This window comes from Hyperolius riggenbachi, chromosome 9 (assembly GCF_040937935.1).
Source record: "Hyperolius riggenbachi isolate aHypRig1 chromosome 9, aHypRig1.pri, whole genome shotgun sequence".
Classification (NCBI taxonomy): Eukaryota; Metazoa; Chordata; class Amphibia; order Anura; family Hyperoliidae; genus Hyperolius; species Hyperolius riggenbachi.
This window is the reverse complement of record NC_090654.1, coordinates 241498911-241787268: the sequence shown is the minus strand read 5'-3', so window position 1 is coordinate 241787268 and position 288358 is coordinate 241498911. Positions and strand designations below refer to the sequence as shown.

General features: G+C 45.6%; 1 protein-coding gene across 2 annotated transcripts; it reads right to left on the bottom strand.

Annotated features, from left to right (window-relative positions):
* Positions 1-95023: 95023 nt before the first annotated feature.
* Positions 95024-233761, bottom strand: ASPG (asparaginase). 2 transcript variants are annotated; one of them, XM_068254225.1, is made up of 16 exons: positions 233405-233761; positions 194964-195093; positions 175287-175398; positions 165600-165725; positions 162052-162135; positions 155287-155413; positions 153879-153991; positions 151879-152064; positions 145511-145624; positions 136026-136193; positions 129648-129743; positions 127867-128030; positions 122364-122450; positions 109134-109233; positions 106190-106246; positions 95024-99864 (listed from the first exon to the last, which is right to left on the bottom strand). In XM_068254225.1, exons 1-16 carry the CDS (start codon positions 233694-233696, stop codon positions 99814-99816), a joined length of 2007 nt encoding a protein of 668 aa, XP_068110326.1. In that variant the 5' UTR covers positions 233697-233761; the 3' UTR covers positions 95024-99813. The 2 variants fall into 2 exon arrangements, with proteins under 2 accessions (XP_068110326.1, XP_068110327.1); XM_068254226.1 differs by having other exon boundaries at positions 136074-136193; positions 233405-233760.
* Positions 233762-288358: the final 54597 nt, after the last annotated feature.

The window sequence follows — 288358 nt, the reverse complement described above, 5'->3', positions numbered from 1 at the left end:
CCTGTTGGTGGGCCAGAGTAACAGCGACGGTCCGCGGGCCGTAGTTTGCCCAGCCCTTATCTAGCATGTATACGGGCCTATACTCCTCTGAAGTAGTGACGCCTTGTCCCACATCTCTATCTGTTCTGCGGAGATGGGAATATTTCTGTCATCTTATCTCCGCAGGATGTCCATGTAAAGCGCATGTTCCCCGGTACTCCACCCACGATCTGCGTTATCATCGGTGTTCAGCTGGCTTCGCGGGGCTCAAAGTGCAGATTCATTTCTTCCACAAATACAATTAATAAAACGTATGTGATCCGTTTATCTTGTCTATTTAAACAAGAAGTGACATTAGAATCGGGCCCAGGAGAGAATTAACATTTCCTCTAATTCCCCGATGAGAGGCGAGCTGGCTGCCCGCTGAGGCATGGGGGGCATCTTCAGTCCTCTTATCTGCTGCAAGTGTCTGAAATAAAGTGAAACATTAACTTCCACAACAGCTATTAGACCAGATAAAGCTGTTTTATGCCTTGCGCTGGTTGAAAGTGATCCCTGCGCATTAATGTGAGTCTCTCAATAAATCTGTTATCTCTCAGCCTCAGGAGTCTCCATCACCGATAACCAGACAGTCATTACTTCAAAGAATGGGTGTCCCGGCAGATGCTCTTTATAGAGGAGAGAAAAGGCCTCAAAAGACTCCAGCGGTGATGCCTCACTGATCTGTCTTCACAAACTTGCTGGGTACACAATGCAGAATGGTGGGGACCAGTCTTGTCCTGCCGTCTTCATTGAAATTAATGGAGTCCGCATCAGTCACTCGTGTTTGCAGATCGTATAACAATAGGGCTAGAGGCATGGCAAAGCTGTCTAGGCCAGTCAAAGGCTTTAATGGGAATATGAAGTGAGAAGGATATGGAGGCTGCCATATTTATTTACTTTTAAACAATACCAGTTGCCTGGCTGCCCTGCCCTATTTGGCTGCAGTAAAGTCTGAATTACACTAGAAACAAGCATGCAGCTTATCTAGTCAGAGCTGACAATAATGTCAGAAAAACCTGATCTGTTGCATTTTTGTTCAGGGTCTATGACTAAAAGTATTAGAGGTAGAGGATCAGCAGGATAGCCAGGCAACTGGTATTGTTTAAAAGGAAAAAAAAATATGGAAGCCTCCGTATACCTCTCACTTCAGTTGTCCTTTAACAACTTACCATATCATAGGCAGCATAACTACGCCCCGTGGGAGGACTGTTCCCATTCCAGGGGCGTATTTATACGCCTGCCACCGCATCGCCGCTGTACGAGCTCTCCACTAGGGCTGCACGGTTTCTCGGTTTTAAACCAAAACCGCGGTTCCTGTGAAGACGATCTGGGGATCGTCTGTATCCGGCGGTTTTCGGTTTTAAATGAGCGGGGGCGGGAGAGGCACGTCCAGTGCAGAGCGGCACACAATTCTAGCTAGGTACGCCGTACGGGACTCGATGGGCGGATCCAGTTGCAGAAGCAGTGCATATATCTGATGATAATGAGCCGGGCAGCGGAGGGAGGCGAGTCCAGTCCGGAGCGGCGCTTCACACACAGCTTCTCCAATCGCTGGATAGCAATGGTTTGATGGAGGCGGTAGGCGGAGCTGTAGTACAGCTCCGCCTACCGCTGCCGTCATACCATCGCTATCCAGCGATTGAAGAAGCTGTGTGTGAAGCGCCGCTCCGGACTGGACTCGCCTCCCTCCGCTGCCCGGCTCATTATCATCAGATATATGCACTGCTTCTGCCACTGGATCCGTCCATCGAGTCCCATACGGCGTACCTAGCTATTCATACTGGGCACTATACTAGCTATACTCGGCACTATACTGGGGCACTATACTAACTATACTGGGGCACTATACTAGCTATACTCGGCACTATACTGGGGCACTATACTAACTATACTGGGGCACTATACTAGCTATACTCGGCACTATACTGGGGCACTATACTAGCTATACAGGGGCACTATACTAGCTATACTGGGGCACTATACTGGGGCGCTATACTAGCTATACTGGGGCACTATACTAGCTATACTGGGGCACTATACTAGCTATACTGGGGCACTATACTAGCTATACTGGGGCACTATACTAGCTATACTGGGGCACTATACTAGCTATACTGGGGCACTATACTAGCTATACTGGGGCACTATACTAGCTATACTAGCTATACTGGGCACTATACTAGCTATACTGGGACACTATACTAGCTATACTGGGACACTATGCTAGCTATACTGGGGCACCATGCTAGCTATACTGGGGCACTATACTAGCTATACTGGGGCACTATACTAGCTATACTGGGGCACTATACTAGCTATACTGGGGCACTATACTAGCTATACTGGGGCACTATACTAGCTATACTGGGGCACTATACTAGCTATACTGGGGCACTATACTAGCTATACTAGCTATACTGGGCACTATACTAGCTATACTGGGACACTATACTAGCTATACTGGGACACTATGCTAGCTATACTGGGGCACCATGCTAGCTATACTGGGGTAACTATACTAGCCATACTGGGGCAACTAAACTCCCTGTACTGGGGCAACTATGCTAGCTATGCTGCCACACCCAAGCCCCCTCCCCCCAAAACCCGCTGTGCACGGCACTGTACACTACACTAGGATGCCACCCACATTCCCCCCCCCCCCCCCCCCCCCGGTCCCCAGAGGAAAAATTTGGTCAGAAAGTGGTCCCTCGGCCGGAAAAGGTTGGTGACCCCTGCAGGATGCCACAGTCCACACACTATTGTTCAAGCTCAGGGGTACATTGTGAATTTGGTACTAAAGCTTATTTTGGAGAAAATCGTGAAAAAAATCGAAATCACAATTTTTGGCAGAAAAATCGCAATTTCAATTTTTACCCAAAATCGTGAAGCCCTACTCTCCACCATCTCCAGCGTACACTCTCCGAACTTGTTCACGTCACCACCGGTTAGTAGGGAGATGAGTGAATCGGAACGCAGTTCCCATTCATTGATCTAAGTCTCCATGTCAATGATGACCAGCATCAATGAGATGCCTGCGTCACTGTATCTAAAGGAAGTAACACATCCATGCATTACTTCCAATTCACATACTTGTAGTACGCTAATAGGAAATAATGCACAAGGACATCTTGTGGCCAAATAGTAAAATTACACCTACATGCATTTATTTTAGTAGACCCACAATTACATTTTAAATTTAACTAATTCCCTCCAACACTCTTTTTTTATACAAAAGATCTCAAAATGTTTTGTATAAAAAAAGACAAAACAATACATAAGAATTTACCTTAGGGGCTGGACTTTTTTAATATGTATGCCAAGAGGGTATATTACTGTTATTTTATTTTTTTTTTAATTTATGGGCTTGTAATTTTTGATGGATGCAAAACTGAAAAAATGTACCTTTATTTCCAAATAAAATATTGTCGCCATACATTGTACTTGGGAAATATTTTAAATGTTGCAATAACCGGGACAAATGGGCAAATAAAATGTGTGGGTTTTATCCACAGTAGAATATGTTATTTTAAAACTATAATGGCTGAAAACTGAGAAATGAATTTTTCGATATTTTTTTTCTTATTATTCCCATTAAAATGCACTTAGAATAAAAATAATTCTCAGCATAATGTACCACCCAAAGAAAGCTTAATTGGTGGCGAAAAAAACAAGATATAGATAATTTTGTTGTGATTAATTTATTGGTGAAAGAAAGGGAGGAGTGCTGAAATGTGAAAATTGCTCTGGTCCTAAAGGGGAAAAAGTGGTCAAGTGGTTAAAGAGAGTCTAACGCGAATATTTAAAAAAAAAAAAAAAAAAAGATACTTACCTAGGGAGCGGGAAGGCTCTGGGTCCTATAGAGCCTTCCCGTTCCTATAACGGTCCCTGGGCTGGATCCTCAGTACAAATCTTCTGCTGCAGGAGGCTTCAGAAGTCTTCGGGAGCCTGAGTGCTTCCCGAGACGGGCGGCTCTGTACTGCGCATGCGCGAGAGAATGTGTTCTCGCGTTATGGAGCAGCCTTTCTTTGACAGTACTCGGGCTTCCGAAACCTACCCCAGCGGCAGGGAGCTGTCTCTGACCCATTGGTTGGGGACTAATGGGGGAGCCTGTGGTGGAACGAGGGGACCAAGAGAGGAACGGGAAGGACCCAGAGCCTTCTCTCTCCATAGGTAAGTATCTGTTTGTGTTTTTGTTTTTTATTTATTTATTTGAAGATTTGCTTCAGATTCATTCACTCAATGAATGTCGGTGATCGAGTAAACAAAAAAAACCCACAACCATTGAAACTCATTGGGCTATTTCCACCGCATGTGCCAAATTAAATTCGTGTCCAGAAAATTTTTTGCATAAGCAGCATTTCCTCAGCCGACGTGTGCGTTCCTCCAAAGAGGAACCTAGCGCACCCCATGATGCCTGCATATTTTGCATTAATATGTGTGTTGTCCGGAACATCTCATTGTACCTGGATTGCCTTTCCTTAGTTGAAACGAGTCCTTAATTGCTTAGTTCATGTTTATAATTTGCCTACCTAAAGCAGAAGGTATTTGCAGTAATTCAGCTTTATATAAGCAACTGGGGTTTCCCACGATGCATCACTCCTAATTATGCCCCTAAAGCCAGACACACAGCATGCTTCTCGCTTATAAGAGCCACATGAAACATCCCCACCCTATACCTTATCAGTGGTTCTAGAAGATCAACATGAGCTATCTGGGTACTATTTTGTTGCTGTTTGGGTTCTATTCTCACCTTCTGTACATCACCTCTTTAAAGTGGATCCGGGATAAACTTTTACTCATTGCATAGTTGTGTTTCTTTCATATAGTTTGTAGGGCATTCCTCAAGCTAAATACTTCAGAGGCAAAGGGGAGGAGGGAGGAGGAGGCGAGGGAAGTGAAGTTTTCACAGGCTGAGGGGAGGAGATGCAGAGCAACGTTGCCTGTAACGATGACAAGCAGAACATGGCTGCTCTCATTGTATCACAGGAAGAAATAATCCTATACTGTTGAAGCTGTTTGCAGCTAGATTTATTGTGTAAACCATCTAAACTTTAGATAAGATATATATATATATATATAGACAAGTTACTTGTTATAGTTAATTTTTCATCTCGGATTCGCTTTAAGCAGCGCAGATCCTGAGAACTTGCTATTGTGTTAAGACCTGTTTTTATTCTACAATATATTTTGCACTCTCATTGATATTCCTAATATGATCAGTGACCCCTAGCCCTTAGGTCTTGTAGGTGTGTAACTTCCAATTCCCCCCACGGGCTCGTAAATACATTTTGTTTAGGCTGTCCTAATGATTTTTACATTTTAAACGACCAAAAAAAAGCATCATGGCCTGTGTTAATCTACCTCTGGGGAAATCTGGACTTGAATCCATAAAACGCTGCAAATCACTAATCATTGAGGTATTATAGTATTAATTGATACGACTGCATCAAGTCGCAGGGCTTAATTCAAGCCTAATCAGATTGTATCTAGGCCCAGAATTAGATTCAGGTCAGCCTAGACTCTCTTATAACTTAATAGAGTGCTTTAACTCCTGAATTCACACTAATTTCAGTGTCCTTCTGCATGGTGGGATCTCTGGGGACCCCCGGCGAGGACAATCCACTCAGAAATCCCGCTCGGGACTCAACACTCCGTCAATGAAGGGAAAAGCGTGAGGACTGCGTTTTTTAAGAGGCACCCAGGCCACACAAACGATAATTAGAGTTTGTTGTAAAGATGATTTATCTTGGCCATCAGTCGGCCTGAAAAGACGAGGTCACCCATGAAAGCTGATGCAATTCCAAACACAGAGTCCCGGTGGACCCTTCACATCTGCTGCCCTCCATGATGAGGACATCGCTCGAGGCAAAAATCCTCAAGGCCGTTGCCAAATAAAGGCGTCTCTGCCAGGGCTTAACGGTTTATTTGCGCATTAAGGCTGACACTCATTAAATACCTTTAAATAAAGCCGTAATGGAGCTTCAGTCGCTAAGCATTCGTACGAGTTTTGTAACCTCACATTTTTCTTCTTTGCTGGCCTCCATCTTTTCATGAATAATGCATGGAGGTCTCCACCAGACCGGCATGATGAAAGTGTGAAAATTGTCTTTTGATCTCCTCTGTTTGGGCATTCAATGAGGCCTTAGGCATGAATTAAAGGAGCACAAGGGTGGGGTGGTGGTGGTGGGAGGAGGAGGATCCTGAATTGTCCAGACATGTACAAGTAAAACAATAATAATTTTTCATGCATGATTACCTCGCCAAGCAATTCCTGAAGTACTGGAAATTAGAATCCCACAAAAAGCTCGGAATGGGGAATGGAGAGAGCCACACGGCCTCCTGTGTTGGATACACATCCATCATCTCTGTAATGTTTAGTTTTACATGATAAATGAGCAACAAGGCCGGGGAAAAAATCAATTATGATGTAACGTAGCTCAGACAACCGTTCCTGTCCTGCGGAAACAACAATAAATCCATTCTGCTGAATAAATATGTAAGTGTAATATTTACGGGACACACGGTCTTATAGATGGGCATTATAGGTTTTCAGATTAAATAAACAAATCTCTATTTTCTGTGGGGTTCAAATATTGGGCTGTCCAGCTTGTTTTCCTCCCACCTGTGTCTGGTATGGTCTAGTGATGGCAAGATTTGACAAATGCAGACATTCAATGCGAGCTGCAGGGGGTGGATGAGCAGGAGGCATCTTGGTGCAAGCTGCAGGGGCTGGATGGGCAGGAGGCATTTCAGTACGAGCTGCAGGGAGTGGATGAGTAGAGATGGGCCAAACGGTTCGCCGGCGAACGGTTCCAGGCGAACTTTGGGGGTTCGCGTTCGCCTGCATCAGGCGAACTTTTGCGGAAGTTCGATTCGCCCCATAATGCTGTATTGAGCAAAATTTTTAGCCTCCATTTCACTGTCAGCAGACATGTTGTTAAACACACTGCTTTCAGTGCTAGAGAACCCGCCCACCCTGCCTTCAAGCTAGGTCCTTTATACTATTTGACTCAGTTGTCTGGCTACACTAATTAGTTATGGGACAGCTGCTACACACTCTGCTAGGGAGATTTTAATTGGCCTCCCTCCTCACTCCTCTTTTACCCTTCTACCCTTCTACCCATGGGTCTCTTCTGCCAGGGAATTATACTATTTTAAAAACCAGTATACATCATACCATAGCTGGGAATACATACATGAGTATACATCATACCATAGCTTGGGATACATACATGAGTATACATCATACCATAGCTGGGAATCGAACCCAGATCTCACTGTGTGGTGGGCACATCACCCTAAGCACTGTACCACTACAGAAGTAAGTGAAGCTAGCCTAAAATTTAACATTTATGCTCAATGCAATAGAACCATTAGGTTGCTTAAAGGAGAACTGTAGTGAGAGGTATATGGAGGCTGCCATATTGATTTCCTTTTAAGCTATACCAGTTGCCTGGCAGCCCTGCTGATCTATTTGGCTGCAGTAATAATAATAATCCAAACATTTGTATAGTGCTTTTCTCCTGTCGGACTCAAAGCGCTCAAGAGCTGCAAGCCACAGGGACGCGCTCAAGAGGCCACCCTGCAGTGTTAGGGAGTCTTGCCTTGAACTCCTTACTGAATAGGTACTTGACCTAGCCAGGATTCAAACCCTGGTCTCCCATGTCAAAGGCAGAGCCCTTAACCAGTACACTATCCAGCCACTGTAGTGTGAATCACACCAGAAACAAGCATGCAGCTAATCTTGTCAGATCTTACAAAAATGTCAAACACCAGATCTGCTGCATGCTTGTTCAGGGTCTAGGGCTAAAAGTATTGGAGGCAGAGGATCTGCAGGATAGCCAGGTAATTGGTATTGCTTAAAAGGAAATCAATATGGTAGCCTCCATATACCTTTCACTACAGTTCTCCTTTAAGCAACCTAATAGTTCTATTGCATTGAGCATAAATGTTAAATTTTAGGCTAGCTTCACTTACTTCTGTAGTGGTACAGTGCTTAGGGTGACGTGGCCACCACACAGTGAGATCTGGGTTCGATTCCCAGCTATGGTATGATCTGGTGTTTGACATTTTTGTAAGATCTGACAAGATTAGCTGCATGCTTGTTTCTGGTGTGATTCACACTACTGCAGCCAAATAGATCAGCAGGGCTGCCAGGCAACTGGTATAGCTTAAAAGGAAATCAATATGGCAGCCTCCATATACCTCTCACTACAGTTCTCCTTTAAGCAACCTAATGGTTCTATTGCATTGAGCATAAATGTTACATTTTAGGCTAGCTTCACTTACTTCTGTAGTGGTACAGTGCTTAGGGTGACGTGCCCACCACACAGTGAGATCTGGGTTCGATTCCCAGCTATGGTATGATCTGGTGTTTGACATTTTTGTAAGATCTGACAAGATTAGCTGCATGCTTGTTTCTGGTGTGATTCACACTACTGCAGCCAAATAGATCAGCAGGGCTGCCAGGCAACTGGTATAGCTTAAAAGGAAATCAATATGGCAGCCTCCATATACCTCTCACTACAGTTCTCCTTTAAGCAACCTAATGGTTCTATTGCATTGAGCATAAATGTTACATTTTAGGCTAGCTTCACTTACTTCTGTAGTGGTACAGTGCTTAGGGTGACGTGCCCACCACACAGTGAGATCTGGGTTCGATTCCCAGCTATGGTATGATGTATACTCATGTATGTATCCCCAGCTATGGTATGATGTATACTCATGTATGTATTCCCAGCTATGGTATGATGTATACTGGTTTTTAAAATAGTATAATTCCCTGGCAGAAGAGACCCTCCTCCCTCCAGTAGGAGGGAGGAGGGAGGAGGGAGGAGGGAGGAGGGAATAGGTAGAAAGGTAGAAGGGTGGAGGCCAATTAAAATCTCCCTAGCAGAGTGTGTAGCAGCTGTCCCATAACTAATTAGTGTAGGCAGGCAAATGGTATAAAGGACCTTGCTTGGAGGAGGGAGGGTGGGCGGGTCCTCCAGCAATGATGTGTATTTCACTCAATTAGGTGTGGCTCCAGGTATTAGAGCTTTTGAAACATGTTTTCTATCATTTTTCCAGTTGATAGAATTTTTTTAAACTTTCAAAGTTCGCCTCCCCATTGAAGTCTATTGCGGTTCGCGAACTTTTTCGCGAACCGAACCTTTCGCCGAAGTTCGCGAACAGGGTTCGCGAACCTAAAATCGGAGGTTCGGCCCAACTCTATGGATGAGCAGGACGCATCTCAGTACGGGCTGCAGGGGATGGATTAACAGGGGCCATCTTGGTGCAAGCTGCAGGGAGTGTAAGAGCAGGAGGCATCTCCGTGCGAGCTGCAGGGGGTGGATGAGCAGGATGCAACTCGGTGTGAGCTGCAGGGGGTGGATCAGCAGGAGGCAACTCGGTGTGAGCTGCAGGGGGTGGATGAGCAGGAGGCAACTCGGTGTGAGCTGCAGGGGGTGGATGAGCAGGAGGCAACTCGGTGTCAGCTGCAGGGGGTGGATGAGCAGGAGGCAACTCGGTGTGAGCTGCAGGGGGTGGATGAGCAGGAGGCAACTGTTTGGGGTCTGCTGCCCCCTCTCTCATTTTGGAGGGGAAGAGAGGCAGAAGGAGGGGACCCAGGTGAGGGAGGGGGGGGGGGATCTGTCCCCCCCCCCCTCCCCGCCGCTGTCCCTGTCACCACTCCTTCTAGCACTGCTTTTCCCCTCCTGCTCTGCAACTATGGGGGGTCATGGCGACACCCACCCCCTGGCTGTCAGTCACCCGGGGCAGCACACCCCCCTGCGCCCAATCGTAGGAACGCCACTGGATTAATTCTGTTATCTGGAGAACATGGAAGTGGGGCACACTTGGCTTAGTGCTAGAAAAGAGGACAGAGAGGGAATAAGAAGAGATGGCTCTAAAAAAAAGTAACTTCAGCAATATCCTGAGCTAAAAAACACAGGCAGCCATTACACATGCATGCAAGAAAGGATGCTGTTTTTAGAGGGGAAGGGGGCTCTGATGGAGGGAGGGTGCAATTTCAGTGTTTGCCATAGGCTCTTTATTACCCAGGTATGCCCCTGAGCAAGCTGCAGTTTGTTGCTCCCTGGAGGCCTTATATTGACTTGGATGCAGGTGTTCCATATGTGTACATTTGAAAAGTGCTCCTGGAAAAAAGGGCTCCTGATATAGACGAAAAAAAGCCAAATTCGGCTATAAAGGGCGCCTGGTGTAGCCAATATGCCAAATTCGGCTACAAAGGGCGCCTGGTGCAGGCGAAATGCCAAAATCGGCTACAAAGGGCGCCGGTGTAGCTCATATGCCAAATTCGGCTACAAAGGGCGCCTGGTGTGGGCGAAATACCAAATTAGGCTACAAAGGGCGCCCAGTGTAGCCCATATGCCAAATTCACGTCCAGTAAAAAAAGGCGCCCCCCTTTTGCCTGATATTTGTTTAAAACGATATTTATTGTTTTAAAAGGTTAAAATAGTGCAGACCTTGTGAACGTAATTTATCGTTTTAAAAAAATTTCCCACACTCTGAACATTAAAAAAAATGTAAATTAAAAAAAAATATTTTTTTTTAAATATTCTTTCCCACTATTTTTTTTTTAACATATCCTGCAAATTTGGTGTTGCTAGGATTTAAGGGGCCTTTGCTATTAACTGCTAAAGTCGGCTGGAATTGTTTCCCTAAGAACTGTCATTACGGCATTTAAATGTATACTTTTTTCTTTGAAATTTTAAAATCTATTTTCTCAAAAAGTATAACGTCTTTTTGAAAAAAAAACGTTTCTTCTTGTTCCCACTGTTCTTCTTAACATTCCCTACGCATTTGGTGTTTCTGGCATTTAAAGGGGATTTGCTATTAACCGCTAAAGTTGGCGTTTAATTTTCCCACGGTCAGAAGGAGAATTGTAAAATCGATTTTCTCAAAAACTAGAAGGTCTTTTTGGAAAAAAAAAAAATCCTCTTATTCCCAATTTTCTTCTTAACATAACCTGCAAATTTGGTGTTTCTAGCTTTTAAGGGGGCTGTGCTATTTAACGTTAAAGTCGGCGGCCAGACATTTTCCAAACGGCAGCAAAGCAGGGCTTAAAACGGTAAATATCGTTCAGGCATGACAAAAAAAGCAGGTTGTAAAACGATTTATAAAGTTTTGACGGTTGGCGCCATTTTTTTGCTTTATAAAATGATAAATATTGTTTAATGATTTTCAATGAGGTGCCATTTTTATAGCGCTCGCGCCTGGCGCCATTTATCACTGCTCCCGCCAAATTCAGTTACAAAGGGTGCCTGTTGTAGCCGAAAATCTAGTTTTAGTTTACAAAAAGGATGCTGTTATAGGCAAAATTTTGTTGGGCTATAAAAGGGATCTGGATATAGCCGAGAAAAGTGATTACTATGACCTATCTTCTCCCTATTCTCACATAGAACACTCCCCTGGTGGTGCCTAACCCTAACCCCCCCCCCCCTCCTCCCCCCCTGGTGGTGCCTAACCCCTCCCTGGTGGTGCCTAACCCTAAGACCCCCCCCTTTCTCATCAGTGAGGATCACACTGTAATCGGACCCAGTCCTGACTCAGATAGGAACTGCCACTTACATACCTGATGTTTAACTCTTTCGGGCAGAGAAATAACAAAAAAAAGGATTATTTGTGTGCTAGGCACTGCACATACACACGTCTATCTCATCATGTCACCTCGGGTATCCTTTAAAAACAAGATGTTAATTAAACTTGACTGAAGCCCAGTGTGTAAGCACTCCTTAGCAAGCCTGGGCCTAATTCCATGGTCCAAGCATCCCCCCCTGCTAACACAGCACAAGCCTCACCGTGAAGGTCACCACTAGCACCGGCGTGAATGACACCTATTGATAGAAGCTGCTCTCTGCCAATACTCTGCTCAGTTGCCTGTGTCCGCAGTGTGTGGGCTGAGCTCTTTTCAGGCCTTTTAATTCCCACTCTAATTTGCAAGTCATAAAAAGAGACCATATGTAATCCATGATTTTCCATTTAATTCCATGTCGCCCTAATCAGGCCGGTTTAACCCTCCCGTCTTGGACCAGAGGCTATATAACACTCCATTGGCACCGGACATCCCATCAATCACACAGGCCGGACCCACACACAACAACATTTTGTCTTTTATTGTCCCAGAAAATTAATTACGCTTTAAAGATGGGTTGACCGTCCCCGGCTCACTCAAGTACGTTTTACGAGCTTCATCAAACAAATCTAATTTAACTGTTATATAACAAACGCTGAGTCCTTCTTGTGAAATTCTCTTATTTAAAGTGAACCTGAGATGTTAAATAGCATGTATTTATTCTTACTTGGGGCTTCCTCCAGCCCCATGAGGTCCGTGGGCTCCTGCTTTGCCTCCTGGTAATCCGGGCAGCCGTGCTCTTCTGCATATGCTTGTTGCATCCCTCATCACGCTCCCACAGCCGGGAAGCCCACCACTGGCGGCAACTGACTGGATTACCGGTAGTCGTAGCGCCAGAACGGAGGGGCCAAAGAGGACAGCGAGAGAGGCGACAGTTCTCATAGGGCTGGAGGAAGCCCCAGGTATGTATAAATAAGGCCCAGTGTACCATGCCAGGTACACTTTGAAGTGTACCTGAAACAGGATAATTGGGTGCATTTATCCTTACCTGTGGCTTCCTCCAGCCCCATGAGGTGCGTAGCCTCCATTACCGATCTCTCATGGCACTCTGTTCCCTGGATATCCTTCCCAGTAATCTGGCCTGCCGTGCACCCCCCCCCCCCCCCCCACCCCTCCTGGTCACGCTCATGCATTTGGAACCATTCTGCACCTGTGCAATAGTACAGCGCAGAGTGCCCCCTGGCATGGGAGCACATCGGTGCGCAAAAGGGCACAACTGGCTGTGAATGGCCAAGGAAGGGATATCCATTGAACGGAGCAGCTGGAGAGGACGGCTAGAGACAGGGCCGGCGCTACCATAGAGGCAAAGGGGCAATTGCCCCAGGGCCACAGAACCTGTAGAGGCCCCCAAGGTGTCTCCCCATCTTAACTCTTGCTCCCCAGGGGCCTTTGGAGAGTTTTTGGCAGAGTAGTGGGCGGGGTGGGGCGTTGTTGGGGGCCCCCCAGACTGTCCTGGGGCCCCTTTGTCACTAGAACCAGCCGTGGCTAGAGAGGCCATGCACGTCACAGGGCTGGAGGAAGCCCCAGGTAAGTATAAATGTACTTATTTATCCCGTCTTAGATACACTTTAAAGGGGGACTCTACCTTTTAATAAATGTTTGTAAGCATACATGTGTGAATGAATGAATAAATAAGTTTTGGAAAGGGTTAATGAAAATTGTTTGCAGCTTGGAATTGAGCCAAAATCGACAGGGAGTGGATTTGACTGCCCCAATTGTATTTTGCATGTAATTTGTATTGTTTGCATGCAAATCAAAAATCTTAGCATCTCATATAGACCATCTCTAGTTGTGAGTCAGAATCTCTGGAGATCGGCCGTCACAGAAACCCACATCAAACCAGCCATTCATACCGCTGATAACATCGCTGTTACTTGGTGTTAGTACTAAAGCTGGCCGTACATCTAGCGATGCTGCAGCCTGATTCCCCCATCCAGTCCAATCATTTTATCAAACTGGATGAAAAATCAGTGCTGCAACAAGGATGCCCAATCAACAATTTGATTATGAGTCGAATGTTTCGACTGAGCAAGCTGGGAAATCTCGGGGGAAATTGCAATGACTGAAGAAGGCGAGGGAGCGCTGGCCACTTTCCCTCCAAATCTAAATGTGTCCCCTCGGTGCCTATGCATTGGAAATCTCACCTGCTTCAGCTGCAGTCTTGTCTGCTGCTTCCACTGAGCACCACTGGGTACGAATGTGTGATGTCACAAACACCAAGTGCTGTAATCGCCACAGCTGAGGAGACCAGAGCAGCTGGACAGTGGCGGCAGCTGGAGCAGGTGAGATTCTCAATGCCCAGACACAGGGGGGCACATTTACATTTGGAGGCAGGGGCGTAGCAATAGGGGGTGCAGAGATTGCGACCGCATCGGGGCCCTTGGTCCAGAGGGGCCTTCCCTCAACTGCAGTATTAGCTCTCTATTGGTCCTGTGCTCATAATAATCACTTCTATGGATACTTTTAGTAGTAATCATTAACAAACTGCTCCCCATCCCCTGCTAGCACCTCTGACACTGTGGCTGTCCTTGGCAGATTTTGGTGCACCTTATCAATTCTGTATAGAATGCATAGGATGGGGGGGGGGGGGGGCCCATTGTAAAACTTGCATGGGGGCCCATAGCTCCTTAGCTGCCCTACTGTTTGGAGGGGACAGCAGTGGAGGTGGCCGTTACGATGACACAAGGCCAATTCCCAAGAGATATCATGCTGAAATCGATCGGGAGTGTCCCTGCTTTCTATGAGGGGGCCAACAATTCCACTCTGGTCTGTATGTGAGTCGATCCGATAGTGTACACACCAAACACGACTCAACCCTTGTCCAGATAAATATCCAATCTTCAACTTACATTCAGTTGTCCAGCATACAACCCAGCACAACATTTCGGACTGTGTGCCCTTTGTCTGATCAAATTGCATCACAGAGAGATCTGTCTGTTAGTCGATCTGCCCATACATTGCTAGATGTATGAGCACCTTAAATTAAAGGCTACACGAGCTGACATGACGAGATAGACGTGTATGTACAGAGCCAAGCACACAAATAACTAGGCTGTGTTCTTTAACATCAGGAATGGAAGTGACAGTTTCTGTCCAGGTTGGGACTGTGCCCAGAAAAATAGCATAACCCTCAATTATAAGGAATTACAGCTATAAAACACTTTCCTGGCAGAAAATGGCATCTGAGAGCAGAAAAGAGATAAAACGGGGTCAATAGTTCATAGATTTTAGCTCTGGCATACATCAATGAATGCAGGCGTTGAACTAGAAGGTAGCATCTCCTGCGATCGCAGGGCGGCTCAATGCTGTGTGGGCCCACACTACTAACCTTCCCTTCCTCCTATACAGGGAGCTATACTTCAGATCAGGCGTTTTTGTGGCTTAATGATCATTTTAATGGGGAAGATCATGATGGCCAGACCTGTTTTACTACCATTGTGAGAGGGGCCCCAAGGCCATGAAGGGCACCAAGCAGGCAAGCAGAGGCAAGGGAAGGGGTGAGAACATTGAGCGGGCCACATCACAGTTTTGCTGGGGGCCCTATGAAGTGTAGATACGCCACTGAATGAATGTGTCATCAAAAATTAGGCACCTCATTCCCCCCCCCCCCCCCCCCAACCACATCCCCCCCCCCTCGAAGATCTACCAACCTTAGTTCATGTCTTCATTACATCCCGACTGGACTACTGCTATGCTCTCTACACTGGTCTTCCAAAAAAGGACTTGTACCGCCTACAGCTGATACAGAATACTGCTGCCAGACTGTTAACCAACCAACCAACCCTGTCACTGCCACATAACGCCAGTCCTGCACTCCCTTCACTGGCTACCTATAGAATGGAGGTTCCTATTCAAGATCGGCCTACTGACATTTAAATCACTTCATACCCGTGTTTCCCCGAAAATAAGACACTGTCTTATATTAATTTTTGCTCCAAAAGATGTGCTAGGGCTTATTTTCAGAGGATGTCTTATTTTTGGGGGAAACACTGGTAGTTTTCCTATACAAAATGTATATACTGCATGCCATGCTGAAACACAAGCAGCATACACAGAGCTTGTGGTTTGCAGATATTGGCTCTCATGTACAAGAAATTGATTCTGCTGATCATGTGGGTAAGAGTCTATTTCTTGCAAGCAGAGAACTCTGTCAGGCTCCCCAGAGCTATGATAGATTAAGCTGTGTCCTGGGAAGAGGTGAAGTGCTGCTGATGCTTATCACCACAGATGAGGAGGGATGGCTCCAACAAAAACACAAATTGCCTTACACATATACAGGACTGTAGAGCTCACATTATACTGCTGCTCTCCTGTATCCAGACTTTGTATTGAGCGTGACTTGCTGCTGTCATGCGGGCTGCTACTAGGGCTTACATTCGGGGGATGTCTTATATTTCAAGCATGCTAGGAATTCCTGCCAGGGCTTATTCTCAGGGGATGTCTTACTTTAGGGGAAACACAGTAATCTGGGCCCTGGATACATGAAAGATATGTTACAGCTGCGTTGTAATCCCTGCAATCTCAGATCCTCAGGTTCTAATAATCTAGTCATACCCAGAGTCCACTTGGAAACTTTTGGTCCCAGAGTCTTCTGTCATGCTGCCCCTACGTTTTGGAACTCCTTACCTCAACAGATCAGGACAGCTCCATCCCTGGACGTGTTTAATTCCAGACTGAAAACCCACCTGTTCAGTTTGGCATTTGCATAAATATAACTTTTGTTGTGTGAATATTTTATCCCACTACCAATTACTGAATCTGAGAGAGCCTAAGCGCTTTGAGTCCTATGGGAGAAAAGCGCTATAGAAATGTTATTGTATTGTATAATTGTAAGTAGAGACAATGAAACAGTAAAAAGCAGATTTAAACATAAAATAAAACTGTGGGATATCCAAAAAAAATAAAATCATTTTTAAGGAGCAGGAGGATAGATACAAACACGAGGCGAAAATAACTGACGTTCATCAGAGGAGTAGCTATGGGTGGGCAGGGGGGAACATATGTCCCCGGGCGCAGCACTGTGAGCACGCCCAGCACGGTCGCTGAACCCCCATGTGCATGAGGTGTGGCTCGCTGGCCGCCTGAAGTGCCCCCGCTTCTCTCCCTCCCTCTGCAGAAGTGTTAACCTGAGCTGGTTAAGGCTATCTAAAGGGGGCAGATCTAAACAGGGTGAAGGGGAGGGGCATACATTTGGCTATTTAAAGGGGGGGCACATCTGGCTATCTGAATGGAGTAAGGGGGCACATATAGCTATCTAAATAACTTTTGACTCCACCCATGACCATGACCACAATATGATGTGTGGCCACGCCCATTTTGTACCGAGGGGGGCGCAAAAACTGTCTTTGTCCCCAGGTGCTGAAAACCCTAGCTACGCCTCTGACGTTCATGCACTGCACCGCTGTCACATGACTCATTCATTACATAATTGCATGATTAAGCAGGTGAGCAGCGTGTTGCTGTTACAGTGTTCAGGGAGTGCTTTTTGTTTTCTCTCCTCTCACCGTGTGTTAGAGAGAAGATATAGCAGATGCGGAGTGTCATAAGCTGTACTCCGGAATCTCCCATCCACAGGCAGCCACAGACAAAACAAACACCCTCTCTACACGGATGTCACGCAGCTGCTAATGACATAATGATTATTGTACCCTGCTGTAACTTGCAGAAATGAGATCTCATCATCATTATTATAAACAATCAATTACTCTATCAATTTCACTAAGTAGACATTTTTATTGCAAGAATGGTTCTGCGGATTCTCATGAAGATTGAAGGCAAGTTATAAAATGGAGGTATGCTACAAAAAACGCTGCATTCTCATATATTAAAAAAAAAAAAATTAAGGAAAGACTGTAAAACAAAATGACAGTTTTTTTTTTCCTTCTGTTTTTTTTTTTTTTTTTGCTGTCTGTGAACCTCGTTGCATTGTGGGAAATAACGTCATTTTCCAACTGCCAAGCAAGCATTATCTCCCTCTATGCATAGAACTCTCAGTAAACGAGCATTCCGTACAGATCACCTGGCAGAACTAAAGATGTCACATGTTCCAAAACCTGTTGCTAAATCATAGGGAAATATTAATAAAACTTTGTGCCTATACAATGAGATGCTTGTAGGATAGAACCGCTATGGGAGAAGGACAGAGATAACGAGTTTTGCCATTTTAGTTAGGAACATGGCGGTCAGTTTCATATGTTTTAGCTCTGCCCACCATATTTAATGACCACACCCACTTATTTGTAGCTCCTGTGGCAGGGGCAAGACTTAAGTTGCGTACACACGCCATACTTCAGCAAACAACGGGTCTGCCAGACCCTCTCGCTTGCACGTTCTGCTGACAGTAGCACGTGTGTACGAGCTGTCGGCAGACTGATAATAAGGCTGTTTCTGAACGATCCACTGAGTGGATCATTCAGAAACAGCCTTATCAGTCTGCCGACAGCACGTGCACATGTGCTACTGTCGGCAGAACATCCGCCCAGCGGGAGGGTCTGGCAGGCCCGTCGTGTGCGGAAATATGGTGTGTGTACGCGCCTTAAGTGTGCCTTTTTCCTGGCTCTAAAAGTTGGTATTGATGTGACCGAGTGTGATGGCTATCCTATCCATTAAAAAAATTCAGGAGAGTTAAGAATAGCTCACCTGCCCGTTACATTGTGGAGGATTGAATCACCTGCAATTTGTTGTGAGGACTTTTCTGGGTTCCATTATGCTGGTATCTCCCCATATCAGGGTTACATTGTCTCTCCCCTTACATGGTACCCTCCTTATGCTGGGTACACACGATGCGTTTTTCCACTCAATCTTTTCTTATCAAATTCCATTCACTTCTATGAGAAATCGAGCAGTAAAATGATCAAAAGTAACAGAAATTATGGAACACATCTAACGAATCAAGAAACGTAACGTGTGTATTTAGCATTAGGTGTTGCTGTATCCCTGCATTCTGTTTAGCCAAGAGGTTGGACCACATACGCTACAACAGCTCAGTTGTCACAAATGTGGCTGAAGTTTGGTACATCCTTGCTTGCATTACTACAGTATCCCATCAACCAACGCTGGTGTGTACATTCTCTGTCCCCACTGACATCGCTGATTAACAGAAAAGTGCCCATTGATCTTACAGTGATGACCCCTCCGATATCAGTCCTCTCCCTGGTGACACTATACATCAATACAGATGTCCACTAACATGGGCTTCTGCATACTTCTGTTCCAACGCTACAACTCATTTAACATCCATTCTAGACTGGAATCCTCCAGCAAGGTGCTGCTCATACCACGGCAACGTGCCGAAGAGTTGCCGTTCCGTTTGGCCACACTGCAGAAATGGCAACAATGATCTAGATCATGCAATAGGCCTGGGAGACAAGCTGATCACGTCCCTTGGGTGAGCGCGGCAAACCTAGAACTGCAGCTCCTACAGACATCATTTAACCACCTTAGCGGTATGGACGAGCTCAGCTCGTCCATTACCGCCAGAGGGTGCCGCTCAGGCCCTGCTGGGCCGATTTTGATCAAATAAAGAGCAGCACACGCAGCCGGCACTTTGCCAGCCGCGTGTGCTGCCCGATCGCCGCCACTCTTCGGCGATCCGCCGCGAGCAGCGGCGAAAGAGGGTCCCCCCAGCCGCCTGAGCCCTGCGCAGCCGGAACAAATAGTTCCGGCCAGCGCTAAGGGCTGGATCGGAGGCGGCAGACGTCAGGACGTCGGCTGACGTCCATGACGTCACTCCGCTCGTCGCCATGGCGACGTAGTAAACAAAACACGGAAGGCCGCTCATTGCGGCCTTCCGTGTTACTTTTGGCCGCCGGAGGCGATCAGAAGAACGCCTCCGGAGCGCCATCTAGTGGGCTTTCATGCAGCCAACTTTCAGTTGGCTGCATGAAATAGTTTTTTTTTAATTTAAAAAAAACCCTCATGCAGCTGCCCTGGCGATCTTAATAGAACGCCAGGGTGGTTAATCTAGGTAATTTAAATGTTCAAATATTTATTATCAATAGCTCCTTCATCTGAAAATATCCTGCTGTTGTAAGTGGAAGACATGCCTCATGGCTCCTCTAGGCAAGGGCATATAGTAGTGGCATCTCCAGGCGGAAGCAGGAAATCTAGGCTCCTGCGTCTAATGGACTATTTGGGTGCCCCTTAGACGCTAATGCAAAATATAAACTATTAGGCGCCAAAAGCACCAATTTGGGTGCCCGATAAATAACTGATGCCGGGACTATTTAACTGAAATTTTTCGTTTTCAGAATTGTTTGGAAAATTATCATTTTGAAATTTCTTATAAATGTATTGGTTTTTGTTTTTGTTTTTTTGTTTTTTACATTAGAAGAAGAGGATTTTAAGGTTAGTTGTCAGGAAAGGGGGGCCATGCGACCAACAGGACGCGTGCAAGCTATTTGGAGCGCAGGGAGGATGCACACAGGTAAATAACCCCTTATGTCCTCGCCGCACTCCTGAGCTAATTAAAGCTCATTTAAATCATGAATTCGAGTGCTTAACCCTCCTGGCGGTCTATTAAAAACCGCCAGGGGGCAGCGCAGCAGTTTATTTATTTTTTAAAATCCTGTAGCAAGCCTAGGGCTTGCTACATGATAGCCGCTGTGCAGCGGCATCCCCCCACCCGCTCCTCACCCGGCGATTTGCATTCAGGAAATCCCGTTCAAAGAAGAGGGCTTTTCCCATCGCCGTGACGTCATCGGGAGTCCCGATCCACCCCTCAGCGCTGCCAGGCGCTGATAGGCCAGGCTGCGCAAGGGGTCTGGGGGGGGGGGGCGGTGCGGCGGGAATCGGCGCAGAGCGGCGGAGATCGGTGTGCACACGCAGCTCACAAAGTGCTAGCTGCGTGTAGCAAAAAAAATTTTTTTATGCAAATCTGCCCAGCAGGGCCTGAGAAATCCTCCTGCGCGGAAGGTTAAGCACTCATTATTACTCGTGAGAGCAACCCTGTTAGGCACCACCGGGGGGCGGGATTTGGGCCAGGCATCGGTAGAGGCATACCTCCCAACTTTTTGAGATGAGAAAGAGGGACACTTAAGCCACACCTCTGATCACGCCCCCGGTCACACCCCTAGTCACGCAAACTGTCAAGTTTTTATAAGAAAAATGTTGTTTTATAATTCAAATCACACTGGTCCTTTCTATCCTGGTTCATTTTCCTTCATATTAACATTTTAAAATTGGTAATATATCAATTTAAAGGATGGGAATAAAGTTTAGAGTCAATCAAACACATTTTTAGTAGAGAAATATATATATTTACATAGAAAGGACAAAGTCCTGAAAAAGGGACAAATTAGGAGGAAAGAGGGACAGTTGGGAGCTATGCTTAGAGTTCTGTGTGTGAGTAGGGTTAGGTTTTGTTGTAGTAAAATATCAGTAATATTACCCAATGTTTTACTATCCTCATTATGACTGTAAATCTTTATTTATTTGATTTCATTGTTGTAGATGATATTTTACAATTTTGGCTTCACCCTGCGCCCTTTTTTCCGGGCGCCCTTATTTAATGTATGCTCTGTAGGCACATCCCTACTATGGCTAATGAGATACCTGGTCCTTGGAACATGACTGCCCCATCAATATATGATTTTTCCTGATCGGCTGAAAATTATTTGACCTGCCAGCAACCATTTGATTATAAGTATTTTGATGAAGGGGATCAATCAGACCCAGATTTACATGACAGGAGCCTTTAGGCACAGATGTCCTGACACCTTAGATATCGGCCTCCGTGAACCTACAGACACCTCCTCCCCCACCGCAGGTATGCTGGCTGGTCTAGCTGTGACTTCTCCCTTCCCTTGCCCGTCATAGGTAGCTACAGGTGCCCCTTAGTATTAGGTAGCCAGAGGTACCCTCAGTATTAGGTAGCTACAGGTGCCTCTGAGTGTAGGGAGATTCTGGTCAGGGGAATGCTAAGACAGGGGTGAGTAACCTTTTTGATTGGAGGGAGGCACTAGGGGAGGGGAGTGATCTGCCTTTCCATCTTCAGGCGCCTATAGGCACGTGCCTTATCCAGCCCTGGGATCAATCTAATCTGTACCATAATCCGTCATTGTCCTATTTACCCATTAGGCCAATGTTTTTGTAAAGGGGAGCATTTAACCTAGCTGTATGTTTTGGGGCGTAGGAGGAATCTGGAGTACCTGGAGAAAACACCCACAAAGAAAGGGACAACGTCCAAACTCCATGCAGATAGTGTTTTGGCTCAGATTTGAACTGGGGACCCAGCGCTGCAAGGCAGAAGTGTTTGTAGTAACAACATTTTTACCTGAACTGCAGTATAGTAAAGCCAACCACAAGATGTCACTGTGTATGCAAAGTGCTGCAATGATCTCTATGGTATTGTGATTTCCTGTATTCATTCTGTCTTCATCTCTGTTCTAAGCAAGTTGCATTTCCTGATGGTGGTGTATGATTTCATCTCTGCTTGTTTTTCTTCAGTAAAGAGATCTAACCTGTTATATTGTGTGCCTATCTGCATGCACTCTGCTCCAACAAGAAGTGCTAACCACCGCAACACTGTGCCTCTAGAGATGTTACTGCCCAATTAAATGACACTCAGAAGTTCTCCTGTAAAACTACTATAGGCACGATGCACTTGCTGGACCACCACTAGCAACGTTATATCATGCTTTACTTTTGTTTGACTCTGGCCTATGGTTTGTTTGTTTTTTGAGAGAAATTCTTGGCATCAATTCTTGTACTGATAAGCCGATTGTCCTGATTAGACATCATATGCTTTTAACCACTTCAAGACCTTAGGCTTACAACCCCTTCCCAGTGACCAAGCTATTTTATACAATTTAGAGCTCTGCAGCTTTAAAAGCTTGGTGTGAAGGTTGGCACTGCAGCAGATGTGGGAAACTTGAGTGGGGAGCTGGCGGGACCCACTGTGCTTCAAACAGTATGGTTGCAATTGCGTGCTCTGGTATATGATGTAGTATTGCTGTGCAGGAGAAGGAGAGAGAGGAGAGGAGACCGGCACTGAAATCAGCTATTTATTCCATACTGTGAAAGATGCATACAAAAATCACATGTTCAGTGTAAATATATTGACATACCAGTTGATGAAGCAGTGTGGATGGCGGTGGGTGCTGGGCACTGTAGGCCTGACGGCCGTTTCACGCAGATGTGCACTTCAACGGAGGCTCTGGTGCGGGCTGGGTGCTGGCCGGGTATTAAATACATATCGGGGTCAGCGTTCCGCTTTAAAAGCTTGCTGCAGAGCCATACAACACAGCACACAAATGATCCCAATTATCCCCCCCCCCCCTTTTTTTCTGCCCATCAACAGAGATTTCTGTTGGTGGGCTCTAATCACCACTGCGATGTTAGTTTCATTTTATTTCATTACAGCACCACCCGGTGGTAGAAGAGGGGTAATGAAAGATACTCTCCACCCCTCTTCCACCACAGGGTGGCGCTGTAACACTGACCTGGTTTCCTAGATCCCGATCACATGTCATATCATGTGATCGGAACTGAGGAGACTTGCCAGGAGTACGCCGCCCGCTGCGGTGGAGGTAGAAGAAGCAGTGCAGCCGTCCAAACAGGTATCTATAGGGGTCCCCTGTCATCACACATCCTGCCCGGCTGGGAAGAGACACTTCCCCAGCATCAGGAAAAATTCTGCCCTGCAGCCAAATATAGTTTTGCTTTACTGGCTGCTTAGGGGTTAAAGGACACCTGAAGTAAGCGGGATATGGAGGCTGCCATATTTACTCTATTGTAAGCAATGCCTGTTGCCTGGCTGTCCTGCTCATCCTCTGCCTCTAACACTTTTAACCATGGATCCTGAACAAGCATGCAGCAGATCAGGTGTTTCTGACATTTTTTGTCAAATCTGATATTAGCCTCATGCTTTTTTTCCCTGATGTGATTCAGACACTAACTACAGCCCACAAATAGATTAAGATGAAAAGCGGCCCCCTAGGCAAGATACCAGTTTTTGCCAACCGCTGATGATCACCTTACTTTTTAGTAAGATTTAGTGGGGGCTTTTCAGCGCTGCTAGATTTGGGTGCAGCCAGCACCGGCATAGACTGTAATGGGAATCCATCTATAGCGGCGCTCAGTGAGTAACGTTGGCTCCGTCAGAAGACTGAGCCGAAGTTGCTTAAAAAAGCACAATAATTCGGCCTCAAGCAATCGCTGGAAGCCAAAATATTTCATTCCCCCACTATCCATGTCGGCCTGGAGGGGGAATAGTAATTAAAACGGCCCGGACTTGTGCAGAAGCAGGATCAGCCAAATACCAGCTGTATTCTGCGCCCAAGTCTACCGGCGCCGATTTCAAATGTACTCCATCTTCCAGGCCCCTAGACTTTCTACAGGGCCTAGGTAACTGCTTAAGGTTGCCTTGTGGATGATGCGGCTCTGCTGCAGCCAAATAAATAAATAAGTAGGGCTGTAGGGCAACTGGTGGTTGTTTTTTTTTTTTATTTATTTATTTTAAAGGAAATTTATAATTCAGCCTCCATATGCCTCATACTTTAGTTGTCCTTTAAAGAACTTTAACCCAGTATTGAACTTCATCCCAATCAGTAGCCGATACCCCCGTTTTGCTTCAAGAAATCTCTACGTCTTCTCAAACAAATCATCAGGGGGGGTCTGTATGGCTGATATTGCGGTGAACCCCTCCCACAGTGTGATGTCATGACCATGGTCCTGACTTAGGAAAATTGAATACTCACCTTACAGGTAATTTTCCTTTCCTGGTGCTCTCCATGTCAGCATACTAATGGGCAAAGACCCGCCTCCTTTGCCCCAGTAGGATGTCCAAAGATGTTAAAAGACTATCCCTCCCCCATACTGCCATTCTAGTTAACAAGTACGAGCCGACAGTATAGGGTGGGAACGTATGCTGACATGGAGAGCACCAGGAAAGGAAAATTACCTGTAAGGTGAGTATTCAATTTTCCTAATTCCCTGGTGTCTCCATGTCAGCATACTAATGGGCCAATAACTAGACAATAACAAGGGTGGGAGATGCAATAACAACAACAAAATTTAATTAACAGAATGTCAACATTACATAAATCATATTGCAGAGCTGACAGTGGAGGAAATAACTTTCTTTCCAAATTCCACAGTAGACAATAGTGCAGGGTCTACACTATAATGTTTCAAAAAGGTGTGCCCAGAGGCCCAGTTAGCTGCTCTGCATACTGTGGTCAACTCGACCTTACCTAACGTTGCCCACGAGGAAGACAGACTTCTCGTTGAATGGGCCAATATTTCCTGCGGAGGCTCAAGACCATTGGTTTTGTAAGCCTTTTGGATTAGAGTGACAATCCACCTCGCTATGGTTCTTGTAGTAGCGGGTTTTCCTTTCCTATAACCGTTAGGAATTACAAACAATCTATCTGAGTCTCGAATCGAGTTAGTTGCCTCTAAATAAGCCTTGACTGTAGAAGGAATGTCCAATGGATGCAGTTTTGAGACATCATCCTGTAATCTGAAACTTGGTAGTGTCCATTCCTGATTAAGATGAAAAACTGACGTTACTTTTGGCAAAGAAGCTTGGACGGGATGGAGTACTAGTCTATCCTCATAAAAGATCAAGTAAGGCTCTGAATGCCCCAAAGCCTGCAACTCTGACACCCTTCTACCAGATGTGATTGCCACCAGAAATACTGTGATCAAAGTTCGATCATAAAGGCTTAACTCCGTTTGTTTAGATAGGGCTTTCTCAATGTAGTCCAGGACTAACGGAAGTTCCCATTTAGGGAACTTTGGTTTTAACGGAGGCCGGAGTTTAATTGTTGCTTTAAAGAATTGCTTTACCAGAGTATTGGAGGACCAGGATATTCCAGATATTGATGAAATGGCCGAGACCTGCCTCTTCAGTGTGGAATAGGCTAAGCCCATATGAAGACCTTCCTGAAGAAAAGATAACAAATTAACTACTGTAAACTCTGATGTAGGAAATCCTGACTTAGCAGCAAAGTCTGAAAAGGTCTTCCAAACTCTGTTGTAGGAGAGTGTTGTGGTTGGCTTTCTTGCTTTAGCTAAGGTTTCCGCCACCTCTGCAGAACAACCTATGTCTAACAACCTAAGCCTCTCAAATTCCATGCCATCAATCGGAGTCTTTGAGGATTTTGATGGCACATCGTTCCCTGTGAGAGTAGATCCGGCAAATCTGGAAGAGCTAGAGGATGTTGAGTGCTCAACTGAAGCAGTAGGGGAAACCACGGTCTCCTGGGCCAATATGGCAACACTGCCAGTACTGTCATTTTCTGAGTCATTAATTTCCTGAGAAATCTGAAGATTAACGGGATCGGTGGAAAAGCATATGCGAGATTGAAGCTCCAAGACTGGGAGAGAGCATCTGTCGCTAGAGCATTGGGGTCTCTGTACCTCGAGAAATATTTCTTCACTTTGTGGTTGGAATGAGAGGCAAAGAGATCGATCTCCGGACAACCCCATGTTTCGGAAATTGTTTGAAACACCAATGGATGTAGCGACCACTCGTTGTTGTTGAGTAGATTCCTTGACAGATAATCTGCTGTCGTATTTAATATTCCCGGAATATAAAGAGCCGAGAGATCCCCCAGACTCTCCTGCGCCATCTGCATTATCGGGCCAGTTTCCTTCATCAATGTCCTGCTGTGCGTTCCCCCTTGATTCTTTATATAGGATACTGCTGAGACATTGTCGATCCTCACCATCACTGATGTATTCTGTAAGACTGGAAGAAAATGTATCAAGGCTTGGAGGACAGCTCTTAGCTCTAGGACGTTTGAAACTATCCCTTGTGTTGGAAACTCCCAACAGCCTTGAGCGACTTGGTCTTGAAATACTGCCCCCCAACCTAAAGAACTGGCATCCGTTGTCAGAATATTCCAATTCTGTGGAAAGAGTGGACGACAATTTTTGAGGTTTGCCATGTTCCTCCACCATGAAAGGGAAGACCTGACTTTCGAGGAAAGTAGGATGTGCTGTGTTAACGATTCTTTGTTCCACTGTCTTAGAAATGACCACTGAAGAGGACGGAGATGCCAATGAGCCCACTTCACCATCGGTATCACTGAAGACATGAGCCCTAGGATCTGCATACATTTCCTGGCTGGAATCCAAGCTGCTAGTTCCAGATTTAGAACAGCTCGTTGAATTTTGTAAAGTTTGTCTGCTGGAAGTGATACTGTCCCTTTGACTGTGTCCAATTGAGCCCCCAGAAATATCATCCGACGAGTTGGTTGAAGCTGACTCTTGGGAAAATTTATCACCCAACCGAAAGCCTGCAGAGTATCTATCAGCACAGACCTGTCTCGAAGTAAGGCTTCCTTCGAAGAGGCCAACAGGAGAATATCGTCTAAATAATGAAGGACGCGTATTCCCTGTACCCTTACAACAGCAATTACCGATAACAGAACCTTGGAAAAAGTTCTCGGAGACGTCGATAGGCCGAACGGCAGGCAAACAAACTGAAGGTGCAACTCTCCTACTGCAAATCGAAGAAATTTGTGAAAATTGTGATGTATGGGTACATGGAAATACGCGTCCCTCAGGTCCACTGAACACATCCAGTCGCCCGGTTGAATTGATAGGAGTATAGTTTGAAGACTCTCCATTTTGAATCTCGGGGTGAAGATGAATCTGTTTAGGCTTTTTAAATCTAATACCGGCCTCAGCTTCCCAGTCTTTTTCTTTATTAAAAATAGAGGGGAATAGTATCCTGTACCTCTTTCGGAAGTTGGCACCTGCACGACTGCTTTCTGCCGCATTAGCTCTGTCACATAGTCTATTAGAATTAACAACTTTTCTCGATTGTTTGGTATCCTTGTCGAGATAAATCGATTTAGAGGCGGACTTCTTTTGAAGGACCACTTGTGACCTTCTAGCACTGTACTTAAGACCCATGGGTCCTGACAAGTCCCCGTCCAGATTTTCCCGAAATTCAAAAGCCTGGCACCAACCGGAAAATCTAGGACGGGCGTCCCATCAAAAAGGCTTAACTGCATTACTTGTGGCTGAAGATGTTCTGGCTTTTGTAGACCTTTGAAAGGTATTTTGGGGGCGTTGCCAGTTTTTACGGTACTCCCTTCCAGGGCGATAAGACTTTGACTCGGTAAACTTGCTTGCTAACTGCTTTCTGTATTGAGAGAATTTTTGTCTACTGAATCTTCTGTCCTGGGGCAACAGACCCGATTTGCCCCCTGTAACTCTTGAGATGGCCGCATCCATCTTGGGCCCGAATAAATTCTTTCCATCAAAAGGTATTTTCGACCAGGCCTGTTTCGATGTAGGATCTGCTGACCAGGGTTTCAGCCATAAATTTCTTTTCGCCATGACGGCATATAACATTGAACGACTGGCAGAGCGGACTATGTCCACACTGGCCTCACCCAAGAAGTCTGCCGATAATCTTAACTCATTTAAGCCAAACGTAACTTCATCCATCGATGCACCCCTTGCTATATCTCTTTGAACCTTGTCTATCCAAACTCTGTTAGCCTTTGCTACTGAGGTTAATGCAATAGCGGCCCGAGACGTTTCCCCTGAAGCTAAGTAGGATCTCTTCAGGTCCTGATCTATTTGCCGATCTAATACATCTTTAAAGGCCACAGCATCTTCTATCGGCAGGGTAACGTTCTTCACTATTCTCATTAATGATGCGTCTACAACAGGGCATGTCTGAATAAGTGCTTCATCCCGATCCTCCAAAGGATACATTTTTTGAAATTTATTCTTGAGAGAAGGTTTCTTGACTGTCTTCTCCCATTCTTCCAATATCACTTCCTTAATCTCCTCCATCAAAGGAAACGAAACTTTAGTTTTAGTCAGATGTTTGTAATATCGTCTTCTCTTGTTTTTTGGCGATGCCGCTTCATCCTGCCACTCTATTGCTGATCTTACACTTGAAATAAATGAAGGAACGAGGGAGAAATCAAAACATTCCATTTCTATATTCGAATCCTCATCTGAGCTATCATCTTGTGATGAGTTTCTGGAGGAACGAGTGTCTGGAGAGTGACGGCTTTGACTGTGCGACATCTCTGCCACCGTATCCTTTACCACCTGCTTTATTAGCGTGGACACTTCCCTATCCTCCCTAGCAATGTCCAGGTGGCACAACTCGCAAACCTTCTTGTGGGGTAAAGCAGGTCTACCACAAATCCAACATTGATTCTTTTCCATGACTGGTCCAAAGGAGGTAGAAGGAATCACTCGATGGTCCGAATCTTCTGTTGACGACTGCGATCTTCTATTATCATATTGTTGTAATTGCTTAAGAGCCGAGGAACTTGACGAGGATTTTGATGATGCTAAATTGGACGATTTAATATCCGTAGGATGATCCTGCCGAGAATGCTGAAGCTCCGGATCCTGACGTCGTTGGGAAGATGCAACTGACTGATCCGTAGTCCCAAACGAGGATCTATGGGAGGCTTCCTCTTTCTGCTGCTCCACCTGACGATCCTCCTTGTCGCGTCTGAAAAAAGAGGGTAATCCCCTTAATCTCAGACCAATTTGATGCTCTTTTCAAAAAAATAATTACTTACCACCCTTACCTTTTAGATTTTGATTCACCCCCTTTATGCTTTCCCATGGCAGCTGGAATAAAATCAAAAGGTTGCTTTAGTGAAAAATCTATGCTGTACCTATCATCATAAAAAACAAAAACTTTTATTATATTTTTTTTTTTTTTTTTTCAGTGTCAACCTACATAAAACCCACTTCTAATATATATCCCCTTATTTACCTAGCAGGCTAGCAGGAGCCAACAGCCTAGTCCGGAGCGCACTGGAGAAACGACCTTCCAGCAGCGCTGCCCGCTCCTACTGACTCTCTTATAGAAGAGTCGGCTGAATTCCTGCCTCCTCCTCTGAGATCCGGAATTTGCCCATAACAAAGATGGCGGAATTACAACTTCCGCCCCGGGCCCACAAAGGCAGCCGAAATCTCGCGCGCGCGCGCGAGAACACCGCCCAATGTATAAATGCCCCAGGGGGAGCCATAATCAATGGCTAGGGCTCTACTACTTTTAGGAGCCTTTAGCAACCTAAGTAGCAGACTACAGCAGGAGAGCCTGAACCTGCTGGTGCCGCAAAAAAAGAGCGGAGGTAAGGGACAAGTAGAACAACATCCATGGAATCCACTACTGGAGGCGAGGACGAAAAAAAGAATGGCAGTATGGGGGAGGGATAGTCTTTTAACATCTTTGGACATCCTACTGGGGCAAAGGAGGCGGGTCTTTGCCCATTAGTATGCTGACATGGAGACACCAGGGAAAGTTTGCTGTTTGTTCCCTTTAATAGATCGTGTGGCTTCAGAAAAAAACAAACAAACTACAAATGTTATTCCATACTGAGTACTCAGTTCTTGGCATTCTCCTTTTTTAAAGTATCTTGGAACATATTTCTCCGGTAAGTAAAGCTCAGTGACTGGTATGTCAATTTCCACTTTACATATTCATTGCTGAAATGCTGCCCGCGGTATTCCATTAACGGAGGTCAACGCGCTGTTTATGCTGCGGAACATACGGAAGCGGGGGAATCCTGAATGGTTTCGGGATGTATGTACACAAAGAGTGATAATAGAGGCAAGGCCAATGCTCATCAAAGTACTTCCTATTCATGGTGACACCTTCTGTGACTGGCAAGCATGTGTGCGCTTAATGTGACACACATAACACATTACAAGGTGTGTGTGTGCGCCTCACACTCTGCAGTAAGTGCTCAGCATGCAGCCTCATGCCTCACAGCACATCCATTACCTCTGGAAGCTGGAATAAAACCCATATTCCCACCAGCAGCCTCTCTCTCTTACAAATATATGCAATAACACCCAGCAGGACGCGTGGATGGAGATGGCAATACACAATGTATATGTCTTTAAACACGAGCAATATTGCTAAACGCAATCATTTTTTTCCTATAATTACACATGCTTGAAAAGTTTGATTTCCTCCAGAGCATGCTTGGAATATAGTGACCAGTATTTCCTGAACAGATGACTGCAAAGTGGAAGCTAATGAGCGAGTATCCAATTGTGCAAATGGGAAGCATTCGGAGCACAACAGAGCCATCTAGTGTATCATGGAGGGAACGCAGGAATTCAGCTGATGTGGCTATTGTTGGCTGCTGAAATTGCCATATCACCAGTAAACGATTATATACCCTCCATAAGGAAATCTAAAGAGAAAAAAAAATATATTGAACTTACCTAGGACTTCTTGTAGCCCCCTGGAGTCATCCTGTGCCTGCACTGTCCTCCTGAGATCCCCCGGCCAGCAGAAGTGATCCCCTCAAATCTGGGCAGACACGTGCTTGCTCACTGCGTTCCTGTGCATGGCAGTGTTCTGTACACGTGCAGTATGAGAAAATTGCTACTGGGCATGCACAGAACGCTACTGGCAATGGGAGCGCGATAAAGGTGTGAGTGGCTCGGTGCCCCGCGTGCACAGTAGCCTCTGACTGGCCATCTTTTTGGGTGGTTGCCATGGCTGGCTGGAGGATCTTGGAAGGACAGCATGGGCACCGGATGACTCCAGGGGGCTGCAAGAAGCCCTGATTTAAACTACACTTTTTTTCACTTAAATAACCTTTTAACTAGTTTCTGCACCGCGGGCAGTATACATCAACGTCCCACAGGACTTCATCTGAAGTTCCATGGATGTAGATATTAGTTTATTGCTGCTGTGCTCGCTCCCATTCGCTTCCACGCCATTCTCGTTGCCACCTGTTCCCATTCAACGATCTAAGTGCCTAATATCAATGAATACTGGCATCAATGAGATGCCGTGTTCATTGACAAAAATGTATGTGTAGCATACAAGCATTACTTCCTGTAACGCGTGTATTTTTCCCCTTTTCTACTTTTTCCAGCTGTACCACCCAAAAGAAAGCCTAATTGGTGGCAAAAACAAAACAAAAAACAAGATATAGATCGTTTTTGTTGTGATAAGTAATGATAAAGTTATTGGGGACTGAATGGAAAGAGCGCTAAGTTGAAAATTGCTCTGGTCCTCAAGGGAAGGAAAACCCTCAGTGGTCACTAGTTCAGCATTGCATTAGGGTCTAAAGTGAAAGCATAGATTTGCTATATCCATGTTGCCATATATGGGAGGCACTGTATAGATATATAATAGCATGCAGTCAACAATCAAGAGAAGATTTCAGCAGAGTGACGGTTCACCACAAGATGTAAACCATTGGTGAGCCTCAAAAACAGGAAGGCCAGATTAGAGTTTGCCAAACGACATCTAAAAAGCCTTCACAGTTCTGGAACAACATCCTATGGACAGATGAGACCAAGATCAACTTGTTCCAGAGTGATGGGAAGAGACGAGTATGGAGAAGGAAAGGAACTGCTCCTGATCCTAAGCATACCACCTCATCAGTGAAGCATGGTGGTGGTAGTGTCATGGCATGACTGCCAATGGAACTGGTTTTCTTGCATTTATTGATGTGACTGCTGACAAAAGCAGCAGGATGAATTCAGAAGTGTTTTGGGTATTATCTACTCCTATTCAGCCAAATGCTTCAGAACTCGTTGGACGTTGCTTCACAGTGCAGATGGACAATGACCCAAAGCATACTGCAAAAGCAACCAAAGAGTTTTTGAAGGGAAAGAAGTGGAATGTTCTGCAATGGCCAACTCAATCAACTGACTTGAATCCGACTAAGCATGCAATTCACTTGCTGAAGACAAAACTGAAGGGAAAATGCCCAAGAACAAGCAGGAACTAAAGACCTTTGCAGTAAAGACCTGGCAGATCATCACCAGGGAAGAAACCCAGCGTCTGGTGATGTCTATGCTTTCCAGACTTCAGGCTGTAATTGACTGCAAAAGATTTGCAACCAAGTGTTAAAAAGTGAAAGCTTGATTTATGATTATTATTCCGTCCCATTATTTTGGCCCCTTAACAAGTGGGAGGCACATATGCAAACTGTTGTAATTCCTACACCGTTCACCTAATTTGGTTGTAAATACCCTCAAATTAAAGCTGACAGTCTGCAGTTAAAGCACATCCTGTTCATTTAATTTCAAATCCATTGTGGTTGTGTATAGAACCAAAAATGTTAGAATTGTGTCAATGTCCCAATATTTATGGACCTGACTGTAGCTAAACAGCCTAGGCTAAGCAGCTCCGAGAGGGTGGGGCTACATACCAACATACAGCAATATATAGATCTAGGAAGGGTTTCTGATGCTGAAACCAGGATAATAAATGTAAACGTTGTATCCTGAATAGTTTCCTGCATTTTACTATATGTCGTCACTACAGAAAAAGCAAAGCCTGAGCATCACCATGGTAGTGCACAAGCGCGAAGCATCCTGCTTTGTGCAGCCGCGCTCATTCACGGACAAGAGCGCAGACACAAACTTCCAAAGGGGTCCAGTGCTGGATCACAGGTTTGCTTTAAAGTGGACCTGAACTCTTGCACAGGACAGAAAGAAAACCGAGAAATTCACCCTGTATGTATTTAGAGCATTTAGCCTGTCTAATACCCCCTCATCTGTGTCTAATCACAAATTGTAATTTGATCTCCCCCTGTGTCACATGACTGCCATGGCAGAGATGACAGATAATCTAATTTTGAAAGCACAGAATGTTAAAGCGGGATTGTCACCATAAAAATCAAATTTCAACAGCAACTGGTCTGAGTGTAAGTGATAAAGATGCTAATCCTGCATTCAAAACTTTTTCTGCTGTTATGGTTTAGAGTTATCACATACCTTAGGAGCACTGTCCCTTTAATAGCCATTGCCATTCAGTTGCATGCTGGGGGCTGTTTTTATCTAGAATATATTCCTCCTCTTCCCTTTATTTCTCTGTCTAGCTGAAACATGATCCTCTGCTCACTTGTGTTTACAAGCAAGGCTGAGGTGACTCAGAGATTGGAGGAGAAAAGAAAAAAATGTTAAAGGATTTACGAGGCCAAATGAAAAAAAAAGTTCAGTACCTGTAGCTAATTTGAACGCACGGAGTTAGCCATCCACGCCCTCTGCAGTTTCGCCAGGTCCCAGCTGCTCAATATCCCCCCCGGGCCAGCTCCCGATCCCACAGCCCTGCAAAATGTCCGCACGAGCTGGCCGCGGCTGCGCAGTCCGCACAGACGTGAGTGCAGCTGCGCAGCTCTAGGGCCTCCCCCCGATCCACGCAACAGGAGACAGCCTGCACCGTGGGTCGGGGGGGGGGCCCTAGAGCTGCGCAGCCGCACTTGCGTCTGTGCGGACTGCGCAGCCGCGGCCAGCTCGGGCGGACATTTTGCAGGTGGCATGAGAGCCTGACCCGGGCTGTGGGGTCGGGAGCCGGCCCGCGGGGGATATTGAGCAGCTGGGACCTGGCGAAACTGCAGAGGGCGTGGATGGCTAACTCCATGCGTTCAAATTAGCTACAGGTACTGAACTTTTTTTTCCCTTTGGCCTCGTCCTTTAAGGGAAGAAGTGACATCAGTATTTAGCCTCAAACTGTGGGCAAAAGACATGGTTCCCCCAAACCCTCCATACCAACAGCATTGAGATCTAGTGCTGCTGATCTGTGAGGAATGAATTGATGGCAGAGAATGAGAGGAATACTGAAATCTGCCACCAGGTGGCATTGTACACAGAAATGAACCACTTGGAAAGTTTAGGGGACTAAAAGAGATCAGAAAGCTCTCTTACTAAAAAACAACGCTCAGTGTAGTCTGCCTTCTTAAAACTGAAGGCATTTGTGATAATTCAGCTTCAAAGCAAACCTGAAATCAGATGTAAAGAAAAAAAAGCAGATACTCACCTAAGGAGAGGGAAGGCTCTGGGTCCTATAGAGCCTTCCCGCGTCTCTCCTGGTCCTCTCGTTGCAGCACCGTCGCCACCGTTCAGATCTCCCGCTGCGGGAGGCCCAAGGGCTGCCATTGATTGATGACTCTGTACTGCGCACCAGTGAGTGCGTGAGAGAGCTCACTCTTGCATGTCCAGTACTGAACCGCCCATTTTCTGGAGCACTCGGACTTCCGAAGCCTTCCGCAACTTCACAGAGCAGTGTTCGACCCATTGGTCAGAGACTAACTGGGGAGGAAGCGCTGGAATTAGGGGACCAAGAGAGGAATGGAAAGGCTCTATAGGACCCAGATCAGTCCAAATAAAATGGGCAGTGGGCACACTGCTCACACTGCAAATTAGTTTTCACCAGGGAGTCAATCAGTCCACACCCGGAACCACCAAGGGTGCAAGGAAATACTGTACAATATTTTTTTGTTTTTAATTTCACTGCTAGTTTATATGAAGTATTATAATTCAGAGGGTGGAGCAAGAAAGCAAAGTTAAAGGACAACTGAAGTGAGAAGAATATGGAGGCTGCCATATTTATTTCCTTTTAAGCAATACCTGTTGCCTGGCTGTCCTGCTGATAATCTGCCTCTAATACTTTTAGCCATACACCCTGAACAAGCATGCAGCAGATCAGGTGTTTCTGACATTATTGTCAGATCTGACAAGATTAGCTGCATGCTTGCTTCTGGTGTGATTCAGACACTACTGCAGCCAAATAGATCAGCAGGGCTGCCAGGCAACTGGTATTGTTTTAAAAAGAAATTAATATGGCAGCCTCCATATCCCTCTCACTTCAGTTGTCCTTTATTGTGAATACATCAAATACCATCTGGGCCCCCTCTTCTCCAGGGCCCCATAGCGGTTGCTATGGCTATTGCTACACCCCTACTTACTTAGCAAGGTACTGGCCACTAAGAAATGTACTGCGAACTACGGTAAATGGGGTCAGTGGTGATATCAGGCAATGCAGATAATGGGCTTGGAAGTTGCATTCTCTATCACAAGCTGGCCCTGGAAGCTGCTCCCATCCTGACAGATCATCTTTAAATAAAAATTCAGTTTTTGTTGAGGAAATCTGCAATCTATTTATTTAGTTGAGCTTGATCAAATGCTGGGCATTAAAACCTGGCACACACCTTCAGATTTGTTTTCATGTGCATATGAAACACACACAATAATTATGCAAATGTGTGCAGCTTTAAAATGGACCAATCAATCTCCAACTTGGTGGGATTTATTTGGTCGACTTTCAAATTGCTTAAATTGGCTTAATCCTGCATCAATTTATGCAGGATTATATGCATATCATGCACTATCCCAACTTTTTGCAAGTAATTGAGGTGCCCATACAACTATCAACTTGGTGGCCGATCGACCATCCGATTTTGATCATGATAATCGAATTGGATGAAAATCAGTGCATGCCCGATTGACGATGCAACCAACTTCAGGCCGAGCGTGTCAATCGGACCTGCTGCAAGATGTTGGGCCGTCGTGGTTGATCTGTTGCGCAGCAGTAACGGCAAACGATATTGCATAGGCAAATGCGGGGGGATTACAGCTGCCCAGAAACCCCTTCAGACCAGGGCCGGTGCAGTGGCTGGGAACAGGCACAAGTTGAGGCACCAGAATATCTGCAGGCATCCTGCAGCTCACAGCCCCGCCCCCTTTCTTTCCCTGTTAGAGTTGACTTTGGATGGAGCAGCAGCGTGTGTACAGAGCATGGAGAAGCAGCGTGTGTACAGAGCATGGAGCAGCAGCGTGTGTACAGAGCATGGAGCAGCAGCGCGTGTACAGAGCATGGAGCAGCAGCGTGTGTACAGAGCATGGAGCAGCAGCGTGTGTACAGAGCATGGAGCAGCAGCGCGTGTACAGAGCATGGAGCAGCAGCGTGTGTACAGAGCATGGAGCAGCAGCGTGTGTACAGAGCATGGAGCAGCAGCGTGTGTACAGAGCATGGAGCAGCAGCGTGTGTACGGAGCATGGAGCAGCAGCGTGTGTACGGAGCATGGAGCAGCAGCGTGTGTACAGAGCATGGAGCAGCAGCGTGTGTACAGAGCATGGAGCAGCAGCGTGTGTACAGAGCATGGAGCAGCAGCGTGTGTACAGAGCATGGAGCAGCAGCGCGTGTACAGAGCATGGAGCAGCAGTGTGTGTACAGAGCATGGAGCAGCTCTGGGGAACTTAACCTCCTTGGCGGTAACCCCGAACGTAGTTCGGGGTAAGCCGCGCAGGAGGTTTTCCCCGGCCCTTCGCTTGATCGCCGCTATCCGTCGCGCCACGCCCCCCCCCCAGACCCCGTGCGCTGCCTGGCCAATCAGTGCCAGGCAGCGCTGAGGGGTGGTTCGGGACTCCCAATGACGTCCCGACGTCTGTGACGTCATCCCGCCCCGTCGCCGTGGCGACGGGGGAAGCCCTCCAGGAAATCCCGTTCTTTGAACGGGATTTCCTGATCGGAGATCCCCGAAGGCGATTGAAGCAGGCGGGGGGATGCCGCTGAGCAGCGGCTATCATGTAGCGAGCCCTGGGCTCGCTACATGATATAAGAAAATTTTTTTTTAAAAAAACTGCTGCGCTCCCTCCTGGCGGAATCTTTTATACCGCCAGGGGGGTTAAGGTGGATACACACATCAGATAAAAGTCTTTGGCAAATAAAAGATCACAGACCAATTTTACCCCCTTCCATGTAGTATATGAGCCTACTCTACACAGTCTATTCTATGGAGCTGAACTCCCCATTAGACAGTAATCTTTGCAAGATGCTGCACACATTCAACAGATCTGCAAAAGATCTGTTCCTGCCAAAGATCTGTTCCTGCAAAATGCATTCATAGTCTTTGATATCTGCAGATCCTCATACACACCTTGTTTAATGGGCAATCACCTGCAGATCAGATCCACCAGGATGGATCTTCAGATCTGCAGATAATTGTCTGATCTGCAGATGAATGTCCATTAAAAAAGGTGTGTAGTGAGATCCGCAGATATCATTCATCATAGACTATGAATGCATTTTGCAGGAACTGATCTTTTGCAGATATTGATCTGTTGAATGTGTACAGCATCTTTGCTTTCAGCATCTTGCAAAGATTTTTATCTGATGGAGAGTTCAGCTCAATAGAATAGACTGAGTAGAGTATGCTTATATCCTACATGGAAGAGGGTATAATGGGTCTGTGATCTTTCTTTATCCAAAGACTTTTATCTGATGTGTGTACTACCTTTAACAGACTCGGATGTGAGCACAGCCCTGTGCCCTGCTTTTTAAATGCTTCACTTTCCCCTTCATTGGCAATGTCGACTGTCCTCATTATTATCTGTATCCAATCTGCTCCTGATCGATCCTGTTGTCGATCGGGAGCAGAACGGACACGTCAGAAATAATCGTCAGATCCTGCCAGTTGGACGGGAAATTGCATTGTGTGTACCCAGCATGGTGTCCTACCATATTATTATACTGTATTGTGCATGAGGGAGACCTTTCAGGAATTCCCCCCCTTGAAAATCCTGGGTTTGCCCCTGGGATGAGCAATGCACATGACAAACCCCCATACACGTGCCCCACGTGGTTGCTGGCATATACGTGTGTGACATCACGCACACACCCACATTACTCTGGCAACCACGTGGGGATCGTGTAAGGATGGAGGAAGTAGCCTGGATACAGCAGCAGACACAAATTTATAGGGGGGTAGATTGGACACTAGAATGGACAGCGTTGGGCCGGGGAGTTGGCGCCACAAGGCCAATTCGGATAGTTTTAGAATGAAATTGACTGGGAATCGGCCTGCGTGTATCGGTAGCCAACAGATGTCTCTGTAATCAGATTCAATTAGAAAGAGATTTGTTGGTCGAATCTGCCCATTTTCGCTAGATCTATGTCCACCTTTACTGCTGCAGCAAGGTGTGACGATTTGGCCAATCTTTCCTTTACACAGTGCTGTCTCCAGGGTTACACCGAGGTAAGATTTTAGCCTGTGGTCAGTTTTGGAGATTTGCAAAATAGCATTACTTTTTTTTAATAGCATTAAATTACAAACTTCCATGGGCTTTTTTTCGGCACCAATTTACAGTATATTCAAGGGCAATTCTGGATCAGAAGGTGTAACCTATGTGGGATCCCCCTTTAGATGTTGAGTCTCTGTGGTGTCTTCAGCATTCTGGAAACACAGGAGGGAGATTTCTTTATGACTCCTCTGAGCCCCATCCATCGGTTCAGATTTGTTCTTCTCAGAATACAATAGATCAAGGCTGGAGTTTGTAGCTTTACCATCAGCCATGACGTGCTGTGGGCCTACGTTCACCCTGCAAGTAAATAAGGCTTTATGTTTATAGGTTAGGATCGGCTTAATATATGAGCTTGTCTCAGGAAGTGACAGGCGATGACACGTGCTCAGCGCTGCTGTGACAAATGGCCAGACAAAGTTGTCCACCTGGGACCGGAGAGGAAATTTCATTTAACCCTTCTACTGGTGACACTGATCTATGGTGTGTTTGCCACTGAGGGGGTACAGCGGCGCTAGTGACAGGCATTGATCGGGGAATATTATTCATTGATTTATGCTGCATTAAAATACACCCCTCCCTGAAGTTAAGTTTCCAGGAAATTGATAGTACAGTAATTGCCACGCATCCATCTCTGATCATCATACCAAGAAATGATCCACATTGATCAGAGCTTTCCTAGAAGTTGGTACACACATCAGATGAATATTGGGGTCAGGAACCTTTTTGGCTGAGAGAGCCATAAACCCCACATATTTTAAAATGTATTTCCATGAGAGCCATACAATATGCGCAGCAGAGGGCTGTCCCCAGAGGCGGGACAAGGTCCTCCAGCACCCAAGGCTGAGACACCAAAGTGCTCCCCTCCATCCCTTCCACCCCAGCCGTCACTCACTGATTGCTGTTAGACTAAGAGGGCCACAGGGCCCACAACCTCCCCAACACCTTAATATCTAGTTATTTGACTTGCAGTCACTGCTATGTATCCCCTTTTCTTATTTCTTTCTGCTTCATACACAATTATGAATGACAGCTGAATGAATTGTGCGCCCCCTCCTACACTGCGCCCTGAGGCTGGAGCCTCTCCAGCCTATGCCTCGGCCCGGCCCTGGCTGTCCCTGTTGCCATGGTGATGTGTATACAGTTGAGCCGTCGGGCAGCAGACGTGTCAGATACGTCTTCAGCTTCTCTTGGGTTTCAGCAACGTCACAAATTTACCCCGAGAGCCAGACAGGAGAAATACCGACTAACAGTTTGTACAATTAGATAGCGGACTTGGGGGTTGATTCACTTTGTAGGACGAGAACCATGCACTTTGGCCCAATAGGATGCCTGTGTCAAGTGACAGGCAGCCTATTAGGCCAATCAAAGTGCAGGGATCTCGTCCTACCAAGTCACTGGACCTGACAGGGTCCAGAGTGGGACAATTGGAGCAGCCGTTCTTTTGGGGTAGCGTGAGTAAGTTGGTGCATGCTACAGCAGTAGCGTGCCTACCTTGAAAATGTTACTTGCACTGCCACACTAAGCTGCGCTGCTTGAGAGTTGGTTTTGTGCAAAACTCCACATAAACATGATAGCGCCTTCATTTTCACCTTTTGTGCACCACCCAGCTTACTTGATAAGACACAAAATAATAATACACGCCCCAACAGACCTCCAGTCTCGCCTTTGCCACACCCCCAGCCACACCTTCATTACATATCCTGTCAGGCATGCAAAGCAAATGTCATACTTTTATTTTTCAGACCACGCCAGTGTTTTCTTCTGTCACCAATCTTCCTTTATATTAGCATTTGGATTAGATTGCAAGCTCATAAGGGCAGGGTTCTCTCCCTATATGTTTATTTTGCAGAACAGCACTCAAAGGCACAGGACTTTTTCAGTAGCAAGCTCCCTGCAGGGAGATCCACATCCGAACTGGTGATAACATTATCTTGTGTTTACTTATTTATAGCAGAGAGCATATGCCTCTCGCTTCAGGTGTGTAACATACAGTGCAGTTTCTAGGCTAAAACGCACGCAGGGCGAGGGTGTAAAAATTGTGCCCCCCCCCAGGTCCCCCAGTATAGGTAGCCAGGCATAGGTGAGCCAGTATAGTTGCCCCCGGTATAGGTTTGCCAGGTAGGTGCCTCCAGTATAGGTAGCCAGTATAGTTGCCCCCAGTATAGGTTAGATAGGCAGGCGCCCCCGGTATAAGTTAGATAGGTAGGTGCCCCAGTACAGGTTAGCTAGGTGGGTGCCTCTAATATAGGTAGCCAGAATAGTTTCCCCCAGCATAGGTTAGATAGGTAGGTGCCCTCAGTATAGGTTAGTTAGGTAGGTGCCTGCAATATAGGTAGCCAGTATAGTTGCCACCTGTATAGGCTAGCTAGGTAGGTAGGTGCCCCCAATACAGGTTATATAAGTAAGTGCCCCCAGTATAGGTTTGATAGGTAGGTGCCCCCAGTATAGGTTAGATAGGTAGGTGCCTGCAATATAGGTAACCAGTATAGTTGCCACCTGTATAGGTTAGGTAGGTAGGTGCCCCCAGTATAGGCTAGATAGGTAGGTGCCCCCAGTATAGGTTAGATAGATAGGTGCCCCCCAGTATAGGTTAAATAGGTAGGTGCCCCCCAGTATAGGTTAGATTAGGTAGGTGCCCCCCAGTAAAGGTTAGATTAGGTAGGTGCCCCCCAGTATAGGTTAGATTAGGTAGCTGCCCCCCAGTATAGGTTAGATTACGTAGCTGCCCCCCAGTATAGGTTAGATTACGTAGCTGCCCCCCAGTATAGGTTAGATTACGTAGCTGCCCCCCAGTATAGGTGAGATAGGTAGCTGCCCCCCAGTATAGGTTAGATTAGGTAGCTGCCCCCCAGTATAGGTTAGATTAGGTAGGTGCCCCCCAGTATAGGTTAGATAGGTAGCTGCCCCCCAGTGTAGGTGAGATAGGTAGCTGCCCCCAAGTATAGGTGAGATTAGGTAGGTGTCCCCCAATATAGGTTAGATAGGCAGCTTCCCCCCATAATGGAGGGGGGAGCCGGAGCCGCGGGGAGGGCAGCCCGACCTCTCCCCGGGCCGCCCTCCGTGCTCCCCCCTCAGATCAGATGCAGAGTAATCAATTAGCGCAGCAGGAAGCGTATATAACTACTCACCTCCCTGCGTTCCACTGGCCGCTCACTCGCCGCTGATCTCCTCTCAGGATAGACGCTGATACACACGCTGCTTCCTGTTTAGCTGGAAGCAGCGTGTGTATCAGCGTCTATGCCGAAAGGCAGGGCCGGGCCGAGGCATAGGCTGGAGAGGCTCCAGCCTCAGGGCACAGTGTAGGAGGGGCGCACAATTCTTTCATCTGTCATTCCTAATTGTGTATGAAGCAGAAAGAAATAAGAAAAGGGGATACATAGCAGTGACTGCAAGCCAGATAACTAGATATTAAGGTGTTGGGGAGGTTGTGGGCCCTGTGGCCCTCTTAGTCTAATAGCAATCAGTGTGTGACAGCTGGGGTGGGAGGGATGGAGGGGCGCACTTTGGTGTCTCAGCCTTGGGTGCTGGAGGACCTTGTCCCTGCTCTGCCGAGAGGGGAAGATCAGCGGCGAGTGAGCGGCCAGTGGAACGCAGGGAGGTGAGTAGTTATGTACATTTCCTGCTGCGCTAATTAATTACTCTGCATCTGATCTGAGGGGGGAGCACGGAGGTCAGGCTGCCCTCCCCGCGGCTCCGGCCTCCCCCCTCCATTACAGCGCCCCCCTCCCAACAGCACCCAGGGCGGCGACACGGGCCGCACGGCCCTAAAAACGGGCATGGTAACATACCTCTCAACTTTTTGAGATAAGAAAGAGGGACACTTACAGAGAAACCATAACCAAGAATTGAACTTCATTCCAATCCGTAGCTGATACCCCCTTTCCCTCGAGAAATCTATTCCTTTTCACAAACTGATCATCAAGGGGCTCTGTGTGATATTGTGATGAAACCCCTCCCTTAGTGTGATGTCAGGACCATGGTTCTGACATTACACTGTGGGAGCCTCGTTGCATTGTGGGAAGTAGCTGTTTACAGCTGTTCCCGACTGCCACAAAAGCAAGCAGCATCTCCTTCCACTGACATCAACTGCCAGCAGTAAAAATGTCACCATGTGATAAATGTCAGAATGTAAATCAGAAAGAGGAAATACTTTACAATGGGCAAACACTGACTAAATCATTTATACATAATTATTGTAAAAATGAAACACTTTTTTATTACATTATTTTCACTGGAGTTCCTCTTTAAGCTACACAAATATTTTGTTTTATAATTCAAACCACACTGGTCCTTTTTCTTTCCTGGTTCATTATCCTTTATATTAACATATGAAGATAAGAAATATATCAATTTAAAGGATGGGAATAAACACATTTTTCAGTAGATAAAATACATATATTTACATATATCTGTTCATCAGTCCTGAAAGAGGGGCATTTTGAAGGAAAAAGAAGGAAAGTTGGGAGCTAATGGAAGTCAGCAGTGCAACTCTCTACATTAGAGGATAGTTTTGACTCCAGATCAGGAGCTGTTGTGGCCACACTTGTTATAGTTGGGGGAACTGTACAGCAATCCTGAGGCACAGTCAGGGAGGGGAGCAGCCATGTTTTGTCACTCTGCATCGCAGCTATACTTTAATGCTTATTTTCTCTTGCTAAAGAAGATTCTCAAATATACTGTGCAATATTTAAAATGTATCTGAGACAGGGGGTGGGGGCTGTGGTGAGGGAGGAAGCCCCGGGTAAGTAGATGTCATTTTTTTTTTAAGTGCACCATAGTTTTAGCACATGGTCCCCAACCAATTAATAAACTAAAAAACCTTGATGGGTATTCCCAAGGAAATTTAAATAATGCTCGTTGCCTGGCTGTCCTGCTGAGCCTCTGCCTCCAAGGGCCCATTTCCACTATCGCGAATTTGCATGCGTTTGCCCCATGCGAATTCGCATAGCCAATACAAGTGGATGGGACTGTTTCCACTTGTCAGGATTTCTGAGCGTTTTTGTCCGCGTGAAAAATCTGCATGCCAGAGCCATCAGAATACGCATACCGCTATGCAGGTGTATAAGAATTTTCATGCAAATTTGCATTAAATTAATGGAAAAGCACACAGGCACTGCAATGGTTAAATTCGCATACAGCATCATTCATGCGAATTCACATGAAAATTTGCATACACCCGCATGCGAAATTCGCATCCGCATGCAAATTTTTGCCGCAGCGATTCGCACCGCTCAAGTGGAAATGGGCCCTAATACCTTAAGCCATAGTCCCTGAACAAGCATGCAGATCAGATGTCTATGACAAATCTGACAAGATTAGTTGCATGTTTGTTTCAGGTGTGTGATTTACATACTGACCAGAAAGATCAGCAGGATTGCCAGGCAACTGGTATTGTTTAAAAGGAAATAAATATGCCAGCTTCCAAAGGTTCCTTTTAATTAAGCTGAGCAAGGGAAACTGCTAAAGGAGTGTGACCTGACTGATCAGGCCTGCTTACTGCAGCAATTTATGATTTCTAGGAATCGCTGGCGATTCCAAAACCAATTTGCTTCTGAAAGTGAATGGTTTGCCAATGATTTGCCAGATTCGTAATCACTCTGCATGCAACTTTTTCAGTGCAATTTTGATAAAGGAAAGTCCAAAATCGATTTCCCTGAAAACGCACCAGAAATCGCTCTGCTTTTAAAGAGGAGCTGTCAGCCATACTATCTGAGAAAAAAAAAGTAGATAAATACTTGCTCTACTTACATAACATATGTATTGCACTGTCCAATTTTTTATTTTAGTGATTTTTCTACAGTAAAAAAAAAAAAATAATAATCCTTCTTAGCATTTACCATATTAACTGTGTCTATTTTGAAGCCAATCCTGATGTCATTTCCTCCCTTACTCTCCTCTGCCTGATTTGCCCGCCCTTCACTTTCAGAAAGTGCATTGTCTCAGCATGAGAAATATTGGCCAATCAGAGAGGAACAGAGGTGTGGGAGGGGAAAACAGGAGGGAAACAGGCTTCAGCCAATCAGGCTGCATTAGTTAAGTCTAAGGGGAAGTAGAGAAGCAAAAAAAAGCCAGTATGCCCGGCAACTTCCTTTAGGTACCAACATTTTTTTTACAATCGCAAGTGGGTCCCAGACCTCAGTGTTGTTTTAAATGGGAAGTACTGGTTCTCAAACAATGCTGTAGCCACAGAGTCATGGGCCTCACAGCAGATTTACCCTGCTTCCTCCCCTTAGTACATTAATCACATGATACAGAACACCAAAACAGCTTTCCAAGGCCAGCCTCTGTGTGAGAGTGGTCTATACATCTAGTGATGATAGGCAGATTGACCAAGACCCAGATCTCTCTCTCATTGAATCTGATCAGAGAGAGATCAGTTGGCTGCCCAAACACCACAGGCTGATTCCCGATCGATTGCAGCATGAAATCTCTCAGAAATTGGCCTGGTGACACCACATCTGCCACCTTGCTGGCCCCCGGTGCTGTCCCCCCTAATGTCAAATGTGCCCCATGTAGAATACTTTACCTGTTGGTGTCCGCCACTGGCTCCGTCCTCTGTCCACATACATGCGCCTGCCGGTACGGTGTATATACGGGCACGTGTGATGTAACACGCACCCATGTATACGCTGCCACGTGTATGTGGATGGAGCACGGAGCCAGTGCTGGACACCAATGGGTACAGTAATTATGCACCGGGAGGGCAAATTTTACAGTAGGGAGGAGAGTGCCGGGGGTTCCATCGCGGTCGCCGCTCGTCCTGATATCTGACACCACACGCTGCGCACCCAATTGAGTATGTCGGTCCTACATCTTGGAGCATGTCCGATCGATACATGCAACCAATCTCGGTCTGAAATTGGTTGCTTCGTCTATCAGCATGCTCTTGGAGGCACTGATTTTTCATTTTTCCGATATATTTATAATAATCTAAGCGGATGGTCAAGTGTCTGCCAAGTCACCCGATGTATGGCCACCTTAAGGAATAGTTAATTAATCAGACAGCTGTAATATTGCAATATTGATAGTGTTTATTGATATCTCACATTCCATAATCAATTTTAACAAAATCACACTGGAGCTGTATTTGCTGCTCTGTTGTCTTAATTTAGGCACAAAGGAATCCTGTTCTGGTTATGTGTACTAAAGGTGTAATGCCAAACCAACAACAAACACAAGCCAGGGAAAACCTTGAAATAATCTTTATTTGTGGATTGAAAACATCCAAACACTACAGTACATGTCAGAGAAGTATTCATACTCAGTAGATCTAAATTACAAAGGCATAATCCAGAATGGGGATCAGTCCTGTGCAATAATGGCCTTTAGATGATATATTTACCAGTCCATCCTTTTACTGTCACATTTTGGGAAATGTAACTGCTGTATCCATGAGGTACACGCACAATTTTGATTTGCACCAACTTCCAGTTGCTTTGCAAAAGTGTTATAAACCTGCCACCTGAATACATGAACTTAGTGGGAGAAAACTCTGATATAATGTTCAATAAAAATGTGTTTACCTACTTTGTATTACCCACACAGTTATCATATTTGCTTTTGTGCACAAGTAATATTGTCCATTTACAAATTACATGTTCTCAAAGTACAGTTTATCTGCTCTTAAAGCTGCCATTGCATTTTATTGCATAGCTGCTGTATCTATATATTAAAAGCTAGTGATCACTTCTCATCTCCCACTACTTATACTATGTGTGCAGCTCAGTTTCAGCACTGCTGCTGATGTTTAGTAATTGTAGCTCACAAAGTAATGTAAACTAAAGATCTATCACATCTTCGGATGCTGCCAAAATTTGTCCTCTGAAAAAAGAAAGTGCTGTGTTTAACTGTTTGAATGCTGTTCTGCTACCAAATTATTATTTTTATAATGGTAATAGGTTTTGTGGTGTAAATAATCTTTTAGAGAAAAAAAGAAATGCTGAGTTCATACCACTTTAATAACTGGATATAACCAGTGGTCTAATATGAAACCAATGAAGAATGCTTTTATAACATTAGTTGTTTTTATTATATCTATATTATTATTATTAATGATTTTCCTATACTGAGGCACTGGGGCACCTGTAGGGGTCCATCTGAAAATGGCGCCTGCGAATAATGGCGCACGGTGTTGCCGCTAATCCGTTTGACGCTTATCGCTATTTAACGTTAAAGCCTTATTGTTATTTAGCGTTAACACACAGGACCCTCTCTGTACCAATCCCTAACCCTAAGACCCCCCTGGTGGTGCCTAACCACCCCCCTGGTGGTGCCTAACCCTAACCACTCCCCTGGTGGTACCTAACCCTAACCACTCCCCTGGTGGTGCCTAACCCTAACCACCCCCATGGTGGTGCCTAACCCTAACCACTCACCTGGTGGTGCCTAACCCTAACCACCCCCCTGGTGGTGCCTAACCCTAACCACCCCCCTGGTGGTGCCTAAGCCTAAATCTCCCCTGGTGGTGCCTAACCCTAACCTTGACAGTGTTGCATTAAATCCATTCACTGTTTTGCAGTTAAATAACTTCTGCAGTTTGGCTTACGTAGGGCGCTATTGATAAATAACATTACTGTGTACAATAATGTCTGCTGTTTGGCATATGAACGGCACTATTGATAAATAACGTTACTGTGTGCCGTTTTTCTTCTTTTTTCCCCGTGCGCCATTATTATGCAGTACTAACGATAAATAGCGATAAGCGTATCTTTTTAATGCGGCGCTATTTTTATGCATAGGCGCTGTGCGCCATTATTCACTGATCCGACCTGTAGAGTTAGGCACAAGAGTCTAAGTAACACTGGAGCTATTTGGTACAGGGTGATTGTTGGCATTCGGCCTTGCACCAACCTGTTTCTATGGGACATTAGCACATTGTTTACAGGGTGGAGGCCTAGAACTCTGCTGCTGTGACCGGGATTGATTTGGACTGGGGCATCTGCAGGAATATTTTTAGAGAAGGTAAAGGGGCAATACTCCACCATGAAACACTGCAGTAATGGGCTTTGGTATAAACAGGCAGCACTGTTGTCACACACTTGTTCTATTTTAAATAAAATTAGCATTTTGTGGTTGAGACAATGCCTGGTAGTTCTTTCCCTGCAAGTGGTGGGAGTATGGTGCGAGACCCCTCCCCCTTCATAAATAACCACGGATGGTTTTGGAGACCGGAACCTGCTTTCTTTTTTACATTGATAGTATTCTAACATTATAGCCTTTATAGTTACATAGTTATTTGGGTTGAAAAAAGACATACGTCCATCGAGTTCATAATATATTGTTTATCTTATGGTTACCGTAGTTCAAGCATTAAACAACACAAATCAAACAGCAACGTAAGTGGAGAACTATTGAAATGCCTATAGAAATTGAGTTCTATGGCTTTCTTTCTTGTGCTGCGTTATTTGGGTTCTGGCAATCATCGCCCTGATAAATCCTGTGCTCAGACCTTCCTCTCTGCTCTAAAAGATAAGTATCAGCATAATAACCTTTAAAGAAAAAAAATTCCTTGTTACAGCTGATAGAAATCCTGCAATAAATCTGCAGTGTGTCTACTTCCTGCTTTCACAGAAGCAGCCCTAGGGTTAACATCCTGTGTTTGCAAATGAGCTGCTCTGCTGAGGCTGCCTAGATTTCTGACCTGGCACAGCTGAGAGATGAAATTACAGTTATTATTCACAGATGAGGGGGAATTAGACGGGCTAAACTCTCTCTAAATATATACAGGGTGGATTTCTCTTGGTTTTCCTTCTGTCCTGTGCAAGAGTTCAGGTCCACTTTAAACCCTAAAACATAGCCTAATCTAAAAGCTTCCTTGATGCCCAACACTAAGCTTTTTCCAGTATTACATCCCCTCCGTAGTCGCATTTAACACCTCTCCTCTTCCTATGGTGGAGCAGGCCGTAACTCTAACCAGCGCTAAGCTGAATACTACCCCACTATTCCACTAAGTCTAAACTTAGCTTTTTAAAATATGCCTAGTATTAAAGGGGAACTGAAGTAAGAGGTATACGGAGGCTGCCATATTTATTTCCTTTTAATCAATACCAGTTTCCTGGCAGCCCTGCTGGTTTATTTCTCTGCAGTAGTATCTGAATAACACCGGAAACAAGCATGCAGCTAGTCTTGTCAGATCTGACTTTAAAGTCTGAAACACCTGATCTGCTGCATGCTTGTTCAGGGGCTATGACTAATAGTATTAGAGGCAGAGGATCAGCAGGGCTGCCAGGCAACTGGTATTGATTAAAAGGAAATAAACATGGCAGCCTCCATATACCTCTCTTCAGTTCCCCTTTAAAGCAAACCTAAAACATAAAAAAACAACTTATGATATAATGAATTGTATGCGTAGTACAGATAATGAATAGAACATTAGTAAGGAAGACTTTTTTTTTTTTTTAACATTCTGTCACAGTTGCAGTTTTAAACCACACTCTGTATTCTAAGCTATAAAACAAAGCAGAAATAATGACCCTTTGAACTTTCCTGCAGGAAAACCTTATCTCAAGCTGCCTCTCACTGTTTCTTGGCTGTTTAAGTGCTTCAGAAAACAGGACTGTATTTGACCCAGTAGTTCCAATGGCTCAGAGAAGCTCTTTTGCTTAGATAACTGACGTTTGTTTGTTTTTTACTCTTCCTGTAATTAAAAACAATAAGACTCTTTTTTTTTTTTTTTTTTTTTTTTTACTTTACTACTAATGTTCTATTTCTTAGCTGTACAACACATACAATTCACTATCTCATACGTTTATTTTCGCTTCAGGTTTGGTAAAAGTAAATGGGACTCTACAAACATTAGACAATTGGTAATCATACAGTAAGTAGTTGCGAATCTGTTCTAGAGGTGTTTCTGCAGGACCTTCTCCATTTCTCCACAGTCTATTGTGATGAAGGTAGAGGGTTGCTGCTGAAGAGTGTGTCCTCCTGATCAAGTGGTCCTAAACATTTCACAATTTCGATAGAGAACTGTTGAACTGTTAAGAACCACTGAGCCAGGAAGACTGTGCGTCCCGAATGAGTACAAGTTCCAGGAGGTGAAGCTGGGAGGAGGCCCATCCCGCCCTCTGTGTAATGTGGCCGAGCTGCATTCACATCACTGACACACCTAGGGCAGAACACATCATGTTAGTAATAAACACTGATTTAATTACACCTTAGACAGTACAAGTATAGAAATGTCTTGTCTCAACATCTCTGAACACTGTGATCTATCAGTGAGAACCATTTGCATATTCAGCCAACGATGGTTAAAGGAACATTCCCAGCTCCACTTAGCATCATCTATTCATTTCTTACATGTATCAAGGAAAGGGCTGATTTACAAAAATGGGTGCAAAGAAAAGGAGAACAAAAGTGGAACAGATGTCCTCAGTTACTCAATTAGTTGTTCTGGGCCAACTGTTTCATATTTCCTCCAGTTTTCACTGCACCTGTATTTCTAAATCGGGCCCCTGAGTTACTGGTCTTGTTGCCATGGAGCTCCAATACTGCTGCGGTACTGGATGAGGCTGCTGTATAGCCAATCAGAGGAGCCTTGCTTCTCTGTAAGTCCTAAAGCGAATGGGTAGTCATGAGACTGAGATGGACATAGCTTGCCACCAGGACACATACAATTCATGAAGTTGGGGGAAGAATTAATTCAAAGATTTCTCAAACTAAATCTAGTTGAATAAAAGAACAAACTCTTTAAACATTGGAATGATCAAGTCTAGCAATGCCTTTAAAAAAGCACAGCTAACCTAGTCCTATTTCAGTTTTGGTGGACGCAGGTTGTAATTGCCCAGACCATTTGACTTGGTCTGGGCAATAGAAGACATGGTTCATGGGGTCTGACCAAGGAGTGACAGACTCGCCCAACTGGGTTGGCTGTGCCAATGTAAATGAACTGGCATCAATGGCCTTTCTAAAACAACACTGGGTTTGAGAACTGTAGCATAAGCAGCTCTGTTGCTGCTACACGGTTGGCAGTTCTTCGCCTGAAGAACACAAATCCCTGCAGCTTATCGAATCTTGACTCTATCTGAGCTCCTGTTAGCTTTAGAACCTGTTTCATTTAAATATGTCCGTCAGAGAGTTGAGCTGATAACATCGTTCCCTTGGTAACCAAACCAGTTTCAACCTACACTTTTTGTTTTTATTTTTAAGAACCTGAAGCATGGAAGTGGATTTCAATAGCTCAGGTTTGTGTAAGTTGGGAACTTTTGTAAAACGTTTTATCATCTAGTTTAACACTGATGCCAACACAAGTCCATTAGTGTCCCCACAGTGCATGTATGCTTCCCCCCCACCAATGACTCAATGGATTCTTCCATCTCCTTCTATTCTTCCCATTGGCAGCATTCATCAGCATTGATCACACATACTCTGCCTGGGTCCCTTCTGGATCACCAATGACTAAGTAGAACAGGGAATATGGCAGAGCAAAGAGAGTCCTTCTGCAGAAGCAGGAAGTGTGAGAAGGAGGAAAGGAAAAGGAAGTGTGAGAAGGTGGAAAGGAAAAGGAAGTATGAGGTGGCAAGGAAGAACCAGAACGGGATGCTGGGAAATTAGAGATACCGGAAACCAATAGGTAATCCACCAATGAGCATGCACCCGAAAGTGAAATAGCATTATTAGGCAAAATGTTTTTGAACAATAGTTGGAAGTACAAATAGTGCACCACTGCAGCAAGTCAGAATTTGGTGACCTTTGTAATATAACCAGGAATAAGAATAACTGACTTGGTAATTAAACATCTATATTACATTTTTTTCCTTATTATTATTATTATTATTATTATTATTATGCACAATATATTATGTAGCATTATTCAAAGAAAGAAAAGTAACAGTCGTATATCAATATATTAAGGGGGCCCCAAGCAAACCTTTGATGTTCACAACCCTTCCCTTGCCTCCTCTTGTTGACCCTCACAACATGGGGGTCCATCTCACAAGGGTCATAAAACAAGTGTGGCCATGAGGATCTTCAAATCCATAACAAGTGTAGCCACAAAAACACCTGATCTGGAGTATCCAATAAAATGAAGGTTAGTAGTTGGCGCCCTTCCCTAACTCTGTGCCCTTCTGCAGTTGCAGGGGCGGCTCCCCTGTAGTTATGTCCGTGTATCAGAGGAAGGGAAGGTTAGTAGTTGGGGGGCAGGGAGGCCCCACAAATTTGGGCCCCCCTGATGCCCCCCTTCCCCCGCCCTCCTCCCAGTTATGCCCCTGTAAGGAAGATAATCGGTAATGTTGTGGTGATACTTTGTAAGCAACCTCATAGCATAAGTACCTTGTATGTCTATTTTACTCTTATTACATTTATCTATGTAGAAAGAGGATCTATACTGATACATACACAATCCGATACAAGTAGTAACATAGTATTAGCATAGAATGCCTACTGTATAATGGAGTTGCAAGGATATTGGTTTAAAAACAAGAGTACAAGAGAAACAAATAACAAACATGGCAAATGCTGATGGAGCATTGGTGAGAATCGCCAAGGAGGTTGCTATTAATAGATCCACTTCTTATTGGTCAGTTAGGAATTTTGTCTCGTACCTACCCTGAACAGTCAACATTTAAGGACTAATCTCAAGTTTGCACTGGAAGTATCTCCCTGCCAGAGGGTCCCAGGCCTGAATGAAGAGAGCAATGATCATGGACTTTCTAGCAACGTACGACAAATGGATCTGCCTTTCTTACTTCCTGGAACAGACTTGTGCCCAGAGGAGTTTTTACACTTGAGTACTTCTGTTTTATGCTGTGCTTATCAAGTTAGATGAGACTACATTCAGCGATAGGCTCAATTAGTCTACCTTTTCTGTTTCTAGAACGAGGCTTGGAAGAATTTCAATCACATCCTGTCCCAACGAATGTGGTCTACTGCGTATTCCTTACAGGATTAAAGACACATATACATACATACATACATACGATTACGTACATAGCTGATGGTATTCCGATATCCAAAAGACAACTACAGCTTGCGTTAAGCTATGGCCATCCCAGCTACCCATGTCTTGAGGCCAAGAAGAATTTTTCAATTTAAGAACATGTCACCATGGGTGGTTTTGATGGCCATTCGTTAAAGAAGGAGCAATTTAATTTCAGCTTTAGAAATGCTGGTAATTCTATGCTTACTCAGTGGACTACCAAAGCACCCTTTGCGCTACTATCCAGTATGCAGCGTCATGTGCAGGAGTGTGGCGACAAAGAGGTCAGTCTCTGCTCTGCAAGACCACCTGGGTGCAAGTCAAATAAAGGCCTGTGGATAGTAGTGGAGATGCATTAGCACTAAAGTCCTCCCAGGTGTAGTCCTTGGTAACCGCTTCAGAGAGTGTATACAATGCTCCACCTGTGCAGAGTAGTGTAGAAAGCTAAGCAAGGTTACAGGTAATGGACTACAGCTAAGGACTATCGTAATTCCTGCTGCCGTAGCTCACGTAAGCTGTCAAGGTCATAGCGATACTATCTCAGAAAAGCTTCAATAACTCACCTGCATGCCAGGCTTCTCTGCTGCCGAATGAGCTTTCTGAGGTTGACAACAAGAAGGACACTCCTTTATATATGCAACTATCTGCTACCAAGCCATACCTATACAATCACAGAGGAATGCAACCCTCACCTGACATTACCAGTTTTTCCAGGCTATTTTTTTTTTCAGGGTGTTTAACAACTATCTAAAGACTGAGCCAAACGTCAGGAGGCACAGTCAAACCTGTTCCAGGGAGGCAGCCTACTTTCCTCCCTTTAGAAAAAAAAAGAAGCAGAAGAAAAATAAGCGAGAGAACGAGCGAGAAATTGCCTAACAGGTTTTTTGAAGAAGCTGGAGGTGGCTCAGAATGGGAGTGACAGACTCCACCCAGGTGTAACTCTCTCAGTAGCTATTAACTCTACAGTAAAGGGCCTGTGAATTTATTGTGCAAGCCTGTTTGGATGTCTCCGTAGATTGTTACAGGCAGGGACGGTTTATCAATGAATCACGGCATAAGGAGTATGGGTGCTACTGTTATCCTTAGTGCAATTACGGTGAACACCTATATTGTCATCCAGCTGTGATTTCCATGCTAAATGCACTGAAACGCAGGATTAAGTCTTTGATCATTCTTCCCGATAATGGTACCATGCAGGAGGGTGACTAGAGCAGGGCAGGCGCTTCCATAGAGGCAAAGGGGAAATTGCCCCAGAGCCAGTCCCCCCCCCCCCCTCCCAAGTTACCTGGTCTCCCCATGGACCCTGCAAGGGAGCAATGAAGGACTGACAGGCCCACCAACAGTACATGTTTTGCAGAAAACCACAAACATGCACAGGTGGGGTAATTAGTGTCTCAGCAGAGTATTAACCACCTATGTGGATTTCCACAAAACATGCACTGTTGGTGGGCCTTGAGGACAGGGTTGGGGAACACTGTAAGAGCACTAACCTTCAGGGAAGCCTTGTAGAGTACTAAACCTCAGTGAAGCTTTGTAGAGTACTAAACCTCAGTGAAGCCTTGTAGAGTACTAAACCTCAGGGAAGCCTTGTAGAGTACTAAACCTCAGGGAAGCCTTGTAGAGTACTAAACCTCAGGGAAGCCTTGTAGAGTACTAAACCTCAGGGAAGCCTTGTAGAGTACTAAACCTCAGGGAAGCCTTGTAGAGTACTAAACCTCAGTGATGCTCTGTAAAGTACTAAACCTCAGTGAAACATTGTAGAGTACTAAACCTCAATGAAGCCTTGTAGAGTACTAAACCTCAGGGAAGCCTTGTAGAGTACTAAACCTCAGTGATGCTCTGTAGAGTACTAAACCTCAGTGAAACATTGTAGAGTACTAAACCTCAATGAAGCCTTGTAGAGTACTAAACCTCAGGGAAGCCTTGTAGAGTACTAAACCTCGGGGAAGCCTTGTAGAGTACTAAACCTCGGGGAAGCCTTGTAGAGTACTAAACCTCAGGGAAGCCTTGTAAAGTACTAAACCTCAGGGAAGCCTTGTAGAGTACTAAACTTCAGAGAAGCCTTGTAGAGTACTAAACCTCAGAGAAGCCTTGTAGAGAACTAAACCTCAGTGAAGCCTTGTAGAGAACTAAACCTCAGTGAAGCCTTGTAGAGAACTAAACCTCAGTGAAGCCCTGTAGAGTACTAAACCTCAGAGAAGCCTTGTAGAGTACTAAACCTCAGGGAAGCCTTGTCACGTTTAAACCTCAGAGAAGCTCTGTTGAATACTAAACCTCAATGAAACTCTGCAGAGTAATAAACTTCAGGGAAGCTCTGAATACTAAACCTCAGTGAAGCTCTGTACAGTACTAAACCTCAGTGAAGCCTTGTAGAATACTAAACCTCAGTGAAGCTCTGTAGAGTACTAAACCTCAGTGAAACATTGTAGAGTACTAAACCTCAGTGAGGCCTGGAACACACTACAAAACACAAATATCGCTAGCGGTTTTAATTAGCATTTTGTAAGCAATTTCATGAGCTTTTCCAGTGATTTTAGTTGCGATTTTAAAAAGTGTAAACTTTTTGCCAGCAATTGTGATAGCGATTTGGTATTAGCGATTTTAATTCCGATCGGTCCTTTCAATTTATTTTTTTTTTAAATTTACGGTGTGCACACTGTGCAGTAATTTAAAATTGCACATAAATCGCTATAGCGATTCATGAGCGATTTGACAGAGCTTATATACTTTACATTGAAGTGCAAACACTCCCAAAATGCGATTTTGCTAATCACTGCTGTGGAATTTGCTACATTTATTTACACTGGCAGAGCGTTTAGAGGAAATCGCTAGCGATTTAAAGTGCTCCCTAAATGCACAAAAAAGTGCTCTAGTGGGTTCCAGGTCTAAAGCCTTGTCAAGTTTCAACCTCACAGAAGTTCTGTTGAGTACCTCAATGAAGGTCTGCAGAGTACTAAACATCAGTGAAGCTCTGCAGAGTACTAAGCATCAGTGAAGCTCTGAAAAATACTAAACCTCAGTGAAGCATTGAGAGTTTCCAGATCTCCGAGAATAGGTGCAAAGTCTGTAATGCACTGTACATTTATCATGGAAATCACCTTCATGACTTGTTTTCTCTTCCCCAGTTCACCTCCATAGCTTGTGTTATATAAAACAAATGGAGTAAATCCATCCTGGCTTGATTTGGCATACTGTATTACAGGGGTGTCCGACTCAGTCGTGTGAGGGGCCAAAATCAAAAATAAAGTCTATGTTGCAGACCAAATTGTTTATTAAGGGTTAACATTTATTGAACAGTCTCAACTAAATGATGTAACTATAGCAACTGTTAGGGGGGCTGAGGGTTATAAGGACCCAATGCCCCCCTTTGCAGAGTAGCACAGTGGAGTAGTTTGATATTTACCAGCTCCACTGCTGCTCTGTGTCTCCTCTGTCCTTCCTCTGGCTCTGAATGCATGTCACGTGACCGTGAGCTGGAGGTGTGCAAGCATAGAGCGTGCGGCTGCTGGGAAGAACAGAAGAGATCCGGCGCAGTGCTGGAGCAGGTAAATATTACACTGTAATGCTGCGCTACTCTGCAATGTGTGTGTGTGTGTGTGGGGGGGGGGGGGGTGTAGGTGTTTTTACCAGCCACACGGGTATCTAAGGAGGGGGGTCCCATTGCTAATTTAGCTGGGGGTCCCGTGGACTGTTGCTGAACTATAACTGACAATGTTTAAACCAGAAATACTGTCATCGGTGTATTTCACTGTACGGGAAGACAGCAGGGGCATAGGGGCCACGGTCGCAGCAGTCTCCTGTGCTTCCAGGCCCGGGGCCCCTCGGGGGCCAGCTTGTCCTCCCCACGTGCAGCCGCTGCATCTACAAACTTCTTCCTGTCCTGCGTTCCTGTCCCCCCCCCAGGGGGCGCTCTTATTGTGAGCTGGAACGCAAGAACAGATATCCTGGCTATCTATACTGAGGCACCTACTCCTGGCTATCTATACTGAGGCACCTACTCCTGGCTATTTATACTGAGGCACCTATTCCTAGCTATCTATACTGAGGCACCTATTCCTGGTTACCTATACTGAGTCACCGATTCCTAGCTATCTATACCGAGGCACCTATCCCTGGCTATCTGTACTGAGGCATCAATCCCTGGCTATCTATACAGAGGCACCTACTCCTGGCTATCTATACCGAGGCACCTATCCCTGCCTTGCTATACCGAGGCACCTATCCCTGGCTATCTATACTGAGGCACCTATTCTTGGCTATCTATACCGAGGCACCTATCCCTGGCTATCTATACTGAGGCACCTATTCTTGGCTATCTATACCGAGGCACCTATCCCTGCCTTGCTATACCGAGGCACCTATCCCTGGCTATCTATACTGAGGCACCTATTCTTGGCTATCTATACCGAGGCACCTATCCCTGCCTTGCTATACCGAGGCACCAATCCCTGGCTATATATACTGAAATACCTATTCCTGGCTATCTATACTGAGGCATCTATTCCTGGCTATCTATACCGAGGCACCTATCCCTGCCTTGCTATACCGAGGCACCAATCCCTGGCTATCTATACTGAAGTACCTATTTCTGGCTATCTATACTGAGGCACCTATTCCTGGCTATCTATACCGAGGCACCTATCCCTGCCTTGCTATACCGAGGCACCTATCCCTGGCTATCTTACATAGTTACATAGTTATTTTGGTTGAAAAAAGACATACGTCCATCGAGTTCAACCAGTACAAAGTACAACTCCCTCACATATCCCTGTGGATCCAGAGGAAGGCGAAAAAACCCTTACAAGGCATGGTCCAATTAGCCCCAAAAGGGAAAAATTCCTTCCCGACTCCAGATGGCAATCAGATAAAATCCCTGGATCAACATCATTAGGCATAACCTAGTAATTGTAGCCATGGATGTCTTTCAACGCAAGGAAAGCTTTTAAGCCCCCTTTAAATGCAGGTATAGAGTTTGCCAGAACGACTTCCTGTGGCAATGCATTCCACATCTTAATCACCCTTACTGTAAAGAACCCTTTCCTAAATAAATGGCTAAAACGTTTTTCCCCCATGCGCAGATCATGTCCTCTAGTCCTTTGAGAAGGCCTAGGGACAAAAAGCTCACCCGCCAAGCTGTTATATTTCCCTCTGATGTATTTATACATGTTAATTAGATCTCCTCTAAGGCCTCTTTTCTCTAGACTAAATAAACCCAGTTTATCTAATCTTTCTTGGTAAGCGAGACCTTCCATCCCACGTATAAATTTTGTTGCTCGTCTCTGCACCTGCTTTAAAACTGCAATATCTTTTTTGTAATGTGGTGCCCAGAACTGAATTCCATATTCCCGATGTGGCCTTACTAGAGAGTTAAACAGGGGCAATATTATGCTAGCATCTCGAGTTTTTATTTCCCTTTTAATGCATCCCAAAATTTTGTTAGCTTTAGCTGCAGCGGCTTGGCATTGAGTACGATTATTTAACTTGTTGTCGATGAGTACTCCTAAGTCCTTCTCCAAGTTTGATGTCCCCAACTGTATCCCATTTATTTTGTATGGTGCTAGACCATTGGTACGACCAAAATGCATGACTTTACATTTGTCAACATTGAATTTCATGTGCCATGTATGTGCCCATATAGCCATCCTATCCAGATCCTGTTGCAATATGACACTATCTTCCTGAGAGTTGATGATTCTGCATAATTTTGTATCATCTGCAAAAATAGCAACATTGCTCACTACTGCATCTACTAGGTCATTAATATACTGAGGCACCTATTCCTGGCTATCTATATACCGAGGCACCTATCCCTGCCTTGCTATACCGAGGCACCTATCCCTGCCTAGCTATACCGAAGCACCTATCCTTGCCTAGCTATACCGAGGCACCCAGGGACGTAACTAGAAATGCAAAACTTTGGATGAGGCCCCTTCCCGCCAATAGCCGACCCTCCTGGAGGCTGTGGATAGAACAGCGCTGTACACAAGACCCTGCTAAATATTGAATAGGGACTGTCTAGTCTACAAACCTTTGTCTGAAAAACTTTGTATGAGTTCTTATCAGTGGCTGAGCAGATGCAGTTATTAGAACAATTGTGCAGAGAGCAGAACGCTTTTTCTCTCCTTGCCCTTAGTTGTCAGTCTCTCAGGATGGGGCCCCCTGCAGATTTTGGGCCCCCTGCAGCTGCATCCCTTGCAGGGTCTATTGTTACGCCCCTGGAGGCACCTATCCCTGGCTATCTATACTGAGGCACCTATCCCTGGATATCTATACTGAGGCACCTATCCCTAGCTATCTATACCGAGGCATCTATCCCTAGCTATCTATACCGAGGCACCTATCCCTGGCTATCTATACCGAGGTACCTATCCCTAGCTATCTATAACGAGGCACCTATCCCCTGTCTATTCTGAGGCACCTATCCCTTATCTATACTGAGGCACCTATCCCTGGCTATCTATACTGAGGCACCTATTCCTAGCTCTCTATTCCAAGGCACCTATCCCTGGCTATCTGTACTGAGGCATCAATCCCTGGCTATCTGTACTGAGGCATCAATCCCTGGCTATCTATACTGAGGCACCTATCCCTGGCTATCTATACTGAGGCACCTATCCCTAGCTATCTATATCGAGGCACCTATCCCTAGCTATCTATACCGAGGCACCTATCCCTAGCTATCTATACCGAGGCACCTATCCCCTGTCTATTCTGAGGCACCTATCCCCTATCTATACTGAGGCACCTATCCCTGGCTATATATACTGAGGCACCTATCCCTGGCTATATATATACTGAGGCATCTATCCCTAGCTATCTATACCGAGGCACCTATCCCTGGCTATCTATACCGAGGCACCTATCCCTGGCTATCTATACCGAGGCACCTATCCCTGGCTATCTATACCGAGGCACCTATCCCTGGCTATCTATACCGAGGCACCTATCCCTGGCTATCTATACCGAGGCACCTATCCCTGGCTATCTATACCGAGGCGCCTATCCCTGGCTATCTATACCGAGGCACCTATCCCTGGCTATCTATACCGAGGCACCTATCCCTGGCTATCTTTACCGAGGCACCTATCCCTGGCTATCTATACCGAGGCACCTATCCCTGGCTATCTATTCTGAGGCACCTATCCCCTATCTATACTGAGGCACCTATCCCTGGCTATCTATACTGAGGCACCTATTCCTAGCTATCTATTCCGAGGCACCTATCCCCTATCTATACTGAGGCATCAATCCCTGGCTATCTGTACTGAGGCACCTATTTCTGGCTATTTATACTGAGGCACCTATTCCTGGCTACCTATACTGGAGGCACCTACTCCTGGCTATTTAATGTAGGGTGGTGGTCCCGTGTCCAAATTCCGCTTCGGGGCCCCAAGGTTTGTAGCTACACCACTGGAAGACAGTGTGCTGTCAGTCTTTTACTGCTTACATTTAAAGCTCTTGAGAGCCATATAAGATGGCAAGGAGGGCCACATTTGGCCTGTGGACTTTGAGTTTGACACCTGTGCTGTATTATGTTATTTCAAAATTGCGCATATTAAATGCATAAAAATACGAAAATCTGTATGCAGACTCTACTAGCTGTAGCTTGCTGAGGGGCTGTGTGTGTGTGTGTGTGTGTGTGTGCGTGCGTGTGTGTGCGTGTTCTGTGTGTGTGTGTGTGTGTGCGCGCGTGTGCTCTGTGTGTGTTTTCTGTGTGATAAGAATATGAAAAGTTGTATCCGTATTTTAATTTTTTTTACACCTTTTGAAAGGAGTAATTAGCACTAAATAATGTAGGTAATGTCATATTTTATTTTTTTCCCCACAGTCCTGATGCCCCTTTCTCACAGCTGGAGGTATCTGGGCCGGTCCCCGGCTGACCTGCAATGTCCTGATTGCCTGGAATATCAGGTCAGTGATCCTCCTGGGAAATGTCTTTGAATATAAAATGTTTATTCATATGAAACTATGGATGCCTAGTGGGTGTATTACATACACACCCTGGGTTAATGCTAACACACCTAGGATACATGATGAAACAGTGTAAGCATTCAAAGCTCTTAACCACCGAGGACATGTGGTTATCTGGATGCTTCTCCACCCAGACAGGCCCTCACATCAGGCTGAGGAGAACTAAAACTGAAAGATGTTCTGTAGAGTCATCTGTGTCTTCTGGGTGGTCACTAGAAGGTCCTTTCTATAGATTTTTTTTCAGCACTCTCTGCACAAAATTAAGCTTCCTAGTTCTCTGTTCTGCCACTCCTTCTCTATCAGGAGTGTAGACTCAGCGTTATTAATTCCCAAATAGTTCAGATTCCTGTACAGACAATTTGAATTGCTGAATGCATCATTATCTAAAGATTACTTGCGCATTAAGTTTGCGTGCACAATTAGTGTATATATTAAATTAGCAGAAATTAAAAATAAAGACATTCATGGGTCCATCCGTACATCTGTACAGAAAACTAGGCCAATTAATACAACTTGAAAGTACAAACAACACTACCAATCATGCTCTCATATGGTGGGATCTTATTTAAAATGGAGACTGTTAGCAGTGGTGTCCCTCAGGGGTCAGTAATGGGTCCAGTACTCTTCAATTTATTTTTTAATGGCCAAGTAGACGAAGTAAAAAACAATGTTGCTATTTTGCAGATAATAGAAAATTGTGTAGAATAATCAACTCTCAGGAAGATAGTGACGTATTGCAAAAGGATCTGGATAGGATGGCTATATGGACACATAAAAGGCAGATGAAATTCAATGTTGAAAAATGTAAAGTCATACATTTTGGTCGTATCAATAGTCTAACCCCATACAAAATAAATGGGATACAGACTGGGAACATTCAACTTGGAGAAGGACTTAGGACTAGGAGTGCTCATAACTGTATTCAATGCAAAGCCGCTGCAGCTAAAGCTAATAAAATTTTGGGATGCATTAAAGGGAAATAAAAACTCGAGATGCTAGCATAATATTGCCCCTGTTTAACTCTGTAGTAAGGCCACATCTGGAATATGGAATTAATTTCTGGGCACCACATTACAGGAAAGATATTGCTGTTTTAGAGCAGGTGCAGAGACGAGCAACAAGATTGATACGTGGGATGGAAGTTCTCACTCCCCAAGAAAGGTTAGATAAACTGAGTTTATGAAGTCTGGAGAAAAGACGCCTTGGAGAGGATCTAATTAACATGTATAAATACATCAGAGGGCAATATAAATGCTTGGCAGATGAGCTTATTTGTCCCTAGACTAGGAAGCATGATCTGTGCATGGAGGAAAACGTTTTAGCCATTTATTGAGGAAAGAGTTCTTTACAGTAAGAGTGATTAAAATGTGTAATGTATTGCCACAGGAAGTAGTCATGGCAAATTCTAGATCTGCATTTAAGGGGGGCTTAGATGCTTTCCTTGCGTTGAAAGACATCCATGCCTTTAATTACCAGTTAATTCCTGATGGTGTTGATCCAGGGATTTTATCTGATTGCCATCTGGAGTTGGGAAGGATTTTTTTTCCCTTTTCGGGCTAATTGGACCATGCCATGTTTCTGCCTACCTCTGGATCAACAGGAATTCGTTGTGTGTGCAGACTAGTTTTGAACTTGATGGGCGTATGTCTTTTTTCAACCCAAATAACTATATAACTATCTATACAGTGCAAATCACCTCCTGTCCATTGCTACACCACCTATGCACAGGTGGGGTAATTAGTGTCTCAGCTACATGGAATCCACCTAGCTGAGACACTAATGACCCCACCTGTGCATAGGTGAGGTTGCCTGCCAAACATGCACCGTTGGGGAGTCATGAGGACAGGTTTGAGAAACCCTGGTCTATGGATTAATTTGTAAAGCTTACAAAATATACTACATTAAAATAAATAGATCGGACAGGACGGAAGATTTGAATTGATTGGGGGTGGCTTAGGAGTGGTGATCAATCAATGGCTATAGTAATGACCAGCGCAACGCTGCCATTTGATCAATTTTTTCCATAGACTTTCTTCTGAAATCTGTTGAATATCGATGTGCTGTGAGTGGTAGTAATTGATCCGTTTCTGATCAGATTCCAATCACAGAGGGATTGATCGTCTTGCCTCATTGGATGCCAATCTATAATTGTATGACCACGATAAGCTTTTTTTTTTTTGTTGTTGTTGCCGTCCCCCCCCCCAAGGTTTTTCCCCCTGAATAATAAACATAAAGTAAATTGTACAAAGCTTTGTCTGTGACCCAAAAAGCTTGGTAAATTTTGTGTTCATACACAAGGAAGTTAAATAAAAATTGTTAGGTGTTATTATATTGTGCATATTTACAATGCTGACATCTTCTGCAGCACTTTACAGAGTCCTATAACTTAAAGGACACCCGAGGTGAAAATAAACTATTGAAATAAACAACTGTATCTATCCTCCTTCTTCTAAACAATTTTTTTAAAGATACTCCACAGTTTTATCTTATATTTAAATCTACTTGTTTAGATTATACTATTTTATTGTTTTTGCTCAATGACACATTCATTGAAGTATGCCAAAGCTAAAATCTATGAACTATTGATCATTTGTATCTCTTTCCTGCTCTCAGAAGCTATTATCTGCTAGGAAAGTATTTTATAGTTGTAATTTCTTATCAGTGAGGGTCACACTGTAGACTGACCCAGTCCTGACTCAGACAGGAACTGCCACTTACATACCTGATGTTTTAACTCTTTCAGGCAGAGAAAAAAAAGGAACACAGCCTAGTTATTTGTGTGCTAGGCACTGTACATGCCCATGTCTATCTCATCATGTCACATGTCACCTCGGGTATCCTTTAAGGTGGCCATACATCTACCTATTTGGTTGGGTTAAAATATTGGTAAAGATTATCGTTATTTTACTATTGGAATTAAGTAGTAGGTTATATTAATATGTTACCAATATTCTACTAGTGACAATCCCCCGCACCATTTTTTCCAGGCGCCTTTTCTACATGAATGCAGACAAAAGTGCCCACACTTACAGCTTGTGAGCTACTTCGGGGAAAAAAACAGTGTTTGACCAGAGTCATAATATCACACTGTCATGCTCAGTGTCTGGCAAAAATGTAAACAGTAGAAGCACATAATGCTTTTATATCTATGGCCCCCACCTTGCACCATCAAAGTCCTCTACGCTGCTGTGCAATACTGAAGGACAGCACATTGCACTTAGGTCATCCAAGTCAAAGAGACAGCGTACGATGTGTACGTCACTCAAGCGGGCATTGTGCGATTTACCCAGAAGTTCTTTGCGATCTACCGGTAGATCAAGATCTAGCTAATGGGCACACCTGATCTAGGATCAATATTTTTCTACTGATAAAGGACAGCCATTGTCAATCTCTTGTGTGACAAATATGAGGAGAGCCACTGAAGCAGCTAAAAACTGACAAGACAGGTCGGTGTCCCCTCACCTCGGTCAAAGAGAGGCAGATCACAACGGAGCTTGACCATGCTGTTGTTCAATGGAGGCCTCTGGTCTCATTAGCATTAGTTATCAGACACATCTCACCATTCTTGTCACAATCTGGTACAGCAAGACACAAAAACTATAGCAATTAAACAGGAAATGGTAGTTTTGCAACATGGCCTCAAGACAGACTTTCCTTGAAGAAACTGGAAACTAAAGTGTGACCAACTAGACAATCAGCTCTGACATATCCATAATGCAGATGGAGAAAACTGTTTTGTGAAACCCTACAGGTGTCTATGCATATAGATATTGAAGGCCAGTTGTGGCGTAGGTGTGATCGGAAGGCAGTTGGCACATAGGGGTGATAGGAGGGCAGTTGGTGGCACAGGCGTGACAGAGGGCAGTTGGTGGCACAGGTGTGAGTGGAGGGCAGTTAGGTGCACAGGCATAATTGGAGGGCAGTTGGTGGCACAGGTGTGTTCCGGAGGCAGTTTGGGGGAGGTGTGCTGCACAGGCTTGATCAGAGGGCAGTTGGTGGCATAGGTGTGATCGGAGGGCAGTTGGCAGCGCAGGTATGATGGGCAGTTGGTGGAACAAGCATGAACAGAGGAAAGTTGGTGGAACATGCATGATCAGAGGGAAGTTGGAGGTGCAGGTGTGATCGTAGGGCAGTTGGTGGTGCAAGTAGGATTGGCGGGCAGTTGGTGGTGCAGGTGTGATCGGAGGGAAGTTGGTGGCGCAGGTGTGATCGTAGGGCAGTTGGTGGTGCAGATTGATCGGAGGGAAGTTGGCAGCGCAGGTGTAATCAGAGGGAAGTTGGTGGTGCAGGTATGATTGGAGGGCAGCTGGTTGGTGCAGGTATGATCTGAGGGCAGTTGGTGGCACAGGTGTGATCGGCGAGCAGTTGGTGGCACAGGTGTGATCGGAGGGCAATTGGTGACACAGGTGTGATCGGAGGACAGTTGACGGCACAGGTGTAAATAGAGGGCAGTTAGTGGCGTAGGTGTGATTGGAGGGCAGTTGGTGGCACAGGCGTTACGGAAGGCAGTTGGTGGCACAGATGTGTTCAGAAGGCAGTTGGCAAGTCAGGTGTGATTGGAGGGCAGTTGGCGGTACAGGTGTGACGGTAGGGCAGTTGTTGGCACAGGAGTGATTGGAGGGCAGTTGGTGGCACTGGCATGATTGCAGGGCACTTGTCGGCACAGGTGTGATCATAAGGCAGTTAGTGGCACAGGTGTGAATGGAGAGCAGTTGTTGGCATAGGTGTGAATGGAGGGCATTTGTTGGCACAGGAGTGATTGGAGGGCAGTTGGAGGCGCTGGCGTGATCGAAGGGCACTTGTCGACACAGGTGTGATTGTAAGGCAGTTGGTGGCACAGGTTTGAATGGAGGGCAGTTGGCAGTGCAGGCTTGATCTGACCACTTTTAGGAATCGCATAAGCAGGAACTCTTGGCTGAATGTTTGTGCACATAATGGAAGGAGAGGGTTGGGCGATAATCCACTGGTGACAAAGCTAAATTGGTTCCCTCTTCTGACAACACTATTTCTACTGTCTGCACAACAATCATAATGAGAGCGGTGAAGCAACAGGGAAGGAATGGCACAGGCAACCTGCTTTACCCACTGCTACCTGGCCCTTACTACACTGAAAAGCAGAATCCAGAAAATATAACTCTCCCCTGTTGCTCCACCACGCTGCATCTGGGGAGAGGGAGGGGGAGAGCAGCAGCACTGTTGGTAATATCAACAGGAATACTTTAAACTGCAGTATAGTAAAGCAACCACAAGATGTCACTGTCTGTAGAATGATGCGAAGATCTCTGTTATTGTGAGTTCCTGTATTCCCATTGTTTCTCTCTGTTCTTATTATGCTGCGTAGGCATGGGCGAACATTCGGATTCGGGTGAATCCGGATAGTTGCTATCCGGATTCACCCAGTAATGCTGTGCGGGCTGGGCAGGGGGGGTCAAGCTTACCATTCTGACGTCTTCTTTGTCCGTCTCTCGTCGCCTCCCACGATGCGTTCCACTCGGCACTCACGTGACTACAAACACTTCCTCCTTCCGGGTTGAAGGAGGAAGTGTTTGTAGTCACGTGAGCGCCGAGTGGAACGCATCGTGGGAGGCGACGAGGAACGGACAAAGAAGACGTCAGAATGGTAAGCTTGACCCTCCTGCCCAGCCCGCACAGCATTACTGGGTGAATCCGGATAGCAACTATCCGGATTCACCCGAATCCGAATGTTCGCCCATGCCTGATGGTGGTGTATGATCTATCTCTGAATGTTTTTCTTCAATAAAGTGTTCTAACTTGTTATACTGGGTGCCTATCTGCATGTACAGAACACTCTGCCTTTGTTCTGTCGTTATTACCAACTTTCTGGGATGAGAAAGAGATAACGTATAATATTGATTAAATCTTGGAACAAATCAGAGAACCATGGGCTTTATGAAGCAAACTACTGCACAACTTAGAACTTGAGAGATTTAATGGAATACTGTAGGGGGGTCGGGGGAAAATGAATTGAACTTACCCTGGGCTTAATGGTCCCCCGCAGACGTCCTGTGCCCACGCAGCCACTCACCAATGCTTTGGCCCCGCTTCCGGTTCACTTCTGGAAATTCCGACTTTAAAGTCTGAAAATCTCTGCGTTGCCGTGTCCTCGCTCCTGCTGATGTCACTAGGAGCATACTGCGCAGGCACAGACCATACTGGGCTTGTGCTATACACTCCAGGTGACGCCAGTGGTATTTGGCTTGAGGAATGCCCTATAAACTATATGAAAGGAACACAATTATGCAATGAGTAAAAGTTTATCTCGGATCCACTTTAAGTTTTCAGTCATCAAAAGGATTTGGGACTACCGGTACATATATCAATTATTAGAGAATCCATGTGGCGTAGTTCATAGAGCAGTGCAGTGGGACCCTGCAAACTGCAGTTACATTTCACCAATCGCAAGCATACAACAATCAAGTGCCTTTCCTTCCTATTCCTTTAGATTGTAGCTTTGCAAGGACAGGGCTGTCTCTGTTTTTGTGTCTAGTAATTTACTTAGCGGTTTTTCTGAGGCACAAAATAGTCATTGTGACATTTATGTCTACCAATTCTGCATTATGTTCAAAAGTGTAATATAATTATAATAATAAAAATGGGCTGATGCAGATGTCAGCATTTTTCACGTGGTTGTTCATCAGCTAAGAGGCCTTCAGCCTTACTCATCTCAAAAGCCATATTTATAGGAGACTAGCTGATTGCCCGGCATTGCCCGGGTATGTATTTGGCTGGTGTTGGGTCCACCCACTTTTTCTAACCCTACCACACAATGACTCAATGCTATGGGGGGAAGGGGGGGGGGGGTATTAAAAAAAAATCACATCCTTCAAGTGAGATCACACCCATAGCATTACATTAGTAAGAGATTTTCAAGTCACAAGCACTTAGAAAGTTCCAGGCCTTAATGATTGTTCCAGGAGACAGTTTATGTACAGGTGTTTAGTTGGTATGACCAGACTGTGCGCATCAGTGCAGAACTCTGCACTAACTATTATACGGTATGTTTAAGGACTCATTTCCACTGGGAGCTGCAGCTATTTCCAGTTCAGCCATGGCTCCCCTTCTGTTGTGTAGTCTGAAGTCTGTCTAGCACTAGTATTGTGATTCGCAGGGGCGTTGCTGGCGCCAAGGATCAGTGACACGTGCCCTGGATCTATTCTGGGGTGCCTAGAATGTCTTCCAGGCAGAGTCAGCTGTGGTGCCTCTATGTGGGCATGCAGGGTGCTGTGGTGCATCAATCGGGGGTATGCTGGGTGCTGTGGTGCCTCTATGTGGGCGTACAGGGTGCTGTGGTGCCATGCTGGGAGCTTTGATGCCTTTTATGGGGGCATGCAAGGAGCTGTGGGTCTTCTGTGGGGGCATGCTGGGAGTTATGGCTCAATGAGAGGCCCGTGGGAGTCCACTGGAAGGCCAGGGAACTGCCAGATAACCTGGCAGCAAGCCAGTCCACCTAGCAGCAAGCCAGACCATCCAGCGCAAAATCCTGGTAACAGTGCCTAGTTATGTTTCAGTGATACTGCCTATTCATGTGATATGCTGCATTTTGGGGGTGTTTTTTGTATTAATGGAGAGGGGGCTTCATCCAACATTTTCCTGGGCAGTCCTTAGATCGCTATTAAGTTAATGTAAATTTGGCTCCACCCATGGTCACACCCACTGGTGCACGGCCACACCCATTTTCTGTCTGGAGTGCCCAAAAGTGCCCTGGATCTCTTAGGAGCCTAGCAACACCTCTAATGATTTGGCTGCGTGGACGTGTTCTGAACCTGCAGCATGCCATCCAGATTTGCACCAAAGTGTGATCTGGACGGCAGGCTATGTAAGGCCCCGTTCACATCACAAACGCGGACGGCCACGCGTGCGGACCGCAACGCGTACGAACGCACGCCATCCGCGTTTGTGTGCGTTGCGTGGCTGATCCCATCACTGAAAAGTGAATGGGACAGCCACGCGTTTTTACAAAAAATGCGTGCAGCATGCGTTCCCGGACCGCACAGGTCCGGAACGCATGCAGTGTGAACATCAGACAGTGCACTCTATGCACTGTCTGATGACGTGCGTGTCTGTCTCCTGCACGCGTTTCCAAAACGCGGCTGGAAACGCGTGCAGTGTGAACGGGGCCTAATAGAGATAGGCAGCGTTTCCCTGTGCAGCTCGCATGCAGGAAAATGCTGCAGATACGGCTCCGATTCGGGCGTAGTGGAAATAGGCCCCTACTACTTTTCCAAAGCTGAAGGCGCAATATACAGGTTTACTGAGTAAATCTTTATTTTTTACATACAAGCCCTGCATTGTGTAACTGGTTGAATAACAGTTCATATTTTTTCATTACCAGTTTAATTTGCATTATTGTACTCGTTCTGGCTTACACACTTTCTAATCTTTAAAAGTTAAATACGTGATATTACAAATCTCCATTCCCTCCATAAATTAACTTAATTCCCTCTCCGCATTGCCCGTCTGATTAAACGGCCTCATGGAATTTTGTTTGCAATTAGATGGCGTTCGTTAATGAAACTGTGGTGTAAATAACCGTTTTGATTTTATTTTTCTTAAATCACCTTGTTAACGAGGCCAGTGCACAAACCAGCTGCAGGAGACGGCGTCTTTTATATTCGCTTGATTTTCTGCTCATTTAACTCCTTCCCAAGCGCTTAATACTGATAGGCGTCGGGAAGGTGGCTACCCCAGGACCGCCGATCGGCATCAAGTTCTGGGGGGCGGGGATCACATGCGTGGTTGTGCGCTCATCCCCGCTGAGTGACGGAGCAGAGCTCCAACATCTGCTAGCCCGCGATTGCAGATAGCAGGCTGTTTCTTACGGTTGTACAGCGATGCGATCTAGTGTAGCGCTGTACTGGGGACAGCCCTGTCATTTGTCTGTCCCCTGGAGCAGCTCACCACGCGATCCCTCTCATAGGCTGATGTCTATGAGAGGCGATCGCCCTGGTTGGTTCTCGGTGGGAGGGGGGAAAAAATATAGAAATTTTTATTGTAAATTAAATAACATTTAAATTTAAAAAAAAATTAATAAAGCCCGCAGCAGCAATCAGATGCCACCAAGAGAAAGCTCTGTTGGTGGCAAGAAAAGGGGGGCAGATTGCTTTGCTTTTTTTTTTCTAATGCGGGCTTGAAAGGTTATAGACAGCATTATGCAGAGATCCTGCCCGTCGTTTTTTTTCAAGCAATGCAACCTACTCCCCCTCTCAGTTCTGTTGCAACTGATTTATCCTCTGCTTTCTCCCTGCTCAAGCGGTACGGGCAGGGCCGGCGCTACCATTAAGGCAAAGGAGGCAGCTGCCCTAGGGCCCCAGAGCTTGTAGGGGCCCCCAGTGGCTACAAGAGGAAAAAAAAAATTTCAAAATCGGCCTTATAGTTTTTGAGAAAATCGATTTTAAAGTTTCAAAGGAAAAAAAAAACACATTTAAAAACCTGCCGACTTTAATGGTTAATAGCAAATCCACCTTAAATGCTAGAAACCCTAAATTTGGGTATGTTAAGGAGATCATTAGGAATAAGAGGAAAAAACAATTTTTCAAAAAGACCTTATAGTTTTTGAGAAAATCGATTTTAAAGTTTCGAAGGAAAAAAAGTATACTTTTAAATGCGGTAAATGTCACTTTTAGTAGCAAACCTAACGGTAGTGTAATTTTACATGCATCAAACGAAAGCGCAATAAATTTCCTGACGGGGTTTCCAGGGGGTCTATACGCAGCCGCAGCGCTTTGGCCAGGGATCGCTATACAGCCGCAATATGGCTGTATGAAGATCCCTGGCATGTTTTCCTATTTTCCCAATTTATTTATTTTTTATGTTTAGAGTGTGGGAATTTAAAAAAAAAAATGTGGGGTCCCCCCTCCTGAAACTTTTTAACCCCTTGTCCCCCATGCAGGCTGGAATAGCCAGAATGTGGAGCTCCGACCGATTGGGGCTTCACACCCTGACTATACCAGCTGCAAAAAAGGTCTCTTAATGCCGATTTTTGTTCCAGGGTATATGTTGGGGGGGCCCCCCAGGTTTATTTTGCCCTGGGGCCCCATTGTTGCTTAAACCGGCCCTGGGTACGGGATATGTAGACTGCTCAGGGAGTGCTGGGGTACATCATAGCACTGGATGCAGAAGAAGCCAAGTCATTTATCTTGCTTATTTGTTTCTGTACGATCTTCCACAGCACTCGCTGACCAGCCTGCATTTGTATTCCAATATCTTCAGCAGGGAGAGATGAGAGGAGCAATCGGCTATTACAGTGCAGCAGAGTTAGCAGAGGGTAGGAGGACAGGCTGGATCCCTACATGTGCTGCTGCCTATAACTTTTCAAGCAGACATTTAAAACAGTAAAACCTTGGATTGAGAGTAACTTGGTTTGACAGCGGTTTGAAATACAAGTAAACATTTTTATGAAATTTTGGCTTAAAATATAAGCAGTGTTTTGATATACAAGCGAAAAATGTGTACGTGGGCCTCGTCATCACAACTGAGCTGATGGCTTTTCCATAGCTCCCAACTGTCCCTCTTTCAGAGTGACAGTCCTTTTTTGGGAGCACTGTCCCTCTGTCCCTCTTTCAGGACTTTGTCCCTCTTTCTATTTAAATATATATATATTTCTATACTAAAAATGTGTTTGTTTGACTCTAAACTTTATTCCCATCCTTTAAATTGATATATTACTAATTTTAAATGTTACTATGAAGGAAAATTAACCAGGATAGAAAGGACCAGTGTGGTTTGAATTATAAAACAACATATTTTTCTTATGAAATCTTTATAGTATGCGTGACTAGGGCGTGACCAGGGGTGTGACATGGGCGTGGCTTAAGTGTCCCTTTCTCTCATCTCAAAAAGTTGGGAGGTATGCAGTTTTCTCCCTTTGACGCTGCAGGTTTGTGCTTAATCCAAGTGTGCAAAGTCCCATTTTCATGGAATCCTCAAAAGTAACTGCTGGTGGATAGGTTCATTTAAAGTTATACTTAAGCCTGGCATTAAAAAATCGTTTTTACTCACCTGGGGCTTCTACCAGCCCCCTGCAGCTGTTCCGTCTCCCGTGCCCTCACAGTCACTCACGGATAATCCTGTCCCCTGTCACCGGACAGCTGCAGGGGGCTGGTAGAGGCCCCAGGTGAGTAAAACTATCCCTAAAGTCACACACAAAAAGAATGGTTGGGGTGAGCCACCAGATAGCAAGGATTCTGTTTTTGTGAAAGTCTTGTTTACATTTTCATTGTATAAAGTACCTTACTTTGTATTATATATGTGTCTATAACAGTTTTTGGATTGTGGAAAGAATCACCTGAGTTTACTGGGTTTTTTTTTTTTGTTTTTTTTTTGTATTCTTGTGGGGAAATTCGCTTTGATAGAAGAGTTCTTTGGATTACATGTAGGTTTCTGGAACTGATTATGCTCGCAATCCAACATTCCACTGTACTTAATATCTGATGCTCCTAATATTAGGTATGTGCTAACAGGGGTATTCCAGCAACGCAATTTTTGCCATAGTGCCCCTTTAATGTATAGAAAAGTTTACAGACTAATATTTTATAAGAGGGTTGTAGTGAAATTGTTTCACAAATCAGATTTAACACCATGTAGGAGCATGCTTACCTTTTAAAGGACAACTGAAGTGAGATCAAAATGGACTCTGCTATATTTATTTTATTTTAAACAATACAGATTGCCCGGCTGCCCTGTTAATCATTTGTCTCTAATACTTTTAGGCAGGGGTCAAACTTGAGCAAATTTGCAGCTTTTTGCCGCAGACATACACAAATGCGGAATTGCATATTCTGATGCTACTGGGAATTACGGAACCCTATGCAATTCCGCATAGCGTTAAAAAAAAGATAAAACCTGCATTACTTTCCCGCACAACGCATGTGGTGTTTCATAGAAATCAATGGCTACTGTAGAAAAAAACCTGCTGTATAAAATGCTCTGCAAATTGCATAGTTTTGTTGCAAACGCTTGCATGGAATAGTCTGCGATTAGTCAATGATTCCTACAGATGCCAGTGTGATCCCTACCATAGACCATGGGTTCGTAGCCCCGCCCATTGCACGGAAGCAATGACATCACATGCAAGAGGGTGGGGTGAAGCCGATGCGCGGACACGGCATGTAAGTGAAAACTTTATTCAAAATGAAAAAAGGCAAACCTCAAGTTTTATACACAGCGATTGCAAAGGACGGCAAATCGTGCCACAACTTGTGGGCAAAAACGCTTCGCAAAGCGCTTGAGCTTTAGTAAGAGCAAACGCTGCTCACAGTGGGCGCCTGGCCTCATACTACACATGGAGGTGGTAAAATTGGTCAGTGATTGGCCAATCAAAGCTAAAGGTGTGTACTGCGCTTTATTTGTGGCCAGAGACTCTATGGAAGGTAACTACAGTCATGGCATCCAGGAGCACCAAATACACACACCTGACACCTGATATCTATAAACACACAGAAGATTAACCTCGGTAGGAGGAGACTAAATTTAATAAATCTTAACTTTTAATAGATACAGGATAAAAGTTTAGTTGAGCCTTTAAAATCAATTTGTGAATAGATTGACAGTGGGTTGAGGAACGGTTGCTATAAGAAATCCCCAATGCAAACTAATAAACAGGGTACACCTCAACTATCACTGTAAAGTCATTTACAATACACCAACCTACATAGAAAACCCTACATGTTTCACCCTCTGAAAGGGGGGCTTCGTCAGGGGTAAAGAAAAATACTCAGTGCCTAGTGCTAAAGTGCAAATAAACTACATCAAACTCAAAATTTCCCATCATAAAAATGACAGCCTGTCAGCTTAAGTTGGACTGAACTCTTGAACTGAAGAAAAACAGAGAAATGCACCCTGTATGTATTTGGAGAGTCTAGCCTGTTTAAAGGGATACTGTAGGGGGTCGGGGGAAAATGAGTTGAACTTACCCGGGGCTTCTGACAGTCCCCCGCAGACATACTGTGCCCGCGCAGCCGCTCACCGATGCTCCGGCCCCGCCTCCAGTTCACTTCTGGAATTTCTGACTTTAAAGTCAGAAAACCACTGCGCCTGCGTTGCCGTGTCCTCGATCCCGCTGATGTCATCAAGAGCGCACAGCGAAGGCCCAGTATGGTCTGTGTCTGTGCAGTACGCTCCTGGTGACATCAGCGGAAGCAAGGACATGGCAACACAGGCGCAGTGCTTTTCAGACTTTAAAGTCTGAAATTCCAGAAGTGAATCGGAGGCGGAGCCGGAGCATCGGTGAGTGGCTGCGCGGACACAGGATGTCTGCGGGGGACCATGAGAAGCCCCGGGTAAGTTCAGCTCATTTTCCCCTGACCCCCCTACAGTATCCCTTTAAGGCCTTGTTCACATTATAAATCGCCAGTGCTATCGCAAGCACTGGTGATTTATGGGGTGATTTTTAAAGCGCTTTTACAAGCGCTTTCAGAGCGATTACAGTTTAAAAAAAGCACTTTTTTGCGGAACGATTGTTTTTTTACTTCCTGACGTCCATCAGGAAGTAAACTCTTCTACCCGGAAATGAATAAATACAATGTATTTATTAATCAAAGGGCTCGGCAAATCGGAATACAAATCGCTTTTTCAAGCGCCCTTGTGATTTCCCTATACCTTCCATTGAGCCTAAACGCTCAGTAAATACTAGTACATATAGCGTGTTTGCGATTTTAATAAAATTGAAACGCCCACATGTGAATAGAGATTGCTTGAACCTCCGATTTTCGGTTCGAGAACTTCCGCAAAAGGTTCGCTCGCGCAAACTTTCGCGAACCGCAATAGACTTTAATGGGGATGTGAACTTTGAAAACTAGAAACACTTATGTTGGCCACAAAAGTGATGGAAAAGATGTTTCAAGGGGTCTAACACCTGGAGGGGGGCATGGCGGAGTGGGATAGACGCCAAAAGTCCCATGGAAAAATCTGGATTTGACGCAAAGCAGCGGTTTAAGGGCATAAATCACATTGAATGCTAAATTGCAGGCCTAAAGTGCTTTAAACATCTTGCATGTGTATACATCAATCAGGGAGTGTAATTAGAGTACTGCTTCACACTGACACACCAAACGCACTGTGTAACGCACCGCAAACAGCTGTTTGCGTAGTGAAGGCCGTTCTGGACTGGTGCGCACCATGGCGAGAGTGCAGACTGTGGTGGTTTTCAAGCTCATATGGCTGTGGTAGCTCAATGATAGAACATTGACTGTCCAGCTGATCAAATTTGGTCGGTCCACAATGAAGCAACGACCTTATTATCTTCTTGTATGTAGGTAGGCATAGGTAGGAGTCCCAGTATAGGTAGGTAAGCAGGGCCGGGCCGAGGCATAGGCTGGAGAGGCTCCATCCTCAGGGCGCAGTGTAAGAGGGGGCGCAGAATTCATTCAGCTGTCATTCCTAATTGTGTTTGAAGCAGAAAGAAATATGAAAAGGGGATACATGGCAGTGACTGCAAGCCAAATAACTACATATTAAGGTGTTGGGGAGGTTGTGGGCCCTAGTCTAATAGCAATCAGTGTGTGATGGCTGGGGTGGCAGGGATGGAGGGGCGCACTTTGGGGTCTCAGCCTTGGGTGCTGGAGGACCTTGTCCCAGCTCTGTAGGTAAGCATAGGTAGGAGGCTCAGTAGTTAGTTAGGCATAGGTAGGAGACCCAGTATAGGTAGGCAGGCATAGGTAGGTGTCCCAGTAGTTAGCTATTCATAGGTAGGAGTCCCAGTATAGGTAGGTAGGCATAGGTAGGTGCCCCAGTATAGGTAGATAGGAATAGGTAGGTGCCCCAGTAGTTAGCTAGGCATAGTTAGGAGTCCCAGTATAGGTAGGTAGGCATAGGTAGGTGTCCCAGTATAGGTAGATAGGCATAGGTAGGTGACCCAGTAGTTAGCTAGGCATAGGTAGGAGTCCAAGTAGTTAGCTAGGCATAGGTAGGAGTCCCAGTATAGGTAGGTAGGTGCCCCAGTAGTTAACTAGGCATAGGTAGGAGTCCCAGTATAGGTAGGTAGGCATAGGTAGGTGTCCCAGTATAGGTAGATACGCATAGGTAGGTGCTCCAGTAGTTAGCTAGGCATAGGTAGGAGTCCCAGTATAGGTAGGTAGGCAAGGTTTGTAACAAAAAAATGTTTTGTTTTTGTTTAAAAGGTTGTTATGCTGTTTTTTTTTGGTTTTTTTTTAAAGGTTGTTATGCTGTTGTGTATCTTTTAGAGCAGAGAGAATGTTCAGGTCCTCTTTAAGCAGCAGCCAAGCCAGGCTTCTTTGTTACTGTATCGGAAATATTTTGACGTAAAATTTAACAAAAAAAAATAATCTTACAAATAGAATTAATATTCATAATAGAAGTCATTAAAGAAAAGATCAGGTTTTTTTAATTTACTATCACAGTGACAAATAAATCAGGCTTGCTTGATAGCAGAGCAGACTGGGTCACAATTCATCATTTATATTGCTGCACTTTGTGCTCTGGTGACAATGCCAAGTTCCGAGGGGGGGAGAGTTACGGATTCTCGCCCTCCTAAAATCCTCCGGTCTGTGTTATGTAAATGTGCGCGCGATCACCTGATCGTTATTTATTGAACCATAAATCCAGTGACAGGCAATATCCTGGGCTCTGCATGCCGTGCCAGGCCTGACTGGGTATCTCTCCAGATAAGGCAGAAGCCGATACGCCAAACATGTTGAACACAAGACTCCATAAATGTGGAGAGAGATTTGTTCACCAGTAACATCTCCCCACACTTCCGTTGCTGGGGAGAGATGGGATTCGGCCTAATCCTTTTCAGATCTGTAAATACTGCGTACAATACACCCTTACCATTGCAATATATATTTTATTAGGCTTCAATAAATCAAGAAGTCATAGAATAGTGGTTTTCTCTGCTCCATTCACCATTACTATGGCAAGAGCTCTGGACCGGAAAGAAATATTTATTAGGCAGTTAGAGGCAGGAAGGGCGTAGCAATAGGGGTTTCAGAGCAGGGCCGGAGCTACCACAGGAAAAAATGGGCAATTGCCCCAGTGCCTGTAGGGGCCCCCCAAGTTGTCCCTCCTCCATCTTAAATGTTGCTCCCCAGGGACTCTGTTAAGTTGGGAGGTGATTGGGGGAGGTTCAGCAGCCAGTTTAGGGGCCCAGGAGGGAAATTTGGCCGCAACAATGGGCCTCTAAGGACGTTTTTTGGTCCGGGGGGGGGGGGGGGGCTGTTGGGGGGGCCCCCAGGCTAATTTTGCCCTAGGGCCCAATTGTTACTTGAACCGGCCTGTTGCAAAGGTTGCGACCGCATCAGGGCCCTTGGGCCAGAAGGGCCCCGAAGGGTCCTCCCTCAACTTCAGTTATAGCTCTCTATTGGTCCTGTGCTCGTAATAATAACTTCTATAGATACTTTCTCTGACACTATGGTTGTCCTTGGCAGGTTTTTGTGCGCTGTACCAATTGTTACGTATAGAGTGGTTGGGAGGCCCCATTGTAAAACTTGCATCGGGGCCTACAGCTCCTTAGCTACGCCACTGGTAAGAGGAACTTTAACCTAGGATTGAACTTCATCCTAATCAGTAGCTGATACCCCCTTTCCCAGGAGAAATATTTACCTGTTTTTGAATAGATCATCGGGATGGGGGAGGGGTCTGTATGGCTAATATTGTGGTGGAACCCTTTCCACACTGTGATGTCATGACCATGGTCTTGACAGTGTGCGGTCTGTGAACCTTGTTGCATTGTGGGAAATAATCGCTTTTTCCAACTGCCAAGCAAGCAACCTTTAATGAAAAACATTTCTTTGTTGATACAGCTGATACAAATACTGCAATAAATCTGCAGTGTGTCTTCTTCGTGCTTTAATGAAATCAGCCATAGGGTTAACATCCTGTGTTTGCAAATTAGCTTCTCTGCCGAGGCAGCCAGTTGACGCAGCAGAGAAATCAAATTACAGTTGTGAGAACAGTTTAGGTTTGTAGTGTTATTGTCAGTGGATCTTACAGTGTGTGGATGTCATGTGTCCACCATGTGATAGGCCCCAGATCTGGTGTATATATGCTACTTTTCGATCGATTCACAATGCGTGGGTTACCACATATTAAACTGCATTCCAGCACCCAATTCTGTTCAGAGTCAAAGTCACCAAAGGTCCCAGTCTTTAATCATTTATTTATTGGGTTCACAGAAATGAATGTCTAATTCTGTACTTTCCAACATTTTCAAGTTGTAGCCCAACAATGTGCCTCCACATCAACACATATTCAATCAAAACTATATCACAGCATCAACCACTTTCTGCAAAATGGACATTTATAAATGCCCTCTTTGTGCAAATATGGATTTATAAAAGTCCTGCTATTCCACAAAGCGCATGCACACATTTGCACATGCATTTGAACCTTACAGCCCATGGCATTAAAGGGAACCCGAGGTGAGAGAGATATGGAGGCTGCCATATTTACTTCCTTGCAAACAATGCCAGGTGCCTGGCAGCCCTGTTGATCTTCTGGTATAGGTAGCGTCTGAGTCAAAACCTTTCAACAAGCATAAGGCTAATCTAGTGAAACCTAAGGTCCCCTTTCCCACACGCACGGTTTCCGTGTGGAATCCGCAGAGCTTCCCCGCAGGCAAATCGCACGGGAAAACTCTGCCATAGGGAGTAATAGAGCCGCCGGCCGAATCGCTTGCGCTAGCGATTCGGCCCAGCATTTCCATCCGAAGTTGTGTGGGAGGCTGCTAATTCCATAGCTGTGCATAGCACGGCTGATGGTATTCGTCTGCGTACCCGCAGACCAGGAAGTGCCATCGCGCGTCTCACAGATACGCGTCTTACAAGTAGAAACCAGCCCTATGTCAGCCGAGTCAGAGCACCCGATTTGCTGCATGCTTGTTCAGGGTATTACAGACACATCATCAGGAGGGCTGCCAGGCAACTGGTATTGTTTAAAAGGAAATAAATATGGCAGCCTCCATATCCCTCTCGCTTCAGATGCCCTTTTAAAGGAAACATGAAGTGAGAGGAATATGGAGGCTGCCATAATTAATTTCCTTTTAACCACTTGAGGACCACAGTGTTAAAGAGAAACTCCGACCAAGAATTGAACTTTATCCCAATCAGTAGCTGATACCCACTTTTACATGAAAAATATAATGATTTTCACAAACAGACCATCAGGGGGCGCTGTATGACTGATTTTGTGCTGAAACCCCTCCCACAAGAGGCTCTGGTACCGTACGGTACTCTGGGCAAACTGCCACAATGTAACAATGACACACACAGGAAATGGCTGTTTATAGCTGTCTGTTAAAGCCAGAACAGCTACATAATCTGCCCACAGTAACAATGTCACCATGTAATACATGTCAGAATGTGAATCTGGGAGAGGAAAGATTTTACAATGAGCAAACTCTGACTAAATCATGTATACATAATTATTGTAAAAATTAAGCACCTTTTTATATTAAATTATTTTCACTGGAGTTCCTCTTTAAACCCCCCTAAAGTCCAATCAAGCAGCACCAATCTTGATTCGACCAATCAAAACCAGGAAATTCTCCAAGATTTTACGTTTATTTGCAGCTTTTATATAGCACATACAGATCAGCAGTGATCTGCATGATTGGACTTGATTTTTGAGGCTTGATGGATCCTCATTCCTCATCTGTGAGTCCCAGCAAAAAAAGTGTGTGTGACCAAGGCCCGCAGGTTGTGTGTTTTATTGGTGTGAAACCCCCCTAAAGACCAGGCCATTTTCTAACAAATAGGCCACTACAGCTTTAAGGCCTCGCTGCAGGGCCGCACAACTCGGCACACAAGTAATTTCCCCCTTTTCTCCCCACCAACAGAGCTCTCTGTTGGTGGGGTCTGATCACCCCCAGATGTTTGTTTTGTTTCTTTTACAAATATTTATTTTTTTATGTTTTTTTGGTTGTTGTTGTTTGTTTTTTTACTTGCCCTTCCCTCCCCCCACCCGCCAGCCAATCAGCATGATGATCGGCTGTCATAGGCTTCAGCCTATGACAGCAGGTCACTTCCGCAGCTACGGAGGGGACAGCCGTGTCACATGGCTGTCCCCAGTACAGCGCTGCCTTAGATTGCAGTGCTGTACAGGTTAATTAGATGGCAATTTTGCTGTCTGACAGTCTCCTAGCAGCGATCACTGCTGGGGGACTGATGGTGGCGCTCCGCTCCGTCATTCATGCGGAGATGTGAGCGCATCCTGCAATACCCGCCCCAAGGACCTTACGTCAGCGTGATGCGGTCTACTAGTAGTTAAACAAAACCAAAACCTGAAGAAATACATTGTGAGGACACCCCCTGACCCCCCAGGGGAGTGTGAGAAGGGGGAAAATTAGGAAGGGGAGCCGCTTCTTGCTGCCCTAATTGTCACATGGTTTACATTGCTTCATGGAAGAACCACCCTGGCCCTGTTGAACAAGATCTATGGCTAACAGTATTAATGTACCTCAATGGGGGCCTTCATCTTTCTGCTGATTTATCATAGGCAGCATTTGCACTGTCTGTCCATATAGAAATGTGAACTAACCCATTGATTAACAGATTCCGTCTTCTGCATAGTAAAACACGACCTGTAAACTAAATGTGAATGCTATGCAAAATAAGAGATCAGTGTTTTAGCTTTGGGTGTGAGGTTTATGTAAGTGAGGAAAGGAAGTCATCAGCCTGGCGAATAAGGGGCTGGGAACAGTTTGAGAAGCTTTACTCTCTAGACGAATGCTTCTCTTGTGACATTTGTACAGCAGTGTCATTTCTCTTCTAAGGCACAGGTGTCAAACTCAAGGCCCATGGGCCAAATGTGGCCCTCGAGAGCTTTAAGCCGGTTTCACACTGTAATTTGGCGTCTGTGTTGCGGCTCACCGGCCAAAAACAGGCCTTGAGGGAATACCATGCGGTATTATATTATACAATAGTATGCAGTATTCCCTGTTGGTAGCTGGCCAAGCCAGGAGTGACACTCGCTTCCTGCCAGCCAAGCGATGACGTGCACTGAAGCGTATTGTAAACAATAAGTTTCCGTGCATGTGCGGTGGGTTTGCACACAGACCCACATCGCCATAAACTTACATGACTTCTGTTCCGACACACTTCGATGCAGATACGCGCGGTAACAGTTTTGGAAGTGCGCCAGAATGAGGACTTCCGCTGCACCGCAGGTAATATGATTTTACCCATAGACTAGCATTAAGCTGTGGCAAATTGCTGCAATGCCACAGTGTGAAAGGACCCTCAAATGTAAGCAGTAAAAGACTGACAAGCACACTGCCTTCTCACACAGAGCACACTGGTGACAGTGCTTGTAGTTGAATTATTGTCAACTAAATTAGCATGGGGCTCCCTCCTTGGACCTTTATGGCTGGTAAAAAAAACTACAACCCCCCCCCCCTTACACACACACTGCAGAGTAGCGCAGCATTACAGTGTAATATTTACCTGCTCCACCACTGCACCTGATCTCTTCTGTTCTTCCTGGCAGCTGCACACTTCAGCTCCCGATCACGTGATATACATTCAGAGCCAGAGGAAGAACAGAGGAGACACAGAGCAGTGGAGCCGCAATGGCAGCTTTTTCTGCCTGTCATGTTTTGCTGCTATCTCAGCGTGTTTTCTCACGCACATGCACAGCAGGATCCTTTTTTTCTGGTGTGATTTAGACACTACTGCAGCGAAATAGATCAGCAGAGAGACCAGGCAACTGGTATTGTTTGAAAAAAAAAAAAAAAAAAGGAAATAAACGTGGCAGCCTCCTCCATATTGTCACTTTTTAAAGGACAACTGTAGTAACACTGGCTTGAGATAGTTAATGAGATGCTAATTATTCCAGTTTGTATGCTGCTCTCCCCTTCTATTTATCAGTAAGTCAAAGGGCTGGTGCACATCAGGAGCGCTTCTGAGCAATTTTAAAACCGCTAGAGCTTTAAAAAGCGCTTGGCTAAAGCATTAGAATGGGATGGATCACACCAGAGCGATGTGTTTCTTTTTTTCCCCCAAACGCCGGTCCTTAAGCATTTCTGCTGATTTCTGAGGTGATTCGAATGAGTTTCATTCGGATTTAATCCTCTCATTACTACACCTGTGCAGGAGGGGGGGAGGTGTTAAACTTACCCAGCAGGCGTCTTTTTTAACCCGTTCTAAGCTGCATCACGTGACTACTACACTTCCTCCTTCAACCCGGAAGGAGGAAGGGTTTGTAGTCACAAGTAGTGTTGGGCGAACACCTAGATGTTCGGGTGTTCGCGCCGAACTCTGAACATAATGGAAGTCAATGGGGACCCGAACTTTCGTGCTTTGTAAAGCTTCCTTACATGCTACATACCCCAAATTTGCAGGGTATGTGCACCTTGGGAGTGGGTACAAGAGGGGAAAAAAATATTTGAAAAAGAGCTTATAGTTTTTGAGAAAATTGATTGTAAAGTTTCAAAGGAAAAACTGTCTATTAAATGTGGAAAATGTCATGTTTCTTTGCACAGGTAACATGCTTTTTGTCGCCATGCAGTCATAAATGTAATACAGAGAAGAGGTTCCAGGAAAAGGGACCGGTAACGCTAACCCAGCACCAGCACACGTGATGGAACAGGAGGAGGAGGCGCAGGAGGAGAAGGCCACGCTTTATGAGACGCAACCCATCCCTTGCATGAGGACAAATAGCGTGCGGATATAGCAATGCTTTTTGCCGCCATGCAGTCATAAATGTAATACAGATGAGAGGTTCAATAAACAGGGACCGGCAACGCTAACCCAGCAGCAGCAGCACACGTGATGGAACAGGAGGAGGCGCAGGAGGAGAAGGCCACGCTTTTTGAGACGCAACCCAGGCCTTGCATGAGGACAAAAAGCGTGCGGATATAGCAATGCTTTTTGCCGCCATGCAGTCATAAATGTAATACAGATGAGAGGTTCAATAAACAGGGACTGAAAACGCTAACCCAGCAGCAGCACACGTGATGGAACAGGAGGAGGCGCAGGAGGAGAAGGCCACGCTTTTTGAGACACAACAACCCAGGCCTTGCATGAGGACAAATAGCGTGCGGATATAGCAATGCTTTTTGCCGCCATGCAGTCATAAATGTAATACAGATGAGAGGTTCCGTAACAAGGGACCGGCAACGCTAAACCATCACAGATGTTCATTGGTCATGTTACTTGGTTGGGGTCCTGGAGTGTTGCGTAGTCGTTTCCAATCCAGGATTGATTCATTTTAATTTGAGTCAGACGGTCTGCATTTTCTGTGGAGAGGCGGATACGCCGATCTGTGACGATGCCTCCGGCAGCACTGAAACAGCGTTCCGACATAACGCTGGCTGCCGGGTAAGCCAGCACCTCTATTGCGTACATTGCCAGTTCGTGCCACGTGTCTAGCTTCGATACCCAATAGTTGAAGGGTGCAGATGGATTGTTCAACACAGCTACGCCATCTGACATGTAGTCCTTGACCATCTTCTCCAGGCGATCAGTGTTGGAGGTGGATGCGCACGCTTGCTGTTCTGTGGGCTGCTGCATGGGTGTCAGAAAATTTTCCCACTCCAAGGACACTGCCGATACCATTCCCTTTTGGGCACTAGCTGCGGCTTGTGTTGTTTGCTGCCCTCCTGGTCGTCCTGGGTTTGCGGAAGTCAGTCTGTTGGCGTACAACTGGCTAGAGGAGGGGGAGGATGTCAATCTCCTCTCTAAAGTCTCCACAAGGGCCTGCTGATATTCTTCCATTTTGACCTGTCTGACTCTTTCTTCAAGCAGTTTTGGAACATTGTGTTTGTACCGTGGATCCAGAAGGGTATAAACCCAGTAATTGGTGTTGTCCATAATGCGCACAATGCGTGGGTCGCGTTCAATGCAGTCTAGCATGAATTGAGCCATGTGTGCCAGAGTCCTGCCAGAATTCTCATCATCCTCTTGTGAGCGTTGTGATAGTTGTTGTGATGCATCATAGTCGTCACCTTCTTCCTGGTCTGCTTCTGCTGACCATTCGCGCTGAATTGTGGAAGTCCAACGTGCACCGCTCTGGCCCTCGTCAGTGGTGGCAGGAAATTCCTGCTTAAACTCCAGCTGTTCCTCCTCCTCTTCTTCGTCATAGCTGCTGGGGCCAGCGTTTCCTGAGGCGGATGGCCTGATGTTGGTACCATCACGCTGATCGTTTTCTCCTTCAGATTCCCCCAGTTGCATCAGACAGCTGTTTCCTTGATTTTCAACATTGACCTCTTCAGTAAACACAGCAGTGGTATGGTAATGCTGACTGAAGAGTTGTCACTGCTCACAAGCAACGTGGACTGCTCAAAATTTTGGAGGACTTGGCAGAGGTCCAACATGTTGGCCCAATCGGATCCACAGAAGCTTGGCAGCTGTCCGGATGCGCCTCGGTACTGCGCCGTCATGTACTGGACCACTGCACTCTTCTGCTCGCAAAAGCAGGCTAGCATGTGCAGCGTCGAATTCCAGCGCGTAGGGACATCACACAGCAAGCGATGGTGGGGGAGATTGAAGCGCTCCTGCATCTTGGCGAGTGCCCCCGAAGCAGTACTGAAATTTCTACAATGTTTGGCCACTCGTCGCACCTTCAACAGAAGATCGGCCACGCCTGGGTATGTCCTCAGGAACCGCTGAACTACTAGGTTCATCACGTGCGCCAGGCAAGGGATGTGTGTCAGCTTAGCCAACCTTAAAGCGCGAATGAGATTACTCCCATTATCACACACAACCATGCCCGGTTTGAGGTCCAGCGGTGCCAGCCACAAATCAGTCTGTTCCTTTATTCCCCTCCAAATTTCCTCCCCTGTGTGCTGCTTATCCCCAAGGCAGATCAGCTTCAGCAACGCTTGCTGACGCATGCCAACAGCTGTGCTGCACTGCTTCCACGATCCTACTGCTGCTGGTGCTGGGTTAGCGTTTCCGGATGAGGTACAGCTTTGAGATGCGTTGGAGGAGAAGGAGTCAGAGAGGTAGGTGCTGCTGTTATCCAGTGAGAGGGACGGCGGTGCAGCTGTTTGCGGCGTGGGCAACACCCGCGCCGTAGCAGGTGAGGAATCGCTGCCAGGCTCCACAAGGTTTACCCAGTGCGCGGTAAGGGAGATGTATTGACCCTGGCCGAACGCACTCGTCCAGGTGTCAGTGGTGAGGTGAACCTTGCAGGCAACGGCATTCTTCAAGCTTCGGGTTATTTTGCTGACCACGTGCTCATGCAACTCAGGCACTGCAGAGCGCGCAAAGTGGTAGCGGCTGGGAACCACGTAACGTGGGATGGCCACTGACATCATGCCCTTGAAGCTGTTTGTCTCCACCACTCGATATGGCAGCATTTCACAGGCCAGAAGCTTGGCTTTGCTGGCTGTTACTGCCACGGCCCGGGGGTCATTTGCTGGCAATTTCCTCTTGCGATCAAACATCTCCGAGACAGACAACTGAATCGTAGGGCTGCACACTGAAGGGCTGTTGGTTGTTGTGTTTGATGAACACTGGGAGACCTCAAGAGCACTACTCCGGAAAGTGACAGTGTCAGCGTCTGATGTTTGTGAATGTTGTGAACCACGCAATGGCTGGGCTACTGCTGCTGCTGAGGCGGGTCTGGTGGTGAGTCTGGTGACCCCAAGGGAGGCAGTGTTGCTGGTACCCTGTCCTACCGCGTTTGCCCACAGAGTGGGATGTTTGGATAGCATGTGGCGGCTCATGCTGGTGGTGGAGAGGTTAATACTTTTCCCCCTGCTCAGGCGGGTCTTGCACACCTTGCAAATCGCCATAGTACCATCCTCAGTGCAGTCTTCAAAGAAAGCCCAGACTTTGGAGCACCTGCCTTGCTGGCGATTTCTGTTTGCGCCTCTTTTGCCTCTCACTTGAACTTCCACGCTTGTGGTGCCTGAAATTGCGCGCCGCCTACCTTGTGGCACAAGGCGAACTCGTGCAGCAGTGGGTTCTTCAACAGACTCATCTGTGCTGCTGCTACGACGGCGATGTTCTCGTTCACAAACAAAATCTGGGTCTATGTCCACATTGTCCATACCCTCCTCTTCCATCTCCTGAAACTCGTCATATGTCATTGTGGGGGGCCGCCGCCGTGGAGTAGAGCTCCCCAGAACAACCTCTGCGCAGCTCACTCCAACGTCGTCTTCCAGATCTTGTCGGCCGACCTCCTGCAATTGCAACCCCTCCTGCCCAACTTGCTCTGGGATTTGGGTTTCCGAGTCCTCCTCGGACTCGCCTTGTATTTCAGTGCGCGGTGCATTTCCCACAGTTAATGGTTGTGAATCCGGGCACAACATTTCTGGCTGTTCCTCCATTGACCTTTGAAAGGTGGAAGTTTGTTGGGCTGGGAATAGCTCCTGCGAATACCCCATTGTGTCCTGAGGTAATTCATCGGACTGGTTATCTGGCAGTTGTGTGCGTGGTGTCGCTGCCGGTTGTGTCAGCTTTGTGCCCACTGGCTCCTTGTAACTGGCTGAGGACTCGGACCTCGTGCGTGATGTGCTGGTGCTGCTTAACCCACTGCTGGACGCTTGAGAGGTCATCCAAGTAATTATCTGGTCCTGTTCTTTTGGATTTGTGAGGGTTGTTGTCCTGGACAACATGGGCGGTATTGAGTGGGTTTTCTTGGGTGCTCCCCTGTGGCCTGTACGTGAACCGTCAGGGGAAACACCTCTTCCCTTGCCCCTCCCTCTTTCAACGGATTTCTTCCTCATTTCACTTATCCTTAAAGTACACGCTGACTGGCAGCAGTACAGTGGCAGTACAGAAATGCTATACAGTGGTGGGTAAGCGGTGTACCACTATTCCCAGCAGCGACACAGAGCACAATGCTATACAGTGGCGGGTGAGCGGTGTACTCAGAGCCGGGACAAGGTCCCCCAGTACCCAAGGCTGAGACACCAAAGTACGCCCCTCCATCCCTGCCACCCCAGCCAGCGCACACTGATTGCTATTAGACTAAGAGGGGCCACAGGGCCCACAACCTCCCCAACACCTTAATATCTAGTTATCTGGCTTGCAGTCACTGCCATGTATCCCCTTTTCCTTTTTATTTCTGCTTCAAACACAATTAGGAATGACAGCTGAATGAATTTTGCACCCCCTCCTACACTGCGCCCTGAGGCTGGAGCCTCTCCAGCCTATGCCTCGGCCCGGCCCTGGGTGCACTACTGTTCCCAGCAGACACAGAGTGGCAGTAAACACAATGCTATATAGTGTGGCAGAGCGAGCGGTGTTCTACTGTTCCCAGCAGACACAGAGTGGCAGTAAACACAATGCTATAAAGTGTGGCTGAGCGAGCGGTGTACTACTGTTCCCAGCAGACACAGAGTGGCAGTAAACACAATGCTATATAGTGTGGCTGAGCGAGCGGTGTACTACTATTCCCAGCAGACACCGAGTGGCAGTAAACACAATGCTATATAGTGTGGCTGAGCGAGGTACACAGAGTGGCAGTAAACACAATGCTATATAGTGTGGCTGAGCGAGCGGTGTACTCCTATTCCCAGCAGACACAGAGTGGCAGTAAACAGAATGCTATATAGTGTGGCTGAGCGAGCGGTGTAGTACTGTTCCCAGCAGACACAGAGTGGCAGTAAACACAATGCTATATAGTGTGGCTGAGCAAGGTACACAGAGTGGCAGTAAACACAATGCTATATAGTGTGGCTGAGCGAGCGGTGTACTACTATTCCCAGCAGACACAAAGTGGCAGTAAACACAATGCTATATAGTGTGGCTGAGCGAGGTACACAGAGTGGCAGTAAACAGAATGCTATATAGTGTGGCTGAGCGAGGTACACAGAGTGGCAGTAAACACAATGCTATATAGTGTGGCTGAGCGAGCGGTGTACTACTATTCCCAGCAGACACAGAGTGGCAGTAAACACAATGCTATATAGTGTGGCTGAGCGAGGTACACAGAGTGGCAGTAAACACAATGCTATATAGTGTGGCTGAACGAGCTGTGTACTACTATTCCCAGCAGACACAAAGTGGCAGTAAACACAATGCTATATAGTGTGGGTGAGCGAGGTACACAGAGTGGCAGTAAACAGAATGCTATATAGTGTGGCTGAGCGAGCGGTGTACTACTATTCCCAGCAGACACAGAGTGGCAGTAAACAGAATGCTATATAGTGTGGCTGAGCGAGGTACACAGAGTGGCAGTAAACACAATGCTATATAGCGTGGCTGAGCGAGCGGTGTACTACTATTCCCAGCAGACACAGAGTGGCAGTAAACAGAATGCTATATAGTGTGGCTGAGCGAGGTACACAGAGTGGCAGTAAACACAATGCTATATAGTGTGGCTGAGCGAGCGGTGTACTACTATTCCCAGCAGTGACACAATGACTGGGGGGACCCTGGCTAGCATGGCTGGAGCGCGAACTACCCTGCCTGCCTACCCAAAGCTAAACCCACAGACAAATGGCGGAGATATGACGTGGTTCGGGTATTTATTTACCCGAACCACGTGACAGTTCGGCCAATCAGAGCGCGTTCGGGTCCGAACCACGTGACCCGTTCGGCCAATCACAGCGCTAGCCGAACATTCGGGGGAACGTTCGGCCATGCGCTCTTAGTTCGGCCGTGTGGCTGAACGGTTTGGCCGAACACCATCAGGTGTTCGGCCGAACTCGAACATCACCCGAACAGGGTGATGTTCTGCAGAACCCGAACAGTGGCGAACACTGTTCGCCCAACACTAGTCACAAGACCACGGCGTGGGACGGGTTAAAGAAGAAGGCTGCTGGGTAAGTTTAACACACCCCCCCCCCCCCCCCCCCCGGCACACACCCGCTCAGCTGCACTAATTAGAGGATGAAATCTGAATGAAAATTATTCGTATTTCATCCGAATTTGATCCGGTGCTCATCCCTGACCTCAATGTTAAGTATAGGAAAGTGGAAAAGCGCTCGATCAGAGTGATTTTCCAAGCGTTTTTGTGACAAAACCAGTACACTAGCAGCTGTACATAAAAACAAACATGTTACACAAAAATGCTGCAAAAATCACTAAGGATAAATATAAAATGGTTCTGCACATACCTAGAATCACCTTGAAAATCACTTCTAAAAGCGCTGAGCGTTTTCAATCACGCTGGTGCTTTTTGGTGTGCACTGGCCCTAAAATAGGAGACAGCATGAGTGACAATACAACTAGGAAAGGCGTTTCCTTATGGTTTTAAACATCAGCTCCTCAATGTGATCATCTGTTGCTAAATGTAACTTACTCTGAAACCCCCGATGTAGCTTTACTTGGAAATGGGTTGAATGTAAATAACAAAAAGAAGTTACAGAAGTAACAAAACATTCATAAGGAAAGCACCACACCTTAAGATACTTGACATTTCTGCAGCTTTGCTATGCAGCCTTTTGCTCTGCTCAGCATCCTAGAGTCTAATATACACTCACCTAAAGGATTATTAGGAACATCATACTAATACGGTGTTTGACCCCCTTTCGCTTTCACAACTGCCTTAATTTTACGTGGCATTGATTCAACAAGGTGCTGAAAGCATTCTTTAGAAATGTTGGCCCGTATAGATAGCATAGCATCTTGCAGTTGATGGTAATTTTGTGGGATGCACATCAAGGGCACGAAGCTCCCGTTCCATCACATCCCAAAGACGCTCTATGCAGTGTTTCCTAACCCTGTCACCTCAAAGCCCACCAACAGTGCATGTTTTGTGGCAATCCCACAGAGGTAGTTAATCAGCTCTGTTGACACTAATTACCCCACCTGTGCATGTGGGTGGTTTTCTACAAAACATGTACTGTTGGTGGGCCTTGAGGACAAGGTTGGGAAACTCTGCGTGTATTGGGTTGAGATCTGGTGACTGTGGGGGCCATTTTAGTACAGTGAACTCATTGTCATGTTCAAGAAACCAATTTGAAATGAATCGAGCTTTGTGACATGGTGCATTATCCTGCTGGAAGTGGGCATCAGAGGATGGGTACATGGTGGTCATGAAGGAATGGACATGGTCAGAAACAATGCTCAGGCAGCCCATGGCATTTAAACAATGCCCAATCGGCACTAAGGGGCCTAAAGTGTAACAAGAAAATATCCCCCACACCATTACAGCACCACCACCAGCCTGCACAATGGTAACAAGGCATGATGGATCCATGTTCTCATTTTGATTATGCCAAATTCTAACTCTATCCAGACTCATTAGACCAGGCAACATTTTTCCAGTCTTCAACTGTCCAATTTTGGTGAGCTTGTGCAAATTGTAGCCTTTCTCCTATTTGTAGTGGAGATGAGTGGTACCCGGTGGGGTCTTCTGCTGTTGTAGCCCATCCACCTTAAAGGGGAACTGAAGAGAGAGGTATATGGAGGCTGTCATGTTTATTTCCTTTTAATCAATACCAGTTGCCTGGCAGCCCTGCTGGTCTATTTCTCTGCAGTAGTATCTGTTTAAAACCAGAAACAAGCATGCAGCTAGTCTTGTCAGATTAGACTTATAAGTCTGAACCACTGAAACACCTGATCTGCTGCATGCTTGTTTAGGGGCTATGGCTAATAGTATTAGAGGCAGAGGATCAGCAGTGCTGCCAGGCAACTGGTATTGTCTAAAAGGAAATAAACATGACAGCCTCCATATACCTCTCTCTTCAGTTCCCCTTTAAGGTTGTGCATGTTGTGGCTTCACAAATGCTTTGCCTCGGTTGTAACGAGTGGTTATTTCGGTCAATGTTACTCTTCTATCAGCTTGAATCAGTCGGCGCATTCTCCTCTGACCGCTAGCATCAACAAGGCATTTTCGCCCACAGCACTGCATCATTCTGGATGTTTTTCCTTTTTTACACCATTCTTTGTAAACCCTAGAAATAGTTGTGCGTGAAAATCCTGAGCAGATTGTGAAATACTCAGACCAGCCGTCAGGCACCAACAACCATGCCACGCTGAAAAAATTGCTTAAATCACCTTTCTTTCCCATTCTGACATTCAGTTTGCAGTTCAGGAGAGTGGGCTCTATTCACAATCACACATGCAGTAAGATTTTTTTTTTTACCGCCAGTGATAATTTCTGCATTTTTCCACATTCACTAAAAATGTTCCGTGGGAACAATGCGTAAAAAAATGTGGGAAACATGCGTAATTACATAGTAAACATGCGGAAACCATGCGTAAAAAAAAAGTGGCATAAAAAAAAGCACTCAAGGCTCCAGACTCCATTTAAGTAAATGGGAAGCAAAGTATATCACCAAGTACTAGTAGGTGATTACAAAAAAACAAAAAAAACAAAAAAAAAACGGTTGTTAAGTCAGAAATAAGGAGCCCTTTTTTGTGAATTTAGATTTTTTTTGTGGACTTTTACCACATAGTGCTAGCTAGAGGGTGTATAGCCATTTAGCACTTTTATTACAAAATCGGGCAAAAAGTAACACAACCTCCTGAGCAGTGTAACGCTCAGGAGGTTAAAAAAGGGAATCTGCAATATTACTGCCAATTATTTGTAAGTAGAGGTTAAAAGACAACTGAAGTGAGAGTGATATGGAGAATGCCATATTTATTTCCTGTTAAACAATACCAGTTGTTTCTGGTGTTATTCAGACACTACTGCAGCAAGCATGCAGCTAATCTTGTCAGATCTGACAAAGTCAGAAACACCTGATCTGCTGCATGCTTGTTCAGGGTCTATGGCTAAAAGTATTACAGGCAGAGGATCAGCAGGATAACCAGGCAACTGGTATTGTATAAAAGGAAATAAATATGGCAGCCTCCATATCCCTCTCTCTTCAGATTCCCTTTAACAGCCACCTCCATTTTTCACATTCGTTCCCACAGTAGTTGGGGAGAGCAGCACAGTTGGTGCTCTTTCAGTTGGATGGCCGATATGGTTTGCCTGGCAGTTCAGCTGCCCAATCGAGTAAGCGGGTGCCTTCAAATGCATCCGAATGGGAGTGTTTGTAACCATGTGTGTCAAGTGTTGACATGGGTTGGTTACCAGTGATGAGTGAAAATGACAATCTTTTTGTAGAAATTTTAGTGAAAATGTTAAAATTCGACTTTCGAGCCAAAATGCCTTTGACAATCATTTTGAAATAAGTGCAAAGGAAAGTATGTCCCGCTACACCGTTTCGTCTAGTTGCTCTATGTTAGCTATGATTAACCGCTTGCCGCCCGTGTCACGCCACTGGGCGTGGCCGCAGCCCCAGCTAACGCCAATTGGCGGAAAGCCCTGGGGCAGCAGTTTACGGGAGATCGCGCACACATCTACCGCTTGGTGGGCAGAGCTGAGCTCCGCCTTCAGTCTCCGAGCGGCGATCGCCACTCGGGAGACTGTTACACGGCGAAACCGCCGTGTATTTACATGTGCAGCGCTGCGATCAGCAGCAGCGCTGCACTGGGGACAGCCGTGTGACACGGCTGTCCCTCTGGGGGACAAGAGAGCGATCGGCTCTCATAGGCAGAAGCCTATGACAGACGATCGCCGTGATTGGCCGGCTGGGGGTAGGGAGGGGATTTAGAAAAAAAAAAAAGAAAATAGCAAAAAATATAAAAAAAAAAAAACAAATACCTCGTCAAAAACGAAACTAAGTGACAGCGGGTGACCGGAGGATTCCAGAGCGGCTCCGAGGGCACAGGACTGCTGCAGAAGGGCTGGTAATAGCCCCAGGTAAGTGAAACTCTTTACCCCCCGTTCAGTTAAGGTTCCCATTAGTGGTACAATTTTTCACTAACTGATCATTCGATGCGATTTGAACAATCGTAACCAATCGAAAGGCAATTATCGATTGTTCATTTACTGAACAATTCTTTCTTCAAATTTGGTCATAAAATCCAACTTTCGTATCCATTTTATCCTATTTAGGAATCCACCAAAGAATCGTTCTTTATCAACTGCCTTCATAAAAGGCAAATTTTCTATACAATTTAATCGTAAAAATCGCATAAAAAAGACAGCATTTGGTGAAAAATTGTGCCGTTAATGGACACCTTGAGGGCTCATTTCCGCGGGGAGTTGAACTGTGTGCCCGGCAAGCAGTTGCCAGGCAGCAGTGAGCGTTTGAGAGGCTTTGCCCATCAACTGCTCAAGGAAAAGAGGCCTTACTTATAAATGCAGCTTCGTAAGTGACTGACCGCACAAGTGTCAATCCAACATCACTACACCTTCACTGCTTATACTAAGTCATTATCCTCACTGGTGGTCAAACTTTCAGCCTCCTGTCCCCTCTCTGCCTCATGTCCCCCTACCTCCTGTCCCCTACCTCTGCCTCCACCTTCCGTCCCCAACCTTTCTGCCTCCTGTCCTCAACCTCTCTGCCTCCACCACCTCCTGTCCTCAACCACCATCTCCTATGCCCTACCTCTCTGCCTCCACCGCCACCTCCTATCCCCAACCGCGGCCTCATGTCCTCTGCCTCCACCGCCACTTCCAGTCCTCTAACTCTCTGCTTCCACCACCACCTCCTGTCCCATACCTCTCTGCCTCCACCACCACCTCCTCCTGTCTCCATTACCTCTCTGCCTCCACCACCGCCTGTCCCCAACCTCTCTGCCTCCACTACTTCCGGTCCCCTACCTCTCTGCCACCACCTCCTATGCCCTACCTCTCTGCCTCCACCTCCTCCTCTGTCCCTTACCTCTCTGCCTCCACCACCACCACCACCTCCTATGCCATACCTCTCTGCCTCCACCACCACCTCCTCCTGTCTCCATTACCTCTCCTTCCTACCCTAGCCTCCCACCCTCACTCATATCACCTCTTACCACTGCATTCTGTCCTATACCTTTTAGTTTTATCATGGAACCTCTGTATAAAAGTTATACATTAGCAGGGAGAGGGGATTTATTTTGCAGAAGACACTGTTTATAAATGTGGGATTTCATAAAAACTTGCATCCAATCATATCGTAATGATTTTTATTTGTTGTACTGCCTCCTATTTTGGTGCTTATAGTGCCACTACTAGTGTGCCTTACTTATGCTGTCCCACTTCATTGTTGTTCCATATTAGTGCGGTCTGCTGTTGTGTCCCCCAATCATGCGGCTCAATGTGCAGCCACATCCCCTTGCAGAAATTTGGCCCTGAACACATTTGTCATGATTACTATATTTTTCAGACTACAAGACACTCCTGACCATAAGATGCATCTAGGTTTAGAGGACAAAAACCAGAGGAAAAAAATATATTCAAGCTGGTGCATTCATGGTGAAGGGGCATCCTTTGTACCTCATGCCCCCTTGTGTCCCCCATGTGACTGCCTCTGTCCTCCTTTATACCCCTTTGTGTCCTGCTCTGCATGGGCACAGTACAGGGAGTCCCTGACATTGTGGCAGGTTGGAGGTTTGTATTGGCAGGGATAGAGAACACAGTGCAAAGATGAGTCTTCTAGTTCAAAAAAATACAGTAGTTTAAATTCTTGCATTTCCTCTTCGTCGCCTGTATATCTGTCTTCAGTTCTGACCTCTGGACTCACTACAGCACATTAATCATGTGACAAACATCTGATCTCTCTGCCAATGCAGAACAGGTAGGGAGACTGGAAACGCTTGGTCTATAACCATTGTCTTCCCATCCAGTGAAGCCAAGGAGCTTTTAGCTTCACTTTTGAAAACTCCAGCAATTACCAGCGATTCCAAACTGCTTGCTAATGAAAGTTAGTGGAGGCAAACCCACAGGAGTGATTGCCATTAGTGAAATCACAATCGCAGATCCTGCAGCATATTTGGAGCAATTGTACACCCATATAAAGTAAAGGAGCTCTGCAAAACCACGTTTGAATTGCTCTTCAAGAGCTATTTTGAGTGCCACGATTGTGGTTGAATAAAATTTTACCTTCACTCCAACTCCTGGCACTTAGCCCCGCCTACTTGCACACAAGCAATGACATGTGTAAGGGGGCAGGGCAATGCTTCAGCAGCTGAAGCACATGGACCCGACCTGTAGGGAAAACTATTGAAAATAACAGAACGCAAATCGCAAGTGCATGTACGGTGCTTAGGGATGATCAATGAGATGCAAATTGTTCCAAAATTATGGAAATGTTTATGCAAATTTATGTAGTTTGAGAAGGGACCAATCGATTTAAACCCAGAACCATTTTCATGCTGCATACATTTGCATAAAGATTAACATAAATTTGCATGAACTCGGAACAAATTGCAACTCAATCATCCCTAGGGATATGCAAATATTTCAGAGTTTGGCGCATTTTCAAACTGCATATATTTGCATAAAAATGTGTATAATCAATTTAAACCCAGGTTTAAATGTTAAAACTAGGGATGGTCAAGTAGATGGAAATAAATTCAACCTTTTATGCACATTTATGCAGCTTTAAAATGAACCAAATCGAATTTTACCTCAGCAGGATTTGTTCATTTCCAAGCTGCATAAAAATTGCATAAATTTGCATCTACTTGACCATCACTCTTTCAAACTACATATATTTGCATAAAAATGTGCATGAAAATAGAAATGTTTGCATCTCATTGATTCCTAACTGATCTTGCAAATCCAGGGCTGTGGAATCTAAACAATTTTGTGTATCTGAAGTCGGAGGTTTTATAAACTGTACAAAAATTATCCAGCTCAAACGCAGACCGCACAGCCCTGGGCAAATTGCGACCAACCGATTGTGCTGTAGGAATCGCAAGTGCTGCGCCTAGTGGGCACCTGGCTTGAGTTCCATCTTGCATGAGGAAAAAGCTAGAAACCTCTGCAAGGTCCCTGAGAAACCCTGGTTGAGAAAGCATGTTCTATACAGTAACACTGCAGATTAGGGTGTATTAGTAAGTAAACAATGCTGTTGATTTGTTTTGACAAAATATTTTATTGCTACCATTCGTGAACAATACAAATTTTAAACAACTAATATATAGACTTTCATAAAATTTCCATACATAAAAAGAACAAATAGACATTTGTAATACTGAGTTTTCTGAGTTGTGCTGCAGACAAGTGTCTGGAATTCTATTCCTCAGTCAGAAGCAGACATTCTGTCCTTTAACCCGTCCCAAAAAAAAAAAAGCGTACATTCAAGAACGTACCAGCAGCAAATCGCCTAAAACTGTGCAAAATGTTCCTCCACGCCCCACGGTGCGTAACCACCACTTACACACAAACGTTTACATAAATTGCATGTAATACAAGGCCATTCACAGATGCACAAATCAGCAAAACACACATTAAAATATTCTGTAGGACCACTGTAAAATATTGTGCAGCCAAGACCCTTGCTGCTAGGAGACTGTGCTTGTTTTTATTTGTTTTTTTTACTTTAAACAGTTCCACAAATACTTCCATTTTTACCCCATATAAAAACAAAACAAAACTACTACATAAATATAACTACAGAGCACATGAAAACCACACTTAGGCCAAGTTTATCAAAGTGAAATAAAACTGTCTGCAATCTTCCAAAACGCCATATCCGATTGGCTGGATAAGTTATACTGGGTCTTCAAAAAGGAACTGTTGGGCATAAAATCAATTCTTTATTTTTATCTGGTAAACAAGTAATAAGGATGCTAATCAGGCAATCCAAAAGTTAAAACCACTATGGCTCCCTGCACACTACAAATCAGTTTTCTGATTCCGATTCAGTTTCCGATTTTCCCGGAATACATTCAACAGAAAAACGGATCAAAAAACGCAGCATGCAGTAAAGATTAAAAATCTGAATCGGAGGTAAAAACCGATTAAAGATCCAGCATGCCAGATCACCTGAGCGCAGACAGACACCATCGTTCTCTTCCTCACTCTGTCCTCTCCGTCTTGTGCTGCACAATGTCCTTCCACCCCCCTCCATTGTGCCAAATGCATGTCCCGATACCTGTCACAAGGGTCCTCTAGAGGGCGCCATCTAGGGGATTACTGTATCAACTACAGTAGTGAAACAGGAACTAGATGCTAGTAAATTGCTTATCGAATTTGGGTACCATCCATCAGCTGCCAGTTAACTGAGAAGCAGCTGCTGGTTCAGAAAATCAGTTCCCCAGTTGGAAATTGCAGTTCTCAACCTTCTGTACCAGGTCCCGTAACTTGGGCCAGTCTGTGCAAGAGAAGTGCACTCTCCATGTATCTCTCCGGCGGCTGCCATTGATGCAAGAGAAGTGCGCTTTCTACGTATCTGACTGGCTAGTTACGGGACCCGATACCGGTGTGGGAGCGATCCGTGCTGATGGGGCTAGAGGAAGCCCCAGGTATGTTATAAAAAAACTTTTAGTTTAGATAATCTCTGGTTTCCTTTAAACCTATAGGATTTATATTAGCTACATAATTTTTTTGTAGTGTTACAAAAATAACCAGCTCTGAACTGCAACAAGCTATTCACAAACAGTGTATAAGGCTTTACTGATTCATCCAACCCTAATAATTCAAAGTTGATCAAAGCCCCAATATTTAAACCAGTTTCTGTCAGGTTTAATTTGATAAACACCTTAGAACCAAATAGATGAAAAAGAAAAAAAAGATAGTGTATGGCTTATATAGCACAATTCAATATCCTCAATAGAGATGGGTCAGTGAGATGCAAATAATGGAGTTGACAGAAAATTATGCAACATTTTAATGCAAATTCATGCAGCTTGAAAATGCTCCAATCCAATTAAAGCAATTTAGGATTTGAAGAGACACTGAAGCGAAAAAAAATGTATGATATTATGATTTGTATGTGTAGCACAGCTAAGAAATAAAACATTAGGATCAGATACATCAGTGTAATTGTTTCCAGTACAGGAAGAGTTAAGAAACTCCAGTTGTTATCTCTATGCAAAAAAGCCATTAATCTCTACGACTTTCAAAGTCGTGGAGAGGGCTGTCTTCTGACTTTTATTATCTCAACTGTAAGGCCTGGTGCACACCAAAAACCGCTAGCAGATCCGCAAAATGCTAGCAGATTTTGAAACTCTTTTTCTTCTTTTTCTGTAGCGTTTCAGCTAGCATTTTGCGGTTTTGTGAAGCGTTTTTGGTGTAGTAGATTTCATGTATTGTTACAGTAAAGCTGTTACTGAACAGCTACTGTAACAAAAACCGCCTGGCAAACCGCTCTGAAGTGCCGTTTTTAGAGCAGTTTGCGTTTTTCCTATACTTAACATTGAGGCAGAAACGCCTCCTCAATCCAAAATCTGCAGCAGCCCGGGAGTATGCGTTTCTGCAAAACGCCTCCCGCTCTGGTGTGCACCAGCCCATTGAAATACATTACCCAAGCGTATCCGCAGCCGCAAGCGGATCGCAAACCGCAGCAGAACCGCTCTGGTGTGCACTAGGCCTAAGTGAACAGTTTTCTTTTTATCTGCCAGAGGAGAGGTCATTAGTTCAGACTGCTCTGAAAGAATCATTTTGAATGCTGAGTGTTGTGTAATCTGCACATATTATAGAATGATGCAATGTTAGAAAACACACTATATACCTGAAAATAAAAAGAATATTTTCTTTGCTGCTAATCTTCTAGTAATTATTCATAGTACACAACCAATTCATTATATCATATTTTTTTTCCCCTTCAGTGTCTCTTTAATTGATCTATTTTCCAGCTGCAAAACGCTGCATCATCTCTGAATCATGTACATCTCATGGTATAATATTGGATTCATTTATAGCTTATTGATCATCAATTATTAATGTACCCGTTCTCTTCCATGGGAGGTCTGTATTACAGGCTTGATTCACTAAACTGTGCTAACTCATAGCACGGGTGCGCTAACGGTTTTGCACGCAAATGTGCGATTGTGCATGGAAATTCATGATTGTGTGCAAAAACACGTGCAAAACTACTAGCGTGCCTGTGCTAGGAGTTAGCACGGTTTAGCGAATCAAGCCCTACATGTGATCACAGGAAAAGTCAGCAGGTCTAAAGGTGGCCATACACTAGTCGATTTTTTTTGTATAGATCTCTAGTAGATGCGTTCAAATGATCGAATCAGCCAGATATCGATGGGGTACATGATTCCCAATCAATTTTTTGCACCAAAATTTATAGATTTGGCCAGGACAGGAATTTTTGCTCAAACTGTGGCAGATTGGTGGTGCATCACTAGCTACTGGTACCCAAGGTACATGTCATGGTGCTCCTAGGGTTTGGCCTCTAGTGTTTAGTCACATAAAGCTCCCCGGAGGTAAAGACACATAAAGAAGCGCCGGCAGGGGAGGGAAGACACATGAAGAAGCGCCGGCAGGGGAGGGAAGACACATGAAGCGCCGGCAGGGGAGGGAAGACACATGAAGCGCCGGGGGGGGAAGATACATGAAGAAGCGGCGGCAGGGGGGGGGGGGGGGGGGGGAAGACACATGAAGCGCCGGCAGAGGAGGGAAGACACATGAAGAAGCGCCGGCAGGGGAGGGAAGACACATGAAGCGCCGGCAGGGGAGGGAAGACACATGAAGCGCCGGGGGGGGGGGGGGGGGAAAGATACATGAAGAAGCGGCGGCAGGGGGGGGGGGGGGGGGGAAGACACATGAAGCGCCGGCAGAGGAGGGAAGACACATGAAGAAGCGCCGGCAGGGGAGGGAAGACACATGAAGCGCCGGCAGGGGGAGGGGGGAAGACACATGAAGAAGCGCCGGCAGGGGAGGGAAGACACATGAAGAAGCGCCGGCAGGGGAGGGAAGACACATGAAGCGCCGGCAGGGGGAGGGGGGAAGACACATGAAGAAGCGCCGGCAGGGGAGGGAAGACACACGAAGAAGCGCCGGCAGGGGAGGGAAGACACATGAAGCGCCGGCAGGGGGAGGGGGGAAGACACATGAAGAAGCGCCGGCAGGGGAGGGAAGACACATGAAGAAGCGCCGGCAGGGGAGGGAAGACGTGGGAAGAGGCACCGTGCAGGGGAGGGAAGAAAAGACCCACTGCTGCTACACTCTACACAGCCTCGAGGGGTAGAGGGGACTGTGTTAGTCACCTATACAGACTGGTTCCCTTCCCCCTCCCCCCCCCCCCCCCCCCGTGAATTATGAAATGAAAATGGGGACACAGAAGCATGCTGGATCTCTAGCGACATCCGAGCACATTGTTCTCCCAGTCTAGAATCTGTATCATCATGTACCAGGAGTTATCCTTCCATAGTATCAGGAAGCCAGCCTGATACTATTGCCTAGAGAGAGTCCCAATGCCAGCCAGGCTCCAGTCCTCGCATTATTGTACGGGGCTTTAGATCCACATCCCGCTCTGGTCAATGACTTCTAGCGGCTGTCAGGGAGGCAGAGATGAGAAGCACAGCAAATGGAAATTAAGCTGCCCTTTATACCTTTACAGGGTAAAGTTTGGTGCTGTCACTGCAGTTCCACTTTAGTTTCAGTTAGATTGATGAAAAGTCCGGTATGTTTGCTGCTTGTTTCACTTGGGCAGATTACAGCATGTTAATGGTCCATTGCTCATCTTCCCTTTAATTTTAAATGATCTTGAGGTACATCCACGAGGAAGAACAGACAGTTCTTATTTGGAACACTTTGATAAATCAGGCTGACAACATCTGAAAAGTCCCCTCAGTCCCCCTGGTCCTTACTGGTGACCAATAACTGGATAAGCATAAAGATACGATGAGCTGTAGACATAACAATACGGTCTGGTGTTCCTTTTTGTCACACTTATACTGGGGTTTATTTAACTGCTCAGATAGTTGTCTTTGTCACTCGAATTGCCATTGAGAAAAACCTGTAAGAGAGAAAAATAGAATGAGTAACTGGCTAGACTGGCCTGTCTGAATTCCTGCAGGAAAACAAGTCAGTTGAGAAGTAGAGGCGATTGTAGAGTAGTGCTGAGCACCTGCAGCACTGCACAACTAACATGCTTTAGTAACACAGTAATCAGAGTACAACACTTCAGTGTAAGATCCATTCACAAGGCAGCTGCCCATTGCTTTGAAAAAGGAATCTTCGCTTGCTAAAGTATTCAGCCATACAGCATTAAGGAGGCCTCAGATGTCATGAGTAATGGACCTGCATTTCCCTCAAAATACATGGGGAAAATGTGTCATTAAAGTGGCTGGATAGTGTACTGGTTAAAGGATACCTGAAGTGACATGAGATAGACGTGTATGTACAGTGCCTAGCACACAAATAACTATGCTGTGTTCCTTTTTTTATTTCTCTGCCTGAAATAATTAAATATCAGGTATGCAAGTGGCTGACTCAGTCCTACACTCTTTAACAAGCCCATAATTGTAGAAGTGCAAGGCGTTTAGTTTATCCAGCAGCTTCTTTATACCATTTGGGGCACTTTTTTCCCACTTCAGCCCCACAGGCCATTTTACTCTTACCGCCAAGAGCCATTTCCACCTGTCAACGCTCCTCCCATTCATTTGGCCATAACTTTCACTCCTCATACCTGAATGATTTATACATCTTGCTTATTTCGCCACAAATAATCATTTGTGAGTGATACTTGTTTCCAGTAATTACCAGTACTTTATTTTCTATGCATTTTATATGGAAAAAACGAGAAACTAAATGAAAAACACAATTTCTCAAATTCTGCTCCCCATAGATTTAAAATAAGCAATGCTACTATAAAATAAAACCCACCCATTTTATATTCCTATTCATCCCCCAAATCACAACATTTTAATTATGTTCCTAGTACAATGTATGGTGACAATATATTATTTGGAAATAAAGATGTATTTTTTTTCTGTTTAGGGTTTTTTTTCATCCATTCAATGATAACAAGCCCTTATTTACTAATATGACAGTATTATACCCTCATGACATACATATTAAAAAAAGCTGAGTCGCTAATGCTATGCTTAAGAGATCTGCCAGAAAATCTCAGCGTGTACTGTCAGATCGATTATTTCTAACATCTCTGATCTGATCTCCAATCATTTTCCAATCGATAACGGTCAGGAATCAATCAGAAATCAGAGCGGACATTTTGGAAATAATCTGACAGAAAATGTTATGGTGTGTATAATTTACTGTTAGATTTACCTGCCAGATTTTTTTCCAACATGTTGGAAAAATATGTAACAGAAAATTTTATGATGTGTACCTAGCATATGGCAACTTTTTTTTTTAAACAATGTTTGTTTGGGGGAGGGGAGGGGGGGGGGTGGCGGCTAGTGGCCTAACCAAGCAAATATCTCACAAACTACATGCAAAAATGACACAAACTACATGCAATAATGCAACCATGTAAAAATCCATATAATCAGTCCCTACTGCAACCAACGCCAGTCAGCATGCAAGCAGACATGTCAGCATCATTCCTGTATTGGGAGCATACCTGTAGACCCTTAACCTTTACTTAACATACTGTACATTTCATGCATCTAGCAATTTAACAAGGGAGCAACCAACTGCTACACCATTTATTGCAAACAGGCTGCAACTCAAAGCCAGCACACAATGGCTAACATTCAAATACTCACAAACAAACTGACGTGTGCCCAACTCTGAAGAGACCTTAAATAGACAAAGGCAGGCGCTAGGGGGAGTGGCCAAATCAAGCAAATATCAAGAAACAAGTCCTACTAAAATGTAATGCTAGTTACACACAAGATTTTGTCAGATAGTTACTTACAACAGATCCAATCTGATTTCCGTTCTGATTTCTGTTCACTTCTCTGGAAAATCGAACGGAAATCACATTGGAAAAGTCTGAAATAATCGATGTGACAGAAAATTGAATTGTGTATACTTAGCATAAGGCCTGTGCGCTGTAATTTTATTTATGAGTAAAAAGAAGTATACCATCTCTGGGATGTACAAGTACTGAAATAGCAACCCGCTGGCAACACAATGCAGTTTACCATCCGATCGACAGGAATCGGGCGATTATTTCCGATATGTACGATCAAGAAAGGAATAGACTTTGCGAAGTTATCAGAAAGTCGATTCTTTTATCGATCGGGAGCAGTTTGGACGTGTACACGCGTTACAACTTCCTATCCAATCACACGTCAGAGAGGAAATTTGCTTTGTGTGTTCCCATCATTTAGTATACATACATTCCATAGGAACTCAACCCTCAGCGGAAACTTTTCCGATGCTTCACTTTATTTCATGCTTCACGGCGATATACACAGTATAACATGACCAGCATGTAGGGCTGGTGCACACCGAGCGGCTTTTTGGGCGTTTTCAGATCCGCTTGCGGCTGCGGATCTGCTTGGTCAATGTATCTCAATGGGGTGGTGCACACCAGAGCGGGAGGCGTTTTGCAGAAACGAAAAATGCCTGGGTGAGGCATTTTTTGGATTGCGGATGCGTTTCTGCCTCAATGTTAAGTATAGGAAAAACGCAAACCGCTCTGAAAAACGGCACTTCATAGCGGTTTGCCAGGCGGTTTTTGTTACAGTAGCTGTTCAGTAACAGCTTTACTGTAACAATACAGGAAATCTACTACACCAAAACCGCTAGACAAAACCGCAAAATGCTAGCTGAAACGCTACAGAAAAAGAAGAAAAAGCGTTCCAAAATCTGCTAGCATTTTGCGGATCTGCTAGCGGGTTTTGGTGTGCACCAGCCCTTAGTTCATATTCTAAGCAAGGAAAAACTATACCAATTACGGCAATTAAGCTGAGAGGGTTGGAAAAAAAAACCAGTGTAATTCTGAATACACTTTCATAATATCTTTCTACTACTCTGTATCGCCACTGATAAGCAGCTACTCTCAAGGTGGCCCATACATCAGGTGACTTGGCGGCCAATTGACCATCCGATTATCATAATTGAATGAAAACCGGTGCTGCCAAGTGCATGCCCGCCCGATAATGCAACCAATTTCAGGAGGAAAATTGGTCACAATGTCAAGACGAAACACTGTCCTTATTAATGAAACCATGTCCCCCGGTGGCCCAGTGTAAGGTATACATAACCTGTCCGCAGACTCCGCTTGTCCCTCTACTGCTACGAGCTCACTCCCCTCTCCCTAAAGACACGCCCCCACGTAGTTTCCTAGTAAGGAAGCATGTGTGACGTCTCACACACGCGTACCCTAAGGCCTCGTTCACATCTGCTGCGCTGAGAAACGTGTCAAAGTGCGTGGCAAAAATGCATGCGCTTGTGCGCGCTTCTTTAAGGCACGTTTTGCTTAATGTAGCAATTGTTAATAAAGCTTTGTTTTTCTATGTAAATGTATTTTTTTCCCAAATAGGGTTAAAAACGCATGCACTTCTACGCGCTTAAAAAGCGCCCATTCACTTGCATTGATGTGCGTTTTACAGCTCAACGCACAGAAATGCAGGCAACCCTACGTTTTTGTAACGCTGCTCAGCGCAGCGCATAGATGTGAACCAGGCACATTTAATTACATGGAAAAATCAATACCTTGCAGAACGCACAGGGCAGTGCGCTGTGAAAAACGCACAGAAACGTCCCTGATGTGAACGAGGCCTTACTAGGAAAACGTGAGGTGTGCGTGTATGCAGGAGGAATCCCGGAAGCCAGAGGGGATAAGCGGAGACCGTGGACAGGTGATGTATACCTTACACTGGGCCACCAAGGGCACATTTATCATTAGGGGACAACGACAAGGCCGATTCCGGATCGATTTCACAATGAAATTGATCAGGAATCCGCCTGTGGTGTATGGGCAGCTGACAGATCTCTCTTATCAGATCCGATGAGAGAGATTTGTCTCTTGGTGGAATCTGCCCATCATCACTAGATGTACGGGGACCTTCAGTACTTTCTGTATAGACAAAGTGATGTCTATTGTCCTCGAAGTTGTGATACAAATCTGTTTCCATTAATGGTGCTTAGCTGTAGCTGACGAGCGGCTCCCCTGGCCAGACAGTGTTTACTCTTGCAGCTGAAACGGTTTTAAACCCCAAATAATATTCCTACTGAAGATCTGATCCAATTACTGATATGAATTGCTGACATGTTCGGTACTGCTTCACAGATTACACAAGGTACACACATTTCCAGACAGATTAGATCAAACGTGTTGGAAATTCTCGATTCTACCCGTCAATCTCTGATTGAGTTTCCGAGCACTTCTGTACAAAATCGATCAGAAAAACGATTGGAAATCAGATTGGACCTGTTGGAAATTGATTCTACTAATTGATCCATCTGTTCCTCAGAGGACCTCACACGCTAATGCCTAAAATATACATAGTCAAATGTCCCCTAAAAAGTCAGTCTAAAGGTGGCCATACACATTTAGATTGCCACCCAATTTGGCAAACAAACCAATCCCTTCCTGATCTGAATCTGATCAGAAAGTGATCGCATGACCCCATATGATTTTACCATGAAATCTATTAACAGAGTTGCACTGCTCTATGTGATGCAGTACTATGGGTCCATCAGTCTGCTGCTCCTGCCCAAACCCAGGGTTTAAGCTGCACAGGGACCCCAGGGCAAGAGTAACCTTGGGAGACCCCCCCCCCCCCCAGAAAAGTAAGTCCCCAAGCCTGCTGCCGACCCCCATTTTTTTGCACTTACTGCAAGTGACCGTTTCCTGACACATGTCCACCCCCATTGCGGCAAGTACCATAGACTTGCATTGGTGACCTCTCATTGGCAGGGAACAGTCACCTGGTACAAGCAATAGGCGTAGCAAAGGATTGTGGGGGCTGTATGGAACAGGTGTAGCATAATATACACCCCTGATTTGCTAGCCGCCGTCATGTGCCCAGCTTGTGCAGCGCACAGCACTCTGGGATATGTAGTGCTTTATTAGCTTCAGTAAAAAAAAAAATTGATTTAACATGTTGTGCAAAAGATTCCTGTCAGATTTGATCACAGTGATTTAATCTGTTGGGAATTGAACGAGTGTCAGAAATGTGTTGCTTTACTAGTACATCTTAACATCCGAAATGTCGCCCATCTAATGAAAATGCTGTGCAGGGTGGGAGGGAAGCCGAGGCGCAGGGTGGAGGCCCTGATAAGCTGTCTGGAAAGAGGCCTCAGATGGGATGGAGTGAATAATAAGGCACAATGGGAGGAAAGAAGAACAGGGAACGTAGGTGTCTTGATGAGACTTGCCTTGGCAGAGCGGAGGTGACACACCACACTTAATGCCAGATTACAATTGTGTAAAAGTAATTTAGTAAAATGAGAATCCAACCTGAGATAACGCAGTGTATATCTATGAAGCTACTTATAACTGCAGAACTAATACAAATAATTTGCACAGGTAAAATAATTTGAGGCTGGTTTTACACTTGTGCGCTTGCAGTGCAATGCCCCACCCAATTGCATAAAATCACAAACCTATGACCCCGCAGACAGGGTCATATTATGCATACCACTGTCATGTCTCCCCCCAAATGATGTACTCACTGCTGGACAGGAAGTACATCGCTGGGATTCCCAGCATTCTGTGCATGCGTACCACCAACCTTTCTAAAAAGTATGTGCCGCCCATTGACTACTTCCGTGGAAGTCTGGTAGTAATGACAATGCATGCTAGGAGATGCAATCACATCAAGAACTACATCTCCCGCCATGCTTTGCTGCTGCCAGGGATATAGGAGTTCACTGCAGTTCTGAGACACAGGGAGAAAGAAAATTATGCCTCCAAATAGACAGGGGGCTGCTGAGCAGCCCACCATGGCAAGTAAACGTCTGCTCCATCCTTAAGAGGTCAAACAATTAGCAACCACACCCAGGAAGAAGTTAGTTTAAAAAGTTTTTCAAAATGTGCGTGCTAAATTTCTTTTAATACGTCCTCTCTTACCTGCCCCCCCCCCCCCCCAATCAATATACAACATCAGACCCATGAGCCAATGTGTCCCCTGCTATACTTATGTGCAGCATGCTGTGAGTACATCATTGCTTTTGGATACTGCAAGTCCATCCTACCATCTGCACCAATCCAGAGGGGGAGTGTATAATCACATAGGAGCACAAATAAGGGAGGGGCTAGGGCACACCACACTTCATAAACCACCTGCACTAGCACTTGTGGACTGAAAGAGGGGAGGTGTGCTGATACGCTGTCTCAAAAACAGTGCTAATGATCAGGCAGCAATTAGGACCTGGCTTCATACATTCATATAACACTACTAGTAACATAAAGGTCTCACCTGTGCTCGCTTTTGATTAAAAAATTCCACAACCTCTTCATTGCCTACAGCTTCCGCCTAGAAGAGAAAACACATTACAGATGAGAAGTACATATGTACAGCTAAATATAAGCAGTAAGGGAAGACCCTTTCATAGGCTGACGCCTCTGGTCAGTCAGTAACTCCAGGACCTGTGTCAGGGGCATTGCTTAACTTACTACATCTCTTTCTAGGTCAGTCATTGTTCACTGTGCATTCTGCATCAGATGTTTCCATTTCTAAGTCCATTTCAGTGTAGTCCAATAAACATTTACAAATTCCTAAAAAATCTGCTAAACAAATATGCATTTACCAGGAAACTCCATCCAGCAGCTTAACCTTTTCCGGACAGACGCAAGTAGGATTTACGCCACCCGCCATTTCTGCCCCCGACGCGATCGTGCGCACCCGAGAGGGGAGATTAAGCTGTCATACGAAATAGCTATCATACGACAACTAACATCTTCCCTCAGTGATCAGGAGCCATCTCGGTTGACTCCTGATCATGTTATCACTACGATCGCTGGCGGACTAATCACGATTAGTGATGCAGCAGTAGGTGGGGGAAAGAAGAGGATCCACTCACCTTCCTGACGATCCCCCGGCAATCGGCTCTCCCCTCCGCTCTGGCCGGCATCCCCGCTCGCTCTGACGTAAGTGCCGAGTCCCGGCTTGATGACATCAAGCCGCGACCCGGAACTGAGCGGCAGTACGAGCGGTGATCCCGGCGACAGCGGAGGGATCCACAGCAGCTCATCGCTGGAGCCTGGGAGGTGAGTAAAGGCTGTGGGCTACAGCGAGGACACCTGGCCACCTCCTGCAGAGCTCCTGTCCCCACCCGCGTCCCTTCCCTCCAATCAGCGTGGAGGGAAGGGACGTGGGCGGGGACCGGAGCGATACAGGAGGCGGGGAGAGTGGAGACTGACGTTAGGAAGCTAAACACAGCCCGCTGCGACACGCTGAGTGTCGGCAGCGTGGCTGAGTTTTATGGGGTCTGGCTGAGCGCAGGGGGGATTTAGCAGGGATCTGATTAGCAACAGAGGCTGGGCTCGATAGGCAGAGCCAGCCTCTGTATGGGGATTTTGTTGTGAGAACCCCACCTCGGGTTCTCTTTAAGGGGGGTTACGCATCCAGTCCCAAATGGTTAAAGGACAACTGAAGGGAGAGAGATACGGAGGCTGACATTCATTTCATTTTAAACAATACCAGTTGCCTGGCAGTCCTGCTGATCTGTTCAGCCGCAGTAGTGTCTGAATCCAGAAACAAGTATGCAGCTAATCTTGTCCGATCAGACTATGGCCTCAATTCACTAAACTTATCTCCTGTCTTTAATAACTCTTCTAGAGTTGTTACCATGGTGATAAGGCATGTAGTATTCAGGAAACATTTTACCTCAGGCAAGCCTAAAGTTAACTCTTTTGTCTTTAAATTAACTCTCCAATCCTTAAAATAACTCCAGAGTTAAAGACAAGCTGTTAATTAGCTGCATGGTAAATTAACTACAAAGGAGGTAAATTAACTACAGAGGAGGTAAATTAACTACAGAGGAGGTAACTTAAGGAATGAAGAGGTAAGATAACTCTCTCACGTGTGGAGGTAAGTTTTCTCTTGCCTTATTATCTCTAGCATGATCTTAGTGAATTGAGGCCAATGTCAGAAACACTTGATCTGCTACATGCTTGTTCAGGGTCTATGGCTAAAAGTATTAGAGGCAGATGATTGGCAGGCAACTGGTATTGCTTAAAAGTAAATAAATATGGCAGCCTCCATATCCCTCTCGCTTCAGTTGTCCTTTAAGATCTCCCTGATGAGCGAGTTCCTTACTAATTAGGTCCCAATTAACACAGGCATTTGTGCAATAAAGGAGGGGGCAGAGGAGAACGGGGGGAGCAGTAGGCGTGTGGACTACTTCATATACATGCCTGCTCTCCCCGTTTATTCAGGTTGGAGTGAGCTCTGAGATGTCTCCCACAATGCATCACTGCTAAATATGCAAATCATCCTTTGTAAGCTAAACACACCACTAGAACTGCTGGTCTGTAAAGTTGTGCCAGCTTGTTATTACAAAGCCAGACTGAAAACACCCTCAGAATCTGTACTTCAGTATTACACTCAGATAAGTTTACACTAGCCAAATACAGGATCACTTCAAATTGACCCTTCCACTTTCTCACACACAGATGATCTGCTGGATAGAGTAATGGTTAAGGGCTCTGCCTCTGACACAGGAGACCTGGGTTCAAATCTCGGCTCTGCCTGTTCAGTAAGCCAGCACCTATTTTAGTAAGGAGTTTCTTGGGCAAGTCTCCTTAACACGGCTACTGCCTACTGAGTGCGCTCTAGTGGCTGCCTCGCACGCGCTTTGAGTCCGACAGGAGAAAGGCGCTATACAAATACTGCCATTATTATTATTATTATCACCGGATGCCCTCTAGAGTAATCACTTGTGACTTAAATGGAGGTTTAATTGGTGCAGGTGTGTGGCAGGGACACAAGGGGTTATTTACCCATAATTCCGCTGTCCGTCCTGCATTTCAAAGAGCTTGTATGCGTCCTATTTGTCGCATTGCAAGCCTCACACCGGCGCACTTCCTCCTTCAAGCCGGAAGGAGGAAGTGCGCTGGTGTGAGGCTTGCAACGCAACTAATAGGACGTGTGCAAGCTCTTTGGAACGCAGGACGGACGGCAGAATTATGGGTAAATAACCCCTTGTACCCCCGCCGCACCCCAATTAAACCTCATTTGAATCCCGAGTGATTACTCGTGAGAGCATCCGGTGAGCATCCCTGCCCACACGCATAACCTTAACAGATTTGTGACACACAAGGTGGTTTAGCTCAGCTGCACTTCCTGTGTGTTCAGTCACATCCTAGATAAAGTGATGTGTCCTGGAAGCAGAGCTGGGCAATGCTCTGAAGTCACTTACCACTTGGTAAGGAGTCTGTCCATCGTAACCGGCTTGCTCCATATCGACTCCTGCCAATTCCCAGGCTGTCAGTCCATCCACATCTCCATTGGCAGCTAAGCTGTAACAGCAAACCACAGACCATGCATGAATAAGAAGTGTTCCAACGCCATAACTCAAGTGCAAGGGAACTGGTGAGATAATACAACCTTCCAGGAACCATTGTTCATACTTAAAAAAATAATAATCATTAAATCTAACCATTTACTTTTTTTGAAAATTGCCTGTCTCAATAACACACTACACTCCCGATGTTAGTTCAGTAGGTCATCATTACTCTGTATGGGAGCTGAACAGTTCCCTGCTTCCATGCTCTAGTGTATGGTGTTGATTAATAAAAAAAGGTTTATCAAATTAGCTTGCATGTTTTTCACCTTATCAATAGTAAGCCTTTTAAGCACCCAAAAGGTGCTAGCAATTACACAAGAAAAGTAAAAGTCAAGTTCAGTTTAGAAAACTTCTTTTGAGTACTTTTGCTGCTTTGAACGTGCGCAAAGGGAAGCTTAACTGAGAAGGATATACCGTCTTTCCCCAAATAAGACTGTCTTATATTCTTTTTGGGGAGGAAATGTGTGCTAGGGCTCATTTGAGGGGTGGGAGGGGCTAGACGCTTTGTGTATGGGCAGGTTCGTGGTCTCTTACCGCACCTCCCTTGTAGCTGCGTCCCCCTCCGTTCCAAGTAATTCCTCCGGCGGCGGTGGCATAGTATTCAATTGGTGAGGGCGCCCTTTGACCCTCACGCAGTACGCTAGGCCGGCTCTGCGCTGGCGCTCTCTTCCTGTCATGTGCGCCCGGCTGAGGTGTCCCAGGCGCACATTGATTAATCAATGTGGAAGGAGGGGGACGCAGCCACAAGGGAGGTGTGGTAAGAGACCACACACCTCCCCATACACAAAGCGTCCCCCCAGCTAGGGCTTAATTTCGGAGTAGGTCTTCTATTTCAAGCATGCTTGAAATATAAGGGAGGCCTTACTTTCGGGGTAGTTCTTACTTTAGGGGAAAGACGGTAGTTTTTCCTTTTCGAATGATACCAGTTGCCTGACCCTCCTGCTGATCCTGTGTCTCTAATACTTTTAGCCACAGCCCCTCAACAAGCATGCAGATCAAGTGCTCTGACTGAAGTCAGACTGGATTAGCTGCATGCTTGTTTCAGGTCTGTGATCCAGCCACTACTGCAGTCACAAAGATCAGCTGGACTGCCAGGCAACTGGTATGGTTTAACCTGCCTGGCGTTCTGATAAGATCGCCAGGGAGGCTGCGGGAGGGTTTTTTTTTAATTAAAAAAAACTATTTCATGCAGCCAACTGAAAGTTGGCTGCATGAAAGCCCACTAGAGGGCGCTCCGGAGGCGTTCCTCCGATCGCCTCCCGCGCCCATAATAAACAAGGAAGGCCGCAATGAGCGGCCTTCCTTGTTTTGCTTCCCTCGTCGCCATAGCGACGGGCGGAGTGACGGCATGGACGTCAGCCGACGTCCTGACGTCAGCCGCCTCCGATCCAGCCCTTAGCGCTGGCCGGAACTTTTTGTTCCGGCTACGCTGGGCTCAGGCGGCTGGGGGGACCCTCTTTCGCCGCTGCTCGCGGCGGATCGCCGCAGAGCGGCGGCGATCAGGCAGCACACGCGGCTGGCAAAGTGCCGGCTGCGTGTGCTGCTTTTTACTTGAGCCAAATCGGCCCAGCAGGGCCTGAGCGGCAGGCTCCGGCGGTACTGGACGAGCTGAGCTCGTCCAGACCGCCCAGCAGGTTAAAAGGAAACATACATATCCCACTCAGTTAAGTTTCCCTTTAAGAGTGCATTTTAAGAGGAGGTATTTAAAATAAATAAATCACAAGATAAGCTTTGTGAATAAACGCCTTTGTGACAGTAACAAGTTTATTCCAATTGCCAAATGGTCAGTCATTGCCATATTTGCTAAGAGCAAGACTTGGCATAGGTCATGACCCTCAACAAAACATTCAAGATACATAGGCCCTTATTCAATTCACTTTTTCCCTTAAGTATAGTCCTAGAGCAGAAGTGTCTTATTCAAATACAAAGTGGGCCAAAATTGAACTCTGGGACCAAGTCGTGGGCCAACCTCAATGTCTAGTGACCACCTCTATTATATTGTTCCTTGTGTCTATCGCCAACCCCTTAACAGTGCGCTGATGTTTAGTGATCCTCCCTCCGTACAGTTTCCTGGTGTTTAGTGGCCCCATCTTCCCCAATACAGTTTCCTGGTGTCTAGTGGCCCCCTTCCCTCTAGCATACAGTTCTCTGGTCTCTAGTGCCATCCTCTTCCCCTAATGGCTTCCCTGGTGATCTAGAGCTTACCCTCCAATGTAGCTTCTCTGGTGGCCTACAGTGGGCTAAACATAATGCAAAGTGGGGAAACCACCTGAGGGCCAAATCTGATGGCTACGTGGGCCAGATGTGGCCCACGGGCTGGAGTTTGACATGCATGTCCTAGAGAGAGATAATTTTTTATCTTCTGGTCAAAGGAACTATTCCACACTCTACAGTTGAAAAAGTACCAGAAAGTAGGTGGAAAAAAAAAATAAAAAAGTCAAAATTATTCTGAGGCTAGATTCACAGTGGCACGGTGCGTCACAATGCAGCACATAAAAAATGGTGGTAAAGCACAATAATGCAGCGTTACTGTTGCATACAGTAGATCAGAGTAGATCAAGGCCCACCAACAGTACCTGTTTTGCAAAACCACAAACATGCACAGGTGAGGTAATCAGTGTCTCAGCAGAGCTGATTAACTACCTCTGTGGATTTCCACACAACATGCATTGTTGGTGGGCCTGAAGGACAGGAATGGGGAGCTCTGCAGTAGATACAGTGGAGCATACAGGCAATGAAGAGTATGCTTTCCTGTATCTGTTAATGTGAGTGTTTAACGGTAATGCACTGCAGCGATGTGTGTGTATTGAACGTCGCATAGGCTTAACATTACAGTGCGTTAACCTGTGTTGTAATAACTTTATAACGCAGGAAAATAACGTTTCACTGTGAATGTCGTTTAAGACACCAGCAAGCAAGAAAACACTTTAAGGACAAACTGAAGTGAGAGGTATATGGATGCTGCCATATTTATTTCATTTTAAACAATCCCAGTTACCTGGCAGCCCTGCTGGTCTAATTTGGCTGCAGCAGTGTCTGAATCACACCAGAAACATGCATGGCGCTAATTTAGTCAGATCTGACAATGTCAGAAACATCTAATCTGCTGCATGTTTGTTCAGGGTGTGTGGCTAAAAGTATTAAAAGGCAGATGATCAGCAGGACAGCCAGGTAACTGGTATTGCTTAAAAGGAAAGACATATGGCAGCTTCCATATACCTCTCACTTCAGTTTGTCCTTTAAGGGCACTTTTTTTAGGAGCAGTTGAGAGGCAGTAGGGATGATCAATGATATGCAAATGCTTGAGTTTATGTAAATTTTGATGCAAATATATGCAGCTTGAAAATGGAGCAATTAAGTCCCACCCAGGATTAAATTGACTGGTCCAATTTTGAAGCTGTATATATTTGAATAAAAATGTACATACATCTGCATAAACTCGGAAGTATTTGCATATCATTAATCGTCCCGATTAGGCAGTGGAAAGATTGTCGAACTCAAATCTGTTTGCAGCTGCTTGGTAACTGCTCACAGTTCAGCCACCTGTGGAAAAGGGGCCCTAAGGCCTGGAACCCACTAAGGCCTAGTGCACACCAGAGCGTTTCTGCTGCGGTTTGCGATCCGCTTGCGGGTGCGGATCCGCTAGGGTAATGTATTTCAATGGGCTGGTGCACACCAGAGCGGGAGGCGTTTTGCAGAAACGCATACTCCCGGGCTGCTGCAGATTTTGGATTGCGGATGCGTTTCTGCCTCAATGTTAAGTATAGGAAAAACGCAAACCGCTCTGAAAAACGGCACTTCAGAGCGGTTTGCCAGGCGTTTTTTGTTACAGTAGTTGTTCAGTAACAGCTTTACTGTAACAATATCTGAAATCTACTACACCAAAACCGCTACACAAAAACGCAAAATGCTAGCTGAAACGCTACAGAAAAAGAAGAAAAAGCGTTTCAAAATCTGCTAGCATTTTGCGGATCTGCTAGCGGTTTTTGGTGTGCACCAGGCCTAAGAGCGCTTTTCTGAGCGCCTTGGGATTTGAAAAGCTCTTGCTAATGTAAGAGCTAGTTCACACGCTTACCGCCAAGCGTTCGGGACTCATCAGCTAAACGCTCCTATTCAAGTGAATGGGAGTGTTTAGCATCGCACGGTTACTGGTGATTTCCTTCGATTGCGCAAACGCAACGTCCCGATCTACCGCTGCGTTTCATCCGGCCCTAGAAGTTGCTGATTGCAACAGGAAGCCGACAATCGCCGTACCCTCGCCGCCTCAAACCCTAGACCTCAAAGGACAATGCGGTTTCCAGCCGCCAGAACCCGCAGAAATGCTATGGGTGTGATCCCGCGATGTGCTTCTATAAAAATCCCCCACAGCATTGCATTAGGAAAAACTTTTCAAATCGCTAGTGCTTAGAAAAGGCTGCTAGTAGGTTTGAAACCTAAAACGCATTTTGTTGATAAGAGGTAAAAAGATCACCTAGGAGGAGAAAACGTTAATTCAATAGGGTCCAAAAAAAAGCTTGTGTACAGTGATGGGCTTCCGAATAATTTTGAGTAGCAAGCTACTCTGAATTGAAATGCTAATGAACTGCTGATTAAACAGCTGTGAGCGTGGGTGACATGGGGTTAAATTACCCAGAAGTCTGCTGTCCATTCCGCATCATAGACGAACTGTAAACCGCATTCCACAACTCACTACTGCGCTTCCTCCTACCGGCTTGAAGGAGGAAGCGTGGTTGTGAGACGTGGAGCACAGCCAGCAGTACTCCTATAATGCGAATGAACCGCAGACTATCCCACAGACTTCTGGGTAATTTAACCTGTCATCCGCACTCACAGCTGTTTAAAGCGGAATATAACCCTGCATTTCAACTTTGCTCTAAAACATTATTTACAGCATATTATATGCAACCAGCATTTTTTTTTTTTTTACTAGACCAGCATTGGAAGGGTTACACACACAGCTTTAAAGTTCCTGGAGAGAACTGCTCCCCTGCAGCCAAAGTTTAGATAGATACATTTAAGTCAACAAAATGTAGCAAGTGGTGAATGTTACACACTCTTTGGCTGTCCTCCAGCTCCTGCACAGTCAGAGAGAGAGAGTCACATTCCACAGTTGTTACATTTTGTTTTGCTTAAAGAGAACCTGTACTGAGTAAAAATATTTAAAATAAACACATGAGGTAACTTCAAATGAACATTACATAGTTACCTTGCCATCAGTTCCTCTCAGAAGCTCGCCATTTTCTTCTGACAATAATCCCTTCCAGTTCTGACAACATTTTGTCAGATATGAAATATATCAGTTGCTGTCAGTAAAATATCAGTTGCTGTCAGTTATAGCTGAGAGGAAAACTGATGTACCAGGTAATGTCCATGTTTCCCTATGGCTCAAGTGGGCGATGTTACAGTTTAACTGTGTGCTGACCAGAAAGCGGTTATGGGTAATGGCCATTTTCAAAATGGAGGACGGAAAATTCCCTTGATCACAGTGAACAAACAGGACGCGGGACAGGAGAAAGACACTGAGGAGTAGACTACATGGAAGGGAAGTATGACTTGTGTATGCTTATTTTGACTTTTAATTTTCAATTCAGGTTTTCTTTAACCTCCCTGGCGGGCTATGCCGCCGGTAGGCACCGCTCAGGCCCTGCTGGGCCGATTTGCATAATTTATTTTTTTATTTGCTACACGCAGCAAGCACTTTGCTAGCTGCGTGTGCAATCCAATCGCCGCCGCTACCCGCTGATCCGCCGCGCCCCCCCCCCCCAGACCCCGTGCACTGCCTGGCCAATGAGTGCCAGGCAGCGCTGTGGGGTGGATCGGAGTCCCCTTTGACGTCACGACGTCGGTGACGTCATCCCGCCCGTCGCCATGGCGACAGGGGAAGCCCTCCAGGAGATCCCGTTCTTTGAACGGGATCTCCTTATCTCCGATGGCCGGAAGCGATCGGAGGGGCTGGGGGGATGCCGCTGAGCAGCGGCTATCATGTAGCGAGACCTTGTCTACATGAAAAAAAAATAAAAAAATAAAAAACAGCTTTGCTGCTTCCTGGCGGATTTTAATAAACCGCCAGGAGGGTTAAATGTATCTATTTAAACGTCGGATGCGGCAGCAGTTCTCTCCAGGAACTTTAAAGCTGTGTGTAACCCTTCCAATGCTGGTCTAGTAAAAAAAAAAAAATGCTGGTTGCATATAATATGCTGTAAATAAGGTTTTAGAGCAAAGTTGAAATGCAGGGTTATATTCCGCTTTAATCAGCAGTTCCATTACCATTTCAATTCCGAGTAGCTCTCTACTTGAAAATATTCAGAAGTCCATCACTGCTTGCATATCAATATCACCAATTTTAAAAGCAGATTGCACATTAAAAACCACCTACAGATTGGTCACGGACTTGTGCTTTTTCTCACTGAATACAATTTAAAAACACCCCACAGAAGAAATACACACACACAAAGTTTCCTTTAAGAAGCTCAAAACCACTAACTTTTCCTCTATTCAAGTAAATAACAGCCGCCAGCAGTGAGATGTGAGTCTCAGAGCGGAGGTAGAATAACGTGATACCCATCATCGCAGAGGAAGCTGCAGTGAGGGCTGTCACCTTGCTACAGAGGGATGTCATTTACTGATGGAGAGATAAGGCTACAATAAGGCAGACAATATCAGCCCAGCCACAAAGTCAGAGGAAATTAAGAGTCGGGGTGAATTTATCTGCAGGATGTTCTGTCATCTGCCTGATCTACAGACACCTCAAAACAAGGACAAATTAAAGTGGATCCGAGAAACTTTTACTCATTGCATAATTGTGTTCCTTTCACATAGTTTAGGGCATTCATCAAGCCAAATACTTTTGTTTTGTTTTAATACTCTAATTCCCGATAAACTAAATAAACCTCGCCCACAGCTCCTTTTGTGCCTTGGCACTGTAGCAAGGGCTTATGGGAGCTCAGTCTGGGCAGGAGGAGGAGGTTACTAGCCAATGATTTCAGAGGCAGGGGGGAGGAGGGAGGAGGAGAGGGAACTGAATTTACACACAGGCAAGCTGATAGCATCTCCAGCGCTGAGCCTGTGACAAACAGAACATGGCTGCCCTCATTGTATCACAAGAATAAATAATCATATACTTTTGAAGCTGTTTGCAGCTAGATTTGCTGTGTAAACTATCTAAACTTTAGATAAGATATATAGACCAGTTACTTGTTATAGTTAGTTTTTCATCTCAGATCCGCTTTAAGGCACCTGTGCTGACGTCACTGTCTGTAACTCTAGAGATAGGGACAGGAAAGTCCATACCCAGGAGTGAGGCGGTGTTCCCACTTGAGCGGAAAACTGACTTTCTTCCGTTTCACTACATCGCAAAATTGACAGTGAATGGCTCATATTTCCCATGTAGGTATGGTGGAAACACATCCATCCTGGGCTCCAGACAGACCACAGTGGGAGATTGGAGTGGACACTACACTGCCTGCTCTCGCTGGCCGTACATGGACTGGCTGCAAGCGGAAACCCAGCCTAAATGTAAAGCCCCTGTCCAGTCAGTGAAGTGGGACATGCTCTATCCTACAGAGGGAGGGCGAGTGAAGAGGGAGGAAGAGCAAGAGGTGCCCGAGTACAAAAGCAACCAGAAGAATATCCAGCCAGGTTGATTATTGGCTAGATTACCGAATGGTGTACTGGTTAAGGGCTCGGCCTCTGACACAGGAGACCTGGGTTCAAATCTCTGCTCTGCCTGTTCGGTAAGCTGCACCTGTTCAGTAAGGAGTTCCTTGGGCAAGTCTACCTAACACTTTTAGTTTAAAGAGAAACTCCAACCTAGAATTGAACTTTATCCCAATCAGTAGCTGATACCCCCTTTTACATGAGAAATATAATGCTTTTCACAAACAGACCATCAGGGGGCGCTGTATGACTGATTTTGTGCTGAAACCCCTCCCACATGAAGCTCTGGGACCGCGGTACTCTGGGCAAATTGCCACAATGTAACAATGTTCACAGACAGGAAATAGCTGTTTACAACTGTCTGTAACAGCCAAAACAGCTAGGAGCAGCTACATAACCTGCCCACAGTAAAAATGTCACCATGTAATAAATGTCAGAATGTAAATCGGGGAGAGAAAAGATTTTACAATGAGCAAACACTGACTAAATCATTTATACATAATTATGGTAAAAATGAAGCACTTTTTTTTTACTACATTTTCACTGGAGTTCCTCTTTAAAACTAATACAAAAGCAGAGCTAGAGCATTTGCCTACAGCAAAGAAACTGATTGGCGCTGAAGCAAGTAAAACTCCCTGCTTCTCTACATAGCAGGGGGAGGAGCATTTAGCATGGAAGTAGCTGTTGCGGGTCCACTCCCTACCCTCCAAATATGGGGTCTGTAGGAGTCATGGTTGTGGGGATCTTACACTTTATATGTAATGAATCAGAGGTACATCTTTTATGCCCAGAAATTGAAGTACTTTTCTCCCACGGTAAAATGCACTTTAAATTTCACTTTTTCACTATCGCTTAAAGGACAACCGAGGTGAAATGATGATATAGACTAGTTATGTGTGTGCTTGGCACTGTACATACACATGTCTGTTACTTTTTTCTCTCTGCCTGAAAGCGTTAAACATCAGGTATGCAAGTGACAGTTTCTGTCCGTGTCGTACTGGGTCAGACTATAGTATAACCCTCACTGATAAGCAATTACAGCCATAAAAGACTTCCCTGTCTGTAAATGAGAGAGCAGGAAAGAGATAAAGGGTCAGTAATGCATAGATTTGAGCTCTGGCATACTTCAATGAAGGTGAATTGAACATAGACAATGATACAGTAAAAACTAGATTAAAATATAAAATAAAACCATGGGATATCTTAAAAAGTCAAAGTAAGGAGCAAAACTGATCTTTTAAGGCTCAAAGGACACCTGAAGTGCATGTTATGGAGGCTGCCACATTTATTTCCTTTTAAACAATATCAGTTGCCTGGCATCCGACTGATCTTTCATGCGTTAGTAGTGTCTGAATCACACACCTGAAACAAGCATGTGGCTAATTTTTGTCAGAAACATCTTATTTGCATATGCTTCTCCAGGGTCTATGGCTAAGAGCTCGTTTCCACTATTGCGGTGCGGAATCGCCTGGATTCCACGGCTGATGAAATCGCATGCGGATGCGATTCCCCAAGCGTTTTTGCCGCAAATTCGCATAGGTATATGCGATTTTAACCATGTCACTGCCTGTGTGAATTTACATTGGTACCTATGTGAATTCGCGGCGAAAAACGCATGGGAAAAACGCATGCGATTTCCCTATTAAATACATTGCAGGCGATTCGCATGCATTCCACTCGCAGGCGAATTCTGTGGCTTTTGTGCGTTTTTTCACCACTGAAAAAAACGCACCTAAGAACGCTACAGTGGAAACAGGCCCATCCACTTGCATTACATGTGCGAATCCGCATGCGTTGGACGCATGCGGATTCACGATAGTGGAAACGAGCCCTAAAAGTATTAGAGGCAGATGATCAGCAGGCTAGCCAGGCAATCTGCATGGTTTAAAAGGAAAGAAATATGGCAGCCTCCATATCCCTCTCACTTCAGCTGTCCTTTAATGGACACGTGTCTAACACCAGTTGTATCCTCCACTGATCCAGCTCAATGCTCATGGCTAGAGTTGTTCTTTAAAGAGAACCCGAGGTGTGTTTAAAGAATGTTATCTGCATACAGAGGCTGGATCTGCCTATACAGCCCAGCCTCTGTTGCTATCCCAAACCCCACTAAGGTCCCCCTGCACTCTGCAAGCCCTCATAAATCACAGCCGTGCTGTGAGGCTGTGTTTACATCTGTAGTGTCAGTCTCAGCTGCTCCCCCTCCTCCTGCATAGCTCTGGTCCCTGCCCCCGTCCCTTCCCTCCAATCAGCAGGGAGGGAAGGGATGCAGGCGGGGACCGGAGTTCTGCAGGAGGCAGGGAGAGCAGCAGACTGACACTATAGAGATAAACACAGCCAGCTCTGACAAGCTGTTTGTCAGCAGCGTGGCTGTGATTTATGAGGGATTGCAGAGTGCAGGGGGACCTTAGGGGGGTTTGGGATAGCAACAGAAGCTGGGCTGTATAGGCAGATCCAGCCTCTGTATGCAGATAACATTCTTTAAACACACCTCGGGTTCTCTTTAAAACACAGGTATTTTTGTAGAGGCGTGGAGAGAGGCTGCATCTAATTCACTAACCCCATAGCCGCTATGGTCTGATGTAACTCAGCCGGGGGTTGCAAACTTCAGCCAGCTAATAGAGGGGATTTAGTAAAATCAGGCTGGGTAAATGGCTCTAGGTCCACCTTAAAAAAAAAAATGCGTAAAGAAAAGTGAAGTGACAGATTGCGAGTGTCCTGCAGGCCTCCTGGAACTGGCTAGACTGTCATTCCTTCAGAGCTGTTATGTCCAATAGCCAGGAAACCAGTTTTGCAGGATGAGTGGCTGTAAGGCGAGGCAGAGAAATGCAGCTCTATGCAAGGAATGGCATGTGTCAGCCTCTCCCCGCATACTCTCGACAGGGAATGTAGCCAGAAAGTCAGTCACTTGGCACAGCTCACGCAGGTGTATATTCTCAGCACTTCCTGAAGTGACCTGGCCTCATATGCACTGCAGGCTCTGCCTCAGTCACACAGAGCAGCCTTATATCAGTGTTTATTCCTTCTGCCAAGTACAGCTTCCAAACAATGGACTGCTACAATAAACACTTCTGTTCCACATCCAGATTTGCCAATCAGCTGTATCCAGAGGCATGGAAATCCCTCCAAGCACTGCAACTATTACTGTTCAGTGGAGTTACTGCTAGCCATGTCACCACATAGCAGCACACAGCCCCACAAACCTGTACTGTAGCTGCTATATAGTGATAGCAAATTACAGCTAAAAATTAGAACATTAGTAGCAAAGAAAAGAAAAGTCATCTTGTTTTCAGGGGCGTAACCAGGCCTCCCCCCCCCCCCCCCGGGCCATTTTGGGGGGCTGGAGGGGTCGCAGCATGAGGGGAAAGCCATGCTGCACTTTGGCAGGGTGGGGCTCTCCCCTCTAGCTTAAATTAGAGTCCGGGCAGCAGACAGATGCATACCTTCCGTGCGCTCCAGCGTACGTTTTTCTCTCTCTAGTCTCCGACGCGACTTCCTGTTTATACAGGAAGTTGCGCCAGAGACTAGAGAGGAACGCACGCTGGAGCGCACAGAAGGTATGGACCTGTCCGCTGCCCAGACTCGAATTTAAAGTGGAGGGGAGTGCAGAGGGGAGAGCCCTGAGGGGAGGGGGGGAAGGAACGTCCCCCCTCCCAGCCGAATGTGGCCATGGCTTTCCCCTCCTGCTGCGTCCCCTCCAACCCCCACAAAACGGCCCCGAGCGGGCAGGAGCAGGCCCTATTGTTACGCCAGTGCTTGTTTTCCAGCACAGGAAGAGTTGACAAACTTTAGTTAATCTATGCAAAAGAGCTTCTCTGAGCTCTTCCACTCAACTTGGGTAAACCGCAAATATAACAGAATGATGCAATGTTATAAAAAAAGAGAAAAGCTATAGAACTGAAAAGAAAAATGAGACTCCTTTGCTTCTAATCTATTCCTTATCCATACTACACATACAATTCATCATAAGGTTTCTGTGTTTTTTGCTTCGGTGTCATTTTAACTACCTAAGGACTGCGTCACACCAATGGTCGTGACCACGGCGGGAGCCCCAGGACCATCTAATGCCAATTGCCGTCAAGTCCTGGGGTCGGCTACTGCAGAAGATCGCGCGGATGCGCATGCATCTCCGCTTGGGGGGGGGGGAGACTATCAGACCCCACCAACAGAGAGCTCTGTTGGTTGGCAGAAAAGGGGGTGGGGGAAATCACTTGTGTGCTGAGTTGTGCTGCCCTGCAGCTTGGCCTTAAAGCTGCAGTGACCAACTTACACAAAAATGGCCTGGTCTTTAGGGGGGTTTAGCACTGTGGTCTTCAAGAGGTTAAGGTGCGCACTACAGGCAAATAGGATCATTAGAGGACATCCGAGGTGAAGATAAACTGGGGGGAAAAAAAAATGCATCTATCCTCCTAAAAATAACTTAGATAACCCATTTTTTTTTTTTTATTTAAAATTTAGTTTATACGTCTTTACTGTTTCATTGTCTCTGCACAATGAAAAACCTTCATGGACGTATGCAAGAGCTCAAATCTATGAATGACTGACTATTTATTTTCTGCTCTCAGAAGCCATTTACTGACAGGGAAGGGTTTTATTGCTGTAATTGCTTATCAGTGAGGGTAATGCTATAGTCTGACCCAGTCCCACCTGGTCAACACCTAGACAGAAACGGTCACTTGCATACATTAGGTTTAACTCTTTCAGGCAGAGAGAAACCCCCCCCCCCCCGCATATTTGCGTGCTAGGCACAGTACATACTCATGTCCATCTCATGTCACCTCTGGTATTCTTTAGGGAGCTTAAAGACTCCTCACTGTTCTACATACTGGCATGAGCCAGGGCTCAAACCCTACATCAAAGGCAACAGCCTTACTAGTACGCTATCCACTGCTGTTGGACTGCAATGATGTGTGGAAGCTTAAAGCTTCCAGGTGACCATTTTGATGCTATACTCTACTCTCTCTGGGTCAGTGACTCAAAAGTAGTAGTATTCAGAGGCAAGCATTAAAGGGAACCTAAAGTGAGAAGGATATGTAGGCGTATTTCTTTTTCAACAATGCACATTGCCTGGCTGTCTTGCTGATCCTCTGCATTGAATACTTTTAGCCATAGACCCTGAATAAGCATGCAGATGAGATGTTTGACAAATCTGATCTGATTGTTTCAGGTATGCGATTCAGATGCTACTGAAGCCAGTAAGATCAGCTTGACTGCCAGGCAACTGGTATTGTTTAAAAAGGAAATAAATATGGCGACCTCCATATCCCCCTCGCTTCAGGTCTGCTTGTCTGGCCGTCATTAAAGCAGAAAGTTGAAAGCTGCTACACTCTGGGCTTCTGCAGGCAAAGTGGAATCTGCACTACTTCTGTAGCGTCAGATCATTTTGTCACATGACCCGAGCAGTGTAATGTGTGCGGTTGTGTTTCTCACCTGCAGAGCTCCGTGCCGCTGTGCTCCAGCTCCTCCCAGGACAGATGAGCCCCCGTCTGACGCAGCAGTTTAATCACCTCCAATTGCCTGAAGAAGAAGATGCTAGATTAATGCACAGTCCTTATGTACAATGAATGGACCATTCACCTGTTATTTCTACAGTAACACATATTGGTAAATGGTCATCAGTTTGTTCTCAAGTGCAAGCCCATCCCGGGGAATGAGTGGACACCTAATGATTATGGAGGGATCTAGTGCCCTAGTGCCACCACAACAGGCCATTATGGCCTAGTTTTAATCAATTAGCCTCAATAGAGTTCTCTTATCACACAGACCTCCCCTCCTTGATTAATTTGAGAAAAGGAAACGATTTCTCAGGGGAAAGGGGGTATCAGCTACTGATTGGGATGAAGTTCAATCATGGGTTAAAATTACTCTTTAAATAGGTCTGCTTGCCATTAAAGTACTGTACCACACAGACTAAGCAATAAACCATACTTCAAGCTGCACACTATAACCAGATTCCACATGTTTCCCCGCTGGGCGGGACTGTGTATAATCAGTGTGTGTAGCCGTGTGGGGAGCCCTGTGAAGGAGCCGCAGCCTGCGCGTTATGCAAGCCTGCACAGCAAGCCTCTGCAGGAGCGACTCCTATCTTGTCACAACACCTCACTCTGGAATAAGCAATGACAGTAGCTAAGTATGAAATCCAGCATCACAACAGGAGTGGCACTGAAAAGTCTGCATGAAGAAATCTTCAGAACAGGACCCGAGGCAGATGCTGGGCGTGGAGCACTATGGCCTCCGCTTTCTCACATTAGGAGAGGTTCAAGTTTAACCTCTTGCTGCCAATGCCAAAACCAGCACCCACACCCACAATAAAGCGAGCTGGAGGAAGCACATGAAATACTGTCTGTGAAGACTCTGAAATGCTAATAAACGTAAGCGGATCTGAGTAGGAATAACGACGGTGGATAAAGACAGCCTGTCTTCACAGTGTTTGGTGGGATGGACACTTGTTTTTATGCATCATTTACAAAGCAGTAAATAAGAAATGGTGTAGCACAGTATGTACAAGAAAAGGAATCATAAAAAGCCTACACTAATGCATGGAGGGCCACAATCCTGCTCTTTGCTGAATACAGCCGGGAGCTGCCAATCAGGACATTTCTCTGTCAGAGCAAGCAGTGGTCGTCCACACATACCACCAGTCCACAGCCACACAGCAGCCATTTCTGAAGAACCACACCCATGTGTTGTACGAGGACATTGCTAAGAAATCTATATTGGAATCCTTATTTATTGTATTTATAAAATGCCAACATATTAGGTAGCACTGAACAATATATAAATAGGGAGACAGACAAGGTACAAAATCCTGCAATGGAGTTTAACCCCCTCCCGACGCCGATCGGCGGTGGGAGGGTGGCAGCTACAGAACCGCCTAACGCCAACTGGCGTCAGGTCCTGTAGGCAGAGATTAGCGGGGAATGCGGATTCCCTGCTGAGTTACGGAGCTGCGCTCCATAAACAGCCTGCCAGCCACAATCGAAGCTGGCAGGCTTTTAGGAAGGAAAAACCTGTCATTTGCCTTTGTATAGCGCTGCGACCTAGCACAGCCCTGCCACCTAGCTGTCCCCAGGAGACGCTCACAATCTTCTCCCTCTCGGAGGTTAATGCCTATGAGAGGTGATTCTAGTGGCAGATCACGGCGGGGAGGGAGGAAGGGAGGGTGGGGGGGGGGGGGTTTGATTAAAGAAACAAAAAAGCCACAAAATGGATTAAAAAAAAAAAAAAAAAACTACATTGCAGCAGCAATTAGATCCCACCAACAAAAGCTCAGTTGGTGGGAAGAAAAGGAGGCAAGATTAATTTGGATGCCAAGTTGTACGGCTGAGCAATAAACTGTTAAAGTTGTGCAGTGCGGAATTGTAAAAAATATCCTGATCACTAGGAGGGTGTAAGCCTGTGGTCCTCAAGTGGTTAACCACCCTGGCGTTCTGATTAAAAATCGCCAGGGTGGCTGCGGGAGGGTTTTTTTTAATTAAAAAAAAACTATTTCATGCAGCCAACTGAAAGTTGGCTGCATGAAAGCCCACTAGAGGGCGCTCCGGAGGCGTTCTTCCGATCGCCTCCGGCGCCCAGAATAAACAAGGAAGGCCGCAATGAGCGGCCTTCCTTGTTTTGCTTACATCGTCGCCATAGCGACGAGCGGAGTGACGTCATCGACGTCAGCCGACGTCCTGACGTCAGCCGCCTCCGATCCAGCCCTTAGCGCTGGCCGGAACTTTTTGTTCCGGCTACGCTGGGCTCAGGCGGCTGGGGGGACCCTCTTTCGCCGCTGCTCGCGGCGGATCGCCGCAGAGCGGCGGCGATCAGGCAGCACACGCGGCTGGCAAAGTGCCGGCTGCGTGTGCTGCTTTTTATTTGACGAAAATCGGTCCAGCAGGGCCTGAGCGGCAGCCTCTGGCGGTGTTGGATGAGCGGAGCTCGTCCAGACCGCTCAGCAGGTTAAATATCAGAGACCACATAGCTGAACTGCAAGTTAGGCTACGTTCCCACTAGAGTGGACATTTTTTGTCTATTCTCCACTCACCACTAAATGGACAGTGAACGTCTCCTATTTTATAAATAGGAGCCATTCACACTGCAACGGATCTGCGGGATACGTTCCCCCATATAGCTTATGGGGGAGCATATCCACCCTGGGCTTTAGCCGCACCATAGGAGTGGACACTACACTGTCCGCCGCAACAGAGTCTGATTTCACGGGAAGGGCACACGAAGAGTGAATGATTAAGTTGGATACATTGATGCAGGTGTGTAGGTGATCTTGGCGTTGCGCGGTGTGGATAGCTCTCTCTCCTTGCAGCGCTGGGCCCCTGGCTTGAATCCCAGCCAGAGCACTATCTGCATGGAGTTTGTATGTTCTCCCTGTGTGGGTTTCCTCCAGGCATTTAGGTATCCTCCCACATCCCAAAAACAAAGATAAGTTAATTGGCCTCTACCTAAATGGACTTTTGACTGCAATAGACATGTGAATTTGAAGTAGAGATTAGACTGACAGCCCCTCTGAGGTACACATAAAACAAGACAATATACTCTGCACAGCGCTGCAGAAAAAGCAGGCTCTATTTAAATAAGAATAATTAAAGAGACACTGAAGCGAGACTAAATCTCGCTTCAGGTCTTCTATATAGCAGGGGCACGTGTGCCCCTGCTAAAACGCCGCTATCCCGCGGCTTAACGGGGGTCCCTTCACCCCCAACCCACCCCCCGCAAAAGTTGGTCGGAAAATGGTCGCTCGTATTCTTCTTCCTGGAGGCAGGGCTAACGGCTGCAGCCCTGCCTCCAGTCGCGTCTATCAGACGCGCATCGCCGCCTCTCCCCCGCCCCTCTCAGTGAAGGAAGACAGAGGGGTGGGGGAGAGGCGGAGATACGCGTCTGACAGACGCGCATGGGGCAGGGCTGCGGCGGTTAGCCCTGCCCCAACCAGGAAGCGCTCCCCCGCTGCACGGAGGGGGTTTGGGGGGACAGGGACCCCCGTTAAGCCGCGCTATAGCGGCGTTTTAGCAGGGGCACGCATTCCCCTGCTAGCTATGAGGTCTGAAGCGAGATCTATTCTCGCTTCAGACTCTTTAAGGGGATACCCGAAGAATTTAAAGCAACCCAAATTTACCCATACACTTTCTACTGTACTAAACTTGTATCTAGAAGGGATTTTGAGTACTTTTCTTCCTAGATAGTGAGGTTATGCCAACACTTATAATATAATACCTTATGGGATCATGTGTGCCCTCCACCTCCCTCTGTTGCCTTAAGCTCCTCATATGTAATGCAGAAGGATGCTATGCCCATAAGCGGATGTGCCAGGTCTGCTAGCTGCCAGGGCAGTTTCTAGGCTAAATTGCACCAACTCCCCCACACCACCGTGGACTCGCAAAAAACCTTACTCTTCAGGGGCAGTCACACCATCCACAGGTCACAAGTAGATCTGCCTACTTACTAGTGACCAGCAACTCATCCAGGAGGAAGCAGGGACCAGGAAAACAGACAGGCAAACAGAGCCCGGAAAGCAGACTTCTCCTTGGGTGCTTTGCACTGACAACCTGCAGTACTGCTACAGGACATCAGGTGTCATCACGTGGTGCTGACGTGATTATGACTTGACGTCTAATGCAGACGGCCCAGGAGGAGTCAAGGGAGGCGATTGCGCTGGTAATATTCTTTCTTCTTCAATTTGGCTGCACCACACGACACCAGCTCCCTTGCGGTTATGTCCTTCTTCCTGCGCCCCCTTCTACTTGCTGGTCTGCACCCAGTACGGTCGCCCTGCCCAAGAAACCGCCCTCACAGCTGAAAATGGTCATAGGATTTGCTGTGAGATAGAGCATTACCGGCTCATTTTATGTAGTGAGCAAGATTTTTTTGTTTTTTGATTTTTGGCGAGCAATAAATAAGTTGAATCGCCTACTGTACACCATGGCTTCTGTAGATTTTCTAGCTCGAGGGCAATTTTACTACCCATTAAAATCTATGGAGTCTTCAGGCTGCCACCCCCCATAAAGCTGCCCTGCCTGGATATCAAACTGAGGCTGTGACATCAGCACAGAAGTGTGCCACATTCATAGCAACAAGTACAGCTGACTACAGGCTTGCCAATTATCAGTGATACTATGTATTAAGTCAAAGTTAGACCTAAGAAAACAGTGTATGCTGATCTGTGACGCAAGATTCAATAATTATCGAATCTGGATGGTCAATCAGCTGCCAAGTCTACTGATGCAAGGCCGCCTTTCCTCTCCTAGAAGATTCATGACAGTCCTCTGGCTTCCTCTGCTAGGCAGTGCACATCCAGGCATGCAGGCTCTACCTGGACAATCCTGGAACTCTGATGAGCTTTATCGTCATAGGGGCTGGTGCACACCAAGAGCACTTTTGAGCGCTTTTAAAAACGCCATTGCTTTGAAAAGTGCTTGGCTAATTATTTGGGAAAAACAGCTCATCAATATGGTGTGCTCCATCCCATTCAAATGCAAACATCCTGCAGCATTTATCCTGATTTCTCTGGCGATTCAGCCTCAATGATAAGTATAGGAAAGTGGAAAAATCGCTCTGAAAAGCACTAGATCAGAGCAATTTTCCAAGCATTTTTTGTTACAGAAGCTGTTCCATTACAGCTCTAGTGTAACAAAAAAAGGACTACTCCAAAAATCGCGAGGCAGGATTAGAAAATCCCCAAGCACATGCCTAGAATCGCCTAGGAAAATCACTTCAAAAAGTGCTAAGCGTTTGCAATTACCCTAGCGCTTTTTGGTGTGCACTAGCCTTAACACAGAGCACACTTTACAGAATGTACATCACAAAGTCTCCAGTATGAAATATTTGAAAAAACCTTGGAAAATAACTAACTTCCAGTTTTACCAGCACAATGCATTCCGCTTAGAAGCTCATAGTGCAAGAATCGAATACTTGAAATGATTCATGTATACAGTAAACTTACCTGAATTTCACAGCATTCATCAGTGGTGTATCTCCATAGCGATCCTTGGCATAGACAGTGGCTCCATTATTCAGCAAATACTGAACCACATTATAGTGGCCTTCACAGCAGGCCACGTGTAATGGCGTCCTACCATCATAATCCTCGCTGCTCAGGTTCCCGCCCTATTCAAACAGAGAAGTGCGTCACTTAGACAAGGCCGAGATATCGAAGCATTTCACTTTGTAGCCAGCTATGAGAGTCTAAAATATACAGGAATTTAATTTCTATAAAAACAAAGGACATTTGAAGCGAGAGGTATGTGGCGGATGCCATGTTTTTTTCCCCTATCAATACCAGTTGCCTGGCGTCCTGCTGATCCTTCAGGCACTAGTAATAACACACACCTGAAACAATCATGTGGCTGATCCAGTCAGAAACACCTGATCTGCATGCTTGTTTGGGGGACATGGCTAAAAGTATTTGAGAGGATGAGCAGGACAGCCAGGCAGTGTGCATTGCTTAAAAGGAAATAAATATGGAGCCTCCATATCCCTCTCACTTCAGACGTCCTTTAAGAATTTCAGGCTGTCTCTGCACTTATCCTGCTGCACAAGTAACTACAAAAAGTAGAAGGCCTTATTACATTGGTTGATTGCAGCAAATAGAATCACCCATTCAACCTTCCCTGTTAACTTTTGTGATAGTTGTATTTTAATATACGCATAAAAGCAAGATACAATATTAAATGTTTGCAACAGGCCTAACCATGCATAGTCCTGGCAACTGAAAAACAATTTCTATGTATGTATTGTGTAGTGTATGTATCATAGTCTAGGGCCAATTTAGGAGCAAGCCAATTAACTTAGTATATTTTTGGGATGTGGAAAGAAACCAGAGTGCCCGGGTGAAACCAATGCAGACACGAGAAGAACATACAAACTCAGCATAGATAGTGCCCTGACTGGGATACACCCGATGCAATATTCCTGTCAGATTGACGGGTCAATCTGTAATTACTGGCATTCCCAATCGAGAAAGGGATGGATTTTCAGATCAGCACTGCACAAAAATCGACCCCTTTCTCAACTGCAGATCGGAAATTATTGATCAACCAGTTGACCTGAGGAGAATAGCATTGTGTGTACCAGGCATTACATCCAGGGCTGTGGAGTCGGAGTCGTGATTTCATAAACGAAGGAGTCTGAGTGGGATGATGTTTGGACAAAATCCACAGCCCTAAGGAGTCTGAGTCATTTTGGGTACCTGGAGTCCGAGTTGGAATCGGCAGTTTCCTAAACTGAGGAGTCGGAATTGGAAGATTTTTGTACCGACTCCACAGCCCTGATTACATCCACATTGTATGCCGGAAGTGGAGATCATGTTATGGTAGCCATAAAAAACGGTCAATTTCCAGTTTTTGCGACCGAAATTAGCCAATTCTATGAAAGTTGAAAATGATCTTTTTTCGATCAAGAAAAACTAACGATTATCCAGTTTTTTCTATAAAAATTCGATCAGATACGTTGGTACAATTTTTTTTATTAGATAATTTAGTTTGATTATTCCGTTACATCAAATATAAAGATTTTTCCATGTATGGGCATCTTTAGGGATATCTTGCCCCGCCCCTGAAGAACTCTGCCAGAACTTCCATGCCAATACAGTATTCAAAGTGTAAAGATCATTTCATTTGAAAAGGGGATACTTTAAAAAAAAAAAAAAAAAAAAGAGGAATTAATACTGACTAATAACAGACATATATTATGAACTACACTACAAAAAGTCACAAGCATTCTTACCATATCCCTTATAGCTTCCAGTGCATTGATATCTCCGGTTTTAGCAGCAGCGCAGGCCAATGCTGGCGTCAGAGCATCCCTCACCGCCTCCAATTCCTACAGCATGAAAGCACAGTTAGTGGGGAGATCTCCCTGTAATCATTTGTCATGGATTTCCATGGACAATATAAAGAATTGTCCAGAAACAAAGCATCAAAGGGAAAGTATAGCGATTTTTGTCATTTTGTGTCAAGGCCGCCTCCCTTTACTAGGATCTGGAGTATGGATCTTACGTCTGCGCAAGAACAACTCACAGATTAGCTGACATAGATTAGTCATTTAATTAGAAGACTAAGGGATCGCTTCCATGCAGCGCAGAGCCAGGGTGCTCTGCGCATCACTCAGCGGGGGGCGGAGCATGAATACTGAATGGGATTCAGTAGTGAATTGCCACGAATGAATGGAGTGCTATCTATGCACCGTCTGCTGTCCCTGCGATTGCATCTCCATAAGCATGCCTGAAAGCCCTAAAAAGGTGATCCAAAACACTATGTACTGTACATAGAATTCATCCACTTATTTTCTATTTTAATATGGGCTTTAAAGGGGCACTATGGCAAAAAATTTTAAAATTTAATATACGTGCAAACATATACAACTAGGAAGTATGTAGCTGCCAGAGTAAAATGAGCCATAAATTATTTTTCTCCGATGTTGCTGTCACTTACTGTAGGTAGTAGAAATCTGACAGAAGTGACAGGTTTTGGACTGGTTCATCTCATAGGGGATTCTCAGTGATTTATTTATTTATTTTCAAAACCCCTTAGTGAATGGCAGTTGCTTTGTCTAACTGCCAAAAAAACTGTGTAGTGAGCAGGGAAGCTGTCCAGCATTGTTTACATCCTTTTTAAGGAATATGTTAATAAAAAATAAAAGCCTTGCTGAGAATCCCCTATGAAGAGATGTACTAGTCCAAAAACTGTCACTTCTGTCAGATTTCTACAACCTACTGTAAGTGACAGCAACATAAGAGAGAAGTAATTTATGGCTCATTTTACTCTGGGAAAAACAACAATTTTTTATTTGTCTAGGTTTGCATATATTTTAAATTTTACATTTTTTTTGCCATGGTGCCCCTTTAAAATGACAACTGAAGTGAAATATGGAACTTCCTCTTTGCTCTAAAATATAAGAAACAGCATAATCTAAAGAAAAGCATTTCCTTGTCAAGCTGTGCTACCTGGATTTGTACCTGTATAAGCTGTAACAAAGAAGGTATACCCTCCGTAACATTGCGATCATCATGTGCTGTACCGGTCTTTCATAAAAGAGCAATAAATTGTAAGAAAATGAGACAGACACCATCAATTTTCTTCAAGTGACTATTATTGGCTCATATTGTGCCGTTGAAGCCAAAAACCAGGCACATCACACAGTGAAATACAGGAGTGCATCCCTTTGAAAACGATACAGCTGATACAAATCCTGCAATTAAGCTGCAGTGTGTGTACTTCCTGCCTTTATAGAAAACATAAGGTTAACATCCTGTGTTTACAAATTAGCTGCTCGGCTGAGGCAGCCAGCTGACACAGCTGAGATCAAATTACAGTGTGATTAATCACAGAGGAGTGGAATTAGACAGGCTAAACTCTAAATACATAATGTTTTTCTCGGTTTTCCTTCTGTCTTGTGCAAGAGTTCAGGTCCACTTTTAACAATACCAGTTGCCTGGCAGTCCTGCTGATCTTCTATGCATCAGTATCGGAATAACACACCTGAAACAAGCATGCAGCTAATCCAGTCTGATCTGCATGCTTACTTAAGGTCTACCACTAAAGGTATGGGGCCTGCAACACAACATGCAATTTCCGGATGTGTCGAAACGTATTTTTTTGACAGTGTAAGATTATCTTTTGAGTATGTACATACATAAAATTTTGATTGGCCAACTTCCCCACCTCCATTGGGGGGGGGGGGGGGGGGTTAGAAGGAGAAGAGGGCTTGGGGTTGTTTTAGCACATTCGTAAGCCTATACATTTAAATGCATTTAGTACTGAATACAAAAAACACTTCACATTCCCATAACACCGTTTCCTCAGCTTACCTGGAGTCCTCAGTTAATTTTAGAATTAAATCTGCATTATTAAAAAAAAAAAAAAAAAAAAAAAAAAAGTTTTCCCAAACTGAAATGTACAAAAAGATTATAAAGCTTTTCCCATCTAATTTTACCAATATCATTAAGCTTGATAATATGCATGCAACATATGATTCAGAGGAGCAGAAACGGAAACTCCCAGCGGACAATATAATTTACAATAATTAGCGCTGAGGACACCTGGGTGTAGTTACAGCACAAGTGCAGCAGCAGAAATACAAGGCTAATAGATACAGCGCAATACACAGTTGGAGCTCAGGCAAAGGATTGTACTTCAAATGAGATCTGGAAGTGTGAAGAATAAGGAAGTTGCCTCTGCTATCTTCAAAGTCACAAGAATTGCTAAGGGACAGTCAGGGGTGTAATCATGTTGTGCATCACAACTGTGCTTTAGTGAAGCTGAATTAATAAGCCCCTTAGGGTGGCTCAGGCAATTTAATTCAAAGACCCATACACAAGCTAGACTGAAGTAAGCCTGTCCAGGAAAAACTTGGCCAAGAATCTACAGTGCGCAGAGGTGTCTCATAAGGTTGCTTAATAATGGCCAATGATTGTTCCCCTCCTTACAGCACCTGCAGGAAGTTGCTCTGCGAAGTGCAGTATCCTCGCCCCTCCTCTCCTCCCCATAGCAACAGTACAGGTCACTCTGGTGTAGCCAAGGTAAACGTCTGTATGAGCTTGTGGACAGAAGTGTTGCCCTATAGGTCAAGTCCCGATCCCTACAGGCGACTGTGTGTGTGTAAACTTTGCCACTGTAACCGTAGCCCAGATTTGCTGCCTCTGAGGTTTTCCAGTGGTCTCCAGCTGTAGGAAATCAACCCTATGTTTGGCACTGGCAACTTCTATATTCCTCTCCACCTTATCTTCTCTTTTGAAAAAGGGTTATTCCAGCCAAAAAGGTTACTTCAGTTTTTTGGAGAGACCAATAAGCTTCCTTCACTAAACTAAGCACAATGTCCTCCAAGAAGCTGGAGCTGCAAGGGGACCAGTGTCAACCTACCATGAAATAGACCTGCAGACATGAAGAGGATTACCTTATGCTTCTTATTTTTTTTTTATATCAGAGGATGGCAAGAGCACAGCGCTCGAGTCCCCCGATCACAGGTAAATACTGGGGGAGCACTTCACAGTTTTTGCAATATGAAAAGTTGGTGAGTAACAACATGCAGGTGAAATTTATACCATGAGAGAAGTTTTAGACTAAACTATGTCAGCATCAGTCTGTTTTGGGTCTCCCTCAAGCACAATATATGTGGAACGGTGAAAAATATCACAGGTCCCAAATGGATAAGGACAGAGCAGGGCAAGGCAAATGTAGCAACCAAGGCAGTGCCAAAGCAACAAGACACTGCATGTGTAACAAGAGTTCCCAGATTTGCAGACCTACTACAACAAGGAAGGCTCTACAGGATCTTAATGCAATTCCGAGGCTTAGATTTCATACTTACATCAGTGGGGGGGGGGGGGGAGATAGGGGGCCTACCCTGTGTGTTTATGACCACAGATGGCTGTGCTTGCCCAGTAGCACGGGAGCAGCTCACGAACATGCGAGTGGCTCAGTTATACTGGGCAGGCATGAGCAACTATGCACAGTGCACAGTGCGGCCACGCTTGTACACAGCGGGGAAAGTGGCCGCAAACCATCTTCAATGTCAAAGGTTGCAAAAGGGGTCCCAGTGTAGGAATGGAGAGGCTTTGGAAGACAGGGGAAGCCTCTGGACCAACCAGAGGTCTCCCCCTACTGGAGGCAAGTATCAAAATTGAACCTGAAGTCACATACAAAAAGGTTAAAGAGTAACTTCAGCCTAAACAAACATACTGTCATTAAGTTACATTAGTTATGTTAATTAAAAGAGGTAATATAATCTCTTACCCACCCCGTTTTAAAAGAACAGGCAAAGGTTTGTGATTTCATGGGGGTAGCCATCTTTTTGGTTGAAAGGAGGTGACAGGGAGCATGAGACAGTTCCAACTGTCCTGTGTCCTGATCGCTTCTCTTAGTTGTGCGCGCTAGGCAACAAGATCAGAAATCCCATCATGCTTTGCACAGCATCAGGGGAAAAAAGCCCGGGCAGATTTCTTTGATGGAGCGGAGCTTAGCTTCTGTGCAGCTAAAAATGAGGCTTGGGTAAGAAAAATAAAGTTCTGATGCTGTGAAACTGTTAAACACCAAACCTTTTCAGTGCTGCTGAGTAGATTTTTAGTCTGGAGGTTCACTTTAAAGTAGCTTATACTGCAAATAGGAAACACAACTGTATAAGCATAAGGAGCAAGATTGCAAAATGGAAGGAAATGAAGTAAGGCAGGGACTGCTCAAACCTTCAAGTAATGCAAGGACTTAAAAAGTAATCTCTGCCCACCTGATTCACACAACCAAAATCCCTCTTTTTGGCAGGACTAACCCTTCAAAATAAAAATGCAAAAATACTGTAAACTAGATTTTCTGCAACTATAGCTGCACATGCACAAGGGAAGCTACACTACAACATGACCAATTTAGCATCACAAGCATCAAACATGGAAGCTGCCATTTGCAATCGTATTTCTTTGAAACAAGAACTGTGGGATGTATGGCTGTGTTTAAGGGGCACGAAGACCAAAAACTGCCAAATTTAAAACACATGTACACAAATCTTTAAGATGTACATATGCCCCAGTGACATGTATGTAAATGGGGGCCCACTAGGAGAGATTTAGCACATCAGTGGAACCCTAAAAGGGCAATTCCACTACAACGCAAATAAAAATCAGCTAATGGTGCCTGTGTGGAAGCTGCTGAATCTCCTCTTTATTAGCCTCGGTAGGAAAGGGGATGTAGTGTACAAATGATCCTTAAAAGGAAACTAAAGTTAATAAAAAGAAAAGCCAGTTTAACTTACCTGGGGCGTCTATCAGCCCCCCACATCACCCGGTGCCTGTGCTGTCACTGAGCGATGTTCCAGTCCCCCGCAGCGCCTTGCTTCGAAGTGAGTTAATGTTCACTGCACATGTGTGGCCTTTAAAAACACTTCCATCGCCGGGAGCCTCCTGCACATGCGCAGTAGATTTTCCTGTACTGCACATGTGCAGAGCTCTCGTGTCCACGGGAGTGCGATCAGGAGGCACACGGACTAGGGTCGTGCAGCCAGAAGAATGAGGTGCTGCAAGTGAATAGGAAGATCACGTAGTGATGACGCGGGCACAGGACAACTGCAGGGGGCTGGTAGAAGCCCCAAGTAAGTTAAACTGGCTTTTTAAAAATGTACTTTATTTTCCCTTTAGGTTATACATTCACCATCACAACAAACATGCTAGGAGAGAGGTCCGAGGTGGCAACCTGCAGTACATGCTTGTTATGTCCTGGATTTACCAGGTGCTGAAGTCACAAGAAAAACGTGGCAGCCAGGGAACTCCAACTGTAGGGAAGCAATGGCAGCTACCATGAGACAGGAAAAAGTAACTGTTACTGTGGGCTGCAGTTAGTCAGCAATGCACAATGGCAGCCTCAAAACGCCAGCCGTGGAGAGAGAAACAGGATTAAAGGTTCTCAAAAGCAAAAAATTATTAAATACCCGCAACCATAGCAATGCAAATCAGTGGGAGCCCAACCATAAAGCGGTAGTTCTCTAGATTGCCAGAACAGAGGCGATGCCACTTACCTCCCTGCTGTCCACAGAGCAAGGTCGGTGCAGCTCCAGAGGTGGGGGGGGGGGGGGGGGGGAGCTATACTTTAAATAGACAAAAAAAAGCCCTCTGGGGAAAAATTACCTTGGGAGAGGGAAGCCTCAGGATCCCAATGAGGCTTCTCCCTCCCCTGCAGCTTTGGGGAATCCAGAGCAGCAAAGCAACGGAGGACTGGGGAAGCCTCGTTAGGATCCAGAGACTTCCCCCTCCGAGGCAAGTATCCCCAGAGGGGTTTTTTTTCGTTTTTTTTTTTTTTTTTTTGTTTTTTTTTTAGATACTCAACATTTTCAATAAAAATAGGCCTAAAGGCTGTTTCCATCAGGCTGCCGCATCTGATTCGGAGACAGACACAGCACCTGTGCGAAATCGCATTTGAATCCACTAGCGGTGCCAATGCATGGACAGAAAAATCTGTGCCAATGTATGGAAATGGACAGAGATCACACAACGGAAACTCGGCCCAACTCATTTTAGAGAAAACCCCATTTTGAGTCCCACCCTCAAGTAATGCCACACTAACAGTTTTTTCTGCAGTTCCAAACAATGGCCGGACATGACATAAAATGCAGAATCTTACTTACATACGAAGATTTATAATAATGTAACTCGAGTTTCCGATGAGACTGTACCTCCTTGCAGCTCACACCCACAGACCTGGCAACCACTTGGATGAACTTGCTGTCTCTCAGAGAGATTTTAGCTCCGGTTGAACTAACGGTCATCTCCCCACGAAGATTCTCAAACAGCATCTGCAAGAAATGCAGCAAGTCAATGGCCAGGAAAACAGGATGGACGAGGTGCATTTCTAAGTGAAACAAGGGTCTTAAAGGACGATTATTGTAAAATTGAAAAAAAAAAAAAAAAAAAAAAAAAAAAAAAAAAGGTACAACTACTTTATATGTACATTTGTTCCTAAGTAAAATACATTCAAAAATTACATGTTAGGCAGTAGGCTGCAGAAATGTAGAAGATCTGCCAAATATTGGACTGATCCATCTCCTTATCGGGGATTATTAAGAATTTCTTTACTTTCAAAAACACTCCCTGGATGGCAGCAGCACACTCTGGCTTTTCAGCACCATTATAAAAAGATCCTTTACAGGAAGGACTTAAGAAAAAAAAAAAAACAATTCCCCCAGGAGAAGATGAGCTAGTCCAAATTGAGTCAGATCCTTCAGATTTTTAATAGCTATTGTAAGTGACCGCTACATAGAAAAAAAATTTATAGAGCATTTTACTCTGGTACAACTAAAATACATGTATGTTACATTTTACAGATATTCCTGATAACTAAACATTAGCTTACCTGGTAATTTTATTTTAGGTAACCCTCCAGGACAGGTATACATCGAGATTTGGCCCCTCCCAGGAAACAGGAAACATCCACAAGCCTCTCTATAAATAAAAAAATCCATCAGGTGGTCGGCAGTATTAGATAAAGAAAATAACCAAACAGGTCTCAACTACCAAACACCTAACTACAAACTCAGTGTATCATAAGACATTTATATATCTATGTTTTACACATATACAATTTATAGATTATACATACTTTATACAGTTATCAATGTACAGGGTGGGTTACCCCACCTGTCCTGGAGGGTTACCTAAAATAAAATTACCAGGTAAGCTAATGTTTAGTTTTTTCCATTAACCCTCCAGGACAGGTATACATCGAGATGATGATCAAGAAACAACACTAACCTCAGGGTGGGCTGACCACCTGTAAGACTTTTCTACCGAAGTCCTGGTCAGATGATGATATATGATCCAATCTGTAGTGTCGCATAAACGTTCCCAAATTCTTCCACGTTGCCGCTTTACAGATTTCCACCGGAGAAGCACCAGCTCTGAAGGCCCAAGTTGTCGCTGTCCCCCTAGTGGAATGCGCTTTAAGATCTTTAGGAGGTGTCACCTCCATAATCTTGTATGCTTCCAAAATGCATAATTTAATCCAGTTAGCTATAGTTCTCTTTGAAGCCCTTTGCCCTATTAATTTGCCTGTGAAATTTACGAACAATCCTTCGGTTTTCCTGATGTCTTTTACTCTTTGTAAATAGTCCAATAAGACTTGTCTCACATCTAATAAATGCCATTCTTTCTGTTTATCGTTTGATGGTTTTGGATAGAAAGTCGGTAATACTATTTCTTGAGAAGGGTAAAAAATGTCTCCTACTTTCGGAATAAATTCTGAACTGGTTCTCAATACTACCCTGTCTTCGTAAAAAATACAGTAAGGCTCTTTGCACGATAATGCTTCCAATTCACTGACCCTTCTTGCGGACGTAATTGCTACTAAGAATACCGTTTTAAAAGTGAGCAAACGTAAATCATTATCTCCTGAAGTCTGAAACGGTTGCTTCGTCAGTGCTTTTAGAACTAATGACAAGTCCCATTTCGGAAATGGCTTAATACAAATCGGTCTATTTCTCTCAATTGACCTAACAAAACGAGAAATTAAAGGGTGTACAGCTAATTGCCTGTCTAAAAACACCGACAGCGCTGAAATCTGGACTTTAATTGTGCTCAAGGCCAATTTTTTGTCCACTCCACTCTGGAGAAATTCTAATACTGTAGCAATTTCGTTTGATTTAAATCCCGTCTGTTCTTTCCATAGATTAAAGGTTTTCCAGTATTTCATATATATCGACCTTGTATTCTTCTTCCGACTTTTAATTAAAGTGTCCACAACTTTATCTGAAAGTCCATAGCTCTTAAGAATTAGTTCTTCAGTAGCCAGGCTGTTAGCTTCCATTTGTCTAGTTGAGGAACAACTTGACCCTGAACTGACACTAATTTCTCTAGACAAGGAAGTATTAATGGTTCCGCTATCTTCAACCTGAGAAGCAGAGGATACCATGACCTTCTTGGCCAATTTGGCGCAATAAGGATTACTGTAGATTTGGACACCGCTATCTTTCTCAGCACTAGCGGTAGAATGTTCAGAGGTGGAAATGCAAAAGCTAGTTTGAAATCCCATGTCTGAGCAAGGGCGTCGATCGCTGTTGGATCGTCTCTTGCATTCAGGGAAAAAAACTGGTGACATTTGGTGTTTTCCCTGTTGGCGAACAAGTCTATCACAGGATTGCCCCACCTTGTCGTTATCCACTGATACACTTCCAGATTCAATTCCCAATCCATGTTTGACAGTTGTTTGCGACTGAGAAGATCTGCTAGCGTATTCAAAGACCCTTTCAGATGAATTGCTGTAAGTGACAAGAGATCTCTTTCTGCTAAATCTAGTATTTCTAGTGCCAGAGTCATTAGTTTCCGAGACTTCGTTCCACCTTGACGATTTATGTACGCCACAACTGTGGAATTGTCTGTTCTTATTTGCACGTGTTTTGAATTTACAATGTGTCTTGTCGCTACTAGCGCTAGCTTTACTGCCATCAACTCCCTGTAATTTGAAGACTGACCTTCCATATGATGTTGCCAGAGACCCTGTACCCTGAAATCCTGCACATGGCCCCCCCAACCTGACATACTTGCATCTGTAGTTAATATCAGTTGAGTTGGAAAATTCCACGACTTTCCTAGTATTAATGTTTGGGGCATTGTCCACCATATCAGGTCCTCCTTCACTGACTGTGGTATCAATATTTTTTGATCCAAAAACTGGATTGATTTGTTCCAGTTGCTTAGGATCCAAGCTTGCATCAGTCGAGCATGCTTCATTGCCCATTGTACAGCTGGAGCCACTGAATTCAACAGTCCCAGAAGTCTCATTGAATCTCGGATTGAAATTCTCTCCAGTTTTCTGAAATTCTGCACTTGTTGAACAATTTTCAAAATTTTTGTCTCTGGAAGAAACATCTTTTGTTGAATCGAGTCTATCAAAAAACCCAAAAACAGTATCCTTTGAGTGGGTTCTAGCTGTGATTTGTCCAGACTTATTATCCAACCCGATTGCTGGAGGGATTCTAATACTATCTGTTTGTGACTTAACAGGATCTGTCTCGATTCTGCAAATATTAACAGGTCGTCCAAGTATGGGACAATCATAATCCCTTTCTTGTGTAAGTCTGCTACTACTTCGGCAATCACTTTGGTGAAGATTCGTGGAGCGGATTTTATGCCAAACGGGAGGCAGCGGAACTGATAATGAGTCACTCCCGTGACTTCCCTCACCGCAAACCTGAGAAATCTTTGAGATTTCCTCTCGATAGGGACATGCCAATATGCATCTTTGAGGTCGATGCTGATCATGAAACAATTGGCTATCAAAAGGTTTCTGAGAGAAAAAATCGACTCCATTCTGAATTTCTGATGTTTTATGAATGGATTCAAGGGTTTGAGATTTAGTATCAGACGGAAATTTCCCGACGGTTTCTTTACCAGAAAGATCTTTGAGTAAAATCCTCTGCCCTGCTCCAGGATCGGTACCAAAGTGACTACCTTTCTTACTAGCATGTCTTGCAGAATGGAATTTATGGCCCTTTGTTCTTCGACTGCTTGAAATTCCTTCGTAATTATAAATCTCGCTGGGGGTCTTTGATGGAACACAATGGGATATCCTATCTCGATTAGATTGAGGATAAAAGGACTGGTTGCAAATTCCTGCCATTGCTGATAAAAAAGGGCCAGCCTTCCCCCCACCGCGAGTTCGTTGTCACTGTTGTTTTTTTGAAGATGGGTCTGAACTCCCAAACAAAGCGTTTGGTTTGTTCTGTTCCCTTGAGAAGGACCATGGCTTACGCTTATTTTGCGGCTTCGGTCTATTCCCTTGTCGGTTTCTACGAAAAAACTTCTTTCCCTGTCTGAACTGACTTTTCTTGGGAAATCCTTTCTTTTTATCCGAGGACCTTTCTAATATTTCATCAAGTTGTGGCCCAAATAGTAGGTCCCCCGTAAAAGGAATGGTACACAATTTATTTTTGGACACATTACTACCTTCCCAGGTTTTAATCCAAATATTACGCCTAGCTACATTGGACAAAGCTGCTGCTCTAGCGGTTAACCGGATTGATTCCGTTGCCGCATCAATAATAAAATTTATAGCTTTAAACATAACAGTGAAAGAATTAAGGATAATTTCCTTACTGGACCCCATTTTAATGTGACGCATCACTTGATGCATCCACATGTCTAATGTACGTCCTACACATGTAGTGGCAGCAGCAGGGCGGAAGTTCGCACAGATCGCTGACCATGTCTTTTTTAGTGCGAATTCTGCCTTCTTGTCTGATTGATCCTTTAGAAACCCCAGATCCTCAAAGGATAATTCGTTTTCTTTTTGCACTTGCGAAAAGGCTGCATCCAATTTAGGACATTTATCCCATTGTTTGCAGTCATCATCGGCAAATGGAAACCTCCTCTTAAAACCCCTAGACAGAAAAACCTTTCTATCAGGATTTTTCCACTGGCTATCAATCAGCTGTTTTGTTGATGGATGAACTGGGAATACCATTGGTTTATCTCCTTCCATCCCTGCATACAAGGCATCGTGCGTGGACATGGATGAGGGAGAGTCATCTTTAAGCCCCAATGAATCATAAATAGCTTTTAAAAGCTCATCTGTTTCGTTGGCCGAAAACCTAAATTTAGATGGTTTGTCTTGATCTTTGTCAGACTGCTCCTCTTCCGAATCACACTCAGAAATTTCATCTGAATATTCATCGGGTTCTGAATCTGACAACACTGGACGATCTGTTTTAGTAGTAGCTTTTTTACGAATCGTTCCAGATGGAATCGAATCCTCAATAGGATTCGAAATCCCCCCAGGTTGATCTCCTGTGTGAGGTATAACTGATGGCTGTGCGATATCCTTTGAAGCCGATACAGCTTGATCAATAATCATAGGTTGCTGTAACCGTGTTTGCGACCCTGGGTTGGATGGAAACACTGTTCCAGATCCACTGGGTACTTGAGTAATTACAATAGGTGTCTGGTTAACTGCTGTCTGTGCAGACATAGATTCCCTGAAAACTTTCATTGATTCAGTCATTTCCTTTCGGACCATCCTAAGGAAATCCTTATAAGCAACTGCTGATTCTTCATTTAATACTCTGGTTGCGCATGCTTGGCATAATAATTTGCTCCAAGGCACTGGCAGTTTTATATTACAGGAGGGACAGCGCTTTTTAGGCCTAGCAGCTTCTGGTGCTTCAGTAACTGAAGATGCTGAAGCTGAAGTTGTAGCTGTAGTTGCCTGAAAAACCAAAATAAACCTCATAGGCAAATGCTACCAAACCCTCCGGTATAAAAACAGTGATATAAAACTTTCAATACCAAGTTAATCACTATTTAACAGTTCCTCTAACCACAGTCAGCCTTAGACAAAGTTTGCTAGACAGGCATCACATAAACCACCGTTTGTTAGTGAAAGAATACCTTGCTGGAATCCAGCTTTGGCTCCTGTCCCTTCGGATCATCTTGAGTCGCCGCCTGGCTCACTCCAGATCCCACCGCTGACTGTGTGTCCATAATGCGTCCTGCACGAGTGCAGAGACGCGAGGAACGCCGCTGCTTCTTATTTCCGGCGGGCGGAGGTGACGATACGCGGAACCGGAAGTGGTAAATCCGCCATCTTGGAACCTGGCACGCTGTGCCGCTTCAGCCTCCGCCTACCCCGCAACGTGCACTATCGTCCCTCCAGCCGGCGGCGCCTGCCATGTGCGGAAGCAACCTGCGGCCTTCTCTCCCCCGGAAAACACCACAATGTCCTGCAGAAAGGTATGCGGGCATCCCAGACAACATTTACCAATGGTCGTTAAACCTGCACCGCAGCGCCAACAGCCCCTAGCCACCCAGGCTCTCCAGGACATGCAGCGCAGGTATAGAGAGACCTGTCCCTGGAACAGGAAACATCCATACTGCCGACCACCTGATGGATTTTTTTATTTATAGAGAGGCTTGTGGATGTTTCCTGTTTCCTGGGAGGGGCCAAATCTCGATGTATACCTGTCCTGGAGGGTTAATGGAAAAAGTCTTATAGGCCTTTATATTGTACTGAACAGTTGCAGGCGGCCTAAAACTCTGAGCTTCCAGGTCTTTCTTTGTATGGTACCAGTGGGCATAGTCACAGATTATTAAATCAAACAGATTAGACTTTATGGTGTGCAGTACAAAGGCACCCAGATGGGCCAGCATGAATTAAAGTGCCAATCACCTTAATCACAGAACACTATTATCAGGAGGAGACACCCAAAGGAATAGAAGATGAAAAAAAACGTTTAAAATGAAGGTAGGTGCTGCTTTTCTTCACAGAAGTTCAAATTTCAGTTTTATTTAGACCTTCCAATGGACAATGCGTTTTGTGGTGTACAGATCGCTTCTTTGGGACAGCGAGTGTGCCTGTAACAGCTGCAAAAAGCTTGGCACTCCTGTACTTTTTATCTCATCTGAGGCCTTAAAGGGAACCTTAACTGAGAGGGATATGGACGTTTCCTTATAAACAATACCAGTTGCCTGGCAGTCCTGCTGATCTTTTTGGGGCAGTAGTAGCTGAATCACACACCTGAAACAAGCATGCAGCTAATCCAGTATGACTTCAGTCAGAGCACCTCATGTGCATGCTTGTTAAGGGGCTGTGGCTAAAAGTAACAGACACAGGATCAGCAGGAGAGTCAGGCAACCGGTACTATTTTAAAAGGAAAAATCCATATCCTCAGTTTAGGATCCCTTTAATCAAAAACCATACTTATAATAAAACTCAATAGCATAATGGACCACTGCTATTGAGTAGTTAGTAGAAATGGTCAATTAAATGCAAATTAGGACTATAGATACAATTCCCTCTCACCAGTAGGGATGAGCAACAAAATGCAAATTCTTCTGAAATTATGCAAATTGTTATGTAAATGTATGCAGTTTGAAAATTGATCAATCAATTGAAAGCCAGGTTTAAATTGATTGGTCCATTTGCAAGCTGCATATATTTGCATAAACATTTGCATCAACTTGAACTAATTTACATATCTTTGATCATCACTACTCCCCACTTTTTGCCAGCCTAATCCTGTCAACCTCAGACCAGAAGTAGTATGAACATCAGGTGCCATGAATATAGTTTTGGCCATATTAGCTGCATGCTTGTTTTAGCCGTGTGATTCAAATGCTAATGCTGCCAAATAGGCCAGCAGGACTGCCAGGCAACTGATGTTTAAAAGGAAATAAAAATTGCAGCCTCCATATCCCTCTCACTACAGGGTTCCTTTAAGACTACATTTCTGCATGTCTCTCTGTTGCAGATTCCCATACTTCCTGTCATATCACAACAGGAAGTGAAGGACACCAACAACAAGAGCTAAACTTTACCTATTCATACAATTTTAGTAAATTTTCTGTAAATTTACAAACGCAACAGGCAAGATAGAGAGCCTTTAACATTGTTGGAAAGGCAGTTATCTTGCCGCTGGCCACCTCCTGCTGTACTAAATATTCGTTCACATCATGCACTGAACAACTTGTTCTCTCCCAGGCATAAATAAAATCATCATTTAAGAGTATAACACCAATCATGTCCAAAAGAAACAGCCCCTTGCTCTCTTTTGTTTACAATAAAAGTCGAAGGAGGACAACAAATTAATATGAATGAGTGGGTCCTTAGAAATTGGTGACATTATCTGTGTGATTTTTTTTTTTTTTTATTACCACCCTTGCATGGCCAGAAAGCAGATATCCGTAGCCACAGATGCCCCCCAGAATAAAGGTCCCCATACATCAGATGGGTGGGCAGATCGACCAAGAGACAGATCTCTCAGAAGAGGTCTGTGGCCTGCCTATACAACACAGGCCAATTCCGGATCGATTTCAGCATGAAATCTCTCGGAATAGGCCTTGTGATGCCACATCTGCCACCCCCGGTGACCGATGCAGTAAACAGTTGCTCAGTCGGTAATCCGCATACACGCACCCCATGTGGTTGCCTGCGTAGACTTTAGCGTGTTACATTTGGGGGGGGGGGGGGGTTACAGCTCTGGGGGTTTCGTTGCTCGTCCCGATATTGCTTGACGTTACTGCCGAGCACCTGATCGAACATGCGAAAAGATGTAGGGCAGACATGCTTTAACGATACATTTTACCAATTTTGGCCTGAAATTGGTCGCATTGACGATCAGGCATGCTCTTGGCAGCACCAGTTTTCATCCGATTACAGTAATCAAATCAGATGGTCGATCGGCCACCAAGTCGTCTGATGTATGGCCACCTTAAAATGCTGCAAATCATTTTTGATCAAATCTGCCTGAAATGCACTTTTTGCATCATTTAAAAAAGTATGTTTGGGAGTAATGGGTTCAAAATCTTTCCAGACCTACCGTAGGTGTGGGTACTGCTAGGCTGCCCCGATCCACCTACACTTCCAGTGCTCTCATACACACATTTTGGCTTTTGACTCTGCAGAAGAACCTGATCAAGGCTTGGCCAATACATCCATCAAAATTTGTCTTAAGAACACTGTACAAGAGGGCTTCATTATTCCTTTGTGCACACCCCTATTTGCTGGTCACATGGCCTGAGTGCCTGCTTACAAGACTCCTTCAGACTATGCAAGCTCAGGGGTCTGATCACCCCATAGGAGATATCAGGAACACACAGTTATTGGAGTTGAAAAAAGACATACATCCATCGAGTTCAACCAGAGAACAAAGTACAATACAATAGACCAATAAAGGATGCGTATGAGAGAAATCGCCGCCAGGAGACTTGGACGCAGAACACAGCTTATATATGGCTCATCCTGCTGCAGCACAAGTCCCGGCGGTGTTAAGTACTATTCCCTATCCGGGTCCACTTGAATAGTGGAGAATTATGTAATTCGGCTTCCAGCTATAGCTAGTGGCCAAAGTATAGTGTTTTAAAAGTTACTTCTTATTTACGGTGCACCGCTATAGCAGTAATTCCTATTAAGGTCTATGGTGGCGCCGGCTGCACCCAAATCTCCTGCGCTGGATTCCTTGTGTTCGGATTGCTGGCAGGAGTGGACTTCCTAGTCTGGTTTCTCTGAATTGTGGGATTCTGCACAGTGCACCTCTGAGCCAGTCACAATAGCCCCAGTATTTCCAAGCCCAGAGTTCTGCTGCACACACAGCATCTGCAGACAGTCCGGATTCTCCTGTCTTACCTGTTTCTTCTGCTCCAGGCTGAGGTGCGTTTTACCCAAGACGTACGAGAGCTTCGCCAGCGCCGCTTCTGGAGTCAGATCACACCCTGGTATGACCCCGACAACGCTGAGAGCCTGCAAAACCAACACACGTCACTAGAAATCCACAGTCCCACCACTAGTGTGACAGAATCTTCCATGGGCTATACTGGAAGAAGGTTTTAGAGAACAAAAGTAAATGAAAAAGAAAAATCTGGAAAAAAAACTTTTCAAAATATAACATTAACAATAAAGTTTCTTATATTGAATAATATTTGTTTATAAATGTAGTCAGTGTTTGCCAATTGTCAAAGGTTTTCACACCTTGATTTACATTCTTCACATAATAGTGACATCTTTACGGCATCGGAATGTACGTTTGCTGTGTGTTCCAAACTGAGGAAAAACACCTGATCTCCCAGAGTCCACTGGGAAGATAAGTTTGGTGACATCATAGCCTAGGCTAATCATTACTGGGCAGGGTTGCATACCAATAAACAGCAATACATAGATACTAGTTTAAAAAAAAAAAAAAAAAAAAGGCCCGCCTGTTTAAATAACAGGCGCTAGGCCATAACTTAGAGGTAGAGGATCAGCAGGACAGCCCGGCAATGTGCATTATGTAAAAGGAAATGAATATGGCAGCATCCATAGCCCTCTCAGTCCAGGTGTCCTTTAAAGTGCACCTGAACCGAGAATGTCCTCTCTGCTCTAAAAGACAAGCAACAGCATAATACCATTTAAAGAAAAAAAATTGTTACAGCTGATAAAAACCCTGCAATAAATCTGCAGTGTCTTCTTCCTGCTTTCATGGAAGCAGACATAAGATTAACATCCTGCGTTTACAAATCAGCTGCTCTGCAGAGGATTGCTGAGATTCCTGAGCTGACACAGCTAAGAGATCAAATTACAGTTGTGACTAGTCACAGATGAGCAGGAAATGAGAGAAATGCACCCTGTATGTCTAGAGTCTAGCCCAGGGGTGCCAAACAAATACAAAGTGGGCCGAAATTGTACACTGGAACCTAGCCGCAGGCCAACCTCAATGTCTAATGGCCACCTTCCTCCCTTATAAAGCTTCCAGGTGTCTAATGGTCCCCATCTTCCCCTATACAGTTCCCTGGTGTAAAGGACCCACCCTCCCCTATACAGTTTCCTAGTGTTTATGGCTTACCCTCTCCCCCATAGGGCTTCCCTGGTGTTCTAGGGCTTCACCTCCAATATAGCTTCCCAGATGGTCTACAGAAGGCCAAACATAATGCAAAGTGGAGAAAGCACTTGAGGTCCAAATTTAATCGCTCTGAGGGCCAGATTTGGCCTGTGGGATGGAGTCTGACATGTATGGTCTAGCCATTCTACGTTTTCCTTCTGTCCTGTGCAAGAGTTTAGATCCACTTTAACATGTAAATCGCGGTGCTGTTTTTCCAATAGTGCGATTGCTTTTTTTCCCATAATTACGGCCTGCTGCATTTTTTTTTTTTAGATATGTTGAGGGTGTTTTGGGCAATTCTCTGCTTCTTTATCCCTTTCCTGCTGCATTTTTGATGCATTTTCTCGCCTATACTTTGTATAGGAACGTGGGAAAAAAAAATAAAAAAAAAAAAAATCGCATAGCAATGGTGCCACTTTTTCAAGTTTTTACAAGATTTTTTTTCTCCTGACAGAAATCACAAAGCGCACACTTACTGCATTCATCACAGAACATCTGGGGAATTTAAAATATTTTTCAGGTTTATTTTTTATTTCATAAAAGCATAAAGTAATGCTTTGAAAATATTAAAAGAAAAATGACTGTCTGTACGAAGTCCCTGGGAAGAGGTTCCCCTAACATTGGGTACTGTCTGACCTTTTGTAGAGCGCTACATCCTGTACTGGAGTTGAGAAGCACTGCAGTAAGTTACATGAAAGCCGACCTGAACTCAGAACATCCTCTCTGCTCTAAATGATAAGCAACAGCATAATAACCTTTACAGAAAAACATGTATTTGTAACAGCTGATACAGATCCTGCAATAAATCTGCAATGTGTCTACTTCCTGCTTTCACGGAAGCAGATATAGGGTTAAAATACTGTGTTCACAGATTAGCTGCTCTGCCAAGGCAGCCGGCTGACACCTGAGACATCAAATTACAACTTGTGATTATCACAGATGACAGGGAATTAGACAGGCTAAACTCTCTACATACATACAGGGCACATTTCTCTGTGTTTTTCTTCTGTCCTGTGCAAGAGTTCCGGTCCTCTAACAGGGATCCTTTATATCAGCCAGTAGCACTGAGATGCAGTGATGATACTCTTAGTAAAGCAGTATATGGAGGCTTTGTTTTTGCCATGTTGCCGTGTTACATGCAGATGACAGCTCGATGCCTCATGTTTGTACTCATCACATAATTAGAGGGTGTTCTAGCATCTCTGCCCAGAACCAGACTCCCTCCTGCCACTAGCATGTAAACAGACACTAATTAAAGTGATGCAATGAGACATTTCAATGGCCTTTCTGACACAGTGTACAGGCTGGTGACTCTCAGGGGTACAGAGGCTTAGCGACCTGAGCAAAAGGCAAGGACAGGCAACCCCCACATACAGTTCCTGCATGGTCTGACTGTGTAAGCAACCCACCGCCATACTTTACTACTCAACCCAACACCTCAGTGTGCTGGCACTGTACAGAGAAAATCCACCACACTTGTTTCATTCTTAAATAAAAGGATCTCTGCTCAAACTCCCTTCCGAAAATTGCGCAGGGAAGGGGGTGGGTAGGAGGCAAATCAGTTAAAGTGAATGGGAACCGCATTAAAAAAAAAAACCTTAGGAGAGGGAAGGCTCTGGGTCATATAGAGCCATCCCTCTCCTCTCTCGGTGCTCTCTATCCTGTGCTGGCTCCCCCCCCCCCCCATTTCAATCCCCCGCCGAAAGGGTATTTGGAAGTCTTTGGGAGCCGTGTTCTCCCGAAGACGTGCGGCTCCATACTGCACAGGCGTGAGCGTGCAAGAGAGCGTGCTTGTGCTGGCGCAGTACAGGGCAGCCCTTCTTCAGGAGCACTCGGGCTCCCTGAAGAAGACTACTGAAGCCTCCTTCGGCCGGGTAAAGCAGTATTTGACTAAATTAATCAAATACTGCTACCGGGCGAGCCAGCACTGGAACGAGGGGACCAGGAGAGGAGCGGGAAGGCTCTATAGGACCCAGAGCCTTCCCTCTCCTGGGGTAAGTATTTGTTTCATTTTTTTAAAATGCAGTTCCCATTCACTTTAAGGCAATAAAGAGTAAAAACATATCTTAAAGTGGACCTGAACTCAGACCTCTGCTCTAAAAGGATACACAACAGCATAATAACCTTTAAACAAAAACCATTTCTTTGTTATACCGGATACAAATACTAAAAATAAATCTGCAGTTTCTACTTCCTGATTCATGGAAGCAGACATATTGTTTACAGCCTGTACTTTCAAATGTGCTGATCTGCCGTGTCAGTCATGTGACACAGGGAAAAGATCAAATTACAATTTGAGATTAGACACAGATGAGGGGGAATTACACAGGCTAAACTCTCTACATACATACAGGTTGCATTTCACTGTTTTCTTTCTGTCCTGTGCAAGAGTTCAGGTCCACTTTAAAGAAACACTGTAGCGGCATATAGGGTTCAATTCATTAAGGGTAATCCGGGAAAAAAAATGAAGGTCGGGGTAAAATACCGCATTCGGTATTTTACACTTTTTCCAAATTCACTAAGATTTCCTAGCATGCAGTGAAAGTTCGGTAACTTACACACACTAAAAAAAAAAAAAAAAAAAAAAAAAAAAAAAAAAAAAAAAGAAGTGCTTAAAATTTATCAAGTCCTCCTCGGTAAGCCTCACCAGATGTGGAATAGGTTTGGCAGGAAGCTGCGATTCTTCCCACAAGTGGTGTGCATGAGCCATTGCCTTTTCTGTCCTCTGCATGCCTTTAGATGTGCATTCATGTTAAAGGGAACCTAAACAGAGGGATATGGGTGTTGCCTGATAGTCCTGCTGATTTCTTTGCTACAACAGTGGCTGAATCACACACCTGAAACAAGCATGCAGGTAATCCAGTCTGACTTCAGTCAGAGCACCTGATCTGCATGCTTGTTGAGGGGCTGTGGCTGAAAGTATTAGGCCCGGTTCACACTTGCGGTTCTCTGCCAAACGGACCGGATGACCTGACCGGATCCGGATCGGAACCGTACGGTTCTGATCCGGATCCGATCCGGATCCGGTCAGGTTGCATCAGGTGTTCATCAGGATGCGATCCGGATCAGTTTGGCAAAAGTTAGTACAAACCAAATAAAATGTTGGGGTCTGGGAGGTCAGCAGAAGGGGGACCTGTGGAATCAGGCCCTCCGCTGTTTAGCACTCACCTCCACCTCCGACATGCTGCCAACATCTCCAGCTCGTTTAAAGTCACTGCTGATCCACTCCAAAATGCTTGCCCATGTGTCCCCATCCAAAATCGCCGCAACAATCCGCATAGGAAGTGGGGTAGAACATCCGGATTTTTAGCCAGTGTGTTGTGCGCTCTCCGGTTCTCATTGCTTTGTATTGGCCGGATGGTGCAGTCCGGCTCCGCCCCGGATACGGCTGCCGGAGGAGCCGGACCAAAAAATAGCGCATGTTGGGTCTTATGCCGGAGTCCGGATCCGGTCCGGGCGAAACGGACGCATGTGAACGCACGCATAGGCTTTCATTGCTATGCCGTGAGTCCGTTCCGTCCGTCCCGCATGCGGTCCGGCTTCGGCACGGCGATTCCGGACGGCGCCCGCTAATGTGAACCGGGCCTAAGAGACACAGGATCAGCAGGAGAGGAGTCAGGCAACTGGTATTATTTTAAAAAGGATAAATGCATGTCCTCAGTTAAGGCTCCCTTTAACTAGAGGGAGCTGTGCACCAGTAATAGATATGCACATCTAAAGAGATACAGAAGAGACTTTTTAAATAAATCTTTTTCTGGCTTTGTCCTTCTCAAGTCCTGCCCACCAGTACATCAGATCAAATTGGGTAAGAAGCAGGGCTGAGTGGCTCTCCCTTTTGGTTGTCTGCTACATCTGTCAACTTCCCTAAATGGAGATCGTAACTTACCGACTGGTCAGAACTAGAGATAAATATGGAACCTTTTTACATGATTTACCGAATGCGTTAATCTGTTAATTGCCATTTCTTTACAGATCTAATGCTGAACTCAGTAATTTAACTCACTAGTTGGTAATTTTACTTTTCAGTGTGGTTATAGGTTTTGTGAATTGGCATTTGGCAAGAGGATTGGTAAATTCAGCTGTTTTCTGCATTACCAAATGCAGTAATGCTCGGTGAATTTAAGCCATAGTAGAATGCCGTAAATTATGCAGGATAACCCACTTCTATGGTAATTTTCCTGGCTTCAGTATCAGACACACCTCCTGTGTCTATATATGGCTGTATATTGGTATTTAGCCTCACCCTTAGCCAAGGGTATTATGCAAAATCCCCACCCCCTTCCCTTCAGCATTCTGGGAAATATTTTGTACTGGCTTTGGAACTTTCTGTAATCAATTATTCCACAGAGCTGCACCTGATGGGATTAAAAATGGTACTACCCGTGAAAAATTTCAGAAGGTAAGTCAAAGTGATGAAAGTTTACAATAGGCAAGCACTGACTAAAATATTTATAAAGTGAATATTGCAAAAAAAATAAAAAAAAAATGTAATTTAAATCTGTTATTTTCACTGTAGTTCCTCTTAAAGTATACGTAATGTACCACCTCAGTGGGCAAACAGCCATAACCTCCTATGGAAAGGTTTCCAAAAAACACTTCTGACTGGCTTGACCACCATTTGTCCATATGGGTCTATAAAGGAGCAAACATCCTATATTGATGGCTTCATCCAGGACGGATTGTGCCCAAGATCTAGGAACCGAAGATGTTTATCAGGTCATATGGGGCCCACCCAAGAAAATTTTATGAACTTATCTGATCATTTGACCATCACCTGTACTAGTTAATCATTAAGTGTTACATATTTACATCTAACAGCTGTTTTTAGTTATTTTTATGCACTCTAAAACCACAATGACCCTGCAAATAGCATTCTTTGGTGCTAAATAGGTTCTTTGATTAACTAGTTTCACAAAAAAATCTTTTCAATTATTAAGAGACTAGTCCTGGAGTAATCCGCTTGGCCGAAAGTAGAAGGTGGTTATCAAATGCTCGGTGCTGCCCGGCATGGTTAAAAAGATTATGGAAAAACTACCTGCCCAAGTACAGAAAGACACACACTCACATGTAAAATCGGATTTCACTTTTTAAAGGGAAATTAAAAAAAAAAAAAAAACAAACTGAAGAGATCAGTACAGACCTTTCCAGTGGCGTAAGACACGGTAACGGAACCCCGTAAGCACTGCGTACAATTAATAATCAACACTCCACGATCTGTCGCAGCCTCCAGCTCTTGAAGTAGGTCAATGCGGCAGTTGGGTGCGTTGCCACTGCCATAGGTTTCTAGAACAATTCCCTCCATTGGTGGCTGAAGGAATGCTTTTACCTGTAGAGATAAAATGGATTATTTCTCAAGTGACACACAAATCCAACAGCGCTTTCCTTTTTGCAGTTTTAAATTTTGTTTTCAATTAAGATAACTGAAATAACCAAAAACACCAGAAAAACCACAACTTTTATGAAAATCCATAGAGAAGGTATTTTAGCTTATTAATGTTTCTTGAAAACCTTTAAAGTGTAACTGTCGGGCATAAAATCAATTCTTTATTTGTATCTGGTAAACAAGTAATAAGGATGCTAACCAGGCAATACCAAAGTTGAAATCTCTATTACTTTTCTCATTGATAAATGATCATTACCCAGTTTACCTGACTTATTTGGTACACACAAAATGTGGTACACAAAAAAGGAAGTTGCAGGGCATGCTGGGTTGTCCTTTTTTGCTCTTGTACTTGCCCCTCAAACTTAACTAATACAGTCTGATTGGCTGAAACCTCTTTCCCTTCTGTTTTCCCCTCCCACACCTCTGTTCCTCTCTGATTGGCCAATATTTCTCATGCTGGGACAATGCACTTTTTATAGTGAAGGGCGGATCAAATCAGGTAGAGGAGACTAAGGGAGGAAATTACATCAGAATTGGCTTCAAAATAGCCACAGTTTAAAGAGAACCAGAGATCCTGTAAAAAAATATAAAATAAGTTATACATACCTGGGGCTTCCTGCAGTCTCATAAGCACTGATCGATCCCACGCCGCCGTCCAGCGCTGCCCGCAGCTATGAGAACCGGGACCTCGCTCTGCCGCCAGTCGAAGCCAGTCTAGCGTAGCAGAGGTGCGCTCTTCGCCTATCTCTGCAGCACTGTATGGAGAGATACGTAGAGGGCGCGCTTCTCCTGCGTAGCCCGGCTCTGATGACGTCAGCGACGAGAGCCTGTTCTCGTAGTTGCGGGCAGCGCTGGACGGTGGCGTGGGATCGATCAGCGCATATGGGGCTGGAGGAAACCCCAGGTATGTACAACTTCTTTTCTTTACAGGATCTCTGGTTCCCTTTAAATGGGAAATGCTAAGAAGGTAATTTTTCTTTTTAACTGTAGAAAAATCACTAAAATCAAAAACGTGGACAGTGCAATACATAGGTTATGTAAGTAGAGCAAGTATTTATCTATATATATATATATATACTTGTGTTTTTTCTGAGCTAGTATATCTGACAGCTTCTCTTAAAGGCAAAATTAGTTTAAAAATAAACCCGTTCCCGCACATTCATTACACAACTACTAGCAAAATAATTTGGTTTAAAAACTGATAAAATTGTGAATGGGTTTACTTTCACTCTCCCCTGGGGCCTAATACACTTAATTTCCCTTCGTCCCGTTTCCACTAGGGTAATATATATTTGTATGGCAAGTTGACATCGGGTGTAGCGGGTTTTGGAGTAATGCACAGTATATGCAGTGAAACATACTTTCAATGTACTGTGTGTGCTGCATCACACTAACATGCAAAGTGAATTTTCACCATTGTTGTGATCTTATTGCAAGGCTCAATGTATAGTGTGTGAAACGACCCTTATGCTATTTTACATAGTACACACACCTCGCCAAGTGCTGAGCGTTTCTGGATAATGCATAGAAACTGATCCACCTATGAAATATTGATGCTTTTTATTGCAGGTTGCACAATGCACAGCATGTTAACAGGCCTCAAGTCCCATTACCCCAAATCTTAGAATCAGAAGTTTATAGGAAACATGTATAAAGATTTCAGAGTCATGTTAGAGGTAAGAATGCAGTGCAGCGCAGGTGGGGAAGAATCAGTTTATGAAAGAAGTACGACAAATAGCTGTTTGTAGTAAACTTACGGTAGCAGCAGTAATTCCAGGGAATATTCGGAGCAGGCCGACATTTCTGATCATGCTTGTGTGCACCAGAAACTTCTTCGTGGTGTTTGCTCGCCAAACAGTCTCCCAGTTTACTGCAAATAAAAAAAAAAAAAATTAAGAAGGACTCTTATCACTGGGACATTAGCGAAAAATCACTGCGTTATGTCAGGGTCAGCTATATGAAAGGGCACATTTCAGTCAAAATTTGTCAGTTTCCCTGCATTGCAAAACGGACCGTGGACAGATCACAATTCTACAAATAGAATCTGTTCACACTAGTCAGTCTGCAATGGATCCGTTGGGGAAAGTGGATCGCACTTCTGTGCCATCCACTATTTTTCCGGACATTTGCATCCTGCATTTCCCATACAGCCTATGGCTGAAACGCATCTGCGCTGGGCTCCAGCCAGACCACAACTGACCATCAGAGAGGACACTACACTGCCCCCCTCCTGCTGGCTGTGGTACTGCACAGTACACCGTGGGCTTTATGGACAGAGGCACTTCACGCAGGCACAGTAAGGACGACCTCAAGGTCGTCCTCTGTACCGTGCGAGGACCCTGGGCCGGTGGCTGTGAACTGGAGTGGTCAGCGTGGGACAGACAGCTGTGAGGAGTTGGAGAAAGAGCCAGATAACTCAGATAACTCAATCGGATTTCCATTATTTTGCTTGACGATTCCTTTAAATACTTGACTAAGAAGAGGGAAGCCTCTGGATCCTAATGAGGCTTCGCACGGCATCCTCTGTTGCCACTCGTGAAGCCTCCAGCTGATCGTGACCACACTCCTCTACAAGCATGAGTGCAGCTGTGGTGCAACCACGGTATTGCAGTAGTACCAGCTGCTCCGGCTTACTGTGCAGGCACAACCTTACTTGCACAGGAGCAGCACAGTTCCGCTCATGCATAAACAAAACAGCGGGCCCCGATAAAACTACCGACAAGCGCTCTACGCTTGTCATAGCGATGTACACAGAACATTTATCCAGCAGCAAGAAACCACATCAAATCGCATCTGAGTGAGACTACTTTCAGATGAGACTCAATGAGTCAGATGCTCGTGTCCAGAGCTGGCAAGCAACCCGGGCAATGCACGGAAACAGCTGACAGGTGGTGGATTCCCTGTATGAAAGAAACCTTTACCATACAGCAACTAAAGCTCCTTAATGGGAAAAAATGGCAGCTTCTTTACTCCTCTCATTGAAACAAATTGAATTTATGAACATCAAGACTGAACAGGTCCATCGGAAGGGCTGAGGAGTAGACAAGTTACAGAAGATTGTACACAGAGCAGTTTCGTGATCTCACTAAATCTCTACTACGGAGGAGGAAGCTGAAGAACAACATGTGGCCCACATTACTGGGATTGCGTGGCTGGGCAACTTACTCGTAATATCAACCTCAGCATTGGCAAGTGGAGGCAGGTTGGGAGAGGAAAACGCGTTGAAACTCCCCGCATCCACCTTCGTCACCCGGTTTCCCCTGTAGAGCTTGTGGTGAAAATACAGACACACCTGCAAAACAAGAGGAGAGAGACAGGACAGGTGTTCAGACATGGCAGAGCACACGGCAACACAAGCATTTAAAGGGCTGCAGAAGCACAAAGCTGCATGCTTAAAGGACCACGATCGCGAAAATCTTAAAAATTAAAATACATGTAAACAGACAAATAAAAAGTAGGTTTCTTCCAGAGTAAAATGAGCCATAAATTACTTTTCTCGTATGTTGATGTCACTTACAGCAAGTAGTAGACAGAACCGACATTTTGGACTAGCCCATCTTCTCATGGGGGTTCTTAGGGTTTTCTTTACTTTTGAAGGCACTTCGTGAATGGCAGTTGCTCTGTCCAACTGCCAAAAAAGTGTACAGTGAGCAGGAAGGCTGGCCAGCATCTTTGTATAAATCTTTTTCGGGCAGTGTCTTCATAAAGTATAAAGGCCATGCTGAGAATCCCCCATAAAGAGATGGACTAACCCAAAATCTGTCGGTAATATCAGATTTCTACTACTTACTGTAAATGCCAGCAACATAGGAGAAAAGAAATGTATTGGTCATTTTACTCAGGAAGAAATGTACTCATTTGTATGTGTTTTAAATTGTAATATTTTAGCACCAGTTCCTCTTTAAACATAATACAATGCAACAATGTTCACAGATAAAGAACGGTCAGGATCATGGTCATGACATCACACTGTGGGAGGGGTTTCACCACACTATCTGCAATACAGATCCCCCTGGTAATCTATTTGAGAAAAGGTAAAGATTTTTTGTGGGAAAGGGGGTTTCAGCTACTGATTAGTTCAATCATTGGTTGATGAAACCAATACTCTTAAGGTGCATACACACATCAGACTATAGTCTTTGGAAAATGAAAGATCACAGACCAATCTTACCACCTTTCATGTAGTATGAGAGCCATACTCTACAGTCTTTTCTATGGAGCTGAACTCCCCATCAGACAGAAATCATTGCAAGATGCTGCACACAAACATGCTGCACACACTCAAAAGATCTGTAGCTGCAAAAGATCTGTTCCTGCCAAAAATCCATTCCTGCAAATTGCAATGATAGTCTATGAGATCTGCAGATCACCATACACACATGATTTAACTGACATTCATCTGCAGATCAAGCAATCATCCGCAGATCTGAAAATCCATCCTGGTGGATCTGATCTGCAGATGAATGTCAGCTAAATCATGTGTGTATGATGATCTGTAGATCTCAGACTATGAATGCAATTTGCAGGAATGGATTTTTGGCAGGAACAGATCTTTTGCAGATACTGATCTTTTGTGTCTGTACAGCATCTGTGTGTGCAGCATCTTGCAAAGATTGTTTTCTGATGTGGAGTTCAGCTCCATAGAAAAGACTGTGTAGAGTATGGCTCTCATACTACATGAAGGGTGGTAAGATTGGTCTGTGATCTTTCATTTTCTAAAGACTATAGTCTGATGTGTGTATTAGCCTTTAAAGACATCTTGCTATGATGTGCTGCCTGTTACGCTTGATCCTTTTTAATGCCTACTACATATTATTCATGATGAAGGAATACATTCTAGCACCAAGATTTTTATGCATGAAACCCTTTTTGCTGCAAAGCAGGAGATTGCTCTGTATTGGCTCTCGGCATCTTCCCCTCAATTGTCCTGTTGAATGAAAAGCCTGTATAAGGGGCTCTCCTCTAAGAAACTTATGTTATGTCCACGGGAAGAGAGTCCAGCAGTTTCACCTGATAGGAGTGAAAGGTTGTAATAATGTGCTGCTTAAATCACCCCGATATTAAAATATATACAGCACATCACAATTTCTTAAAAATGACATCATTGCTTCAACTAGTCAGCAGCACATTCCTCCAGACAGTGCTTTACAGATACATTAATAATTAACACTCTAGAAGTTCCAGGCACCTGAATACAAAACCTGTATTTCAATACCCAGTTGGTATATTACCATACAAGCCACTGTGACAGAGATCTGAAGACTCAGACCTATTCATGCATTGTTGTTAAAAAACCTGGTCTATTGAGAAATTAACACATGTAACAAAGTCTACCTCTGCCAGTTGTTTACAGAATAACAAATCCTATTGTCTCTGCTGTCTGTACCATGTCTATGCTATTGTTTCAAATATTTTCTATGTGCACTCCGGTCTAATCTGGTTTTTCCCTAACATCAGGGTGTATATAAGATTGACCTGTAAATAAAGATTTGAGATGCTGTTCCACCAATTTAAGTGTTTGTGGTTCTGTATCTCCCAGCTGGAAGAGAGGGTATTCACTTGGATTGGGGGAGAACTTTAACCTGGGTTGCAGATTATTCTGCTAAGTCATCTTGTAGCTGCCTCCGCTGAAATTGAGCTAACAAGGAGTTAGGTGGAAAGAGAGGTCCTTCATTAATCAATCAATGCAAACTACTGTTGATTGCAGGTTACATTCTGGTTATGTGCTCAAACTAGGTTGTCCGGGTTAGTTGTACGATATTGCCACCAGCATGTTTAGATCCTGAATTGTGCATGTACTATATTCTTATATTCCACTGTGCTGGCGATGCCGTGGCATACATCCCTTATAATCCGAACATTTGTATAGCGATTTTCTCCTGTCTGACTCAAAGCGATGAAGAGCTGCAGCCACTGGGACGCGCAAAGATAGGCGCGCGGCACTCTGTGCAGGCAGGGGGGAAGATAGGCGCGCGGCACTCTGTGCAGGCAGGGGGGAAGATAGGCGCGCGGCACTCTGTGCAGGCAGGGGGGAAGATAGGCGCGCGGCACTCTGTGCAGGCAGGGGGGAAGATAGGCGCGCGGCACTCTGTGCAGGCAGGGGGGAAGATAGGCGCGCGGCACTCTGTGCAGGCAGGGGGGGAAGATAGGCGCGCGGCACTCTGTGCAGGCAGGGGGGAAGATAGGCGCGCGGCACTGTGCAGGCAGGGGGGGAAGATAGGCGCGCGGCACTCTGTGCAGGCAGGGGGGAAGATAGGCGCGCGGCACTCTGTGCAGGCAGGGGGGAAGATAGGCGCGCGGCACTCTGTGCAGGCAGGGGGGAAGATAGGCGCGCGGCACTGTGCAGGCAGGGGGGAAGATAGGCGCGCGGCACTCTGTGCAGGCAGGGGGGAAGATAGGCGCGCGGCACTCTGTGCAGGCAGGGGGGAAGATAGGCGCGCGGCACTCTGTGCAGGCAGGGGGAAAAGATGGGCGCGCGGCACTCTGTGCAGGCAGGGGGAAAAGATGGGCGCGCGGCACTCTGTGCAGGCAGGGGGGAAAGATGGGCGCGCGGCACTCTGTGCAGGCAGGGGGGAAAGATGGGCGCGCGGCACTCTGCAGGCAGGGGGGAAGATGGGCGCGCGGCACTCTGTGCAGGCAGGGGGGAAGATGGGCGCGCGGCACTCTGTGCAGGCAGGGGGGGGGGAAAGATGGGCGCGCGGCACTCTGTGCAGGCAGGGGGGGGGGGGGGGGAAGATGGGCGCGCGGCACTCTGTGCAGGCAGGGGGGTAAGATGGGCGCGCGGCACTCTGTGCAGGCAGGGGGGGGGGGGAAGATGGGCGCGCGGCACTCTGTGCAGGCAGGGGGGAAGATAGGCGCGCGGCACTCTGTGCAGGCAGGGGGAAGATAGGCGCGCGGCACTCTGTGCAGGCAGGGGGGAAAGATAGGCGCGCGGCACTCTGTGCAGGCAGGGGGGGAAGATGGGCGCGCGGCACTCTGTGCAGGCAGGGGGGTAGATGGGCGCGCGGCACTCTGTGCAGGCAGGGGGGAAGATGGGCGCGCGGCACTCTGTGCAGGCAGGGGGGAAGATGGGCGCGCGGCACTCTGTGCAGGCAGGGGGGAAGATGGGCGCGCGGCACTCTGTGCAGGCAGGGGGGGGAAGATGGGCGCGCGGCACTCTGTGCAGGCAGGGGGGAAGATGGGCGCGCGGCACTCTGTGCAGGCAGGGGGGGGGGGTGGGAAGATAGGCGAGCGGCACTCTGTGCAGGCAGGGGGGGGGGGGGGGGGGAAAGATAGGCGAGCGGCACTCTGCAGGGGGGGGGGAGATAGGCGAGTGGCACTCTCTGCCGGGAGGGGGGAGATAGGCGAGCAGCACTCTCTGCCGGGAGGGGGGAGATAGGCGAGCAGCACTCTCTGCCGGGAGGGGGGAGATAGGCGAGCAGCACTCTCTGCCGGGAGGGGGGAGATAGGCGAGCAGCACTCTCTGCCGGGGAGGGGGGAGATAGGCGAGCAGCACGCTCTGCAGGGGAGGGGGGAGATAGGCGAGCGGCACTCTCTGCAGGGGAAGGGGGAAATAGGCGAGCGGCACTCTCTGCAGGGGAAGGGGGAAATAGGCGAGCGGCACTCTCTGCCGGGAGGGGGGAAATAGGCGAGCAGCACTCTCTGCAGGGGAAGGGGGAAATAGGCGAGCGACACTCTCTGCAGGGAGGGGAGAGATATGCGTGCGGCACTATGCAGGGAGGGGGGAGATATGCGAGCAGCACTATGCAGGGAGAGGGGAGATATGCGAGCAGCACTATGCAGGGAGAGGGGAGAGGTGAAGAGTGGTAGGGATGATCAATGATATGCAAATACTTTTTAAGTTTATGCAAATGTATGTAAATTTTTATGCAAATATATGCAGCTTGAAATTGGGCCAATCCATTTAAACTTGGGGTAGACTTGATTGGTCCATTTTCAAGCTGCATATACAGTACTTGCATAAAAATGTACATAAACTCAGAAGTATTTGCACATCATTGATCTTCTCTAGTGAGCAACAGTCTCTGCAGGGAGGGGGAAGATATGTGAGCTGCACGCTGCAGGTAGGGGGAAGATATGTGAGTGGCACTCTGCTGGAACTTCCTGAAGTACCATAAGGAATTTAACCAGATTGTTACAGGGGAGGCCAGCAGAAGAAACTAAAATTGCTTACTTATTCTTTTGTAACGCCTAAGGCCAGAAAGCCACTAGCAGAGATTTCGCTAGTGATTTGAAAAAGCTCTTGCTAATGCAGTGCTATGGGGGATCGTTATAAAATCAAAATCACTCGAGTGAGATCACACACATAGCATTACATTAGCAAGAGCTTTTACATCACAAAGCGCTCAGAAAATCGCTCCTAGTGGGTTTCTGGCCTATTGTAGTTTACGGAATTTCCCATCTAGGTCGTGTGACTGGTATGCGAATATTTATCCTCTCCTCCCCCACTCACAAAAACTCCACAACTTTCACACCTCCGGGGGACAATAGACAACATGTCAGTCTGTCCTCCACGACTGCTGGCCACAAACAAAACACTAGGATGGAATGAGGATTGTGGCAGCAGGAATTAGCTGCTTTTCTACCTCACAAAAAGAAACCAGTCAGAAATCTCTGTAAATAGGGCTTATTCGCACTACAAGAACTTTGTGATTTTAAAAGCTTTTGCTAACGTTATCCTATGTGTGTGCACAATGGAGCATTGCATTAGCAAGAGCTTTTCAAAATCACTAGCGCTTAAAAAGCTCGTGTAGTGTGAACACGCCCTCAACTGATCATGTGAAAGAAACACATCTAATTGAAGGAACATTAAATATACTTCAATTTTTTTTTAGTGAGCTCGGAATTAATCATTTGATTTTTTGAAAAAAATGGTCCATTGTGGAGCCAGCATAAAGCCCCATAAATTAATTTGATGTCTGAAAGGAGTTCTCAAGTGCTGCTTCAACTATTCAAAGCTGCCCCTCCTAAAAGTCCAAGCTTCACATGCCATGTACTTTTTACTACTTTATGTGTGATAGGCTTGATAGAGACTCTACAATCTTAGCATAGAAGCAGGCACATATGGCTCAATGAGAAACGCCCAGTTAGACTGCCCAGCAAGCTCATGGTGAACTTGAACTCCTAGGGCCAAAAACTTCCCTCCCACCGCAGCTGCAGCGTAAATTACTCACCGACTTTCCCAGATTCCTCCATGTATGGCTCCCGCCTTACCACCTGACCTGTATAGTCAGGCGACACGCCGTGAGCTGTACACTGAGGTAGGCAGGATAGCTGCTAGGGGCTTCAGGAAGGCTCGGTGAGTGTTAAACAGCCGGCAACCCCCCAGCCCCCCCCAAAAAAAAAAAATTCAAAGCAACCCCCGTTATCCCCTCAGGCATGCCGACTAGTTGCGACTTCCAGTTGCCCAAGTTCCGGATAATGGGAACTTTGCTGTATTCAGGTTGGTGTGAGCAGGTTTCTCCCACAATGCATCACTGCTGAATATGCAAATGATCTTTGTTGTCCCTGACAGCTAAACACCTCCAGAACCGCTAGAATGCAATGCTGTGTCAGCTTGTTAACTGTACAAAGCCACAATAATCCAACATGCATACAGACTTTTTCAGATTGTTTGATCCTCATCAGAGCATGGTAAGGGTTAATGTGGCTCTATGGGGGGGGGGGGGCATGAGGCTCTAGAACTTTGACACACTACTAGAGAGTATCACAAAAATTCTGTGTCTTGTGCAAATTTAGCTAATTGCAGGCGGCACACAAGCAAAAACTCTGATAACAGTGAACATATCATTTGAGCTTCTAAAACAAGATGTACAGCACAGGAAGCTTTACATAGAAGCAGCATACTGCCCTCTAGTGGGTAAATGGCAGAAATACAAGCCCACCAGAAAACAGAGCGTCTGAATACACCATTATGGATTTGTAACTTACCTCTGGAATGACAAACTGCCCAGCAATGAGCAGCGCCCCCAGCAGGTTATCACGACCATCATTTCTCATCTCATAGATGGGAACCTGTAAGACACGTAAAGAGTTGAGAAACTATCGGCAACTCTAAACTTTTCATCAACAATTGCCTCTAGTATTATGATATGTGCAGCTGGTAAGTCATCAGTAGCTCTGCCAGTGTCTGCAGATGCTGCCGAATGGGCTGCTCTACAAACAAAAGATGACACAGTAAGCAAAAGATGACAGTAAGCAGTAGGGACATATTCGACAAACCAGAATTTACTAACAACCATCATGTGCGGTGATGATCCTGAGAACACTGCATGCCTGTGTGACTTCTCTACTCATCGTACATATTAACCTCCTTAGCTGTAACCCAGTTTCAAGCTCCAGACAGAAATCCGGAGCTCAGAGCGGTAACCCAGAGCCTGACACCTGGTAGCCGGGAGGTATGTGCAGAGCATAGCGTGCAGCGGACATTTGTAACTCGCCTCACCCAGGATCCAGACGCTGGCAGCCATTGTCCTTGGAGGCTCTCGATCCCCCTGGCGAGATGGCAGTTTGTCACATGATGAGACGGCGATCTCACGATAGGGGTAGAGCACCACCGAGTGGAGGGAGGGAGAACTGCAGCGCTTATTTTCCAGACTTTAGGGTCTAAAAGCTAGTGAAAATATTGCACCACTTTTAGCTGATAAAATCCAGAAATAATTATAACGCTAGGGAGGTTAAAGACTGACTTTAGCTGAACCTGACAGTGTTCTTTGCAGAAGTAAACTTAGACCACTGATTATAGGACCACTATCGTGAAATACTGTAAAGTTTATAAAGAAGTACATTTTTTCCAGAACTTTTCTCCTATCTGACAGGTTTTGGATTAGCCCATCTACTCAATGGGGGATTCTCTGGGGGTGGGGGGGGGGTCCTAATGAAAAAGCGCCGAATGGACAGCAATTGCACAGTCCCCTTGGGACCATGATCAAGGAAGCGCGTGACAGCTACAACTGAGCCCTTTTGAGTTTTGTAAAAAGGGGCAAGAGCAGAATGATACAGGGTAGTCCAAAAGCACTAAAGGGCCAGGAAGACTATGGGGGGCTGAAAGAAGAAGAACCAGATTTTTATAAATACTGCTTTGGTTTTTTTCCCTAGTACCGATGTCCTTTAATAATGTGAAGCCCAGAGGTGTGATCTACTAGTTACTAAAGAGGTCCGTAAGTTGTCCCCTCTAGCAGTGGAGCGGCTGTATAATACCTCCCCACCAGTGCGCTCTTCTTCCTCCAATCACCCATGTCTATTCACCACTATGCCCCTTCCCTTGGCCATGCCACAGAGGGGAGGGGCAAAGTGCTGAGTAGATGCAGGTGATTCAAGGAGGAAGAAAGCACCGGCGGGGAGCTATTATACTCCATATTATGCTCCACTGCCAGCTCTGATGTCACCAGGACCTGGACAGATATCAAACAAGTAGCATTGTGCTTTGCCGGGAGCCCTTGTGTGATGCGTTGGGCTTGGGTGAGGAGGGGAAGTGTACTGGCTAAGGCATACACAGATGGGTTTGCTGCGACCGCAGGCCTACACCACTGATTCAAGGCATTTTACTGCTGTGTACCACAAGCCAGCCCACCTGTGTGAATGGGCCCCAACTGTAGCATTCCAATGAGCTGGGAGCAGATATAACATTCTTAAAGGGACTCCGAGCAGTGCAGAAACTATGGAAAGATGCATACCATTTAAAGAGACTCCGTAACAAAAATTGCATCCTGTTTTTTATCATCCTACAAGTTCCAAAAGCTATTCTAATGTGTTCTGGCTTACTGCAGCACTTTCTGCTATCACAGTCTCTGTAATAAATCAATGTATCTTTCCCTTGTCAGACTTGTCAGCCTGTGTCTGGAAGGCTACCAAGTTCTTCAGTGTTGTGGTTCTGCTATGAACTCCCCCTTCCAGGCCTCTCTCTGCACACTGCCTGTGTATTATTTAGATTAGAGCAGCTTCTCTCTTCTCTTTTACAAGCTGGATAAATCGTCCTCTGAGCTGGCTGGGCTTTCACATACTGAAGAATTACAGACAAGGGCAAAGCTGTTTGCAGGAGAAAAAAAGAGCAGCCTGAAACTTCAGTGCATGAGAACTGCAGGGAGAAAAACACACAAATGATCTCTTGAGATTAAAAAGGAAGGATGTATACAGCCTGCTTGTGTATGGTTGTATTTTCTATGTGTGGACATACAGTACATCAACCTACTTCCTGTTTTGGTGGCCATTTTGTTTGTTTATAAACAAACTTTTTAAAACTGTTTTTAACCACTTTTAATGCGGCGAGGAGCGGCGAAATTGTGACAGAGGGTAATAGGAAATGTCCCCTAACGCACTGGTATGTTTACTTTTGTGCGATTTTAACAATACGGATTCTCTTTAAAGCTCTTTTTCTCCTTTTTCCAATGATATATAAACCGCCGCCCTACGCCTTTTAGTTTTCACCATTTTCGCGATTGAAATTGCTGCGACCACGATTTCAATCGCGAAAATAGAGAAAACTAAAAGGCGTAGGGCGATGATTTAGGTGTCGCCAGAAAGAGGAGAAAGAGAGCTTTAAAATGATATCCATCTTTCCATAGTTACTTGTATTACACAGGATGACACTTTCCCCAGTGTCAGCAGCTCCATTCAGCAGAATGGAGCTGCTGACTTTAGGAAAAAGTCGCCCTGTGTAATACAATGTAACTATGGAAAGATGGATATAATTTCAAAGCTCTCTTTCTCCTCTTTCTGGCGACACCTAAATCATCGCCCTACGCCTTTTAGTTCTCTATTTTCACGATTGAAATCGCGGCCATTTCAATCGCGAAAACTAAAAGGCGTAGGGCGGCGGTTTATATATCATTGGAAAGAGGAGAAAGAGAGCTTAAAAATGATATGCATCTTTCCATAGTTTCTGCACTGCTCGGAGTCCCTTTAAACATTAAACAAACTTAAAGAGAACCCGAGGTGGGTTTGAAGAATATTATCTGCATACAGAGGCTGGATCTGCCTATACAGCCCAGCCTCTGTTGCTATCCCAAACCCCCCTAAGGTCCCCCTGCACTCTGCAATCCCTCATAAATCACAGCCACGCTGCTGACAAACAGCTTGTCAGAGCTGGCTGTGTTTATCTCTATAGTGTCAGTCTGCTGCTCTCCCCGCCTCCTGCAGAACTCCGGTCCCCGCCTGCATCCCTTCCCTCCCTGCTGATTGGATGGAAGGGACGGGGGCAGGGACCGGAGCTATGCAGGAGGCGGGGGAGCAGCTGAGACTGACACTACAGATGTAAACAGAGCCTCACAGCACGGCTGTGATTTATGAGGGATTGCAGAGTGCAGGGGGACCTTAGTGGGGTCTGGGATAGCAACAGAGGCTGGGCTGTATAGGCAGATCCAGCCTCTTTATGCAGATAACATTCTTTAAACACACCTCAGGTTCTCTTTAATGAAGGAAGAATGTGACATTCACTGGACAACAGTTCCAATGTATATTTCAGTAAAAGGAGCACTCACTTGGGAGCCGGTCAGCACAATGGTTTTGCCCAGATTCTCGCACATGAAGGACAGTGCTGATGCGGTGTAGGCCATGGTGTCTGTACCATGCAGGATAACAAAACCATCATAGTGCTCGTAGTATTTCTGCAAGAAAAACAAACAATCAGCACACAGATTCTTGGAGGATAACATATGGGAGATACAAAGCTATTGGCAAATTTGAGCTTTGAGCCCAAATGCGGGTTCATTTGGCAATACAAATAATTTAGCAGTGCAAATCCCTTTAAAGCAGTAGGATTATGTACTATGCCAGGGGGGGGGGGGACATATGTAGATAAACACTTGATCTACTTACATAACATATGTATTGTACTGTCCACGTTTTGATTTCAGTAAATGTTATAAAGTAAATGAAGTGCATTCTGTTCCTGGTGGGGGCCATGTCTTTTACCCCCAGTTTAGGATAACTAATAATGTCATTTCTGCCCTTTACTTTTTTTTCTTTTCTCCTCCAATCGCTGAGTCACCTCAGCCTTGCTTGTAAACACAAGTGAGCAGAGGATTGTGTTTCAGATAAGCAGCTAGGCAGGGAAATAAATGGAAGAGGAGGAATATATTATAGATAAAAAGAACTCCCAGCATGCAACTGTTTGGCACTGACTTCTAAAGGGCCAGTGCTCCTTAACCACTTGCCGACCGCACACTCATAACGTGCGTCGGCAAAGTGGCAGCTGCAGGACCAGCGACGCAGTACTGCGTCGCCAGCTGCAGCCTAATTAATCAGGAAGCAGCCGCTCGTACGAGCGGCTGCTTCCTGTCAAATCACGGCGGGGGGCTCCGTGAATAGCCTGCGGGCCGCCGATGGCGGCTCGCAGGCTAGATGTAAACACAAGCGGAAATAATCCGCTTTGTTTACATTTGTACGGCCCCGTAAGGCAGATCGGCGATCCCCGGCCAATCAGCGGCCGGGGATCGCCGCCATGTGACAGGGGACGTCCTGTCACTGGCTGCACAGGACGGATAGCCGTCCTGTGCAGCCCCGATCACCGGGGGGAGGCAGCAGGTAGGAGAGGGAGGGGGGAATTTCGCCGCGGAGGGGGGCTTTGAGGTGCCCCCCCCCCCCCCCGCCACCCACAGCAGGCAGGAGAGATCAGACCCCCCCAGCACATCATCCCCATAGGGGGGAAAAAGGGGGGGGCAATCTGATCTCCCTGCCTGCACCCTGATCTGTGCTGGGGGCTGCAGAGCCCACCCAGCACAGATCAATCAAACCAGCGCTGGTCCTTAAGGGGGGGTAAAGGGTGGGTCCTCAAGTGGTTAAGTATGTGATACCTCCAAATCATAACAGCAGAAAAAGTTTTGAATGCAGGATTAGCATCTTTATCACTTAATACACTCAGACCAGTTGCTGTTGAAATTTGATTTTTATGATGACAGTCCCACTTTAAAAAGCAAACACTAGGAAGAGTCAATGACATGCTAATAATTCTGAGCTGATGCAGGTTTATGCAAATTCATGCAGTTTAGAAATGGACCAATCAAGCTCCACCTTAGCATGATTCAATAGATCCATTTTCAAGCTGAAAAAAAAAAAAAAAAAATCTGCATACAAAATTTGCATGATCTTGCATCAACAAGGAATTATTTGCATGTCACAACCCAATCCTAGCAAACATTTCTCAAAAGAGGGATCTGAAGAGCACACTTTTCCTGCTGTAGTGACCACTGTGCAGATACTTTATATTTTTCTGCTTACATCAATACAAGCTGCTCAGATTACTGGAACAGAATGAGAACCAAAAGGCAAGAGTTCCTGAAAGCTCTGTAGTTCTGTCTAGGTTAAGCATCTGGGGAAAAGGAGGCAACCAGCATGCCAGTACTGGGGTACTTGCAGTCAATACCACTTTCACAATGTGTATTATGTTACTGTATTAATGTGTATCTGTAGGGAAAAAAAAAAAAAATTCTCCAAATGGGTACTCGCCACAATAGAAGGAAGCCTCTGGATTATCCAGTCTTCTCCTGCCCTCCACTGGCCGGTTCCAATGTGGTGTTCCCAGAAAACATCCACAAGCCCTTGTTGACAATGTGCAGCAGCACAGACCCGATTGGGCGGTTTCTTTCCCGCCAAAGCCCAAGTGGGTCCGTGCTACTGCACAGGGTGGCCCTGCTTTGGGAGGACAGTGCTGGAATTTGCCATTCCCTTTGGGGAGGGAAACTGGGAAGCCTCTCGAGGATACAGAGGCTTCCTTTTCCAGGTGAGGATTTTTTTTATTTCATCCTCACATGATTGCTTTAACACACTGGAGAGTGCAGAATGCTCACTACACCTCTTTTGGAGTACAACGTAAGGCTGCACATGGATTGCGTCGGAGAGTGGACACCTTGCCATTCATCATATGGAATGACATTGCGTACACTTGTTTTCGCCAGCCGGTCTTTTTGGCACAGGATGAGCGAATGACTGGTCATCCTGCTGCCGCTGAAGAGCCGGGCGGCGTTAATTACTACTCCCCCTCAGAGTCGTAGCAACTTGGAGGGAGAAGTAATTAGAGGTCATGCAAAATTGCAGAATCCCCCGAATTACACGAACGTGGGGTGAGGGTTATAGCATTACTACTATAGAGTTCCACTGCGGGTTTAGAGCACTAGTGAGGGGTAGTAGGCCAGAGTGAAAAGGTGAGTTCTGAGTGCCTTCTTGAAGATGTTGAAGGAGGGGGCTGCCCTAATGGGTGGAGGTAGGAAGTTCCGTAGTGTTGGAGCAGCTCTTGAGAAGTCCTGGAGGCGTGCATGAGACTGGGTGATGCGGGGGGCGGTCAGGCAAAGTTCATTAAAGGAGCGTAGTGAGCGGCTAGGTGTGTACCTCTGAGTAAGATCGGAAATGTAGGTTGGACAGGTTTTGTGGACAGATTTGTAGGTCAGACACAGCATCTTGAATCGGACTCTGGACTGGATAGGAAGCCAGTGGAGGGATTCACAGAGGGGAGCTGCTGTGGTGAAATGATGGGAGGAGTGGATAATTATGACTGTTGCATTCACGATTGACTGCAGAGGGGCAATTCTGGTCATAGGGAGACCAGACAGAAGGGCATTGCAGTAGTCAAGGCGGAAAATTATGAGGGCATGGATGAGGAGTTTGTTGGTGGCAGAGGTCAGGAAAGAGCGGATCTTGCAGGTGGTACGGAGGTATAAGTTGCAGGACTTTGAGATTTTGGATGTGGAGAGTGAAGGAGAGTGAGGAGTCCAGGGTGACACCCAGACTGCAGGCTTGAGAGGTAGGGCGAATGGTAGTGTGGTTAACAGTGAAATGCACATCTGGGAGGTTCATGGATGGCCGGGGTGGGAAGATCATAAATTCCGTCTTGTCCAGATTTAGTTTCAGGAACCTAGCAGACATCCAGGAGGAGATGGCTGATAGGCAGGTGGAGACCTTGTCCATGGTAGTGGTGGATATGTCAGGGGTGTGGAGGTAGATCTGGGTGTCATCAGCATACAGATGGTTAAAATCCATAGAGGAGATAACCTTGCCAATGGAAGAGGTGTATAGGGAGAACAGTAGGGTGCCCAAGGACCGAGCCTTGGGAGACTCCCACTGAGCGGTGGTTGGGGGTGGGGGGAAATGAGGAATCATTGAAGGAGGTCATGAAGGAGTGGTTGGAGAGGTAGGATGAGAGGCAGGCGAGGGCAAGATTGTGAATGCCCATGGGCTGAAGGGACTGGAGGAGTAGGGGATGGTCCACTGTGTCAAAAACTGCTGAAAGGTTAAGGAGGAGGAGGAGGAGGAGAATGGAGCATTTACCTTCAGTTTTAGCTAAGACTAGGTCATCGACCACTTTGGTGAGAGCTGTTGCAGTTGAGTGGGCAGGCCGAAATCCATTGCAGTGAGTCTAGCAGGGAGTTGCCATTGAAGTACTGGGTCAGGCTTTTGTGAACTAGATGCTCAAGGAGTTTTGAGGCAAAGGGGTGGAGGAAAATAGGGCGGTAGTTAGAGGGTAGTGAGGGGTCGAGGGAGGGTAGTACAGCGGCCTGCTTGAAGACTGAGGTAAAGGTGCCTGTGGATAGGGAGAGGTTAAACAGGGTAGTGAGGACTGGGGCCCAAATCAATTAATTGAGGATGGAGAAAATCAGAAGGGATGGGGTCAAGCTAGTTGTATGGGAAGTCTGCAGTAAGTGGTTGACTTACTCAATGGTAGTAGGAGTGAAGGAGGTGAGGGGAGGATAGGGTGGAGGAGGAGCTGGATGGGAGGGGGTAAGAGGTGAGGATTGAAGATTGGATATTTCCTAACATATGGAGACAATTTTGTTGGTGAAGTGGGTGGCTAAATCTGTAGCAGAGAGGGAGGAAATGGAGGGTGACTTTAAGCAAGGAGTTGAAAGTGGTAAAAAAAGATGCCAGGAGTTGGAAGCTCGTGCTCCGATGAGCTTGGTGAAGTATTCCTGCTTGGCATCAGCAAGGGCAGTGTGGAACTGCAGCAGGTTAGCCTTGTGCTGTAGGAACAGTGGCGCGTGTTACCCTCTGAATGTTGCGAGTATGGGTGGTGTACCAGGGCCAGAGGTTAGGGAGGCGGTTGCGGTGGAATATTGGGGGAGCAGCTTCCTCTAGAGCTGATGAGGGGGTTTGACGATACTGAGCTGCAGCATGATTGGGACAGGTTAGGGTGGGGAGAGTGGAGGAGAGGGTATGGAGGGTATCAGCAAGGACACTAGGGTTGAGCTGGCGTAGGTCTCACTGATATCGACCAGGTGGGTGGGTAGTTTGGAGGTGCCTTCCGTGAGGAGGTTGAAGGTGAGAAGATGGTGGTCTGAGGGTGGGAAGGGTATGATGTCAAGGTCTGTAATGGTGGTGGATTTAGTGAATAGAAGGTCGAGAGTGTGACCTGCAGAGTGGGTGGGGGTGTTGGTGTGTTGAACTAGGCCAAGGGAGTTGGCTATGGGGAGTTGTTGGGTTCATTGATGGGAATATTGAAGTCCCCAAGGATGATGGTGGGGAGGTCAGAGGAGAGGATGTGTGGGAGCCAGGAGGCAAGGTTGTCGAGAAATTGTGGTGTGAAGCTCGACGGAGGGTGGTATAAGACCGCAACAATGGCTGGGAGGGGGTGGTATAGGCGGATAGTGTGGGCCTTGAATTATGTGAATTGTAGGGAGAGAGGTGGGGTGAGGACACGGAAGGTGCAGGATGGGGAGAGGAGCAGTCCCACCCCTCCCCCGGTCCTGTTGACTGGTCTGGGGGTGTGACTGAGGTGAAGCCCCCCATAGGAGAGGCGGCAGAGTCAGAGGGGGTGAGCCATGTCTCAGTGAGTGCGAGGATGGTGAGAGTTTTGGAGAGGAAGAGGTCGTGGACCACTGCAAGTTTATTGCGGACGAATCTGGCATTCCACAGACCGCAGGGTAGAGGGGAGCATGTGTTTGTGGGTGGGATGGAAATAAGGTTGGGCCGAAGATGGATGTTGAGGCTATTAATGGACAGAGGGCTGTGAGGTGAGTGAAGCAAGTGAGCAGGGGATTCTTGTCCGGCGGCAAGCTGTGGCACAGGGTTAGGCGATATATCACCAGCTGCAAGTAAGAGCAGGAGGGAGAGTGAATAAATGTAGATGAGATTTAAATGTTTGGAAGTTTTTTGAGCTGCTGGGGGGAGCAAGAGATTTCAGGAGAGCTAACAGTTCATTAGAAGCTGAGCAAGGTGAGGGAAGCATATACATAACAAACATAAACATCTATTTAAGAAATCATAGAAACTGGAGGACTAGATTTGTAATCGTGCAGGCTAGATAGAGGTGGCGATTGTAGTACAGTAAAGACAATATTGTTAACTCCACTCTATACATTACACTAGAATACGTAATTTGACATCCCTATTGTGTAACAGCAGCGCCCTCTACTGTCCACACATCAAACATACAATGAGGTTGAATATGAACAACGCCACTTCTTTTCCAGCAATTCCACTGAGGTTTGCGTTCCAATAAAGTTTTAGCAGCAGTTTATGCTATGGAGCAGCAGTGTATGCTATGGAGCAGCAGTGTATGCTATGCAGCCTTCTCAGTTCAGTGGTACAAGTTGCAGCCCAGGCAGCTTGTTCAGCGCTGGCACCCAAAGTCAAGAGCAACAATATTTACGATCGCCTAGCCGCTTTCCCTCGGGCTTCGGCAGAAATAGGGCCCGATTTGGTCTGCTTTACTCCTCACGTACACTTTAAGCTGGCCTTACATATGCACATTTTCTGATACATTTTTGGAGATAATTTGTGTAATTTGATAAAATCTACTGGATATAGATAAACGTGGCCACACACACATATACAATACAAAATTTTATACCGGTAGTCCCTGGTTAACGAAAAAGATAGGGACTGTAGGTTTTATTCTTAACCTGAGTCCGTTCTTAAAGAGAACCCGAGGTGGGATTTAATGTTAGTGGGGCACAGAGGCTGGCTGTGCACACTATCACCAGCCTCTGATGCCCTTTGGTGTGCCCCCAGGACCCCCCCCCCTTGCGCTCTGCTATCCCCAGCGCCGTGCTAGCGACACACAGCGTGTTGCCAGCAGGCTGTTTACATGTGACCGTCAGCGCCGCTCCCCTGCCTACTCTGTATCGGCGCTACCCGCCCGCGTCCCTTTCCTCCCATCAGCGGGAGGGAAGGGACGCGGGCGGGTAGCGCTGATACAGAGTAGGCGGGGGAGCGGCGCTGACAGACAGTCACATGTAAACAGCCTTCTGGCGACACGCTGTGTGTCGCTAGCACGGCGCTGGGGATAGCAGAGCGCAGGGGGGGTCCTGGGGGCACACCAAAGGGTATCAGAGGCTGGTGATAGTGTGCACAGCCAGCCTCTGTGCCCCACTAACATTAAATCCCACCTCGGGTTCTCTAAGTCAGAACACTGTGCCATCTCTGTCCTCTGTGCTAACCAGGGCTGTGGAGTCGGTCCAAAAATCCACCGACTCAGACTCCTCAGTTTAGGATTCCACCGACTCAGACTCCTCTAATTTGCATATTACAATTTTGTTGATTAAAAGTATGTAACGTGAAATTCGTCTCTTAACTGCCAACGCTTAGGAATTTTACAAGACAACTGAAGTGAGAAGGATATGTAGACTACTATATTTATTCCCTTTAGACTAAAACTAGTCCTTGGTAAGAGTACTTGTAAAAGGTACAAACCGGAACAAAGAACATCTATCAGGCCCTAGGCAATGTAAGTGTGGGTACATGTAAGAATGATGTGCAGGTACTCTGCAGGGGAATGAGGAGATTGTAAACAGACAACACCTCTGTGTTCAATGTGCACAGCATTCTCAGTGGATTCCCTGCAGCTCTGTGGGGAGTGCATATGTAGAGTATAGTACTACTGTGTAACAAAGTAAACCTGAGACAGATGAAATTAAAGTTTTATACATACCTGGGGCTTCCTCCAGCCGCCTTCAGGATAATCAGTCCCTCGTTGTCCTCCTCCACCACCTGGATCTTCTGCTAGGAGTCCAGGTACTTGAGCCAGTCAGGCGTAGTGCGCATGCACACACTCCGCCGCCAGGAGCATACTACACCTGTGCAGCACTATTGCGCAGGTGCAGAATGTTCCTGGCTGTGGGAGCGGCATGCGGCCGGACAGCGCTGACTGGCTGAATTACCAGGACTCATAGCAGAAGATCCGGGTGGTGGAAGACAGTGAGGGACTGATTAGCCTGAAGGGGGCTGGAGGAAGCCCCAGATATGTATAAAACTTTACTTTTCATCTGTCTCAGTTTCCCTTTAATTTGTAGTCACCAAACCAAATTTTAATAACATATCAAATTATTTGATTTCATCAGCAAAGGGAGTGCATACATTTGCATAAATCAGCATCAATGCAGAATTATTTCCATCTCGTTGACCATCTCTATTAGTGACACAGCTACACATCAGGCTTTATTCTTACAGCATAGATGTTATTTAGTGTATATAAGAGACTCCTGTGTACACATCATATATACAGTCACAATCAGATATGTATATCTGACTTTAAAAATACGGGGACTGCTTTATTGAAACAGCACAAGTAACTAATTTTGATTGGTTTATTTCATTTTTGTAGACTAAGCACAGCTATTACTGTATATATACTGTATATATACATTATTTTTAATGACTATTATCTGAGAAATAGAACATTTTATCATATTTTCTATTTTAATTACAGTTACAAATTCATTAGGAGTCGGTGCATTTTTTCCCGACTCCGACTCCGGGCACCCAAAATTGCCCGACTCCACAACTCCGACTCCACGACTCTGACTCCACAGCCCTGGTGCTAACAGTGTTACCTCTGTTCCCCCGTGCTTTCAGGTGTTCCCCACTGTATCACCTCTGTCCCCCTCAGTGTCCCACCTCTGTCCCCTCAGTGTCCCTCATAGTGCCACCTCTGCCCCTATTACCTCAGTGGCACCTATATTCCCTTTTTCCTCAGTGTCCCCCTCTGCCCCCATTCTCTTTGTGCCTCCTGTCTCCCCTTTGTGCTTCCCATGTCCTCCTCAAGACCACTGATCCAGCACAGACCCGCTAGAAGTTCGCCACCGAAGTACCACACGTGAACAAGCATGGCTGCCCTGCACAAGACGCCTGGCATCTGCACAGTAGCACAGAGCCACTCCAGCACTGTGGAAAAAGCAAAGCTTGAGCATCACCATGGTACTGCATAAGCATAAGGCATCCTTGTCTGTGCAGCCACGCTCATTCATGGACTGCCGCGCAGACGCAAACTTCCAAAGGGGCCCAGCGCTGGATCACAGGTTTGCTTTAAAATGGACCTGAACTCTTGCACAGGACAGAAGGAAAAAAAAACAAAAAAAAAAACAGAAATGCACAGTGTGTATTTAGAGAGTTTAGCCTGTCTAATAGCCCCTCATTTGTGTCTAATCCAAAGTGTTAATTTGATTTCCCTGTGTCACATGACTGCCATGGCAGAGAATGTTGAAGTAGGACTGTCACTATAAAAATCAAATTTCAACAGCAACTGGTCTGAGTGTATTAAGGGATAAAGATGCTAATCCTGCATTCAAAACTTTTTCTGCTGTTATGGTTTGGAGCTATCACATACCTAAGGAGCACTGTCCCTTTAATAGCCATTGCCATTTAGTTGCATGCTGGGGGTTCTTTTTATCTAAAATAGATTCCTCCTCTTACTTTTATATCACTGCCTAGCTGAAACATGAACCTCTGCTTACTTGTGTTTACAAGCAAGGCTGAGGCAACTCAGCAATTGGAGGAGAAAAGATAAAATAGTTAAGGGAAGACATGACATCAGGATTTAGCCTCTAAATGTGGGGCAAAAGACATGGTTCCCATCAGGAACAGAATTCTTTGTTTACTATATAAAATTCACTGAAATCAAAAACGTGGACAGTACAATACATGTGTTAAGTAGATCATGTATTTATCTACCTATACTGTATATGTGTTTTTTTTTCCTGGCCTAGTACGGCTAATCCTCCTGCTTTAACAATATGTCTGCTTCCTTGAGCCAGGAAGGAGTAAGTGCAGATTTTATGATTTGTATCAGCAGGAACAAAATTTTTGTTTAAAGGTTGTGATGCTGTGTATCGTTTAGAGCAGAGAGGATGTTTTGCATTCAGGTCTGCTTTAAAATGTGTATGCAGAACTCAGGGGGGGGGGGGGGGTGATACTGTGATATTGAACAAAGATAAAGCTATTTTGAAAGGCCAGTCTGGTACCTGAATATCCTTGGCTATCTTGGCCCAGTCATCAGTCGTCATATTACAGGAGTCCTGCAGAGGAGAGTATTCCAGAACCGTGTATACAATCCTTTTATTCTGCTTAGATAGCCTGCAAAAAAAAATGCATAACTAAGGATCAGTTATTTATAAATCGCCAACATATTATGCAGCGCTAGGTTAGTTAGGTCACATGATCATTTTTCCTGCACAGGAACTTTAAAGAAAAAAAAAAATTCTCAACAGCAACAACTCTGAGGGGTGGCACTGGCAGCACTTTCCCTGTGTTATAACAGTGGAACCTTATGAGATTTCACTACGGAAACTAGCAGCACTAAAGATTTGCGTTGGCCATCTGCTTGCCGCATTTTAAATAACTAAAACAACATTTGGTCTATTGTGCTGTAGACTTGTGCAAAATAAGACCAGCCGGATGATGTTTATTTTATTTTCATTTTGGAAAGCATTAAAAGAGTTTGAAGAGATTGTTTGTAATTTCCTATTTTTGACTCTCCTTCCAATCTCAAAGACAGGAAATCACACCTTCAGTCGGCGATCAAAATATTTGTTTTAATTTGAACTTTGTCACGTATGTCACAACGGCAACCAAATTATTCCGTTATTCATATACCACTCCACGAGTCCCAGAGGGAATGGTTTAAAATATATGGAATTATATAGAATTTCAGTAAGGAACAAAATGCACAAGAGCAGCAATGAAAGTTTACGGTTCAACAAAAATTCCATGTAAAGTTCAAAACAAGACGTTCAAGAACTTTCACAAAAATTTTAGACATACACAAGGTCAGACACCAAACACCCAACCCAAGCTTCATATATTCTAAACAAATGACAACTATCTCCACTTACCCAAAGGCTTCCATTAACAAAGCCTTACTGCATTCAGAAACCGCTGATTTTACCAAACGTCTTGTCAAAAGACCAAGGCGGTTACTGCATGTTAAAGTAAAATTACCGACTAGTGAGGTAAATTATGGACCTGTGCGGTAAAGACCTCAAAAAAATGTCAGTTCACAAAGACACTAGCATTCAGTTACACAAGTGAGATGTTCATTATTTTACCTCCAGCCTGGAGCTGTTAACTAACGATCAGCCATTTGGTAAAGTGGAAAGGCAAAGGAGCCAGCCAATTGGAGGACTAACCCCATCCTGCTCCTTACTCCATTAGTACCAATGTACTGCCGGGTGGAACATCAGAATATAAAAAACAGGATATGCAGGAGCAGGGCACATTGAGAGGTTTGTTCGAAACCTTTTAAGACTCATCTACCCGTGTAGATGAGGCTCCGATGTTCCGTATCAATCGAGACGCTGATGCGGCTCGATTGATAAGATCCGACCGGACGGATCTCCCCACCGCCGATTCCCTGCTCGTTCCCCGCGAGGGGACAATGGCAGGGAATCAAGCGGAAGATAAGCGGCGCCGGCGGGGATGAGCAGGGAATCGTATCCGACGCGCGGGGATGCGGAAGAGGCGATCCGGCGGCTAGTCGAGCCGCCGGATCGGAGCCTCATCTACGCGTGTAGATGAGGCTTTAGACATGAACAGGGAAAGACCAATACAGAAAAACAAAAAAGGGACTAGAAGAAGCATGCAGATCTAAAGTAACACTTTTTACTCTTGTAGGACACAAGCAGCAACAACATGCAAAGGAACAGCTTACATAGACCACTTGTGGAAGAAGAATCCCCACAACTCTGCTTTCTGCTGAGACTTATTCCACAGCTGGTTAGAGGTCTACTTTTTAACAGGTCTTCTTGAAGAATTAAAGCAATGTTTTTGTGTAAATTACCAAACTATTACAGCACATGTGAAAGTGTAGTGTTTTAACAACCTATCGTTTTTTACTAAGCAGGTGTTAGGGAATTGAAGCCAAAGAGTGATGAATTAAGAACTGATCCCAATAGTGATGAAAGAAGAATTGATCACAATACCGATATGTGCCAACTTTACCAAAAACAGAAATCAGCGCTGGTGCCCAATTTAAAATGAAGAACAACCCTCTTACACCACAACAGAAGATTAGGATGTGCCCGACTCCGTAGGCTTATTAAAGCGCTATAAAACCCTGACATTATAGTCAATAAAAACAGGTTTTTCCTACTTTTTATATGCCATACGGTTACCATATTTGCTTTTGTGCATAAGTATTATTCATTTAGAAATTATACATTCCCAAAGTACACTTTTTTTCTCTGAGAGCTGACTGTGCATTTTATTTATAACTGCTTTATTCATGTTCTAACATAAGAAGAAATGCTTTCTGGTTGTCTGACTTTGTTCAGCAGAGCCTGCAGTGTCACACAAGTGTTTATTTACACTCCTCACTTGATACAATTAAATACAAGTTATTATCTGCACTTCAGATGGTCCAGCTTTGCTGGCAGGGAACTTCTAGTCCTGTGTGTAACCCTTTGAATGCTGTTCTAGTACAAAAAAAAATGCTGGCTGTATATAATATGCTGTAAATTTATTAGGAGCACAGAAGAAATGCTCGGTTTCATTCCGTTTTATAGAGGTTCTGTCAGCCATACTATCTCAGAAAAACCAACACATATATAAGTAGATAAATACTTGCTCTACTTACTGTACAAAACATATGCATTGCACTGTCCATGTTTTAAGTTTAGTGATTTTTCTACAGTATAAAAAGAGAAAATCCTTAGCATTTCCCATTTTAAAGAGGCTAACAACATTTTCAGCCTTATTCCTATAAGTTCCTTTACCTGTTCTAATGTGCTCGGAATTACTGCAGCCTTTTCTAGTTGCACCATCTCTGTAACATATCTAATCTTTTCTTTGTCAAGCCTTGTCGAGCCAGGGAGGAATGCACTGCCTCTGCTGTGATAGGGATAAATTATGCACACCCCCTCCACGCCCCTGCAGGCTCTGTGTGTGCTGTGTGTATGAGTCGCTGGCAAGGTCTCTGCTCACAGCCAGCCTGTCTGTGACCTTGGGAACAGCTGTGAGTGCAGAAAGATCAGTTCAAAGCCCAGACAAGAAGCTAAGGCAACAAGTGGGAGAAACATTCCAGCAGTTAAGTCATGTTTGAGAGGAGCCACTGCAAACAGGCACTTGCTCTGATGATGCATTTCCTGTTTGGCGGCCATCTTTATAGTTTACAAAAACAATGAATAAAACTGATTTTATCACCAGGAAAGCAGCGAGGAGTGCCATAAATGTCAGAGGGGGCTAGGAGAAGACAACAAATAGGCTGGTATTTATTTATGTAAGATTTTCACAGTACAGATTCTTTTAAGTGTGGCTATTTTGATGCCAATCCTGATGGCATTTCCTCCCTTATGCTACATACACACTTGAAAGATAAATAAGATATCAGACCAATTTTACCCCCCTCCATGTAGTATAAGAGCCACTCTAACACAGTCTATTCTATGGAGCTGCACTCCCCATAAGATAAAATCTTTGCAAGATGCTGCACACACAGATGCTGTACACATTCAAAAGATTATTATCTGCAAAAGATCTGTTCCTGCAAAAGATCCATTCCTGCAAAATGCATTCATAGTCTGATATCTGCAGATCCTCATACACACCTTGTTTAACAGACATTCATCTGCATATCTGACAATCATCTGCAGATCTGAAAATCCATCCTGGTGGATCTGATCTGCAGATGATTGTAGATTTGTAAAAAAACAAAACAAAACAAAAAAAAAAACCTAGTGGGTCTATAGCAGTGATGGCTAACCTTGGCACTCCCGCTGTGACAAACCTACAAATCCCATCATGCCTCTGCCTCCTCAAGTTATGCTTAGAGCTGTCAGAGTATTGCAATGCCTCATGGGACTTGTAGTTCCACCACAGCTGGAGTGCCAAGGTTAGCCATCACTGGTCTATAGTGTAGGGGCAACTTATGAACCTTTCTTCCTTCTCAAACTGTCACCAAGCGACTCCTACTGACCAGCTATACTACCATAATCCCTGCTGCCCTTCCAATTAAGCTACACAGCAACGCACGACTACACTAAGTTAGCCCTACACTACACTTCAAAAGTACACCTGATCCTGTTATCGCACTCCGCTCCCCCTCGCTCCAGCCTCTGTAAACAAAATCTTTTCCGCCATCCTCTTGAAGTTGCCGATCACTGCAGTTGCCTGCTGCCACCACACCTCCAGGTCCTCCGTTGTTCATGGCCTCCTCCGTACTTCCTGTTCAGTGGCTCCCTAGCACGTACACCTCACATTATGCATGACCCCAGCGATGCTCACAGAGCCAGGCGGAGAGGAGCGCAGGATGGGCAAGGGCTTCCCTGCGCACTCTCCACCAGTTTTTGCTGTATTTTGGAATATAAGATGCATCCTGCCCCTCCAGTTTTGGGGAAGAGAAAGTCTTATATTCCGAAAGATACAGTATATGTGAACGGCTAGCAAAAAGTTAAGCTGAAGTGAACAGTTAGCATTCGCCATTCTCAGATTTCTACAAGGCAAAAACTGTACTACTAATCATGGACAATTTGAAAGAGATGACACTTATAATAAAAGGTTTTTGATGAGACTAAAAAGCAAAACAATTTAATTATGCAGCAGAAAATCACTTTTCCTTTATATGCAAAAACCAGCAAACAAATAACCCACAGCTGCAATAAATTAAAACCTTAACTATGCCGTTAATTAAATCAGAGCACATCTTTCCACTTGACCCTCAGAATACATAATTGTGGAATCTGTAAGTGGCGGGCGCTAACAAGCTTCCACCCCAGCCCTCCCCCTCGGAAATCATTACCACCGTAGGGAGCCCAGCAACCACCAACACCAAAGCAGACCTCAGCAGTTTTGCATCACAAAAGATTTACTTGTAATTAATTGGGTTTCGTATCCAATTAACACTCAAAGGCTTCCAAGGTTCAGAAGGCTTTGAGTGACCCCAGAGGATAAGACAAGACCCAGAGTGGAAGAATACAGGGCAGGGGCGTCCTACTACTCCACCAACCGGCAGTCAATTACCTGCATGAACAGTGAGGGTGATAGAACTGCTGGCCTTGGTGCGAAACCATAGCTTATGCAACATCTGATCTGCATTCTGATCAGAAACCCTATGTACTGGCATTGTGGAATATGACCACATACATAAAAGCATAATGGCAGAAAGTACACAATACTCATACTCATACTGGGTGGGAGAAATATCTCTGTAAATGACAATTGTTTGATTTTGGTTTTTTTTTACACACAATTGTCCATTTACAGAGATCTTTCTCCCACCCAGCATGGGTATGTGTAAAAATACACCCCAAAACACATTATACTACTTCTCCTGAGTACGGCGATACCACATGTGTGGCACTTTTTTGCACCCTAACTGCGCTAAAGGGCCCAAAGTCCAATGAGTACCTTTAGGATTTCACAGGTCATTTTGAGAAATTTCGTTTCAAGACTACTCCTCACGGTTTAGGGCCCCTAAAATGCCAGGGCAGTATAGGAACCCCACAAATGACCCCATTTTAGAAAGAAGACACCCCAAGGTATTCCATTAGGAGTATGGCGAGTTCATAGAAGATTTTATTTTTTGTCACAAGTTAGTGAAAAATGACACTGAAAAAAAATAATAATAATAAAAATCAATTTCCGCTAACTTGACAAAAAATAAAATCTTCTATGAACTTGTCATACACCTAACAGAATACCTTGGGGTGACTTTCTAAAATGTGGTCACCTGTGGGGTTCCAATACCGCCCTGGCATTCTACGGGCCCAAAACCGTGAGTAGTCTGGAAACCAAATGTCTCAAAATGACTGTTTAGGGGTATAAGCATCTGCAAATTTTGATGACAGGTGGTCTATGAGGGGGGCGAATTTTGTGGAACTGGTCATAAGCAGGGTGGCCTTTTAGATGACAGGTTGTATTGGGCCTGATCTGATGGATAGGAGTGCTAGGGGGGTGACAGGAGGTGATTGATGGGTGTCTCGGGGGGTGGTTAGAGGGGAAAATAGATGCAATCAATGCACTGGGGAGGTGATCAGAAGGGGGTCTGAGCGGGATCTGAGGGTTTGGCCGAGTGATCAGGAGCCCACAAGGGGCAAATTAGATCTGGTGGGTAGGTGTGCTAGGGGGTGACAGGAGGTGATTGATGGGTGTCTCAAGGTGTGATTTGAGGGGGGGGGGAATAGATGCAAGCAATGCACTGGCGAGGTGATCAGGGCTGGGGGCGTTCTGAGGGTGTGGGCGGGTGATTGAGTGCCCTAGGGGCAGATAGGGGTCTAATCTGATATGTAGCAGTGACAGGGGGTGATTGATGGGTAATTAGTGGGTGTTTAGGGTAGAGAACAGATGTAAACACTGCACTTGGGAGGTGATCTGACGTCGGATCTGCGGGCGATCTATTGGTGTGGGTGGGTGATCAGATTGCCCGCAAGGGGCAGGTTAGGAGGTGGCAGTGACCGGGGGAGATTGATGGGTGATTGACAGGTGATCAGTGGGTTATTACAGGGAAGAACAGATGTAAATATTGCACTGGCGAATTGATAAGGGGGGGGGGGGGGTGTCTGAGGGCAATCTGAGTGTGTAGGCGAGCGATTGGGTGCCCGCAAGGGGCAGATTAGGGTCTGATCTGATGGGTGATGATGCATACAGTACACAGGGGGGGGGGGGGGTCTGGGGAAAATCAGTGTGCTTGGGTGCAGACTATGGTGGCTGCAGCCTGCCCTGGTGGTCCCTCGGACACTGGGACCACCAGGGCAGGAGGCAGCCTGTATAATACACTTTGTATACATTACAAAGTGTATTATACACTTTGTATGCGGCGATCCGGGTGCTAGTAACCCGCCGGCGCTTCCGAACGGCCGGCAGGTTACAGCGCGAGAGGGGCGGAGCCTGTCCCCGGCGGAGGATCGCGTCACGGATGACGCGATCGCTCCGCCCATGCCCCTACAAGGACAGCCGCCTCTGGGCATGAGCTGGTCCTTGCGGGATCCACTTTCCGGCCGCCCCTGTGCAGTGGGCGGTCGGTAAGTGGTTAAAACAGGGTGGGTAAGATTATATTACCCATCTATTTTAAATTAACATAACTAATGTAACTTAATGACAGAATGTTTGTTTAGGCTGAAGTTCCTCTTCAAGGTGGATATATGCTGATTAATATGGCCAACAGATCGATGCCTCTCTGATCATTTCCAGAGAGTGACCCATCTTCTCAATTCCCTCCACACAGACTATCGATTTCAGAGAATGAGCAATCTGCCTGCCAGTGATCCGCCACTGATCAACCAAAATTTTCCGTCCTGTGGGAATCGACAAATTTTGACCAGAATTCAGTTGATCGAGAATAGTTTGCAGCATCGATTTCTACCAGATTTGACCAAATGATCGAGTCGGCTAGTTATTAATTGATGGTGGTGAGATAGATAGAGAGAGTGAGCGAGTGTGTATCTCGTGCAAAAGTTTGGATGTTTGTTATTCGATCACGCAACAATGGCTGAACGGATTTTGAATGAAATGTGGCACACATATAGTACATTACCTGGTATAACATATAGGATACCTTTTATCCCCATAACCAAAAAGTGGACGGACACAAATACAAATGTCACTGGGACAATGTAAACTGCCAATCAAAAGTCACCTATTAATTTTTAAGGGTAATATTTAATTGCTGCCATTCTTGCACTGTTAATGGCACAAGCCTCAAACCTGGTACAGTTGGTCATTGGGCTACTGGGGTTTGACTTCAGAAAAGGGGGTGGAGCCAATCCGATTTGTTTCATTTCAATGCAAATGATTAATGCCAAAGACTGCAAAGCTCACAAACTTATACAATAATACAATACAATAACATTTCTATAGCGCTTTTCTCCCATAGGACTCAAAGTGCTTAGGCTCTCTCAGATTCAGTAATTGGTAGTAGGATGAAGTATTCACACAACAAAAGTTATATTTCTGCAAATGCCAAACTGAACAGGTGGGTTTTCAGTCTGGATTTAAACACGTCCAAGGATGGAGCTGTCCTGATCTGTTGAGGTAAGGAGTTCCAAAACGTAGGGGCAGCATGACAGAAGGCTCTGGGACCAAAAGATTCCAAGTGGACTCTGGGTATGACTAGATTATTAGAACCTGTGGATCTGACAATGCAGGGATTGCTACGTAGCTGCAACATATCTTTCATGTATCCAGGGCCTAGATTATTTAGGGATTTAAATGTCAGTAGGCCGATCTTGAATAGGACCCTCCATTCTATAGGTAGCCAGTGAAGGGAGTGCAGGCAGGACTGGCGTTATGCGGCAGTGACGGGGTTGGTTGGTTAGCAGTCTGGCAGCAGTATTCTGTATCAGCTGTAGGCGGTGCAAGACCTTTTTTTGGAAGGCCAGTGTAGAGAGCATGGAAGGCATGGACTAAGGTTGGCAGATCTTCTGGGGGGATGAGATGCTTGATTTTTTCAATGTTCTTCAGGTGAAACTAGGATGATTTCACGACAGCGGAGATTTGAGTTCTGAAGTTTGGTCATTGAGTAATTGAGTGCAAGGGTTAGAAAAAGTGGGCGGACACAAAACCAGCCAAATCACCACCTTTTCCCGAGTCAATTGTGTTTTTTTCTAAAAGCATGTTAAAATGTGCACATGTAGCGCCCCCCCCCCCCCCCCAATTGTATTAAGCCAATCCAAAACTTATACACAGCCATAACATCACTGACATACATTATTGTTGTGGCCATTACTGAGTCAGTGATGGCCCATGTGAGGTGGAACATATCTGATGACACACTGGCTGGCGGGGTGAACAGAGATATCTGTACACGGTGTGGCTGTTCATGAGGCCCACAGGGAAGAGCCCATTTGATGAATGAAAGCCTTTGTAGAGCCATTGCATGCAAGTGCAATTAAAGTTTGTGTTTTTTAGCATCCTACCCGATTTGCGGCAGATTTTCTCTAACTGTGGAGTCAGAATCGGATTAAAGGACGCGCGTGGTCCGATCAAGGCGCAATAGCCGGGCGAATAGTTCGTTCACTGAAATCAAAACTTAGTCAATGCAAGGGAACCGTTCCGTGATGGCGTAGACACAGGGCGGCTGCAGAGGCCTGGTGGAAGCTCCAGGTAAGTGAATGTAACTTTTTTTTTTTTTTTTTTAGGTTCACTTTAGTTCCCTTTAAAAAAAGGACATCAAAGGTGAAAAACTGTTGAGAAAAATAATTGTAGGCAAATTTTATTTTAGATATCCCACAGCTTTAATTTATATTTAAATCTAGTTTTTCCTTTTTCACTGTCTCTGCTCAATGACACCCTTGTTGAAGGATGCCAGAGCTCAAATCTATGAATTTTTGACCATTTTTTATCTCTTTTCTGCGCTCCGAAGCAATTTACTGACAGGAAAGTGTTTTATGGCTGTAATTACTCAGTGAGGGTTATGCTTGATAGTGTACTGGTTAAGGGCTCTGCCTCTGACACAGGAGACCAGGGTTCGAATCTTGGCTCTGCCTGTTCAGTAAGCCAGCACATATCCAGTAGGATACCTTGGGCAAGTCTCCCTAAAACTGCTACTGCCTATAGAGCGCGCCCTAGTGGCTGCAGCTCTGGCGCTTTGAGTCCGCCAGGAGAAAAGCATGATATAAATGTTCTGTGTATGTTTATGCTATATAGACTGACCCGGACAGAACCGGTTACTTGCATACCCAATTTTTAACTCTTTCAGGTAGAGAAAAAAAAAAACAAAAAACAAAGGAACACAGCCTGGTTATTTGTGCGTTTGGCAACACACACACACACACACACACACACACACACACACACACACACACACACACACACACACACACACACACACACACACACACACACACACACACACACACACACACACACACACACACACACACACACACACACACACGTCCTTTAATGAATGTGCGTTATTTTATTGTATGTACTCAATATGTCAAATTTAGGCATGGCCTTTTCTTGGCCGATTATTGTAAGTACTGTAATTTTATTGATCACAACGAAAATTCTCATTTTTGTTGGAAGGATGAGAAATTTTAAATTTTACTATATTGTTCACATTATTTTTCTTTATATTTTTCCATTGTCTCCATTATTTTATATCATAGCTCAATGTTCTCCACAGAATTTTTTTTCCAGCCAGGTAGCATGAAAAACTAGCAGAGAGTGCGGCATGATTAGAGAATGCAGGGCCGGTGCTTCTGTGTGCAACTCTGCTTACAGCATAGGACAGGGGTAGGGAACCTACGGCTCGGGAGCCAGCTGTGGCTCTTTTGATGGCTGCATCTGGCTGGCATACAAATCTGTAGGGTAGGGCTGCACGGTTTTGCGGTTTTAAACCGAAACCGCGATTCACGTGCAGCTGATTTCAGGATCGTCAGTAGCTTCGGTTTTGGGAGCCACTGATTGGCAGAAGCCGTGACTAGCAGTGAATATTTATGATGGTTAATGAGCTGGTCAGCAGGGGGAGGGCGAGTCCAGTCCAGAGCAGCACACAGCGCCACCAATAGCTAGATAGAGATTGTATGACAGAGGCGGTAGGCGGAGCTGTACAGAGGGTGGTACAGAGTGATTGGTGGTGCTGTGTGCTGCTCTGGACTGGACTCGCCCCTCGCTGCCCGGCTCATTAACACTCAAATATTCACTGCTAGTCCTAGCTTCTGCCATGCCTCCCCCTTCCAACAACATGGAGGGCGCAGTGATGCACGATTATATTTTCATCAGCTGGCCCCAGGAACTGCTGGGAGGGAAAGAGGCAGAGCCAGCGTGTTAGCAGCTGCTGCTGAAAGTGACGGGAGCTAGCCAGGAGGAAAGGCAGCGCTAAAGGGTTAGACTATTAGAAGGCGGGGCTCCAAACTCTTTCCTGTCCTGGCACCCCTGAGCCCTACTTCTGTGCTCCGTACACAGATGTCTCGCTCTCTGCACACTTGCTTATAGAAGCAGTGATGGTTTTCTGTCCCTCTCCCTACACTTCCTTAATGCCGCAGCGCTGGTGTTCTGTCTCCATGCTGCGGGTGATGGTCTGCAGGTAATAGATCACCCACTCCTACCCCTCATTGCCCTTCTCACATTCCTCAGCCTTCTCTCACTGTTATTTATGATACTCTGCACTTTAACTATTACCCTGCTGGAAGCTCTGTGGCCAGATTAACAAGTTCTCTCGTACACAGTCTGCCTCAATTGTCAACCAAAATGTTCTTTATTTATAGCAGGATTTTATACTGGGGCAACTATACTGGAGGCGCTTACCTGGCTAAACTATACTGGGGGCATTGTGAATTTAGTGCTAAAGCTCGATTTGAAGAAAATCGTGAAGAAAATCGAAATCGCAATTTGAAAAAAAGAATCGCAATTTCAATTTTTTCCTAAAATCGTGCAGCCCTACAGTAGTGTTGATTCACTAAGCTACACTGCTCAAGCAGCACAGCTTAGGCCGCTTTTACACTTAGAACTGGTTCACACTAGGTCCAAAAACGTATCCACGGCTGATTAATAACGCAGCCATGGACAGCAATGTTAAAAATAGCAGCTGTCTTCACCCAAGTAGCAGTAGGATATTGTACCGTGTTAGGCATCAGTAAAAGCAAGATGTTTTAAATCAGGATGATACCATTTATTGGCTAACTAAAAATGAATAAGAATAAGCAAGCTTTCGGCCTTGCAGCCTTCGTCGGGCTTACATCCTGTTAGTTTGCAGATTTTTTTTCAAGCATAAATACATGTCATTGAGATGTCATTGAGTTGTTAGCTAACAACCTCTCACCCCATTAAGATGTTCTGTTTTACTTAAAGAGGAACTGTAACGGTAAAACGTCCCCTGGGGGGTACTCACCTCGGGTGGGGGAAGCCTCAGGATCCTAATGAGGCTTCCCACGCCGTCCTCTGTCCCTCGGGGGTCTCGCTGTAGCCCTCCGTACAGCCGTGACGCAATATTTACCTTCCTGGCTCCTGCGCAGGCGCTCTGATGGCTGTCGGCTCCGAAGTAGGCAGAAATACCCGATCGCCGTCGGGTACGCTCTACTGCGCAGGCGCAAGTCTCCGGCGCCTGCGCAGTAGAGAGGACCCGACGGAGATCGGGTATTTCCGTCTATTTCCGAGCCGAATGCAGCCACAGCGCCCCCGCTGGAGCCAGCAAAGGTAAATATTGAAGCTACAGTCGGGTCTGTTGCCGGCTGTTCAGAGGGCTGCAGCGAGACCCCCGTGGGACGCAGGACGGCGTGGGAAGCTTCATTAGGATCCGGAGGATTCCCCCACCCGAGGTGATTACACCCCAGGGGATCTTTTTCAAGTTACAGAGTCTCTTTAAGGCATCTCAATGACATGTATTTATGCTTGAAAAAAAAAATCTGGTTTTTCCTTTTTGATGTTGCATGTATATAGCTGTCTGTACCACCAGCCTGCAAACTAACAGGATGTAAGCCCGACGAAGGCTGCAAGGCCGAAAGCTTGTTTATTCATTTGTAGTTAGCCAATAAATGGTATCATCCGGATTTAAAACTTCTTGTCTTCACCCAAGAAAAATAACAGATCCGTCTGCGTTTGCGGGGACCCGTTTTCAAAACCTGAACGGAAGGTCTGGATCTGCTGCATTTTCACGCAACGGATCTGGGCCTGGATACATGCAGGGGTAGTGGCAGGCAATGGGAAAACGGATTTCCCTCTACACAGGCAGATTTGTACACAGGAACAGATTTGTTTCTGTGTCACAGCCTGGGGGGTGGGAGAAGGGGCCGCCATGCTGGAGGTTTTCTTAAATTAGCTGGAAGGGTAGCAGGGACGGGGACCCAGGTGAGGGGGGGGGGGGGGGGGGGGGGGGTCGGGGGACGACATCCTCCCCTCCCCGCTGACACTCCCGTCCTGCCTGCTATACCCCTCCAGCATGGCGGCTGCCTCACCCCCATGGCTGTGCATAAGTTTCCACGGAGTGGGAACGTATGCTGCAAAAATATTTTTTTTAGGAAAAAAGGGGGAAGGTAAAAAGAATAAAAAAAATTGGGGGGGGGGGGGGGGGACGGATCCGTGTAATACGGATCCAATCTGCAATGGACCAGTGTAGATCTAGCCTTAAAGGGGAACTGAAGAGAGGTATATGGAGGCTGTCATGTTTATTTCCTTTTAAGCAATACCAGTTGCCTGGCAGCCCTGCTGATCCTCTGCCTCTAATACTATTAGCCATAGCCCCTGAACAAGCATGCAGCAGATCAGGTGTTTCAGTGGTTCAGACTTTAAAGTCAGATCTGACAAGACTAGCTGCATGCTTGTTTCTGGTTTTATTCAGATACTACTGCAGAGAAATAGACCAGCAGGGCTGCCATGCAAATGGTATTGATTAAAAGGAAATAAACATGACAGCCTCCATATACCTCTCTCTTCAGTTCCCCTTTAATCAGTTATTCTCAGTTAAAACTGAAAGAAAACCAATTGTCAAAGTAATGTTTTCCTAAGGCACAGTTCCCTTTATACACGTTTTAACTATAAGCTTTTTCACAATGCACTGCTATGGGAAAAAAAAGAATAAAAAAAAAAAAAAAAAGCATACCAACGCATTGAGTGTAGAAAGGGCCCTTAGTGTGGCAGCGCAAGAAAAATTTTCAAAATAGGCAGGCTACTGCTGTAGCATACACTACTAACTTACTCGCACTCCACCAAAACTAACGGCTGCTCCAATTGTCCCACTCTGGACTGTCAGGTCCAGTGACTTTGTAGGACGAGATCCCCGCACATTGATTGGCCATACAGGCTGCCTGTCACTTGACAGGCAGCTTATTAGGCCAAAATGCGGGGATCTCGTCCTACAAAGTGAATCAACCCCCAAGTCAGCTAGCTAATTGTACAAGCTGTTAGTCGGTATTTCTCCAGTCTGGCTCTCTGGGAAATTGCTGAAACCCAAGAGAAGCTGAAGACGTGTCTGACACTTCCGTAGCCCGGCGGATCAACTGCCACTTCACCATGGCAACAGGGACGTGAGCCCAACTGCCCCAGTTTAAAAAACACAGTATTGTATGGCTCTCAAGGAATTACATTTTAAAATGTGGCGTTTATGGCTCTCACCCAAAAAGGTTCCCGACCCGGGCATAGAAGAAAGTGAGCCGATGACAGCCGGGTGCTGCAAAGGTCCTGAGGAGAACCACTGATAGCTAAGCATACATTTTGCCATCATTTATTATTTTCGCTTCTTGTCTATTGGCATTTTCCCTCTACAACTTTTAGTAGTCATGGTGCACTAATTAACCGCATTTCATATTTCTACCACTAGATGGCAGCATTTGTTATACTTTGTAACTGGAATGGTCAAGTAGATGTGAATAATTTACAGCTCAACTGAAGCGAAAGGGATATGGAGGCTGCCGTAATTATTTCCTTTTAAAGAGTAAGGGCTGGTTCAGACGGGCGTTTAACGCAGCGTTTCAGACGCAGCGTTTTTTGGGATCTACTGCCATCCCATGCAAGTGAATGGGAGCGTTTAGAGCTGGCTTTTGCAGGCTTTCATGACAGCCTGGCAGTAGATCCCAGCGTTGCGTCTAGTCTCAAAAGCAACATGCTGCTTTCAGAGGCAGTAAACGCGAGGAAACAATAGCAGAGACCAGAACTGCTAGCCTTGAACGCTTTTCAAAAGCTTTCAAAAGCTAGCTTTTAAACGCTGGCGTTTAAACGCTGGCGTTTGAACGCAATGCCAAGCAAAAGCTCAGCAGACACCCATGTGAACCAGCCCTAACTGTCAGGCTGCAGAAGCTAATTTAAACCTCTATTCTCCTGTGTTAAACAGTTTAGAAGGAAGCCCAAAAGCCATTAGTGAAGATAAAAATCTCAGTTACCTTTGATGTGTGCTTATCAGCAAGTCTGTTACAGAGCCATAAGGACGCAAGCCGCATACTAAACTGCAAAGCATTCTGGGTCCCTCCCCTCGGCTGCTAATGAGACGTTACAGAAGCTTCTAATCAGTCCAGCTCGTAGCACTGATAAATCTCCGCTGGCAGAGTACACTGCAGGAGTCAGCTATTGTTCCTAGCCACATGGCTCATTAATATTCACTGCACACTGTGTTGTTCAAGTACGAGCTTTTATGTGATCAGGAAGCAGGCAGGACATGACGACACATTTGACAGAAAAACATGGAGCCTGCCATGAGCTGTCAGGAGCATCTATCTCTGCATATACTATATACAAATTCTGTGAAATCCAAACGTGGACAGTGAAATGCATATGTAATGTAAGTACAGCCAATCTTTAGCTACTGATATATGTGTTTATTTTCTCTGAGACCTTATACCTAACAGCTCCTCTTTAAAGGGAACCAGAGATGAACGTTTCACACAAAATTAACATATTAGTCGATAGCTTGTAAAGAATAAATGCTCTACCTGATAATTTTGCCGCTCTGGTGTGCCTTTAGTGTTTTTTTATCCATTATTGCTCCAGGAAAAATCAAATATGGCCGCCGGCTCAAATCCCTTCTGCTTCCGGGTTATGAGTTGTTCTGGATGTGCTGTCTAGGCTATATGAGACTAGGCTGCTATCTAGGCTATATAAGAAAGGCTGCAGCCTTTCATCTGTGTGCTTTCATTTTGGTATGATGTGCAGCTGCCTGTAGGAAGTGTCTCTCATAGGAATGAAACTGCAGTCATCATCAGTATCTATGCTGAGTGCACACAGAGCACAGAGATCATATTGCACAGCCACACATGTCTGTTTCAGAGATTCTCTCTCAGCAGCAGCAGCCCCTCCCATGTCATCACAGCTCTCAGTATGCAAAGCAGCAAATCTGAGCCAGGAGGTGGCAGGCTTGGGCTTGAAAAGACTCCACAGAAGTGTGATTCAGCTATAATGATTCCAGGTCAAACCTAGACTGAGCCAGTCGGGGATCCTTATCACAGCTGCTAATAGACTAATTAACCTTTTCGGGACCACGTGCATTAGATTCTACGCCGCACTTGAGGCTGTTCTAGCCTGATGCGGCGTAGAATCTACGCCGGCCCGCAATTTACGCTCCCGACACGATCGTGCACACCCGGAGGGGGAGATTAAGCTGTCATATGACAGCCGACATCTCCCCCGAGTGATCAGCAGCCATCGCGTATGGCTGCTGATCACGTGATCACTACGATCGCCGTCGGATCGCAGTGATCAGTTTAACAGCTGCGGCGGCAGGGGGGAAAAGAAGAGGATCCACTCACCTCCCTGCGACGATCGGCACCCCCCTCCGCTCTGGCCAGCATCTCCGCTCCGTCTGGCGTCAGCGCCGGGTCCCGGCTTGATGACGTCATCAAGCCGCGACCCGGAACTGATCGTCAGACAGAACGGAGATGCCGGCCAGAGAAGAGGGTCCTGTGCGGCTCATCGCTGGAGCCTGGAAGGTAAGTGAAGGCTGCTGGCAGAAGGGGGCCCAGGCCACCATGGGAGGACACAAATCCAGGCAGCCACAGACGGGATCCGGCCGCCTGACCCCCCCAAACGCGCACACCCCCTTCCCGCACAAAATGCCTGGTCCTTAAAGAAAACCTGTACTGAAAATAAAAGTCAAAATAGGCATACACAAGTCATACTTACCATCCTTGTAGTCTACTCCTCAGTGTCTTTCTCCTGTCCTGCGTCCTATTTGTTCACTATGATCAAGGGAATTTTCCGTCCTCCATTTTGAAAATAGCCATTACCCATAACAGCTTTCTGGTCAGCACACAGTTAAACTGTAACATCGTCCACTTGAGCCATAGGGAAACATGGACATTGCCTGGTACATCCGTTTTCCTCTCAGCTATAACTGACAGCAACTGATATTTTACTGACAGCAACTGATATATTTCAGATCTGACAAAATATTGTCAGAACTGGAAGGGATTATTATCAGAAGAAAATGGTGAGCTTCTGAGAGGAACTGATGGCAAGGTAACTCTGTAATTTTCATTTGAAGTTACCTCATGTGTTTATTTTAAATATTTTTACTCAGTACAGGTTCTCTTTAAGGTGGGGTAGGTGGCCGGTCCCGAAAAGGTTAAGCAGATGAGAATGAAACTAAAAACAGGGTAGGCGTTTACTGTTCTGTTCCCACTGATAAATGTAATAAAATACATGAGGATGCTTAGTCTCTGGTTCTCTTTAAAGGGGCACTATGGTGAAAAATTGTATAATTTAAAATATGTGCAAACATATACAAATAGAAAGTACGCTTAAAATGAGCCATAAATTACTTTTCTCCTATGTTGCTTTCACTTACAGTAGGAAAACAAAAGTCTGCTTTCTTCACCTCCTTAGCGGTAACCCCGTGCTGGACATGGGGTAAGCCGCTGCGGAGGATTTCTCAGGCCCCGCTGGGCCGATTAGCATTTTTTTTTTCTATCCACGCAGCTAGCACTTTGCTAGCTGCGTGTTACCTACGATCGCCTCCGCTCTGCCGCTACCCGCCGCGTTAAAGGGTCCCCCCCCCGAGCGCTGCCTGGCCAATCAGTGCCAGGCAGCGCTGAGGGGTGGATCGGGACGCCCTTTGACATCAGTGCGCCCGACGGGGGAAGCCCTAAAGGAAATCCCATTCAGAACGGGATTTCCTGATGGGCCTGATCACCCAAGGCGATCGGAGGGGGTGGGGGGATGCCGCTGCTCAGTGGCTATCATGTAGCTAGCACTAGGCTAGCTACAGGTTTTTAAATTTTAAAAAATAGTGCTGCGCTGCCTCCCTGGCGGATTTACTCGACCGCCAGGGAGGTTAAAACAGAAAGAATTTGCGATAATTCAGGTTGGAGTGAGCTTGAGATGTCTCCCAGTGCATCACTGCTGAATATATGCAAATAACCATTGTTGCCCTTAGAAGCTAAACACACCTCCAGAACCACTGGAATGCAATGTGTCAGCTTGTTAATTTGTACAGAGACATAATAATCCAACATGCATACAGACTGTTTCGGATTCGGAAATTAACAATGGTTAATTTGCATATATTCAGCAGTGATGCATTGGGAGACATCTCAAGATCACTCCAACCTGAATTATCGCAAATTCTTTCTGTTTTAAGAAAGCAAACTTTTGTTTTCCTTAGTATTTTAGTAACCATTGTAGCCCCTCACATGAGCTTGCTGGTTAGTCTGTATCCCTTACAGTAGGTAGTAGAAATCTGACAGAAGCGACAGGTATTGGACTAGTCCATCTCTTCATAGGGGTTTCTCAGCAAGGCTTTTATTCCTTATAAAGATATTCCCTAAAATGATTTGAACAATGGATGCTGGCCAACTTCCCTGCTCACTACACAGTTTTTTGGCAGTTAGACAGAGCAACTGCCAGTCACTAAGTGTTTTTGAAAACAAATCCCTGAGAATCCCCCTATGAAGAGATGGACTAATCCAAAACCTGTCGCTTCTGTCAGATATCTACTACTCACCGAAAGTGACAGCAACATAGGAGAAAAATAGTTTATGGCTCATTTTACTATGGAGAAAGTGTACTTCCTATTTGCATAGGTTTGCACATATTTTAAATTTTGCAATTTTTCGCCATAGTGCCCCTTTAAAGGGGCAGTACTGCAAAAATTAACAATTAAAATATGTGCAAATATATGCAAATATGAAGTACACTTTCTCCATAGTAAAATGAGCCATAAATGACTTTTCTCTTATGTTGCTGTGACTAATGCTGGGGATACACGGTACGTTTCTGTACCGTGTATCGACCAGCTGATCTGGCCAGCTGATAATATTCAGCTGGCCCGATTACGCCGCTCGACTCCCGCAGTAATCGATCCGCGCGGACGAGCGGGCCCGCGGCAGGGGTCGATCCGGCGGCTAATCGGCCGCTGGATTGACCCGTGTATGCCCAGCATTACAGTAGGTAGTAGAAATCTGACAGAAGTGACAGGTTTTGGACTAGTCCATCTCTTCATGGGGGTGGGGGTGGGGTTCTCAGGGAATAATTTTTTTTTCCAAAAGCTCTTAGTGAATGGCAGTTGCTCTGTCCAACTGCCAAAAAAATGTGTAGCGAGCATGGGAAGCTGATGAGCATCATTGTTTAAATGCTTTTTAGGGAATATCTTTATAAAGAATAAAAGCCTTACTGAGGTCCCCCCTATGAAGACATGGACTAGTCCAAAACCTGACGCTTCTGTCTGATTTCTACTACCTACTGTAAGTGACAGCAACATAGGAGAAAAGTAATATTATGGCTCATTTTACTCTGGAAAAAAGTACTTATTTGTCTAGGTTTGCACACATTTTAAATTTTTCGCTATAGTGCCCCTTTAAACAAAACCAGTTCCCTGGTTGCCCTCTTGATCATCTACCTCTTGAACATTGAAGTGCAATCAGTTACTGTGACTATAGGAGTCAGTGTATGGTGTAAAGTGTATAGTTTATTACCCACGAGAATGCAAAGCTCAGGTCCCATCCTCTTGTTTGCATGTTTCTGCGCACACCCACACACCTTACACAGTGTATGCAGTGCCTCATCTAGCCTGATAGTCATGCACTGGACCATGGCTACAAAACACTGGAGACCTGGAGATGTGACCGCCTCAGTTCACCACTTGTAGCCCACCCTCTATTGGCCACATGCATTATTTCAGCACCCAGTGACCGCTTTACCCCAACCAGGTGAAAAAAAAAAAAAAAAAGAAAAAAAAAAAAAAAAAAAAGGGGGGGGGGGGGGGGGGGGTTAGGGAAGATGGTGAAAAAAAACCAATAGTTTCAAAACCATTCTTTCCTTTATTACACAGAAACAATACTTACGGAAGCACTAAAGTGTTTTCGGGGAAGTCGTGAAAATCGTACAGCCTGGTCTGCTGGGCGTAAGTCTCATCATGAAGGATTGGAAGCTTCTTCAATGCTTTAGCAAATGCATTCGCCCGAGGAGCCAACACTGAAACAGAAGACCAGGGAATGAATGGAGGACATGGCACAGAGCGCACTGTCTACTGCATGACATGGCAAGCTTGCTATCAACTAACACCACCAAGCCTGGTACACGCCTTTCATTTTGATTAGCCAGACACTGACCAATTTTACCACCTCCATGTAATATGAGAGTCTGTCCATAGCATTCCAAATGTGTTGGCACTCTTACTACATGGGGGTGGTAAAACTGGATGTGTGTAAGCACCCTTATACTTGCCCTCATGCAGCCGGTTACTAATATCGCACAGCTCTACATCTTCCAAGTCTAAAGCCGAGTGCTTTAATTACAGCGCAGGTAGATGTGGGCGCAGCTGCCGCCACCATAGGCTGTAATAGGAATTACAGCTATAGCAGCGCACACAAAGTAACTCCGGCGCCGTCAGAAGACGGAGCTGAAGTTACTTTTATAACACAATTCGGATTCCAGCAATTGCTGGAAGCAGAATTATTTCATTTCCCACGAATAGTATTTAGCGCGGCCGGAAACTTGTGCAGCAGCAGGATCAGCCATATACCAGTTGTATCCTGAGCCTAAGTCTCCCAGTGCCGATTTTATATGCATCCTTCAGGGCTGTGGAGTCGGTACATAAATCTTTAGACTCCTCCGTTTCTGAAACCACGACTCAGACTCCAACTCCGGGTACCCAAAATTGCTCAGACTCCGACTCCTTAGTCTAATAGTTAACAGGGCTGTGGATTTTGTACAAAAATCATGCGGCTCAGACTCCTCAGTTTCTGAAACCCCAACTCCAACTCCGGGTGCCCAAAATTGCCCCGACTCAGACTCCTCGACTCCGACTCCAACTCCACAGCCCTGGTATCCTCTAAAGCAGGTTCAGTACTCAAATCCTACTTTACCTATAGTTGAGATGGTAAGTTTGGAAAGGAAGGGAGGGGGTGGGGGGGGGGGGGGAGATAACAGAGGACTGGATCTAGGACTTCTCCAAGGAATGAGGACTAGCATTTCTCAATAAAGCTTTTCTTGCTCAACATTTTCGGCTCTCATATTCCCTCCAGACCCATTCACATCTAGTTCTTGCACAACCGGATCCGATATTTGCATTTTATCAAAGGCTTATGCTACTATTCATAGAACAAAAACACCTCTCTCCATAATGTATTAAGAACCATGACCTCATCCATCTATTTGAACATATGGTAAACCGTAGCATCAAGGTCTGCCCGTAACCCCCTAACAGCGCAATGTATTATCAGGCTCCAGCAAAGCCCAAAGGTCACATAGCTTTGTCACAAGCTATTCAGCAAGTGCAGCGATTTGCCCAATAACGGAGCCATGGTCCCGCCCACGAGACAATCGGCTCCAATAAAAAAAACACAAGCTGCCGTATGTCTCCCCCATAGGCTAACGCTGTGCTGGGGACATCAGAAGATATGGGAGAGTACAGCAAAGAGGAGGATGTATCAGTAGGAAAACAAAGTGGGAGATCTGAGGACACAGAACAGCAGAAGACCTGGGGGACACTAGAAGACACAGTGGACACAGGGGGACAGCATGAGGACCCGGGGACAGCATGAGACACCAGAAAGACACTGGGACAGAGGACAGAGAATGACAGTTGGATCCAGCAGATTAAGCTGTGGCACAGTGGGGATGGCAGGATGAATATAAGACACCCCCTGAAAATAAGCCCTAGCATATACTGTATTTTGGAGCAAAAATTAATACAAGACACTTCTTTTCAGGGAGACACTATATAGTCTGTAATACGAGATTGAAGTTGCATTGTTATTTCTCAGCCTTGAGAGTCTAGTCACGCAATATTGGTTATGTGACTGAGGAAATGTGCCCGGAAGCAAGAATGACCTCTAGCACACAATTTTCTCAGTTCTACACAACAATGTGTGTGTTATGAGTAACAATATATTCACTTCCTGTGAGACAAGATCATCTCACAGGATCAATGATCCGACTAAAGCTACTGCTTCTTGTTTTGTGTCCATGGAACTTCTACCTCTGAAACTGAAGTGCGATATCACACGTGGAAAGCAGCAAGTTGAACCAATACCACCTTACCATTCTTTAAAGCCGACCTGAACTCAGAACTTCCTCTGCTCTAAAAGATCCGAAAAAGCATAATAACCTTTATAGAATTTTTTTCTTCTTCTTCTTACACAGGTGATACAAATCCTGCAATAAATCTACACTGTTTCTACTTTCTGCTTTCATGGAAGCAGTTATAGGGTTAACATCCTGTGTGTACAAATTAGCAGCTCTGCCATGGCAGAAGAGATTCCTGAGTTGACACAGCTGTAGAGATCAAATTACAGTGGTGATTAGTCACAGATGAGGGGGAATTAGACTAAACTCTCTACAGGGTGCATTTCTATGTTTTCCTTCTGCCCTATGCTAGAGTTCAGGTGCACTTTAAAGTGAACCTGCGCCCACACACCAAGAACAGCAAGTGCAAAATCAATTCCTCCATTTTTATTTATTCATTTGGGGGGGGGGGGGGGGGGGGTTAGGAGTTAAGGCTAGCTATACACTGATTTGAGTCAGTACAGTAATACAGTAATTGCAAGTTTGACTATAATGCTCAGCCACATTAAAGGGACTCCGTAACAAAAATTTCATCCGGTTTTCAGGGCTGTGGAGTCGGAGTCGTGGAGTCGGGCAATTTTGGGTGCCTGGAGTCGGAGTCGGGAAAAAATGCACCGACTCCGACTCCTAATGAATTTGTAACTGTAATTAAAATAGAAAATATGATAAAATGTTCTATTTCTCAGATAATAGTCATTAAAAATAATGTATATATACAGTGTATATACAGTAATAGCTGTGCTTAGTCCACAAAAATGAAATAAACCAATCAAAATGAGTTACTTGTGCTGCTTCAATAAAGCAGTCCCCGTATTTTTAAGGTCAGATATACATATCTGATTGTGACTGTATATATGATGTGTACACAGGAATCTCTTATATATACACTAACATCTATGCTGTAAGAATAAAGCCTGATGTGTAGCCGTGTCACTAATAGAGATGGTCAACAAGATGGAAATAATTCTGCATTGATGCTGATTTATGCAAATGTATGCACTCTCTTTGCTGATGAAATCAAATAATTTGATATGTTAAAATTTGGTTTGGTGACTACAAATTAAAGGGTAACTGAGACGGATGAAAAGTAAAGTTTTATACATACCTGGGGCTTCCTCCAGCCCCCTTCAGGCTAATCAGTCCCTCGCTGTCCTCCACCACCCGGATCTTCTGCTACGAGTCCTGGTAATTCAGCCAGTCAGCGCTGTCCGGCCGCATGCCGCTCCCACAGCCAGGAACATTCTGCACCTGCGCAATAGTGCTGCACAGGTATGGTATGCTCCTGGCGGAGGAGTGTGTGCATGCGCACTACACCCGACTGGTTAAAGTACCTGGATTCATAGCAGAAGATCCAGGTGGTGGAGGAGGACAACGAAGGACTGATTATCCTGAAGGCGGCTGGAGGAAGCCCCAGGTATGTATAAAACTTTAATTTCATCTGTCTCAGGTTTACTTTGTTACACAGTAGTACTATACTCTACATATGCACTCCCCACAGAGCTGCAGGGAATCCACTGAGAATGCTGTGCACATTGAACACAGAGGTGTTGTCTGTTTACAATCTCCTTATTCCCCTGCAGAGTACCTGCACATCATTCTTACATGTACCCACACTTACATTGCCTAGGGCCTGATAGGTGTTCTTTGTTCCGGTTTGTACCTTTTACAAGTACTCTTACCAAGGACTAGTTTTAGTCTAAAGGGAATAAATATAGTAGTCTACATATCCTTCTCACTTCAGTTGTCTTGTAAAATTCCTAAGCGTTGGCAGTGAAGAGACGAATTTCATGTTACATACTTTTAATCAACAAAATTGTAATATGCAAATTAGAGGAGTCGGAGAGTCGGAGTCGGAGGAATCCTAAACTGAGGAGTCGGAGTCGGTGGATTTTTGGACCGACTCCACAGCCCTGGTTTTCTTCCATCCTACAAGTTCCAAAATATATTCTAATGTGCTCTGGCTTACTGCAGCACGTTCTACTATCACCATCTCTGTAATAAATCAACTTATCTCTCTTGTCAGACTTGTCAGACTGTCTGGAAGGCTGCCAAGTTCTTCAGTGTTGTGGTTCTGTGATGCATCTCCCCCCTCCAGGCCCCTCTCTGCACACTGCCTGTGTATTATTTAGATTAGGGCAGCTTCTCTCTTCTCTCTTATCTTTTACAAGCTGGATAAATCCTCCTCTGAGCTGGCTGGGCTTTCACATACTGAGGAATTACATACAGGCAGAGCTGTCTGCACTCTGCAGGAAGAAACAGCCTGACACTTCAGTGGAAGATAGCTGCAGGGGGAAAGAAACACACAAATGATCTCTTGAGATTAAAAAGGAAGGCTGTATACAGCCTGCTTGTGTATGGCTGTATTTTCTATGTGTGGACATACTGTACATCAACCTACTTCCTGTTTTGGTGGCCATTTTGTTTGTTTATAAACAAACTTTTTAAAACTGTTTTTTAACCACTTTTAATGCGGCGGGGAGCAGCGAAATTGTGACAGAGGGTAATAGGAGATGTCCCCTAACGCACTGGTAGGTTTACCTTTGTGCGATTTTAACAATACAGATTCTCTTTAAAAACAGTCAGCCTGTCAGCAGGTACATAAAAAGCATTCCAAGGGACCATTGACACTGTGCCAGTATGGCAATGCTGCAAAAGTCGCACCGCGCATCACACAAGTGCAGCAACTGTACTGTGAGATACACAGTACAATGCCACTAAACACACGCATTACCCAATTATCACACCGCATTCAAGGTGAAAGCCCTATAGGAATATCAGTCTCACGCTGTAATGAGAGAATATTGTCTATTGCAACACAACAGACAGCGTGAAAGGGCCTTAAGGGAACAGAATTTCTGTGCCGACACAGAGAGCAAATGACGCTTGTGATTAGTCACAGATAAGGGGGAATTAATATACCAGGACTAAGCCCGACCGTTTAAAAACGGGGGCTAGGGCTCAGCCGCTATGCCCCCTATCAATGCCACAACAACGTCTGCAGGTTAGCGCACGCCTATGACGCATATGTGCCCGCACACATGCCTGACCCCCTGCACTGCCCAACGTCTGCCCACGTGCCACGCAAGCTGGCTGGGAAAAAAAAAATAATAAAAAGACGACATGGACACAGTGACATAAGCGGACACAGGGGGGCGCACACACACACACACACGGAGTCCCTGACTTACGAACGCCCTAGATTCTGTGGGAACCGGTCAAAAAAAGAAATTCAAATTGGACTTGTTGGTTTTGAGAAATTCCATTTAAAAAAAAAAAAAAAAAATCAAGGATAAAATGGCTTTTACACTTGTGTAAACAGTTACGGGGCAGAGGTGACAGAGGGATACTGGGAGCACAGAGGAGGTACAGGGGACAGAGATGGCACAGTGTAGACTGGGAAGTTAAAGTGAACCCAAAGTGAGAGTGATATTGAGACTGCCATCCTTATTTCCTTTAGAACAGTGCTGTCCAACTTCGTGGGCATGGAGGGCTGGAGGGCAGTTTTTTTTCCAGGCCACGACATGGTGGAGGGCCGGCAGAAACTCCCCTGTACCCCCCCCCCCCCCCTGCAATAAAAAAAACTAGCAGCAGTTTCCCCACAAAATGCTGTTCAGATTGGCTGCAGATGTACCCACAAAATGCACTCAGATCGCCAGCATATTTACCCACAAAACGCCTTCAGATTGGCTGCTATAATGTATATTTCCATGCCCCCCCCCCCCCCCCCCCCGCTCCCCTCGTTCCCCCGTGCTGCTGCCGCCGCCTCACCTCTTAGATCTCCGCTCTGCTCCCCTTCATTCCCCCATGCTGCTGCCGCTGACACCGCCTCACCTCTTAGATCGGACCGGGCAGGAGATAGGAAGGAACCAGCCACACCAGCTCACGGCAGCCGTGCAGCGAATTTAAATGCAGGAAGTGACATCATCGGTCACGTCCAACATTTCAAGTCCCCCGTGCGGCTGCCGTACGCCGGTGTGGCTGGTTCCTTTCCATCTCCTGTCCGCCGCCGATCTGAGAGGTGAGGCGGCGGCAGCAGCACGGGGGAACGAAGGGGAGCGGAGCTATAAATATTACATTATAGCTGAGGAATGGGGGAAACTAAAAAAAAAAAAAAAAAAAAGTCCCCTCAGCTCTGAGGTCTCGGGGGCTAAAACTGCCACAGGACAGCACTGCTTTAGAACAATCCTGTTGATCTTCTGCCATCTGTAGTGTCTGAATCAGGCCTGTATTTACCTCAAAAGAGCCTATAGGCACATATGTTCTGGCACCCTAGACTGCGCCCTCCATGCACATACAAACCCATTGAACCGCACACAAGTGTGTTGGCTGGCCCCGCTGTCACTTTTCCCTTACTCCCCTTTCATTTTATAGGTAGCTACAGGTGCCCCTTAGTGTTATGTAGCCAGAGCTATCCTAAGTATTAGGTAGCTAGAGGTGCCCCCCAAGTATTAGGTAGGTAGAGGTGCCCCCGATTAAATGGAGACCTGGTCAGTGGAATGCCAAGACTAGGGAGAGTAACCTCTCATTTATACTCCATTTGGGACTCTTGGGGGGGGGGAGGGGGGAGGGTTTGAGTGAGCTGCCTTTCCATCCTCAGGCACCTGTAGGCAGGTGCCTACAGTGCCTTATGGTAAATCCGGCCCTGGTCTGAATCACAACCCTGAAAGAAGTAGGGGGACAGCCAGGCAACCTACATTGTTCACAAGGAAATAAATAGAGCAACCTCCATATGACTCACCTCTGGTTCCCTTTAAGCATTACATCTTTGGAGTTCTTTCTCAAGATTTGAAAGATGTGACATTTTCACACAATGTAAATGACAGATGTTAGTCTTACTCATCAGTGTAGCGAGGCATTCACTTCACTGAACAAACTTACAGTCACATTACATCAGACAAGGCAACAATCCAGCCAAGTCACTCCTAGAGGCCCGAGTAACAGCAGACAGGATGCGCACAAGCAGCACGTACACCAGCAGCCAGCACCGAAAAGTGTAATTCCAACATAAAGCAAGCGCATTTCTAGTTAGCCATTATAAACATGGGGATCTTGTATTCAGTATCTCTTTCTAACCAGTAATTTTCAGTGCCAAAATTGAAGTTTTGAAAAAAAAAAATTCTAACATGAAAATTCCAAAATGATGTATAAAAATAGATTTTGAAGTGTGCTGCCTAGTACTAAAGTGTGCTGCCGGTGTAGTAGTCTCTCCTTATGCCCACCGCTCCCCCAGTCCCCCTTCACTATGGTCTACCATTTCTGGAGGGTTGACAAGCACTGCATAGGTGCTGCTCGGTGACGCGCATCCTTGATCCTGCGGCCGGGAGTGCTCTGCACATGCCCACTACGTAGTTGTGATGTAGTGTGCATGGGCAGAGCACTCCCGGCCCGCGGGCTCGTGATTAAGGACGCCCAACACCTACACAGAGCTCACTGACCCTGAAGTAGCTTTGAGGAGACATTAGACCATAACAGAGGAGTACAATGGAGAATGGGGGGGGAGCTGTGGGCATGAGGAGAGCCCAATACACATTCCTGCACACCCTATTTTTGAATTTTAAAGAGGGCTAAAATATCCTTTAATATATGGATTCTGATGGCCAAAACCCATGTATGTCCTAAATGGTCAAAAGTACATGCATGGGCAACCCCCCTTGTAGATGTAAACATACACCGAGAACAGTTGCCAAAGCTACGGCCGGGTCATGGCCTGTGACCATAATTTATTAATATCCAAATGCCTTGGACTTGCTGAGACATAGCAGACCTTGTGAATTCAGAGTGTAACATGATGCCGGGTCAGGGAGACTCTCAGAGGTCGTTTAACCTGCAGAAGCTGCCATTTCAGCTGCTGTGTTGATGTCTTGTGTTGTGGCAGAGTTATTCAATACGCATCACGTGACCCACAGGAATGTACACAGTTACTATGTACAGCGACTGTATACATATCCTGCTTCACTGACTGCAGATGTAAACATACAGAGGTTTGCAGAGTCATCTCATCATAAAACTAAATGACAAAGAATAGATAAAAGCTAGGTGCGTCCTGCGTACAGAGATATTTGATGTTACAAGGTCAGACACCAGGCCTGCGTTTATGGATCAACCTGAATCATTGCAAATACTTTGTTTTATGAAGGCAAACTTCTGTATTATGCCTGGGGCACTAAAGGGCTTTCAGCAGCAATTAATGCTTTCTAGGGATCGCTGGCAATTCCAAAAGATGCTTCGCTCCTGATAGTGAATGGCCGCGATCACACAGGAGCAATTGTGATTTGCCAGAATATCGTTCACTCTACCGGCAGCATTTTATGGGCTATTTTGTAAGGGAAAGCAGGGCCTAAAATCAATTTCAATGAGATCGCTCCAGAAATCGATCTGCTTTTAAAGTGTACATTCAGGGCTGGATTTAGGCCATGGCCTAGGGCACCACAGGAGGAAGGGCACCAAAGCAGCAGGCTAAACTGGTGAAGCATTTGCAAGCTTGCAAATGCTGCAATGCAGGGAGATCAGGTGAGCACCTGACCGTGGTACTCTGCTGCTAGCCGCCTGTGCAGCAGCCACCTTGCTCTCTGTGCACATTTGCATTGTGGCTGATGGCTATTGACTTAGGGAGCATTGGAGATGAAAGGGAAGAGAAAGCTTCTGCACTGGAGAGGAGCGGAGAAATGAGTCACACTGATGGCTGCTGTGGTGTAAAGGCGAGCTGACTACCTGTACTGAAAGGTTGGGGGAGGGAGGAGCAGGGATTAAGGGAGTCATCTGGGTACTGGAGGGAAAGGGGGGGGGGGGGGGGGGGGGGGAAGGAGTCATCTGGCTACATATACTAGTGGGAAGGGGAGGAGTCATCTGGCTACCTATACTGGAGGGAAAGGGGGAGGAGTCATCTGGCTACCTATACTGGGGGGGGGGGTATCAGGCTACCTATACTAGAGGTAAGGGGGGGGGGGAATCATCTGGCTACCTATACTGAAGGGGGGGGCTGGTGACAGGGGCCTAGGGCGGTAAAGGGTACAAATCCGGCCCTGTGTACATCAAACAGGACACAAGCATTTATACTTACCTGGGGCTTCCTCCAGCCCCCTATAATCCGTGTGGCGCATTCGCTGTCCTACTGGGCAGCTCCATTCCTCAGCCGGCTGGCCTGGTTACATCCCTAACTGGGCTCAGTCGCACACCACTGTGCCGGCGCAGCGCTGGCCGGGAGCATTCTGCGCATGAGAAGTACGCAAAGACTGACTGCTCTTGCGAGGAACACTCCCAGTTATGCACAGTGAAGCACAACTAGGCCTGAGAGGATGGCATGAGAGCAGACTGAATAGAGGGGGCTGGAGGCAGCCCCAGATAAGTAAAAATCCCTGTACTTTATTTATCTCAGGTTTCCTTTCCTCTAGATTGTAAGCCTTTGGGCAGGGTCCTCCTTTTGTGTCCTACCCGATCATGCACCTCCATTACTGTGCAGCCATGCTGTGCATCTGAGTGAACCAAACTTGCCTAATCTCCATGCTCCATCCAGTGACTGACTAAGCACAGTGTTCTCCCCAGAAATTTTTTTCAGCCGGGTGGCATGAAAAAGTAGCCGGGTGGCATGAAAAAGTAGCCGGGTGGAGCGTGATAACGGAATGCAGGGCCGGCGCTTCTCTGCATACAGCAAAGGAGAAGGTGAGCCGATGACAGCCGGCTGGTCACCAAAACTAGCCGGGTGGAGCAACCGGCTAAAAGAGCCTGGGGAGAACACTGCTTGTACTCATACTGTGCTGCGTGATCTGGTTTGCATGTATTCCTGTATTGTCTTATTGCTGTCTGTCACCCCTAAACATTGTGCTAAAGATTTCCAACATATTCTGTCACCTCCAAATCTCTTTTCAACATCAAGTATAAGGATTTTTTAATTTGGAGCTTTAATTTTTTGGCAGAATTTGGCATGGATATTTGCCTTATTCATAAGCACATGGTGAGATTTTCTGTCAGATTTATTGCCAGATCTATTATTTCCAACATGTTTTCTCCACTTACACATTAGACTAGTCACACCGCCTCCCACATCCTGACTGGGAGAAATGATTGGATGGCACCTGGCCACGCCCCCTTATAGATAGTGCAGACAGGGGAAGATTATTACATTCAAAAGTAGTTTACTGTAAATTGAAGAGGTTTGTGAGGATTTTTACATGTTAACAAAATGTATTCCTCATATATTGGGCAAAAAAAAAATAATAAAAATGAGAATATTTTCTTTTGTTACTGTTTAGTAATTATCCGTACTACACAACAAATTCATTATACCATAATTTTTTTTCCACTTCAGTCTTTTTTCACTTCAAGAAGAGAATAGTTGGCCATGGTAAACTAAAATCCATCTCCAATCCATGCAGTAATCCCTGCAGAGACACGCATGCTCTACTCTCTGAGCTGTATAGACCAGATAATGGCCTCAATTCACTAAGATTATCTCCTGTCTTTAATAACTTCTATCTAGAGTTGTTACCATGGTGATAAGGCATGTAGTATTCAGGAAACATTTTAGCTCAGGCAAACCTAAAGTTAACTCTGTCTTTAAGTTAACTCTCCAATCCTTAAAATAACTCCAGAGTTAAAGACAGGCTGTTAATTAACTACATGTGAAAATAACTACAGAAGAGGTAAATTAACTACAGAGGAGGTAACTTAAGGAATGAAGAGATAAGATAACTCTCACTGTGTGGAGGTAAGTTTTCTCTTGCCTTATTATCTCCTGCATGATCTTAGTGAATTGAGGCCAATGTGTCAAATGTGCAGTTCAAGAACATTTGGGAAATAGTGATCACAACATGATAACGTTTGATCTGATGACTGATAGGCCACGGTGCAGCGGGACCACTAAAACTATGAGTTTTAGAAAAGGTCAATCAAATTAGGCAGGCACTAAAGCCTAGTACACACTAGCAATTTAGATTGGCCAATCATTGGTCAATTTTACCACCTCCATGTAGTATGACCATTTACCTATATAATCAGCATAGAATTAAAAATCTGTTGGCCCTCATACTACATGGAGGTGGTAAAATTGACCAATCATTGGCCAATCAAAATTGCTAGTGTGTACTAGCCTTAAGTTTGGTGAACTGGGATAATGTACTACAAGGGGAGGACACTGAAGGGAAATGGTAAGCTTTTAAACTTATACTCAATCAATATTGTAGTATGTATATCCCATATGGAAACAAAATATCGAGGAATAAAATAAGGCCTCTATGGATGAATAGAAAGGTTAAAGATAAAATGAAGAGGAAAAAAAGAATGCTTATAAGGTCCTAAAACAGGAGGGAACCGAGGCTGCACTAAGCAATTATAAGGAGTGCAATAAAATTTGTAAAAAAAGGAAATTAGGCTGGCAAAGATCGAAGCTGAAAAAAAAAAAAAAAAAAAAAAAAAAAAAGCTAGGGATATCAAATCTAACCCCAAAAAATGTTTACAAGTACATTAACTGAAAAAAAAAAAAAAAGGTTGACTGTATAGGACTCCTAAAGGATGAGGGTGGGAACCCAATGGTGGATGACCAAGGTAAGGCAGAGTTATTAAATGCTTTCTTTGCTTCTGTCTTCACAAAGGAAACAGCACTGTTGCAAATTACAGAGGCAGAAGAGTCTCAATCTTCTAACTGTAATATTAAATACTTAAAGCAGGAAGAAGAGAAGGCAAGACTAAATAAATTAAAAATAGACAAGGCACCTGGCATGCATCCTCGGGTCCTAAGGGAATTAAGTTCAGTTATAGATAAACCCCTTTATCTTCTCTTTTGTGACTCTCTTTCAACTGGCAGAGTCCCAGTGGATTGGCGTACAGCCCACGTTTTCCTATTATTTAAGAAGGGCAAAAAAAATCAGATCCAGGAAATTATAGACCTGTAAGCTTAACATCAGTTGTATGCAAACTATTTGAGGGGTTACTAAGAGATACTATACATGACTTCATAGTAGAAAATCTTATTTCTCAGCATCAACATGGGTTTACTAAAGACAGGTCCTGTTTGACTAACATGCTCAGCTTTTATGAGGTAGTAAATGCTAATATGGATATTGGGAATGCTGTAGATGTGATATACTTGGACTTTGCAAAGGCCTTCAGCACTGTTCCCCACAAAATTCTGGTGCAAAAGTTGAGGATGCAAGGACTGGGGAAGAGTGTGTGTGCATGGATAGGGAACTGGCTAATGGACAGAAAACAAAGAGTTGTGGTCAATGGATCGTACTCAAAATGGGAGACTGTTAGCAGTGGGGTCCCACAGGGGTCTGTTCTGGGTCCAGTGCTCTTCAATTTATTTATTAATGACCTAGTAGATGCAGTAGTGAGCAATGTTGCTATTTTTGCAGATACAAAATTGTGCAGAATCATCAACTCTCAGGAAGATAGTGTCATATTGCAACAGGATCTGGATAGGATGGCTATATGGGCACATACATGGCAGATGAAATTCAATGTTGACAAATGTAAAGTCATGCATTTTGGTCGTACCAATGGTCTAGCACCATACAAAATAAATGGGATACAGTTGGGGACATCAAACTTGAAGGACTTAGGAGTACTCATCGACAACAAGTTAAATAATCGTACTCAATGCCAAGCCGCTGCAGCTAACGCTAACAAAATTTTGGGATGCATTAAAAAGGGAAATAAAAACTAGAGATGCTATCATAATATTGACCATATTTAACTCTCTAGTAAGGCCACATCGGGAATATGGAATTCAGTTCTGGGCACCACATTACAAAAAAAAATATATTGCAGTTTTAGAGCAGGTGCAGAGACGAGCAACAAAATTGATACGTGGGATGGAAGGTCTCACCAAGAAAGGTTAGATAAACTGGGTTTATTTAGTCTAGAGAAAAGACGCCTTAGAGGGGATCTAATTAACATGTATAAATACATCAGAGGGCAATATAATAGCTTGGCGGATGAGCTTTTTATCCCTAGGCCTTCTCAAAGGACATGATCTGTGCATGCAGGAAAAACGTTTTAGCCATTTATTTAGGAAAGGGTTCTTTACAGTAAGAGTGATTAAGATGTGGAATGCATTGCCACAGGAAGTCGTTATGGCAAACTCTATACCTGCATTTAAAGGGGGCTTAGGATGCTTTCCTTGCGTTGAAAGACATCCATGGCTACAATTACTAGGTAATGCCTAATGATGTTGATCCAGGGATTTTATCCGATTGCCATCTGGAGTCGGGAAGGAATTTTTCCCTTTTAGGGCTAATTGGACCATGCCTTGTAAGGGTTTTTTTCGCCTTCCTCTGGATCAACAGGGATATGTGAGGGAGCAGGCTGGTGTTGTACTTTACACTGGTTTAACTCGATGGACGTATGCCTTTTCAACCAAAATAACTATGTACAGTGGAGGAAATAATTATTTGACCCCTCACTGATTTTTGTAAGTTTGTCCAATGACAAAGAAATGAAAAGTCTCAGAACAGTATCATTTCAATGGTAGGTTTATTTTAACAGTGGCAGATAGCACATCAAAAGGAAAATCGAAAAAATAACCTTAAATAAAAGATAGCAACTGATTTGCATTTCATTGAGTGAAATAAGTTTTTGAACCCCTACCAACCATTAAGAGTTCTGGCTCACACAGAGTGGTTAGACACTTCTACTCAATTAGTCACCCTCATTAAGGACACCGGTCTTAACTAGTCACCTGTATAAAAGACACCTGTCCACAGAATCAATCAAGCAGACTCCAAACTCTCCAACATGGGAAAGACCAAAGAGCTGTCCAAGGATGTCAGAGACAAAATTGTAGACCTGCACAAAGCTGGAATGGGCTACAAAACCATTAGCAAGAAGCTGGGAGAGAAGGTGACAACTGTTGGTGCGATTGTTCGAAAATGGAAGGAGCACAAAATGACCATCAATCGACCTCGCTCTGGGGCTCCACGCAAGATCTCACCTCGTGGGGTGTCAATGGTTCTGAGAAAGGTGAAAAAAGCATCCTAGAACTACACGGGAGGAGTTAGTGAATGACCTCAAATTAGCAGGGACCACAGTCACCAAGAAAACCATTGGAAACACATTACACCACAATGGATTAAAATCCTGCAGGGCTCGCAAGGTCCCCCTGCTCAAGAAGGCACATGTGCAGGCCCGTCTGAAGTTTGCCAATAAACACCTGAATGATTCTGTGAGTGACTGGGAGAAGGTGCTGTGGTATGATGAGACCAAAATAGAGCTCTTTGGCATTAACTCAACTCGCTGTGTTTGGAGGAAGAAAAATGTTGCCTATGACCCCTAAAACACAGTCCCCACCATCAAGCATGGGGGTGGAAACATTTTGCTTTGGGGGTGTTTTTCTGCTAAGGGCACAGGACAACTTAATCGCATTAACGGGAAAATGGACGGAGCCATGTATCGTGAAATCCTGAACGACAACCTCCTTCCCTCTGCCAGGAAACTCAAAATGGGTCGTGGATGGGTGTTCCAGCACGACAATGACCCAAAACATACAGCAAAGGCAACAAAGGAGTGGCTCAAGAAGAAGCACATTAAGGTCATGGAGTGGCCTAGTCAGTCTCCGGACCTTAATCCAATAGAAAACCTATGGAGGGAGCTCAAGCTATGAGTTGCACAGAGACGGCCTCGAAACCTTAGGGATTTAGAGAGGATCTGCAAAGAGGAGGGGACCAACATTCCTCCTAAAATGTGTGCAAACTTGGTCATCAATTACAAGAAACGTTTGACCTCTGTGCTTGCAAACAAGGGTTTTTCCACTAAGTATTAAGTCTTTTATTGTTAGAGGGTTCAAAAACTTCACTCAATGAAATGCAAATCAGTTGCTATCTTTTATTTAAGGTTATTTTTTCGATTTTCCTTTTGATGTGCTATCTGCCACTGTTAAAATAAACCTACCATTGAAATGATACTGTTCTGAGACTTCATTTCTTTGTCATTGGACAAACTTACAAAATCAGTGAGGGGTCAAATAATTATTTCCTCCACTATATATATATGTATGTATGTATGTATGTATGTATGTATGTATGTATGTATGTATGTATGTATGTATGTATGTATGTATGTATGTATGTATGTATGTATGTATGTATTCTTCTATGAAGGAGGAAGCAGGAGGAAGGACACTGTGGTGCAATAGAATAGTAATCAGCCAAAACTATCCAACTAGGGTCACTGCATGAGTTGCAAAGTAGATTGAAATATAGAATTGCTTTGAACAGGAAATAGTTTCCCCACAATGATTAACTACCTAAAGACCGCGTCACGCCAATGGGCGTCACCGTGGCGGCAGCCCCAGGACCGCCTAACGCCAATTGACGTCAAGTCCTGGGGCTGGCTACTGCAGAAGATTGCGCGCATCTCCTGCTTGGAGACGGTTAGACGGCAAAACCGATAGTCTTTTTGCTTAGTACAGCGCTCTGGAGATACTTACCTTGGGAGGGGAAGCCTCTGGATCCTAACGATGCTTCCCCCATCCTCCAGTGTCCCAGAAATTCAGCGCTGCAACCCCCCTGAACTGCAGCGAGGTAAATATTTACCTTCCACGATCCTGTGGCTCTCTGTTCGGGTCAAAGCGGAAATAGCCGACCCGATTGGATCCACTCTATTGCGCAGGCGTGAGTTCTTTGCGTATGTGCAGTACAGCGGATACGATCGGGCTCGGCTATTTCCGCCTTACCCGAAGAGCTGCTAGTGAGCCTGCGCAGAATTGTAGAGGTAAATATATCAATGCTTGTCAGGGGGGGGGGTTCAGGGGGAGCCAGCGATTGATTCCCCGCAGCTATGGGGGACCCCGAGGCTTCCCCATCCTTAAGTATCCCCCAGAAGGGTTTTTGTTCCCCCCCCCCTTTAGTACAGGTTCTCTTTAAAAAAGGTCCATACACCAGTCCAAAATATCGCACAAGTTATTTACAAACGCCAACTAAACCACCTCACTTAAATACTATGCACGCAAGCTAGACGACAAACTGCATTCAAAAACAGCAAAGTTGTTCAAAAGAATTGTACACACGGCCAACGGGCAGGTTGATCCACCGGTTGGATCTGGCAAACTGTTATCAGTTGGTCATCTTGTCTGCCAGCCGTACACCCGCCCAACTTATCTTCCAACATACCAAGTTTAGATGATAGTTGGGCAGATTGTTCGGAAGTGTGTACAAGCCTTTACAGTAAGCCAAAAAAAAAAAACTTGCGATAGAGGCCATTTGATTAACTTTTGTTTTATTTCTGCAGTAAGGGCTGGGACCCACTAGCAGCTCTTTTCTAAGCGCCTGTGATTTGAAAAGCTCTTGCTAATGTAATGCTATGGGGGATTTTAAGAAAATCGCATTCCTCAAGTGGGATCACACCCCCATAGCATTACATTAGCGAGAGCTTTTTGAATAACAAGCACTAGAAAAACGCTCCTAGTGGGTTCCAGGCCTAAGTAGGGATGGTTCACACTGCAAGAGCTTTTTCTAAGTGTTTGTGATTTGAAAAGCTCTTGCTAATGTAATGCTATGGGTGCGATCCCACTTGAGAAATGTTATTTTATAAATATCACCCATAGCATTGCATTAACAGTTTTGCAAATCAGTAGCGCTAAAAAAAGCTCTTGCAGTGTTAACCGGCCCTAACTCTTTCTTGAAAAAATTTCCCTATCGAAAAACAGCAAAAATGAACATCAACTTCCTTGCAAAAAAGCATGAATAAAGTTTATGGTTTATGGCAAAAAATTAAGTTCCACGTTAAACAAATATTGTGCACACTTATCAATATGCTGATAAAGAGCTGCCAAACACAACTGCCAGAGAGTAACTGGCCGAAACTATTAAAACAGGACTCCAAAGTGTCACTTGATTTTATGGAAGTGGTCACTGCCAGGCGCTGAAGAGCAAATATTGTGTCAAAAAGGTCAGTGGAGAGCACGGGACATCTTCCCAACGTATTTATCCCCATTACTACTTGAATAACAAACCATGCAGGAGAAAAAAGGGAATATAGGCCAACTGGTAGTAATGCTAATAAAGAACTAGCATGTGCAACACCACCATCCCGACATATACATCGTTACCAACATCAGAACATTGCCACCATTCTGTATGACAGACATGATTTTGGACATCCTAGTGGAAAGAGACAATGCAGCAAGAATTCGGTCTGCCACTATTTGGTGGCTGATGAGACATGATGGGTATCTTACCTTGTGAACCAGGCCTTAATTTAAATTTGATATATCATACACATACACACACACACACACACACACACACATATACCACACATATACCACACATACATACATATATACATATATACATACCTGTATCATTTTTCTGTTATGCTGGGAATACACGTTACGTTTTTCGCGGTTAATTTGGCGCGCAATTAGCCATTCGATCTTCTGCTCGATTCTATTATCTTCCACTTGTTTCTTATCTTTTTTCCATCCACTTCTATGAGAAATCGAGCGGAACAGAATAGAGCGGAAAATCGGACATGTTGGAATTTTATCATCGAAGGCATCTATTGCTGGAAATACACGGTTATTTTCTTTCTTATCAATCGAGCCGCTGATGGCGCGATTGATAATTTCGGACAGGTCCGATTACCCAGCTCGATCCCCGCCTGCTCGATCCCCGCGGGCGGACAATGGGCAGAAAACGAGCGGAAGAGAAGGAGCGCCCGCAGGGACCGATCCAGGCGCCGGCAGGGATGACCTGGGATCGAGCCAGCGTAAACTATTCCGTGTATTCCCAGCATTAGATTTTCTGTAAAGTACTGGTAGAGACTGGTTATTACCTTTGGTGCACGGTCTTCTGGTTGTCTCCTGCTGAGTAGAACAATGCCTAATTGCTAGGCAGATAGATGGTTAGATAGATAATTTCATAACATGTTGGAAATTATCTATCTGGCAGGTAAATCTAATGCTGGGCATACATGGATAGATTCTCCCTTATCAATCGAGCCACTGATAGCTCTATTGATAATATCCGACAGGTTCGATGACCCGCCAGATCGACTCCCCGATCGATCCCCGCGGGCGGACAATAGCGGGGAATCGAGCGGCTGATAAGGAGCGCCGGCATCGAGCCTCAGGTTCGATACCAGTGCATTATCGCGCCGTGTATGCCCAGCATTAAGGTGGCCATACACTGGTCCATTTGCCATCAGATCGACCAACACATAGATCCCTCTATGATCAAATCTGATCAGAGAGAGATCGTATGGCTGGCTTAACTGCAAACAGATTGAATGCATGAAATCAATTCACCATCTGTGAAGCTGCTGCCGCCGCCCCTCCCCCCGCATACATTACCTGATCCGGCCGGTGCGAGTCCCCCGGTCTCCGCTGTCTTCTCCGCTCTGGGCTCCAGCTTCACTGTACTTCCTGTCCGGGGAAGTTTAAACAGTAGAGGGCATTCTGCTGTTTAAACTTCCTGTCGGGACAGGAAGAAGTGAAGCCTGCCGGAGCCCAGCGGTGACACGCGCCGGCCGGATCAGGTAATGTATTGCCGCTAGCGTTGGTCATTCGAACACCGCCATCGACGCACCCCCGACCCGCTGATCAAGCGAAATCTTCCACACGGATGGAACAACGGAAACTATTGATTTCGGACGGAAATCGATCATTTGGTCAGCGTTTGCGCAATGATTTCACAGCAGATTCGATCACAGTGATCAAATCTGCTGTATATCAGCGGGAAAATCGTTAAGTGTATGGGCCCCTTTACAGAAAATCTTATGCCGGGAATACACTGTACATTTGTACCGCTCGATTATGCCGCCTGATCGATTCCCTGCTCGACCCCACGGGCGATTCTCTTATCTTCTGCTAGTTTTCCATTGTCCCCCATGCGGTATTGAGCGCAAAATCGATCGGGCGGGTGATCGGACATGTCGGAAATTATCAGTCGAGCCATCTAATGGCTCAATTGAGCGGTACAAACAGTGTATTTCCAGCATTACAGAAAATTGTATGGTGTGTACTAGGCATAATGCTGGAAATACACTGCTCGACTATGAGCCATTTAGATGGCTTGATAGATCATTTCCGACACTTCGATTTCCAGCTTGACTCTGCATTAAGGGAAAAAGAAAAAACGAGCGGAAGATAAGAGAATCGCCCGCAGAATTGATCAAGGAGGATTGTTCTATCCTCTTGGCGCCTCTGTGTTTCTGATACAAGGCAATCTCACCTTTAGGAAGCAACTGCCAACCTTTACCAACGCGTTGAAAGCCTCGCCAACTCAGACTTCCTCCTTCCAGGTTCAGAAACAGTTTTATTTCTGATTCTGAACCTGGAAGGAGGAAGTCCGAGTTCAAAGAGGAAGTGCGGGTTGGCGAGGCTTGTAACGTGTGCAAGCTATTTGGAGCGCAAGGAGGATGCGGATTTATGGGTAACTAACCCCTTATTGTCCCCACCGCACATCTGCAGTAATTAATGCTCATTTAAATCTTGAATTTGCGCGTTTAGGCCAGGCATGGGCAAGCTTGTAGTTCCTCAACAGCTGGAGAGCAGAGTCCCACAATGCATTTCAGGAGTCTGACAGGCACAGTGATGACTCATAAAGGCAAATTCATTGTGGGATTTGTAGTTCCTTAACAGCTGGAGGGTCAAGTTTGCTCATGCCTGGCTTAGGCACTCGAATTTACTTGTGAGAGCATCCCTAAACTCAGGTACAGCAGAAAGTGGGATAGCTGAACAAATAGAATTTTTTATAACCCCCCCCCCTTTTTAATGATTACTGGTCTCCGATAATAGCTGGGTTTAGCATTTACATCTGAACTAATCAATATTATGCAGCCAGAAAACACAAGTTGAAGGTGTAGCACAGGTCAATGCACCTGGCCTCTCGAAGGGCAAACAACATAGTCAAGGCCACAAGGCAGACACACAGCAGCAAGTTATATAACCGAGAGTGACTGGCAACAACCAGCTGAACAGAGACTTATCAAAGCATAATTTATGTTTTTTTTTCCAAGAGTACAAAGTTAAATGTGTGCACAGAGTAGGTGGATCTATTAAGGGGCCCATACATACACTGGTCGATTTCAGCCATTGATTAATTCTATACAATCAATCGAAAATCGATTCTTGCAAATCTATCAATTTGCAGTGATTTTGATCGATTTGATCTATTCGACAGGATGGAAAATATAGGTCAATCTGCTGTTGGCAGCAGATCGATATCCCATAGAGTTGCATTGGATCTAATGGTGCAATAATGCATTTAAATCGATTTCCAAAAGATTTAATTCTGAAATCTATTCCTAGTGTGTGGCACATCAGATAGATTCCTGTCAGAATCAACAAGACAGACATGCGATAGAAATCTGATGGTCGAATCTGCAAGTGTATGGCCACCTTTAGGCTTTCTTCACATCCAAAATTGAAATAGCTGACAGCAGTGATTTTTTTTTTTTTTTGCGCGTTATTTTCCCCCCCTCCCGGCGCTCCACGATTTTGTGCAAAGCGCATTTGCAGAGCAATTCCGTTTTTTCCCTTCCTGACGTGAACGTCAGGAAGAACTCTTTCACCCGGAAAATATAGTATATTTATTCTTAAAAAACAAACGCAATCTGATACAAAAAAAAAAAAAAAAATTGTGAGCATGCTGGGGTTTTTCCTATACCAGTGTTCTCCACGGGCACTTTTAGCCGGGTGCTGCACCAGGCTAATTTTGGTGAGCACCCGGCTGTCATCGGCTCAACTCCACATCTGCTGTAAGCAGAAATGTGCAGAGAAGCACTGGCCCTGCATTCTTTCATCTCGCCCCACCCGGCTACATTTCATGCCACACGGCTGGGAAAAAAAAAAAATTCTGTGGAGAACACTGTATACCCACCATTGTAGCAAAAATCTCCCTGAAAATGGTACATGCAGCGCTTTGCTGAGCGGAAGGCGGATGCAATGCGCCGATATGAACTATTCCATAAGAATTTCATAAGCGATTTCAAGGCGATTTTTTTTTAAATCGCCGGCGCTCAAAATAAGCGCAAAACGCCCTAGGTGTGAACAAGCCCTCAATGGCATTAAAGGGAACCTGAAGCGAAGAAAATGTAAAATAAACACATGATGTAGCTGCAAATGAATATTACATACTTACCTCACCATCAGTTCTAAGAGGCTCACCATTTTCTTCTTACTTTTTGTCAAGAACTAAAATATAGCAGTTGCTGTCAGTTATATATCAGCAGTTGTCAGTTACAACTGAATATGTAAGGTAATGTCCATGTTTCCCTATGGCTCAAGTGGGTGATATTACAGTTTAACAGTGTGCTGACCAGGAAGCTGTTATGGGTAATGGCCATTTTTAAAATGGAGGATGGAGAACTTAATTGATCACAGTGGAAAAATGGGATGCAGGAGAGGAGAAAAAGATTGAGGAGTAGACTACACAGGAGGAAAGTATGACCTGTGTATGGTTATTTTGACTTCTTATTTTCAGTTCAGGTTTCTCTTTTGGTTACTTCACAAGTCTCATCTATCCAGCTTAGTGTGCTATTATTCCACAATGGATGCACTTGTTATGTAATACCTGTACACAGTAGTGTTCATCATTAGGCCTCTTTCACACAGACGGATGACCTGTCAGCTACTCCTGAGGATATACAGCGCTTGCAGACAAGATTGGTGGCACCCCTACCCTGGCAGCTACAAAGTGAATAACAGCCGCCTGGTAGAGGTTACATACAGAGTAACCAAACTGTGAGGTAACTGCCAACATCACCATTGTGATGCATTTAAAGCAGACCTGAACTCATAACCTCCTCTCTGCTCTAAAAGATGAGCAACAGCATAACCTTTAACCTTTCTGTTACAGGCCAGGGCTGTGGAGTCGGGGCAATTTTGGGTGCCTGGAGTCGGAATCGGGAAAAAAAATGCTACAAGTACTCTTACCAAGGACTAGTTTTAAGGTGGGTACACACGTCAGATAAAAGTCTTTGGAAAATGAAAGATCACAGACCAATTTTACCCCCTTTCATGCAGTATGAGAGCCATACTCTACCCAGTCTATTCTATGGAGCTGAACTCCCCATCAGATAAAAATCTTGGCAAGATGCTACACACACAGATGCTGCACACATGCAACAGATCAGTATCTGCAAAAGATCAATCCCTGCAAAAGATCCATTCCTACAAATTGCATTCATAGTCTATGATATCTGCAGATCCCTTACACACCTTGTTTAATGGACATTCATCTGCAGATCAGACAATTATCTGCCGATCTGAAGATCCAACCTGGTGGATCTGAACTACAGATAATTGTCCGTTAAACAAGGCGTGTATGATGATCTGCAGATATCCTAGACTATGAATGCATTTTGCAGGAATGGATCTTTTGCAGATACTGATCTGTTGAATGTGTACAGCATCTGTGTGTGCAGCATCTTGCAAAGATTTCTGTCTGATGGGGAGTTCAGCTCCATAGAATAGACTGGGTAGAGTATGGCTCTCATACTACATGAAAGGGGGTAAAATTGGTCTGTGATCTTTCATTTTCCAAAAACTTTTATCTGACGTGTGTACCCACCTTAAAACTAGTCCTTGGTAAGAGTACTTGTAGAAGGTACAGAGAGAAAAATAATATCTATCAGGCCCTAGGCAATGTAACTGTGTTTACATGTAAGAATGATGTGCAGGTACTCTGCAGGGGAATGAGGCTATTCTTCCTCTATTACACATTCTTCATGCACAATCTGAACCAGGTTTATGGGTGATAGACAACACCTCTGTGTTCAATGTGCACAGCATTCTCAGTGGATTCCCTGCAGCTCTGTGGAGAGTGCATATGTATAGTATAGTACTACTGTGCAGTATTATCCCGAGGCCATTTTAGCCGGGTGCTGCACCCAGCTAATTTTGGTGAGCACCCGGCTGACATCGGCTCTCCTCCTGTAAGCAGAGTTGTGCGGTAAAGTGCTGGCCTTCCATTCTCTCATCTCGCCCCACCCGGCTACTTTTTTTATGCCAACCGGCTGGGAAAAATTTCTGGGGAGAACACTGCTGTGCAACAAAGTAAACCTGAGACGGATGAAAAGAAAAGGTTTATACATGCATGGGGCTTCCTCCAGCCCCCTTCAGGCTAATCAGTCCCTCGCTGTCCTCCTCCGCCACCTGGATCTTCTGCTATGAGTCCAGGTACTTGAGCCAATCGGGCGTAGAGTGCATGCACACACTCCGCCGCCGGGAGTGTACTACACCTGTGCAGCACTATTGCGCAGGTGCAGAATGCTCCTGGCAGTCGGAGCAACATGTGGCTGGACTGCGCTGACTGGCTGAATTACTGGACTCACAGCAGAAGATCCAGGTGGCGGAGGACAGTGAGGGACCGATTAGCCTGAAGGGGGCTGGAGGAAGCCCCAGGTATGTATAAAACTTTTCATCCGTCTCAGGTACCCTTATCAAATCAGATACCCTGAACATAGCAAATTTGATTTCATGAGCAAAGGAGTGCATAAATTTGCATAAACCAGCATCAATGCATCAGGCTTTATTCTTACAGCATAGATGTTAATTTAGTGTATATGTTACGGCCAGAACACGAAGTCTGGCCACTTCGGGATCTGGCTGGCCAAAACGTAATGGGGCGGTGCCCCTGCAGCCAATGTTAGAAATGAAATGATTCCCGTAAGTTTCATGTATTTTCTGGCCGTCTCGCTGCAGCCAAATGTATCAAAAGTTAATTTAATTAAGCCGGCGGCAATGTAACAGATGAAGCCGCCGGCTTCGGCTCTGCCTCCTATCCTCCCCCTGCCTCTCTCCTATACAATACTGGCAGCCGGTGACACGCGAGTCCCCCCAGAGACATTCGTCGTGGCAGGGAATCCTGCCATTCGTTCTTGCAGAGCAGGTGCTGGCAGAAGCAATGCTGCAGCCTTCCCGCTCTGCTTGTTTTCTTGCAACGAACGACTCTCAGGGACACACGTATCCCCTGGCTGCCAGTGTTCTATAGGAAAGAGGCAGGGGGAGGAGAGGAGGCGGAGCCAAAGCCGGCGGCTTCATCTGTTACATTGCAGCCGGCTTAATTTAATTCAATTAACTCACTTTTAATACATTTGGCCGCAGCGTGACGGCCAGAAAATACATGAAACTTACGGGAATCATTTCATTTCTAACATTGGCCGCAGGGGCACCGCCACGTCGCGTTTTGGCCAGCCAGATCCCGAAGTGGCCAGACTTCGGGTTCTGGCCGTAACATATATATAAAAGATTCGTGTACACATCACATATACAGTCACAATCAGATATGTATATCTGACTTTAAAAATACGGGGACTGCTTTCTTGAAGCAGCACAAGTAACTATTTTTGATTGGTTTATTTCATTTTTGTGGACTAAAGCACAGCTATTACTGTATATATAAATTATTTTTGATGACGATTATCTGAGAAATAGAACATTATCATTTTCCATTTTAATTATAGTTTAAATTCATTAGGAGTCGGAGTATTTTTTCCCCGACTCCGGGTACCCAAAAACTGCTCCGACTCCTCGTCTCCACAGCCCTGTGCAATAAATCTGCAGTGAGTCTACTTCCTGCTTTCATGGAAGCAGACATTGTGCAAATCCTGAGCTTTCAAATGAGCTTATCTGCCGTGTCAGTCAGGTTTTACAGGGGAGAGCTCAAATTACAACTTGTGATTAGACAGTGCATTTCTCTCTGTTTTCCTGCTGTTCTGTGCAAGAGTTCTTAAAGAAAAAAAAAAAAAAAAAAAAAAACTCATAACTGCTTCCTGTTGCCTGGCAACTGATTGCTGAGCACACAGTTCAACTGCCCATGGAAATGAGCCCTCAGAGCAAATTTGCTTGAAAAAACGCTCACAAAAACATTGTTCAAAGCACTTTTAGGCCTTGTTCACATTGCATTCAGCTCGCGTGTCCGTCGTGGTCTTGTTTTCTCCGCGTTTTTTTAAAGCGTTTTCTGTCGATTTTCTACGTGTTCGCTCGTTTTTTATAAGAGCTTTTGCAGAGTGCTCTAGTCTTTTGATCTGGAAAATACAATGTATTTTTTTTTTTTAAATGCTCACGCAATCGCTTGCCAAAGCGATATTGTGAGCGTTTTTCCGCTACCTTCCATTGAAGCAAATCGCCTAAAAAAAATGGCCCAAGCACCACTTTTCTAAGCAGATCGCAAACAAAAGGCTCCGATATGAACTCTCTCATAGAGAATCATTGCACAAGCGCTTTTAGAGCCATTTTGAAAATCGTCCGCACTTAATTTTACAAAAACGTCTATAAAGTGAACAAAGTCTAAAATTTTCAATTTTGCCTATACTTTGCATTGAAGCGCAAATCGCCCAGAAAATAGTGCAGGACATACATACAGACATACATTTGCGATTGAACAAAAAATCATCAAAATGCTCATAGTGTGAAACACCCCTTACGCCCCATTCACATTACAAAAGCGAACGGCCGTGCATTTGGAATGCAACGCGTACGAACGCCCGCCATCCGCATTTGTATGTGCTGCGTGGCTGATCCCATTCACTGAAAGTGAATGGGTCAGCCGCGCGTTTTTCGGAAAAAATGCGTGCAGCATGCATTCTCGGACCGCACTGGTCCGGAACGCATGCAGTGTGAACATCAGACAGTGCACTCTATGCACTGTCTGATGTCGTGCGTGTCGGCCTCCTGCACGAGTTCCCAAAATGCGGCTGGAAACGCGTGCAGTGTGAACCAGCCCTTACCATAGGAACCCCAGAATGAAATTACCCTTGCTGCTCGGGCTTTGATAAAAATAGTCGAGCCTGATTGGGTCCACTCCACTGCTCAGGTGCAGGCGGCTCACGCCTACACGGTAGAGTCCAATCAGGCTCAGCTACATTTGCTGGAGCCCGAGTGGAAAGCTGCTAATGCATCTGAGGGTGCAGCAGTGACTAGCGGACTTTTGGGAGTCCCACCGCTGGATCGTTTCTGCCAAGAAAGATGGGAATCCTCTTTAGAGCCGAGAAGCTTACGTTTTCTTACACACAATCTCACCTGTTCCTCAAGCATCTTTTGATGCATAGTGATTAAGGAACACTGAATTTTATGAGCAGCAAAGCATCTCCAAACCATGAAACTTCCAGCTCCATAGTGGAATGCCGTATTTGATTTACAAACATGTCCTCTGTTCTGATGTACAAATCAATCAATTTTAGACTCATTTGTCCAAAGATTATTTCACATGTAATGCTCTTTGTTTATGTGTGGACCTGATGTTTCTCTTATAGACTACAGACTGCAGGCTAGGTGTTTTGTATTTGCGCGTCTTATTGGCTGACTGGCAGTTTGCAGACTATATATATATGTGGCAGAGTGCTGTCTGGGAGCGAGCATTTCTTTTGTGTTTGGCAGGTTAACCACTTAAAGAGAAACTCCAACCAAGAATTAAAACTTTATCCGAATCAGTAGCGGATACTCCCTTTTACATGAGAAATCTATTCCTTTTCACAAACAGACCATCAGGGGGCGCTGTATGGCTGATATTGTGGTGAAACCCCTCCCACAAGAAACTGAGTACGTACTCCTGGCAGTTTCCTGTCTGTGAACCTTGTTGCATTGTGGGAATAGCAGTTTACAGCTGTTTCCAACTGCCAAAAAAGCATGCAGCAGCTACATCACCTGCCAACAGTAAAAATGTCACCACGTAATAAATGTTAGGATGTAAAATCAGGGCTTTAAAAGATTTTACAGTGGGCAAACACTGACTAAGTCATTTACACATAATTATTGTAAAAATGAAGCACTTTTTTATTACATTATTTTCACTGGAGTTCCTCTTTAAGTACCAGCAGTCTCTGCCCTCTTAACCCCCTTGGCGGTATGAAAAATACCGCCAGGGGTAAGCGCAACAGTTTTTTTAAAAAAAATTTTTTTTCCCTCATGTAGCGAGCCGAGGGCTCGCTACATGATAGCCGCTACTCAGCGGCATCCCCCCGCTTCGATCGCCTTCGGCGATCACCGATCAGGTAATCCCGTTCAAAGAACGGGATTTCCTGGAGGGCTTCCCCCGTCGCCATGGCGACGGGGCGGGATGACGTCACCGACGTCGGGACGTCATTGGGAGACCCGATCCACCCCTCGGCGCTGCCTGGCACTGATTGGCCAGGCAGCGCTCGGGGTCTGGGGGGGGGGGGGGGGGCGCGCGCCGCACCGGATAGCGGCGATCGGGCGCGCGGCGGCGGCGATCGGGGTGCTGGCGCAGCTAGCAAAGTGCTAGCTGCGTCCAGCAAAAAAAAAAATTAAGTAAATCGGCCCAGCAGGGCCTGAGCGGCACCCTCCGGCGGCTTACCCCGTGTCACACACGGGGTTACCGCCAAGGAGGTTAAGGACCAGCTGGTACAATAACGACGAAATCCCAGTCACGGCCGCACGCCGGAATCCTTATAACATCCACTCTGCCGCCTCTATGATGGCAGAGTCATGTGAGCCGGTCAGGAGCCACTTTCATTGGCTACTGACCGTGTCTATCAATGTAAGCCAATGGGAGCGGCTTACATTGATAGACACGGCCAGGAGCCAATGAAATCGGCGCCTGACCTACTCACATGGCTCTGCTATCATAGAGACAGGCAGAGCCAGTGAGGTGCGGCGAGAGAAGTCTGGTTTGAGCGGTGTGATCGAGGGAAGCGATGGAAATGGCGGATGCGCGCTGCGGGCGGTGATTGAAATCTACGCTCTGCCAGCCAGGAGCCCACCAAAACAGGGCGTAGATTTCAATAACCAAGGTCCTTAAGTAGTTGAAGTGGTGGGGGCGAGTTCCTGGTGGTGGCAGCTCCAGGGCTTGCCTGCCTCCCCTATTGTGTTACATGCTGGTTTAGGGGTGCTGAGTAGTGGCAATGCTCGTGGCCCCCGCCTGTCATGTGCACTAGTGTTTGCACGTTTCTCTTATAGAGCAAAGGTTCCCTGCTTGCACACATCCTAATGCAAGGTTACGTTGTGCAGTCTCTGTAGGATTGCGAAGGCATGCCCTTTCACTTCAACAGTATTAAGAGCCTGCTGTAGGTCCCATGATGACCTTTTACGTTTGTTTGTTTTTTGGAGACTGCTTTTAGCATCTTGCAGTTTGCTCTCAGGGTGATCTTGCTTGGACTGGACATGTTGCTGCAGTTGTATTGAAGACAGTTGTATTTTCCGGACAGTGGAAAGGCCCATTTTAAAATTATTTAAAAATACCAAACAGAAGCTCCTTTGATCGCACCATGGCATGCACTTTCACCTCAATAGTCAGGAGCACTCCAAACTAAATGCCTGAGGTTTGAAGTGGACCTGAACTCCTGCAAAGGACAATGGGAAAACAGAGAATGCACCCTTTATGTTTTTAGAGAGAGTTTAGCCTGTGTAATTCCCCCTCATCTTTGACTAATCACAATTGTAATTTGGTCTCTCAGCTGTGTCAGCTGGCTGCCTCACAGCATGTTAACCCTTTGCCTGCTTCCCTGAAAGCATGAAGTAGACACTGCGCATTTATTGCAGGATTTCTCAAATAATTTTTTTAAAGATTATTATGCCGTTGCTTATCTTTTTGAGCAGAGAGGAAGTTCTGGAGTTCAGGTCTGCTTTAAGACAGGATACCTTCACATTGCATAGAGTAGGGTCAGCATTAGATATCAAGGAAAAATGTATTCCCTTTAATTGTCACTGGTAATTAATATTTACACTGGATTCAATGTGTATGTGGTGAGACAAAGGGTCCCTTTAGGCCTCTTTCACAGTGGGATGTTGCATTTGCTGCGATGTTAAAGTCACACAACGTGCCCCTAACGCATTACTGAGCATGTGCAACACACAACGCAGCAAATGTATTGCTAAAAACGCACAGCATGCAGCACTTTCTCAATATTGCTACACGTTACACACAACGTAAGGTGTGCACTGTGAATGTCGCACAGACTTTGTAATAAATGTTTTAAAGGCCTACTGTGAAAGAGGCCTTAGGGGACAACTCAATAGCTGGTTCAAACAGAAAAACATTCCTGTACTGTTAATCTACAAGTATACCAGAAGGACTCTAGGCAAGTCCCAGCCAGATTATAATATATTTTGCAACAGAAACACAACACCAGGAGACCAATGGGGCTGTGGGGTGGTGCTACAAGGCCATGGATACTGCAACTTTACTTATCTCTTGCAAAAAACGGCCCAAGATAAAAACTAAAAAAAAAAAAAAACAAGCCACAAGCTCTTTCAGAGAATATGCACCCTGGGGATAGAGCAACAATTCCACAACACAATAGTGCAGATAGAACACGAGCTCTTTTACCAAACTCTAAATAAAAATTTGATCAAGGGCACAATAGAGGACAATAAGCTTAACACCCATTGCTGCAGGCAGCACAAACACTGTACAGAAGTTATTTAAATATGTAGACTCCAATACAGTTTACTTAGACAGTCCCATTCTTTGTAAAACAGCAAAGCATCCAGAGACATGGCTGGCGCAGTAAACACTGTATGCAGTTCCCATGAATATTCACAGCAGATTCACAGGTCTCCAGGATTTCAATAAAACAGATAAGGGATCACATGTCCCCTCCACCAAATCTATGGTATCCATTAACATACTATACCTAGCAAATACGTAAACAACATAAATCAATCTACACAGGAAGGCACAACACTGCGCATATAGGCTATTTATTCAGCAAGCTGGTGTCAGTGGAATGGAAGTCAATGGAGACTGTTCACTGCTAAGTGACCCCACCATAGATACACAACTCTACATCTAGCGATGATCGGCAGATTCGACCAAGAGACAAATCTCTCAAGATTTAAGCACTTTATTGTCATTGTGTGACGCAACGAAATGAATTACTTTTCATGACAACCCCACGGTGCATATAGAGAATATAGTGATAGCAACAAAAAGGTAGAAAGAGAATAATTATACAAGTATGCAATGTATTTCAACTATTTAAACAATTTGTACACAGTCAATTATTTCAGAGAGGATTCAGAGTTCATCAAGTTTATGGTGGAAGGGAAAAAGCTGTCTTTCAGTCTGTTTGTATGCGGATTGATCTAAACGTTTACCTGATGGAAGCTCAAACAAAGCCTTTCCAGGATGAAGAAAAACAAAAATTTGCTTTCCTAAAGGTCCGTACACACGCCGGACTTTAGGCAACGACGGGTCCGTCGTTGCCTCCCGCTGGGTGGGCGTGCCAGCGACAGTCCGGCGTGTGTACGCTCTGTCGTCAGACTGATACGGCTGTTCCTGAGCGATCCGCCGGGCGGATCGCTCAGAAACAGCCGTATCAGTCTGACGACAGAGCGTACACATGCCGGACTGTCGCTGGCACGCCCACCCAGCGGGAGGCAAACGACGGACCCGTCGTTGCCTAAAGTCCGGCGTGTGTACGGACCTTAAAACAGAAAGAATTTGCGATAATTCAGGTTGGAGTGAGCTCGAGATGTCTCCCAGGCACCACTGCTGAATATATGCAAATTAACCATTTCCAGGGTGAGTTGTCCTTGATGTTTTTGGCCCTTCTAATACAGAGAGTCTTTTATAAAAGTTGCAGTGAGGGTAGTTCAGTGCCAATAATGGCTTCTGCTGTTTTAACAACTCACTGCAGGGCGTCTAGCAGCCTTGGTGCAGCTGTTGTACCAGGCCGACCAAGAGACAAATCTCTCAATCAAATCTGATGAGAGCGATATCTGTCAGCTGCCCCCACACCACAGGCTGATTCCCGATTAATTTCATGCTGATATCCATCCGGAATCGGCCTTATGACGCTGCATCTGAATGCCTCATAGCCCCAACGCTTTCCCCTAATGTTAAGGTCCCCCCCCCCCCCCCGTGCCTCGTGCATGTTATACATTAAATGAACAGCGCCCGCAGTTTCATAGAGTTTGATCGTCCCAAAATTGCACGCCATTCCTGTTGCACACCCGATCGAGCAAGTCGGCCCAACATCTTGCAGCATACGCGATAAACAATGCAACCCATTTTCGTGCTGAAATTTGTCACATTGTTGGTCGGACATGTGCTTGGCAGCACAGATTTTCATCCAATTCGATTATAATAATCGAATGGTCGATCGGCCACCAAGACACCTGGGGCTTGATTCACAAAGCGGTGCTAATCTACTTAGCACGTCTAAAGTCTTTAGACGCGCTAACCAGGGTGCTAAGTAGGTTAGCACCGGATTTCTCAATCAGATCGCGCGCTAACTTTGCGCGCGCAAAGTTTTACGCGCGCTAAATCCCATAGGCTTTAATGGGCACTTCGCACGGAGCGCCCTGCGCTCTGTGCAGTACGCGCGTAAAGTTTTACGCGCATAAAGTTTTGCGCGCGTAAACTTTTATGCGCGAAAAGCTTGTTTAGACATGCTAAGGGAGTTTTCACAAGCGTGCTAACAGTTAGCACCGCTTTGTGAATCAAGCCCCTGATGTATGGCCACCTTTATCTGAACCAACAAATTGCTGCACCAACCTGTCTAAAGGTAGCCATACATCTAGCAATTTTGCTTTGATCTGATTTATTGGGCGATCAACTTCAGCGTGGTTGATTTAAAAGGAGTTACCAGGCAAATTAGAAGCAAAAATCTGCTTTACTCACCTGGGGCTTTCTCCAGTCCCTTGCACCCGACTGTCCCACGCTGTCACCTCCGCTCCCCGCCGCTGTTCTGCTCTCGCCGCACGGTAGAGGACGACCGAGGTCGCCCTTACTGCGCCTGCGTCAAGCGCCGCTGTCAATCACCGTCACGTTGTCCGCAGCTTACTGCGCAGGCGCAGTAGTTCTGCACAGTAAGCCGCAGACAACGTGACGGTGATTGACAGTGGCGCTTGACGCAGGCGCAGTAAGGGCGACCTCAAGGTCGTCCTCTGCATGGTGCGGCGAGAGCGGGACAGCGGAGGTGACAGCGTGGGCCAGTCGGCTGCAAGGAGCTGGAGAAAGCCCCAGGTGAGTAAAGCAGTAAATAGTGGCAGCAGCACCACCACAGATTGTGAACGGTTTCAGGCTGAAATCGGTTCACAATCTGTTTGCAGTAAAGGTGGCCATACGATCCCTCTCTGATCAGATGCGATCAGAGAGGGATCTGTTGGTCGAATCTGACGGCAAATCGACCAGTGTATGGCCACCTTTAGAGTTTCCAGCAGGATATCTATTTGAAAAGCAATAAAACTGCAGTGCAACGCTATGGGCTATCAAGCTGCTGCTCCTACCTCGCCCCCAATCGACCTAGATCTGCCATCCGGCTTGATACTTTTAAATTGTTTTTTAAAAACTGACAGGAAAGTTGAACAACTGGACATTTAGGGGAAATTGATTCTTTGCAGATTGCTCAAATCGTCAGGGAATAGAAACACACACACACACACACACACACACACACACCCTTTCTAGATCAGAAGCAAATCTAGTAAACTGGAAATCATTTGATGACAAATTTTCTATCAATCTATCAGGAAAATTGCATGGTGTATAGGCAGAGACAGCACAACAAAAGCATGGGCTTGAATGAAAAGTGCTTTATAGTATTATTCCTATACAGTTTCTGATTTGAAAGATCTTTACAATCTGCCCTACATTCATATCTCTACCTTGGATCCAGAACTGGAATAACAGCTGTCAGCAGGCATCAAACGGTCCCAATAACACCTATGGCCTCATTCCATAAAGCAGTTAAGACTGATCAACCAAACGTTTTGTAAAATACTACATACATTCAAGTAGTGTACAAGTTGAAACCAAGCAGAATTACCAAACGTTAGACTGAATGTCTAAAAGAAGTTTGGTAATTCTGACATGAACTTTAAACTCACAAAAGTAAAAGTGGACATGTTTATTTCCCGACAAAGAGTAGACCAGCTGGTCATTGTCTTGAAGTTACATCTGTCAGGAAAAATTACCCCTATTGTAAAATAATTTATTCTAATAGAAATGTAATAGAATTATACAACCATAAAAAAAAGTTTAGGTTCAAGTTGTCAGTACAGTGACGTAGTAGTTAGCACTCCCACCTTGCAGTGTCTCTAACATCCAGAGAATTGTTGTTCAAGTTAATTTGGGAACATACCATATGAATCAGTATTTACCGAATACTTCAGACTGCCTTAGGGCTCATTTCCACTAAGATACCCCAGCCTTTTCCGAATCTGCTCCCGGCCTGCTGCAAAGTCGCAGCCCCAACGGCTAATGGTGTGTACACACCTGATATATTAAAGCGGACCCAAACCAAACATTTTTTTAAATTAAAATATTTAGTTGCACCTTTCTGACAAATACAAAGATAAATAAACACTCCTTCAAGCCTATGAGCATTTCCGAGCATGCTTTTCACCATTCTCTTTTCATAACTATGGTTATACTGGGGGCAGCCATTAGCAATTCCTCCTTTGCTGGAGACCATCTACTAAACCAGTTTGCCGGATTTTGTCCCGGCAATTTGAAAGAAAGGGAGGGGTTCCTCCAATAAATATAAAATATTTTAGATTTGTCATCATGCAGCTGAAAAAAGGCTGCTATTTATTATTATAGTTTAGAAAATAGATTTTATTTCTGAAATCTTGTATTTTTAATTTGGGTCCACTTTAATGAAAGATCTTAGACCGGTTTTTACCCCCTTCCATGTGGTATGAGTCAAACTCTACACAGTCTATTTTATTGAGCTGAACTCCCCATCAGATAAAAATCTTTGCAAGATGCTGCACACAAAGATGCTGTACACATTCAAAAGATCGATTCCTGCAAAAGATCAGTTCCTGCAAAATGCATTCATAGCCTATGCTATCTGCAGATCCTCATATACACCTTGTTTAACAGACATTAATCTGCATATCTGACAATCTGCAGATCTGAAGATCCATCATGGTGGATCTGATCTGCAGATGAATGTCTGTTAAGCCGCATCTACACGAGTAGATGCGGCCGCGATGCTCCTTATCAATTGAGCCGCTGATGCGGCTCGAGTGATAAGATTCGACAGGACGGATCTCCGCACCGCCGATTCCCTGCTCGCTCCCAGCGAGGGGACAATGGCAGGGAATCGAGCGAAAGCCAAGCGGCGCCGGTGGGGACGAGCGGGGAATCGAATGCGGCGCACGCGCAGCGAGCGGGGACGCGGCAGGCACGCGGAAGAGGCGATCCGGCGGCTAATCGAGCCACCGGATCGCTGCAACATCTTATAGTGTAGACGGGGCTTTAAACAAGGTGTGTACGAGGATCTGCAGCTATCATACACTATGAATGCATTTTGCAGGAACTTATCTTTTGCAGATACTGATCTGTTGCATGTGTACAGCATCTTGCAAAGATTTTTATCTGATGGGGATGGGATGTACAGAGGCGCCAAAAGGATAAAAGTATGCTAAAAGATTTAAAACATTCGGGTGGCGGTGGTGGACCGGTCACTCCAAAAAGGACGAAGTCGTCTCTTGAATGAAAGACAATTTAATTATATACTCCACAAACAAAAAGCGATTTGTTTGTGGAGTATATAATTAAATTGTCTTTCATTCAAGAGACGACTTCATGTCCTTTTTGGAGTGACCGGTCCACCACCGCCACCCGAAAGTTTTAAATCTTTTAGCATACTTTTATCCTTTTGGCGCCTCTGTACATCCTATTGTCAAATTTTTCAACCCAGGTGGAAGGGTGTTACACCCCCTTTTCCGTCTTCAGAGAGCGACATCTTATTCCTGAGTGGTGACAGGTCTAATCTCCCCACCTGCCTTTACAGTGGTTGCCTAAGCGGTAACCCATGTTTGTGAGTATAATACTTATCATTGCCTCTCCTGGTTCCAATACATACTACACTATACTGGGCTCTCGGTTTCTCTATTGTATCTGATGGGGAGTTCAGCTCAATAGAATAGACTGTGTAGAGTATGACTCTCATACTACATGGAAGGTGGTAAAATTATGAGTCATTACAGCCAGGGTTGTGGAGTCGGTACAAAAATCCATCGACTCCTCAGTTTAAGATTCTACCGACTCTGACTCCTCTAATTTGCATATTACAATCTTGTTGATTGAAAGTATGTAACATGAAATTCGTCTGTTAATTGCCAACGCTTAGGAATTTTAAAAGACAACTGAAGGGAGAAGGATATGGAGACTGCCATATTTATTCCCTTTAGTCATAGACTAAAACTAGTCCTTGGTAAGAGTACTTGTAAAAAGGTACAGACCGGAACAAAGAACATCTATCAGGCCCTAGGCAATGTAACTGTGGGTACATGTAAGAGTGATGTGCAGGTACTCTGCAGGGGAATAAGGTGATTCTTCCTCTATTACATTCTTCGTGCACAATCTGAACCAGGTTTAAGGGTGATAGACAACACCTCTGTGTTCAATGTGCACAACATTCTCAGTGGATTCTCTGCAGCTCTGTGGAGAGTGCATATGTAGAGTATAGTACTACTGTGTAACAAAGTAAACCTGAGACAGATGAAATTAAAGTTTTATACATACCTGGGGCTTCCTCCAGCCCCCTTTAGGCTAATCAGTCCCTTGCCGTCCTCCTCCGCCACCTGGATCTTCTGCTATGAATCCAGGTACTTGAGCCAGTCTGGCGTAGTGCGCATGCACACACTCCACCGTGAGCGTACTACACCTGCGCAGCACTATTGCGCAGGTGCAGAACGCTTCTGGCTGTGGAAGCGGCATGTGGCCAGACTGCGCTGAATTACCAGGACTCATAGCAGAAGATCCAGGTGGTGGAGGTGGACAGCGAGGGACTGATTAGCTACACATCAGGCTTTATACTTACAACATAGATGTTATTTAGTATAATATATATATAAGATTCCTGTGTACACATCATGTATAGTCACAATCAGATGTGTATAAAAATACGGGGACTGCTTATTGAAGCAGCACAAGTAACTAATTTTGCTTGGTTTTCATTTTTGTGTACTAAGCACAACTATTACTGTATGTATAAATTATTAATGAGGACTATTATCTGAGAAATAGAACATTTTATCATATTTTCTATTTTAATTACAGTTTAAATTCATTAGGAGTCGGTGCATTTTTCCCGACTCCAGGCACCCAAAATTGCCCCGACAGACTCCACAGCCCTGATTACAGCTCTTTCACACTAACTGCAATTCGAATTTTGATGCGATATTTACATGCAAATCAAAATTTTAGATGTGATTAAAAACACACCCTGCATGCTTCCCCCCCCCCTTGTGTTACTAGCATCCAAAAAAAGTCACAAATTGTGATTTACAGAGTAAAAGCCTAAAAGTGGCTACACACACACACACTACAATTTTTTAAATCTTTTCAATTTACAAGTTAAAATTATTTTTTCCGATTGTAACATTTCAAGAATCTGTCTGGTTCTGAAACATGCCTGAAGAAGAAACTTAAAGTTTTGAATGCTTGCAAACAAATCTTGTACAGTCATTAAAGATATCACCTAAACAACATTAGTTATGTCTTCAGATTCTCTCCATGACTAATGCTGGGTACACACTGAGATTTTATGGTCGATTTACTGTCAGATCGATTATTTCCAACATGCTTGCTTTCCGATCGATTTCCCTTAACTTTAATAGGAAATCGATCGGAAAGCAAATCGGAGATGTTGGAAATAATCAATGACAGTAAATTGACCATAAAATTTCATAATGTGTACCCAGCATTATACTGGACCACACACACGTTCAATTTTTCCCCCAATTATGAAAAGAATGATTGAAAACTGAGAAATAAAAATTGCTTGGTCTGTACACATCAAGAAATTGATCAACAAAACCCACCACTCCCAATCTTTTATCGAATTAAAACAGTGTATGTGATCAGATTACTCTAACAAAAGTCAACAACAACAAAAATAAAAAAATGATTTCAATTTTTTTTTTTTTTTTTTTTTGTACAACTGCTCATTTTTATTGAATTGCTGTAGAATCGGATCATTTTATTGTATAATGTGTGATTCGTGACTCTTTTCCACTAGGAAACGTGATCAGATACACAATTGCATTTTCATCACACACCCAAACATGCAATTGAGGCTACAGCCACAGTGGGACATTGCGGAGCTGTGTTATAAACTCTTATAATGCAGCTTACCGCACTGCAATGATAAGCCTATGAGACGTTTACATTGCAACGTAAGCATTGCATTGTAACATTTAAATTTATGGTAACGTACTGCAATACCTCTAAACACACCTTACCAATTACAGGAAAACTTACTTTTCATTGCCTGTATGCTTTACCTTACCCACTGTATGCGACGGTAACGCAGCATTAACGCACGTTATCTTTTTTTGTGTTGTATTGTAATGCTGCATTGCAACATTAACATCGCATTACAACACAACATCCCACTGTTGAGGGCCCTTTTCCACTTGCAATCGCTAGCATTAGCACTAAACGCTAACGATTGCGATTCAGCAAAATCTTTTTTCCCGGCGATAGCGTTTGCGATTTTGCTATGCACTGTAGGTCATAGCAAAATCGCAGCAATAATCGCTCCTCTGCACGATCACGTTTGTGTTAAAATCAAATCGTGGTAGTGGAAATAACCTACCACGATTCCTATGTTATTTAGCAAACCCTAGTGATTTTAAAAATCACTAGTGATTTGCGCTTTTGCGATTCAGCAAACGCAATCGCGCTAGTGGAAAGGGCCTGGGCCAGTTCACACTTGGCACTTTGCCCATGATCACGTTCAGCTCCGCGATAACAATTTGCAGGAAAACTCTTGCAATTCAGCACGATTTGAGCTTGTGATTCCCATTCAATAGAATGGGAATCACAAAGCAATCACCCCCAAAATGCTGCATGCAGCGCATTTGCGATTGATCAAAATCGCAACAGCTGCAGTGTGAATTTATCGGATACATTGTAGTAGCACTTTGCTGATCGCTGGCAATCAGCAAAACGCTGAAGAATCGCCCCAATGTGAACTAGCCCTCAAACCAAGTCACATTAGTAAAAAAAAGTAGCTCCACAATTCACAAGTTAATCGCAGCGCTGTTGCAATCGGCAAAACGGGCACGATCAGATTTCCGGATGGTATTCAATGGAAAAGTGCCCTTGGTTCCAGAGAAAACAAAATAAATGGAATCAAAACAGAGAACCTGTCATCCTACAAGCAGCCTCACTAGACCACATCAATTGTAGATGGAGAAAGCTTGTAAGAGGTAGGAAAGTTGCATCATACAGGGACCCAGCAGCCAAGGAACTGATCCTGCACATGCTAGTGGAGAGTGATGAGCAGTAACCTGCGCTCCCAGCACACAGTAATGGACGGGAGGAGGAGCAGAGGCGCCCCGGCCCGCTGTTACCTTCATTCTGGAGCGTCATGCCGATAGTGCCCCCGGTGTTCACCATCAGCACCCGGGCCTCGCTGGCGATGCCGCTCAGACTCTCCAGGGACCCGGACAGGCTCTGGCTCTTGGACAGCTTCCTCTTGCGGGTTGTCTGCGCTCCAGGCACGGCCCGCGGGGTGACCCCGGCCACCGGACATACTGCCATGACTTCCTGCTCCAGCTGCTCCAGGCTGGTGTGAGAGAGCGCCTGAGAGAGCCGAGACACCGAAGTGGCCCTGGGGATGCCCTGGTTATCTTCCGCCGCCATACCGCTAGCCGGAGAGACTACTATACACACGCCCCGCCCACTGTGCGGGCTGCACGTGCACAATACACTGCCGCTATAGGTGCGTGTGCGACACACCCCCAATCCCCAGCCCCCCAGATACGCCCCTTCCAGCTACTGAATACACACTTTCCTCATTCACCAGCACAACAGACGCCCCTTTATCAATACACGCCCCTTTATCAATACACGCCCCTTATACACAAACATGCCGCCCAATAGAGAGCTTGAACCGGATCTGCTGGGCGACTCAGCTTGCTTGTCTTGGCGGGATGGGGGAGGAGGGTTGCACGTACTGAAAATACAGTAGATAATCCTTTTATAGTAAACTCCAAAGGACCAAGCGAAGTAGTTTACTATATCAGAAGTTTAGTCTATCCGAAATTATCATTCTCAGTCGCACAAGTGTACTACAGTACTGGATTCAGGATATTGGCTTGGGACATTTCTGAGGTAACATTTTTTTAAAGGGGAACTGAAGAGAGAGGTATATAGAGGCTGCCATGTTTATTTCTTTTTAAGCAATACCAGTTGCCTGGCAGCCCTGCTGATCATCTGCCTCTAATGCCGGGCATACACGGCACGTTTTATGCGCCGGATCGAGCCGCTGCCTGCGCATCCCCGCTCGTCCACGCGTGCGCCCGGATCGATTGCCGCTCGTCCCTGCCGGCGCTTCCTTATCACCACTCGATTCCCTGCCACTGTCCGCCGGCGGGAATCGAGGGGGCGCAGGTCGAGCGGCATAATCGGGCCAGCTGAATATTATCAGCTGGTCGATACATGGTACAGAAACGTACCGTGTATCCCCAGCATAATACTATTAGCCATAGCCCCTGAACAAGCATGCAGCAGATCAGGTGTTTTAGACTTTGAGGGCCAGTTTCCACTATCGCGAATCCGCAAGATGATTCGCATAGCCAATACAAGTGGATGGGCCTGTTTCCACATGTCAGAATTGCTGTGCGTTTTTCTGTGCGGGAAAAATCTGCACGGCAGAGCTGTCAGATTTCGCATCCCGCACACCGCTATGCGAATCGCACGCAATGCATTGAATAAGGAAATTGCATGCATTTTTGGCATGCGTTTTTTCCTGTGATTTCGCATAGAAACTAATGTAAATTAACACAGGCAGTGACATGGTTAAAATTGCATATACCCTAACCTATGCGAAATCGTGGCAAAAAACGCATGTAAAATCGCATCTGCATGCGATTTCGTCAGCTGTGATTTACCAGCGATTCCGCACCGCAATAGTGGAAACGGGCCCCAAAGTCAGATCTGACAAGACTAGCTGCATGCTTGTTTCTGGTGTTTTTCAGATACTACTGCAGAGAAATAGACCAGCAGGGCTGCCAGGCAACTAGTATTGATTAAAAGGAAATAAATATTGCAGCCTTCATATACCTCTCTCTTCAGTTCCCCTTTAAGGTAAGTATTCATTGTTATTTTAGAACAATAAAGGACTTTATATGTTGTGTTATATTTCATTTTAACCCTTTTTGGAAATGGGTAAAGGGTATGATGTACACCATACTCATTTCTCCTGGGGAGGGGGCAGTCAGTGCAGTTAGTTAGTTTCCCCATCCCCTGTGCAGTCAGTTGGCTTCCCACAGGCCCCTGTGCAGTCAGTTGGCTTCCCATAGGCCCCACTGCAGTCAGTTAGCTTCCCCATCTCCTGTGCAGTCAGTTGGCTTCCCAAAGGCCCTTGTGCAGTCAGTTGGCTTCCCATCCCCTGTGCAGTCAGTGGTTTACCCATCCCCTGTGCACTCAGTTGACTTCCCACAGGCCCCATTGCAGTCAGTTGGCTTCTTCATCCCTTGCACAGTCAGTTTGCTTCCCACAGGCACCTGTGCAGTCAGTTAGCTTCCCGCAGGCCCCTGTGTAGTCATTTGGCTTCCCCATCCCCTGTGCAGTCAGTTGGCTTCCCACAGGCCCCTGTGCAGTCAGTTGGCTTACCCATCCCCTGTGCAGTCAGTTTGCTTCCCATTCCCTATGCAGTCAGTTGGCTTCCCACAGGCCCCTGTGCATTCAGTTAGCTTGCCCATCTCATGTGCAGTCAGTTGGCTTCCCAAAGGCCCCTGTGCAGTTAGTTGGCTTCCCCATCTCCGTGCAGTCAGTTGTCTTGCCACAGGCCCCTGTGCAACCAGTTGGCTTCCCAGAGACCCCATTGCAGTCAGTTGGCTTCTTCATCCCTTGCACAGTCAGTTGGTTTCCCACAGGCACCTGTGCAGTCAGTTAGCTTCCCGCAGGCCCCTGTGCAGTCAGTTGGCTTCCCCATCCCCTGAGCAGTCAGTTTGCTTCCCCATCCCCTATGCAGTCATTTGGCTCCCCAAAGGTCCCTGTGCAGTCAGTTGGCTTCCCACAGGCCCTTGTGCAGTTAGTTGGCTTCCCCATCCCCTGTGCAGTCAGTTGGCTTCCCACAGGCCCTTGTGCAGTTAGTTGGCTTCCCCATCCCCTGTGCAGTCAGTTGGCTTCCCAAAGGCCATTGTGCACTTGTGCAGTCAGTTGGCTCTCCACAGGCCCGTGTGCAATCAGTTGGCTCTCCACAGGCCCGTGTGCAATCAATTGGCTCTCCACAGGCCCGTGTGCAATCAGTTGGCTTCTAGTGATGGACGAACATCAGATTTTCACGAACGCGTACACAATTTTTTTGCCAACATTTGCGAACCAGCAGTTTGGGCCAGGCTACTTACACTTTAATGGGCAGGCGGACTTCAAAACTTTCAGGGCATCTCTGCAGCCAAAATTTCTTCAAAGGACAACCAAGGTGACATGTGACATGATGAGACAGACATGTGTATGTACAGTGCCAAGCACACTAATACCGGTAACTAGGCTGAGTTCCTTTTTTTTTTTTCTCTGCTTAAAAGAATTAAAAATGAGGCATGCAAGTGACAGTTTCTGTCTGGGTAATGCTGGGCATACATGGCTCATTTTTGCGGCTCCATTCTCCTATTCGATTGTTTCGCCGCTCGATTCTGCAATCAATTCTCTTATCTTCCGCTCATTTTTCTTATCTTTTTCCATTCACTGCTATCAGGAATCGAGCGGCGAAACGATCGAGCAGGAGATCAGACATGTCAGAAATTATCTATCGAGCCTTTAAATGGCTCAAAAACGAGCCGTGTATGCCCAGCATAAGGAACTGGGTCAGACTATAGCGTAACCCTCACTGATTAGTAATTACAGCCATAAAACACCTTTCTGTCAGTAAATGGCTTTTGAGAGCAGGAAAGAGATAAAAAGGGTCAATAATTCATAGATTTGAACTTTGGCATACTTCAATGAAGGTGTCATTGAGCAGAGACTCTGGCTTCAATTCACAGAAAGAAGTGCGGTTATGCGGTAGTAGAAAAAATATATATATACTGTATATATGTATATATTCTCAAAATAGTGGAGACCTCCATTAAAGGAATACTTAAGTCAGGTAAAAAAAATGACTTTTACTCACCCGGGGCTCCCCTCAGCCCCCTGCAGCTGAACGGTGCCCTCGCCATGTCCCTCCGATGCGCCTGGACTCGCCAGCGGCCACTTCCGGTTTGGCCAGTTCCCGGCCGCAATAGCATTATAGAGGGCGCTATTGCGGCCGGGAGCGCAGATAATCAGCCTTGTTCCCAGCCTGTCAGCTGGTGACGGCCAAACCGGAAGTGGCCGCCGGCGAGTCCAGGCGCATCAGAGGGACACGGCGAGGGCACCGTTCAGCTGCAGGGGGCTGAGGGGAGCCCCGGGTGAGTAAAAGTCATTTTTTTTACCTGACTTAAGTATTCCTTTAAGAATAGTGCAAATGCATCTTGGAGCTGTGCGAGAATGAAATAACGCCAGCTACATTTACGTGATGGATTGCTCTTAATTCCCGCCTCCTTTTTTCCTCTGTGAATTGCATTTCTGTCAAAATTTACCAATTCCATACCGTGTGTGTGGTAATACGTTCGGTAACACTCTGTGAATTGAAGCCAATGAAACAGTAAAAACTTAAAAACTAGATTTGAATACAAAATAAAACTGTGGGATATCTAAAAAAGTCATTTTAAGGAGAAGGAGGATGGATAAAATAGTTTTTCTAATCAGTTTATTTTCACCTCAGATGTCCTTTACAAAAAGCTGTAAAAAAAGTGTACCAAAACCTGGAAAGTGGCATGGCCAGTGGCGTAGCTAGTGTATTTTACACCTGGTGTGGATAATTTACCGATGCCACTCCCCCCCCCCCCTCCAAAACAAAAAACGAAGGGCGCCGCAGCAAAAATAGGTGTCGCCATGACATCACATGGGTGGAGCTAACTAATGTAACTGCGTAACAGTAAGGCAGTGGGTTAATATAGGTAGCCAGAATAGTTGCCACCAGTATAGGCTAGCTAGGTAGGTAGGTGCCCCCAATGCAGGTTAGATAAGTAGGTTCCCCCAGTATAGGTTAGATAGGTAGGTACCCCCAATATAGGTTTGATAGGTAGCTGCCCCCTAGTATAGGTTAGATAGGTAGCTGCCCCCCAGTATAGGTTAGATAAGGTAGGTACCCCCCAGTATAGGTTAGATAGGTAGCTGCCCCCCAGTATAGGTTAGATAGGTAGCTGCCCCCCAGTATAGGTTAGATAGGTAGCTGCCCCCAGTATAGGTTAGATAGGTAGCTGCCCCCCAGTATAGGCTAGATAGGTAGCTGCCCCCCAGTACAGGTTAGAGTAGGTAGGTGCCCCCAGCATAGGAGCTGCCCCCCCAGTATAGGTTAGATAGGTAGCTACCACCTAGTATAGTTAGGTAGGTGCCCCCCCCCCCCCATAATGGAGGGGGGAGCCGCAGCCGCGGGGAGGGCAGCCTGACCTCTCCCTCCCTTCCTCTCCCTGGGCCGTCCTCCGTGCTCCCCCCTCCGACTGCAGAGTAATGGGCAGAGAAGCGCTGTATACAGCTACTTACCTCCCTGGTTCCAATCGCTGCTCACTTGCCGCTGGTCTTCTCCTCTCTGCATAGCCGGTATACACTAGAGATTGCCCGAACAGTTCTCCGGCGAACGGTTCCCGGCGAACTTCCGGGGTTCGCGATCGCAGAGAACTGCAAACTTTTCCGGAAGTTCGGTTCGCCCCCATAGTGCATCATGAGGGTCAACTTTGACCCTCTACAATACATCACAGTCAGCAGGCACATTGTAGCCAATCAGGCTACACTCCCTCCTGGAGCCACTCTCCCCATTATAAAAGGCAGGCAGCGTCAGGCATTTGACTCACTCGTGTGCCTGCATTAATTGGAAAAGGGAAAGCTGCTGCAGACTCTCATAGGGAAAGCTTAGTTAGGCTCTTGTAGGCGTCTTAGCTTGCTCCTTGCTGATTCTTATTGCTAAAAAAGCACGCCTCAACAGCTCTTTTGAGAGCTAATCTTGTTCTTGTGATCTATTTTTTTTTGTGTGTGTGTGTGTGTGTGTCCCACTGACACTTGTGTTGCATAGACAGCCTTGGTAATTCCTACTGTGTGTGCCACTGCCAGGCCCAGCACATTCAGTGACTACCTGTGTGTGTGCCAGGTGCACATTGTAATACCCATCACTGCATATACATACCTGTTGTTCACTGTGCACCCACCTATCTACGTGAGCGCACGCAGTGTCACTGTGCCTGTCCGGTACCTGTCTGTGTGTGACAGGTGCACATTGTAATACCCATCACTGCATATACCTACTACCTGTTGTTCACTTCAGAGCACCCACCTACGTACGTGAGCGCACGCAGTGTCACTGTGCCTTTCCGGTACCTGTCTGTGTGTGACAGGTGCACATTGTAATACCCATCACTGCATATACCTACTACCTGTTGTTCACTTCAGTGCACACACCTACATATGTGAGCGCACACAGAGTCACTGTGCCTGTCCGGTACCTGTCTGTGTGTGACAGGTGCACATTGTAATACCCATCACTGCATATACCTACCTGTTGTTCACTTCAGTCAGTGCACCCACCTTCCTACGTGAGCACATGCAGTGTCACTGTGCCCGTCCGGTACCTGTCTGTGTGTGACAGGTGCACGTTGTAATACCCATCACTGCATATACCTACCTGTTGTGTTCAGTGCACCCACCTACCTACGTGAGTGCGCGCAGTGTGATATACCACTCCGTGCATACCTGTTAACTGCACCTGTGTGACTGGACATTGTATTACTCAAGTCAGTGCATACCTTTCACTTCATCCCCCCCGATATGGACAAAACGGACAAAACAGGTAGAGGCAGACCCAGAAAAGGGCCACCCGGCAGGTCTGTGCGAGGTCGTGGTGATGTGATTTAGTGCGGCCCTGGACCAAAGTACAGTGCTCAGAAGAAGGCACATCCCATCAACTCCCAAGATTGTCAGGACGTGGTTGACTATTTAACACAGAACACATCACCTGCTGCAGCCACCAGTGCTACTCCAAGTACCACATCCACTACATTTGACAGTTCACAGGAGTTATTTGGTGGAGAAATCACTGATGCACAGCCATTATTGTTACAACCAGATGAAGGCGCTAAGCAAGTTACACCACCTCATATGTCTGAGTTAGGCGACACTATGGACGTAACGTGTGAGGAGGAAGATGATGAAGTACCTGCTGTTGGTGCAGTTTTGGAGGTGTCTGAGGCAAGCGGAGCTGGGCAGGATGATTATGATGATAACGATGATACGGATCCCACGTATGTTCCCAATAGAGGAAATGAACAGGGGGACAGTTCAGAGGGGGAACTAAATGGTTTAAAGAGGCGCCCTGGTGGTATATAAAAGCGTTTAAAAGCAGTTTAAAACCGAGAAAAGGTTTGAGGTTGCTTACCTCAAGGATGACAAATCTTTGTAGGGACAAAAGATTTTATTGGTAGCACAGGCAACGCGTTTCACGGGTCTGAGCCCGCTTCCTCAGGCCAATAGCAGTGCCAGGCCAATTGAAATAGCAAGCTAAGGGAGCCTCCCTTTAAACCATTTAGTGCATCCCTAACCCCCATACGATACCCGTGTGAGGGGTGGAGGAAGAACATATGTGGTTTACACCACGGTGGACATCTGCCTCCCTTCTTTTTTCCAAGGAGAGCGACCGCATCCAGGTCCTTAGTGACCTCCCCGAGTGGAGTCGGGTTAATTGTCTCCACCTGCTTCCTGTGGTCGGTTGCCCCTCTGCAACCCACTCTTGTGAGTAGATTCTTATCTTCTATATTGACAATTTTGACTAAACATATTACACTATTGGGCTCCCGTGTTTTTTGTTTCCTGTGCCTTTTCCCCAGAAGGTGTCCTGACACCAATCATCCACTACAGTTCAGAGGGGGAGTCAGAGAGGAGTAGGAGGAGACGAGTTCCTGAAAGAAGCAGGGGGAGCTTGTCATCAGAAACAGCTGGTGGCAGTGTCCTGCGCCATGTATCGCCACCTATGTACAGCCAGCCAACATGCCCTTCAACATCAGCTGTTGATGCCGCCATAGTGCCATCACCCCAGGGGGGCTCAGCAGTTTGGAATTTTTTTAATGTGTCTACCTCAGATCGGAGCAATGCCATCTGTTCTCTCTGCTTCCAAAAATTGAGCCGTGGAAAGGCCAACACCCAAGTAGGGACAGGTGCCTTACGAAGGCACATGGAGAAAAGGCACAAACTGCGATGGGAAGAGTACCTGAGCAAAAGCAGCACACAAAAGAAAAGCCACCCTCCTTCTCCTCTTCCTCCTTCAGGTGCAGCATCTTCAGCCGCATTCTCCCTTGCACCTTCACAGCCACCCTCCTCCACTCCGCCTCTGACCTTGAGCGGTTCCTGCTCCTCTGCCCACAGCAGCAAGGTGTCTGTGAAGGAAATCTTTGAGCGGAAGAAGCCAATTTCTGCCAGTCACCCCCTTGCCCGGTGTCTGACAGCTGGCTTGGAGGAATTGTTAGCTCGCCAGCTGTTACCATACCAGCTGGTGGACTCTGAGGCCTTCCGTAAATTTGTGGTCATTGGGACACCGCAGTGGAAGATGCCAGTCCGCAATTATTTCTCTAAAAAGGCGATACCCAAACTGTACCGTGAAGTTGAGAGGCAAGTGGTGTCATCTCTGGCACACAGCGTTGGGTCAAGGGTCCACCTGACCACAGATGCCTGGTCTGCCAAGCACGGTTAGGGCAGGTACATCACTTACACAGCCCATTGGGTCAACCTGGTAAAAGATGGCAAGCAGGGAGTACGTGGCTGTGCAGAGGACCAACTTGTGACACCTCCACGGCTTGCAGGCAGGCCTCCTGCCACCTCCTCTCCTCCTGCTACATCCTCTTCACTGTTGTCATCCTCCTACTCCTTGGCTGAGTGGCAGTTCAACTCTACTGGTGCTGCGATCTCCTCTCCAGCTACATAGCCCCAGCTCCCCAGGGTCTATGCTGCATGCCAGGTACGACGGTGTCACGCCATCTTAGACATGTCTTGCCTCAAAGCGGAGAGTCACACTGGAGCAGCTCTCCTGGCTGCTCTTAACAAACAGGTGGATCCGTGGCTGACCCCTCACCAGCTGGAGATCGGCAACATGGTGTGTGACAACGGCAGCAATCTAATTTCCACTTTGAATTTGCGAAAGCTGACACTTGTACCCTGCACGGCACATGTGCTGAATCTAGTCATTCAAAGATTTGTGGCAAAGTACCCAGGCTTAGAGGACGACCTGAAGCAGGCCAGGAAATTGTGTGGGCATTTCAGGCAGTCTTACACGGCCATGGCACACGTTGCCGAGATTCAACGGAGAAACAAGTTGCCGGTGAGACGCCTCATTTGCGATAGCCCGATAGCCCTTATGTTCTCTCGTCTGCTAGAACAGGAGAAAGCCGTCACCCAGTACCTCTACAATTTCAGTAGAAGGACACAATCTGGGGAGATGGGGATGTTCTGGCCCAACAACTGGACACTCATGCGAAATGCATGCAGGCTCCTGCGGCCTTTTGAGGAGATGACCAACCTGAGTCGCAGTGAAGGCACCATCAGCGACTTGATCCCGTACGCTTACTTCCTGGAGCGTGCCGCGCGTAGAGTGGTGGATCAAGCTGTGGAGGAGCGTGAAGAGGAACAGTTACGAGAGGAAGCGTTGTGGGAACAATTCTCATCAGAACCAGATGTTTCCTCAACACCTGCAACAGCACAGAGGGGGGAGGAGGAGGAAGAGTCGTGTGGGGAAGAGGAGTCAGACTCGGATGATGAGGAAGGTGCTTCTTTGGAGGAGACGGCAGCAGAAGAACAACCGCAGCAGGCGTCGCAGGGAGCTTGTGCTGCTCAACGTTCCTGTGGTATTGTTCGTGGCTAGGGGGAGGAGGAGGACTTACCTGACGTCACTGAGGAAGCGCAAGAGGAGATGGATATTTGTGCAGATGACGTCTTTCATGCTGTTCATCCTATTGAGGGACCCCCCATATAGAAAAACTCAAGGGGAATGAGCTGTACTGGGTGGCAACGCTACTAGACGCTCGGTATAGGCACAAAGTGGCGGACATGTTACCAACTCACCTAAAGGCAGAAAGGATGCAGCACTTGCAGAACAAGCTGGCAACTATGCTTTACAATGCGTTTAAGGGTGATGTCACAGCACAACGCAATAAAGGTACCACTGCCAGTAATCCTCCTCCCATGTCCACGCAGGCAAGGACAGGATGCTCCAGCGATCTCATGGTGATGTCGGACATGCAGAGATTCTTTAGTCCAATGCCTCGCCTTAGCCCTTCCGGATCCACCCTCCACCAACGCCTGGACCGGCAGGTAGCCGACTACCTGGCCTTAAGTGTGGATGTAGACACTGTAAGCAGCGATAAACCCTTGGACTACTGGGTGCGCAGGCTTGACCTGTGGCCAGAGCTGTCCCAATTTGCCATCCAACTTCTATCTTGCCCTGCCTCAAGCATCCTATCAGAAAGGACTTTCAGCGCAGCTGGAGGTATTGTCACTGAGAAGAGAAGTCGCCAAAGTCACAAAAGTGTTCAGTACCTGTCTGACCTTTATCAAAATAAATGAGGCATGGATCCCGGGGGGATACTGTCTGCCCGAAGACTAAGTCAGTCCCCACACACAGCATCTCTGCCTGCACGCCGTGTGACTGCCTGCCCCAAGACTAAGTCGCTCCCCACACAGCACCTCTGCCCGCAGGCCGCTTGACTGCCTTCTGCGCCACCACCACAGGGTCCAGGACTCCAGGTGGATTCCTGAATTTTTAAGCTATACCTATTGTTCTGGTGCATGTACATGTCTGCCTAATTTTTTTTGGCTGCACTGCAGCTGCAAAAACAAAACAAAAGGCATGTACATGTGCCAATTCCCCTCGTGATCGTTACCTTGCCGCGGTGAAGGGGCTTGTGTATCACAATGAAGCAATGACCGCTGGCTATATGAGTGTCTCAGGGGGTGGGGGGGGGGGCGGCACACCCAAGATAATAAGGTCGTTGCTTCATTGTGGACAGACCAAATTTGATCAGCTGGACAGTCCCAGTTGTTCTATCATTGAGCTACCACAGCCTGGCGACCATGTGGGCTTGAAAACCGCCACGGCCTGCACTCTCGCCATGGTGCGCACCAGTCCAGCTCGGCCGTCACTACACAAACAGCTGTTTGCAGTGCGTTACACAGTGAGTTTGGTGTGTCAGTGTGAAGCAGTACTCTAATTACACTCCCTGATTGATGTATACACATGCAAGATGTTTTAAAGCACTTTAGGCCTGAAATTTAGCATTCAATGTGATTTCTGCCCTTTAAATGCTGGTTTGCGTCCAATCCAGATTTTCCCCCGGGACTTTTGACATGTATCCCACTCCGCTATGCCCCCCTCCAGGTGTTAGACCCCTTGAAACATCTTTTCCATCACTTTTGTGGCCAGCATAAATTTTTCTAGTTTTCAAAGTTCGCCTCCCCATGAAGTCTATTGCGGTTCGCGAAAGTTCGCGCGAACCGAACTTTCGCGGAGGTTTGCGAGCCCAAAATCGGAGGTTCGGGCCATCTCTAGTATACACACGCTGCTTCCTGTTTAACAGGAAGCAGCGTGTGTATCAGCATCTATGCAGAGAGGAAAAGACCAACGGCAAGTGAGCGGCGATTGGAACCAGGAAGGTGAGTAGCTGTATACAGCGCTTCCCTGCGCATTACTCTGCAGTCGGAGGGGGGAGCATGGAGGGCGGCCCTGGGAGAGGAAGGGAGGGAGAGGTCAGGCTGCCCTTTCCACGGCTGCGACTCCCCCTCTATTACAGCGCCCCCCCTCCCTCAGCGCAGCCGCACATCACCCCTACCCTGCCAATCCCTCACCCCACCTGGGCTCACGACGCTAGTGGGCATGGCGGAGGAGGATCAACCGCAAAATAGTCACCAAATAATACAAATTTTGTGCAGAAGCTTTTTAATGGTTATTTTTGAAGTTTAATGACCACCGACTTATTAGCAGTTAATAGCAAAGCTCTCGTACGTGCTCAAAACATCAAATTTGCAGGGTATGTTAAGGAGGACAGTGGGAAAAACAGGAAAACATACCTTGCAGTTTTTGAGAAAATCGATGGTAAAGTTAGAGGAAAAATAAGTTTATATTTAAATGCGTTAAAATGGCAGCTTTTGTATTAACATGTATATAAATATATTTATATATATATATATATGTTCAGAGTGTGGGAAATTAAAAGAAAAAAAGAAAATGACGTGTGGTTCCTTCCTTTAACCCCTTGTCCCCCATCCAGGCTGGGATAGTCAGAATGTGGAGCCCTGCCCCGTGAGGCTTTGCACCCTGAGCTATACTAGCCCGCATTGTCCATGGTATGGGGAGCTCTGGAGAAGAGGGGCGGCTAAGCCTCCCCCCTCTCCCAGCGCCCTTGTCCAATCCATGAACAAGGGGCTCTACCTCAACTCCGGTGTCCCAGGAGAAGGTGGAGGATTCCCATTGATCTGTTAAAAGACCAATGGGGAGCCCTGGAGGGAAATTTAAATATGCTTATGCTCTAGCTATACTCTAGCTATACGGTCCATCACTAATGGGCCACAGCACTCAGTAATGCCAGCCAGCCAGGGAACAAAGTAAGGGAGAGATGGAAAACAGGATAAAGATGCCTGCATGCAGCAGCAGTCGGATTCAGTTTTGCATCAAGTGAAACTGGATTTTGCACACTATTTGCACTTGACCAGGATGCGGAGAGATGGGCAGCAGTGCAGCCGGAGAGTGACCAGGATGGGGAGGGATGGGCAACAGTGCAGCCGGAGAGTGACCAGGATGGGGAGGGATGGGAAGCAGTGCAGCCGGAGAGTGACCAGGATGGGGAGGGATAGGAAGCAGTGCAGCCGGAGAGTGACCAAGATGGGGAGGGATGGGAAGCAGTGCAGCTGGAGATTGACCAGGATGGTGAGGGATGGGAAGCAGTGCAGCCGGAGAGTGACCAGGATGGGGAGAGATGGGAAGCAGTGCAGCCGGAGAGTGACCAGGATGGGGAGAGATGGGAAGCAGTGCAGCCGGAGAGTGACCAGGATGGGGAGGGATGGGAAGCAGTGCAGCTGGAGAGTGACCTGGATGGGGAGAGATGAGAGATTGCATCTGTTACAGGGACGCCCCACACGGGTTACAGGGCACATCTGCCACACGGTCCCCTTCCTAACCACTCACCTGTCAAATGCATCCTGGAAGCTGCAAGTATATAAAGCCTGAGTACCCCCGGAACCTTCAGAAGTACCCCCTGGGGTATGCGTACCACACGTTGAGAACCTAGGATCTATACTACATACTTCGGGAACACAGCAAACCCCTTTAACTACTTGAGGATCAGAGGTTTATACCCCCTGTAGGTGATACAACTTAGCACCTAAATGAATCTTACCTCCTTTTTCTTGATGGTATTCGATTGCTGCTGCGATTTTTTTGTTGTTATGTTATTAAAAATTATCTTTTATTTTTTTAAACACTATTTCTTCTATACCCCCCTCCCCCCCATTTTCCCTAGACTAAGTTATATACATTACACATTACATACATAGACATCTGGCTATAGCAAGGATTAGATTGTGAGCCTTTCCATGGGACAGTTAAGTGACTAGGCAGTTCTCTGCACAGCGCTGCACTAGATCGCAGCAGTATACACACGTTTTTAAACATTTTAAATAATAAATCTATCCTTCCTTGAGCATGTTGTTTCTATAGACAGATGCATGAATCCTTGTTCAAATCAACGGAGCTGCTTGTGTCTCCTAATGTGCACCGAGCTGCGGTAGCTTGAGGCACACTCATGGGTGATGATGAGGCGAGGTTCACATACGACATAGCGTGCAAATCTGGCGTAGTGTAATGCGTTTTACTGTGGTTTTGGTGCGTTTTGCGTTTTTTCGTGCAGATGTGTCCTTCAAGTGTTTTGCGTGCGTTTATTTGCGTTTGCAGTTCGCTAATACAAAACGCATATGACAAGCGTCTGCAGAACGCTTACTGTAAATCGCAAGTGCAACGGTGGTCCTCCTGCGTCCCATAGACTAACATTGCTGCATAAAATGCAGTGTTTCCCGATCCACAAGCGTTTCTGCTATGTGTGCACCTAGCCTCAAGGTTGTGTTTTGATAATAAAATACAAATGCAATAAACCGCAACCTCCACTAGATGGCAGCATTTGCTTTAGAATGTAAAGTGAGTTCACTGGCTTCAGTTCACAGAAGGAAGTTCAGTAGTAGAAAAAAAGACGGTATATTACTAAATGCGGTATTTTAAAATGTTTAGAGCAATTCACTATTATTTTACCGACTTCAAGGAGTGTTTGAGCATATATATATATTGTCTTGTGACTAAAGGCTCATACACACATCAGACTATAGTCTTTTGAAAATGAAAGATCACAGACCAATCTTACCACCCTTCATGTAGTATGAGAGCCATACTCTACACAGTCTTTTCTATGGAGCTGAACTCCACATCAGACAGAAATCTTTGCAAGATGCTGCACACACAGATGCTGTACAGACACAAAAGATCAGTATCTGCAAAAGATCTGTTCCTGCCAAAGATCCGTTCCTGCAAATTGCAATGATAGTCTATGAGATCTGCAGATCATCATACACACATGATTTAACTGACATTCATCTGCAGATCAAGCAATCATCTGTAGATCTGAAAATCCATCCTGGTGGATCTGAACTGCAGATGAATGTCAGTTAAATCGTGTGTATGATGATCTGCAGATCCCATAGACTATCATTGCAATTTGCAGGAATGGATCTTTGGCAGGAACAGATCTTTTGCAGATACTGATCTTTTGTGTCTGTACAGCATCTGTGTGTGCAGCATCTTGCAAAGATTTCTGTCTGATGGGGAGTTAAGCTCCATAGAAAAGACACTGTAGGTATGGCTCTCATACTACATGAAGGGTGGTAAGATTGGTCTGTGATCTTTCATTTTCAAAAGACTATAGTCTGATGTGTGTATGGGGCCTTACTGTCCCTCAGAGGAGATCACAATCTAATCCCTACTAGTCTAATGTCTATGTAAGTATGTATCATGTAGTGTAAGTATCATAGGCTAGGGCCAATTTAGGGGGAAGCCAACTAACTTATCTGTATGTTTTTGGGATGTGGGAAGAAACCAAAGAGCCCGGAGGAAACCCGACACAGGGAGAACATACAAACTCCTTGCACATGTTGATCTGGCCGAGATTCGAATTATATATATACTCTCGAGAACTCCATTAAATAAAGTGTTGCATCTTGCAGCTGTGCAAGAATGAAATAACGCCAGCTTCATTTAGGTGATAAATTGCTCTTAAAGAGACTCCGAAGCCTTCCTAAAATCATGTTTATATTTTAAAAACCTCTTTAGCATGATTGCAGCACCTAAAAAGCTGCATCCCTGCGGCTGAAAACTCAATTTATCACCCCTATCTCCCGGGGAAAAAAAAAAATAAAAAAAAAATGCACCTTTATTTCCAAATAAAATATTGGCACCATACATTGTACTAGAGAAAAATGCTAAATGTTGCAATAACCAGGACAAATGGGTAAATAAAATGTGTGGGTTTTAATTACGGTAGCATGTATTATTTTAAAACTATAATGGGCGAAAACTGAGAAATCATGAATTTTTTCAATTTTTTTCTTATTTTTCCTGTTAAAACACATTTAGAATAAAATGATTCTTAGCAAAAAAGTACCCCATAAAGAAAGGATAAGTGGTGGCAAAAAAAAACAAGATATAGATTGTTTCATTGTGATCAGTAGTAATAAGGCTATAGGCGAATGAATGGAAGGAGCAGTGACAAGTGAAAATTGTTTTAGTTTTGAAGGGCCCGTTTCACTAGCGCGGAAACCGAGCCGAATCCGCAGAATTTCCCCACAGGCAAATTGCACGGGGAAACTCTGCCATAGGAAGTAATAGCACCGCCGGCCGATTCGCTTGCGCCAGCGATTCGGCCGGCATTTCCATCCGAAGCTGTGCGGGAGGCTGCGAATCCCATAGCCGTGCATGGCACAGGTGATAGGATTCGTCTGCGTACCCGCAGACCCGGAAGTGCTGCCGCGCGTCTCGCAGACACGAGCGGCACAAGTGGAAACCAGCCCTCAGGGTAAAAACCCTTGGAGGTGAAGTGGTTAAAGGAAATTTAAAGAGGAAAAAAAATCAGTTTAACTTACTTACCTGGCTTCTTGCAGGCCATGTAGTCATCCTGTGCCCGGGTCATCCTTAAAGTGGATCCGAGTTGAACTTTTACTCATTGCATAATTGTGTTCCTTTCCTATTGCTTATAGGGCATTCCTCAAGCCAAATACTTTTTTGTTTTTGTTTTAATACTCTAATTCCCTATAAACTAAATAATCCACGCCCACAGGTTTTCCGAGAGCCTTGGCAGTAGCAAGGGCTCATGGGAGCTCAGTCTGGGCAGGAGGAGGAGGAGGTGTTACTAGCCGATGATTTCAGAGACAGAGGGGAGGAGGGAGGAGGAGGGGAGGATTAGGTTTTTTTGCTCAAGATGCAGATAAGCTTGCCTCTGTGTAATGTTTACAAACAATATGGCTGCTGTCATTGTATCACAGGAAGAAATAATAATTTTCTATTAAAACTATTTGCAGCTAGATTTGCTGTGTAAACTAAACTTTTAATAAGATATATAGACAACTTACTTGTTATAGTTAGTTTTTCATCTCGGATCCGCTTTAAGAGACCCTCCAGCCAGCAGCAGTGACCCCCGCAAAGCTGGCCAGCAATGTGCTTCCTCACCGTGTCCCCATGCATGGCAGCCTTCTGCACATGCGCAGTATGGTAAAATTGCTCCTGCGCATGTGCAGAATTGGAGCGCAATCAGGGGGCATGCGGCTCGGGCCCTCACATGCACAGTAGCCTCCGACCGATCAGCTTTGAGGGGGTCGCTGCTGCTCACGGGAGGCTCTCGGAAGGATGGCGCAGGCACAGGAGGACTCCAGGGGACTGCAAGAAGCCCCAGGTAAGCTAAACTGATTTTCATTTTTCGCTTAAATAACGCTTTAAACTAATAATGAAACAATAGAGATACTTTTCCTAGTTTCCTAGTTCAAGTTTATTCCTTAACTTCCTCAGAAAGTTTGACAGGGGTGTTGCTAGGATCCCAGAATATCCAGAGCCCCTCTGGGAACTAAGAAAGTGGTAGATGTGTATCCTCCTGCTGGGAAAAAAATACAAAAGGACAAAAATACGGGCATATGGCTCACCCCGGCGCAGTAGGGCAGACCCGAACAGACTCGGCTTCTTCCAAACTAAACTCATAACTTCCTCAGGCTCGGCCCTAGACTTTTTGCCGCCTGAGGCAAGCTTTAACCACTTCGCATCCAGACCTTGTTTTCCCCTTATTGACCAGAGCAGTTTTGACGCTTTAGCGGTGTCCCTTTTTAATCAGCCATAACTTTATCCCTACTCACGACACCTAAATGATCTAGGTATCGTTTTTTTCAGGACAAACTAGACTTTCATTGGCGGGTATTTTGTCCCGATAATTTTTTTTTTCTGCGCATTTTAGCGGGAAAAAAGAGGGGAAAAACGTTAAAATTGCATTATTTCTCAGGTTTTCTTCAATTCTAGTAAAAAATACAAAGTGCTACAGTAGGTAAAAGACATGCCATCAGTATTAAGTCCCCCAAGGATAGATAGCCAGATGTGTGCCCAGTATCAGACCCCCCCAGTATAGCCAGATGTGCCCCCAATATCAGCCCCCCAGTATAGCCAGATATGCCCCTGCATTTGCGACCCCCTCACATATATTTATACAGCTGCGTATCACAAATAAGCACCCCTCATTATAGCCAGATGTGTCCCCAGGATCAGTGTTCCCCATTATAGCCAGATGTGTCCCCAGGATTAGCGCCCCCACCCCATTATTGTATATGTGCCCCCCAGCATTAAGTTATGTCCCTCAGGACCATCAGATGTGCCCCCCATTATAAAATCCCCCACCCCATTACCCTGATGGGTCCCAATAATAATTTCAACCCCCCCCCCCTTCAGATTTTAAACCCCCTCCCTCTTTTATGGGCAGCCTGATGTGCCCCCCCCCTTATCACGATGCCCCCCCCCCCCCCCAGATCGTAAAAAAAACGCCCCTTCAAGATGAATATCTCACCTTACCTGGTTCCTGCGATCATCCTGCAGCTTCAGCCTCCATTCTCCGCTCTTCACTCAGCCCTGTGACGCTGAATATCCGGGTCCCGGCTTGATGACGTCATCAAGCCGGGACCCGGATATTCAGCGTCACAGGGCTGAGTGCACCGCGGAGAATGGAGGCTGGAGCTGCAGGATGATCGCAGGAACCAGTTCAGGTAAGATATTCATCTTGCAGGGGTGTTTTTTTTTACGATCTGGCCACGGAGGGGGAAAGATGAATGATCACGCTGTTTGCTACAGCGGTGATCATTCATCCGCGGGGGGGTCACTAATTGGCTACAAGGGAACATGTTCCCTTTTGCCAATTAGTAAGGCAGCTGACAGTGCCGGGGGGTGCGCTCTGAAGCGCACCTGTCCCTGCACAACAGCGCTGCAAGCAGGTCAGTATATCTACGTGGCTGTGGCTTGGAGGGTGCCACAGCTGACGTAGATATACTGTAGTGGAGGGGAAAGTGGTTAAGCAACCCCCCCCCCAAGTCGTTGGTGTGAGGGGCCGCCGGAGCTGGAGGGATAGCGGGTAGGAAGGGGGTATTGGGCCTAGCGGCGGGGAGGGGGGCCGGACCCCCCCCCCCTCCCTCGCCTGGGTCCCCCATCCTCCGCTCCCCTCCAGCTTTAAAAAGTTGCGTGGCTGGCTGGCTGGCTGCAGCTGTAAGAGGCAACGGGCAGGGATCACTCACCTCTTCCTCGTTCCAGCCTAGCCTGCGCTCCACTGACATCACTTCCTGCTACGCCGCAGGAAGTGACGTCAGTGGAGCGCAGGCTGGAACGAGGAAGAGGTGAGTGATCCCCGCCCGTTGCCTCTTACAGCTGCAGCTAGCCAGCCAGCCACGCAACTTTTTAAAGCTGGAGGGGAGCGGAGGACGGGGGACCCAGGCGAGGGAGGGGGGGGTCCGGCCCCCCTTCCCGCCGCTAGGCCCAATACCCCCTTCCTGCCTGCTATCCCCTCCAGCTGGGGCGGCCCCTCACACCCACGGACAGGCGGGTGCCGCCCCCCCAGAAGTGCCGCCTGAGGTAAAAGTTTCACCCCGCCTCATGGGCGGGCCGGCCCTGAACTTCCTGCATGATAACCTATATGGACAAGAACAATATCTGCAGTACAATTTATGGAAATCCTAAAATAACCAGGTTTTAAAGAGACGCTGAAGCGAAAAAAAAAAATGATGTTATTATGATTTGTATGTGTAGCACAGCTAAGAAATAAAACATTAAGATCAGATACATCAGTGTAATTGTTTCCAGTACAGGAAGAATTGAGAAACTCCAGTTGTTGTCTCTATGCAAACAAGCCATTAAGCTCTCCGACTAAGTTAGTCCTGGAGAGGGCTGTTATCTGACTTTTATTATCTCAACTGTTCCTGGACTATTTACTTTTCCTCTGCTAGAGGAGAGGTCATTACTTCAGACTGCTCTGAAAGACTCATTTTGAATGCTGAGTGTTGTGTAATCTGCACATATTACAGAATGATGCAATGTTAGAAAAAACACTATATACCTGAAAATAAAAGTATGAGAATATTTTCTTTGCTGCTAATCTTCTAGTAATTATTCATAGTACACAACCAATTCACTATATCATATTTTTTTTTTCGCTTTAGTGTCTCTTTAACTAGGTTTCACTTTGCAGGGAGCACTAGAAAGGGTTAAGCCTCAGTGTTTACTGTATGGGGTTGGGGAGAGCTGCTGTGGCACAACTCTCCTGCAGTCTATTTACTACTGCTGATAAGAACTAATTAGATACTTTGACTTGGCTAAACAAACTGAACACAGAGCCGTGGATTTCTTCAGCAACTATGGCCCTGATACATAGAGCACAGTGTGGTAAATGTAAAGTGCTCAGTAAATCACTGCATTCGGTATTTTAGACTTTTGTGTGCTAAATCATAAAAATGTTCACAGGTGCGGTAGAAGTTTGGTAATTTACCAACTTCAATAGACAAAACTTCTTGCAGAGACAGCGTTACAATAGTAAGAGGTATCCTGACATCCCTTTAGATTAACATGTTTTGCTATACTGTTTGTTTTACTGCCTCTGCTCACTCTGAATCTATTAGTCTTTCATAACATTTTATTCAATTGCTACAGCTTAGATGAACTTCCAGGAGACTTTACACATGCCCTGCTTAGATGATTTCCCCACTAGTTCCTCCGCATCTTTAAACAGGAACCTAAGAGGTTAAACTGCCAAAGGGAGGCAGGGGAAAGTTCTTTTGTTCTATTGGTTTCTGCTCCTGTCAGTCATAGCTTATCCCTCTCTGCTTGTCTGGGTCACACTGGCTTCCCACAGACTTGCACAATCTCCACTCTGATTTCTCCACACCAGAGGTGCCAGAAAAATTTCAGGCTTCAACGGCATGATCTATTCTTTATGAATTGACATTTACTGACATTTGTTGAGGTATTTACCGCACAAGTCGGTAATTTACCTCACTGCCCAGTAATTTCAGCTTTTCATGCGGTAACAGCCTTTATGAATTGACATTTCCCTGAGTGTCTAGTAAAGTCAGCTGTTTTTAGCATTACCGAATGCAGTAATGCTTTATGAATCAAAGCCTATATATGGAATAAAGAATTTTCATTGTGTGCTGTGATAGAATTCAGGTTTCACTTTAACTTCTTGCAGGAAATAATGAAAACACAAAATATGTTATGTTACAGCCCTCGCTTCTAATGAATTCTTATCTTTAGCAATGTGTTCACAAGCATATGGCTTGCAGACATGACATGAGCACTGTCCTGCAATGACTGTGCACATTTGTCTTTTGGTGACAGAGCATTTTTCTACACATGATCAACTCAAACACCACTGAAATGGGATCCCCACCCAACCCTGTGTTAATGGCAACAATAGATAATTATAAACATCTGTTCTAAAGGTCCGTACACACGCCGGACTGGAGGCAACGACGGGTCCGTCGTCACCTCCCGCTGGGTGGGCGTTCCAGCGACAGTCCGGCCTGTGCACAGTCTGTCTGCAGACTGATACGGCTGTTTCTGAACCTTTATTCCCTGCCAAAGAGGTGTCACCGTTTCACACACAGTCCCATACCGTTCACCAGCAGTGGACATGACTATAAAAGGTCTCTGAGCAAGCAATTTGCAGCTGCCAATCTTTTCTAGGGCCAACACAGGCCACTGTGGGATATGCAACACAGGGCAGAGTAACAGTACAGTGCAAAGGGGTTTAGTGCGGCAAGATCTTGGTATATTGTAATGTGAGATCTGTTCAGAAAGGCACCAAAAATATACCTGACAAATTAACTCATAGGCCTTGTTCACATTATAAATCACCTGTGCAATCTCAAGCGATGGCGATTTATGGAGCGATTTTTAAAGCGCTTTCCTAAGCACTTTCAGAGTGATTCTCGCTTAGGACAGCGCTTTTCTAAGTGCTTTTGTGTAGCGATGTTTGTTTCACTTCCTGACGCCAGTTCTGTGAGTTCTGTGCAGAAAACGCGCACGAAAACAGTCAAGTGTGTTCCCAGCCTAACTACTGTATACTTTACCTGGTCCTGTTACGATACATGGCTTCTCCACTTCCTCATAAGTTGCCCCGCATGGTGATTGGCTGGCTGTACAGCTCATGCAACTGCTAAGGAAGTGAAGGAGCTTTGTATCATTCAGGACGGCTAAAGTATAATTATTCTCGGCTCTGTGTTTATTATCTACCGACCACCCCCCTCCTCCAAGCTGCAGCCACCCTGACTTCCTAGCTGCCCTGCCACTGCAGCTCAGCTGCACAACATGCGGGGATAGCTGGAACCAGGGCCGGGCCGAGGCATAGGCTGAAGAGGCTCCAGCCTCAGGGCGCAGTGTAGGAGGGGGCGCACAATTCATTCAGCTGTCATTCCTAATTGAGTATGAAGCAGAAAGAAATAAGAAAAGGGGATGCATAGCAGTGACTGCAAGCCAGATAACTAGAGATTAAGGTGTTGGGGAGGTTGTAGGCCCTGTGGCCCTCTTAGTCTAATAGCAATCAGTGTGTGACAGCTGGGGTGGGAGGGATGGAGGGGCGCACTGTGGTGTCTCAGCCTTGGGTGCTGGAGGACCTTGTCCCTGCTCTGGCTGGAACTGTCGGGGAGACCACCTAGGGGGCCTAGCAGGGTCGGTGGCCCCAGGGCAATTGCCCCTTTTGCCTCTATGGCAGCTCCGGCTATGAATATATGCATAACACTGAGGCCGGATTCACACAAGCATCTGGCATTTTTAATGCAGTGCGATCGGATGCACTGCAAAGCAAAAAACAGCCTTCTGAAATACCAACGTTGATGTGCAATATTGTAACTTTTGGCAGGAACCTAAACTATCAGTGCGGCTCTCTAGCACTTACTTCCTGTGGTGGAAATGCGCATTACAAACAAGTGTATTGACAAAACTTGGTACCGCGCATGTGCACTGCAACTCAAAAAAATGTATAATATCTGCATCACCATTGGCTTACATTACTTCTGGTCAACGTACGTCACCGCGTATGTTGTCCGGTAACGCGCTGATGCTTTCGATGCATTGCATCCAATCTGAAATGTCCTACAGACATTGATTGCTTTAGCATTACCCTGTGGTAAAAACGGGTACCCCAACACAATGAAAACGTCTCAGTGTGAAAGGGGCCTGATACTCATCTATTCTCTTCACAAGCACTGCCAAATCCAACCTCCATCCAGTGGGTGTCATCGGCATCAGCAGTTCAGCTATGTAGTAAGCCAAAATGAATCCGCCAGCGCCAAAAAATATATTCATTGCTGACATATAGCCAAACATTGGCACAGGTGGGTGCGCTATTAAAGCGGAGCTGTCAGACATATTATCTCAGAAAAAAAACACATATATAAGTAGATAAATACTTGCTCTACTTACATAACATATGTATTGCACTGTCCACGTTTTGATTTTAGTGAGTTTTCCATAGTAAAAAAGAGAAAATCCTTCTTAGGATTCTCCATTTTACCTGTGTCTAACTTGAAGCCAATCCCGATGTAATTTCCTCACTTTCTCTCCTCTGTCTGATTGTGTATGCATTGCCCGCCCTCCTCCCAGTCTTCAGGCACGCAATAGAAAGTGCATTGTCTCAGCATGAAACATATGGGCCACTCAGAGAGAAACAGAGGTGGGGGAGGGGAAAACAGGAGGGAAAGAGGCTTCAGCCAATCAGACTGCATTAGTTAAGCCTGGGAGGAAAGTAAAGAAGCAAAAAAAGACAACCCAGCATGCCCTGCAACTTCCTTTGTGCTGCAATGTGCCAAATAAGATTCAGGTAAACAAGGGAATGATCATTTAACAACAAGAAAAGTAATTGCGATTTTTAACTTTTGGATTGCTTGGTTAGCTTTCTTATTACTTGTTTACCAGATAAAAATAAAGAATTGATTTTTGGTTTTATGCCTGACAGTTACACTTTAAATAGGCACTATGAGAGGAGAGTACTATATTATGGTCACTGTATACAGAAAACACTGTAATATGGGCTCTATATGGAGCCAGCGCAGGTGGCTTTCCCCAGTTTTTCATCATGTTTTGAAGGACACTCTGCCTAATTATCTTATTTATTGAGGACCAGAGTTCCTTTCATTGAGTTAGGGTGGAGGTGCGTGGCGGCCATCTTGCTTGTGGAAAAATTGGCATATAACTGATGACAGCGTGTCTGCTGGCTATTTTAGGCTCATTTGAGCTGAGCCAGCTGTCTATACAGATGGCTAGTGAGCTTTAGGAGTCTGACTGTTCTGTGGTCAGGCCAAAATAGGTAAATTGCATACTAATGGTTCATACCTTCCACTGACAAAGGCCAAAACAGTCAGCAATAGCTGTCTGCAAGTTACCATATATGGTTTTATAACATGAAGACGTTATAGGTGTGTAATAAACCATTGCTTCTAGGTGTGTGCCTGGCTTATAAGGCATAAAGAAATGATTTGCATAGGTGACCCACCGTCCTGAGACATTGGTTCTCTCCATTTGGAGGTGTAACTTTGCAGATTCCTTCTGTTTTTAAGGGCAACTAAGAACTAAACAAAATATATAAAATGACCGGAAGCAGAAGATTTGGGCACCAGTGGCAAATGGACTATTTGGCCGCTCCATAGGAGCTAATGCAAAATATCGGCTATTGGCGTCAAAACCAGAACTTTAGGCGCTCGATAAATAGCGGTGCTGGGCCGGTCCAACCAAAATGTTTTGTTTTCAGAACTATCACTTTGAAAATTTTCGTTTGAAATTTATTTGTTCGAAATTTATCGTTTTTTGAATTTATGTTATTTGCAGTGGAGAAAGGAAGTTTTACGGTTACGCGTCAGAAAGGGGGGTTTTAGGGTTAGGCATCAAGAAGGGGGTTTCTAGGGTCAGGCATCAGGAAGAGGGGTTTTAGGGTTAGGCGTTAGGAAGGGGGGTTTTAGGGTTGGGTGTCAAGAAGGGGGGGTCTTAGGGTCAGGCATCAGGAAGGGGGGTTTTAGGGTTAGGCGTTAGGAAGGGGGGTTTTAGGGTTAGGCTTCAGGAAGAGGGGTTTTAGAGTTAGGCTTCAGGAAGGGGGGTTTTAGGGTTAGATGTCAGGAAGGGGGATTCAGGGTTAGGAGTTATAAGGAGCCTGCCTGCTCTTGATGAAGTTTTCGCCGAGACCCTGGCTGAATCCATCACTTCCAGGTCTCGGCGCTTGTTCCCCGCTGATGATGTCATTGCTGAGACACAAACCACACATTCTGATAGGTGGAGGATGCGTTCGCAATACACCCTTCGCAAATGTAAGCAATAGTCAGCTGACTCCGGTCAGCTGACAGCACGGTGTCAGCTGACATTATAGCTGACACCTAGGTAGGCTGAACGCTGTGTGATTGGATGTGCGGAGTGTGGCCAGCCACTGATTGGTTGAAAGTTGTATTTAAACCTGCAGAGTGCTCCCAGTCATGGCCCGTGATAAGCATAGCTTTGGCTAGTTGCTGGGTGCACACTCACTTGTTGATATTACAGTATCTTGACCTTTGGCTGGTATTGACGATTCTTATCTGCTGTGGTTAACCCTTGCATTGTTTCCTAGATAACCCTTGCCTGCTGCCTGGACTGACCTCTGCCTTGTTTCTTGGATAACCTTTGCCTGCTGCCTGGACCAACCTCTGCCTTGTTTTTTGGTTAACCCTTGCCTGCTGCCTAGATTGACCTTTGTCTTGTTTCTTGGAATAACCCTTGCCTGCTGCCTCGATCAACCTTTGCCTGTTTACTGGATACTCTTGCATGCTGCCTGGACCGGCCATTGCTAAGTTACTGGACACTCTAAGCTTGAACTAATCCTTGCATATTGAATAACCTTGCATGTGAACCTCTTATGCCTGTTGAATAACGTTGCATGTGGACTTGCATAAACTCTCTTAAATTTGCCTGGATTCCTCACTGCCTGCTCCTCATACATCCGTCATTACTGACAATCGACGCTGAGGGCCTCATCCTCCTGAATCAAAGTAATTGATCTGTTTGATACCTATGAACTATCTGAACTGTGTTACTAGCATCACTGGGGTCCTAGCAAGTTGTTGTTCTCTCTACTTCAGTCTGTATGCCTTGCACGTTAAGACCAGGGGGTAACCGAAGTCAGGAGACATATTTAGTATCCTGTTCAAGCGGGGACTTGTCTATAGGTGAAGACGTGGGCCGAGCTCAGAGCTGCGGTACTAGATTGGGGCATAGAGACTGATTGGGAACATAACCTGTCAGGCCTTACATGCGTCAGAAAAGGGAGTCTTTATCAGTAGCCAATACCCCCTTTCCCACAAGAAATCGTTACCTTTCTTTTTCTTTGAATAGATCATCGTGGGGGTCTGTATGGCTGATATTGTAGGGAAACCCCTCCCACAGTGTGATGTCCTGACCATGGTCCTGGTTTGCTGTCTGTGAACGTCATTGCAATGCCGGAAATAACTGCTTTTTCCAACTGCCAAGCAAACAGTATCTCCTTTTGTGCATAGAACTCTCAGTAACAAACAGTACAGACCATCTGGCAGAACTAAAGATGTCACCACCAGTGATACATTTCAGAATGTAAATAAGGGAGAGGAAAGATTTTACAATGGTCAAATACTGACTAAATAATCTATAAATAGCTATTGTAAAAAAAATAAGCAATTTTATTCATGAGGTTATTTTCACTACATACTGTAACGATCGATGTCAGCACACAGAGATAATCTGATTATTGATGATCTGCAGAATCATCAACAATACAGATGTATACCTGATTATGGATGATCTGCAGAATCACCAATAATACAAGTATTACTAATAACCTCTGGACACCTAATAAAGTGTAAGTGTTTGGTGTAACAGTAGGCTATCTCCTGAGAGGCGGGAGATACAGGCAGCTTAACCAAGAACCACCTGAGGGGCAGGTGGCCCTGGGAAGTGCAGGAACTATCCCCTAGAGAGAGGGAATAGAGAGGACCTGGCAACCAGGGATATCTGGAGATTAGATATAGACTGTACTGCAGCCAGGGGACTCCAGGAGAAGAGGCCACTGGCTGCTAACTGGCCGGACTCCCTGAGGAGCAGGAGTCCTAGTTGCAACTGACACTAGGTGGAATTGTGTCACTGCTAGTACAGATAGACTGAGCACTCAAGGAGTGAGTGACAGCCTGGAAGGTCGGGCAGGCCAGGTCGGCAACACACGAGCAGATAAGGTACAGAGACAGAAAGTTGATTCGGTAACCGGGTACAGGCAGGGTCTGGCAACAGGAAGGCAGATATTCGGTAGAATCAGAAGGCAATAGAGAGGTCGACAGAGCAAATAGTCATAACAGAAAAAGAGCAGAGTCCTAGTCTGGGGTGTGAGGTCCGTGGTCTCGACACCCAGGAACTAGTCTAAAGTATAACACAGTAATGACACAGTAATCCTAAGCTTGGGTGTGAGGTCCTTGGTCACATCACCCCGGAACTGGTCTAAAGTATAACACAGCAATGACACAGTAATCCTAAGCTTGGGTGTGAGGTCCTTGGTCACAACACCCCGGAACTGGTCTAAAGTATAACACAAGCGTAATCTGGCTAAGTGTGAATTCCCAGGTCCACCTGGTTCTAACACACTGAGGGATCTGACTATGGTCTGAGTGCTCACACGTATGTATTCACAACGGCAGACAACTTGAGACTGACCAGCGAGATCTATATATAGTGAAGCGCTCCTCAGCGCCACCCAGCTCTCTTCAGCCAATCAAAGCCTGTGCTGGGATCAGCTGATCAACCTGATCAGCTGATCCCTCTCCTACTGGCATAAAGGTCCTGCCTCCCAGCGCGCGCGCGCGTAGCTCTCCATCTGTGTGCACTAGAAGGCTCAGACAAACCAGACGCATGCTGCTGTGCGGAAACCGCCGGTCTGAATGCGGAGACAGCCACCCCGCTGCCAGACCGTGCGGCGGCATCTCAACAATCCATTACACATACACTATATTTCACTGCATATACAGAACTGCAGAAGCCTTGTTCAATAACAGTTCCTGTGTACTGTATGTGTTTTAGCTATTTATTTACTTGTTTGGCTGGAGTGATAGCTCTAATAAGCCCACTTGCCAATGTGCCAGCGTAGATCGACTACCTAAACTGCAACTGTAATATTCCAGAGTCTGTGTGTAAAAGGTTTCAGTATTTTATCCAGCAAGAGAAAATAATAAAAAAAAAGCTGGCGTCATTCTGATGACCTTGTCCAGCGGACTCCTCTAGAAAACATTTTTGTACTTTCAGATCAGGCAGTTCTATCTGCAATGGAATGTACTTTTGTAGACCTTGCAAAATAAAACTGCGCCCGCTGCATTAACCCCTTACCCACCGGCGCAGCACCGCCACCACACAAAAGTCTGTCAGTGATCAGTACCAACAAAACAGGTGCCTAAAGCTGTATTCACTGACAGCAAAGAAGAGCAACGAAAACAGAAAAGAAGAAATGTTTACGGTGTACACAACAAAACAGCAGGACTGCAATGTGATCATAGTCATACAGCGCATAAAGTGCTACATGTGAAGTGCACTAATGAGGCTGGTTTCTGCCCTTTTAGCACTGGGCAAGCTTTCCCCTTTTTCTTTTGGAATTCCCATGACCTGTTCTGACTGATTCACAGAGCCCCTCCGGAACAATAGAGGCATTTTGCATTTCATTGTACAGGTCTGTGGTGTGTGAGGCCGTCTCATGTGATCTGGTGGTTGCCATGGAGCGTGTTGGACATTTTCCACAGGAAGGCCTAGAACTGTGACAGAGGAGCCAGTTAGATGGATGGATTGTCATAGAAGGTCGTAAACAAAAAGCATAGTCCTTCAGCAACAACTGCCTTGCTTTTAAAGACTGCCTAAGTTTGGCCTGATCACGATCAGGGATACTTCTTGTTTTTATACCTATGGGATAAAAGTGCTTCACAAATGTTACTGTATTATTGTATTTTTGCTGGTTTCTAACTTGCAAGTCTTTGACCAGGGCCGGACTTATCATAAGGCACTGTAGACACATGCCTACAGGCGGCTGATGATCGAAAGGCAGCTAACCCCCCTCCCCGAGTGCTTCCCTCCCTCCTTCCCTGATGAGAGTATAAATGAGAGGTTACTCACCCTGCTCTTGGCATCCCACTGACGAGATCTCCCTTCAGTCAGGGGGACCTCTAACCAGTGGTGTAGCTAAGGAGCTGTGGGCCCCGATGCAAGTTTTACATTGGGGCCCCCTAGGCACTCTGTACATAACTATAGATACAGCACACCAAAACCTGCCAATGGCAACTACAGTGTCAGAGGTGGAAGAAGGGGATGGGGAACAGTTTGTTAACGATTACCACTATTCAAAGTATCTATAGAAATGATTATTATGAGCACAGGACCAATAGAGAGCTAACACTGCAGTTGAGGGAGGGTTCCTCGGGGGCCCCTCTGGCCCAAGGGCCCCGATGCGGTCGAAACCTCTGAACCCCCTATTGCTACGCCCCTGCCTCTAACTACTTAATACGGAGTTTCCTCTCACTACCTAATACCTGGGGACACCCTTAGCTACTTAATATTGGGGGTACCTCTGGCTATCTAATGCTAAGGGGCACCTGTAGATAAGTATGACGGGCTAGGGAAGTAAGGGAGAAGTCACAGCGAGTTGCTGTGCAGTTTGGTGGGGTTTGCAGGTTATTGGAGGGCAAAGTATAAGGTGCCAGGACATCTGTGCCTATAGTCTCCTGTAAGGTAAATCCGGGCTTGCTTTGGACCTTAAATCAGGCTTTAACCTCTCCTACTATTTCTAATTTAAAAGGAACCTTAAGTGACATGTGACATGATGAGATAGACATGTGTATGTACAGTAGTAAGAATACAAATAAATATGCTGTGCTCCTTTTCCTCTTTTTCTGCCTGAGCCACAACATACTTGGCCTAGGGGAACAAAAAGTATTAATTCGGCCTTGCCAATGCACAGGGTTAGACTGGGCCTGAAGGGGAGGAGGATTTTTTCTCCTCCTTCTGCATTCAGGACAGGGGCAAGCTGATTGGCGGAAGGGATGCAGGGAGGGGCCCGACTTCCTTCCTCCCTCCCTCTCCTAGGGTGCCAGTATAGGCACTCAGAAGGGAAGTGTAGCAGTAGGGCTTGGGGTACAGCCTCTTAAAGAGACTCCGTAACAAAAATTGCATCCTGTTTTTTATCATCCTACAAGTTCCAAAAGCTATTCTAATGTGTTCTGGCTAACTGCAGCACTTTCTACTATGACAGTCTCTGTAATAAATCAATGTATCTTTCCCCTGTCAGACTTGTCGGCCTGTGACTGGAAGGCTGCCAAGTTCTTCAGTGTTGTGGTTCTGCTATGAACTCACCCTTCCTGGCCCCTCTATGCACACTGCCTGTGTGTTATTTAGATAAGAGAGAAGAGAGAAGCTGCTCTAATCAGCTGGATAAATCGTCCTCTGAGTTGGCTGGGCTTTCACATACTGAGGAATTACAAACAAGGGCAAAGCTGTTTGCAGGAAGAAAAGAGCAGCCTGAAACTTCAGTGCATGGGGGAAAGAAACACACAAATGATCTCTTGAGATTCAAAAGGAATGCTGTATACAGCCTGCTTATGTATGGATGTATTTTCTATGTGTGGACATACTGTACATCAACCTACTTCCTGTTTTGGTGGCCATTTTGTTTGTTTACAAACAAACTTTTTAAAACTGTTTTTAACCACTTTTAATGCAGCGAGGAGCGGCGAAATTGTGACAGAGGGTAATAGGAGATGTCCTCTAACGCACTGGTATGTTTACTTTTGAGCGATTTTAACAATACAGATTCTCTTTAACTCTTCCAGCGATGTATACTCCTGTCCATCTTCCACTGAAGCCATCGGCTCTCTGCTTCCTGGTCCTCCTGCATGTCATGCAATATAATAATACAGTACGTGTACTAGGGTTTAAATTGGGACTGAACAAAAATGGGATTTGTGGAGAGAAGCAAAGCAAAACAAGTGAAATATTAATGCTCATCTGACACTTGAAAAAAAGTACTTGATAAAATAGGATGCAGCCAAAAAAGTATGGAAGAGTGAAATAATCAATATATATGTTACGGCCAGAACCCGAAGTGTGGCCACTTCGCGTTCTGGCCAGCCACTTCAGGTTCTGGCCGGTCAATGTGCGAAGTGGCCGCAGCGCAGCGGCCAATGTTAGAAATGTAATGTTTACACTTATTTTACAGCCGTCTCGCTGCGGCCAAATGTATTAAAAGTTGCTTAATTTAATTAAATATAGCCGGCGGCAATGTGATAGATGAAGCCGCCGACTTTCGCACTGCCTCCTCCTCCTCTCCCCCCCCCCCCCCCCCGCCTCTCTCCTCTCCCTGCCTCCTATACGACATGCGGAGCAGCCGGGCGGGGACACGCGTGTCCCCTAGAGTCGTTCGTCGCGGCAGGGGAATCCTGCCGTTCCTGCAGAGCGGGTGCTGGCAGAAGCAATGTCTGCAGCCTCCCCGCTCTGCTCTCCTGCCGCGACGAACGACTCTCGGGAGAGGAGGAGGAGACAGTGCGAAAGCCGGCGGCTTCATCTATCACATTGCCGCCGGCTATATTTAATTAAATTAAGCAACTTTTAATACATTTGGCCGCTGTGAGATGGCTGTAAAATAAGTGTAAACATTACATTTCTAACATTGGCCGCTGCGCTGCGGCCACTTCGCACATTGGCCGGCCAGAACCCGAAGTGGCTGGCCAGAACGCGAAGTGGCCACACTTCGGGTTCTGGCCGTAACATATATTAACAAAGTTTCAAAGTTTATTGATGAACTTGTAGACTATGCATTGCAAGGGTTACACCACTTCTTTCTACGGTTAATAAAATGCCAAAAAAGACCAACATGAATTATGTGATCACTTAACTCTCCTACTGTTTACAGCACAGATCCCATTACGTTTTGTGTAAAAAAAAGAATGTGTTCCACATAAAGACCATACTACCAACTGTGAAACATGGTGTTTTCATTATAATGGTGAGTGGATGGGAGTGGGGGGTTGGTTGTGGGATGGAGCGTGAGGAACATGAGACCATTTAATTAAACAGTGTTTAACCATAATATCCAAAATACCTTGCTGATCATTATACTACCAAGACACTGGCTGATGCTTTTATAGAATTATGCTTATAAATTGCCAAACTGGGAGATGATCATTGTAAGCGCCAGTGCACACCAAAAAGCTGTAGTGTAATCGCAAACGTTCAGCGCTTTTTGAAGTGATTTTTATAGGCGATTCTAGGCATGTGCCTAGCGATTTTCTTATCATGACTAGCGATTTTTGGAGCGTTTTGGTGTAGCGTTTTTTATTTTTTGTTACAGCGGAGCTGGAACTGAACAGCTGTAACAAGAACGCTTGGAAAATTGCTCTGATCTAGCGCTTTTCAGAGTGATTTTCCACTTTCCTTTACTTAACATTGAGCCTGAATCGCCTCAGAATAGCGCAGAAATGCTGCAGAACCCCTGTTTGGGAGAAAATCAAGTCACTCTGGTGTGATCCATCCCATTCAGATACATTAGCCAAGCGCTTTTCAAAGCGCTAGTGTTTTTAAAAGGGCTCAGAAGCACTCTTGGTGTGCACCAGAGTCTGTATGGGCCTTTAGTCAAGCTCATCTCAAGCTAAGTACACACGCTAAAGGGGCATACACATATCCAATATTGATCAACCAATCACTGACCAATTTCACCACCATATAGTATGAGGGCCAACAGACTTTGAAAATTATGAGCAGATTGTGAGCAGGCATGGGCTCACAAGTCCATAAGGACTCAAATTTGTGATTTAAATGAGGCTTAATTGCCTCAGGTGTGCAGCTGGGAGAGAGGGGGTTACTTACCCATAAGTCTTCTATGCGTTTCAAAGGTCTTGCACGCATCCTATTGGACATGTTGCAAGACTCACCACGCGCACTTCCTCCTTTCAGCTTGAAGGAGGAAGTGCGGTAGTGAGTCTTGCAACGTGTCCAATAGGACGCATGCAAGACGTTTGAAATGCATAGAAGACAGTGGACTTATGGGTAAGTAACCTTCTCTCTCCCAGCTGCACACCTGAGGCAATTATGCCTCATTTAAATCATGAATTAAAGTCCTTATGGACTCGTGAGCCCACCACTGATTGTGAGGATAAGCTCTCATACTACCTGGAAGGAAGTGGTAAAATTGGCCAATCAAAATTGGATGTGTGTACCGGGCTTAAATGACATTCAGGTCGGTCTCGGGCAGGAATCTAGTGTGTGCACTGGTTTCCCTAGATGTCACATAAAGGTCTGGCCTGTCGGATCTATAGCGACAGTGGTGCCTGACCACATTGTTCCCCTCCACACCCTGCCCACCAGTAACCATTCCCTCATGCGCTGTGCTGTCATCTCTCCTATCATTTCTATAGAAACAGACATGCCCATCCCAGTATCGCCCTAAAGAATTGAACTTGTGTGTATGTAGCTTCAAGCAGGCGACATTGCAGGGCCACTGTACAGACCTATGTTCTGTTTCTATGTGGGGGGAGGAGAGCTGATGGAGCAGTGTGAGTGATGTCACATGGCGGGAGGGTCAGTGGGGAAAACAATGCTTTCGGCTGGTGCTCCACCGCACTAATCGCTGGCCGAGGAATCAGGGGGGGTGCTGTACAGACATTAGATTCTCTGGAAACGCAGTCATTATCGGCCGCCTCAGCTGAGCTTCATCTAGTGTGTGTTCTTGTCTAGCATGAAGTGCTCTGTACGAGTCAATCTCTAAGGCAAGCGACCAGAGCCGGATCATCCACATGGCAGTTGCTTAGGGCCTGGAGAGAGTCTAGTGGCCTGGTGGATGCTACCCCCCCCCCCCTCCAAATCTTACAAAACAAAAGCCAGGTGACCATCAGTGGTGGGCAAAAACTGCCATCTTGCCTAGGACCCCATTTCATTCTAATCCATTTCTTATAGGGACCCACAATCAGGTCTTTGTGAGAAATCTCTGTGATTTCACCGCAATTCCCATGGTTTGGATCTGCAGCCACTAATGCAAACGCTTGGCGATTGCTCCCAAAATGCTGCGTATATCAACTTGCGCTGCAGATCGCCGGCAAATGGCAAGCACTGCAAAATCGCTCCCAGGGGGTCCTGGACCTTAGACTATTACATAGTTCCAAACTGTCCCTCTTTTGGAGGGACAGTCCCTCTTTGGGAACCCAGTCCCTCTTTCATCCTCATTTGTCCCTCTTTCAGGACTCATGTACAGTTTTATGTAAATATATGTTTTTTTTTTTTTTACTGAAAAATGTGTTTGATTGACTCTAAACTTTATTCCCATCCTTTACATTGATATATTTCTTACTAGCTGATGGCCCGGCGTTGCCCAGGTATGTATTTGACTGGTGTTGGCCCCGCCCACTTTTTCTAACCCTAACACACAATTACTCAATGACCTAGTTTGTGAGCTTTGCGGTCTTTGGCATCAATAATTTGCATTGAAATAGAACAAATCTGATTGGCTGTGGCTCCACCCTTTTTTCTGAATTTGAACCCCAGTCACCCAATGACCAACTGTATGTACCAGGTTTGAGGCTTGTGCCATTAACAGTGCAAGAATGGCAGCAATTAAATATTCCCTTTTAAAACCAATAGGTGAATTTTGATTGGCTTTTGTAGGCTCCACCCACTTTTCTGAATATTAATCCCAGTCACCTAGTGACCAACTGTGCAAAGTTTGAGAAAGCTACCATACACTGTGTACGAATAGATGCAGTTTACATTTTCCCCGTGAAATTTGTATTTGTTTCTTCCCACTGATGACCCGGCGTTGCCCTGGTGTGTATTTGGCTGGTGTTGGGTGCGGCCACTTTTAACCCTTAGGCTTTATTCACATCTAAAATAAAAATCGATGACCTCAGGGATTTTCGATTTTATGAGTGCTTACCTGCGCGCTTCGTTTTTTTGTAAAGCACTTTTCAAAGTGCTTTAGCAGAGCGATTTGTTTTTTCACTTCCTGTCGCAAGTCAGGAAGTGAACTCTTTGACCCGGAAAAGAATAAATACAATGGGCTTGATTCAAAAAACCGTGCAAACTGTTTAGCACGAGTGTGCTAAACAGTTAGCATGTGAAGTGCCGTTCACGGACTTTTGCGTGCGCTAACTGTTTAGCACACCCGTGCTAAACAGTTTGCACGGCTTTGTGAATCAAGCCCAATGTATTTATTCTTAAAATCACTATACAAAGCGCTTTTTCAAGCATTTTGCAATTTCCTTATACCTGCCATTATAGGGAAATCGCTCCAAAAATGGTACAGGCAGCGCTTTGCTGAGCGAATCGGAAATGAACCATTCAGATGTGAACACTCTCATAGGGAATCATTGCACAAGCGCTTTTAGGGCGATTTTGAAAAAAAACACAAGACGCCCTTAGTGTGAACAAACCTTAACACACAGTTACTCAAATTTTGTGAGCTTTGCGGTCTTTGGTATCAATAATTTGCATTGAAATGAAACAAATCTGATTGGCTGTGGCTCCACCCCCTTTTCTGAATTTGAACCCCGTCACCCAATGATCAACTATACCAGGTTTAAGGCTTGTGCCATTACAGTGCAAGAATGGCAGCAATAAATATAACCCTTGAAAATCAATAGGTGAATTTTGATTGGCTTTTGTAGGCTCCACCCACTTTTCTGAATATTAATCCAGTGCCCAACTGTGCAAAGTTTGAGAACCCTACCACAAACAGTGTAAGAATGGCTGCAGTTTACATTTTCCCAATGAAACTTATATTTGTCTCCGCCCACTTTTTGGTTATGGGGATAAAAAGTATACTATATGTTATTCCAGGTAATGTACTATGTGTGTGCCAAATTTCATTCAAATCCATTCAGCCATTGTTGTGTGATTGAGTAACAAACATCCAAACTTTCACATTCATAATATTAGCAGAGCCGGATTATCCACCAGGCAACAGAGGCTGTAAAAGGTCAAGGGCCCCATTGCCCCAAAAAAGATTTATTGCCCTTGTTCATGTAACTCTTTATGGTTTGTTAAAACCAAAGTCTGTAGGAATACTCTCTGTAACAGATAAGACGCACAGTGTTTCTCTCCCTCCTGGATCCCCCATCTTCTTAGCTTGTAAAGCTGTCAGACACAGGCTGGGGGCTGGAAAGATTAATGTTATTTGTGTGCTCTCTGTCCAGTTCAATCCAGCATTCAAACAGCAGAAGCTGCTTGCTAGCCAGGAAGGATACAGGTACACCTGCAGTTAACTTTTCTTCCATAATATCATCATCATTTAGACAAGCTGCTCTGCTAAAAAGCCTTTGGCTGGTAGCACACTAGTCTGTCAGTTTTCTGTTTTTACCATGCATACATGAGAAAACGCAGGCATTTTTTCACAGAAGCTACTTTAATTAATATAGAAAATCCACACCTGCTGTTAGTTTTTTTTTTCTGTATAGGAAAAACAACTAACAGTGTGCACTGGCCCTGCATTGATTTACATTGGTTCTCAGTTTTCCTGGGCAGAAAACACAGACAAGTTTGCTCCCAGTCTAGAGTTCTGGTAGGGATGTTTACAATTGGTTCCTGTCATTGCTGAGCTAATTACCGTATTTTTCAGACTATAAGACGCACTTTTTCTTCCACAAAAGTGGGGGGGAAATGTCAGTGCGCCTTATAGTGCGAATAGTAAATTTTGACCAGCACCTGTTTGTCCACCATCCTGTGTCCTCCATTCTATGCCATGTGCATCCTCAGCGCAGTGTCTGCCCCCTTTCTATGTCCCCGTCCTCATGCTGCAGCCACTTTTTACTGTGTCCGGTGTCCCGTGTGCAGCGTTCTCCTTGTCCCCGTGTATTACATCCCCATGTCCGGACTGCTGTTTCCGTACTCATGCTGCAGCCACTTTGTACTGTATCCAGTTTTCCATGTGTCCTCCTTGTCCGCGTGTATTAAATCCCCATGCCCGGAATCATGTGCGTGTAATCGCCGCAGCCACGCGACTCTGATAAGGAAGTAAGCAGAGGAGACATCTACCAATCAGGCGGGGGGCGCTGTCCCAGACCGCCAATCGCTGCCGCTTTTTGCTCCTGCTTCCTTTTTGATAGGAAGCGATGGTCTCGCCGGCGGGACCAAAGGGAGTGCGCTGATTGGCTCCAATGTTGGAGCCTTTGTCCCACCCTCCAGACTGCGTTCAAGGCAGAGAGAGAGAAGGGAGCACGAACGGCAGTGTGATAAGCGGTCCGGGGAAGCGGCCCCCTATCCGATTGGTAGATGTCTCCTCTGCTTACTTCCTCTTCATTGGAGCGTGGCTGGGCTATTACAGGCACATGATCCCAGGCATGGGGACGTAATACACGCGGACAAGGAGGACGCTGCACGCATGGGAAACTGGATACAGTACAACATGGCTGCAGCGTGAGTACGGAAAAAGCACTCCGGACATGGGGACATAATACACGGGGACAAGGAGAACGCTGCACACAGGGGACACTGGGCACAGTAAAAAGTGGCTGCAGCGTGAGTATGGACACAGCAGTCCGGGCACGGGGGACACAGGGACAAGGAGTGGACGCTGCACACAGGCACAGGGGGCACTGGGCACCTACAAAGTCATTGGCTTCAGCTGAGTGTGCACACAGGAGTCTGGGGACATAGGAGACAGGGAAAAGGAGAGGGACGCTGCACACAGGGACAGGGGACATCAGCTACAGTATGGACACAGGGGTCAGATGTGGGGGGATGTAGGAAGGAGGACAACGGTGACAGGGGGACACCAGAGGAGACAGGAGGGCAGAGCATGGCACAGGGTAACTCCAGGGGACACAGTGGAACACCAGAGGATGACATAGGGGGAGACAAGAAGCACAAAGAAGGCTCAATAGGGACATAATAGTTGAGGGGAAAGATCCATAAGACACCCCTGCACTATAGAGGCACAAGGTTTAGTATATTTTTTTCCCCTAGTTTTTGACCTCTAAACCTAGTCTTATAGTCCGGAGCGTCTTATAGTCCGAAAAATACGGGTAGCCAAAACTCACCCGAGTTATACCTGAACGTGGCCACAGCCAAGCTCAGATGTGAATCTTGTTAGTTTGACATGTTGTGGCATTACCCAGCAGCAAAAAAAGATGCAATTCGCAGAGTGTGAGCAGAGGGGAGCAAAGTGTCTATTACCTCTCCAGGTTCCCGCACCACAAAGTGTCAATTACCTCTCCAGGTTCCCGCACCACATCTTCAGTGCAGGTTCTCCTCAGTGCTTCCTAGTGTCTGTTCTCCATGCCGACAGCTAGGGATTCTTATCATGTGACCCACCTGTGAGTCACTGGCTGGGAGAAATATGGATCTGGTTACCTCCACTAGGGGGATCCTCTGGCTATCCATACTGAGGGGGTATCTGGCTACCTATACTGTGGAAATATTAAGCTGCCTGGGTGGGGGGACATCTGGCTACCTGCAAAGGGGGAGTCATCTGGCTACCTATACTGGGGGGGTGACAGCTGGCTATACTGGGGGGGGTCATCTGGCTACCTATACTGGGGGGGGTGACAGCTGGCTATACTGGGGGGGTCATCTGGCTACCTATACCGGGGGGGGGGGGGGTGACAGCTGGCTATACTGGGGGGGGGGGGTCATCTGGCTACCTATAGGGGGGAGTCACCTAGCTACCTATACGGGGGGAGCATCTGGCTATCTTTACTGGGGGGTTGTCTCACTGTCTAATCTAGCAGGAAATCTGACTACCTATACTGCAGGGACATCCGGTCACCTATACTGGGGGAACATCCTTTCAACAGGGTGGCTGAGGAGGGGGGCCCTACATTTATTGCTCTGTTTGGGGCCCTGTGTGGTCTTAATCCGGCTCTGAATATTAGTGAGATTTTCAAATGTTAATGAGAGCTCATTCACACGAGAAATCACAAAGCGCTAGCGATTACCTCTATCGTTTTGCGGGCATGATTTTTCTGCAATAAACGCGGAAAAAATCACTGGACAAATTAGCATTTTGGGAGCGATCGCGATTAGCGGTTCTATACATGCTAATCGCGATCGCTCCAGAATTGCCGTCAAGCTGCTGCAGGTAACACGTTTACGATTAGCGATAATTGCAAAACGCCTGCGATCGTGGCAGTGAGAACAGTGCCATAGGCTAGAATAGGACAAGCATTTTTTAAAAAGGCTAGCTGTTTGCGGTTAGCGGGAATCGCGCGATTCCAATATAATTTGAATTATAAAACAACATATTTTTCTTATAAAATCTTTATGGTATGCATGACTAGGGGCGTGTCCCTCTTTCTTATCTCAAAAAGTTGGGAGGTATGTCATTATAACACAAAGGCCTCCCGACCACAACAAGCTGATGACAAGAAACATTTGTGTGTAGCTACACAACGACATCACTGATTAATGCAGCCTGCAGTAGCTGGGAGTATTCCAATGAAAGAATGCGGCACAAAGCTTTTAATCTCGGTCATCACAATTTACTGCTAATAAAACTATTGCATAATACACCCTGCTGAAGTTTACTACAAAGATTTCAGTCTTGAGCAATGCAATGATTGCAGTAGGAAACGCCAAAATGTAAGAACTCGTCACCCCAGCAAAGCTTTCATGTCAGGCGTGGATACGCACTGGAGAAAACAGGAAGTGAAAGAATCAGTACAGCAAGACGGCCGCGTGGAAATAACTAACATGTTCCCAGGGTCATAACTAGAATTCACTGGGCTCCTCTGCAAAACTTTGGATGCCCCCTTCCCCAGGCATTGTACACAAGAGCCTGCTGCACACTGAATAGGGAATGTCTACAAATCTTTGTTTACAAAACTTTGTATGATTCCTTATCAGTGGCTAAGCAGATGCAGTCATTAGAACAATTGTGCAAAGAGCAGAAAGCTCTTTCTCTCTGTGCCCTTAGTTGTCAGTCTCTCAGGACAGGAAAAAGAAACTTCTCCCCCATGGGGCCCCCTGCGGCTCCTGGGCCCCCCTCAGCTGCATGCCTTGCAGGGTCTATTGTTACGCCCCTGCATGTTCCTCATTCTGTGTTCGTTTGTAATGGATCATTTCACTCTGAGGCAGCGTTTCATGTTAAGTTGGACTGTGAGCTAAATAATCAGTTGGCCTTTTTACGTATGTTTGATATCTAAAACAAACCATTACTTGTGGCGTACTTCAAATAAATGTGACATTATCTGCAGCCTTTAAGAACAGATAGGCTACCACAGAAAGTATACACTGTTATGGTGCCCATACACTAATGCGATTTCCCGCCGATAGACAGTAGATTCGATTACTGTGATCGAATCTGCTGTGAAATCGATAAGGCAAAAGCGGACTGATCAACCGATTCACATCCGAAATCGATCAATTCCGTCGATCTTCCCATTTCGCTCCATCACCGGCGGGTAGGGAGCTTGTAGTTAGCGGCGTTCGATACGGCGATGACCAACGCAGCAATACATCACCTATCTGGCTGGCGCGAGTCTCCGGGTCCCTGCAGTCTCTCACTTCTTCCGGCGTCTTCTTTTCACTTCCTGTCCCATCCTGTGAGAAAGCGAAGTTCAAACAGTAGAGGGCACTCTACTGTTTGAACTTTCTGCTTGGGACAGGAAGTTTAGCGAAGATAGAGTACGCTGGTAGAAAAGAGACTGCAGGGACCCGGGGACTCACACCGGGCGGATAGATAATGTATTGAGGCTGGCCGGGGGAGCAGGGGCGGCGAGCAGGTGGCAGCTGCAGTTCTACAGTTTGTGTATGGATTTCATGCTGAAATTGATTCAAAATCTGTTTGCAGTGTATGGGCAGCCATACGATCCCTCTCTGATCAGATTTGATTGGAGAGGGATCTATCTGTTGGTCGATCTGGTGGCAATCAACCAGTGTATGGCTGCCTTTACTCTTTTCCCATTGTTGATATCTGCTGCCTGCTTCGGTGCTGCCATGTTAATATCAGCACTGTACACAGAACAGGGAGACTTCACAGCATTTTTTTACCGGCTGTACAGTCGCCTAATCCTGTTGTCAAAATAGCTATGTTACATACACATGATTTCTTGTCACTTTGTAACAAAGAACAAAGATGATAAAAGTTTTTTTTTTCTAAATTGAATTTTTTATTTTTTTTACAATTTATTAGGAATACGTAGTGTGTCAATAAATTACCCCCTATACCTATTTACCCAAAATGGGACAGACATAAGGAGGGTTTCTTTACTAATGGAGACTTCCAGATTCCACAGTTAGTTACCTCCAAGACCTATACCCAAATACGAGGTGTGGCTAGACCAAGGAGTTAAAAAAGGTACATAAAATAAAAAATTTCACTTACCTGGGGACTCCTCCAGCCCACCGTAGGCCGCAACATACTCCGGCATCCTCCTGGCTCCTCTCCGGGTCCCGCTGGCGGCTCTGTTACCGGCGACACCCGGGCCGGGTGTCGGGCCGACTCTTCCTCGATCTGCACACTCAACAACATCACGTCAGCCGGCGTGACAGTCCTGCGTATGCGCGGTTTTCTGACTCTGAACCGCGCATGCGCAGTAGTGTCACGCCGGCCGCCGTGATGACGCATAGTGGCTGGCGTGATGACGCAGAGTGTGCAGATCTAGGAAGAGTTGGCCCGTCCCGGGTGTTGCTGGTAACGGAGCCGCCAGCAGAACCTGGAGAGGAGCCAGGAGGACGCCAGGGGACCTCGTGGCCTACTGTGGACTGGAGGAACACCCAGGTAAGTGAATTTGTTTATTTTATGTTCTGTTCAGGGTCCCTTTAACTCCTCCTATACTGGAGACAATATGAGAGTCATGTATTTGCTACTAATGCTCTATTCCTTAGCTGTACTACATGTACAATTTATTATCTCATAAGTTTATAAGTTTACAACACCTCCCCACACCAGTCCTACTAACAAATTGTCTGAAGTCCCTTTCTCTTTTTCTGCTTAGCAAGCATTAAAAAACTACAGTGTCATCTATTTAGCCCGATATCCTGAAAAGTAAAGTCAAAACACTTTTAACTGGTGGAGATAGCAATGCTGATAAGGTGTTAGTGATGAAAAATCCAGATCTTAAATTGAAAATAAAAATATGAGGCTCTTCTCATGTTCTATTTTACTAATGTTTCTAATTAGTGTTAGCACTACACATACAAACAATTATCTAATAAGTTGTTTTTTTCACTTTAGGTTTGCTTTAATGGCTTAATCATTAAACTATAATTACATTTTCCCTTAAATATTGTGTAAAGTTTTTTACACAAGTAACAAACAAATGAAAAATAATTTTGTAAACGTAAAAAATAAAAGTTGATCAACATTAATCGCATTAACCTCCCTGGCGGTAACCCTGAGTCAGGCTCGGGGTGGAAAAAATAAGCCAGGAGCGGTAATCCCGAACCTGACATGGGGTAGCCACCGGGAGGTCTATGCAGAGCATTGCGCGCAGCGGGCATTTCAACTCACCTCGCACGGGTTCCAGGCGCTAGCAGGCATTTTTTCCCCGGGCCTCGGAGGTTCTGGATCCTTCTGGTGAGATTGGCGTTTGTCGTCATGATTGCCATTTGTTGTCTCACTATAGGGTTACAGTGCCACCCAGAGAACGGAGGGGGAATTGCAGCGCTGGATTCCATGGAAGTGAGTAAATGCAGGGGCTGCTGCACATCTCTCTGCGGTGTGATTTCCCCCCCCCCTGGTTTTAGGGTCTAAGGCCTCGTTCACACCGAAAATCGCTTTTTTTCCCCCCTCCCGGTGCCCCACTGCGCACTGCGTTTCTGGTAAAAGCGCTTTTCTAGAGCGGTTTTGTAATTCACTCCCTGACGCAAGTCAAGAAGTGAACTCTTTGACTTGGAAAATAATAAATACAATGTATTTATTCTCAAAAACACAAATGCAAGCGATGCACAATGCGATTTTGTGAGCGTTTTGCGTTTTTCCTATACCTTCCATTACAGCAAAAACGCCCAAAAAATTGTACAGGCACCGCTGTGCCGACCGCAAAACGGGCGCAACCCGCTGATATGAACCTTCTCATAGAGATTCATTGCACAAGCGTTTTATGGGCGATTTTGAAAATCGTCTGGACTTAAAAAAAGGGCAAAATCGGCCTTTGTGTGAACGAGCCCTTGAAGCGTGCGAAAAAATTGCACCGCTTTTAGACCCTAAAATTCTGAAATAATCATACCGCCAGGGAGGTTAATTTCCAGCAGGCTTGTAGTAGATGCTGTATTACATAATGGGAGAATGACTGCGTTGGAAAGCACATGACATCACTTACCAACCTCAGCTAATGAAACAGCTAAATTTAAAATGAGTCTGCTGACAGTTTCACAATGCATTTAATGAGGGACGATATCTGTCAGGCTCGCAGTTCATTAGTGTGTTTGGCTCCTCGGGATTTGCTGTAACAGCCGTTCTGTCATTCAGGGTGGGGAAGTTGTGTAACTGCATTTGCTTTGAGGGAAGTTTTATCTGCGAGGTTCTTCTGTCACAGGACTAATGACTAGTAAACTAGACGTAATATCTACATCTCTGTGTGTGAGAACAGGTCTGACTTGTTAAAGTGTGACTCTGGCTTGGAAGTTAAAGAGTACCTCCAGTGTAATTCAAAATACATTTAGTGTTCTACATATAGTACCCTAATGTAGGCCTTGGCGATTGGATGGGAATTTAAATTACCCATTTACCGGGAAATGTCTATAATTGTTAAAGAAGAACTTTAATCAAGGATTAAACTTCACCCCAATCAGTAGCTGATACCCCCTTCCCACGAGAAAACTTTACCTTTTCTCCAATAGATCATCAGGGGGGCCTGTATGGCTGATATTGTAGTGAAACCCCTCCCACAGTGTGATGTCATGGCCATGGTTCTGACAGTTTGCTGTCTGTAAACCTCACTGCATTGTGGGAAATAACGGCTTTTTCCAACTGCCAAGCAAGCAATATCTCCCTCTGTGCATAGAACTCTCAGTAACGAACATTCCCTACAGATCACCTGGCAGAACTAAAGATGTCACCATCAGTGGCACATTTCAGAATGTAAATAAGGGAGAGGAAAGATTTTACAATGGGCAAACACTGACTAAATAATCTATAAATGAATATTGTAAAAAAAAAAAAAAAAAAGCAATTTTATTCATTGTTTTTTTTCACTACAGCTCTCTTTAACCCCTACCCCCCCCCCCTTCCCTGTTGCAAAGCCCTCTCCTTTGAAGTCTGGAACTCTGTGGCCACCACCACCTATGTTGCCGCAGGCCGCCCCCAGGCTGCAGTTGTTGAGCTGGGGCGGGCCACAGCAACATGGTGGGGATAGCTCCAGACTTCAGTGGAGAGGCTTCAGCAGAGCTTCCAACTGTCCCTCTTCTGTAGGGACAGTCCCTTTTTTGCAACCCAGCCCCTCTGTCTCTCTTTCTTCCTCATTTGTCCCTCTATCAGGACTGATGTACGGATCTATATAAATATATATTTTTTTCTACTAAAAATGTGTTTGACTCTTTATTTGAAACTTTATTTTAGAGCCAGCACACACCAAAAACACCTAGCGGATCAACAAACACTAGCTTTTTTCAGAGCGATTCTAGGCATGTTTATAGCGATGTTCTAAACAAGCCTAGCATTTTTTGGAGCATTTTTGTGTAGCAGATTTCATATATTGTTACAGTAAAGCTGTAACCGAACAGTTTCTGGAGCAAAACCGCTTGGAAAATCGCTCTGATCTAGCATTTTTCAGAGCGATTTTCCACTTTCCTATACCTTACATTGAGGCAAAAACGCCTCAGAAAACCGCTCTGGTGTGCTCCATCCCAATAACATTCATTAGCCAAGTGCTTTTCCCTCGCAAGCATTTTAAAAAACGCTCAGAACCGCTCTTGGTGTGTAACAGTCTAGATTTATTTCTTATTTTCAAATGCTGATATGTAGGAAAAGTAGTAATGATAAAAAGGAACTGTGTGGTTTGAATCCTAAAATTACATATTTTCTTCATGAATTCTCTTTAATTCACCTCTAGGACTGGAAAACTGAAAAAAAAACACCTTTACTTTCTTGTATGTATTACAGATAGTAGAGTGTACTTTCACTTAAAGGGATACTGTAGGGGGGGTGGGGGGGGGGGGTGTCAGGGGAAAATGAGTTGTTGTTACCCGGGGCTTCTAATGGTCCCCCACAGACATCCTGTGCCCGCGCAGCCACTCACCGATGCTCCGGCCCCGCCTCTGGTTCACTTCTGGAATTTCGGACTTTAAAGTCTATAAACCACTGCGCCTGCATTGCCGTGTCCTCACTCCCGCTGATGGCACCAGGAGCGTACTGCACAGGCCCAGTGTGGTCTGTGCCTGCACCGTGCGCTCTTGGTGAAATCAGCGGGAGCGAGAACATGGCAACGCAGGCGCAGTGGTTTTCAGACTTTAAAGTCTGAAATTCCAGAAGTGAACCGGAGGCGGGGCCGGAGCATCGGTGAGTGGCTGCGCGGGCACTGGATGTCTGCGGGGGACCATTAGAAGCCCCGGGTAAGTTCAACTCATTTACCTCCGACCCCCCCTACAGTATCCCTTTAAAGAGAAACTGTAGTAAAAAGTAACATAATGAATAAAAATGCTTTTTTTTTTTTACAATATTCATTTTTTGATTATTTAGTCAGTGTTTGGCCATTGTAAAATCTTTCCTCTCCCTGATTTACATTCTGACATTTATCACTGGTGGTGACATCTTCAGCTCTGCCAGGTGATCTGTACGGAATGTTTGTTACAGAGAGTTCTATGCACAGAGGGAGATATTGCTTGCTTGGCAGTTGGAAAAAAAAGACGCTATTTCACACAATGCAATGAGGTTCTCAGAGAGCAAAGTGTCAGGACCTAGATGCTGACATCACATTGTGGGAGGGGTTTCACCACAATATCAGCCATACAGACTCCCCTAATGATCTATTTGAGGAAAAGTAAAGATTTCTCCTGGGAAAGGGGGTATCAGCTACTGATTTGGATGAAGTTAAATCCTTGCTTAAAATTCCTCTGTAAAAGATATCAGAGGCGATGGATAAAAGCTAACTTACTTAGTTACTTACTTACTTACCTGTGGCGCAGGACACTCCCGATGACGTGGTCGCGTTCAGGCATCGGCCAAACTTCAGAGGCTGCCAGCGGGACCCGGGAGAAGCCCGGAGATGCGTCGAGGGACACACGTGACTCCTAGGGGCTGTAAGAAGCCCCAGGTAAGTAAAGCAAGTTGTTATCCATCACCTCGGATAGCCTTAAAATATGTTAAAATGGGGTCCTGTTGATAATGCAGTTTACTTGCATTATTTTTTTTACCCTCTAAAGAGGAACTGTGACCAAGAATTGAACTCCATCCCAATCAGTAGCTGATACCCCCTTTCCCATGAGAAATCTTTTCCTTTTCACAAACGGATCATCAGCGGGCTCTGTATGGCTGATATTGTGGTCAAATCCCTCTCACAGTGTAATGTCTGTGGGAAATAGCTGTTTACAGCTGTTTCCAACTGCCAAAAAAGCAAGCAGTGTCTCCTTCCACTGACATCGTCTGCCAGCAGTAAAAATGTCACCATGTGATAAATGTCACAATATAAATCAGGGAGAGGAAAGATTTTACAATGAGCAAACACTGACTACGGCCTGGTGCACACCAGAGGAGTTTTTCTGAGCGTTTTGAGTTTTTAAATCTGCTGCTAATGTTATCCTATGTGTCTGTGCACACTGGAGCAATGAGCAACCCTCTATGCTGCTATAGCGTATATGTTATACGCTATAGCAGCATAGAGGGTGATATAGCGGCTCGGAACGCGGAGAATCACTCTCGTTCCCAGCCTGTCGGCGGCTGTCGCCGAACCCGGAAGTAGCCGCCGGCGGGGACAGGAGGATCGGAGCCAGGCTGCGAGGGCACCATACAGCTTCGGGGTGCTGAGGGATGCCCCAGGTGAGTAAAAATCATTTTTTTTTATTTTGACTTAAGTATTCCTTTAAAGTATCTCATTAAAGGGAAATTACCGGTCAGAAGAAATTTTGGAACATTCGGAGGAACCCCACTTTGTTTAGGGTAAGCTTTTACACTTTGCTTATATTGATAGTAATTTAGCTACAGTGTGTACTGAGCCTTGTTTTTTTTTTTAAATAAAATGGAATGTGTTGTGAAACAGTTGTAAACAGAATCTGCATGAATTATCGCCTCTCTACTGAAGTGCTAATAATATCTACTGATGACTAACTTCTGTTATGTAACCAATGACAACCTATTATTTTTAAATAGAGATAGGCCCAGTAATACAAGTATACCTCATTGTTGCAGAATACGAGCGCTTTGCAATTTCAGTGAAACAAAGAGAGTTTGCCACCTTGAAGATGAAAAATGTGTTTCATTAATATGGCACTATCTGCAATCAGCTGAGGTTTTTTTCTTCTTCGTTAACTAGCCCCCTAACGTGGTATGAAACTCAGCTTTTCCTTTTTGTTCTAAAAGTTTATTCACAGCATAAAATCTACTGCCACAAAAAAATTGTAGCAGAACAGCATTCAGACAGTTAAACACAGCACTTTGTTCTTCAGTGGAAAACTCCTCAAGCTTCTGGCACCATCCAAAAAGGTGATAACATTATCTTTTGTTTACATTCCTGAGTCAGATACATTTAGTAAACATTAGCAAAGTGCTGAAACTGAGCTCTCTCTGCTTCTAGCATGTGTGCAGCTGAGAAGTGATTACTAGATAGATTTTAATATATAAATACAGCAGCTATGCAGTAAAATGCAATGGCAGCTTTCAGGGCAGATAAACTATACTTTGGGAATTTGTAAACAGACAATATTACTTGTGCACAAAAGCAAATATAACTAAATGTGTAATAAAAAAAGTAGCATTTTTTTTTTTTTATTATTGAATGACATGTCAGAGTTTTATCCCACTTTAATGTAAAACTATATCTAAAATGTTCTTAGCAAATAAGACATGTATCACACATATAACAAGTAAAAATTACTCTGTTTTCCTTGCTGTGGCCTGATTTATGACTTGCGTTTTCTGCTTGCTGTAATATGTGCACACACAGGAAGTCAGTGCCCTGCATTTGTCTTCTTCAGTGTATGTGAGAATGCCCTTAGGCTCCCTGAACACTGCATGCGACTCCGATTTTTAATCGTTTTTTACATCCGATTCCGATTTTTAATCTTTACTGCATGCTGCGTTTTTTAAATCCGTTTTTCTGTTGAATGTATTCAGGGAAAATCAGAATTGAAAATCGAAATTGGAAACGGAATCGGAAAATGGATTTGCAGTGTGCAGTGAGCCTAAGTGACGATATACCCAAAGTAATGTCATCTTCTGCAGTCTGACGAGCTCACTGCAGCTCAGTGAGGCACATGGCTAAAGGCTGCCATACACTGGTCGATTGCCACCAGATCGACCAACAGATAGATCCCTCTCTGATCGAATCTGATCACAGAGGGATCTATTGGCTGCTCATACTCTGCACACAGATTTCAAATAGATTGCCGCTGCCACATGCCTTGTCACTCCTGCTCCCCCCAGCAGCAATACATCACTTGTTCCGCCAGCGCGAGTCCCCGGGTCCCTGCAGTACCTTTCTCCGGCTGGCCTTCTTCATCTTCAATTAACTTCCTGTCCCGTCCTGTGAGAAGGGGAAGTTCAAACAGTAGAGCGCCCTCTACTGTTTGAATTTCCACTGATCACAGGACGGGACAGCAAGTGAAGAGGTGATGCAGAAGAAGACCAGCTGGAAAAAGGTACTGCAGGGTCCCGGGGACTTGCGCGCCGGTGGAACAGGTGAGATTATTGCTGCATCGGTCGTTGACGAATCGAACGCCGCTAAGGACGCACTCCCGACCCGCCGGCGATTGAGCGAAATTTTCCACCTAGACAGATTGATGGAATCGATCAATTTCAAATGGAAATCGATCGGTCAGCATTTGCGTTATCGATTTCACAGCAGATTCTATCACAGTGATCGAATCTGCTGTCTCTCGGCTGGAAATCGAGTCAGTGTACGGGCACCTTAAAGTGAACTTCCAGACTAAAAAAAAACTCAACAGCACTGAAAAGTCTTGGTGTTTCTTTAACAGTTTCACAGCATCAGAACTTAGTTTTTCTTATACAAGCCTCATTTTTAGCTGCACAGAAGAAAACTGCCCGGCATGTTTCCCCTGATGCTGTGCAAAGCATGATGGGATTTCTGATGTTGTTGTTCTTTTTCTGCTGTTTTGGTGCAATTTTTTTTTTTAATTTTGAATTTGAGATCTGAAGCCTAGCGCACGCAGCTGGGAGGGGTGATCAGCACACAGGACAGTTGGAACTGTCTCTCATGTTCCCTGTCACCTCCTTTCAACCAAATAGATGGCTGCCCCCATGAAAAAGATGGCTGCCCCCATGAAATCACAAACATTTGCTTGTTCCTGTAAAACAGGGTGGGTAAGAAATTATATTACCTATCTATTTTAATTAACATAACTAATTTAACTTAATGACAGTATGTTTGTTTAGGCTGAAGTTCCCCTTTAAGGCTCCCAGGAGAAAATGAAAGTAATCCTATTAACTTTTTATCAGGCATACCTGACCCGAGACAAAGCTACCCAATGCATGCACAAAGGAATGTTCATGCTGGATCCACATTCCTCTGTGGGTCAGAGCAGGATCATCCACAAAGCAACCTAGGCTGGTGCCTGGGGCCTAGTGGGTGTCAAGGGGCTCGACTGCCAGCTTCTCTGACTTTTCTCCCACCTCAGCTTACTAAAACGACCATTAAAAAGCACCTGAAGTATGCTCAACGATAAATGTGGTCATCACATTTAATAACATTGATGAATTAGCAATAAAAAAATGAAGGAATTCGCTCCATAAGGTCATGGTGTCGGGGACATGCTGCAGCAACAGAGCTGGGTGCTGGTTTGACAAAGTTTTGAAAAAAAACTGCCATAGCCAGGCCCGGATTTACATAACAGGAGCCTATAGGCACAGATGACCTGGCACCCTAGTCTCCGCCCTCCATGAACCGCACTACAAGTGTGCTGGCTGGTCCAGCTGTCCCTTGTTCATTAGCTCCCTTGCCCATATTAGGCAGCTACAGGTGCCCCTCAGTATTAGGTAGCCAGAGCTATTCTCAGTATTAAGTAGCTAGAGATGCCACCAAATATTAGGTAGCTAGAGGTGCCCCAGGCTGAAAGGAGATCTGGCCAGTGGAATGCTGAGAGCCGGGTGAGTAATTTCTCATTTACACTCTGCTCAGGAATCTGCATAGGTAAGGTAGGAGGGAGGTACTCAAGGCGAGGAGTGAACCGCCTTTCCATCATCAGGCGCCTGTAGGCACGTGCCTACAGTGCCTTATGGTAAATCCAGCCATAGCAGTTTTGCCCAGGGGGGTTGCTGGGTTTCGGGTGCTCTTTAAGGGCAGCCAGAGGTACTGTCTTGCCTAGGGCCCCGTTTCATCTTGATCAGTTTCTGCTGTGCTTTGTCCGTTACTATCCTTGTTTCTCTTAGTCCCTTGAAATCACTCTTTAAAGATAATCTGAAATGGATATGGAGGCTGACATATTTTTTTGCTTGGCTGTCCTGCTGATCCTCTGCCTCTAATCCTTTTAGCCACAGCCCCTGAAGAAGCATGCAGATCAGGTGTTCAGACTAAAATGTGACTTGATTAGCTGCATGCTTGTTTCAGGTGTGTGATTCAGACACTACTGCAGACAGAAAAATTAGCAGGATTGGTATTGTTTAAAGGATATGCCCAGGCAGTTTAAAAAACCTGCGCAGTACAGTCCTGATGATGTCGGCCAGACCACATGACCCGCACGGTGGAACGCACAAGAGGCCGACCCGAAGCCAACCTGGCGAGGTCAGCTTCTGCAGCGGAGTAGACCGGGAGCCACCAGAGCTGCGGCGAGGGCACAGGACGGCTGCCAGAGGCTGGAGGAAGCCCCAGGTAAGTGGATTTTTATTTTTTGTTTAGCCTGGATGTATCCTTTAAAAGGAAATAAATATGGCAGCCTCCATAGCCCTCTCACTTTAGGTTCCTTTTAAGTGGTAGAGTGAATGGGGCTGGTAAGAGGAGGTAATGGGAGGGTGATAGGAGGGAACATTGTGGCAACCCTGCCTCTTCCTGTATGAAAATTTGACTGTAGCCGAAAGTCATTATTTCCAATGATTTTTACGGACGGAGTACAAGGAGTAGAACAAACGATTCACAGAGGTATGTGGATCCAGCTCTGAGCATGAACACGCCTCTGTGTTACCTTAGGTAACTTTGCCTTGAGTCAGGTATGTTTTTAAAAAAGTGTTCGAAATTATAATTGCGCAACTAAACTGGGATAGCGGTTGAACTTTGATTGTAGTTATGCTTGCCTTTGACTTAGGCCCGGGGCCAGTTCTAGACTTTTTCCTGCCTAAAGCAATACATTGTGAGTAGAGACCGCTCGAACCTCCGATTTTCTGTATGCAAACCTCGAACGCGAACTTCCGCAAAAGTTCGCGACCCGGCACACTTTGCGAACCACAATAGACTTCAATGGGCAGGCGAACTTTCAAAACTACAAACACTAATTCTGGCCACAAAAGTGATGGAAAAGATGTTTCAAGGGGTCTAACACCTGGAGGGGGGCATGGCAGAGTGGGATACATGTCAAAAGTCCCGGGGAAAATTACGGATTTGACGCACAGCAGGGTTATAATCTCTAATGGGCAGAAATCACATTGATTTCCTAAATTGGAGGCTTAAAGTGCTTTAAAACATCTTGCGTGTGTATACATCAATCAGGTAGTGTAATTAGTGTACTGCTTCACACTGACAGACCAAACTCACTGTGTAACGCACTGCAAACAGCTGTTTGTGTAGTGATGGCCGTGCTGGACTGGTGCGCACCATGTCGAGAGTGCAGGCGATGTCGGTTTTCAAGCCCATATGGTCGGGCTGAGGTAGCTCAATGACAGAACAACAGTGACTGTCCAGCTGATCGAATTTTGTCTGTTCACAATGAAGCAACGACCTTATTATCTTGGGTGTGCCCCCCAACACACTGATATAGGTCTGGTCATTGCTTCATTGTGATACACAAGCCCCTTTACCGCGGAAAGGTAACGATCACACAGGGGAATTGACACATGCCTTTTGTTTTGTTGTTGCAGCCCTAGTGCATCCAGAAAAATTAGGTAGGCATGTACACGCAACATAAAAATTATTATTCTTTTTGTTCAGGAATCCACCTGGAGTCCTGGACCCTGTTGGTGGTGGCGGGGAAGGCAGTCAAGCGTCCTGCAGGCAGAGATGCTGTGTGGGGACTGACTTATTCTTGGGGCAGGCAACAGCGGCCGCAGGAAGGCAGGCAGGCAGAGATGCTGTGTGGGGAATGACTTAGTCTTTGGGACGGCAGTAGCCCTCTGGGATCCATGCCTCATTCATTTTGATAAAGGTGAGGTACTGAACACTTTTTTGACCTAGGCGACTTCTCTTCTCAGTTCTTACTGACAATGCCTCCAGCGGCTCTGAAGGTCTTTTCTGACAGGACGCTTGAGGCAGGGCAAGCCAGAAGTTGGAAATTGTGACAGCTCTGGCCACAGGTCAAGCCTGCGCACCCAGTACTCCAGGGGTTCATCGCTGCTCAGACTGTCAATGGTTCTTTCTCTACCATTGTTAACGAAAGGGTACGGCCGGGGAATCCGGGTTCAATTCTGGTCCGGAGTGGGAGCCTGAGAAATGGCTACCACCACACATCCAAGGAAGGCAGCAGGCATGGCACGCAAGTCCCGACTCGGGGAGGTAGTGACGAAAAATAACAATACAGTACTCTTTCGAGGCCCTGTATAATGATGAGAACACTTGAAATCCTTTAACAGGAATCTGTTATGGAGGGCAAGTCTGCCATTCATTCAACTGTGTGATCAACTCTCTTTGGTACTTTCTGCACCATGGTGACCACGGGTAGCGGCCGGGGAATCGGGGTTCGATTCCGGTCCGGAGTGGGAGCCTGAGAAACGGCTACCACCACACATCCAAAGGAGGACTCAATGTGCTGTATAAGTAATGTACCTGCACTGACCTTGCTTTGCAGATCAGGCATCCGTGGTCAGATGGACCCTTGACCCAACGCTGTGTGCCAGAGAGTACACCACTTGCCTTTCAACATCACGGTACAGTTTGGGTATCGCCTTTTTAGAAAAATAATTGCGGCCTGGTATGAAAGGTATGCAGTGACTGCTGGTATAACAATGTGCAGTCACACAGGTGCAGTGAAAAGTATGCAGTTACTGCTGGTAGAACAATGTGCAGTCACACAGGTGCAGTGAAAACATATGCAGTGACTGCTGGTATAATACAATGTGCAGTCACAGATGCAGTGAAAGGTATGCAGTGACTGGTATTACAAAACAATGTGCAGCTGTCACACAGGTGCAGTTAACAGGTATGCACGGACTGGTATATAAAACAGCGTGCGGTCACACAGGTATGCAGTGACTGGTATATAAAACTGTGTGCTGTCACACAGGTGCAGTGAAAGGTATACAGTGACTGGTATTACAGTGCAGCTGTCACACAGTTGCAGTTAACAGGTATGCACGGACTAGTATATAAAACAGCGTGCGGTCACACAGGTGCAGTGAACAGGTATGCAGTGACTGGTATATAAAACTGCGTGCTGTCACACAGGTGCAGTGAAAGGTATACAGCGACTGGTATTACAATACAATGTGCAGCTGTCACACACACAGGTGCAGTGAAAAGGTATGCAGTGAATGTGCTGGGCCTGGCACAGTATAGCAATTAGCAAGAATCAGCTGCAACAGACAGGGCTGTATATGCAGTGTCAGTGGGCCACACACACAAAAAAAAAAACACATCACAAGAACATTAGCTTTCCAAAGAGCTGTTTTGGTGGTGCTTTTCAGCAACAAATATCAGCAAGGAGCAAGATAACAGACATCCTAACTATCGCTTTCCCTATCTCTCCAATGTCTCTCCCTTCTCTCACTAATACTGCAGCACACAGAGTGAGAACATGGCCGACGCTGCTGCCTTTTATAAGGGGGGGGGCTCCAGGAGGGAGTGCAGCCTAATTGGCTGCCGTGTGTCTGCTGACTGTGATGTAGAGGGTCAAAGTTTAGCCCAAAAATGTAGTATAGGAGGTGGGACGAACTCGCGTAAGGTTCGCGTTCAATCCCGTTCAAAACCGTTTGGGCCATGTCTAATTGTGAGGGCTCCCCCCCCCGGAGAGGACAGATACATCGGGCTGTGCATTGCAGGCACTGGCACTACACTTACCTCCCTCTGCTTACTCCAAGACAGCATCTCCTCCCTGCTGGCATGCAGCATCAGATCCCCAGGATGCCGGATATGTGTTGTACCGGCATTGCATCACTCACCAACTGGGATGGGATCACCAGCAACACATGAAGTCCTGCTTAAACTCTGATTACAGCGGCGCCTCATGTGACCCGGCAGAACATAACATGTCACATGAGGCACCGCTGTAGCCATGGATACAGAACGTTGGACGGGCGGATGGAGATGGGCCATGGAAAGCTGATTGCAGGTGAGTGAAGCGGTGCCATGCATCTAACAAGACGAATAGTGCGCGCTCTCGCCTGCACAGTAAGCTCCCGGAGACACCAGCAGGAGCGAGCGCGCGGGCAGCCGCAGTCTCGCTAGAGGAATAATTAGACCGGGACCGGTGGCGGGGAAAGGATGATCTTAGAAGGACAGCACAAGACATGACAGCTACAGGGGGCCGATAGAAGCCCCAGGTAAGTGTCTGTTTTTTTTTACACTCCACTGAACCGCTTTAATTAAAAATTAGATAGCATCTCCAGATAGCCACTTCCTGGTTGAGTTCCAGGAGTAGGCAAGGACCAAAATCATGTTGTAAACAGACCCATGCAAGCCTTTACAGCAGTGTCTTGAGCACTGACAGAATCAAAGACGGGTGTGTAACGGTTGTGGAATTCTCTCCGTGATCAGCGCACAAGACGTGCGCTGACACTGCGGAAATCCTCCACAAGCGTATAATTTGAGGGAACCCAGCAAAAGGTGCAATGCACCTGTAGAGGGAAATTCCTGTCGGCAGGTGGAGCTGTGGAGTGCAGAGGAACAGCTCCTCTGCCCTGCCACACATGCCAGACAGGAATTGCACGAAGGGAAGAAACGCAGGGCAAGATAGCCCTGAAAGAGAGAGATCAAAGTGACAGAGGGTATGTGTGTCCACCAATCTAGTCGCCACCCTGCGACAATGAACACACAACCATGAAGAACAGGTGAGAAGGCAATCGCCAGAGATGGCGATTGCTAACAGCGACACAAGACTGAATAAGCACAGATGAGGAATGTATGTATGTCCACCAATCTAGCCGCCAACCTGAGACGGCGGACACACAACAAAGGAAACCGAGTGAGAACGCAATCGCCTGAGAAGCGATTGCGAATGAGATTGAGCAAAGGGACAGATTGTATGTGTGTGCACCAAACGAGTCGCCAACCCGCGACGATGCATACACAACAGCAGATATGAAGTAGGAACGCAATCGCGGGAGAGGCGATTGCCAGAGGTGACACAAGGCTACAGCAAGGCAGAGCACGAGAGTAGCAAAGGCACAGCAAATAATAGAATGAGAAGATAAGGAAAATAACAAACGCTAACTAAACGCGAACACCGCACTCTTCGCAACAGT

Bases quoted from the DNA above. Each gene is read 5' to 3' on its own strand.
- ASPG (XM_068254225.1), bottom strand. From the start codon at position 233,696: ATGGCGGCGGAAGATAACCAGGGCATCCCCAGGGCCACTTCGGTGTCT. The intron at 122,451-127,866 runs GTAAGTTTACTG...CTTCTTCTTCAG, and splicing joins ATGAATGCTGTGAAATTCAG to GCAATTGGAGGTGATTAAAC. The intron at 109,234-122,363 runs GTGAGAAACACA...TTGCTGTTACAG, and splicing joins AGCGGCACGGAGCTCTGCAG to CTTAGCTGCCAATGGAGATG.